At 44.7% G+C, this 225,402-nt stretch overlaps 4 protein-coding genes, 1 long non-coding RNA gene and 3 other non-coding genes across 10 annotated transcripts; 4 read left to right on the top strand and 4 right to left on the bottom strand.

The window, feature by feature from the left end:
- Nucleotides 1-14,429: 14,429 nt before the first annotated feature.
- Nucleotides 14,430-14,502, bottom strand: TRNAG-UCC. The gene has a single exon. It is a non-coding gene; the product is annotated as a tRNA-Gly (tRNA).
- Nucleotides 14,503-24,155: 9,653 nt separating this feature from the next.
- On the top strand, nt 24,156-31,339 carry RPS10 (ribosomal protein S10). The gene is made up of 6 exons (XM_043450846.1): nt 24,156-24,257; nt 25,413-25,562; nt 25,795-25,966; nt 27,995-28,072; nt 30,498-30,553; nt 31,246-31,339. The coding sequence occupies exons 2-6, from the start codon at nt 25,413-25,415 to the stop codon at nt 31,285-31,287; spliced, it is 498 nt and encodes a 165-aa protein (XP_043306781.1). The 5' UTR covers nt 24,156-24,257; the 3' UTR covers nt 31,288-31,339.
- A 13,977-nt stretch (nt 31,340-45,316) lies between these two features.
- Nucleotides 45,317-157,913, top strand: NUDT3 (nudix hydrolase 3). The gene is made up of 5 exons (XM_043450845.1): nt 45,317-45,712; nt 105,686-105,796; nt 144,003-144,047; nt 145,309-145,393; nt 149,890-157,913. Exons 1-5 carry the CDS (start codon nt 45,614-45,616, stop codon nt 150,066-150,068), a joined length of 519 nt encoding a protein of 172 aa, XP_043306780.1. The 5' UTR covers nt 45,317-45,613; the 3' UTR covers nt 150,069-157,913.
- Nucleotides 83,400-83,472, top strand: TRNAG-UCC. The gene has a single exon. It is a non-coding gene; the product is annotated as a tRNA-Gly (tRNA).
- LOC122430064 lies at nt 110,869-114,564 on the bottom strand. Its single transcript, XR_006266220.1, has 3 exons — nt 114,436-114,564; nt 111,295-111,462; nt 110,869-111,008 (listed from the first exon to the last, which is right to left on the bottom strand). It is a non-coding gene; the product is annotated as an uncharacterized LOC122430064 (long non-coding RNA).
- On the bottom strand, nt 131,481-131,587 carry LOC122430231. The gene has a single exon (XR_006266304.1). It is a non-coding gene; the product is annotated as a U6 spliceosomal RNA (small nuclear RNA).
- Nucleotides 157,914-180,158: 22,245 nt separating the features above from the next.
- SMIM29 (small integral membrane protein 29) lies at nt 180,159-182,910 on the top strand. Its single transcript, XM_043450289.1, has 5 exons — nt 180,159-180,295; nt 181,587-181,770; nt 181,953-181,978; nt 182,236-182,341; nt 182,483-182,910. Exons 2-5 carry the CDS (start codon nt 181,660-181,662, stop codon nt 182,546-182,548), a joined length of 309 nt encoding a protein of 102 aa, XP_043306224.1. The 5' UTR covers nt 180,159-180,295; nt 181,587-181,659; the 3' UTR covers nt 182,549-182,910.
- Nucleotides 182,911-183,033: 123 nt separating this feature from the next.
- HMGA1 (high mobility group AT-hook 1) lies at nt 183,034-192,073 on the bottom strand. Of its 3 annotated transcripts, none has more exons than XM_043450285.1 (6): nt 191,917-192,073; nt 191,535-191,654; nt 188,212-188,389; nt 186,365-186,448; nt 185,734-185,784; nt 183,034-184,376 (listed from the first exon to the last, which is right to left on the bottom strand). In XM_043450285.1, the coding sequence occupies exons 3-6, from the start codon at nt 188,344-188,346 to the stop codon at nt 184,323-184,325; spliced, it is 324 nt and encodes a 107-aa protein (XP_043306220.1). In that variant the 5' UTR covers nt 188,347-188,389; nt 191,535-191,654; nt 191,917-192,073; the 3' UTR covers nt 183,034-184,322. The 3 variants fall into 3 exon arrangements, with proteins under 3 accessions (XP_043306220.1, XP_043306222.1, XP_043306221.1); XM_043450287.1 differs by having other exon boundaries at nt 188,245-188,389; nt 191,917-192,072; XM_043450286.1 differs by lacking the exons at nt 191,535-191,654; nt 191,917-192,073 and adding an exon at nt 190,493-190,629.
- Between the last annotated feature and the right edge of the window lie 33,329 nt (nt 192,074-225,402).

Raw genomic sequence — 225,402 nt, 5'->3', positions numbered from 1 at the left:
CCGGCGGGAGCCCCGTGAACCCCGGGGTGTCGCTCCCCTCCCCCTCTCCGCCCTTTTCTCACTTTTTTAGGACGTTCCTCCCGCCGCGTTTGTTTCTGGCCTGGCGGAATCCTGCGTCTTCTTGCACATGCGGGGGCGTGTGCGGTGGGCAGGTCTGGAGTCTGTGTGTGTATGGGGGGGTGGTCTCTGGAGTGAGGACCCCTCCTCCCCCAGCACCGCACCCATAACCCCCGCACCCCGCACCCCGCACCAGCTTCTCCCAGAAATGCCAAAACTGGCCCCATGGGGAAGTCACCCAGGCCACCTCCTGGGGGCTGTCTGAGCGACTCGTTGGGACCCCCGATGCACTCTTCCTGTCTTAAACCCTGCACGCTTCCCGAAACCTAGAGGCGGCGAGGGGCGCTGGGGCAGCTCTCTTCACTGCAGACTTGTAAGCAGCCAGTCTTGGAGTTATAAGGAGGGTTTATTCAACACCTATCTACTGAGAACCTGCTTCATGCAGGGCAGTGAGGAGCGGCTGGACTGCAGCAGAGTGCAAAACAGACCAAACTGGGGTGGGGATAAACTGGGAGACTGGGATTGACTTATCACACTACTATACATAAAATAGAGAGCTAATAAACACCCCCTGCATAGCACAGGGAAGTCTACTCAATACTCTCTAATGCCCTGTATGGGAATAGAGGATGTGTGTATATGTAATGGGGATATGTATTTGCACAACTGATTCACTTTGCTGTACATCAGAAACTAACACCAGTGTAAATCAGCTATACTCCAATAAAAATTAATTTAAAATAATTTATTGCTAAAAAAAAAAGCTAACCATAAAAAAAAAAACACACACAAATAGACAAAATCTCTGCCCTAAGTTACTCATGTTGTGAGGGACAACAGATGTTAAACATAATAAATAGTACATAGAGTATGCTTTAGGGACTTCCTTGGTCATCCAGTGGTTAAGAATCTGACTTCCAATGCAGTGGATGGGGGTTCAATCCCTGGTTGGGGAACTAAGATCCACTTGCCAAGGGGCAACTCAGTCTGCATGCTGCAACTAGAGAAGCCAGTGCCACAACTAAGACTCAATGCAGCCAAATAAATAAATATTTAAGATAAAATAAAATAAATTCCTTTAAAAATAAAGTGATATGCACAAAGTAGAAAAATAAAGCTTGAGAAAGGGAAAGAAAGTGAGGGACGTCAGGGTGAGAATAGGCCCCAGCCATTTGTGGGGAGCAGGCATGAGTGAATTTGATGGTAAGCCCCTCAGGTAAGCATGCAGACTCTGGTTTGCCGCAGACCTCACCACTCCCTGATGTTGGCACCTGAATGCGTCACACATTTGTATTTCCTGCCCTCCCTCACCTTTCCCCCTCACCAGAGGCACTGAAATCCATGACCCCAGTGACCCAGGGGAACGCCCAAGTGCAGCTCCTGTTCCTTCAGAAAGAATTCTCTGACCAGTTATCACACATAAGGTGTTAGAGCCTAAAGGAACTCAACACCTGGTTGGAAGTCCAGTTGACAGTACCTACCCCAAGGATGAACAGGACAGCCAGGTGAGTGGACAATGTTCCAGAGAAGGTCAGATGGCTCTGGGTTAAAGGAATCCAGGAAGCTTCCTGGAGGAGGCAGCATTCCAAGGAGGTGCTGAACGACGGCTGAAATTCTGAACAACAGCTGGAACGATCAGATGGGGCAGGAGCCAAGGAAGGATTACTAGGAGAGGCTCACAAAACCAGAGGACTTTTGGCAGGTGTCTGGAGCTGGGGTCCTGAAACATTCCTGGACACCGTCCATGCCAGGGGTATGAGCTGACAAAGTACCCCTCCCATCTCCACCCTAGCAGTTCCTGGTCCCCAGCTGCCCTCACCTCAACCTGGAATTTTCTCTTGCTACAGGAGGAGGCATGATGAGCATATAAGGGAAAAACACACTTTCCTCAATCGCTTGTTTGCTGGGTAAAGATGGGCATGTCACTTAACCTGTGTTTCAACCTCCTCATCTTAATAGCTGTGTGACAAGTTACTTAACTGGTTGATGGCTTGGTTCCTTCATTTAGAAAATGCAACTATGACAGTTCTTACGTCAAGGGTTGTGTATTACACAAGACAATCCAGGTGAACTGCTTGGCGTGTAAGTACTTAGTTAATTTTATTTTCTTTATTATAATTACACTTGTCTCACTGGTCGAATTGGAATTCAATATTGGAATTGGATATTCGATATCCAGTTGGAATTGGAATTCGATAAAGAAGGTGCAGCATCTCACATAAGCGCCTAGAACCAAACAGTTGTGTAATAATTGGTGTCTCTTATATTGTCTCTAACTACATGCACCCTCAAATCTCTCCCTTTTGGTCTCCTCCAGAGCTATGCAATTCCTGTTAGACAGAACTTTCATAATGTGAGAGGCTAATTCCCCAAGAGGGTCTTAAAGTGCAACCAGGATGGAAAGATTAGAACATCTGCCCCCTCCCCTACTGTACACGTGTCATCAGGGGATCTGGTGTAGATGGAGCCCAGAGGGGTAAGTTTTGGAAAGGCAGTGAAGTCCGGAGCATGGAACACTCAATGTCCCTTGGCAGCTGGTCATTTGGTGGAGGATGGCAAGAGTGGAAGGGGCACTGGCATTCAGGAGAGGTGTGCTCAGAGACGCTGGAGGGTCACGGAAGCTGAACCAGCTTGGAGCAGTCATGGGGAGGGTTATGGAGGGGGAGACCCGATCAGGCAGATTATGGGGGGTGGGGAGATATTGTGGAGAGGCGATGACAGAGCAGATGAGCTGGGCTTACTCCATTTGAAGTTAAAAGTATGCATTAAATGAAGACCTTAGCAGCATTAAATGAAGATCTTAGCAGCCCCAAGCCCTGAAAAAAATGAGTGGAAAACACACACACACATATACACACACATGCATGAATGCACACACACTACATCCCTTGCTCACGTGTAATCAAAAATAAAATGTTATTTTGGAAACTGACACAGAACTTCCATGCTTCCTAAAATTAAACTAGGTTCCTTCTAGATCTTCTGATTGCAAAACTTAGGTTCATCAAAGTTAAACTAACCCCCTCCCCATCTTCCTCTCTTATTGTTTTGTGCCCCATCCAGAGACTAAGACTTTCTCTCATTTTCATAGTTCTTTTCAGTTTTATTTTTCTTTTTCTGTTTTGGTCCTGCTGTAAGACTTGCAGGATCTTAGTTTCCTGACAAGGGCTCTCAACAATGAGAGCCCAGAGTCATAACCACTGGACCACCAGGGAATTCCCTCTTTTCACTTTTCAGAGTGTTTTTTCTAAAGAGCTTTTCTCTGATCTTCCCCAAAACTTGCTATTTTCAGTCTCATTAACTTCTGATCCATCTGGGATTCCATGGGACCGTCATTTCCCACCCAGAGCCCCAAACCATCCCTCAGAGGCTTCCTCTGCTAGACTCTTCATTTGGAGCAAGGAGGCAGGCATGGTGCACTGCAGAGGTGTTTTGCAAGCAAAACAGAAAGGACACGTAGACAGGAAGGCTGACCAGCCCTGAACATGAATGTGGAACTCCATGCATGAGCAAACTGGTGGTTAATAACACATGTTTAGCCTGGAAAAGATGGAGGGACGTGGGGAGGATTTGAATTCCCTTTCGTTCCGTCCGTTATGGAAGGCTTCCAGGAGGAGGTGATGTTTTGAGGAGTTCCTCTGTTCTCACCACATCTCTGGTTAGAAAGGAAGGGCAGAAAGTGTGTCCCAGTTTTGGCAGAGCAGGACTCTGAAGCCCAGAGAGGAAACATGACTTGTTCAAGGTCACACAGCACATCAGTGACAGAGCTGGGCTAAAAACAGGTCTGACTTCTGGTCAGGTGCTGTGGTCACCAGATTCCTCTACCTGCCCTGCAGATCTGCATGGAGGTGGGTCCCATGGATCTGGGAAAGTGATTGGCCCAGTAGCCCCAGGGTGTTTTATTTTCTGAGCTGCCCCCCAACAATAGACAGAGGTGAGCAGGACACCCCCAAGGGACAAAAATCCTCCCCTCCTTATCTTCCCACCAGCTGGCTTCACACTTGCAAACCGATTTCCATCACCTGCCTGGTGGACAGAGGCTGTTGTCAGCTGTGTCTTTTTTTTTTTTTTTTCAGCTGTGTCTTAAATCCAGAGACCAGGGTGTCAGGAGTCTTGGAATTGTGGCTTTCTCTGTCCGTGACTCATGCTAGGAGAGTTAAAAACATCCTGAAGACATATGATCTTGACAAGGCACTCAATCTTAGGAGGTGCCCATTGTTAGACTATGCTTGAGAGGGTGAACCCTCTCTCAAGGGTGAGTATGTGTCTCCCCCTTAGTATGTGTCTATGTTCACGTACATGGACAATGGCAAACTCAGAGTACATTTTTTGGACCACAGGCACTTCTAAACACCTGACACACATCACATATAAACTACCAGGGGTAGGTACAATTAATAACCCCATTTACCAACAAGGAACTAAAGCCCAGAGAGGCTAGATAATTTGCCCAAGGTCACACAGCTGGTAAGTAGTGGAGCTGAGATTCAAACCCAGGCAAAGTGGTTTCAAAAGGCAGGCTCATAATCACTCAGCTACGAAAGAAGCAAAGTAACCGAGTGTCTTACTATGCACAGGAGTATTTTACATGATCTTAGTACTATTATCTGATTTTACCAATGAGGAAACTGATGCTCAGTGGGTCCTTTGGTGAGGCAGCTCTAAGTAGAAAAAGCAAGGACGTTTGAGATGATCCTTAGTGAATCTGCTCTGGAAGGGACCTCAGGATCTTCACACCGTTGCCACCTAGTGGCATTATACCTTAAATGCGGGCAGAATACCTAAACAAGTGCTGGGTGCCAAGTTCAACATCATTGAGAAAATATTTTCTGGAGTAAATGGTATTAAGACAAGATCATCTCTGGAGCAATTTTCTATTGCATGGGGTAGAAAATTCTCCTAGTCTCTCCTTGTCCTGATGGCCTGGTGGCATCATCAGCACCACTTCTGGTCAGGCTGACCACATGCCCTCTGCCCCTAAGCTGTTGTTGTTCTTCGTCACTAAGCCATGTCTGACTCTTTGCGAACCCAGGGACTGCATCGTGCCAGGCTTCCCTGGCCTTCACCATCTCCCCGGGTGTGCCCAAACTCATGTCCATTGAGTTGGTGATGTCATCCAACCACCTCATCCTCTGTCTGCTCCTTCTTCGCCTGTGTTACAGGTTTACAATATAGTGATTCACAATTTTTTTTAAGTTATAGTCCATTTATAGCTATTATAAAATATTGGCCATGTTGTACAATATATCCTTGTGGCTTATTTTATACATAATAGTTTGTACCTCATAATCCCCTCCCCTCATTGCCTCTCCCTTCCATACTCTCTTGATAGTGTCATTTGGTGCACAAAAGTTTTTAATTTTTATTCATTTGTTTGGCTGTACTGCACAGCTTGTAGGATCTCAGTTCCCCAAACAGGGATTGAACCTGGGTCCCATGGCAGTGAAAACGCAAAGTCCTAACCATTGGACTGCCAGGGAATTCCCAAAAGTTTTTAATTTTGATGAAGTCCAATATACCTTTTTTTTTTCCTCTTCTGTTGCCTGTGTTTTTGATGTCATAGCCAAGAAATGATTGCCAAGTCCAATGTCATGAAGATTTTCCCCTTTGTTTTCTTCTAAGAGTTTTCTAGTTTTAGCTCCTGTGTTTAGGTCTTTGATGTATTTTGAGTTAACTTTTGTACATGGTGTCAGGTAGAGGTCCAGCTTCATTCTTTGGTGTGTGGATATCCAGTTTTCCCACCCCACTTGTTAAAGAGACTGTCCTTTCTCCACTGTGCAGTCTTGGTAGCCTTGTCAGAAATCATTTGATCATATCTACAAGTGTTCATTTCTGGGCTCTCTACTCTGTTCCATTTGGCTCTCTGTCTTCATGCCAGTGGACTTCTTAGGTGGTGCTAGTGGTAAAGAACCTGCCTCCCTATGCAGGAGACCTAAAGAGACGTGGATTTGATCACTGGGTCAGGAAGACCCCCTGGAGGAGGGCATGGCAACCCACTCCAGCGTTCTTGCCTGGAGAATCCCAGGGACGGGGGAGCCTGGTGGGCTGCCGTCTATGGGGTCGCACAGAGTCGGACACGACTGAAGCGACTTAGCAGCAGCAGCAGCTCCAGGATAAGCCTACGCATCTTTGGGCCCAGGCAGTTCTGAGCCCTCACCCCAATTCTGCCATGGGCTGACTGCATGAGAGGAAGCCTGGGCCCCAGTGGATCTCCCCCAGGCTCAGCCTTCCCATCTGAAGAATGGACCAAACAGGGTCACTTCGTTGTGTTGTCAGAAGGATGAGCAATCCTCCGAGGACAGAGTTGGAGCTCCACAAACAGTGGGTGGAGGCACCTCCACCTCCTGAAGGGAAGGATTTTTCTCCTGGAAACTTGGGGTCTGGTCTAGGAAGGAGAGTGTGGCACTTCCTTCTCTCCGCTCTGCCTCTGGGGTCCTGATCCCAGATGGCCGAACCTGCAGCGGCCCTGCAGCTGGGCAGGACACGGAGTGGCTGAGGCCCATCTGTCCCCTTCGCCCCCCATGCAATGGAGCAAGTCAAGGAAGGAGCTGAGGACCCCCGACCCTGGGCCTGGCCCCCTGGGACCGAGGCGCCCGTGACTGTGGCCTGGGAGGCGGCTCCTCCTGATGCTGGCGCTGCACGGAGGAGAGAGCTTAGACAGGACACCTCCCTGACCTCAGTTCCATTCAGGCAAAAGGGGGCACTTGATTTGGATAGCCATGATATACACATGGATCAGAAGCCTTGTGATTATTAACTAACTGAATCTTCACAACACTCCCGTGAACCCCATTAGGCAGATGAGAAAACCAAAGCACAGGGAGAGCAAGGTGTTTCTCCAGGGTTGCTTTGGTTGCCTGACAGTTTGAGTTCAAGCCTGTTTTCTTTTTTCTTTTGTTTAAATATATACTTATTTTATTTATTTGGCTGCACCAGGTCTTAGCTGTGGGACCTTAAGTTGCAGCATGCAGGATCTATTTCCCCTCACCAGGAATCAAACCCTGGCCCCCTGCACCAGGAGCATGGAGGCTTAGCCACTGGACCATGAGGGAAGCTCCCTTCAGAGCCAGTTTTCTTAAGCATGACCTCTAAGACAAGAAATATTAGTGGGCTTAAGAATTACTTGAGGATTTGTTTAAAAGGCAGCTTCTTAAGGCTCTTCTATAGGGATTATGATTCTGAAGATCTGGCAAAGCCCAGGAATCTGCTCCCCGCGCCCCGTTCCTTTTTTAATATTTGTATTTCCAAATGGAAATTAGCTCCCTTTAAAGAAGAGGAAAAAAAAAAAAAACAAGCCATTGTGGTAAAAAAACACACACAACATTAAATTTGCCATCTTCATTAAGTGTTAAGTTCAGTAGTGTTAAGTATGTTGACATTGTTGCGCAATAAATCTCGAGAACTCTTCCATCTTCCAAAACTGAAACTCTGTACCTATGCATGTGGACTCAGTCATGTCTGACTCTTTGTGACCCCGTGGGCTGCAGCCCACCAGGCTCCTCTGTCCACCGGATTCTCCAGGCAAGAATGCTGGAGTGGGTTGGGTTGCCATTTCCTTCTCCAGGGGATACTCCCAACCCAGGGATCGAACCCAAGTCTCCTACATTGGCAGGTGGGTTTTTTACCAACTGCGCCACCGGGGAAGCCCTTGGCAACCACCATTTCTATTTTCTGTTTCTATAATTTTGACTACTCCAGGTACTTCCTATGAGAGGAATCATACAGTATTTGTCCTTTTGTGACTGGCCTAATGTCCTTGAGGTTCATCTGTGCTGTGGCACGTGACAGAATTTCCTTCTTTTTAAAGCTGCGTGATATCCCATCACATACATACGTACCACTTTTTCTTTAGCCATTCATCCACTGATGAACATATGGGTTGCTTCCACTTCTTGGCTATTGTGAATAATACTGGAATGAAGATGGGTGTACAAATGTCTCTTTGAGAGCCTACTTTCAATTCTTTTGGGTATATGCCCAAGAATAAGATTGCTAAATCATAGGGTAATTCTATTTTTAATATTTCAAAAGAACTCTATACTGTTTTTCCAGAGTGACTGCCCCATTTTACATCATCACCAACAATGCACCAGGGTTCCCACTACTCCACACACATCGTTTTCTGTTATTTTTCTTATAATAGTAACCATCCTAATGGGTGTCAGGTGGTATCTCATGGTGAAAGCACAGACCTCACACAGGGACTCGAACCCAGCCAAAACTCGGATTGGGACTTGAACTCATGATCTTTTCATTGGAATCACTCACCTGATGTCTGCACTGACGGAAACTCAGGTTCTTTGTGTCTCAGTGCAGAAGGAACTCAGCAAGAGGCAAAGTGACAGGCAAAAGTAGATTTATTAGTATAAGACTCACGAGAGAGATGCAAGCAGGCGGGCTAGGGAGCTCTGCTCCGAGGATTATGTGGGCTGCAATTTTATAGTAAAAGGAACATGGTGGAGGGGGGAAAGACTACCTCTGTTGAGTAGACATCAAGCCTACATAGGGCTTGCCAGGTGCGCTAGTGGTAAAGAACCTGCCTGCCGATGCAGCAGACCCAAGAGATGTGGGTTTGACCCCTGGGTCTGGAAGATCCCCTGGAGGAGGGTATGGCAACCCACTCCAGTATTTTTGCCTGGAGAATCTCATGGACAAAGGCACATGGCAGGCTACATAGGGTGGCAAAGAATGGTGCATGCCTGAAGCAACTTAACACCCAGGCATGCAGGCTTATATCACTATCTCCTCCTTTGCGTTGGGCAGGAGAGTGTCTGACCTTAGGTCAAACTAGGATTATTATAGCACTTATTCAAATCAGTAGAAGGGTGGTGACATTTTTCTTTCACCTAATGGGACTTACCTAGTGGCTTAGTGGTAAAAAATCTGTTTGCAAATGCAGGAGACACCAATTTGATCCCTGGGTTGGGCAGATCCCCTGGAGAAGGGAATGGCAACCCACTCCAGGATGCTTGCCTGGAGAATCCCAGAGACAGAGGAGCCTGACGGGCCCCAGTCCACGGGGTCCCAAAAGAATTGGAAATAACTTTGAGATGAAAGAACAAAAAATATGTGCTCAGTCGCTCACCGTTGCTCAGCTGTGTCCGACTCTTTGCAACTATAGACCATCAGACTCCTCTGTCCATGGGATTCTCCAGGCAAGAATATTGGCGTGAGTTGCCAAGCCCTTCTCCAGGGGATCTTCCCAACCTAGGGGTCGAACCCAGGTCTACCACATTGCAGGTGGATTCTCTACTGTCTGAGCCACCAGGAAGTCACCTGGGAAGCCCCAAACAACAACAAATGGCCTGGGGCATATCTCGTGCTTTTATTTATGGCTTTATATTATAGTTTAGCAAGCCTGCTTCATTCCACAACATTCCTATGGCTTTCTTTAAGAGACCATTAACTCAGAGCGGTCTTCCGAAGTTCCCTAGGTCTCTCCTAGTCCCCTACTGGGACTTCTACAGCTATCTGTGCTCTATCCCCTTCATTGGTGGTTTTGATTTGGAAACTGACATTTTGTAAAGCTCCCCACGTGATCCCCTGGTGACACCTAGGTTACACTGTGAGAATCAGAGCTGTAAGATGTTTCCCTGTTCAAAACAACTCAATGACATCTAGTGGGGGCGGGGGGGGGGGCAGGGAACAAGCCCCATGAGATGACATGCACAGGGAGCAAGGAGGCTCCACAGTTCACGGGGCTCATCCACGCTCATCTTTGCATCCTCAGATCCTCCTGACATCGGCAAAGCTATCTGGGGAATTCTGGCAGGCGGAACTCCCTGTTTCTGCTTCTTAAGGATGAGAAACACAGCCTGTGGAATTTGCCTGGAGGCAGAAAGTCAAATCTTCACCTTGAAGGCAAGGAAGACAGCTGGAATGGCTCTCCAATTTGCTGACATCCACTTCTATTGTGGAGGACGAGGAACTCATACGGCATGAGGCTGGCGGGCACTCCCAGCCAGCCACAGAAAAAACGCTGAGGCATCAGAGGGGAAAATGCCCTGCCTTCTGTCCATCACAACGTCAGGGCTCCAGGCTGACTTGTTTGCAAATTCAGCCAGGAGGCTCAGCCCCATGCGGGGAGAGGAGCAAGGTGGGGACAGAATCGTGACTGTTGGAGTGGCCCTAACCGGTCGCTGAGTCATCTGCCTTCCCCTTCAGCTGTCCTGGCCCTGCAGACCGCAAGAGGCTATTCTGCCAGGCGGCCTGGGCAAGGGAGGGGGCCCAGTGTGGACACTCCAAGACCAGTGGAACGGGCCCGCAGACCTGCAATGCCACCCGGGAGCCTTAGCTGCAGGGTTGATCTGTGTCTTCTTCCTGCTCCATCTGGCCATCCCTGGCAGGACTCCCGGCTCGATTTACCACTGGCAGGGCCATATGTCCTGCCAGCCCTCCAGGGCCTGCAAGTGACAGGGGCAGGGCGGAAAGATGAAAAAGCTAATTCCTTTTCTTTCCACAGCTCCAACCCTGAGGGCAAAGGAGGGCACCACCCATCCCCCTGTGCCCTGCAGCCCCAGGTGGAAACTCTAAATACTGGGTGGAGTTCCGCAGAGTCGAACACTGGAATTCCTTCCTGAGACTGGAGGCCACTCCCCCGTACCCCCTGCTCCACCCCACCGCTCAGCGGCTGGTGCAGAGTTCAGTTGGTCCCAGTCTCCTAAGGCATCTGCTTGGGCTCCTGTTCAGACCAGCCTGAGTCGGAATCTCCAAAGATGGCCCCACCCATTCCTCCCTACAGACACCTCCCATCGGGGGTGGGGCCAGTCTCCCTCCCCTGAAATCTGGGCGTGTCTTGTGACTTGCTTTGATCCAGCTTTTGGGATGGGTGTGACCTTTAGGAGACACGTGGGAGAAATGCCACCGGGGGCCCTCTGGACCTTCCAGGCTAGCCCAGCCACCAGTTGAGCGAGTGACTCTAGCTGTGGCCCAAAACCACAGGCAAAGTTCACAACACATTGGGTGGCAAGCTATCTCCATGCAGCTTAAAATACAAAGGCGAAGACAGTGCAGAGACAGCTGCAAGACTTGCATCTGTGAGGGCAGAAGCAGAAAAAAATCAAGGCGGGTGGTGGGGGGTGCATCTGGTGACCCGAGAACAGGAAAACCCCAAAATAAGCAACAGATATTCCTGGTAAAGCATGGTGGCACGCTTGGGAAGAGCAGGTGACTCTGGGGTGTGCCTCAGAGCTAGGGGTTTGGAGGGGCTGAGCCGTCCAGCTGCTATAAACTCCTGAAAGAGCCCCTCCAAGGCTCCCTGCCCCACGGAGAAACTGCTGACTGTGGAATAAAATGGAGCTGCAGAAATGAAGGAAAGGGAAGGGCCAGAAAATCGTGGATGTGCCAGTGATTAATTGATTGCCTCTCAGGTCCCACACGCCAGCTTTCTCTCCCCATACCTGAGGAGCTCACAAGGGATTCTATACCTTTGCGAGTTCTGGCCGCCAGAAAGCAAGATACAATGATCAACTCTCCAGTAATGAGCACCCCAGAACCCAAACTGTGGTTTTGAAGTAACATTTCCTATGAAAAGAAGTCAGGGGAAATTTTATTTTTAAAAAAAAGAAAGAAGAAAAGGGGAATTCCTTATTGGCCCAGTGATTAAAACTTCTTGCAGCACAGGGGATGTGGGTTTGATCCCTGGTCGAGCAACTAAGCCCGCATGGGCTGGAGCCCAGCACTGCAACTAGAGTATCCATCCACCATGACCAAAGATCCTGCCTGACGTGAAGAAAATCCCAAGTGCCGCAACTAAGACCCAACACAGTCAAAGAAATAAAATTTTTTTTAAGAAATAAATATTTTTAAAAAAGAAAGAAGAAACTTTTTTCTTTTAAAGTCAGGGCTTCTTGGAAAAATGCCTGATTTTAAGTCTAGAACAGGAAGGTTTAAAGGACAAGAGAAGACTGGACTACCTTGATGTAGCAGCTAGCAGGAAGTTCTCCAAGACTAATAGGATGTCATAAAGACTCAGAAACCAGTTTGAAGAGACTCCCACTGGCCCATGTGAGCTTTAATTATGATAACAATGGCAATGGATTCAAATCCATCAAATATGTTTTAATCTATAGGTTCTTGCCAGTGGTGCTTTAGTCTCCAAGTTGTGGCTAACTGTTTGTGAGCCCATGGACTGTAGCCCGCCAGGCTTTTCCATCTATGGGAGAATACTGAAGTGGGTTGCCATTCCCTTCTCCAGGGGATCTTCACAACCCAGGGATCAAACTGGCATCTGCTGCATTGCAACAGATTCTTTATGGACTGAGCCACCAGGGAAGCCCATAAGTTCATAATGCTATTAAAAATTAATTTGGTCCTCTTGATAGGAAAGCTATTTATTATCTTAGAAACTGGTAAATAATAGAAATGAATCAAGCATTTATCCTGTCTTCCCTATATGACCTATGCCACTGGGTAACCAAATGAAGATGAGAGGAAGCTTTGCTTTAAAAATTATTTCAACCAATAAATGAAATAATAGAATCATCATTTTGCTACCCTCTGTGAATTAACTGGTATAAGCATTGAGCAGCCACGACTGCTAGCATCCCAAAAAAAGAGACAGCCAGACATGATGTGCCTACTGAGGGAAGACCACACTGCCACCTGGAATGTTGCCTAAAGGATCCAACCAGAGTCCAGTCAGCACTCTGGGTCCAGTTGCCAGTTTGCCAGAGATCCAGGTGACGAAGGAGCAGGTTGAACTGCACTGTGTGTGCAATCAGCAAAATCTAGACCGAGGGGGACTCCACCGGTCAAACAGCCCAGATATTCCAACAAATTAACTGTAAAGGGGGGACATGGAGAGAATGGTCAACATACCCTAACTGACGCCCCAATGAGTTGTACCCTTATATACTCCCTTCCCCCGAGTGTAGGTATAACCTGCAACTTGCAGGTCATAGAATATGGCAGAGGTGATGGGATGGTACCCCCATAACCATGTTTTGTTATCTAAAACTCCATCTTAGCAGATGCAAGGGGATATGCCTCTATTGGTCGTTTTACAAAATATTTGTTTATTTGACTCTGCTGGTGGGTCTTGGTTGCAACATGTGGGCTCTTAGTTGTGGCATGCAAGATCTAGTTCCCTGACCCGGGATTGAACCTGGGCCCCCTGCATTGGGAGCATGGAGTCTTAACTGCTGGACCACCAAGGAAAGTCCTTCCCTTATTAGCCTTAAATAAGAAAACAGCCAGGCTGTGAACAACCTATGGAGAGAGCCACATGACAAGAAATTTGGGGTAGCTTCTAGAATTTAAAGGCCATCTCCAGCAATGGCCAGGAAATATCTTGGGCCCACAGTTTTGCAGCTGCAAGGAAATGAGTTCTGCCAACAACCAGAATGAACTTGGGAGTAGATTCTTCCCTAGTTGAGCCTCCAGACAAAAATGCAGCCTGACAATATGAAGATCAGCTCAGTGGTGCCCAGGCCTCTGACCTATGGAAGCTCAGAGATAATACATGTGTGTTGTTTTCGCCCACTACATTTGTGATAACATGTTACCCAGCATAGAAAAACTAGGAAATTCCCTGGTGGTCCAGTGGCTAGGACTCTGTGCTCCCAGCACAGGGGACCCAGATTTGATTCCTGGTCAGGGAACTAGGTCCTACATGCCACAAGTGTGGGTTTGAGTGCTGCAGCTAAAGATGCCATGTACCCCAACTAAGACATGGCACAGCCAAATAAATAATAAAAAGTAAATATCTTTTAAATTTTATTTTAAAAAAAGATGGTACACTTTATGGTGTATATATTTTACCACAACTTAAAGTTTAAATGGGCAAAAGATTTGAAAAGACCTTTCAGAGAAGATACCAAACCATCAGGCCACAAACCTTAAATTTATACAATGTTTGTTTGTTTGTCAATCATACCTCATTAAAACAAAGGGGAAAGTTTATTTTCTATTTAAAGCAATACTTGTTGATGCTTGGTAGAAACCAACACAAGGCTGTAAACCAAATAGCCTTCAGTTAAGTTTTTTTTAAAAAGCTAAAAAAAGTAATATTGATAAGTAACTTTTCTTGAGCATCTGCCATGTGCAAAAGGCATAGCTCCAAATGCATCATTTATACAGACTCTTTTAGTCTTCCCCACAACTCCACCATTAGTACCATTGTTATTTCCAGCAGAGAGAGGATGAAACCAAGGCCCCACTGCTACAAAATGGCAGAGGCTGCACCAGGCGTTGTAGCTTTGGAGTCTGTGCTCTCAGTTGCAGAGATAAAGAGGCTCTTACGGGCCATGGGGAGGAAAGTGTGGCTGCCCTGCTGGTCCTGATGGACTGTGCTGAGGAAGGAGGTCCAGCAGGAAGAGGATATTGATTTTACTTTCTGGGTTTTTTTGGCCTTATGGCGCAGCAGGCAGAACTTCCCCGACCAGGGATTGAACCTGTGCCCCCTGCATTGGAAGCGCAGCGTCTTAGCCGCTGGACCACCAGGGAAGTCCAGGAAGAGGATACTGAGACAGGCATTTCCAAACCAAAATGCATCACAAGCTCCATTCGTTTCCTTCAGAAATCTTTACCAAGCCTCTCCTGCGGGCCATGCACTGTCCCAGGCTGCTGGGGCTCCAGCCGCGAGCACCTCAGGCAGAAATCCCTGCCCTTGTGGAGCTGAGATTCCAAAGCTTCCCACGCCTCTGCTTTTCCAGCTGCAAATGGATACTCAAAGACAAAAAGAAAACAAGGGAGCATAAGAAATGCTCAGAGGTTTACAGGTGACGATGGATAAATCAGACCCTGACAGCAGCGTGGATCACCTCCGCAGGCCACAGATCCAGCAGGCTATCAACGGGTGGCATTCCCCAAACCCTGTGCGCTGTTTTTACCTCCACACTGCTCATTATAAAATAATGCAGGAAATGTAATCACGGCAGCTTTGGGCGAGTGAGGTCAGAGGAGCTGCCCCAACGATGACAGGCAAAGAGGTGGCAGGCGCTGCGGGAGGGTTTTGCCCGGGTGGAGGGGAGGGTTGGGCTCCACTTAGAGGAGAAATCACACCCTCAGCCTCATGGCAATAGATGTGGGTGACGTGAGTGTGTGTGTCCAGAAATGTGTCAGCAGCCATCTAGTCACAGATCACAAACTCACACATGCTGTGGGAGCTATAAATGAAAACTCGCAGCACAGATGGCTCTTTTGAGGAGGTTTCTTCTGGAGTGGGAGGTGCCATGCTACAGGATTAGGAAGCTATTCTAGACGGTGTCTGCTGAGGATGTCTGGCTCACTGTCGTCGCAGCCAGGGCCTCACCGTCCTGGTGCCTGGGCCCTGAGAGGGTGCCCTCTACTGTTTCCAGAGCCGCAGAAATAGAGGCCACCACGCTTCCCTGGTGGTTCAGATGGTAAAGAATCTGGGTTGGGAAGATCACCTGGAGAAGGAAATGGCAACCCACTCCAAAATTCTCGCCTGGGAAATCCAATGGACAGAGGAGCCTGGTAGGCTGCAGTCCATGGGGTCGCAAGAGTTGGGCGCTACTGAAGCGATTTAGTATACTAACCACAGAGGCACCTGCTCCCCAGGACTCCCTCTCTCCCCTCTGACCCAGGAGATTTTATTCAAGGCTCTGGGGTCTCAAAAGGAAAAGAACAGCAACTAGAAAATCTCTACAAGCCATGGTTTATTATTTTCCAGTCTGGGGGAACTCCAGGGGGCCCCGGGGGACCTAGACCCTGAATTCCATCTCCTGCAGCAGCCCTCAGGATTTTAGTTTCCTCAGAGTCGGTGGATCTCAACATTGGTGGCTTTAAAACTGCTGCTGCCCAGGGACCAGGAAACATGTCTAAGAATATCCTTAGCAGCTTTATTTATAAACACTGGAAACCACTTTGATGTCCATCAACTGGTAAATGGATGAACAAGTTGTGTTCAGATGACTGTGATGGGGATTCTCACAGACTTGACGATGGAGGGGGCAAGGAACCAGACACAAACCAAAACGTCGTGTGGTGACATCAGTCAGAACAGGGTGCATCTGGGAGTGGGCGTGGGGCATCGACAGAAAAGGAGACTTCTGGGGTAGTGGTCGTATTCTCCCTATTAATCTGGATGGTAGTTAACCTGGATTTACACACACATGTAAAAATACATAGAGTTGAAACTTAAGATTTGTACCCTGTACTGTTAAGTATGTGCTGTGTATGTGCTTAGTTGCTCGGTCATGTCTGACTCTTTGCAACCCCATGGACAGTAGCCTGCCAGGCACCTCTGTCCATGGGGCTTTTCCAGACAAGAACACTGGAGTGGGTTGCCATGCCCTCCTCCAGGAGATCTGCCCAACCCAGGGATCAAACCCAGGTCTCCGCATTGCAGGTGGATTTTTTTTTACCATCTGAGCCATGAGGGAAGCCCACTGTGAAGTATACCACGCATCAAGAAAAATTAAGAAGCAAAATACTAATGCCTTCCCCCTCACCCCTTGACTGAGTGTCTGACTTAATAGATCTGGGGTGTGGCCTGGGTAAATAGATTTTTGAAAGCCTCTCAAAGCATTCTAACAGGCTGCAGTGTGTGCTAAGTCGCTTCAGTCGTGTCTGACCCTATGGACTGTAGCCCACCGGGCTCCTCTGTCCATGAGATTCTCTGGGCAAGAATACAGGGGTGGAGTGGGGGGAGCCAGAGCCCTGCCTCTCACTGCTCTGAATCCAGGGCTCTGGCTTCCTGCCCCCGACTTTGGCCCCAGCGGGAAGATTCCAGTTCAGAGGGCAGCCTGAGATGGCAGGAAGGCTTTAGGCTCTGCAGAGAGTCCAGTCCCACTGAAATGGAGCAAGACCCTATGGTCCTTGTCTTCCATGTCCTCTGCCTGCCTTGTCTGTGGAAAACTTTAACCAAAGAACAGGTTTAATCTGAGAAGTGAGCAAATGCAGAAACAAAGAAAGAGAGTCAAAGGAGACCAAGTAATAATACTTTAGTCATTAAGCATGGTCAAGAAGCTTTAATTTCTTCTCCACGGCTATAGATAATATTCTGAGCCGTATCCTGTGAGCTGTCTTATAGATGCTGAAGCCCCCACCAGGTGGAAAACTTAGCTACATGATGACCAGGCTCATCATGTGGTAGCCATGACATAAGCTGCCACAGTTCTGAGAACTGGCCTCAAAGAAATCGAAACAGACCGACCCTGGAACTGAAGATTAACTACTTAAAACAATCAAGATGGCCAATTTTAAGATGATAGAGCTGACTGTTTCTGCAAGTAGTCCCCTCGCTCAGCCTATAAAAGCTATTGCCCACTGATTGCCGGGGGACAGGTGCCTAGAGTTGGCCTTTGGACAGGTGCACAATTACCCATCCAAAATAAAGCAAACTTTCCTTTCCACCAACCTGGCCTCTTTAATGGCTTTTAAGTGGCCTTGAGTGGCAAGCAAGCAGGACCCACTTTTGGTTACATCATCACTTCCTACCTCTGTGTCCTGTGACCTTGAACAAGAAACATGTATTTCTCTAAGCCTGTTTTTTGGGGGGGTTGTGTGTGCGTGTGTCATCAACATGGGGCAAGTGATAGTTCTATATCCTTATGCACAACACAGCATAGGAGGGGTAAAAATGGCATTGGTATTGATAAAGGTAATCTTGGCCTTTCCTGGTAGCTCAGCTGGTAAAGAATCTGTCTGCAATGCAGGAGACCCCAGTTCGATTCTGAGGTCGGGAAGAACCCCTGGAGAAGGGATAGGCTACCCACTCCAGTATTCATGGGCTCACTGGTGGCTCAGATGGTAAAGAATCCGCCTGCAATGCAGGAGACCTGGGTTCGATCCCTGGGTTGAGAAAATCCCCTGGAGGAGGGCATGGCAACCCACTCCAGCATTCTGGAGAATCCCCATAGACAGAGGAGCCTGGTGGGCCACAGTCCATGGGATCGCAAAGAGTTGGACATGACTGAGCGACTAAACCCACACACACAAAGGTAATCTCTTTAGAATATCCATCTGATCCTGTCGTGACTGCCTGGAACCTTTCTGCAGCTCTTCATTGCACTTGGAAGAAAGTCCTACCTCCTTCCTGAGGCCAGTGTGGTTGTCTGGGTTCACCGTGCTCACCACATGGCCATGCTGGCTGCCTTGCAGTTCAAGCCCTCCTCTGAAGCAGGGCTTTTCACTGTTCCTCCAGGCTTTTCTCAATCCAAGTTCTGGATCACCACACCCTGATCCTCTCTTCATAGCGCCCAGCACGTAACAGAGGCATTTGTTGCCTGGTGGATCGGAGTATGTCTCTGCCCCCATTCCTGCCCCATCACCTGACCCAGGACCAGGTGCTCAGAGCCTTACTGCTGAATGAAATTCAGTGAACTCAAGGATCCGCTGTCATCTGAGAAATCTTCTCTAAGTGTCAGAGGGTATTATTATTCGTCCTCCTTCCTGACTCCCTAAACTCTCATCTCCTCTGCTTACCATGAGGTTGCTGTTTATTCCTGGAACGTTTATTAAGTACCCCAGTCACGTGGGAGACACTGTGCTAACTGCTGGAGAGGATGCAGAGAGGAGCAAGGCATGGCCCCTGCCCCCGAGAAGGCTGCATCCAGGGATGGAGACACCATGGGAACAAGGGTTAGCGGGGGGGTGCTTTGGGGTCCCTCCACATCCTCGTCTCACTCCATATCCTCTCTAGGTGATCTCAGAACCTCATAGGGTCTTAGATGTTTCCCTGACCTAATCTAACCCAGCTCTCTCTCACAGGACAAATTCTGAGTGCTTTATCTAAAATAATCCTGGATTTTTTTCACCAATGTGTCTCACAGGCACAAATGCAACAAAATCTAAAACTGAATCCACCTCTCATAAACAACTTAGTGAGATTTCAGATAAAAATTGCTTATTGAGAAAATGATGCTGAGAGACCAGCTAACCCTTTGGAGGGAAAATTTTTATATCAAAAGACATGCTGAGAAAATAAAATACACAGGTGGTGGTGCTCAGTCGGGTCTGACTCTGTGACCCCCACGGACTGTAGCCCACTGCTCCTCTGTCCATGGGATTTCCCAGGCAAGAATACCGGAGTGGGTTGCCGTTTCCTTCTCCAGGGGATCTTCCTGACCCAGGGATTGAACCCGCATCTCCTGCTTTGGCAGGCATATTTGAAACCATTCACCTCAGACTGAGACTTGAATACAGACAAAACCCACAGTCTTCCAACGGAGATCACACCTGGTTTCAGGACCTAATGAAACTCAGATTCTTGATGTCTCATCTCAGGAAGAATTCAGTGAGAGACAAAGTGACAGGTAAGAAGTGGATTTATTCAGAGAGAAACACACTCCAGAGTGTGGGCCATCTCAGAGGGTGAGTGCAGCCTCAAAATGTGGTGTGGCTAGCCTTTATGGGTTGGGTAATTTCATAGGCTAATGAGTAGCAGGTTTATTTCAACTATTTTGGGGAAGAGGCAGATTATTTCCAGGAAGCAGGTCACTGCCCACCTTTTGATCTTTAATGGTCGGCCTTGGACAGAGGAGTTGGGTGGGTTACAGTCCATGGGGTTGCAAGAGTTGGACACAACTTAGCAACTAAACCACAACCTTAGAACTGTAAGGGAGCCTCTGGGTGTCCTTTAGCTTGCTGATATGTTACAACATGTGCCTTGGTAGTTCAGAGAGTAAAGAATCTGCCTGCAATGCAGGAGACCTGGGTTCAATCCCTGAGTTGGGAAGATCTCCTGGAGAATGAAAAGGCAACCCATTTCAGTATTCTTGCTTAGGGACAGAGGAGCCTGGTGGGCTGCAGTCCATGGGATCATTAAGATTCAGACACGACTGAGCAGTAACACTTTAACTATGTTACAATGAGCGTATACTGAAGATCAAAGTTTAGTTGAAGTTGACTTGTCTGCCATCTTGGAAAGGGCAATGCCAAGAAATGTTCAAACTACCATACAACTGTGCTCATTTCACCTGCTAGCAAGGTAATGCTCAAAATTCTTCAAGCTAGCCATCAACAGTATGTGAAACGAGAACTTCTAGATGTAAAAACTAGATTTAGAAAAGGTTGAAGAACCAAAGTTGAAATTGCCAACATCCGTTGGATCATATAAAATGCAAGATAATTCCAGAAAAAGATCTACTTCTGCTTCATTGACTATGCTACAGCCTTTGACTGTGTTGGTCACAACAAACTGTGGAAAATTCTTCAAGAGATGGAAATACCAGACCACCTTACCTGTCTCCTGAGAAATCCCTATGCAGGCCAAGAGGCAACAGTTACAACCAAACTTGGAGTAACAGACTGGTTCAAAATTGGGAAAAGAGTACATCAAGGCTGTATATTGTCACCCTGCTTATTTAACTTAAATGCAGAGTACATCATGAGAGACGCTGGGCTGGAGGAAGCACAAGCTGGAATCAAGATTGCCAGGAGAAATATCAATAACCTCAGATATGCAGATGCCACCACCCTAATGGCAGAAAGTGAAGAGGAACTAAAGAGCCTCTTGATGAAGGTGAAAGAGTAAAGTGAAAAAGTTGACTTAAAACTCAACATTCAAAAAATGAAGACCATGGCATCCAGTCCCATCACTTCGTGACAAATAGATGGGGGAAAAATGGAAACAGTGGCAGACTTTATTTTCTTGGGCTCCAAAATCACTGCAGATATTGACTGCAGCCATGAAATTAAAAGACACTCGCTCCTTGGGAAAAACGCTATCACCAACCTAGACAGTGTATTAAAAAGCAAAGACATCACTTTGCTGACAAAGGTCCATCTAGTCAAAGCTATGGTTTTTCCAGTAATCATGTATGGATGTGAGAGCTGGACCATAAAGAAGGCTGAGAGCTGAAGAATTGATGCTTTCGAATTGATGCTTTAGAGAAGACTGTAAAGAATCCTTTGGACAGCAAGGAAATCAAACCAGTCAATCCTAAATGAAATCAGCCCTGAATATTCACTGGAAGGACTGATGCTGAAGATGAAGCTCCAAAACTTTGGCCACCTGATGTGAAGAGCTGACTCATTGGAAAAGACTGATTCTGAGAAAGATTGAGGACAGGAGAAGGGGTGACAGAGGGCGGATGGCATCACTGACTCAATGGACGTGAGTTTGAGCAAACTCTGGGAGATAGTGAAGGACAGGGAAGACTGGCATGTTGCAGTCCATGAGGTCACAAAGAGTTGGACATGACCTGGACTTCGCTGGTGGCTCAGACAGTAAAACGGCTGCCTACAATGCAGAAGACCTGGGTTTGATCCCTGGGTCGGGAAGATCCCCTGGAGAAGGAAATGGCAACCCATTCCAGTGTTCTTGCCTGGAAAATCCCATGGACGGAGGATCCTGTTAGGCTACAGTCCATGGGGCTGCAAAGAGACGGACGTGATTGAGCAACTTCACTTAGCAACTGAACAGCAGTAAAGACTTTTAAATGAACTGGGAGTCCTTGGAGGATTTTAAGTCGAGGAATGACCTGATCTGATGTAGTAGCAGCATCACTCTAGCTCTGGTAAGAGAAGAGACCTGTGAGGCTGTATTTCAGTAAAATGCATTCCAGTGCTGCTGCTGGGAAGTGAGCCATCACCCGTCTCCTCCTGCTGGCTGGTTACAACATCTTCTCTTTATCTCTGATGTTCTGCATCTTCATTATGACATGTTTAGGCATGGATCTGTTTTTATTTATCCAACATGGGATTTGAAGATAGCAGTACATCTGAAGTGTGCTGTTTTCCAAGAATTCTAGAGGATTAAGACAGGGTCTCTTTCCCATGTTCTCTATCATTTCCTTACGTGATTACACATAGACATATATTAGACTTTCCCTCTTGATCCTTCCCACCTCAAATCCTTTCTTTCAACCATTCCATCTCCTTTATTTTTTCCCATTTTATATTTTTTATTTTATTAAAAAAATTGTATTGGGAATTCCTTGGTGGTTCAGGTGGTCAAGATTCTACTGCAGGGGCACTGGTTTGATCCCTGGTCAAGGAACTAAGAGTCCTCATGCCTTGCCCCATGACCCCCCAAATTTTACTGAAATATAGTTGATTTAAAATATCGTGTCAGTTTCAAGGGCACAGAAGTGATTCAGTTATATATTCTTTTCCAGATTCTTTTCCTTTATAGGTTATTACATAATACTGAGTAGAGTTTCCTGTGCCATATACAGTAGGTCCTTGCTGTTTACCTATTTTATACATAGTAGTGTGTATATGTTAACTCCAGACTCCTAATTTATCCATGCCTGCCCTCACTTATTCTGTCTCTTTTAATCTCTGGACTACATGGTGAATGCTTTTTGCTTTTGTTCTTGTTTTACTTCTGTCTTCTATTTCATGATTTTTCTATTCAAGTGTATCAAATCTGTTGTTTATTTTTTAAAATTAACTTTCAAATCTCAATCATTTTAGTTTTTATTGCTAGGAATTCTATGGTATTCTTTTCCAAATCTGCTTGACCAGTCCTTAGATTATGTTGTTCTTTGTCCAAATGTTCAAGATATTAAAAAATATATATCTGTAAACATGTTTGAATCTTATTTTTTTAAAATTGTGATAAAATATACATAACATTGGAAAAGGAAATGACAACCCATTCCAGTATTCTTGCCTGAGAAATCCTATGGACAGAGGAGCCTGGTGGGCTACAGTCCATGGGGTTGAAAGCACTGGACACAACTTAGCAACTAAACCAACATCACCAAGATACATAACATAAAATTTACTATGTTAACCATTTTAAGTATACAATTCAGTAGTGTTAAGTAATTCACATTGTTGTTCAACCAATCTCCAGAATTCTTTCCATCTTGCAAATTTATTTTTATTTTTTTTTGCAAATTTATTTTTAAACTGTGAGAGGACAGAAACACTTGAAAAAACTATAGGTGAATATTTATATTATGTACCAGAGCCTGAAACTGTAACAATTTGAATAGAAAAGTGTGAAACTTCTTTAAAATACCATGGAAACTGAGACAAACTAAAAAAACTGGGAGAAGTTCTTGAAAAATATGTGAGAAAGGGTTAATAGCTTTAATACATAGAGAATAATTTCAAATCAGTAAGAAAATGTTAATAACTGCTGACCAGAATGTAACTGATAATGCCTTCCCGAAGTCAATGTGGCATGTGTCAAAAACCTAAAAGTGTGTGCTAACATTATAACTCAACAATTACACTGCCAGGGCTTTGTCCTAAAGAAACTATCCGAAAAGTGTGCAGATAAGAATTTGTACAAGTATGACTTTGTTCTCCTGTATTTTTGTTTAAAACAACAACAACAAAAACTAAAAAAAAAAAAAAAAAAGTTGATTCCAATGGTAGTGTATTAAGAAGACCACATAAATCCTTCAATGTTATAACTAATAATGCCGCACACTTATCTGCACTCTATGATTGACATATCCAATCATAGAGTGTTGATTAAATAATACATTAGTGGACTACCACCTAGTCATTAAAATTGTAGGTATTAATTACCTCGACGAGAGATTCATGATATAGCTGTAAACGAAAAAAAAAACAAACAGGTTTCCAAACACCATACCACAACATACGTACAAATCATCCCATTTTGGTTAAAAAATACATTTCCTATTACCCACGTTTGATCCCTGGATCCGGAAAATGCCCTGGAGAAGGGAATGACAACCCGCTCCCGTGTTCTTGCCTGGAGAACCCCACGGACAGAGGAGCCTGGCGGGCTACACAGCCCATGGGGTCGCAAATAGCCGGACTCGACTGAGCTGGGCAACTAACACTTTTCTTTTACTTCATACCAAAACGTTAATAGCGACTCATCGGTTGATGGAATTCTATTTTTTGGTTGCTGTTCAGTCACTAAGTCGAGTCAGACTCTCTGCGACTCCATGGACTGTCTTTTTTATTCTTTCATTATTGGTACTGCCGTCACTGTTATTTTGTAGGCAGGGTATCTCCTTTTCCCTGCTCAAAGAGCATATATTCCTTACATAATAATAAGTTAAGTTAACCGGCGGGAAACGGAGAAAATAAACGTAGCGTGGACCGGCCAGGCATGAAGGTGATCATTTCTTGATAAGGCACGCCGGCTCCCACTCCCGCGCTTCCTCAAGCCGGCCGGGGTTCGCGGCCGCCCATGTCTGAGGCACCGCCGGGGCCGCCCGTCGCTCAGGCACCGCCGAGGCCGCCTCAGGCAGCTCGCGGGTCCTGACAGGGGGCGGGGCCCGGCAGCCCGGAAGAGGCCCCGCGCCGCGCACGCCCCTTCCTTTCCAGCGCCGGCCCCGGACACAGCAGCCGTCGCGGTGAGTTCCTCCGGTGCCGTGGTGCCATCGGCCCCCATCCTGGCCCTGTCTCCGCTGCCGCCGTCGTGCCTCGCCGGGTTTAGGGTGGCGGGGGCCCTCTCCGGCTCCCCGCACTTCCATTTCCGAGCAGGCAGGGCCCAGAAGCGCATTTCTTGAGGGGGGGGGGCATGCGGAGAGCAGTGGGGCCCTGATAGGCGAAGATTGGTGTCCGAATGGAGGAGGGGAAGATGAAGCCCTAGCGTGGCGGGAACCGTCCGGGCGAGACTGGGGAGACTACGTCCCTTCCGCACGCTTTTTTGTTTTTTTTCGGGTCAGCACCCTCACTCGGAGCTGCCTCCCTACTCGGCCATGGAGCTCTGGTTTAGGAGTAAAGATGTGGGCTGTGGGAGCCTCAGCCTTTTGCTTTGGGGTCAGAGGCCCGTCGACAGGCTTTCTTCTGGCCCCTTCTCCCTCGCCAGAAGGCACCGCCGCGCGCGTTCCGCATTAGGTACAGTTGCTGATGCGCCTCAAACACTCGGGGTGTAGGGTCTGAGGGGCTTCCCTGACAGCTCAGTTGGTAAATAATCCGCCTGCAATGCAGGAGACCGCGGTTCGATTCCTGGGTCGGGAAGATCCGCTGGAGAAGGGATAGGCGACCCACTCCAGTATTCTTGGGCTTCCCTGGTGGCTCAGCTGGCAAAGATTCCGCCTGCAATGCGGGAGACCTGGGTTGGGAAGATCCCCTGGAGAAGGGAAAGGCTACCCACTCCAGTATTTGGCCTGGAGAGTTCCATGGACTGTATAGTCCATGGGTTCTCAAAGAGTCGGACAGGACTGAGTGACTTTCACTGTAAGGGTCTGACCCCCGCCCGGTTTATACTTGCGTTGTGAAAGTGACAATCTGGGGCGGGAATGTCCCCCTAGTCCCACCCTCGTTTTATCTTAACGTCCTGGCAACTCCTCACATGTTTTTGAGGGTGGAGGAGGGAACTAGTGATTGTTGGGCTTAAGTTTGCAGGGGTTTAAATTCCTGTTCCCTGCATGTTTTTCGGTATGTTTGAGACTTGTACCCGTTGGTGACTCTTTGTGTGTTCAGTCTTCGGGGGTGATGAACTGGATTATGGCCTCTGGCCACAGTGCTCAGAAGTACTCTTGCTGATTTCTTCCTTCTTGCAGATGTTGATGCCCAAAAAGAACCGGATTGCCATTTATGAACTCCTTTTTAAGGAGGGGGTGATGGTGGCCAAGAAGGATGTCCACATGCCCAAGCACCCGGAGCTGGCAGACAAGAATGTGCCCAATCTTCATGTCATGAAAGCCATGCAGGTAGCCGGGGCGCTGCTGGAGTGGGGTGCAGTTAGAGGGGGGCTTTTCCACTGGTGTTCAAGGCAAATTCCAAGGCGAGGTCAGGACTCCCAGTGCTGCTTGCTACCTTAAAGGGCCGTAAGGCAGATACACCGTGGAAGCTTGTCTGCTGTGCGGTTTAGCTTCCCATTTGCACTGCCTTCCTAGCTTTAAGCCTCTAGTTCTGTCTTAACAGTGGTTTTCCGTCTTATAGTCTCTCAAGTCACGAGGCTACGTGAAGGAACAGTTTGCCTGGAGACACTTCTACTGGTACCTCACCAACGAGGGCATCCAGTATCTCCGCGATTACCTCCACCTGCCCCCTGAGATTGTGCCCGCCACCCTGCGCCGCAGCCGTCCGGAGACTGGCCGGCCACGGCCCAAAGGTATAGTGCTCACATAATGTCTGCAAGGGCATCCTCTGAAGTTCTTTCTGCGGGGAGAGATGAAATGGTGAGGTTTTGTGTGAGCAAGGAGGTGGTCTTCTTAATACACTACCATTGGAATCAACTTTTTTTTTTTAGTTGGAGTTTTTTTGTTGTTTTTTTTTTTTTTTAAACAAAAATACAGGAGAACAAAGTCATACTTGTACAGATTCTTAAAGATGACCTTAGCAGGAAGACTGCTTTGAAATTTGGCACGAATCATGCCACTGTTCTCCATGAGCGCAGGTTGTCTTTTCCCAGGTAACTCTGGTCTTGTTGGCTTTTTCTCCAGGAGTTGGTGTCGTTCTTTGCTTTGTACACATAAGCACATCTCTTGCCTGGATAGAATTCAATTTCATCTCAAGCATATACACCTTCAGTTTTCAGGCGAGCTGTGTGCTCCCTCTGGTTTTGTAGATGCTGCTTATAACCAGCAAAAATGGCCTTGGACCACAGACTTGTAGACGTATCTGTCATCTTAGAAGTCCCTGTTTGCAGCAGGCCCCGCTTGTTTGCTCTCGAAGTTCAGCTGCATGAGCTCCACAGGATCCAGGATGGGTGAAAGAGTGAAATCAGCTTTTGGGGTACTCTGGCATGCAAGATCTAAGTCAAGTCCTAGAACCTTGAATGGAATTGAACACAGGTCTTCAGGCCATCCATCCCAAGAAGTGGTATTCAACACAGGCCAGATACATGTGGTAGGGTGTTGAGAGTTCAAATTCAAGTAGACCAAGGTGTTTATTCCCCAAGAAGTCCAGAGCAAAGCTGTTTACCACATGTGAAATGAAAAGAGTTTCTTGGTAATGGGAGGAAAATAATAAAAAGCCAAATAGGACAGAATGGATGTAGAGAGAGTGTGTATGTATATATACATATATATCTGTATATATACACACACATGTATACACAAATAGCACTGTGAAAGGAGCCTGTTTCCAGGGAGTTACCTTCTGACTTGAGATCATTGCTGGCTCACAATTGGCATTTATCAAGTCTATGGTTCCCTTATTTTCTTTAAAAAAAAAAAAAAAAAGACCACCCTGTACCAGAGGAGCAGTTTATGAGTTTGAGTAATGAAATGCAGAGATTACTAAAAACATGATCATCAGACTTTCTAGGTTCCCTGGAAAGACGTCATGGAGCTCAGGAATTTGTATTCTTAATGAAAACTCACGAGGGTATTCTACTAGTTAGTTAGGATTACATATGTTTAGAGCAAAGCTTCTTCATTGCACCTTGGAATCAGTCTTTTATTTAAAGAATCATATAAACGCTATAGATAATTTTGTGGAGTAACAAGGTAGAATGCTAGATTAACCTTCCAGTGTTAGAATGTTAAGGTAGCTTTTAAAATCTGCCTTAATACATACGTTTCACAGCCTAGTGAGGTATAAGGCAAAGCCTGAGCAGAATGAAAGGATTCTTGATAGCTTCTATTTATATACTTACATTGGAGGTAAGGCTTGCCGCTTATGGTGACTCCTTTCCTGTTTGCACTAAAAATTTTCCATTTCAGGGATGGGTCAAGTTCAAAATTTTGGCTATTCAAATGTTTATAGAAATGACTGGGTTTCTTTATTTGCCAGATATTTGGGAAATCTACGTTGAGAAATAAAATAGAAGAAAGCAGACCTTTTGCAGGTGTGGTGGTGGTGTAGTTGCTAAGTCATGTCTAACTCTTGCAACCCCAATGGACTAGCCTGCCAGGCTCCTCTGTCCATGGGATTCTCCAGGCAAGAATACTGGAGTGGGTTGCCATGTATAACATTTTAATAGGATGTGCATTTTCCTAGGTCTTTGAGGGGTCAGAATGTCAGTGATGGCAGGTATCTAGCTGACAGTTCTGGGTGTAGGAGTTCCTGTCCCATTAACGTGTCATAACCAAGTTTTTGCAAAGCGAAATTGGAGAGCAGTTTTTAATTTTGCTGGCCTGAAAGGAACAGAGTTGCCATGTTGTCCTGTGTTCATACTGTGGTTTAATCTGTGCAGGTCTGGAGGGAGAGCGACCTGCAAGACTCACGCGAGGGGAAGCCGACAGAGACACCTACAGACGAAGTGCCGTGCCCCGTGAGTATCAGCGTGTGGATCTGGTGTTGGGGTGGAGTCTGGGTATTCTCCCCTGCCTGGGGCTCGGCCCTTGAAGATGCCAAGGTGACCCAGTGAAGATCCTTGGGTTCATCTCAGATCATTCCATCTGGAGTCCATTGTGTATCTTGCCTTCTGCAGGGGTGGGAGTTAGAAGGGACACTCTCTGAGCTGGGGACACAAAACACTTTAAAGACCTTTAACTAGAACAAAACTGAAAACTTTCAGGAATGCAACATGCTTTTCTTTGTTGTGTGTTCCTGTGTTGTAAGTTACTCGAGGGCAGGGCCCACTTACATCACATTTGTTTCTTTTTATTGCAAAAATAATGCAAAATCTTGTTTTTAAATAGCAGATATTTGCATTGATGGGAACCACAGATGTCTGTTCATTCAATAGATAACATTGAGTGCCTATGGTTTATGCCAGATGTGATTCTAGGAGCTAAGGGGTAGTAATGTACATAAAAAGATAAGATGCTTTTCTCATTGAGCTTGCATTTTGGTACTAGGAGAGAATAAGCAAAAATAAAGGGTATAATCATGTTCATGATGGGTGCCACAGGGGAAAATTAAAGCAGGGGAGTAAGTATAGAAATTTCCAGTAGGATTTGCAGGGAAAGTCCTGTCAAAGTGAAATAGAAGCAAACATCTGGAGGTAGGGAGGCTACTGGGGGAAGGTGTCTGGCTTGTCTAAACAGAATATGGCAGGAGTGTTAGAGGAGGATGTCTTGTAGCTGTGGGCCATGGTAGGACTTGAGGTTTTACTCGGAAATAAGATGGGGAGCCATTCGGCTTGTCTTGTTTGTTTGTTTGTTTTTATTCAGCTTGTTAGAGACTGTCCTTGTTGCAGAAATAGTAATTTGTGATATAAAGGCAATGTATAAAAGGGAATTTATACTTTTACTACTCCTGCTTGGTGGCTCAGATGGTAAAGAATCTGCTTGGAATGTAGGAGACCTGGAGAAGGAAATGACAGCCAACTCCAGTATTCTTGCCTGGAGAATTCCATGGACAGAGGAGCCTGGCAGGCTACAGTCTGTGGGGTCGCAGAGAGTCAGACACAACTGAATGACTCACTTCACTTCACTCTTTCCTCCTCCTCGTGGTACCTGATTCTTCAGATGTGAAATACTGATAGAAGTGAGCACTTTAACTAAATACTTCTAAGAAAGAATTCCTCCAGCAGACAGGCTGTCGGTTCAGAAAAAGTTCGTGTTTGCTCTTTTTAGAAGTCAGGGTACACTGGAAATGGGTCAGAGGATGTGACAGTTGGTCCTGAAGTTGAGGGTGGGGAAGTGAGCATTTCAGGGAGAGATGGGCATGATCAAGGTATGAAGATGGGAAGATACAGTGGCTTGCTGATTGGGGGTGCTGCTGAGTAGGCAGCAGCCTGTAGTGGGTGTGGTCGGACTTGGGCCAAAGGTAGGGTTGATTTGAGCAGAATTTACTGATTTAGCGCGACCAGTACTACCACCCTGCTCCTCAAATGTGAATTGTAAAATTTCCTAGTCGTCACACTTAAATAGAAAGTTTATGTGGATATTATTTTTTTTTAATTCCAGTATATTTTAAAATGTTATCTTAATTTTTAAAATTATTTATTTATGGCTGTGCTGGGTCTTCATTGCTGTGTGGACGTGTCTCTAGTTGCAGCTACTCCAGTAGCTCTCCAGTCATCGTGTGCTGGCTTCTCATTGCAGTGGCTTCTCATTGTGGAACATGGGCTCTTGGGCACAGGCTCAGTAGTTGTGGCGCTAAGTTCTGAGGCATGTGGGATCTTCCCGGATTAGGGATTGAACCCATGTCTCCTGCATTGGCAGGTGGATTCTCTACCAGCCACCAGGAAAGCCCTGAACTGTTATTTAATATGTACATTAGTGAGATACTTTGCATTCTCTTAAGTCTTGAAGTCTCATGGGTGTTTTGCACACATCTCTGTTTGGACTGGTGGCTGCTGTTGAGGGCAGAGCAATACTAGGTCTTTCATCTTGTTTGTCACTTTCCCTTGGTGATAATAGAGTTGCTTTTTGTTTCTGTCGGCCCTTTACCTCTTAGTTCTCCCTCCACTGAGCTCCTTCTGTGAGCTGGGTGCTGGTCTGAAGCATGGAAGTAACTCAGTGATAGGAAGTATATATAGAAAGGGCACATAGTCCAGACTTTGTGGTCAAGGTGGCCTTCCTGGAGGAGGCAAGTCTGGGCTATGAGTTGAGAAAGATGTCTTGCTCAGGAAAAGGTGGGAGCAAAGGTGGCTCAGAAGATGTTTCCCCACTGCAGGGTGTAATTTGCTCGCACTTCATCCTTTGCTGACATGACTTTTCTTGCAAGATGGGCTTGGGTGATTTGTCTGCCCTTGTTCTGTAGTAGATCAGACCATATGACGAATCTAAATCTGTTTTTCATTCCAGCTGGTGCCGACAAGAAAGCCGAGGCTGGGGCTGGGTCAGCAACTGAGTTCCAGTTTGTAAGTGTCCCCTTTTTGGATCTGTGTATTCAGGGATGTCCCAACCACAAATTCCAAACAGGTTTTTACATTCAGGCTGTTTTTACACAGCCTGCAGACTTCTGTAAAGAAAGAAATTACTGAAACAAGTCTCACAAATCACCACTCCATGAGGAACAGTGGTAGTTTCTAGTTCGGTAATGGTCAGCATTACCCACTGGGTTAGTTTCGTGAACAAAGCTGAGAATTGGACACTGGAGATTGAGCAGGCTGTAGACCCCAGATGCTGTGATCTTCAGCAGGTGCCTGTTTGCCCATCTGTAAAATAGAGCTGGTGGTCATACCTATCTCAAGCTAATTGTGAGATTAATTAATCCAAGTGAAGTGTTCTGCCCTGACATGCTGTATCACTGTCAGGACAGCTGCTGCCCCTGAGCAGCTCTTGTCGGGACATGATCATTCTCTGCGGTCTCCTTTGTGAAAGGAGTATATGGCAGACACAGGAGCGTGTCCTGTTGCTAGGTGCTTCCGTGTGTGTGTATGGAAGTGTATCCTGTTCCGTGGGTGTCCTTACTCCCAGTTTACGAAGGTGACCCCAGAGTCGAAGAGGCAGGGCTGGATCCCCTGAGCCCTTACATCTGGGAGCCTCTCCAGTGATGATGAGGCCTGGAGCCTGGCACACCACTGATGCTGATACGTACTTTCTCTTGCAGAGAGGCGGATTTGGTCGTGGACGTGGTCAGCCACCTCAGTAAAGTTGTAAGAGGTTGTTTTGTGTTGAATAAACCTGTAAAGAGAAGAAACTAACCCTGCGTGCCCTGTTTTGTTTGCATTATGTAGCCTAAACAGGAATGGTGCAGGTTTAAGGGTTAGAGTGTAAGTGGGGCAGGACCGGGTTGGTTTGGGGAGTTGTCGTTTTCCAGGGTGACATCACTTGTTGCCGTGCGAGCTGCAGTGCTTGGCTCTGACCCGGGCACTTGCTCCCTGTAGAGTCCTGTCCCGTGTGGTCACCATTGTGGGAGGCTGTGGGAAAGTTGAGTGTCCAGACCGATGGCGCTGGCTCGGCTCTGTCTGCTGGGAAAGCTGCTGTTCAGTTGGTGCTGGAATTACTAATCTTCAAAGCTCAGGGTTTATAAGAAACAGAAAAACACACAAAAGCATCCCAAAGGGACTGCCCAGCAATCTGAAGGCCCCTTACCCCACCCTGGGATTTTTTATCTCTGTACAATCAGAAAAATAACAGACAACTGGAGTTCTTGCTGTCCCAGGGCTCCTGCAAAACAGGAAATGCACTGTTTTCCTGAAGTTTGGTGGTGGTGACCTAGCATAAGACAACATGAGTGAATGGTGTTTATTCTTGGTGAGGCCAGATGTCACCTTTTCCCATTTTGACCACACTGCCTGGCTTGCAGGAAATTCATTCCCCCACCAGGGAATGAACCCGCGCCTAGGGCAATGAAAGTGCAGAGTCCTCTGACCACAGAGTGCCATCTTGTAACCAGAGAGGATTGATGGGACAATTGCTGTGGTCCCGCACGGCAAGCACCGTATGCCTGGCACAGTGCCAGGAAGCAAGTCTTGAAGGTGCAGCCCCTTCAGAGCCCAGGGGCATAGGCTTGCAGGCAAGTTTGTTGGGTGAGATGCCAACTTCGGTTTGCAGATCAAATGACTGCTGATGGTTATAATCGGCACTTCCTGCACAGGGGTCCGCTTTTGAGGAGCAACTCTGAGTCAGCCAGCAGGCCCACCAAGGTAAGGAAAGACTAGCTAGAAGTGGCTTTTAAGGGATATGGGAACTTGGGGATCATTTGTGGGGTACTGTAGCTTTATATGGAGAGGGAGAGTAATAACCAGGTGAAACTGGTAGCAGAAATTCTAAACTGCCTAAGTGGTTTTGCGCTGGTAACCACAAAACCATACTGGTTCACCTATTGGCTGAAGCTCCAATACTTAGGCCACCTGATGCCAAGAACTGACTCATCAGAAAAGACCCTGATGCTGTGAAAGACTGAAGGCAGGAGAAGGGGACAACAGGATGAGATGGTTGGATGGCATCACTGACCCGATGGACAGGGAAGCCTGGCGTGCTGCATTCCATGGGGTTGCAAAGAGTTGGACACAACTGAGCGACATGAACTGAACTAAAAACCACCACCTACTTCAGTCTGGACAGGCTGTTGTAATTTAGACCACAAGGTGGCAGCCGACAGCAACCCTGAGTGTGCACTTGGTTCTGGGAGGTGAACTTTGTATTCTGAACCACCAATGAGTAGAAGCTTGCCTTGGCAGAGAGGCAGTGTTGGGGGAAGCTGTTTCAGAGCAGCCTTGGCTGCCTTGCCAAAGATTGCTCTTTATCCAATTTTTCTGCTGGCTCGAGCGATGTCAAGTGGTTGCCTGTGTTCACACGCCTTGTGATTGTTTAACCTGGATTCTGCTGTGAAATGTTAGCTCTCAGCTTTACTATTTCCCACCGAGGCCAGCAAGGGAGCAGATGGGTTTCCTCTATAGCCTTGGTGATTTTCTGGCCTAAAATGTCACTTTCTCAGCTAGGGCTCTTTGCCAACCCTTTCCCTCGTGATTTAAATTCATTCCAGAATGTGTTCTCCAGGATCACCCATGCACTCTGGGAAAACCCGAGGCATCTACAGGGTAGAGTCAGAGACTACAGATAAAAATATACAGTTGGAGGTGGTTCTTGCTGCCTGCCAATCTCCCTCCCTCCCCCTATGTTGGGAAATTGAATGACCCCTGCCTATCAGTAATCACTGATTAGCTGCTTGGGGATCGATGCTGATAGGTGCTCTGGGAAGGCTTGAAATTTTCCTTTAAGGACCTCACTGTTCAGTTAGGAAAGCAAAACCAAAGCTCTACATCGAGACCATAATAGCAAATACTCTATTGGTGGCAGATCGTTAGTCCAGACTGAAGGGAAATGGGAGGGCAGAGGCAGTGGTGGGTGAGGGGGCTGGTGGTGAGACCAATCAGGATTGGAGAACAAATAAGTTTGGGAAAAACAAATACTTGCCTGAAGATCACTTGAGGTGGATGGAGTACAAAGGGCGCAGGCCCCCTGGGCACATCCATCACCGGTGGAAGCTGTGGAGAAGATTGAGCCTTTCTTCCAGGGTTGGTTTTGAGGCCCATGAAAGCCTGGCACCTGCCCACCAGCCCCATATTTGGCTCACCAGCTAATCCCCACCACCGCTACCACCAAAACAGGCTCCAGAGGATTTTTAAGGGATTTTTGAAGCTGACAGCTGAAGGCACATTTTCCTAATACAAACTTCCCTATATGGACACAAATCCCCTTTCCCTGAAAACTACAGTCCCCTTACAGGGAGTGCCAATAACAGCTTTAAGCGTCTGTGTTTCTCTAGAACTCCAGACTTTGGTTTGATTAAGAAATAGACCTTCGAGAAGCAGCTGCCACATACCTATGTTAGATGCTGGGAGATGAAGATGTTTTTGAGAAGGATACATCCTCGCCCTGAAGACATGAGGGCCCACCTGGACCCTCCCTATGTGAGTGCCTGGCCTGGCCTTCAGCAGGGCAGTGTGGGCCCTAGGAATTCCCCAACTCTCCTCGTCTCCAGAAGCCAGACCGGCTAAGTGAGGACTGAGAGACAAGGGGCACAGCTGTGCCCAGACTCTCCAAGCTTTGGGAACGCAGCCTCACAGGCTCCTCCTTGTCTGCCTCGGAATGCAGTCATCGTTCTAGGACCTGGGAGAAAGGAGTCTCGCTGAGAGCACTACTAGAGCAATTGTTTCAAAGCCCATAGATGGAGACCTGGTTTAATCTGTCCTGGGACCTGGTCTGCCTGTTTCCAACGAACATGCGGTACTCTTGGCGCTCAGAGGACGGATCAGTGACGTTTTTAGATTGGGCTTTCTGGACAAAGTCTCGGGATTATTTGGTGGTCTACTGGCAGTAGCTGATGAGGCTGGGTGTGGAGGCAGGACTGCAAGACAGCCTGCAGCCCCAGCCCTTTCTCCTTGCTCGGTGCTGCTGAGAACCTCCCCCAGAAGCAGTACAATGCCCCAAGAGGTCCCTGGCCTGTAGCTCTGCTCTGAGTTCAACTACTCTCCTCACCCTACTCACAGTTAGTTTTGACAGACACATGTAAACAAAGGTACTCTTCATCTTAAAATCCTTCCAAAGTTCCATGTTGCCTTCCAGAGCCTTCTAGAATCTAGGCAATGGCAGGCTCCGTGCATGGCCTAACAGGTTCATCTGTCGACCAAAACAAAGCTCCAAATTCTAGAATCCAGCTACACTGACGCCCTTTCTCAACTTCAGGCTTTTTTGCTTGTGGTATTCCATGTAGGGGGAAATTCTCCCACCCCTGTCCACTCAGGGGTCTTGTTCATTCTTCAGATTAAATTATGTCCTCTGAGAAGCCTTTCCTGGTAGAACCCACCCTACTGCAAAGTCCAGTTAGGGGTTTCTCCTGGTATGCCCTGGGCGCCGAAGTTCTCCAGGCTGTGTGGAAGCTGCTCGGATGCTGGACCATCTCTGTGACACAGCCTTGTCCAGGGCTGTAGCCCAGGGTCTCATACATAGTGGTAGCTACTTTGTAATTATTTGCTGCATGAATGATGCCCTGGCAGAGGTGGCCTCCGAAGGGCTATCTCCTGCTGTAGAAAGGACACTGGTGAAAAAAAAAACTATCTCTGTGGAAGGGACTTCCTGGCTGTCCAGTAGTTAAGGCTCCACGCTTCTAATACAGGGGGCTCAGATTCAGTCCCTGATTGGGGAACTAAGATCCCACATTCCTGCTGTGTGTGTGTGTGTGTGTGTGCGTGTGTGTGTGTGTGTGTGCGCGTGCGCGCGCGTGTTAGTCACTCAGTCGTGATCCCACATTCCTGCTCTGTGTGTGTGTGTGTGTGTGTGTGTGTGTGTGTGTGTGTGCGCGCGCGTGTTAGTCACTCAGTCGTGCCCCACTCTTTGCGATTCCATGCACTGTAGCCTGCCAGGCCCCTCTGTCCATGGAATCCTCCAGGCAAGAATACTGGAATGGGTTGCCATTTCCTTATCCTGCTGTGTGGTGCAGCCAAATAAAAAAAAGCCTCTGCAGGAGCCTAGATTGGGCGTGCAGAAGCGACTGTGACACTGATACATGTGACCGTGGAGGGACTGCCAGCATCGGGGAGGCAGGCCTAGAAAAATATACACTAAGTGGCCCCGTGGCTGGGGTTGGAAATGAACTGGTGGCTTCCGGGGATGAGGGGAACGAACATTATCAAGAGAAAGGCCTCCCACAGTGGGCCACTGTGACCATCTGAGCTCAATCGAACAGTTTAAAGTAGATGAGACTAGCCTAGGCGTGGATCCACAGAGTAACCAGAGAAGCAGCCTGGGGCTCCCTTCCCCAAGTCTAGGAGTTTGTATTCTTTTTATTCCTTTTTTCTTCTTATTTTTGGCTACATTGAGTGGCATGTGGGGTCTTAGTTTACCAACCAAGGATGGAACCTGCGCCCCCTGCATTGGAAGGTGAAGTCTTAACCATTGGACTGCCGGGAAAGTCCCTATTTTTATTATTATTTTTTTTTTCAGCTTTATTGAGGTATAATTGACATAAAGTACATATACAGGCAGACCTTGGAGATATGGCTGATTCAGTTTCAGACCTCTGCAGTAAAGTGAATTGCAGTAAAATGAGTCAACACAAATTTTTTTATTTCCCGGTGCGTATAAGTTATGATGCACTGTTGTGCGTAACAGCATTATGTCTGAAAAACAATATACATATTCTTAATTTAAAAATGCTTTATTGCTGAGACATGCTAACTACCATCTGAACCTTCAGTGAGTCATAGTAGTAACATCAAAGATCACCGATCAGCGTAACAAATAATAATGAAAAAGTCTGAAATATCGCAAGAATTAACAAAATATAACAGACATGAAGTGAGCAAATGCTGTTGGAAAATGGTAGATGACAGATGATCTTATGCACAAAACAGAAATAGAGACACAGACATAGAGAATAAGTGTGTGGACACTGAGGGAGGAAGGGAGAGGTTTGGATGAGTTGGGAGATTGGGATTGATGTGTATATACTACTGATATTATGTCTAAAATAACTAATGAGAACCTGTTGTAGAGCACAGGGAACTCAGTGCTCTGTGGTAACCTAAATGGGAAGGAAACCTGAAAGAGAATGGTTATATGTGTACATACGGCTGATTCACTTTGCTGTACAATGGAAGCTAACACAACTACTGTAAAGCAACTGTACTCCAATAAAAATTAATTTTAAAAAATGGCACTGTGACTTCCCTGGTGGTCCACTGGCTAAGACGTGACGCTCCCAATGCAAGGGGCCCAGGTTCAATCCTTGGACAGGGAACTAGCTCCCTCATGCCACAACTGAGTGCCATAACTAAGTTATGGCTGCATGCCATAACTGGTGCAGCCAAATAAATATTTTTTCAAAATAATAATAAAAATTTTAAATGGCACATATAGACTTGCTTGATGCAGAGTTGCCATCAACCCTCAATTTATTAAAAAAAAAAACAACACAGTATCTGTGAAGGGGTATAAATGAGATATGCCTCTATTTAGAGTGTACAGTCTGATAAATTTTGACATATGTGTAAGCCCATGAAATCAAAATAATGACTGGCAATCCCACGCCCCATCCCCAGCCTTTGTGCCTGATCTGCTTTCTGTCAATATAGGTTAGTTTGCATTTTCTAGAGTTTTATAAAGATGGGATTATACAGTATGCACTTTTTTATAGGCTGGCTTCTTGGCCACAATGAGATTCATCACAGTCATTGCTTGGTATCAAGTTCCTTTTTGTTGCAAGTAGTATTCCATTGTAGGGATACAGCACCATTTTTAATCCATTTACCTATTAGTGGGCATTTGGGAATTGTGACTAATGCTACAGTGAACATTCATGTTCATTTGTGAGGACAGGTAGTTTGACATTTCTTGGGTACATACTTAGGAATGGAGCTGCTAGATCATACAGCAATTTTGTAACATTTTGAAGAATGGCTAAACTATTTTCCCAAGTGGCTGCACCATTTTACATTTCCCACTGGTAGCATATGACTTTGAATTGCTTTCATCTTCACCGAAACTTGGGCTGTTTGGTCTTTTTATTTTAGCCACTCTAATAGGTGTGAGAGTTGGGATATCCTGTAGATTGATAGTGAGTAGTTAACAACGTAATGGTGAGGATTGGTGTAGCCAGGAGTGCTGGATGCTTGGCAAATATTAATACTTGAAACCCCACTGCAGGAAATTGTGAACTGAATCTAGGTCTGTGCAGTGACCACACTGGGGCACTGAGTGGTCATGGGTAAACCACTCAGTCAATAGTGACCACAATACACATTCAACTTGCTAACGGGAAAGGGAAGGGGGGGAAATCCATCATTTGATTGCTCAGTTTTAGAAAGGGAAACTAGGACAGAATGAGGGCATTAGCAGGGGGAGAAATGAAAGGAATTGTTGAAAAAGTTACAGCCCATAGAAAGCCTGGAGCCCATTTCTATTAAAAGTGCTTTATTGGAAGCCCGTGATAAATGCATGGCACAAATCCAAAAGAACAGCCACTTAAAAAAAATAAGCCCTGCATGGTTTACTGACATATCAAAGAGGCCATTGTGAGGAGAAGCATCTTTAAAAATACATATTAGAGGAAAAATAATAAATAAAAATACATATTAAATGGGAGAGGATCCCCAAGCTGAGGGAATTAAGAGACCTCAAAATGGAGCAAAACTTAAGTCACAAATCAAATGGTATTAAAACTTTCTGAAGAGTACCAGCAAGAAATGTCAGTAAATTGTTCTAGTTCATTTCAGTGCATGAGAGGCAGGAGGTCAGTTTGAGAATCTAGGGTCACCGGCTCATTAATATGCAAAGAGTGTACAGGAAGGGAGGCTGGAGGGGGGAGGGACGAACAATCAAATGACTCTGAACATCTCTGCCGTCATCACACAGAGATTTCCCTTTCCATGTGGAAAATTTCAAAGATAAACATAAAAGTGTAATAAGCTACCATATACCCACCACCAAGCTTCAACAGTCAACAATCTGCCACACTTATTACATGGATCCCTATACCCACTTACCCCTAACTTGGTAATTTTTTAGTCAAGTTTACAGGCAGTAAAATTCACCCTTTTCAGGGATACAGTTCTGAGTTTTGATAAACATAGGCATGTAACCAGGCTTCCCAGGTAGCTCAGCAGGTAATGAATCCACCTGCAATGCAGGAGACCCCGGTTCAATCCCTGGGTCGCGAAGTTTCCCCGGAGAAGGGAAAGGCTACCCACTCCAGTATTCTTGGGCTTCCCTGGTGGCTCAGATGGTAAAGAATCCGCCTGCAATGCTGGGGACCTGGGTTCGATTGCTGGGTTGGGAAGATCCCCTGGAGGAGGGCATGGCAACCCATTTCAGTATTCTTGCCTGGAGAATCCCCACGGACAGAGGAGCCTTGTGGGCTCCAGTCTAGAGGGTCGCAAAGGGTCGGACACGACTGAGCGACTAGGCACAGGCATGTCACCACCACCACAGCAAAGCCACAGTACCTTTCCATCACCCTAAAAAGGTCCGCTGTGCTGCCCCTGTGTGGGCAACACTTTCTTCAGAATTGTGTCTTCCCCAGAATATCAGGAAACGGAACCAGAGCACTGCCCTGGTGGTCCAGTGGCTAAGACTTCATGCTCCCACTGCAGAGGGCCTGGGTTCAATCCCTGGTCAGGGAACTGGAACCCACATGCTGCAACTAAGACCTGGTGCAGTCATATATATATATACACACACACAAATATATATTAAAGAACACTGGAACCATACAGTATGTCCTCCTTTGTTTCTGACTTATTTTGCTCAGCATATGGCTCTGAGATTCATCTGTGATGTTGCCTGTATAGGTAATTTATTCCTTTCTATTGCTGAGTAGTATTCGACTGTGTGGATGTACTACAATTTATTCATTTTTATTTTCTTTGTAGAGGCATTTGGGGATCAACTGACAATGTAATTTACAAATCCTAACCCTACCTTTTTGACAAATGGATCCAACCATGTAACTCACTTGCCTGAGAAAGAGAAAAGCAGCCCCTGAGGTCCAGGAACTGGCCTGACCCTTACAAGCAGGCTTTGGCATTGCTGGAAGGTGCCTGGCGCTCACAGTGAGGTCAAGTCACTCTCCTGTTGGACATAAACAAGGTCATCAAACATCAGCATCAGAGAAGGTGACACTGTGACTCAAAGTCACAAAACTTTATAATCTTGTCTGTGGTGGTGGTGGTTTAGTCACTAAGTCGTGTCCGACTCTTGCGACCCCATGGACCGTAGTCTGCCAGGTTCCTCTGTCCATGGGATTTTCCAGGCAAGAATACTGGAGTGGATTGCCATTTCCTTCTCCAGGGGATCTTCCCGACCCAGGAATCGAACCCGGGTCTTCTGCCTTGCAGGCAGATTCTTTACTGACTGAGCTATGAGGGAAGCCCTTATAATCTTGTCTAAGCACAGAAAAGAACAAGTTCGCAGTAAACCAGTAAATATAAAACACACCTCTCTCCTAGCTGATATGAGAAACAGCTTCTCTATCAGTTATGACTTTAGCCATGTTCATTCCTCCCTCCTTCTAGGGAAGATTTTTTAAGATACCCAATCATAGAATTACCCTGCTTCCTGACAACATCTAATCCAGAACAAAGCCCTGTTTCTTTAAAACTTGCCCCAAATCACCTAAGTCGTTTTTAACACCTGAGACACCCTCTGCTCCTCTCTGGTACGTGTTCTCCATCATTGCAAGAAGCAAAAATCCCAACTTGTTCAACTACTGGTAAATGCTTGGTTTTTGCCTGGAGGGCACTGACACCCCTATCAAGATGTAGAACTTTTCACTTTCCTGTAAAATTCTCTTATGTCTCTTTTTAGTTAATCCACCTCCCCACCCCTTCCCACACCACCCCCCAACGCCCCTGCATCACAGACAGACATCTGTGTTCTTTGGCTATTATGAACTAAAGCTGCTGTGAACATTTTGTACAAGTCTTTTTGTGGACATATGTTTTCATTTTTTGCCAGGTGTATTCATTTCCTATTGCTGCTGTAACAAATCCACACATATTTAGGGGTCTAAAACAACACAAATTTAGGGACTTCCCTGGTGGTCCAGGGGTTAAGATTCCACGCTCCCAAAGTAGGGGAGAATCCCTGGTGAGGGAACTAAGATTCCATATGCACAGGGGATAGCCAGAAAAAGAAAAACAACAACAACACAAATTTCTCGTTAATATCTTAACTGTTCAGGGGTCAGAAGTCCTAAATGGGTCAGGAGAGTTGTTCCTCTGGCTGCTTTGGGGACAATCTCTTTTCTTGTTGTCTCTAGCTTCTGGAGGCCACTTGCATTCTATGGCCCCTTCCAACATCTTAAAACCAGCATCTTTAACTCTCTCTCCCTTGGACCTCTACTGCTGTCTTCACCTCATTTTCTCTGGCCTCTGACTCTCCTGTCTCCTTCCTTCCCATCTAAGGACACTTTCGATTACTCTGGAGCCACCCAGATAATGCAGGCTAATACATCTCGAGATCCTTAATCACATCTGGAGGGTCCCCTTTTCTATGTAAGCTAAGTTATTCATGGGTTCTGGGGATTACAATGTAGGCCTGACTTTGACTGGGACTGCTTTGAATATACAGATCAAGTTGGGGAGGATTAACTTCTTAACACTCGCAAATCTTTCAGTCGATTAATGCGGTTTATCTCCCCATTCATTTAGATCTTCTTCAGTCTCTCTCTACAATGTTTTATACTGTTTAGTGCAAAATGTTTTGTTAAATTTATTCCTAAGGATTCTTATGGCATTTTAAATGGAATTGTATTTTAATTTGATTTTCTCATTGTTTTCTCCTGGGATACGAAAAAGCACTGATTTTTAACCTTTTAAATGAAAACATAATGAACATACAATAAAATGCAGATTTTAGATACTCAGTTCAATGAGTTTTGACAATTGCATACTCCTGTATAATCGCTGCCTAAAATAGGACATAAAACATTTTTATACCCCCAGGATGTTTTTTCCGCCCTTTTCCAGACAATTCCTTCCTCAGCCCTCCTACAACCACTATCAGATTTCTATCATCACAGATTAGTTTGGTCTGTATTTATATTTTATAGAAATGGATATATATATAATATACACTTTTTTTTTTTTTTTTTTGGCCATACTGCATGGCTTGTGGGACCCTGGTTTCCAAGCAGGGATCAAAACCTGTGCCCCCTGCAGTGAAAGCCCAGAGTCCTAACCACTGGACTGACTGCCAAGGAGTTCCCAACATACACTTTTAAAAATGAGTAGCTTCTTTCACTCATAATGCTTTTGGAATTCATCCATATTGTTGCATGTGTCAGTAATCTGTTTTATGACTGAGTAGTATTCAGTTGCACGAATATACCATCATTTATCTATTTTCCTTATGACACGTGGGCTACTTCCAGTTTGGGGTTATTACGAATAAGGCTACCATAAACATTCTTATATAAGTTTTTGTGGACATTTATCTTCACTTCTATCGAGTAAACACCTAGGAATGGAATTGCTGGGTCATAGGCTAGGTCTTGGAGAAGGCAGTGGCACCCCACTCCAGTACTCTTGCCTGGAAAATCCCATGGACAGAGGAGCCTGGTGGGCTGCAGTCCATGGTATTGCGACTGAGCGACTGAGCAACTTCACTTTCACTTTTCACTTTTATGCATTGGAGAAGGAAATGGCAACCCACTCCAGTGTTCTTGCCTGGAGAATTCCAGGGATGGGGTCGCACAGAGTCGGACACGACTGAAGTGACTTAGCAGTAGCAGCAGGCTAGGTCTAACTTAGTAAGAATTTTCTAAAAGTTTCTTCAGAGTGGTGTTTCATCGTACAACTGGCACACAACCATTGTATCAGAGTTTCAGTTGCTCACATCCTAGCCAACATTTAGTGTTGCAAGTCTTTTTTATTTTATTTATTTTTATTTATTTTATTTTATTTTATTGTATCTCATTGTAGTTTTATAGTTACCTAATAATAATGATCTTAAGCACTTTTCTGTGTGTTCCTTGGGCATTTTTGGGTCTTATTTTGTGAACTATCTGTTCAATTACATGTTCCATTTTTAAAAATTGGGGTGTTTGGGACTTCCCTCATGGTCCCATGGTTAAGAATCTGCCTTCTAATGCAGGAGACATGGGTTTGATTCCTGGTCAGGTTCAAACCCTGGTCAGGGAACTAAGATCTCTCATGCCATGGGGCAACTAAGCTGCATGCCACAAACTACTGAACCGATACACCACAATGAGAAGCCCACATGTTACCTGAGGCACCCAAATAAATAAATATTTTAAAAATAAATTAGAGACATAATGGCAGAGGAGGAAGCTAGAAAGACAACCAAAATGACCAGGATTTGGGGAATTCTGTCATGTGAAGATTAACTACAACTAACTGAAATTCCATATCTTCTGTGTCCAGGGCTTAGTGAAATGCCAATAACATTACAGGCATACCTCGGAGATATTGCTGGTTCAGCTCCAGGCCATGCAATAAAGCAATTTTTCAAGATTGCAAATATTGCAAAAGTCACAGGAACTTTTGTTTTCCTAGGGCAAATGTTTATACTATAGTATAATCTATTAAGTGTGTAATAGCATTATGTCTAAAAAACAATGCATATACCTTAATTTAAAGGTACTTCATGGGCTTCCCTGGTGGCCCAGTGGTTAAGAATCCACCTTGCAATGCAAGGGACATCGACCAGGTTCGATCCCTCCTCCAGGAAGATCCCACATGCCACAGGGTAACTAAGCCCGTGAGCCACAACTACTGAGCCTCAGCTCTAGAGCCTGTGCTGTGCAACAAGAAAAAGTGAAAGTCGCTCAATCATGTCTGATTCTTTGCGACCCCATGGACTATACAGTCCATGGAATTCTCCAGGCCAAAAAACTGGAGTGAGTAGCCATTCTCTTCTCCAGGGGATCTTCCCAACCCAAGGATCAAACCCAGGTCTCCCACATTGCTGGCAGATTCTTTACCTTCTGAGCCACCAGGCTCGCACTGTGCTCTGCAACAGGAGAAGCCACTGCAATAAGAAGCCCAGACACCGCAGCATGCGAGTAGCCCCTGCTCACTGCAACTGGAGAAAGCCTGTGAGCAGCAATGAAGACCCAATGCAACCAAAAAAAAAAAAGAAAAACCTTATTACTAAAAAATGCAAACCATCATCTGAGCGTTCAGCAAGTTATGACAGTAACTTCAAAGATCAATGATCATAGTATAATGAAAAGCTTGCAGTATTTTAAGAATTACCAAAATGTGACACAGAGACAAGTGAGCAAATACTGTTGGAAAAAAGTTGCTCAATGCAGGATTGCCACAGTCCATCAATTTGTAAAAAGACAAAAACAAAGTAAAATAAATCGAGGTATGTTTGTAGTTACAATGTATTGTGTGACTACTATGTGCCAGGTGTCAAATGCATTTATTTCTATTTTAGAGGGGTATAAATTATGTAAATGAATTCCAACTTAGGTTTGTTTGGCTTCAAATCCTGATCTTTTTGGACTATGCTGCTGCTGCTGCTAAGTCACGTCAGTCGGGTCCGACTCTGTGCGACCCCATTGACGGCAGCCCACCAGGCTCCTGTCCTTGGGATTCTCCAGGCAAAAACACTGGAGTGGGTTGACATTTCCTTCTCCAGTGCATGAAAGTGAAAAGTGAAAGTGAAGTCGCTCAGTCGTGTCTTCAAATCCTGATGGTGGCTTCAAATCCTGATCTTTTTGGACTATGCTGCTGCTGCTGCTAAGTCACGTCAGTCGTGTCCGACTCTTCGCGACCCCATGGATTGCAGCCTACCAGGCTCCTCCGTCCATGGGATTTCCCAGGCAAGAGTACTGGAGTGGGTTGCCACTGCCTTCTCCGTTGGACTATGCTAAATACACACAAATTAAAAAAAAAAAAAAGGGAGGTGGGTAATAAGCAATTCACAAACAAATCCCGCACAGGATTTTCAGAACCTCCGGGGCATCCACATGGACTACTTTCGGTGTGGGCTATTAAGAACTTTCACAAGTCACACTCCTTTCATCTTGCTGGAGGGCGTCTGGCGGTTTGTCTTTCTCTGGAGAATCTATTTGACATCCACAATATATCCTCCTCTTTTACAGCCCAAATGATGATGCCTTATGATTTGCACACTTTCTCACTCCTTTCTGGCCCTCCTGTATACCTAAAGAGGAAGCATTTGCCTTTTTGCTCGATAAAGAGATGTAAGATAAAACATCTGTCCTTTTAATGAACTACATGACCCAGCCCATAGACTGTCAGAGATCTTGGATGTCAATGAAATGTGCACCACCTTTTGCCTCGTTTCTGTGCAGTGCTTAATCCCAGGCATCTCGGGTTGCACGCTCCATTGCGTTTAAGTGCATCCTACTTTCTACCTCTAGACCTTCCGTCTCACCCGCTCCCTGATGGATGGGCAAGGCCAAAGACCAGGCGGCGTGACCTTGGGCAAATTCTTGCTTCCGCCTCTTTAGTTGAGCCGGGCAGCCCAGCACCCGCACCTTTTCCCCCTCCGCTTCCTCGCAGAGCGGCTCCTCGTCCCCGCCCTTACGCTCTTGGCGTAGAGGCCGCGTCCAGCCGCGGCGCCCTCTCATCCCAGACGCTCGTTTACGCCGCGCGGACTGGGAGGGCGCGATTCCCGAACGCGGCCGGCGCTGCGAGCGCGCGGCCGTCCCGCAGGCCGGCGCGGCCTTACGCCGCTGACGCAGCGCGCCCAAGATGGCGGCGCGGTCGTCGTCGGGGGTGGCGGCGGCAGAGGGGGCGGCGGCCGCGGCGGCGGCGACGGCAGCCGTGACGGCGGCGGCGGAGCGGGGCCTCGGCCGGGGGGAATGAGGCGGCCGCGGCGAGCCAGCGGCGGAGCCGTGTAGCGGAGTAGCGGCCCCCCCTCCCTGCTTCCCTTGGCTGAGCCGGGGGCGCGCGCGCGCGCGCGGCCGTCCGGAGCGGGCTCCCCACCCTCGACTCCCGAGACCCGCGCCGCACCCCCCAACCTGGGCCCGGAGGATGATGAAGCTCAAGTCGAACCAGACCCGCACCTATGACGGCGACGGCTACAAGAAGCGGGCCGCATGCCTGTGTTTCCGCAGCGAGAGTGAGGAGGAGGTGAGGCGCGGGGCCGGCCGGGGGTCTCCGGGGTCGGTGGTCACTTCGGACTGAGGCGCGGGGCTGGGGGAGGCGGGAGGCGCGGCCCGGGCCCGGCCGCTCGGTTCGGCCCGAATGAAGTTCCGACGGAATTTCCTGAGGCGAGGGGGAAAGGGACGAGGACGGTGGGCGGAGGGGAAGTGGGTCTGAGGTTCGGGCCGATGGGGACGGCAGCTCGCGGCCGGGGCACTCGCGAGCGGGCCTCCTGTCACTGAGGAGAGAGGGGCGGCGGGCAGAAGGCGGTGGCCGCGGAGAGCGCGCGGCGTTCGGGCCGGGCCTGCGGCTTGGGGTCCGGGGCGGGCAGCCCCGCGCTTGTGTCAGGCCAGCCCGGCACATGTGTGTGTGCAGGAGCCGCCGTGCACGCGGCGCGGGGCCGGCCCTTTGTGGCGGAGAAAGCATCCACTTCATTGGCAGGTTCGGGGTTTGCCGAGGGATTATGTACGTCTGGGAGCCCGAGGCGGTGGGGGGAGCCTTAGGAAGATTTAGGGCGTTGTGCAAAAGCCAAAGCCAGTTGTTTGTTTTCCACTGCGCTGGGTAGTCCATATGGTGTAAGCCTGAGAAGAAAGGACAATTTGATAAGATAATCTTTGTGGGTTGAAAATTTTTTCATTTTAATTGGGAAAGCCAAAATCGGTCTTTTAAGATTCTTTGCTCCGACATTCCTCCATTGCCCTGGGAAGATCTTTAGGATTAAATTTGCTTGCAAAATAGAAATGCTTAGAATCTGCACAGGGTACTTAAAAAAAAAATCTCTAAACTCCTCAAAGCCGTTTCTCTGGTGATAAAGGGAATTCAGAGAAGGCGAACGTTTTTTTGTAAATCCTCGAAGAATAGCTGCTTTGGAAATTCATAAGATGCTTGTGGGAACGCGTTCCTCTCGTGTGTATGGTGATAAAATGGCAGTTAAACTGGGAACAATGAAGGACAGTGAAATTCAATATGCTGTATTCCAGCATTCAGCAGTGGGCTATCGTGGCAGGGCTGCAAGTACAGTACATCGTGTTGAAATGGAGAGAAAAGAACTTGACCCGTTAGTTATGAAAAGAAGCTGTGATGAAAGACAGATGGGTTGCCAGAAGTTGCTGTCCAAAGATATTTAGGAGGAAGTGGAAATTTATTGCCTGGGAAAAAAAAGTTGATAAAAGCACTGTAATTGTACTGTTGAGAGATTTTGTGTGTTCCTTTCAGTGAAACAGTAGGAAACTAGATTTGGAAATGTATACTTTGTGTCCAAGAATATATTGTAAAAGTCCTCAAAACAGATGCAGTGTAATAACTGCTAGGCAGTGCCTTGCTGTAAATTGTGTACTGTTTTGGAATACATACTTGCATAAAGTAAAATGACTGGTGATGTTTACTGCCCCAGAGGCTTTGTTCTCCCCATTATCATGTCGTATTATGGGAAATCAGATGGGATCACAGGCTGTTAATTGGAGGGAAAACTAATTAGCATAATAACATGTCTTACTGCAGTAATATGGTTAAATCTGTGGGAACCACAATTATAAGTAGAAGGGTATATAATTGTATGAATGATGCAAGACTTTACATGTTAAATAAATCATACTAGGAATTGAGAACATGTGAATATTTTGGATAAATTGGAAACCCTTTATGGATCATAAGCAAAGTAATGAAGACTTGATTTTCTATTTTCTGTTGAAGGTTTATTATATATCGGTACAAGCAGCATTGATGTTAAAAAACATTTGACTGATCATGAAGTTTCCTCTACTGAATTTCTTTTTGAACATTGGTTAATGAGCAGAAGATTCATGCAAATCTTTAATTACAGATTCAGTAGATAATACAGCTAAAGCCTAGGAAGAATAAAATTAATGAAATGGGTGTATTTTAGATTTGTTTAAACTTACATGTGTTAAGAGCCTACTATATTGGTGCAGCATTCTGTAACATGGGATTTAAAGATAAACATGCCTCCTTGTCCCAAAAAGTTGAGTGGTTTTTTATTGGAACCCTTAATTGGGAGGGATTTTGGACCACAGAATAATCTCTAGGGTGCCATTCAATTCTCAGATTATATAATTGTGTTGGAAGGGAAGTAATTTGTTAGTTCCAGGAGAACTTTTATGTTCTCAATAATAGTGCCAGAAACTGGAAGCATTAGCTGCCATGCATTGCGGGAATGTGAAATTCAAACTCAATAGGACATTCAACCCAATTTTATTTTTTAATGAGCACTAATGGCTTTAATCAAGATAGAATAATTTGCAGAATACTGTCAATATTAGCATTAAAACAATAATAATGTGAGTATGAATAGGACCCTGATTTATAAATTTAGTTAACCAGTGTCAGGAAGCATACTTAAAATGTAAAGAAAAAGAGATGGAAAATACTAGCAGATAATAGACCATGAGTCAAACCTTCTAGCATTCCATTTTTCCAGCCCCAGAAAATTTTATTTATAGGCCAGCAGTGATAGCAGCTGAGATACTGATCCAGGTTGGGGTGTGTGAACATATTCAGCAAGTTTACTGAGCAGCTTTATTGAGCACTCATCAAATGTCAGGTTCTGTGATACAGTTACAAAGGAGACAGGCAGGCAAGAAGCCTAGAGGGGCAGACTCAACAACATGATGAAAATGAGTTCTCTTTCCTTCAAATCTCTGTTTGCTTTTCCTGTTGATAAACAAGCATCAATAGCAGGAAAGTTCCCCTCCTTAGATGTTTTGCTAATTATGGTGACATTCTGATAAATTAAGACCTTTAGGTTGGGGAGTTGGTGATGATTAGCGTTTCTTACAGTGAACCTGGTGTAAGTGGACAGTCTCTTGCCCAGCCTCTGCTGTAACCACTTGGTACACTTGCCTCTACTCTGTGAGGGGCTGGTCCTGACAGGTTCCAGACCATGTGGCCTCCCAACCGGTTGTATTGATCCCTGTATTTGTTTATGTTTTTTGTAATTATTCATTGTATTTATCTCTACATCTGTGTGTATTTGTTGTAATACACTGAAAATTGTAATCATGCAGTGTAATTAAATATGACGTCAGTTGGTGAAATGTGAGTTCAAAAAGAATGGTTTTGTGAAAAATATTTCAAATGCTTTGGAATGATCCAATAATTTCAAGTTATTAAAAAAAATTGCTCGATTAATATGGATTCGAAAACTAAAAAAGATGGAGAAGAAGTCTTAGAAGTCTAGATGGACTCTGCATATAGATCACTTCATGAATATTTTCAGGTTTTTGTTTTTCTTCTTAAAAAACTGAAAATTACAGGTCACACATGGTGGGCATAGTGTATGAAAGACAGCTTGCATTTCAACAGTAGACCCACAGTCAAGATATGGACTGACTACATCATGACTGACAAAGATTAGCAAATAAATATACTTTATTTGTTTACTTACTTATTTAAGCTGTGCAGCATGGTGGATTCTTAGTTCCCTGACCTGGGATGGAACCTGTGCCCTATGAAGTGGGAGCATGGAGTCCTAACCACTGGACTGCCAGAAAGTTTCTGCATTTATATTTTTAATCTGCCATATCTTCCAATTAATATTTTATCATAAACATTACAGAATACTGAAACATTTCTTGAGTAAGATTTTATTACACTAAATTGGGTATAATGACATTCATCTTTGTCATGGTGTTTACCTTGGGCCTTCCTAAAGCACTTCCAGTGAAATCATCTCTCTTACTTCCTTTCCTTTCCTACTTTGGAGCCTCTGTGATTACAAAAAGGGAGAGATACAGAAAGAGAGAGCAAGGGGTGGGCTTGCTTGTACTCTGCCCTCCTGGCCTGGGGTAGGGGAGTGTGACACAGGCGTTTTAGACAGTTGAAATATCTAGCAATGTGAAATACTCTCCTGGAAAGACTAGTGATACTGACTATACGTGGGGTGACATCACAGTGTTTGGGAAAGTTGAAGTTACTCCTCAGGGGTCTTTTTTTAACTGAGGCAGAAAGGTAAGTATTGACTGGATCATCTCAGATTTCCTTGTGCATTAAAACTGTTTTTATTAAAAAAAAAAATCTTTTTAAAAACAAAGAACAAAACTGTCCTTAAAGGTCTTAGTTTTGCTTGTTGAGTTTTTCCATCAGGAGCCTGCCTCTTGGCATGGGGTTCCTGGTTCTCATTTCCTCAGATCCTTGAGCTCACTAGGTTGGGTGAAGGGATGACTGACATTGAAGACCCTCAGTGAGTGGAGACTCTGGTAGCCTGAGTGTTTGTCAGTAAAAATGCCCCCAGGGAGCAGGTGAAAAGACCTTCCCCCAGGCTCCAGAGTGGGGAGTAAGGCTGAGGTGGCACTCCCAGGGGTGACAACCATGGTGAAGAGCCTCCAGTGGAGCCCAGGCCGGTTGGGGAGTCCTTTTGTAGCATATCTCGGGGATTGTACAGTATTACATTACTCTAGAGTCACCACGAGTGCATGGATCCAGCTAACTGGACTTTTTTTTTTTTTTTTTTTTTTTTTTTATTAGTTGGAGGCTAATTACTTTACAATATTGTAGTGGTTTTTGCCATACATTGACATGAATCAGCCATGGATTTACATGTGTTCCCCATCCTGAACCCCCCTCCCACCTCCCTCCCCATCCCATCCCTCTGGGTCTTCCCAGTGCACCAGCCCCGAGCACTTGTCTCATGCATCCATTCTGGACTGGCGATCTGTTTCACACTTGATAATATACATGTTCCGATGCTGTTCTCTCAGATCATCCCACCCTCGCCTTCTCCCACAGAGTCCAAAAGTCTGTTCTATACATCTGTATCTCTTTTTCTGTCTTGCATATAGGGTTATCGTTACCATCTTTCTAAATTCCATGTATGTGCGTTAGTATACTGTATTGGTCTTTATCTTTCTGGCTTACTTCACTCTGTATAATGGGCTCCAGTTTCATCCATCTCATTAGAACTGATTCATATGTATTCTTTTTAATGGCTGAGTAATATTCCATGGTGTATATGTACCACAGCTTCCTTATCCATTCGTCTGCTGATGGGCATCTAGGTTGCTTCCATGTCCTGGCTATTGTAAACAGTGCTGCGATGAACGTTGGGGTGCATGTGTCTCTTTCAGTTCTGGTGTGATTGCTGGGTCATATGGTGACTGGACATTTCTGATCCTTGTTTTTCTACATCTTTCCTGAGGCTTTGTGTGTGTGAGAGAGAGAGAAGAGGGGGGCGAGAGAGTGTGTGTGTGTGTGTGTGCGTGTGCACACACACACACGCACGCATGCCCGTCCCCATACTTTTTCCCTTGTGCCTGCCTAGTAAATACAGGTGTCAGTTAGATGTTTCTCCCATTACCTCCTTTTTTACCTGCTTCCCAAGTTGTGGATTCTAGTCTGAAATTGTACTGTGATCTTCATTATTCTTTCCTACTTCTTGTCCTAATCTTTTGCTTTTGGGTGAGTCTCATTTTTCAATAAATAGAGTATTGTGTATCTACTTTAGTAGAAACAGTAGTGGAAATAGTAGGAAAAGGCAAGGCTCTTATTCAAGAACACTTTTTTTTTTCTGTGCTGCGCTGCTTACTTGATCTTTGATTTCAAACCAGGGATTTGAACCCCTGCCTCTTGCGGTGGAAACACAGCGGCCTAACCACAGGACTGCCAGGGAATTCCCTCCACTGCACGATTTTGGCCTAACCCTGTATTGCCTCTCGCCTGGATTATGACTTTATTCTCCTGACTGGTCTCCCTGCTTGTCCCCTCACCCCTCTAGTCTTCACTGCTAGAGTGGTAGAGTGATTTCTTCTGACACAGAAGTCAGATTCTCTCATTCCTCTGCTCCAGTGGTGGCCTGTCTCAGCAAATCCAAAGTCTTAAACCGCGCTCTGGTGATCTGGTCCCCTGCCATAGCTCTGACCTCATCTCTTAGCACCCTCCCTCTCTCTCACCCCACTCTTCCAGCCCTCTAGCTTCTGTGCTGATTCTCCCCCGTGGTATCTGCATGGCTCCGTCCTTCATCTGAGGTCTTTGTTAAATTTATCAGACAGGTCTTTAACGATCACCCTGTTTAAAATAACACCAGTCCGTTGTGCATCTGTTAACACTTTTTTTCTTGACAGCACATGTCACCATTGAGACATATTGTGTGTTCATTCTATGTATTGTCTGTTTCCTCACCTGAATGCAGGCTAGTCCCTGAGGATAGGAATGAATGTCTCTTTTATCTTGTTTATTCACTCCTGTGTCCTCAGTGCTTAGAATGGTAGTAGATGCTCAATATTGTTTGTTGACTGTGTGAATGAATGAGTGAGTGAACATGTAGTCCCTACTTTCAGGAAGCTTGCAGTCTAGTGGAGGAACTGAAAATAACCAAAATATACCAAATGCTAGTGTCTGCCAGTAAAGTGCTGATAGATAGGTCTCAGAGAAGTCGCGCAGCTCTTTTTTTATTTCCAGTCTTAGTGACAAGGTGTCTGATAGTCTTGAGTATCAGCTTATAGCAGGTGTGTGTGTATTTGGTTGTAAATCCTTTCAGAATCTCTCTGCATGGTTCTGTCATAGGACATTTAGGATTTCCTTCAGATGTTGGACTTGAAAGTCTGTACCATCTCACAGGATTTGTGTTGGGTACTTGATATGCTATGCTGATCCCCAACCCTAGTGATGCCTAGGGAAAACCTGAGGGAAAAGGGTTTTCATTTTGCTGATAGCCTGGAAAGTTTTATTAGCAATTAAGTAAACACACCAACAAACTATAATCAAGTAGTGATATAATGACTTGTTGATAGTGGTTCATTGTCAAAAATATATGTCAAATTTGGATTCTAAAGTTTTGTTAATATTAATTTGAAGATAAAGATTAATAGGGATGCTCATAAAATTTTTCTGTCATCATCACTTTTTTCTTTATATAGGTCAGAGTAATAGAAACAAGGTGTAAAGTTTATGGGTGCTGAATCTAAAGGATTTGGTTGATGGTGGTTAACATGAAACAAAACAAAGGAACCATCATGGCAAAAAAAGATAACATATGGATAAAAGAAGCATAAGGAATTGAATTTGGAAATAAAGTTCAGACTTAAAATTTAGTAATAAAACATATACACCTGAGTTTCTGAGTAAAATCCTCTCACCACTCACGAAAACTTGAATCCATCTTGAGAATTTTTGTGTTGAGGTAACATAGATCCTCAAGAATGTTCAGGCTTTTTCCCAGCCTTTTTGAAGCCTTTTCTTCCTAACCTTTTGAATAGGAAAAGGTGTTCATTAAAAAAAAAATTAATTAATTAACCTTTGGTTGCGCTGGGTCTTCGTTGCTGTGGGCAGGCTTTCTCTAGTTGCAGAGTGGGGGGCTGCTCTTTGTTCGGGTGTGTGGGCTTCTCATTGCGGTGGCTTCTCTTGTTGCAGATGGGCTCTAGGCTAACGGGCTTTAGTAGTTGGGGCTCTTGGGCTTAGTTGCTCTGTGGCATGTGGAATCTTCCCAGACCAGGGATTGAGCCTGTGTCCCCTGCATTGGCAGGCGGATTCTTATCCACTGTATCACCAGGTAAATCCAAGTGTTCCGTCTTAGATTTATTCATTCATTTATTCATTTGTCCTACAAACTTTTACTGAGTGCCTACTTCCAGGTTGGATACTGTTCATGAACAAGGCAGAATGGAAGCCATTGCTTTTGTGAAGCATCTGATGTAAATGCCAGTGAATGAGCAAAAATACCAGTGTATTTAAGTATTGTACAGGTAGAGATAAAATACTGTAGTCTTTTCAAGAGACAGGTCTAAAAGGATGTGAAGTAGAGACCCTAGTTTCTTTACACTCTTTTTAGGATAACTTATTCAGAAAGACTACCTTGAGTAGGTAATACATATGCTGCACACAGTACAAAATTCAAAATGTGCGAAAGATACGGAGTGAAAGGTAAATCTCTTTCCCACTCATCTTTAGCCACCCTGTTTCTCACTCTTGATTCTTCTTTCAGAGGTTTTCTGTGTGCACGTGTGTGTGTGTGTGTGTGTATGTATAGTAGGCTGTTGCACACAAGTCAGGTAATTAGCTTATACAGGTTAGTACTGCAGTGCGTTGCAAGTAAAAGGTTGGAGGACATTTTTTGTTTAATAGAGCAAAAGCTTGGGAGTTTTTCCTGGAAATGTATTTGAACCCAGGCCATTAGAATACCTATGATTTTTGAATACTTGCCTAGTTTTATTGAGGTTTGTTTACGTTAAATGCCAGAGGTCCTTTTAGAGTGGGGAACTTCTCGGAATGGAGTGGTTGTCTGTGTGTGTGTGTGTGTGTGTGTGTGTGTATGTGTGTGAGATCAGTTCTTTCGAGAGGGGGATGTGTTGTCAGTGGGCTGTGTGTCAGGAGAGTGCTGTCATATGGAAGCTACTTGCCTTCAAGCTTCTTAAAAGCAGCTCAGCAGTCATCTGGGTCAGAGTGTATTTTCTGACTTCTGGATTGTCATTCTTTAGACTACTCAGAGTTGACCTACTGAGCCATAGTATCTTCTTCTTTCTTTCTTTCTTTATTTATTGTCATACATTGATATGAATCAGCCATAGATTTACACGTATTCCCCATCCCGATCCCCCCTCCCACCTCCCTCTCCACCCGATTCCTCTGGTATCTTCTTCTCAGGATGGTGTACGGTAGGCAGCTGTTCACTTTAGCCTTGTGCCTTTATCCCTAGCTGTGGAGTGGGGAGGAGGTAGAATTCTGGGTGGAGTTGTGGCTTTTCAGTTCCTCCTGAGACAGACTGTGAGATAATAGAAAATATATGTTGATCTCTGATCCCTGGTCCCTGGCATAGACTCCTTAAACTCTTCTAATTTCCAAAGTGACAAGAACACTAGGAATGTCTCTTGTTCTAATATTGGTCCTTGATCTCTGTTCCTGACACAGGGCTCCTGAAACATGTAATTACCTGTGTGATAGGAGTGTTTTTTTCTAACAGAGCAACCCTGGGTGGGCTCCTGAATGGTTCTTGGATGAGGACTGGTCACCAGAAAGACCATGCCATGATTTTTTTTTTCCATTTATTTTTATTAGTTGGAGGCTAATTACTTTACAATATTGTAGTGGTTTTTGTCATATATTGACATGAATCAGCCATGGATTTACATGTATTCCCCATCCCGATCCCCCCTCCCACCTCCCTCTCTACCCAATCCCTCTGGGTCTTCCCAGTGCACCAGCCCCGAGCACTTGTCTCATGCATCCAACCTGGGCTGGTGATCTGTTTCACCCTAGATAATATACATGTTTCGATGCAGTTCTCTCAAAACATCCCACCCTCACCTTCTCCCACAGAGTCCAAAAGTCTGTTCTATACATCTGTGTCTCTTTTTCTGTTTTGCATATAGGGTTATCGTTACCATCTTTCTAAGTTCCATATATATCTGTTAGTATACTGTAATGATCTTTATCTTTCTGGCTTACTTCACTCTGTATGATGGGCTCCAGTTTCATCCATCTCATTAGAACAGATTCAAATGAATTCTTTTTAATGGCTGAGTAATATTCCATGGTGTATATGTACCACAGCTTCCTTATCCATTCGTCTGCTGATGGGCATCTAGGTTGCTTCCATGTCCTGGCTATTATAAACAGTGCTGCGATGAACATTGGGGTGCACGTGTCTCTTTCAGATCTGGTTTCCTCAGTGTGTATGCCCAGAAGTGGGATTGCTGGGTCATATGGCAGTTCTATTTCCAGTTTTTTAAGAAATCTCCACACTGTTCTCCATAGCGGCTGTACTAGTTTGCATTCCCACCAACAGTGTAAGAGGGTTCCCTTTTCTCCACACCCTCTCCAGCATTTATTGCTTGTAGACTTTTGATAGCAGCCATCCTGACTGGCGTGTAATGGTACCTCATTGTGGTTTTGATTTGCATTTCTCTGATAATGAGTGATGTTGAGCATCTTTTCATGTGTTTGTTAGCCATCTGTATGTCTTCTTTGGAGAAATGTCTGTTTAGTTCTTTGGCCCATTTTTTGATTGGGTCATTTATTTTTCTGGAATTGAGCTGCAGGAGTTGCTTGTATATTTTTGAGATTAATCCTTTGTCTGTTGCTTCATTTGCTATTATTTTCTCCCAATCTGAGGGCTGTCTTTTCACCTTACTTATAGTTTCCTTTGTAGTGCAAAAGCTTTTAAGTTTCATTAGGTCCCATTTGTTTATTTTTGCTTTTATTTCCAATATTCTGGGAGGTGGGTCATAGAGGATCTGCTGTGATTTATGTCGGAGAGTGTTTTGCCTATGTTCTCCTCTAGGAGTTTTATAGTTTCTGGTCTTACATTTAGATCTTTAATCCATTTTGAGTTTATTTTTGTGTATGGTGTTAGAAAGTGTTCTAGTTTCATTCTTTTACAAGTGGTTGACCAATTTCCCCAGCACCACTTGTTAAAGAGGTTGTCTTTTTTCCATTGTATATCCTTGCCTCCTTTGTCGAAGGTAAGGTGTCCATCGGTTCGTGGATTTATCTCTGGGCTTTCTATTGTTCCATTGATCTATATTTCTGTCTTTGTGCCAGTACCATACTGTCTTGATGACTGTGGCTTTGTAGTATAGTCTGAAGTCAGGCAGGTTGATTCTCCAGTTCATCTTCTTTCTCAAGATTACTTTGGCTATTCGAGGTTTTTTGTATTTCCCTACAAATTTTGTGACATTATTTGTTCTAGTACTGTGAAAAATACCGTTGGTAGCTTGATAGGGATTGCATTGAATCTATAGATTGCTTTGGGTAGTATAGCCATTTTGACAATATTGATTCTTCCAATCCATGAACATGGTATATTTCTCCATCTGTTTGTGTCCTCTTTGATTTCTTTCATCAGTGTTTTATAGTTTTCTATGTATAGGCCTTTTGTTTCTTTAGGTCCAAGCCATGATTTGAAGCTTGAAATTTTCAGCAAACTCCTCCCCCTGCCCCCCCCCGCCCCTTCTCTTGAGAAGGGAGAAAATCTGAAAATGGAGTTAAATGTTTGATCATGCCTATATAGTGAAGCCTCTGTGGGGTTTGGAGAACTTCCAGTGGGCAGACACATCCACACGGGGAGGGTGATGCGCCCAGACTCCATGCAAGCAGAGCCTCCTGCACGCAGGACTCTTTCTGACTGGACAGGACCTTTCTTCACCGGGCTGTTCACCTGTGTCCTTTCATAAACTGGTAAATGTAAGGAAATGTTTCCCTGAGGCCTGGGAGGAACCCAAGGAGAGGGGTCATTGGCACCTTGATCTGTAGCTGATTGGTCAGAAGCACAGGTTATAATCTGTGCTGGAGACCACCATCTGAAGGGGGACACGGACGGTCTTGTAGGATTGAGACCTTAACCTGTAGGATCTCCAGGTGGACACTTTCTCTGGGAAGATAGTGGCAGAATTGAGTTAAATTGTGGGACACCCAGCTGGCGTTGCAGAGACTTGGCTTGGTGTGGAAAACCCCATACACATTTGCTCATCAGAAGTCTTAGAAGTCAGAGCCAAGTATTAGTGGTCAGAAGCCTTCTGTGTGAGCAGTGGAGACTCACAGGGAAGAAGCACACAGTAGGGAAGAGCTGGGTTTTTCCTACTCAGGAGGAAAGAAAACTGTTTTTTTCCCTTCTCACAGACCAGGCCTCAAACTTCTCTCTCTCGACTGAAAAAGGTCACTGCCCGTGTAACCTCCTGATTTAATTTGACATAGAAACAAGTTTCTAGAATGAAACACCCGTATTCAAATGTGAGTACCAAAAGTATTCGCAAAACAAACATGAAGTGATTTTTAAAATTTCTTTTTGACATCTTACTGTTCAAATTGTGTTCTGCTGCTGCTTTCTTAATGCAGTTAACCAAAAGTGGGCTGTTTCTGTGAATCTGGTTATGTATCTGAGGCACAGTAAGAGCATATTTTTTTGTGTGCTTTGTCCGAATGCACTTAATAAAACAAATTGTAGGCAGTGCGGGATGTTTTTTAACCCCCTTTAAAATGGGAAATTAGTAATTCATGTGTCGTAAAGCATTATCTTATGTTGTGGTATTTTGTGAGCACTTCCAAAAGGAGATAAAGAGAGTGAATTTCTACTCCAGGAAAAAGCTTATTACAAAAAGAATAAAAATTTAAAGCAAAATGTTATAAAGAGAAAAAGAAAAGAGTATTATAAACATAAAAAAGAAATGATTCCTTAGGTAGACTTTCTTTGTATATAGTTAGTTGATCTCTTTGTTCGTAAGAGAGGAAAGAAAAAAGTCCTTTTAAAGAACTGCCTGGAAGTCTGTTATTTAACACTTCTCATTTGCTTTATGAGAGCAGCTTAGCAATGATGAACAGAAATGGATAGGAACTCATACATACAGTGCTGCTACTTCTATAAAAAGGAAGGGTGGTGATCTTTCTTGGAATATTTAAGAATCCTAGTAAAATATGCCATAAGAAAAGTTATATGCTTTTGTAAAACACTTTTTATAATGAATACCATGAGCTAATATATTTTTAGTAATTGGAACTTTTGACTATTTACTAAGTGACTTATTTACTAGACTTATATTCAGTCATCATTTACTGAGCATGCTGAGCCCTGACTCAGGGTTTTTACACTTATCATTGCAATGGTGATTTCTTCCCTGGAGATTTTGTAGTTTGGATAGACTGTGTTTAGTAATAGTAAGATGAAACCTTTAGATTTTATTGGTAAAATGAGTTAGTCTTTGTATGTAATAACTATATTTCTATGGTATTTTCATCGGTTTGACAACTGTTTAATAAGGAACTAACTTGGTATCATCCTTCAGCTAGGCACTCTTGAGTGATTTTTTCTTTCAAAAAGGATTTTTTAAGTACAGAAGTAATGGTGGTGTCTGTAAAGAATACTTCAAACTGAGGGGTGTAAGCTGTGCAGAATGACACAGTAGGGAGAGAGAAGGTGGGATGATTTGCGAGAGTAGCACTGAAACATATACATTACCATATGTAAAGTAGATAGCCAGTGGGAATTTTCTGTATGACACGGGGAGTCCAAAGCTCTGTGACAACCTAGAGTGGGGGTTGGGGAGGGAGGTGGGAGGGAACTTTAAGAGGGAGGGGGCCTGTGGCTGATTCATGTTGATGTATGGCAGAAATCATCACAATATTGTAAAGTAAGTATCCTCAAATTAAAAAAGAGAGATGTGTAGAATACAGAATCTGAGCTCTTGAGGAGCTTTAAACTGTTGCAGGATGCAGATTAGAGTGTAAAATTAGAGAAGCGATGGAGAGGAATTTGAAGGAGACTGTGAAAATGATCTGGAATATTAGGGACAGTTGTTTGGGGTGTGTGACACTACACCTGAATGTCTTGGTTGGATTTGGGTAGCCAATGAAAATATTCCAGGTGGGAGACATTGGGCTAGGTAGGTCATGGAAGGTCATGCCTGGATGTATAGCTCTTGAAAGCCTGTTTGTCCTGAAACATTTTGAGGACCACAGACTGTTGGTCATGGCTGTGTTTGGGCTGCAAGATGATTAAGAATTTAAAAAATATTAGTATCCAACATACTAATATTGAAAATTTTCAAATAAGGAATCTGGTCTTTTATCTCTGTGATACCAGGGCCCAGGGTCAGCTCCCATTTATTGTGGTGGCTAAGATGTTCTTGCCTTTTGAAGGTAGAGTTAGGGGAAATGTTCCTTGTACCCTTGTACATTTCTCTCAAAAATGGAAAAGATAGAAGAGAAAAAGGGTTCCATGTTTCAAGAAAAATGGAAGAGTGCCTATTTCATTGTGGAGATGAAAATGTTATTACCTCTTTACTTTGGAAACATGATGTATCTCTGTCAGAATGATCTGATGGACTTCACAAACCTAGGCGCTGCCCAGGCCCCTTGGGTGGCGTTTGAGGTTTGATGTCTGAGGTGGTGAAGAGCTTGGGCCCCAGGGTCAGTCAGGGAGGGAGCCCTGGCTTTTACACTCACCAGTCTCTGACCTTCAGCAAATTACTTTACACCTCATCTTCTCCTATTTCATTGTACTGTGGGAAGGTCAAGTGAAATTATTTATTATATATAACACTTAGTCCAGGGACTGGCACAAGTCAGTATTCAGTGTCAGCTGTGTAAATATATAACCCAGAAAAAGGCAGTTTCTACTTCATTGCAACTTGAGGTTGGAGAAAATTGTAGTAAGAAGGTGGTTTGGGGAAATTCCTGAACCTTAGTTGTTTGCTTATTAATTCAGCTAGTGAGCTGTAGGCAGTGTGCTGTGTTCAGTGAATAAGGAAGGCCCCGACTTTCATAAGGTCTGGCATGGAGTTAGAGAACTAAGGCAGGAATTGCAATACAGTGCAATATTTGAAGTAGAAGACCTTAAAATAGTGTGACCCCATGGTTTAGTCGTCTGTGGCAGTTTAGTGTTAGGAGAGGCACCAGGCGGCCAGGGAGACGGAGCGCTGGTGACGGTGGCCCTGTACGTGGCCCGCCCTCTCTCCCTCTCCCCTCAGACCGTCCTTGTGGAGCAGCTCCCGTTGATAAAGCAGAAGAAAAGGAGAGAGAAGCCTTTCTCTGGGTAAAGACAGTTCTTATCCTCTCCCTCTCTCCCTGCTCTGCCCCCACCCCAGTCTGTGCTGGGAAAAAGAAAGTTAAGAGGGGAGACCAACCCAACCAGTGTCTGAGGGAGGAAAAAGGATATGTTTCCTCCTCATTCCCATGGACTTGAAAACAAAAAAACTCAACAGAGAACCCTACCGGTTTTGAACTTGGGGCTTTCACTGGAACCAGAAAAATCCTTCAAGGTCCGACTTTCATTTTTTATTTCATGATATAAGTACTATGTACCATTTTAAAAATTAGTACTTTATTGCATATTGAGGAAATTATTTTAAATGCATAAAAGAAAACTATTGAGGCAACTTATATTTATTTAAAAAATAATCCCTGTTAATTGCTCTGCTTTGATGCTAAAACTTTTTTTTTTTTTTAAGTAGAAATATAGTGCTGTGGGAGAAAGAGTAAGGGAGGTGAATTCTTGCATTTGAAAAGGTGTGAGGCTTGGAAGGATTTGGCAGAGGACTTGATCAGGGGACTTGGGGAGAGTATGCCGTGGTTGGACTGAGCAGGAGTGGCCAAGGGCCGTTGAGGCAGCAGTGTTCACAGTAGAGTGTCTGGAGAAGAACTTCGCACTGTGGTGCAGGGATTCGGAGTATCCTGAAGGATTGACTTTTCAGGCAGAAAATCAGAGTATGGATTAATATTTGCGTCGTTCTGTGAATAATTTTGGAAGTGGGTGTCTGTGGAGAGAGGGGTAGGTGTTTATTATTTTTAGGATCTCTGGCCAGCTCCTCCTTCCTCAGAGCATTCTCTTCTTTCTGGAGAAAGCCCCTCTTGGAGAGGAGGAGGCGGCCACTCAACAGCCCAGAAACCAAATGGGCCCGTGTGCCCTTCCCCTTCTCTGACGGGCCTGTGGGTGCAGGACTCGGGCGCCGCAGGTCAGCCGCTCAGCCCTTGGGGCTGGTTCTGAGGAGGCTGCTGAGGGAGGAGAGGAGCGGAGTAGCTGTATGCTGAGCCAATGTCCGTGTTGTTGGCCAGGCCGTGCCTCTTGCTGCGGTATGAGCCCATCTTCCAGGCCTGGCCCTGTCACTCCAGTTTTCTGACCCTTTGATGTTTCTTCCAGTACATTCCTTGTGGCTACAGATAGCCAGACTTGGTTTCTGTTCTAGCAACACCTCCTGGGTCATTTTTTAAGTTAACCTTACTAATCCAGTGCTCTGGAAGCGACGTCTATGTGTTGAGTCAGAATCTGTATTTATTATGGAGCAGATTTTAATATCCCCACCTTTTGTGTGTGTGTGTGTGTGGTAACATTTTTTTGATGCTAAAGTTTGTAAAATTTATTTTAAGTGGCCGAAAAATAATCTAGTCAAATTAGAGCAGGTGTAACTAACACTGATCTGAACTGATATTTTTATGAAATGCTTACCAGCTTCATCATACCCTCCTACCCTTGATGCCTATGGTTTCTTTTTTTAGAATTAACCTAAAGAATATTTGAGAATGTGTGAATTTTTATATTTTAAACCTTTTTGGGTGTCAAGGAACAGATGAAAACTGAATTTTAAAAATGAAAGCTTATGAAAACTGTAGGATGCTTCTTAAAATGCATGTAGTCTTCAGGTTCTGTCTTGGTTAACAAGAATTTATTGCGTCTTTATACAAAGTATTCTAGGTGCAGGGATGATTTTTAAAACTGTGGACGTGTTCCCTGGTCTCCAGGAATATGCTTTTCTAAACTGATGAATTAAATTTCTTTTAGCCGTGTCAGTATGGTTGAACAAATGGCTACTGTGTATTCTGGGTGGAATCAGATAGAGAAACTGAAAAGGCAGAACTTAAAGTACTTGGAGCAAATAGAAAAAGAAGTAGGGACTTTGCTGGCAGTCTGCCTGCAGTGGAATGGAATCTGCTTGCAATGCAGGAGACCTCGGTTCCATTCCTCGGTCAGGAAGATCTGCTGGAGAAGGGATAGGCTACCCACTCCAATATTCTTGGGTTTCCCTTGTGGCTCAACTGGTAAAGAATCCGCCTGCAGTGCGGGAGACCTGGGTTGGGAAGATCCCCTGGAGAAGGGAAAGGCTACCCCCTCCAGTATTCTGGCCTGGAGAATCCCACGGACGTACAGTCTGTGGGGTCGCAGAGTCGAACACAACTGAGCACCTTTCATTTTCGTTTTTCCTGGTGGTCCAGTGGCTAGAGGACTCGGCACTTTCACTGCTGGGACCCAGATTCAGTCCGTGGTTGGGGAACTAAGATTCCACAGGCCATGGGGGTACGGCCAAAACAAAAAAGAAAAACCCAGACTGTGCTTTACAAGTACCTCAGGTTGGAGGCAAAATACTGAAAGAGTCAATCTTGGGCTTTAAGAGATGGATGGAATTTAGACAGACAGGAAGGCAGGGAAAGGGTATGTTAGGAGAAGGGGGCCTACCATGATTGAGGGTCGGAATGAGCTGCTTGTGTGCCTGAGTCTCAGGTGGGACTGGTGGTGAGGAAGGGGGGAGGTTGAGGGTATGGAACCTTGACTTCAGAGGATTAGGACTTTGGTTTGGGGACTTTGGGGAACCATAACTGTCCTTCAAAGAGTGGTTGTGGAAAGTCTTGAGATTGGAATGCTGGACTTTTCACCAAAAGGTTGTTGGGAGAATGCTTCTCTCTCCTAGAATTGAGAGCCATGGCAGCAGGCAATGAAGTGAAGGAATGAAGTAAGAGGTGTTGCAGTCAAAGGAATGGACAGATTTTAATGATGGTATGTTAAAGATGAAGGGTGTTTTGGTTAAAAGTCACTTTTAAATTTTGATCTGGGTGACAGGAAAAACGGAAATTTAGAAGAGCAGTTGTTTTTGGAGAGAAGATGGAACTTTGGTGTTTGTCGTGTCAGATCTGAAGTAATGCGGTGTACTGATGCCGTGGGATTAGAGGTGGAATGAGAAGTCAGGACTGTGGGTAGAGAGCTGAGTGTTAGGGACAGAGATGGGGAGAATGGAGAGCCAGCATGAGAGAAGATGCATAGAGAGAAAAGCTGAGGGCAGGCCTGAGCTCAGGCCTCACTGCAGCCAGAGAGGCAGCAGGACATTTCAGGAGGGAACGGTAGGCAATAGTGGCAGACCTGGAGCAGGCAGAGTGAACGTGAGATGGAGTGAACAGTGTCTGTAGAAAGCGGTTCCAGTAAAACAGTGAGATGGGACTTGTAGATTTGGCTGATTAGGACAGGTTTTAGAAAAGAAATGTACTTTCTTCTGAGATTGTGGTTGGATAAAAGACAAAACCTAGAGCCTGAATTGTACTGGTGGGAATTTGAGGAAACTCCTTCCAGATGACCCCATTCTTCTGAGAAAGAGAAGTGAAGTGTATTTACTGAAAGTGGTCTGGGGATAAGAATTCGAGAGGCAAGAAGAAGTTTGGAAGAGTTGCTGTGGTTTGGTTTTGATTGAAATTATAGTTTTTAAGGTTGGTGGTTGGATGGTATGTATCCTCACAAACAGTTGGTGGGCCTCACAGTGTATAGAGCCCCACAGAGGATAAACTGTGAACAGGAGAGACACTTGTAGAGCTCTGGTGATTTATAATCTAGTGGGATCAAAAGAGGATAAAATATATGGTGTTTGGTTTGTACATTTCCTCATCCCTTTTCAAAGAGGAGCTAGAGAGAGGAAAGGGAACAGTGGAGATGTTCCAAGATTGGGGACTGATTTGGGAGTATATTGTATAGGATCTTAAGAGTGGGAAGCTGACTTAAGAGTCAGTCTTATCATCTGTAAAATGGGAATAAACAGTGCCTAATTCCTGTAGTTGTTTTGAAACCTAAGTGAAGAAAGATAAAGTGCCCCCTAGGGCCATTTTGAACATTCAGGAATTGTTAGCCATTGTCACTAAGGCCAAAACCACTGAAGGAATCACAATGATCAACATACAGTAGTTGTGTTGTAAAAGAACCTTGTCCAGAATGTTTTAGGAACAGAGGGGTGACTGTTGCTGAAGTTAGAAGTGACTGTTGGGAAGTTGGAAATAATGAGAAAGAAATAAATCTGGGTATTGAAGGGTGAGTAGAAGTTTGCTGTCACTACTTTAATACAAATTGTACAGGCATTAAAAAAAAGACTCTGATTGTAACAGCCTAACCCAACTGTGTAAGGATAGACTTCAGTGTGTAATGTGATCCAAAAATACAGGAGCCGGGAAAGAAAGTACTTAATCCAGAAATGGAGCTGCGAGGGTTTACTTTGAAAGGGTTTTATATGGAAAGAGGTAGGACCTAAGGTTATATTAGTTAGGTGAAAAAGTAATGGTGGTTTCAGATTATGAATTTTATTTTATTTTATTTTTTCATTTATTTTTATTAGTTGGAGGCTAATTACTTTACAATATTGTAGTGGTTTTTGCCATACACTGACATGAATCAGCCATGGATTTACATGTGTTCCCCATCCCGATCCCCCCTCCCGCCTCCCTCCCCAAGATTGTGAATTTTAAAATCATTATAACTAGGCTCAAATACATCTTTTTAAATTAAAATATGAACTATTACAATCAACACATTTTGACAACAAGAAATAAGTTTGTTTATTCCTGTAGCGTAAAAATCCATGCGTTGGGATTTGACACTCTTGGAAAGCATTTGCTGCCTCCTGCTGGTTGTGGGAGTGTTTTGCCTGCAAAAAGTTGAGATGCTTGAAGAAGAGGAAGTTGGTTGGTGAGAGGTCAGGTGAATGTGACAGATGAGGCAAAACTTCATAGTTCAGTTCGTTCAACTTTGAAGTATTGGTCGTATGACATGTGGGGTGTTTCTGTGGAGAAGAATTGGGCCCATTCTGTTGACCAGTGCCGACTGCAGGTGTTGCATCTCATTCATTTGCTGGGCATAATTCTCAGATGTAATGGTTTCGCCAGGATTCAGAAAGCTGTAGTGGACCAGATGGGCAGCAGACCACCAAACAGTGACCGTGATTGTTTTTTGGTGCAAGTTTGGCTTTGGGAGGTGCTTTGGAGCTTCTCAGTCCAGCCAACCACTGAACTATTGCTGGTTGTCTTATAAAATCCACTTTTCATTGCATGTCACAGTCCAATGGAGAAATGGTTCCTTGTTGCATCAAATAAGAGATGATAACACTTCAAAATGACAATTTTTTGAATGTTCGATCAGGTCATGAGGCACTCACTTAATCAGACATTTTCACCTTTCTGATTCGCTTCAAACGCTGAATGACCGTAGAATCGTTGACATTGAGTTTTTCAGCAACTTCTCATGTAGTTAGAAGAGGATCAGCTTCAGTGATGCTCTCAATTGGTGGTTGTCAGCCTCTGATGGCTGGCCACTATGCTCCTCCTCATCTTCAAGGTCCTCATCTCCTTTGCAAAACTTCTTGGACCATCACTGCACTGTAAGTTCATTAGCAGTTCCTGGGCCAAATGCGTGGGTTGATGTTGCAAGTTGTTTCCATTGCTTTATGACCCATCTTGAATAAAAAAATTGCTCAAATTTGCTTTTTGACTAACATCATTTCTGTAGTCTAAAATATAAAATATAAAATAGTAATGTCATTAGCAAAAAATAAAAGAGAAATGTGCATTAAAATGATGTATAATGTAGACACATTTATTTAAGAATGTATTACGATATCAAATGGCCAAGTTCAGCAATGCAAAATTGCAATAAACTTTTGCACCAACCAAGTAGAATATTTAAATTTGTGGACATAGAGGTAACCTAAGACTGTGTGGATCACAATAAACTGTGGAAAATTCTGAGAGAGATGGGAATACCAGACCACCTGACCTGCCTCTTGAGAAACCTATATGCAGGTCAGGAAGCAACAGTTAGAACTGGACATGGAGCAACAGACTGGTTCCAAATAGGAAAAGGAGTATGTCAAGGCTGTATATTGTCACCCCACTTATTTTTAACTTATATGCAGAGTACATCATGAGAAATGCTGGGCTGGAAGAAGCACAAGCTGGAATCAAGATTGCTGGGAGAAATGTCAATAACCTCAGATATGCAGATGACACCACCCTTATGGCAGAAAGTGAAGAGGAACTAAAGAGCCTCTTGATGAAAGTAAAAGAGGAGAGTGAAAAAATTGGCTTAAAGCTCAACATTCAGGAAACTAAGATCATGGCATCTGTTCCCATCACTTCATGGGAAATAGATGGGGAAGCAGTGGAAACAGTGTCAGACTTTATTTTTTTGGGCTCCAAAATCACTGCAGATAGTGATTACAGCCATGAAATTAAAAGACGCTTGCTCCTTGGACAGAAAGTTATGACCAACCTAGATAACATATTAAAAAGCAGAGACATTACTTTGCCAACAAAGGTCCGTCTAGTCAAGGCTATGGTTTTTCCAGTGGTCATGTATGGATGTGAGAGTTGGACTGTGAAGAAAGCTGAGCGCCAAAGAATTGAAGCTTTTGGATTGTGGTGTTGGAGAAGACTCTTGAGAGTCCCTTGGACCACAAGGAGATCCAACCAGTCCATCCTGAAGGAGATCCGTCCTGGGTGTTCATTGGAAGGACTGATGCTGGAGCTGAAACTCCAGTATTTTGGCCACCTGATGGGAAGAGTTGACTCATTGGAAAAGACCCTGAGGCTGGGAGGGATTGAGGGCAGGAAGAGAAGGGGACGACAGAGGATGAGATGGCTGGATGGCATCACCAACTCGATGGACCTGAGCTTGAGTAAACTCCGGGAGTTGGTGATGGACAGGGAGGGCTGGCGTGCTGTGATTCATGGGGTCACAAAGAGTTGGACACGACTGAGCGACTGAACTGAACTGAAGACATGGTCTATCCAGTCACTTCAGGGAGATAAGGGGCCTGAAACCAGAAGGGTGTTCGTATCTGTCTACTGTGTTATTTCTGGTAAAATATGTACAAAGGTAGAAATAATACAAATTATGTGACAGATCCACAAAAGGAGTTAAATGGGTGGAATGGGAAATTTGAATAAAAATAAGTTTCTAAAACTGACTCCTCACACCAGCATTCAAGTCAAAACAAAGCCGGTGGAATGAGAGGTTGTAATACAGTTACAGGAGCACAGTCTGCACCAGATTCAGCAGTGTCTATTGCTCATTGTCTCCCTCAGCTGCCGCTGATCATGCGTCCTGGAGCTAGCACGTGTGTTGTGGGAAGAATCTGAGTTTATCAGAAGCATAGATATTTTGGGCAAATTCTGAATACCAAAACCAAATATTTTTGAAAGCAGTTTTATTAGGTTTCTTCCATTATAAAGATATTTCACATTCGCCATAGCAAATGTGGGAAAAACATCCCCTGTTTTGAACCCACTAGATTATAATTAGAGTTTAATGTGTTTCTCAGAGTTTATCTTCCATGGTACCTGCATGTTGCTCTTCACATAGTAGGCCTACAGTTGTTGTGAGGATAAATACCATTCAACTGCCAAATAATTTCCTCTAAAACATAAGGAGGAAGTTATTTTCTGTTAATCATTATGGTTTTTAGTTTCTATAACATTATGACTTATTTAAATACAATTTTATAATCTGTTTTTTCCTAATAAACATTTTTAATAATCTGAACTCTGTATACACATTTTAATGTCTGTGTACCCACTGAGGGGATGGAAAAGTTACGTAAATGTTGCACTGTTGTTGTAAATGACATGTTAGATCATAAAAGAAGGTAGTATTGGCAACCACAGTAATGATTGGGTTATCTGTCTCCAGTCGCATTAATACAACTAACCATCTTAAAGGATGACCACCCTCCATTTACCACCTCTTCCCCCGGTGCTCATTATTGAGAAGCAAATATGAGAGCAAATATGAGATTTAGTGAAAAGAGTGGTGGTATTTTACAAATCCCTTTAATGTCTGGATAAATTGAAGATAGCTGGGTTTTCATTTACTGCTTCTGTGTTCAGAATCTTTCAGTATTTTGTTTTGAAGTATCTGAAGAAAATTGAGTCTCACATAGAGTATGTAGTGAGTTATTTTGCAGAATGTTCCTTCACTTGGGTCTGATGGGGGTTTCTCCTGATTAGATTGAGGTCATGCATTTGTGGCAGTAATATCACAGAAGTGATGTGCCCTGCTCATTGCAGCATATCAAAGGGCCCATGATGTCTGTGTGTCTTAGTACTGGTGGACATCAGTGTTGATGTTATTGATGACTTGATAATCGTGAGGTCTTTCTGGTTTCTCCACTGTAACATAGTCATACTTGTTTTTTCTTGTAATGAGAACTTTTAAGATTTACTGTCTCAGAACTTTCAAATCCATAATACAATATTGTTAACTGTAGCCACCATCCTGTACATGATATCCCTAGAACGTCTCTTAAGACAGAAAGTTTATGGAGTTCCCTGATAGCCTCGTGGTTAGAATCCCAGGCTTTCCTTGCCGTGGCCCGGGTTCAGTTACAGGTTGGGGAACTGAGATCCCACAAGCCAGGTGGCGTGGCCAAAAAACCCCTAAAACAAAAAACTGAAAACTTGTGCCTTTTGGCCATAGTCACACTCCACCCCCACCTCTGTCAGCCACCAATCTGTTCTGCTTTTACGAGCTCAGTTCTTCTAGATTTCACAGATAAGTGGGATCATACAGTATTTGTCTCAGACTTATTTCACAAAGCATAATTCCCTTAAGCTCCATCAGTGTTACAGAGAACAGCGTTTCCTTTTTGTGGCTGGATGATAGTCCTGTGTGTTTGTGTTTTACCTTTTTTTCCTGTTCATGCATTCATGGACTCTTAGTTTGTTTCTGTGTCTTGGCCATTGTAAATAATGCTGCATTGAACACAGGTGTGCAGGTGTCTCTTCAAGATCGTGAGTTTGGTTACTTGGGATAAATACCCAGAAGTGGGATTGGTGGATCATATGGTAGTTTTATTTTTAATTTTTTGAGGAATAGTTTGAAAATGGAAGCTCGATGCCTTCAGTTTTGTTCTTCTTTCTCAAGATTGCTTTGGCTATTTGGAGTCTTCTGTGGTTTCATGTACATTTAGGATTGTTGTTTTCTATTTCTGTGAAAAATGACATTGGAATTTTAATAGACATTGCATTGAGTCTGTAGATGCTTAGGTAGAATGGACATTTTAACATTGTTCTTCTAATCCATGAATGTGGGATAACTGTCCATTTATTTGGGTCTTCTTCAGTTTCTTACAGTTTTTGGTTTCCAGATCTTTCACCTCCTTAGTTAAATTTATTCCTAGATATTTATTCTTTTTGATGCAATTGTAAATGGTGTTTCTGATTGTTATGCAGTTGTATAGAAATGCAACTGATTTTTATATATTGATTTTGTACTTTATAATTTTACTGAATTTGTTGAACTTTGTTGGTGTTTTTAGAGTTCTATAACTTTATAGAACTTTTATAGAGTGTTTATAGTGTTTAGAATGCAGATAGTCACAGTTTTACTTCTTTCTGACATGGATACCTTTTATTTCTTTTCTTGCTTAATTGCCTAAAAGACTTACAGTAGTATCTTGAATAAAAATGGTCGGAGTAGGCATTCTTCTCTTGTTTCTGTTCTTAGAAGATAAGCTTTCAATTTTTTGGCATTTAGTATGATGTTAGCCGTGGGTTTGTCATATATGCCTTTATTATGTTGAGGTACATTCCCTCTATGTCCACTTTGTTGAGAGTTTTTATCATAAATGTTGAATTTTGTCAAGTGTGTTTTCTTCATCTATTGAGATGATTATATAAATTTTTATCCTTCATTTTGTTAATGTGGTATATCACATTGATTGATACGCAGATGTTGTGCCATCCTTTCATCCTTGGAATAAATCCCACTTGACCATGGTGTGTAAACTACTATTTTTTAAAAAAAACTTTGAATGATTAGTCCCAGAATGTTGCCTCGGTAATACTACTAGAAAATGTCTTGTTGCATAAGGCATAATAAGATAAATAATTAATATCTATCAAGTCATCGTATTTTTGTTTCTTATTTCAGTTTCATCCAGTTTTCTCGGCATAGACTTCTCTTTCTTGAATCAGACAACTCCCTGATATGGTCAGTTTCATCTTTTTCAGCGTCTTTAGACATGAATGGTACAGCTGTGGTTTGAGAAATTGAATCTTATAACCTTCCTTTTTTAAGGAAACAATTCATTCTTAAATCTAGAAAAGTTATTATAGATACATTTTCTCTGTTTTGGAATAAAATGTTCCTGGCATAAAGTGTTAGCAGTTTTAGATAAAATTTTAAAATTTATAAAAGTTTAAAAATTTTAAAAACGTTGCAAAATAAAAAAGCAAAATGTACCACTTGTGTTTTTGTGTAGGCATAAGCAAAGCTTCTGAATTTGAAATTAATGACATGTTAGACAATATTCACTTTATAGGAATTATAGTATGTGTAAGTGATGATAGCTGGTAAGAGTGGAGAACTGAGATTAAACTGAGCTAATCTCTGAAAACCATATTTATACCCTTAACCTGTTATCTTAGAAAATCCCAGATAACACAAGACTATACAAGCACACTTTCCATTAGTTGTCAGAGTGATGGTATCTTTGCCAGTCATGTAGCCCCTGGAAAACCCCACGGTGTCCACATGAGAGAATAAGAGTGGAAAAGGCAGATGACATCCCAGTGTTAATAGAAAATAGCGACGGCTCCTCGGAGGCCTGTGGCCCTCAGGAGTCTCTGAGAACTGCTGCTGTCAGTGATTCTAAGTGTAGTCTGCTGTGAAGCCCCGGTGGCTTCAGGAATGGCATTGTTATTAGTCAGGTGCTTTTTTAGCCAAGTGTTGTGTTCGGAGCTGCACAAGATACGATGTCATTTAACCAAGTCTGTGTAAGGACTTTGGCCATGAAATATGAGGACTTGGATCTGGAGTCAGATGGGAAATTATTGGAGGGTTTTGAGCAGAGGAAGGATATGGTCTGAGTTTAAAGGGGGCACCCCTTGTTTCTGTGTTGGGAATAGCTTTATGTGGGCAAAGCAGCAGTGATAGGAGCAGGGAGACCAGTTCGGGGCTGTTGCTTTAATCAAAGTAAGAGCTCAGGATTGCTTAGATCAGGATGCGGGCAGTGGAGGTGGTATGAGGTCACAATTGGATTATATTTGAAAGTGAGATTTTGTTAATTGGTTGAGTGTGAGATCTGAGTTGGGTCAAGGATGGCTCTAAGATTTTTGACCAGAGTAACTAAAGGGTGGAGGTGCCTTTCTTGATATGGAGAAGATTACTGAAGAAGCAGGTTTGGGATGGGGAGAAGATCAGCTTGACATAGAAACTGGTATTCAGAGAAGTATGGGTTGGAGATACAAATTTAGAAGTTGTCAGCCTATCTGTTGTGTTTTAAGTCACAATGCTGGACAAGATCACAAAGAGAGTGAGTGTAGGTATAGAAGAGAAGACAACTTGAGGACCAAGTCCAGCAGCACTGCATGATTTAGAGGCGAGGAGTTACAGAAAGAGTAGCAAGCAAGGGAGCAAGAAAATCAGAAGAGTATGTGTTCTGAAAGCCAAGAAAGATTGATTCAGTGCAGAGCCAGTGTTACCATGACAGGGCTACTGATGAGGCAAATGGGATGAAGATTGACAGTTGACCTTGGAGGCCGTTAATTGGTGACCTTGATAAGGGAATGAAGTTCTGTTTATAGTGGGTTCAAGGGGAGAGTGGGTAAAGAATATAAACCAGTTATTATATAGACAATTTTTTTTTCTTCATTTGTTTTTACTAATTGGAGGCTAATTACAACATTGTAGTGGTTTTTGCCATACATTGACATGAATCAGCCATGGATTTACATGTGTTCCCCATCCTGATCCCCCCTCCCACCTCCCTCCCCACCCCATCCCTCTGGGTCTTCCCAGTGCACCAGCCCCGAGCACTTGTCTCATGCATCCAACCTGGGCTGGTGATCTGTTTCACCCTTGACAATATACATGTTTTGATGCTGTTCTCTCTAAACATCCCACCCTCGCCTTGCGCCCGCCCTCCTGCTCCTCCGTTCCCCGTGCCTCGGCTCCCGTCTCAGTGGCCGCCAAAGCCGGATCTCCCGGGCCGGGCCGGGCCGCGGCCAGGCCCTATTATAGACAATTTTATTGAATAATTTTGCTATAAAGAGGAGCAGTAGATAGATGGGGGATGTAGAGTCAAGGGAGGGTTTTGTTTTATTTTTCCTTAAGGGAGAAATTAAAGCATGTTTTATGATGATGGAAATGATCTGATCTGGGAGAGAAGTGAAATACGCAGACGAGAATGGGGAGAATTGTTGGAGCAGTGTTCTTAAGTAGGGCACAGAGAAGATCTCATGCACAGATGAAGGGGCTGGAGCGCAGACATTGCCTCTGTAGACCAGGAGGAGAGGCAGGGTGTGTGGGCATGGATGCTAGAAGGTAGGTGAACGTAGGGATGGAAACACGTGGATGTTCTATATTCTCAGCAAAACACATCAAGAGATTGAGGGTTGTGTAGTTAAGGGTAACACACAACGTCAGGTATAGTTGTGAAATGGCAAAGCAGCTTCAAAGGGACAGTCTGGGCTAACGTAGTGCAGCAGCAAATTAGGCTACTTGTGAATTTCACATCTGGTTATCTCAAGTGAATTCTAGGGCTAATCATTACAGAGCTTCCATTTTTGTTCAAGATTCTCAATGAATGAGATATACTTAAATTTCTTTAAGTTTATTTAAATTTATAACATCTTATCCTCCATGTCAAGGAACATCTTTAAATGTACTCTCTGATTAGGGTGTTACGTTTTATATGTGCTGGAATGATTAGGTTTCACGACAGGTTTTACCTTAGAATTATCCTTGTTTTAATGGTCGTATTATACCTTACAGGTTTTTTTTTTTTCCTTAAGTAATGTATAAAGGTATTAGAAAATTTTATTAACAGGAAATCTAAAGGGTAAAACCAGTTGATTACATCAAGTGTTTTATATGGTAATAACACTAATGAAATCAGCAACCATCAATTATATACAATGTGTTTTTTAACTTTGATATAAAATGCGAATCTGTAAAAACAAAGACGAAATAATTTCTTTTTTTTTTTTTGGCTGAGTTGTGGAGCTTGTAGAATCTCAGTTACTGACCAGTAATTGAACCTGAGTCACAGCAGTGAAAGCCCTGAATACTAACCACTAGAACACCATGGAACTCCCTCAAGTGATTGCTAAATAAGGAAGAAATGCAAACAGATTCATAACTCACATTTTTGTCAAGTCATCCATTCCTGGAAGTGTTTAAGAACTTTGCCTAATCCATGATTTTTTAAATACATTTGAAATTATGTTACTTAATATTTACTCTTTTGAATGAAGCCCAAATTTATCTCCATTATTAAAGTGTAGAATCAATGCAGAAGCCTTCAAACAGTTAACTGTAGGAGAAGCAGTAAAATAAGATGGAAACCAGTGCTGCACCTTCCGCGCTTTTGCAGTTCTTTCTTTGCCCTTGAGCCTCAGCATGCCGTGCATACATCATGTTTTCTTTTTGTGTTTACAAATGACGCTGTAGACTTGTGTTTTTGTTTTTTATTTTATTGGTGCGCAGTTGCCTTACAATGTTGTGTTTCTGCTGTACAGTAGAGTGACTCAGTTTGCTGGTCTTAGTCCATGTGTCAGTTTGAGAAGACGACACACAGGTGATGACCCCTTCCCTCACTCTCACAGGGAGGGAGCTTTCCCGCATGGCCGAGTTGGGATTTGTGGAGCTCTTCCTAGTTGGTGTCACCTCTAATAGGCAGGCAGTGACCACGCTTGGAAGGAGCTGCCTAGCCCTGCTGGAGTGATCAGACCGATCAGCTCACTGTTGCAGTTGCTTCCCTGCCTGTCCCAGCTCTTAAATTCTTGTAGGTTGAGCTCTAGTGCCCTTAGCGTGTTCCTTTTGCATCCTGGATTGATAATGGAACTTTCTGGTAATGATAATTGTCTTGGTTGTGCACAGGAAGAACACAGCCCATTCTACAGAATTGGCACTGCATTTTGAACTAATAATTCTGAAGATGGCTGGGGTTAAAGCTCAGACTTTACCAGAAAAGCCACTTGTGTAAGCAAAGCTTTTCCCTGGGAGTACAGAAGAACTGGAAGGTGTCACTTAATTCCACTTACAGGCCATATGCTGACAGATAAAGAAGTAGATGACTGATTTTTTTTTTTTTTTTAAGTCTATACACATTTTAAGATATTGGCAGGCAAATTACACAATGAATTTGACACCAAGGTCTCTACCAAAGGAAAGTTGGCTGTATGGAATGACAGACATGAAAGCCTTCTTGAGGCTACTGTAGACATGCTGAATGACTTATTTAAACATTTGGTCAGTGTCACCATGCATATGATTATTGACAGTACCACCTTACATCTTCTAGTAACTGCCAGGTAAAGCGCCACAGAAGAGGGATTACTTAATAGGTGGTCTGGTATATGTAGGCAGGTTGCTCAACATTCGATAAACACCAGAATGGGGCTAATGGTAGCAGGGGAATTAGTTAAATACAAGGGCAAACATCTGACACCAGTGACAGTCGGCAGATAAACACTGTAATAGGCTATCAAGTCTTTCCTTAAAGATGGGCTCCATCTGTCTAAAATTGAATTGCACCCTTTCCTGCAGGTAGAGAATGATCTAGTTTTCAGAGTCTCCCCTCTGGCCCTGGTTTTATAATTAGCAAATGATAAAGGAGTCTTAAGAACTTGCCTTACTAGATTAAAAAGTAATTCCTGTTAAATCTTTCTTTAGTTGAACTTGGCAATTTCAGTGCCCTTATTCAGCTTTTGGGTAGATAGTCTTATTCTTATGATTTTAGTAATTAATTTATGAAGAATAGTTACCGCAAATAAATTCCTTAAAAGGAATTTTAAGATTTGTTTACTTTCCTGCTCTGGTGTTAGTGGCCAACTTTATGTTTAAAAATATTATTTAAAAGTATAGTAGGACCTCTTTTTTTTTTCTGAAGAAGAACCTTCTTAATTCAGGGTTATCTGCCAGTAATGATGCCAGTTGTCAGTTGGAACAACATATCATGGGGCTTTCTCGATTCACAGGTACATATTTATGCAGCATTAAGAGTATTTCCTGGTTGGGGGGGGGGGTCCTCCCTGTTCCCGCTTTACCTGACAGGAGTAATCTGTAGTTAACACAGATTATTTTCATATGAACAAGTGCTTGAGGGTGTTCACTGTTTTTTGTTTTTGTTTTTGTTTTTAACTCTGCTGTTGATTTACTTAGCAGGGCATAGAATAAAAGCTAATTTTTTACTTGGCTCCTCAGTTATAAACTTGGATTAATGATGTCTGAATAATTCATGGAGCCTGTGCCAAGTGCTTCATGTGCTTTTTTGCTTAGAAGATATTTTGATAAATTTAGTCTCCTTGCTGACCATTTGTTTCTTAATGACGTTCTAAGAGATACTGAACGAATGTTCGAGTTGTCACTCTCTAGTTACGTGAATTGTTAAACAATGATAAACAATGTTTAATGTTATCATTTAAATCAGATTTAATTTCTAGTTTCTGCTTTATGCCTGTCACCGAGAAGTTTTGATAAAATAAAAAGATAAGCTCTTTTAATGTCAATTTACCACATGATACAAAGTGAATGGCTCTGTGGTGATGCCTGGAATACACTGCAGAAGGAATGCTCATGGTGATCACAAGGGAAGCAGAGTGGAGCGAAGTCCTGGGGCCTCTGCTGAGGCATCCCTAATAGAAATCCACTTGCCTGCCATCTGGAGCAGGAACTGAAAGGAAGTTCCTGGGATTGGCAGGGAATTTATCCCCAAGTGTCTTCCAGTCGTTTGATGTTGATTTGGGGGAGGGAGGAGGAGAAGCAACCGTTAAAGAAGAGTGAGACAGGACCAGGGTGTGGATTTATGTGGTTATTTTTGGTTGGTAATTGTGATACTTCCATCATAGGAATGTTGAGTACTCCAATATCTCAAAGGAAAGACTCTCTAAAAGGGAATAAATAAGAATGATTTCTCTGTAGCAACTTATAGGGAACTAAGACTAAAATAACACAATTTTCTTTTTAATTTATAATGTGTTTTATAGTAAGAATTTGAAAACAATTCCCCTGGTAGTCTTAGATAGTAATCATTCAACAACCACTTTTTTTTTTTTCCCAACAACCATTTTGAAAATGCTGGCTCCCTGCCAGGTGCTGTACAGAATGCTTAGTGTCCACTTGATAAGCAGAAATATGGACTCCACTCTAATGAAGTTTATAGTTAGTCACATTCAGAAATGTTTGACCGCAGACTTGGTGTCATTATCTAGGAAAAGAACATCAGTTAACAGGCACCATTTGACAAAAGACCTTGATATGGGGATGGTAAGCAGGGGTGTCTTAGGAAGGTTGCCCTGATCTTTGAGTCAGAGTTGATGAGGGCATTCCAGACTGAGGGAACAGCATGTGTGAACACTCTGTAGTGAGAAGGCGCATAGAGTGGTTGAAGAATGAAATTAAGTCAGTGCTTCAGAGGTGCAGAGTACAAGGATGAAGCGAGCTCGGCGGGGCCAGGCCATGGAATCTTTGTCAGCCATGGTCTGTCTGTGTGTGTTTTTTTTTTTTTAGGTTGTTAATTATTTTTTAACTTTATTGTGGAAAATTTCAGAGACACAAAGAAGAGAGACACTTGGTGTACTTAGCTAGCTTTCATCAGTACTTGGTCAGTCCTGTTTCATCTGTAGTTTCACCTGTCTGATTATAGCTGTAATTTTAAAAGTAAAAAGGGCATTTGAAGGGGTTTAATAAGAGCAGGGATAGGTGGGAAGCTTGACTAGATTTTGTTTTAAAAGATAATTTGGACTACAGAAGAGTGAGCAGTTTGGACGGGGAAAGTACATATGTTGGGAGATGAGTTAGGCAGTTACTGTAGTACTGTCCAAGTAAACGCCTAGAGTCAACTTAGAGGAGCTGAGAAAGGTGGACAGATTTCAGAGATGTAGAGAGGAAGACCCCAGACCTGGTAACAGATCAGATATGAGCAGAGATGGAGAAGTTGGCTCTGGTGACTTCTAGGTTTCCGACTTGAACCTAGGATGACTGAAGGATCTTGAACTGGAAGGATGTTTGGTGGTACCACAGTGTGAAGACGGCATGGGAAGAAGCAAGGCAACCAGTTTTACAATCCTACCAGCTCCGCAGACTTCTGTGCCTTTTTCCAGGCTGAATGACAGCATGGCTTCTCACCCTGAGGCCAAAGAACTAAGCTGAATTTGAAACGTGCTCTCTTATCCCTTCTTCAGAGCAAAGGTTATGTTTGGGTTCAAAGAACATCCTGAAGATGTCTCCTACAGTGGTACCAAGAAGGCAGCCAAGTCTGTCCTAATGGACAGGCGCAGGCAGTGAGAAACATTTTCTTTGGACTTTGAGTAACACTTGCCATGTTCTTGGAGGAGTCACCAATTCTTTAAAATAAACCAGAAAAAAATATAATTCTTTCTAAATATTGTTTTGGGGCCTTATTCAATCATTATTCCTTTTCTTTTTAATCTTGCAGGTAAAAGACTTAGAATAAACTGCCTCTAGGAAATCTTGGATTTGTCTCCGAGATTATGAGTATTATGTATCTTAGCACAGGCGCGTGAGTTAGTCCTTCCAGGAATAAGTCAGGATTAGTCTCCTATCTTTGGATCCTCTACCAGCTAGCTGCTTGATGCTGCTTACACTTCCTGAGAAGACCCTCTGGGCCTGTGCCCAGTTCATGGCTAGCTGTAATCGTCTTTAGAAATTAAAAAAATATGTTTACCATTCTGAGGTGGCATGTGATAAATATTTTAAGTAAAAAAGATGAGTCACTTTAGATCAGTGTATTGGTTTTTCTCAGAGAGGTCTTCCCTGGCTCCCTTTAACATAGCTGTTCGATTCGCATGCTGTCACACCAGGCTCTGTCATCTTCTTCTAGCACCTCTTGCTGTCTGATGTTACCATGTTTCCCTTTACGGGGCTTCCTCCCTTAACGCAGAGTCCCTGAGAGCAGCCATCTCCTCTGTCTCGCTTGCAGTGTGGCCCAGTGCCTGGACAGGAGTCTGACACATACACATTCTCAAGAGAGAGTTTTTTAATGAATCAGTGAATGTCAATATGTATTTCTCCCTTTCTTTCATTTACCAGCTAATTCACATAGTTTTAAATAATTGCCTAAGAAAAGCATGATTTGTCAACAAATTGTTTGGTACCAATGCATATTAAAATGCACAATGAGATGTAATTATGCATTATGGTTTACAAAATAGACAAAAGTTGCTTATATGGCATGATGTTTGGAAAAATTTTTTAAAAACTACTAGTTTATTTCATTATTTTAGAGTAATTTCTTTTCTAAGTGCTGAAAGTCAGTAGATTTCAGGATACTTTCTGTGTCTTTCCGTATATAACGATGAAGATATGAGTAACCTTTAATTCCCACTAATAAAAAGTTAAGATGGAACTTGATTTATTATTTTTTTATTATCATTCATCGTTACATTTTTCTTTTTGCTATTAGCTTTTTTTGGGAGGCAGTCATGATAGTTAACTTCTGAATATATTAAATATAATGAAAGCAAGTATAACAGTTTTATTTTCAAAACTCTTTTGAGGTATCAATCATTAAAAGATAGAGGTTTTGTAAAAAAAAAAAAGAAAACAGTGGCTTGTTGAATACTTAGAGCGTTTACACCTTCAACATTAATTTGAATATTCGCTTTTGAAGTATGGGGACAACATGTTACGTACAGATTTTCATCAGTTGAATGCAATGTGCAAATCTGATAGAAATAATTTTTAAAATTTATTTGTGACTGCCCAGAGTCCTCGTTGCTTTGTGTGGGCTTTCTCTAGCTGCAGTGGGTGGGGGCTGCTCTCTACTTGTGGCGCCCGGGCATCTCTTGTTGCGGAGCGTGGACTCGAGAGCACAGGCTCAGTGGTTGTGGCACATGGACTTAGTTGCCCTGAGGCATGTGGAATCTTCCTGGACCAGAGATCAAACCCATGTCCCCTGCATCGGCAAGTGGATTCTTAACCACTGGACCATCAGGGACGTCCAGGTAGAAATAATTTTGAAATAAATTTGCAGAGATATGCTTATGTTCCTTGTAAACTTATATTTTTATACTGGTATTCTTTCTCTACCCTGTATTCAACTAATGATCTGTTACAGGGTGTGACATGATAATCATTTGTGTTGATGGATAGGATCTCAGACAATGGGTCAGATTTACATACTGTTTTTGTTACTTAGATTTATACAGTCAGCAAATTTGATATTGTTATTAGTAAAAATACATATTTAAAAATATAAGTGCTTATGTTTTTAAAAGCTGCTACAGAAGGGAAAGAACAGGTTAAACTCCTGTTGGAAATATTGAAAATTACGCAGGAGTTTTTTCAGTGCTGGAGAACAAAGCCTGAGCTGCTGGGTGAGAGCAAAACCTTAGTTCACTTAAATTCAGTTATATTTGCAATGACTGACAATAAAGACAACTTAAGAGCTATTACAGTTTCCTATGCCAGTCTTGTTTTCTGAGTTTTTACATGTTTTCTGTCATCTAAACTTGTTAATTGATGTCCAGCAGAGATAGATAAAATCAGCCTTGGTAATATAGTAATTTTACAGTCATCTAAACTTGTTAATTGATGTCCAACAGAGATAGGTAAAATCAGCCTTGGTAATATAGTAATTTGACAGCAATAGAAAACACCCTCAGAGAAATTTGTGACCTGAAATAAGGTGTGGTCAAGTTTAGTCTTTCTTGAGAACTTGACTCCATCTGGTTAGTTAGCAAATGGATCCTTGTGTAGCTTCCCAAGGATGAAGCTGGAAAGAGATATTGGGAGACAGTCAGGAGTCTCTGCCACTTTTCCCTTCTTCCTGCTTTCTCTGGGCTACTGTCCCATTACCCCCACCCACAAATCAAGCAAGGAGTGTGAAGCAAGTTCCTTTTGCCTGGAGGCATGGGTGCAGGGTGAGTGAAGGTGAGTGTGACAGCTGTAACTATCAAGATGGGTTCCATCCAGTGCAACGGCAGAATCGGTGCTGGTCTTTGACTGCATTATTTTTTTCCTTTGTGAGGGTGATTGTGGGATAGGGGTCATTTTACTGGCCTTTCAAGAGACTGATAGCTAGACTAATTTTGAACTGGACACGTGAAAGTTATAAATGTGCAATTACTAAAAATATGTACTGGTCAGAACGCTCACCTCGTCGTGTTTAATGCATCTATTTTGGGCCCACTTCCCACTGCCAAGACTCCCTAATCTCCCGCAACTGCTGAGTTTGCTGCTTACCCTTATGTGATGAGCCTGCTTCCCTCTGTCCCTCCTTTTAATGGGCTAGGATGAAACTTCAGTTCTTTACCAGTGCTGTGAGTGAATGAGGAGTTATGTCTGCCCTTTATCTTTTTATTTCCCTTTGCCTATTTGTCACTTTTGCAAAGATATCTTGCATAGCTACCTTCCTCTTGTGGAAGTAACTAAATGCCAGTACTTGTTAGCTTGCAAAGGGGCCCAGGTAACCCCTTCCCCTTCTTGAGGTGAGTGTGTGGATCTGGAGGACTCCCGGGCCAGGCTGCCTTGGCATCGAATGAACCTTGGCACGCCTGCTGCTACGTAATGCAGGCTCAAAGACCATAAACCAGTTATAAACATCTGTTGGCTTTTAGTTACCCAAAAGAGTGGAGAGGAAGATGATATTTTTGCTGATTTTGAATGTTGTGATTGTTCCTGTGTATATTGAGCTTGTTTTGCAAACTTAAACCACTTGCTCTAGAATTGAAGCTGCACAAGTGTAGCTTGCCCTTTATTCAGCTGCAGACTGCCGGACTTTCATGAATGTGAGCTAATGGTGGATAGCGCTATAGCAGTCAGACGGAGTTGAGTGTGGAGGAGAGAACATGGTTTTAGAGTCACATCTGTAGTTCATGTCTGAGTTACCCTCTTGAAACCACAGTTCATTGAAATGTAAAATAGAAATCTGTCCACTAACATCATCTCATTCCTTGGGTCATTGTGAGATGGAAGTTAGATTATATTTGCATGCATAGCACTTGAGACATTCTAAATTACAATAGAAATGTTTGTGATGACTGTTACTAATAATTCTGTGAGTTCAGGTTGAGCTTTAACTGGTCCTTTAAAGGAATCCAGCAATAGCATTTTAAAATATATCTAATACCTTAAAAAATATTTTAATGCTGATTTTTTTGTGGGGGGGACTGTACTGTCAGGGCGGTACTGACATATTGTGCAGCATGTTGGATCTTAGTTCCCTGACCAGGGATCACACCTGTGCCCCCTGCAGTGGAAGTGCGGAGTGTTGACCACTGGACCAAGTACAGAGTACCCATATACCCTTTGCCACCACATATTTACAGCCTTGTGTTCACATGTTTTCAGCCCCTTTGGGTAGACACAAAGGAGCATGATTGGTGAATCCTTTGGTAAGAGTATGCTAAGTTTTTAAAGAAACCACCAAACTGTCTTCCAAAGTGGCTGCACAGTTTGCATTCCCACCAGCATTGAATGAGAATTCCTGTTTTTGCTCGCCATTCTCAACCAGCCTTTGGTGTTTTCAGTGTTCTGGATTTTGGCTTTTCTAATAGGCGGGTCATGGTATCTCTCTCTCTCTTTTTTTAACTTGTAGTTCCCTAATGACAGATGAGGTTGAGCATCTTTCGTATGTTTTGTTTGTTATCTGTGTGTCTTCTTTGGTGAGGCGACTGTTCAGGTCTTTCACACGTTTTTAATTAGGTTGCTCTTTTTCTTATGTTAGGAGTTCTTGGTATATTTTGTATAGGTTCTTTATCAAATACGTCTTTTGCAGATGTTGTCTTCCAGTCTGTGCCTTGTCTTGTCATTCTCTTGATACCCAATACTTTTTTACTTATTTTCTGGGAGAAAGAGTGCAGTTAGTTGCAGTTTTTCTTGGGGGGAAGGAGTGGGACTGAGTTTACTGTTTCCCATTCTTATTGGTCAGGTGTTATGCCTTCCTTCAGAAGTTAGGTAATTATTAGGACATTCTTAAAACTAGTTTTCCACCTCATACCCACTTTAAAAAATGGAAAATAGCAAATATTAGGATGTGGAGAAATTGGATACCTGTATATTGTTGATGGGAATGTAAAATAGTTCAGACACTATGGAAACAGTTTGGTGGTTCTTGAAAGCTAAACAAAATTATGTTTGACCCTGCAATTCCACTGCTAGTGTACACCCAAAACAACTGAAAACAGGTTCTCAAATATTTGTACATGGGTGTTTAACACCATTCACAATAGCCAAAGTTAGAAAGAACAAAATGTCCATCATTGAATGGATAATTCAGTAGTAGTATATGCATATAATGGACTGTTACTAACCATAGAAAGGAATGAAGTACTGATACTTGCTACACTGAGGATGAACCTCAGAATCATGCTCAGTAAATGAAGCCTGACCTCTGATCACGTATTGTATGATTCCATTTATGTGAAATATGCAAAATAGGCAAATCCATAGATGCAGAAAGCAGGTTGATGGTTAACAGAAGCTGAAGGTCTGGGGTCTGGGGTGAAGAGTAACTTGTTAATTGCTTCAGTTCAGTTCAGTCACTCAGTTATGTCCGAGTCTTTGCGACCCCATGGACTGCAGCACACCAGGCTTCCCTGTCCATCACCAACTCCTGGAGCTTGCTCAAACTCATGTCCATCGAGTTGGCAATGTTCCTGTTTATGTTGTTCATGCTTATGAGGTTTTATTTTGGGGTGACAAGAATCTTTTGGAGCTAGAGTTCATGGTTTCACAACATTGTAAATGTACTAAATGCCACCTAATTGTTCATTTTAAAATGGTTAATTTTGTTACATGTATTTCAGTTTTTTAAAAACTAGCTTTAAGGCTAGTAATTTTTTTAAGTTTTCTCTTAAAAATTTTCCTTTTTGAGTTGTCTGTTTTAAATAGCAAATGAAATATAATTCATTATGATTTCATGAATAAAAAGACTTTGTTTTCTACATACTTCATTGGGTGGGTGTTGGGAGGCCATTTCATTCTTCAAATGCTTTGAAGTCGAACTGAGAGACAAATTTAGGATCAGGTTGTTAAAGTAAAAGTTTTGGAGGCACTGTAGAAATGTGGCCAAATTAGTTGTTCAGGAATGATGATTTTCCAAAGTTGGGCAGAGTAATTTTTGACTTGGCCTTTTTTTAATGGTTGAAAAAAGGAATGTCAAGATTAATTTATAATTTTGATTTTCTTTGTATTTAAGAGAATTCTTTAGATTTAAGAGAACTTTCATTAAAAATACATGGAACAGGGACTTCCCTGGTGGTTCAGTGGCTAAGACTCTGTGCTTCCAATGCAGGGGGCCCGGGTTCAAACCCTGGTCAGGGAACAAGATCCCATGTGCTGTAACTAAGACCTCATGCAGTCAAATAAATAAATAAATATTTAAAAAATATATATATATATGGAACAGAGACTTCCCTGGTGGTCCAGCAGTTAAGACTCTGAGCTTCTACTACAGGGGGCAAGGGTTCAATCCCTGGTTGGGGAACTGAGATCCTGAATGTGACCAAAAAAATAAATCTTTTTTAATTTAAAAAATATGTAAAACAGATCAGTTAAAAATTAAGAAAAATCTGTGACCTCATCTTTGGCGAGGAGAGAGGCTGGAGAGTGAGTTCAGTCACCAACAGCCAGTGATTTACTCCATCATGCCTGTGTAATGAAGCCTCCATAAACACCCCAAAAGAGAGGGTTCGGAAAACTTCCGGACTGACCTGGAAGCTTGTGCCCTTTTCCTATAGCTTACCCTATGCTGTCTCTTTCATCTGGCTGTCTCTGAGTTATATCCTTTTATAATAAATCAGTAGTCTAGTAACTAAAAAAACAAAGATCTCTGAAAGAGATATTTCAAGAAGGGGCAGTTGGCTGCTAAATCTAGCTCTTTTATGGGTTAGCCAAAAAAAAAAAAAAAAAGAGGAGAAGATGGTAGGAGTATGGCTTTTTAATGACTGATAAAAGAATACATATAAGTTCATACAGAAATAGACTTTTCCTGACATTACATTTTAAGGTGCATTTATAGAGCAAATTATCATATGTAGGAAATTTGAGTGTATAATGGCAATGCCTTTAAATGTGGTTTGTAGAAGATTCAGAGATTTGTTCTTCATTTGTTTATATATAATGTTTAAGGAGCTCTTAAGTTAAATTTATTTTTGAATAAGTAATATACTTGCATGGTTGAAAATTCAACAGGTGTAAGTGGGATCCAGTGAAACGCACTCTTCTGTACTTATCCCCCCAGGTGCTCAGTTTCTTTCCTCATAAGACAGCCTGTGTTATCAGTTTCTTATGACTCTTAGAATAGATGTTTGATTATGTTAGATTTATTTATACTCATTTTCTATAGATTTGGAGTAATTAAAACATCTTGGGTCTGTAATGAACCCCTTCTCTCCACATTTACTTCTGTTTATTCTGAGTTTTTTTTTTTTTAATATTTTATTTATTTATTTAGCTGCACCAGGTCTGAATTGTAGCACTCAGGATCTTTGATCTTTGTTGTGGCATGCGGGATCTTTAGTTGTAGCATGTGGGATCTGGTTCCCTGACCAGGGATGGAACCCCGAACCTCCTGCATTGGGAGCATGGAGTCTTAGCCACTGGACCACCAGGGAAGTCCTATTCTGAGTTTTAGAGCATTAGATTGTCTTCAAGTAAAGGACTCTTAGCTGAGAATTCTCAGTCTTAATGAAGTTGATGCCTAGTTTTCCTCTGTGATTTCTAGTGATAACACTCTGATCTTCCTAAATAGAGTAAATAAAGTGTAAGTTGTAGTAAAGTGAAAGTTTAAGAGTTAAATTTAGTTCAATTAGGAACATAAAACTTTGTGAAATATAGTACATGAAATTATATAAAACTATTTTCCTTTTAAAAATTATCTTTCCATCTTAACTCTTGTATAGTTAAATGTTTGTTTTGTTCCTGGTGTACCATGTATATCTGGCCCCTTTTTGTTCTCATTTTTGTAAGAATGAGAAGTTAAAATTCACACACATGTAGTCACAATTGCAAAAGAACAGTTGCTGTGACCTGCCTGCCCCTGCTTACTGCTCTTCTGGCCCTGCTGAAAGTCATGTCTTCCCTGCCCATCTATTCATGTCTCTGTCTGGGCAGTATAGTTTATCTGGGCAAGATACGGCCATGAAATGAACCGTCACAATTTACAATAATTAGTGTAAAGTAAAAATTTCTTTTTTGTTTTTAAAAATAATTTCTTAGTCCTGTGATTGTGTTTATGTGTGGAATTAATGTTCTTTTAGTAGTAACCAACCGGTAAGAATTTGACTTTTTTAAAAATAATAAGCAATAAACACGCATGCTCACTCAGTCATGTCCAACTCTTTTGTGACCCCATGGGCTATAGCCCGCCAGGCTCCTCTGTCCATGGGATTCTCCAGGCAAGAATACTGGAGTGGATTGCCATTCCCTTCTCCAGAGAATCTTCTTGACCTAGGGATTGAACCTGCATCTCCTGCATCGGTAGGTGGATTCTTTCCCACTGAGCCACTTAGGAAGCCCAAGTGATAGGATAGAGTTATATCAATAACAGGAAAGAATAACCTTTAGAAATGGGCAGGATCTGTGCAAAGAAAATAAAAGTGTTATTGAGAGGATTTGAACAAATATTCTTAAGTAGGAAGGTTCAATACCATAAGATGTAAATTCTTGGTGAGTTAATCTATAAATTTAACTTGATTTTTGTAGAAATTACAAGTAGTTTTCTTTAAACCACAAGAGCAATTTCTAAAGTTCAAATGGATAAGCAAACATAGAGGAATAGCCAGTAAAATTCTGAAAAAGAAAAGTGAAGGTTGAGAGTAGTGATGTCTAGTTCATTTAAACCATATTGCAAAGTTCTAATAGTTAAATAGAATGCTAGGACTTCCCTGATGATCCTTGGCAAAGACTCCGAGCTCCTAGCACAGGGGGACCCACGTCAGGGAAAGTGAAAGTTGCTCAGTCATGTCTGACTCTTTGTGACCCCATGGACTGTAGCCCGCCAGGCTCCTCTGTCCGTGGACTTCTCCAGGCCAGAAGCCTGGTTGCCATGCTCTTTTCCAGAGGATCTTCCAAACCCAGGTCTCTCCTTCATTGCAGGTCAGGGAATTGGATCCTATATGCTGAAAGTATAAGATCCCACATGCTGCAGTGAAGATTGAAGATCTCATGTGCCCCAACTAAGACCTGGTAACAGCCAAATTAAAAAAAATATGTATATATATAAAACTGTTGAACTGGATCATGAGTAGACAGACAAATCAACAGAACAGAATGCATGTAGGAGCAACTGGTCATCTAGAAAAATATGAAATTGGATTCTTCACTATCAGGATAATTTCCATTATGGATAGGAAGTATACACATTTAAAAGACCATAAATTGCTAAAAGAAAGCATGAGATAATTTCATTGCAATCTTGGACTGGGCTGGGACCTTTTAATTATGCTATCTAATTCAAGTCATAAAAGGAACGATTTAGGGGGAAGGATGGGTCGGGACTCAGGGAAAAAAATTTTTAAAAAAGGAACAATTTGAAGGAACTAGGTATGTGGAAAGCTACACCTTGTTCATGGAGTAGAAGATGTTGCAGTTCTCCCCAGATTAATCTATTAGATTGTATGTTCCACAAGAGCAGGGTCTTTGTTTTGCTCGTTGCTCTACCCACAGTGCCTCAGTGATTGGCACTGAGTAGGTACCAAGTGAATATTCATTGAATGAAAGTGGATGAATGGATGAATTCTGCCTGTGTATTCACATATGGAAAATGGTAGGGCTATTTATTGTAGCATTTAAAAAATAATTTTATTTACTTATGACTGTGCTGGGTATTTGTTGCTGCACCGGCTTTAGTTGTGGCAAGTAAGGGTTATGTGGCGCACAGGCTTCTCATTTCGGTGGCTTCTCTTGTTGAGGAACACTGGTTCTAGGGTGCATGGGCTTCCGTAGTTGCAGCTCCAGGCTCTAGAACACAGGCTCAATAGTTCTGGTGCTTGGGCTTAGTTACTCTGCAGCATGTGGGATAGTCCCAGATGAGGATCCAAGACCCGTGTTTCTTGCATTGGCAGGTGAATACTTTACCACTGAGCCTACCAGGGAAGCCCTGTAGCATTGTTTTAACAGCAGAAACTGGAAATGCCCAAAATGTCTGTCAAGAGGGCTGGTTAAATAAATTACGGTACATCTGTATACTATAAAATTCTCCAGTGGCTTCTGTGGGATATCATTTACATGAAGGACCAGAACAAACAAAACTATCTGTGATAGTATAATTCGTAATAGTGACTGTCTTTGAGTCAGGAATATAGACAGGAAAGAGGCACATGGAACTTTCTCGGGAGATGGAAACATGCATCTTAGTAGGTGTGTGGGTTCAAGTCTTGTATAAGTCAGAGTCATCATACTGTACCCTGATGATCTATACATTCCAGTGTGCATGAATTATATGTCTTGCAACAAAACACACAGTGTTAATAATCAAAATGACAGAAATAAATGAATTTGACTGTCTATCAATTTAGTGGCATCATTTTACAGAGAATCTTTCATGTGACTTTAAAACAGTATTTTGGTCAACCATATCTAGTGGGATCTATCCTTAGGCTAAGAAGAACTACAGAGAAATCTTAAATTGTACTTAGTAGTTTTATGGTTAATAGTACTGTTAATTTGAAACTATTATAGGACAACTCAAGTAGAAAATTATCTTGTTATTTTCAGCATAAAACACAAAAGCATAAAATACAAGAAGTTAAAAAGCTTGTGCTAAGTCACTTCAGTTGTGTCCAACTCTTTGTGACCCCATGAACTGGGGCCTGCCAGGCTCCTCTGTCCGTGGGATTTCCCAGACAAGGATATTGAAGTGGGTTGCTATTTCCTCCTCCAGTGGATCTTCCTGACCCAGAGATTAAACCCAGGTCTGTTAGGTCTCCTGCATTGGCAGGTGGGTTCTTTACCACTAGCACCACCTGGGAAGCCCTTTAAAAACCTTAGTAGGCTTTGATTTTGGGGGGCTTCAAAATCACTGCAGATGTTGACTGCAGCCATGAAATTAAAAGATGCTTGTTCCTTGGAAGAAAAGCTATGACCAACCCAGACAGCATATTGAAAAGCAGAGACATTACTTTGCCAACAAAGATCCATCTAGTCAAAGCTATGGTTTTTCCAATAGTCATGTATGGTTGTGAGAGTTGGACTATAAAGAAAGCTGAGCACCAAAGAATTGATGCTTTTGAACTGTGGTGTTGGCGAAGACTCTTGAGAGTCCCTTGGACTGCAAGGAGATCCAGCCTGTCCATCCTAAAGGAAATCGGTCCTGAATAGTCACTGGAAGGACTGATGCTGAGGCTGATATTCCAATATTTTGGCTACCTGATGCAAAGAACTGACTCACTGGAAAAGACCCCAATGCTGGGAAAGATTGAAGGCAGGAGCAGAAGGGGACAACAGAGGATGAGATGGTTGGATGGCATCACCAACTTGATGGACTTGAGTTTGGGTAAGCTTTGGGAGTTGGTGATGGACAGGGAAGCCTGGTGTGCTGCAGTCCATGGGGTCGCAAAGAGTCGGACATGTCCGAGCAACTGAACTGAGGCTTTAAATTTGAAATGGAAATATTCGTATGACCTGTAATTTATTTTTCTTTTCAATTATTACTCTTTTATTTTTTTTAAATAATATGTATTTCCTGTCTTATTGAAAAACCTAAGGAACAGTGACAACACAGTGGCAGCAATTACTCAAATCCAGGTCTCTAAATATCATTTCCCACTACAAGGAACCAAGGCTTCTTAGAGAAATAGCTGAATTCAAATCTGGAACAAGAAATACTTAACATGAGCCTGAGATATCTTACAATGACAAAAAGCAAGAAAACTAAGGTTAAAGATTTATATCAAAAAGATATGAGATAAAATTTATAAAGCATTACTGGTAGAATCTCAGTGATGGGCACATGAGTGGTTACTGTATAATTCTTAAAACTGAGTTATATGTTTAAAAACTTTTATAATGAAGTACTAAATGCTATTTTGCCCCTCCTGCCATCTTATTGGGGCTTCTCCTTTGCCCTTGGATGCCAAGTATCTATTTTTGGTGGGATCCATCCTGCTGTTGATGGTTGTTCAGCAGCTAGTTGTGGACCTTGATGTTCTCACGGGAGAAGATGAGCGCCTGTCCTATTCTGCCATCTTTCATGTAAGGCCAAACTATAGGGAGGGAACACAGCCCCACCCATTGGCAGAAAATTAGGTTAAAGATTTACTGAGCATGGCCCTGCCCACCAGAGCAGAGCAAGACCCAATTTTAGTCACAGCCAGTCTTTCACACAAGGAGGCCTCCACAAGCCTCTTAGCCTCATCCATCAGAGGACAGACAGAATGAAAGCCACAATCACAGAAAACTAACCAAATTGATCACATGGATCACAGCCTTGTCTAACTCAATGAAACTATAGGTCATGCCGTGTAGGGCCACCCAAGATGGACGAGTCATGGTAGAGAGGTCTGACAGAATGTGGTCCACCTGAGAAGGGAATGGCAAACCACTTCAGTATTCTTGCCTTGAGAACCCCGTGAACAGCATGAAAAGGCACATGGATATGACACTGAAAGACGAACTCCCCAGGTCAGCAGGTGCCCAAAATGCTACTGGAGAAGAGCAGAGCAATACCTCCAGAAGAAATGAAGAGCCTGAGTCAAAGTGGAAGCAACGCCCAGTTGTAGATGTATCTGGTGGTGAAAGTAAAGTCTGATGCCATGAAGAACAGTATTGCATAGGAACCCACAGTGTTAGGTCCATGAATCAAGATAAATTGGAAGTGGTCAAACAGGAGACGGCAAGAGTGAACATCAGTATTTTAGGAATCAGTGAACTGAAATGGATTGGAATGGGTGACTTTACTCAGATGACCGTTATATCTACTACTGTGGGCAAAAATCCCTTAGAAGAAATGGATTAGACCTCATAGTCAACAAAAGGGTCCAAAATGCAGTACTTGGGTATAATTTCAAAAACAACAAAATGATCTCTGTTTGTTTCCAAGGCAAACCATTCAGTATCTCAATCATCCAAGTCTGTGCCCCAACCACTAATGCTGAAGAAGCTGAAGTTGAATGGTTCTATTTAGACCTATAAGAACTTCTAGAAATAACACCCCAAAAAGATGTCCTTTTCATTATAGGGGACTGGAATGCAAAAGTAGGAAGTCAAGAGCTACCTGAAGTAACAGGCAAATTTAGCCTTGGAGTACAAAACGAAGCAGGTCAAAGGCTAACATATTTTGCCAAGAGAACATACTGGTCATAGCAAGCACCCTCTTCCAACAATACAAAAGAAGACTGTACACGTAGATATCATCAGATGGTCAGCACTGAAATCAGATTGATTATATTCTTTGCAGCTAAAGATGGAGAAGCTCTATACAGTCAGCAAAAACATGACTGGGAGCTGACTGTGGCTCAGATCATGAACTCGTTATTGCCAAATTCAGACTTACATTGAAGAAAGTAGGGAAAAACACTAGACCATTCAGGTATGACCTAAATCAAATCTCTTATGACTATACAGTGGAAGTGACAAATAGATTCAAGGACTTAGATCTGATAGAGTGCCTGAAGAACTATGGACAGAGGTTTGTGACATTGTACAGGAGGCAGTGATCAAGACCATCCCCAAGAAAAAGAAATGCAGAAAGGCAAAATGGTTTTCTGAGGAGGCCTTATAAATGGCTATGAAAAGAAGAGAAGCTAAAGGCAAGGGAGAAAAGGAAACATACACCCATTTGAATGCAGAGTTACAAAGATTAGCAAGGAGAGAAAGCAAGCCTTCCTCAATGCAAAGAAACAGAGGAAAACAACAGAATCGGAAAGACTAGAGATCTCTTCAAGAAAAGCAGAGCTACCAAGGGAACATTCCATCAAAGATGAGCACAGTAAAGGACAGAAATGGTATGTATGGACCTGACAGAAGCAGAAGATATTAAGAAGAGGTGGCAAGAATACACAGAAGGACTTATACAAAAAAGATCTTCATGACCCAGATAGCCACGATGGTGTGATCACTCACCTAGAGCCAGACATACTGGAATGTGAAGTCAAATGGGCCTTAGGAAGCATCACTATGAACAAAGCTAGCAGAGGTGATGGAATTGCAGCTGAGCTATTTCAACTCCTAAAAGATGATGCTGTGAAAGTGCTGCACTCAATATGCCAGCAAATCTGGATAACTCAGCAGTGACCACAGGCCTGGAAAAGGTCAGTTTTCATTCCAGTCCCAAAGAAGGGCCATGCCGAAGAATGCTGAAACTACTGCACAATTGCACTCATCTCACACGCTAGCAAAGTAATGCTCAAAATTCTCCAAGCCAGACTTCAATAGTACATGAACCATGAACTTTCAGATGTTCAAGCTGGATTTAGAAAAGGCAGAGGAACCAGAGGTCAAACTGCCAACATCGGCTGGATCATCGAAAAAGCAAGAGAATTCCAGAAAAACATCTGCTTCATTGATGCTAAAGCCTTTGACTGTGTGGATCACAACAAACTGTGGAACATTCTTAAAGAGATGGGAATACCAGACCACCTTACCTGTCTCTTGAGAAATCTGTATGCAGGTCAAGAAGCAACAGTTAGAACCAGACATGGAACAACAGACTGATTCCAAATTGGGAAAGGAGTACATCAAGGCTGTATATTGTCACCCTGCTTATTAACTTATATGCAGAGTACATCATGCAAAATGCTGGGCTGGATGAAGCACAAGATTGCAGGGAGAAATATCAATAACCTCAGATATGCAGATGATACCACCCTTATGGCAGAGAGTGAAGAGGAACTAAAGAACCTCTTGATGAAGGTAAAAGAGGAAAGTGAAAAAGTTGGCTTAAAACTCAACATTCAAAAAATGAAGACCATGGCATCCGGTCCCATCACTTCATGACAAATAGATGGGGGGAAAAGGTAAACAGTGGCCGACTTTATTTTCTTGGGCTCCAAAATCACTGCATATGGTGACTGCAGCCATGAAATTAAAAGACACTTGCTACTTGGAATAAAATCTTTGACAAACCTAGACAGCATATTAAAAAGCAGAGACATTACTTTGCTGACAAAAGTCCCTCTAATCAAAGCTATGGTTTTTCCAGTAGTCATGTATTGATGTGAGAGCTGGACTATAAAGAAGGCTGAACATTGAAGAATTGATGCTTTTGAACTGTGGTGTTGGAGAAGACTCTTGAGAGTCTCTTGGACTTCAAGGAGATCAAACCAGTCAATCCTAAAGGAAATCAGTCCTGAATATTCATTGGAAGGACTGATGCTGAAGCTGAAGCTCCACTACTTTGGCCACCTGCTGCGAAGAGCTGACTCATTAGAAATGACCTGACTCATTAGAAAAGAACCTGATGCTAGGAAAGATTGAATGCAGGAGAAGGGGACAACAGAGGATGAAATGGTTGGAATACATCCCTGACTCAAGGGACATGAGTTTGAGCAAACTCCAGGAGATGGTGAAGGACAGAGAAGCCTGGCGTGTGCAGTCTATGGGGTCGCAAAGAATGGGACATGACTGAGCAACTTAACAACAGTGATGAAACGCTGGAGGTAAAAGGGGACAGGAATCACTCTGGAGTAGCTCTTGCTAGTTAAAGATGAGAGCATCAAGATTTTAATGACTGCAGTTGGTTGAAACACATGAATTGAAAAAAGTCTAGTTAATGATGCAACAATAACAGTGTTTGGGGGTATTTTTGGGACAGTATCTTGTTATTCTGAAAATTAGTAAATGAGAAAAAATATCAAGCATTTACTTTGCCTTCCCTATATTTACCTGTAATCAAACAGTTGATAAAGAATTTTATTTGTAGAATTTCAGCTAATCAATATATACAAAAGGGGCAGTACAGTTAGAAAATTGCCACTTGCATTCCCTAAAGATATCATAGGTACAGATGACTGTCATTAATAGATGCTAACACCATTAAATGGAAGGCTGGTGGTGAGCTCTGTAATGTACAAATCATGTGACAGCACTTTTAAAACCACAGTTTCATCCTCTCATCACTAAAAGTAATGTCACATATTCTGTAACTCACAATATAGGGAAGTATTTAGCACTTCCACAAAGTTTCCTTGCCAAAACACCAAATCTAAAACTGGCCAAGCTTCAAGATCTAATGACCTGGGGCAGGACATATGGGGTCTACAGGAGCAAGTTGAAGGTTACCACAAGGGATGGCACTGGCAAGTGTTGAAAAGTGGGAAACAGTACAGAATGAATGATCTGTTTACTTCAATAAATAAATGGCTTGAAAACAAAGGGCCAGGAGAGGGGACTGCTTTAGAGTAAGTCTTAAGTCATATCAACCAAATGCAGTGTATGAACCTAGTTTGGGTCTTCATTTAAATAAGCAAGTTGTAAAATAGCATTTTTGAAGCAATTGGAGATAGTTGAATATGGCCTGTTCATTAGATGATTATAACAAATTGTTAATTTTGCTGGTTATAATAGTGATGTTGTGGTATATTTTTTTAAAGCCCTACCTCCTGCATACATGGTATTTACCGTCGTGACCTGGAATCTCTCCTAGCCTTTCCATCAGTTCTCAAGCCCCTTTTTTTTTTAATCTCAGAATCCTTTTACACTCTTAAACATTATTGAAGATCCCCCCAAAAGCTTTTGTTTGGTAAATTTTATCATCAGTATTTATTGTATTGCTTCCCGGGTGGCGGCTCAGGGTGAAGAATCCACCTGCCAATGCAGGAGACGCTGATTCTATCCCTGGGTCAGGAAGATCCCTTGGAGAAGGAAATGAAAACCCGCTTCATTTATTCTTGCCTGGAGAGTCCCATGGACAGAGTAGCCTGGTGGGTTACAGTCCATGGGGTTGCAAAGAGTTGAACATGATTGAGTGACTAAGCACACAAACAGTGATTACCTGGAGGTCCATTGTATTTTCTTCTCTACTTTTGTGTATGTTTGGAATTTTCTAAAATAAGTTTTTAAAAAAACCACGTGGTCATTAGAAAAAAGGCTCTTTGGTATGTAGTGATGAAATGATCTCCATGGTTTATGTGAAAAAAGGTGGAACTGTGGTGATGAGTTACTATTTGTGTTAATAAAGAGGGGAGCAAATATTTAAGAAAGTTTCATTAAGAAGCAATTTGGAGATGGAGGTAGGAGAGAAGGCCGGAAATGAAAGAGAAGACTTGCTTTTCAACTGTCTGTTCTCTTGTACTTTTTTTGTTAGCTTGTGTATCATTGAAAAAAAGTGGAATTGGAAACTACAATTTTAGACACACTACTGTGTACATTTAGAATAATAGAATGTTAATGCTGGAAGGGGTTTAGGAATTAATTGGAGTACCTCATTTTAAAACTGAGAAAGGTGAAGTATAGCTTTTATTTTTTCCAGTTGTGTGGCTGATTGGTATAAAGCACACCTGTGATCCATGTCTCCTTACTGCCCTCCTCTAAAAAGTAGACAGCATACAACTGTGGTTTAAACTTCTACATTTTATATTAGGTGGAAATTTGATTAATATGTTGATGCTACTTTGAGGACATAATACCTGCTTTTTTACACTGTATTTATATAGTCCTGGGACTGTGTGTGGGAAAATAATGTAGTTTTTGGATGTCAGGAATGCTGTTCCTGTGGCTTTATTTATTTTTAATGAACTCAAGAAACTCAAGCATTCTAAATATTTCATTCACTCCATTTGGCTGTCAGAAATTTCCTTGGGAATAATGCTTGGCATTCTTCTTGTCCAATTATAAAAGTCTGAAATGCTTGTTCTAAAATATTCAAGCTATACACAAGGTTTTAATGTGAAATGCCTCCTCCTCCTTAGTGTTGCCAAGTGTACTGTACAGAGGCAGCCATTGTTTCTCAGATGAATGCTTTCAAATTAACGTTTAAGTTGAGGTTTTAGAAATTCCCATAGTATAGAGAGAGTGTAGGAAGCTTAACTTTTCCTGTAATATCTCAGACTATTTCTCCCTTTCCTACCTGCTTCTCTTCTGTATTTCTCTCTTCTGAAAAATGAGTATCGATTTCCACCTACTGACCTCAGTTAGAAGTCATAGCCTCTGCATCCCTTTTACAGCACTGTAATTTCTGGTTAGCTACCAGTTGTCCTAGCTGTCTCCTAAATATGACTTGTATCAGTCTCTTCTTCTCCCGGGACCTTGGTTACGTCCAGCTCCCTTATCCTCTCTAACTGAACTTATCCCACCCCCACCCAGCATTCATTCAGCTTCCAGATTCAAGCTTCTGAAACACAAGTGAGATCGCCATCTCTCTTCTCAAAAACCAAGGAGGACTCCCAGTTGCATTCAGTTATTGTAACTCTTTTATGTGCTTCCTGTATGAACTTTTTATACTAGACTCAGTTAATTTATCAGCTTCCTCTGTTGCCCTCTTCCTCCTTCCCATCTTGCACCTTTCACCATATTAAACTGCTTGAGTTTCTCAGCATTCTCTGGCTATAATATACTGTTTGCTGCATGTGTGGCTGTGTGATTGCAGTGCCCCTTGCCTGGAACCCTCTCCTTTCTGGGCTCAGTAAATTTCTCCTCTAGGTTTAGTTCAAGTGTTCCCTCTTGAGAAGTATTCTGGGATCCTCTCGTAATCTTCATTCCCTCATAATAGTCCTTACTAACATGATGCTGTGGCTGCTTGGGCCCTTTGTTAGATCAAGGGTTGGCAAACTTCTTCCGTAAAGGACTAGATAGTAAATATTTTTGGCTTTGTGGATCATATGATCTCTGTGAGAACTACTCAGTTGTCTGGCGGTCAGAGTCAGGCATATACACTGGTTTGAATCCTGGCTCAGTGCTCACCCTTTCTGTACCCCTCACCACATCACCAAATCATCTAAAGCTTGGTTTCCTCATCACTATAATGGTAAAGATTACATAATGCCTGCCTTGTATGATGGTTTGAATATTAGGGATAGTATAGTGAAAGTAGAATGTAAAATGGCAGCACCTAGGCCAAAATGGGCACTGAAGAAATACTAGTAGCTGCTGTTGTATTCCCCCTAGTGTTAGTCTCCCTTAGCCCCCCCCAGCTTTTTCAGTATTTCTAAGAGTTATGGGGAGGAGTTAAGGTTTACAGGAACAACTCAATCATTCCGGTAGGTTATGTTCATACAGTGTGATCCAGCAACTTTAAGTCTTCTTTATATAACTTGCAAATACAGCCAAGTTAACTGCGTTTCTTTAGTCATCTTTTTCAAAATTAAAAAAAGTCATTGCATACCAGGTAATGTACAGTGCAGTGTGTTAACCTTTGGACATTCATTTGGAAAGGCAGGGCAGGACACTCGGTCACTTAGGACTCTAGCAGTATACTCCATACCTGGGACACATGCTGAGGAGCGATACCTGTTCTTGAAATACCTTGTTCCTCCCAAAGTAAAAATTGCATAATATCTGTTCATAGCACAGTCCTTGTACTTGGCAGGGAATTTCCTCTTTTGTTAAATAAGCAACCTGGTTAGCTAGAAAATGAAGGGATTTTGTAAACTGTTTTCGTTTATTTGTTCTTCCTTTTTAGCAGTATTTTGAGCTGTGCAGGGGTGGGGTGGGGTGAGGAATGACCTTAAGGGTAAATGACTCTAAAACTCAAGGAACTTGAAACTACTAGGGCTTGGCCTTGTGATAATTTATTGACTTAATTTGAACAAGTTATTTCACCTCATACTCAGCTTTACTCATCTTTTAAACCTTTTATAGGGTCCTTGTGTCCAAGAACTTGTTCTTTAAAACATTCTGTAAAAAATAGTAAATTTATTTGGAATCCAGACAAGTGCAGGTAACATTCACTGTTATGTTGATCTTATTTTTGTGAAGGGACACATGAATGGTTAGAATGGGCTTGACTGTGAAAGCAGTTTGCAGGGCATGTCACGGATTTGATAAGGTGCAGCCCTTGTGCCATCTGGGCGACCAGCAGAGCTGTCTGGTGGTAATGACATTGTTGAGGGGCTGTCAAATGCCAGGGGCATTGCGTTGTTGGAAATTATATTATGTTAAGTGCATTATTGCCTGCTCAGTTTTCTGGAAATTAGTAATACATCTAAAATATATAGCTTGCCAGTCAGTATTTTCCATGTTGTAGATTATCACCAAAGATAATTGATTTTTTTAAGAAAATTATTTCCAGGGAATTTCCTGGCAGTTCAGTAATGGTTAGGATTCTACTTTCATGGAGCATATAGAGTGATTTTTCCATTGTTGAAGGCCCAGGTTTTATTCCTGGTTGGGGAACTAAGATCCCACAAGTCATGCAGTGTGGCCAAAAAAAAAAAAAAGTTTCCAGAACTTTAACATGGAATAGGATTTAGAAAAGGCAGAGGAACCAGAGATCAAATTGCCAACATCTGCTGGATCATCAAAAAAGCACAAGAGTTCCAGAAAAAATCTCCTTTATTGATTACGCCAAAGCCTTTGACTATGTGGATCACAACAATCTATGGAAAATTTTTAAAAGAGATGGGAATACCAGACCACCTTACCTGCATCCTGAGAAATCTGTATGCAGGTCAAAAAGCAACAGTTAGAACTGGACATGGAGTAACAGACTGGTTCCAATTTGGAAAAGAAGTACAGCAAGGCTGTATATTGTCACCCTGCTTATTTAACTTACATGCAGAGTACATTATTTGAAATGCCAGGCTGGATGAAGCACAAGCTGGAATTAAGATTGCCGGGAGAAATATCAATAACCTCAGATATGCAGATGACACCACCCTTATGGCAGAAAGCAAAAAGGAACTAAAGAGCCTCTTGATGAAAGTGAAAGGGGAGAATGAAAAAGTTGACTTAAAACTCAACATTCAGAAAACTAAGATCATGGCATATGGTCCCATCACTTCATGGCAGATAGACGGGGAAACAGTGAGAGACTATGTTTTTGGGCTCCAAAATCACTGCAGATGTTGACTGTAGCCATGAAATTAAAAGACGCTTGCTCCTTGGAAGAAAAGTTACGATCAACCTAGGCAGCATATTAAAAAGCAAGACATTACTTTGCCGACAAAGGTCCATGTAGTCAAGGCTATGGTTTTTCCAGTAGTCATGTATGAATGTGAGAGTTGGACTATAAAGAAAGCTGAAAGCCGAAGAATTGCTTTCGAACTGTGGTGTTGGCAAAGACTCTTGAGAGTCCCTTGGACTGTAAGAAGATCCAACCTGTCCATCCTAAAGGAAGTCAGTCCTGAATAGTCATTGGAAGGACTGATGCTGAAGCTGAAACTCCAATACTTTGGCCACCTGATTCGAAGAACTGACTCATTGGAAAAGACCTTGATGCTGGGAAAGATTGAAGGCGGGAGGAGAAGGGGCCGACAGGATGAGATGGTTGGATGGCATCACCGACTCAGGACATGAGTTTGAGTAAGCTCTGGGAGTTGGTGATGGACAGGGAGGCCTGGTGTGCTGCAGTCCGTGGGGTCTCAAAGAGTTGAACACAACTGAGTGGCTGAACTAAACTGAACTGAACCTAGAACAAATCTACCCCTACTATGCTATTGGCTGTGGGAATGGAACCTTAGCAGAGACCAAAGGGAGTGGACGATAGATAGAGGGAATATGGATAGCTTCTCCAGCTAGAGCTCCTGGTATTAGTCTCATCCTGGCTGGAAAAGACTGGGAACATTGTTTCTCAAGTTTCTCTTTCCCTCTTTTTTAGCTCCACTCCAACATTTATATGATTATCTTCTAGAATTATCCATTAGATATTTCATTGAACCCTCAAATTCATGTTCAGAGGACAGTTTCCTTGTGGTTCCCTCCTCCACCCACCGTTTCACATTCTCTAGGAGGGCAGTTCCCCCATTGACCTGGCCCACATCCTGTCAGTCACTGGCCCTGTGGACTCTTCCTTCTGTATTTCTGGAAATGTGTCACTTCCTTCCAACTCCCACTTTGATCCTCCTTCTTTCTCAGCCTGAATTAACTGCAGAAGTGAATTCTCTTACCAAGTTTGCCCATATCCAGCCCAAGTCAGAGTGATCTTTCTAAAATCTAAATTGGGTTATGTCATTTCCTTATTCTAAAAACCTCAGTGACTTACTCATTGCCTTCAGGTTTCAGTCCAAACTCTTTATAATTAGACCCCTGCTTTTTTGTTCAACCTCTCTAACCTCATCTGTATGCTGTCTTCATTCCTTTTTTAAAAGCAGTTGTTTGTTCCCTTAGTTACTGGTCCATTCTTTCATTTGCTCATCAAACATTTTTTGGCCACCTGTATATATGGGTCAGGGGCTGTACTTAGGGATTGGGTGTGAGGCAATCAACTGCACTGGTCCTTAGACCTTTCACTGACCTTTCGTACCATTAATCAGGATAGACTAGGTTATGTTGCCTATCAGCCATGGGCTTTCAAAGGCTCTCCTCCACACAGGAACTCTCTTCTGTTCAAGGGGCTCAGGCTTGTATCTACACCAACTGGAACTCACCACGTTCTTGGTGAGGAGGAGAGGAGACTACATTGACTTCTCCGTGTCTCAGCCGAAAAGTGACACATGTCTCTTCTGCTCATATTTCATTATGCAAAACTAGTCAAATGGTCCCACCTAACAGCAAAGGGAGGCTGGATACTGTAGGCAAGAGCATCAAATATTTACTGAGCATTATGGTGTGTAGTCACTGAAATATAATCAGTCACCTGACTTCTTGTTGACCTTTAAATTTCTCAAGAGCTGGAGCTGTATCTGCCTTGCTTTGTATCCTAAGCACAGGGCCATATGGTAGGCTTCTGGTGGTTTTTGTTGTTGTTGAATGAGTCTCCTTTTTTTTCCAGATTTGTTTATTTTATTTATTTATTTTTGGTTCTGCTGGGTCTTGGTTGCTGCATAAGTTTTTCTCTAGTTGCCGTGTGTGGGCTTCTCATTGTAGCTCTTATTGTGGAGCAGGGGATCTGGGGCTGCAGTCGCTGTGGCTCCTGGGCTCTTGAGCACAGCCTCAGTATTTGTGGTGCTGGGTTTAGTTGCTCCATGGGATGTGGGATCTTTCCAGATTGGGGATCGAACCCGTGTCTCCTGTGTTGGCAGGTGGATCCTTTACCACTGAGCCACCAGGGAAGCCCCAAGTGTCCTTCTTTAACTTGAATTCAACTCAAATCACTTCCTTTAAAAAGCTTCCCCTTACCACCCCCCACCATCTCCCTGCAACCTGACTTTTCAGTGTGATTGTGATTTTCTCTGCATACCTCAAACAAAGCACTCCTCACTGTATTGTATTCTTTTGGAAAGTTGTATTAAACAATTTAAAACTTAAGAAATAAAACATTACCGTTTTAGCTGCATCCCTTTATGTAAATCTCTCCAGATTAGGTTTATCATTCCCACCTTTTTCACTGCACACTTGTCCCTAGTCAACACAGTGATTTTTTTCTGTGTCCTTGAGGATACTAAGTTGTCATGAATCCAAGAATTCATATATGGGTGGGTGTGTTCTGTGGGTTTGTTTATCCGTTTCTGCCTGAATATCATTTGTCTCAATGCAGAGAGCTTCACAAAAGGCCTGGTACTTGGTTGGCCGGTCCCCCACTTTGATCTGCCTCAGAGTTGCAGAGGTTCTAATCTGCATCTCCAGTTCCTGGCTTCTTACAGTGCTTAATGAATATTTGTTGAATAAATGGTGATTTTTTTTCTCCCTTAGAGCGTCATTTTCAGAATCTTTTAGGAGCTTTGCCATTCAATTTCTTTTTAGATAATTTGTATTTAAAAGTCAAGCTTCAGAATAAGAATTTACTGAGCAAAACACTTACTGTAAGGCAGGAAGGAGTAAAGTCTCTGGTGAAAATAAAGAATATTTTGTTTTCAGTTTTTGCAATAAATTTTCAATGGGTTGTCAAGGAAACTTTCTGAGGAGAAGAACTATTTGCTGGTAATAGTGTTTGCTTTGAAGTATGACTACAAAGGAATGCGGCTGGCTTTCTTCAGCCTCAGTGTTGTAGTCTTACCTCATAGAGTCGTGCTTTGAATGTAAAAAGCACTCAACTAGATTTACTAGCTAATATTTTACATTAATTGATATTTAGACATTAAATTATACTCTATGGTACAGTTTCTTTTTCATTGCTTTAACTTTGAAATGTCCCTATAAAGTTCTTTCATTTCAACTGAAACCTAATTGGATGGCCCTAGTCAGCCTTTGAAGTGAATGATTAGGTTTAGAATGGTTGATAAACACTGCCAAGAAGTGGGAGAACTGTAGGAAGAAAGACTACATGTTGTTATTTATATACCAAATCAGTGAAGGATTAACCCATTTTTCTACTTTTCCTTCTGGAATCTCCCTTGCAGATTAAATGTATGATATTACCTAAAAGTCTTTGGAGGACTTTTTTTTTTTTTTAGCTTTTTGGCTTGAATTAATAAATGTGTTTATATTTGGGTTTATTTTTTTAATCAGAAATTTTTCAAAATGTATAATTGGGCAGTTTTTGAGAAGAATGGGTATGGCAGTGATCCCCTTTATCTTTTATGGGAATGATTTGAGATAATAACGAAACTAAGGATAACCTTCTGGAAGGCCACTCCTCTGGAGTGTAGACTCTGAACAAGATAGTGGTGGCACTATTTAAGCTTTTAAAAAATTGCTGTGATTTTAAAACTAGTTTTATTTTATTGAGCTGAAGTTCACATAGCATTAACCATTGTAAAGTGAATAAGTTGGTAGCATTTAGCAACTACTGCTTCTATCTAGTTTCAAAACAGTCAGCATTCCAAAATAAAACCCTGTACCCATTAATCAGTTACTCCCTATTCTTCCCTTCCTTCAGTCCCTGGCGTCCACCAGTCTCCTTTCTGTCTCTGTGTATTTACCTATTCTGCATATTTTATATAAATGGAATTATACATTATGTGACTTTTTTTTTGAGTTTGGCTTTCACTTAACCATAATGGTGTCAAGGTTCATCCACTGTGTAACATTTATCAGAATGTTATTTCTCTTTATGACTGAAAACTAATCCTTTTATGTACATGCCACATTTTGTTTATCTACTCATGCATTGGTGGACATTTGAGTTATTTCTCCTGTTTGGTTATTATGAATAATACTGCCATGAGCATTTGTGTCTGAGGGTTAGAGTACCTGTTTTCAGTTCAGTTCTTTGGGGTATGGTGTATACCTGGGAGCAGAATTGCTAGATCAGATGGTAATTTCATGTTTAACTTTTGGAGGAACCACCTGTTTTCTGCAGTGCCTAAACTGTTTTACATTCCTACCAGCAGTGTATGAAGATTCCAATTTCTCTGCATCCTTGTCAGTACTTGTTACTTTAAAAATTATAACCATTCTAGTAGGTGTAAAGTGGTATCTCGTGATGGGTTTACTTTGTACTTTTCTAGTGACTAATGATGTTGATCACATCTTTTCACATGCTTGTCAGCTCTTTGTATATCTTCTTTGGAGAAATGCTGTTGGTCATTTTTTCCTTGAGTTGTAAGAGTTGCTTATATATTTTGGATACCAGACCCTTATCAGATAATTTCCAAGAATTTTCTCCCATTCCGTAGATCATCTTTTCACATTTTTGATAATGTCATTTGATGCACAGAAGATCGTAATTTTGATGATGTCTAACTCATTCATTTTTTGTTTTGTATCTCAGGTTTTTGTTGTCATGTCTTAAGAATTTGGCCTGTGTTAGCAAATCCAGGATCATTAAGCTTTACCCCTGTTTATAGATTTAGCTCTTAGGTTTAAGTTCCATTTGGAGTTAATTTTTGTATATGATATGAAGTAGGAGTCCAGTGAGGACTCTTATTTTAAAGCATAATTTCGTGAAACTGCCACATTGTACTTCCTTCCTTCTTTCTTCCATCCTCCTGTCCTCGTATCCTCCTGTCCTACCTTCCTTCTTATTTTGGCCACGCTGCAGGGCTTGCAGAATCTTCGTTACCTGACCAGGGATTGAACCTGAGCCCTAACCACTGGGCCACCAGGGAATTGCCTCACGTTGTACTTTTAACATCCCTTGATTAAACATACATACACACCAACCAAGAACTATTACGGATTTTCTTTTCTTTTTTCTTTTTTGGCTGTTTCTTGGCAGCCCTTGGGATCTTAATTCCCCAACTAGGGGTCAAACCTGCGCCCCCTGCAGTGGAAGTGCAGAGTCTTAACCACTGGACTGCCAGAGACGTCCCAATTTTATATTATTTTAAGTTATTCCAAGTTGTATTAATCAAAGCAGAGTTTATATGCATTAAAATAAATGGTGCTTGTAAATTTAAGACAGTATTTTCTCAGTCCATGGGCTGTATAGTGGTGACTGTATATAGATTCATGGATTTCCCTCTTATCTTGTGATCCCCTCTTAGTCTGCAGATCATGGATTTTGTAGAGGAGCATCAGGAGAATCTTATCATGACAAGAAGAAAGGGATTAAAGATGAAGAAAAAGGTAGTTTCCAAGGGCTGATGGTTGCAGAGAACTTAAATGGGAGAGGACTGGAGGAAAGTTAACTAGCAGTCAGTCACGGGACCCATGAGGGCCAGAGAGGAAGGAGTGGTTTCTTTTAGGCAGGAAAGGTGACTGCAGAGTAGAAGTTAAGTACTGGGGCGTGGAAGGGTAGATAGGGAATATAGTTTGGAATAGGGCCTGAGGCTCAGAAGACATCATCAGAAGTGATTGTTTGGGAGCAGTTGAGGATTCCTTTAGTTCTGGAAATAATACCAACCCAACTCCATCTCCAAATGAGGAGTAAAGCTAACTCTGTTTAATATCTGTCCTGGAGAGGTTAAGGGAAAGGAACTAGGGAAGTTCTAGATTTTATTTTAACCATGATTAGAATTCTGGTTAAGTTTGAATTAGTAACCTGTGTTCTATATCAATATTTTGTGTTTGTTTGGTTTCTTTTCACTTCTTTTTTAAAAAATTAATTTTATTGAAGTATAGTTGATGTGCAGTGCTGCGTTAGTTTCTGCTGTAGAGCAAAGTGACTCGGTTATACATGTGTCTATTCTTTTCCATTACGGTTTATCACAGGATATTGAATATAGTTTCCTGTGCTATACAGTAGGAGCTTGTTGTTTATCCACCCTATATACAATAGTTTGCATTTGCTAATCCCAAACTCCCAATCCTTCCCTTCCACACCGATGACCTCCCCACCCCCCCACAACCACAAGTCTGTTTTCTATGTCTGTGAGTCTGTTTCTGATAGGTTCATTTTTGTCATATTTTAGATTCCACATACAAGTGATATCATATGGTATTTGTCTTCCTTTTTTGACTTACTTCACTTAGTATGATAATCTTCGGGTCCATCCATGTCACACAAATGACATCACTTCATTCTGTTTTTAGGACTGAATAACATTCCACTATATGCACGTATACATGTGCACACACACCCTGCGTCTTCTCTACCCGTTCATCTGTTGATGGACATTTAGGTTGTTTCTGTCTTGGCTAATGTCAGTAGTGTTGCTGTGAACATAGGGGTGCGTGTCTTTTTGAAGTGTAGTTTTGTCTGAGTATATGCCCAAGAGAGGGATTGCTGGATTATAATATGGCAACACTACTTTTAGTTTTTTAAGGAGCCTCCATACTGTTTTCCCTAGTGGCTGCCCTCATTTACATTCCCACCAATCGTGTAGGAGAGTTCCCTTTTCTCCACATCCTCTTCAGCATTCATTTATTTATTATTAAACTGTTTTTTGGTTGCGCCAGGTCTTTGTTGCTGCCTACAGTCTTTATCCAGTTGCAGAGCACAGGGGCTACTCTCCAGTTGTGGTGTGTGGACTTCTCACTGCAGTGACTTCTCTTGGTGCCGGGCACATGCTCTAGAGCGCAAGGGCTTCAGTAGTTGTGGCGCATGGGCTTAGTTGCTCCTTGGATCTTCCCGGATCAGGGATCAAACCCAGGTCTCTTTACCGAGCCAGCAAGGAAGCCCTATTTGTAGACTTTTTAGTGATGACCATTAAGTGTCATTTCTTGATAAAAAGTTTCCTAGTAAAAGAATTCCAGTTTTACCTCAGCTGAAAGCATGACAACAAGAAATCTTCCTAGGTCTTATGTTGGTGAGAGAATCAGGTTCTCAGCGCACGCTTAGAGCTTCGGGTTATGTGTAGTGTTGGCCTGTGGCCGTCAGATGGAGCAGGAACTGGGAGACACAGGGGTGAGAACCTTGGAGGGAAGGTTGGGACTTCACAGGGCTCACAAGCTCATCAGTGCATCAGTGACAGTCTCTGTTTGGTTTTGTTTGGAGTGTTTTTGTCAGTTGCATGTTCAAAGGGCTAAAGAGAAAGGAACAAAGGAAAGGATCGACAAGACAAGTGACTGAGAATCTGAGGGGTACACCTAATGGCCACTGGTTCAGATGCCGTTCTGCTGTTACTGGACAGGTTGTCTGCTTTTTCAAACAGAAACGGAAGCTACCTTACAAGTGATTTGGAGAGGCATCAACAAAGAATGGGTCCTAGGTACTTCTCTTTGTGTGGCATTTAAACTCCGAACGTGTATGAGTGTGGCTTTTTGAGAGTCTAACGGCCCGTGTGACCTCTGACTTTCAGGTGCTACTTGTGAGCAGCAGTCGTCATCCAGACCGGTGGATCGTCCCTGGAGGGGGCATGGAGCCGGAGGAGGAGCCGGGCGTGGCCGCAGTCCGTGAAGTCTGTGAGGAGGTACGCGCCGAGAGCCGTGTGGCCGCACCGCGCACCCACCACGGCCTGTAGTTCCTCACTTTATCCCCGCTCGCTGTGTGAACGGGCTCAGGGGCACAGAGCGAAGGTGCTTAGCACCCGCCACATGTCTCCTTGATCAGAGAGGTAGTGAGGTTGTGACATGGTGGTGTCTACCAGGCTCTCTCTGCAAGGGGCGATCATGGTAGTGAATGTGTGCAATTATACCAGACAGTTCTTTCTGATTGCCCTTGGATCTCTGCCTGCTCTACCTCTGTTTCCTGTGGCAGAAGGTTGAGAATCAGGTGGTTCATCAGCCCTAAGAAATAAGAGAAGTAGGCAGTATTGATGTAAGCAACTTATTCTCGTTAACCTTTGCTTGAGGCCAAGGTAGCACTTGTTCTCCTTTGCTCCTGGGTCCTGGTAGCAGAGCACTGGCAAAGCAGAAGTTCAGTTTGCCGGAAGCTGTTACAGGTGCAACTTGAGAGACATTAGTATCTTGTTTTTTATTTGGTCACATGATACTCACCATATATGTTTTGAGTTCTTGGGCCGTGCCCAGTGTATCTTACTGGATACTCTAGAATTAACAGTCAGAAGTCAGATCTTGGTGCTCTTATTTCAAGGGCTTACAGTTCTGTTGGTGAAACTGAGAAGCAAATTGCAGTTCAAAACCAGGAGGAAGGAACTAATGTTTCTCCATGGCCTCTTGTGGCAACACCACACCTGCTCTGCTTACGTTATCTTGTCTAGGAGTCCTGACTCAGTGATGTGAGTTTTACCAGCCCCATTGACTTGCCTTGGCCACATAGTGCTTTTTATAGGTCCATTTCCATGTTCCAGAAGGGACTTAAGACTGATTCTAAGAACATATAAAATAGAGCTTAGAAAAGGTCTGAGTTCTGCATTTCTTTTGAGTCCAGCCCTTGCTGTTCTTCTTAAACTAATTTTACTTTAGAATACTCAAGGAATTCTTTCCTTGCTCTGAAGTCCTGCAGAGTTATGTTGGCTCATGACACTATTATTTTATCATATATCTGAGTATCTTTAACTATATTGTAACCTCTGAGGACTAAGATCATGTTTCCTATTTTAAATCCTCCCTTCTTGTGCCTAGTACACAGCTGGATGAATAGAAAGTAATTAATACAAGTGTCTATGACAAATGGAACATAAAAATCCTGAAGAAATATCCCCGTTGGAAATTACCAGAGTTCTTTCTGGAGGATCTCAAAGGTTTGACTATTCAAATAAAGTGTGGTAGGGCCAGCTGGTGAATCTAAGCTACATAGTTTTGGTTTCAATCCAGTTGGTTCCTGTGGGTTCCGAGGCACCCACCCAAGGCAAAAGTGATGTTTGACAGAGTTATTGCAGCTCTGTAGGTTGTTGGAAGACATGAAGTAGACTATGGCTCTAGAATAGAGAGGAAGAAAAAAATTCCGAGACCTTGGGCAAACCTTGCTACCTGGTTTTAGAAGTTGTGGGGAGACGAGTTGACAGCTTTACCTCTGTAGAGCACATTTGGATTTGGCATCTTTCTCAGGAAAGGGTGTATCAGTTGCTACCGTGGTTGTTTTGTTTCTGAGTACCACGGTTGAAATGTCCCTCGGTTATACAAGTGCAACTAAGGTGTAGAAAACCAGATGATTGCAAAAGGAAATGCAGTGAGGGAGTTGGAAAGGATATACAGCACCCTTTTGTTTCCTGGAGATTGCATACCAGCCTTCAGTAGGCAAAGGAGGGAGAGAGTGGAGAATGAAGTGGAGTTGGGGAACTAGAAGGTAAACAGTGTAGCGCAGATAATTAAACTATGCTTTTCACATGTTCATCACTTACCTACCTCCTGTCTTGAAGGGAATCCCAAGCTCGAAATTAAACCCTGGTTGCCATTCTCAGCCCTGAGGAGTCCTGCTTGACCTTGAGCAGATTTCCCCCCAGGCAAGAGTCGCGCCATGCCCTGTCCTTACTCCAGCGTTGCTGAGAGGGTGAAGAGCAGTGTGCTAGTCACTCAGGCATGTCTGGCTCTGCGACCCCATGGACGGCAGCCCTCCAGGCTCCTCTGTCCACGGGACTCTCCAGGCAGCAACACTGGAGTGGGTAGCCATTTCCTTCTCCAGGGGCCCTTCCTGATCCAGGGATTGAATCGGGGTCTCCTGCACTGCAGGCAGATTCTTTACCATCTGAGCCACCAGGGAAGCCCATAAATAAAATAAAGTACCAAATAAATCAAATAGTGAATATAAATTAGTGAAACGTATCATTACAGAGACAAACATTTCAGTGGCTTACGTCAAAATAAAATGGAGGGACTGACTTTTCCAATTCTATGTCTGCTAACAGAGAATAAAACTTGGAATCAGTGAGGATGTAGGTAGATGTTTTTGATTGTTCTTGAAGGGTAGTTTTGTAAGCAGAAATCACTATTCAGGGATTTATTTAGTTTTCAAAATGTCATGACTTTGTAAAAGCAAACATTCAAAAACTTAGTTCTTTCCTAATGCTTATAAATCTGATTGCTGTATTGTAAGCATAGGAGATTTTACTAGTCATTTTTAAGGGGCCTTTGGATAATACCTAGGCCAGTTCATTGAAAACTTTCAGATGTTTCAGGTTGCATTTATAAATTTAATTAACTGGATTGCTTTTTAAAGTTGTCTGACTTTTAAAAAAATGAAAATCTTATGAGGTTCCTCATCAGTAAAGTCCTGTGAATGTCATGTATTAAACTTACAGCTAAGATGAGTCTTAAATAGTGCCACAGTGCAGAGGTCCCCAACCTCTGGGATGTATGTAATGCCTGATAATCTGAGGTGGAGCTGATGTAATAATAATAGAAATAAAGTGTATAATAAATGTAGTGTTCTTAAATCATCCCCTACTCCTGGTTCATGGAAAATTGTCTTCCATGAAAACAGTCCCTGATGCCAAAAAGGTTGGGGACCACTGCCATAGTGTACATAAATTTACTAAGATTTTCAACTTAAAATTACCAGTCAGAAATAAGGTATTCAATTATACTTTCAAAATTGAGGTTACCATCAAATAAGCCAAATTATTTTAAACATTATAAAATCATAAAATATGTTTGGCCTCCTTCACCTTTCCTGTTAAATGAGGCCAGGACTCAGAGTGTCCTGAAGGGAAAAGCTGGTCCAGTTACTATAGCTCAGTCAAGACTGTCACTTCACTGGACTCCCCTGGTGGTTCAGTGGTTAAGACACTGTAGGGACATGGGTTTGATCCCTGGTCAGGAAACTAGGATTCCACATGCCACTCAGTGTGGACAAAAAAAAGGACTGTAATTGAACAGAGATGAATGATCATCATGCAGTCCACCTGGTGGTGGTGGGTATCGAGTAAGCCATCTGAAGTATCTGGCAAACCAGGCTAATTTTGTGCTTCACCCTGAAGGTATTCCTCCATGCAGTCTTTGTGATTCCGTCTTGTTCTCCCTGTGTGTTCCATTGCAGTGTATTTCTAGCATCTTTTTTTTTTCTTTTGCCTCACCATGCAGCATGTGGGATCTTAGTTCCCTGACCAGGGATCAAACCTGTACCCCCTGCATTGGAAGTCAGAGTCTTAACTGCTGGACCACCGGGGAAGACCCTATCCAGCATCATCTTTATCATGTTTTATTCATATCTTTTGTCTAGTTGTCTTCTATGCTAGATTTTACATTCTGTGTAGCCAGATACTATTCCTTTTCAGTCACTGTTTAATCCCCAGTGCTTAACACATAGCAAGTGCTTAAGAAAGGAAGTACTACAGTTTTTGGGGTGACCACTAGAGCAGCCACATAAATGCGGCTGCTGCTGCTGCTCAGTCGCTTCAGTCGTGTCTGCCTTTGTGCGACCCCAATGCGGTTGAGGTAGGCCCTTTTGGATTGGCAGGAGTAGACATATATCTACAGGTCCCCCGGTTAATTGAGGGACAAGAATATGACAGTATCACAGCCGCTGCCCAGTCAGACTGTGCAGAGCTGGAAACTTAGGTCCTGATGCCCAGGCAGGCCTTTTCACAGTAGCTGGATGGACGGTGGGGACGCAGGGCAGCTATCAAGCCTGGTCACCATCCCTCTCTTCCACTGTGGAGGCTGCCTTTCTATGCTCTTCTCAGCCTTGGCTTCTGCTTACCACTTTTTGTTTGGTGCTTTTCCTGCCTTGTCTATCACTAACCTATCTGTTGACTCACTCTGTGTGTCTCATACTCAGCTTTCCTGAGAAGAGTACTTGATTGGTTATAATCTTCAGGTATAGTTGCCAGGTCACATCCATTTCTAGCCATTTGAAGATGTCTGATTTCTTATTCCTCCAACTGAGCTCAGAACGGCGAGGTCATGTGCTTTAAAAGCCTGGCAGCCTGTGCTTAAGTACTGCCTGCAGCAGTGGACCAGCAGTTCTGTGTGTGTAATAAGAATATATTTATTAACACAGGAAAATATTTGCAGCAAATTCCCTAGTGATTAAAGTAGGTTATGAATCAGCATTTATGATAGAAAACCATTTAGTGAAGAATAAATATGTGTCTACTTGTATAGAAAGAACAATAATATTGCAGGTGCCAAGCTCTGTTTAAGCGTTTTGCATTTGTTGCCTCATTTCTTCACCATACCTGATGAGGTAGTAACTGTTATCATCTACATTTTATAGGTGAGAAAAAAGTGAGATTGAGTAATTTGTGCAAACTAACCGTGCCCAGCTAGATGTGCTCAATGTGAAGTTTGAATCCAAAACATCTAGTCTTAGCACCCATACTCTTAATGCCTTGAAAGAACGTCCACCAGATGTTCACAGTGGTTATCATTGGGTTAGCTCTTAGATTATCAAGTTTTTTTGCATTAAACATATATTTGTTCATGGAAAAATTTTCTGAATAAACATGAATGTAATGAGGTTATTAAGTCAGTTTTAGGTACGGTAAAACTCAACCTGCTCTGAAACTTGGTTCAACTCAGCTTAAAATTTTTAGCATATTGCCTGAATCTCAGAAACAGATAAATCTGTAGCACTTCAATCATTACCAATCACCACATTTAAAGGACTGAACTCTTCCCTTTTGGAAACTTGCCTTCATTTTTCAGTTGTTTTTAAAGTCCTGCTAGAGTGATCCCTCAAAGGGTTGGAAGGATGAGGCTTTCTCCCAGGGCTGGCCACGGGCCTTGGTCACAGTGCATCTCTAGCAGAGGCTTGTATGAGCCAGCCATGTGATGCTCTCTCTGGAATAAAAAGGAAAAGCAGTTCTTTGTGTGGTTTTCAGAGCTATTCTTTCTTGTTAATTCAATGGGAAAGGTAAAACTGCTGGCTGACAGGGAAGAAAGAGAAGCTGGATCTGAAACTGTTCTGTCTTCTGTGCAGCTGTTAAATTTCCATCTCTTTCACTCATTGTCACCTCAGCCAAACCAAGAGGTTATCACAAAGATATAGAACATGTGAAAACAGAAACAGAAAAATTATGTGCATAGCTGCAGCTGTATTCTCTTCAAGGGTAACAAAGATGTGTACCTTCTGCCTGTAGAGAAATGTAGCCCGCGGTAACGGAGAGTGTGGTCAAACGCCAGTTCCTTCTGTCCACTGCCTCATGTCTGGTCAAGGCCCACATCCATCTCCATTTCTAGCATATAATCTATAAAGTTTCTGTAGGTAGCCTGATAATTAACCTTTGGCACAGACCTAGGTTTAAAAAGAAAAAAACAAACTTGTTCTCCGACTTCCTCATCTCTGTCCTTGTATCTCACCTCTCTTCTGTACCTTCAGGCTCTAACCATCTGTTGTTTTGCCACACAAACTCACCGTCTTGGAAAATTCTTAGTGTCAGTGATGTCACCTTAAACTTTCTTGTACCTTGCTGCCCTTCTTCAGGTTTTTGTTTTTGTCTGTGCCGCCCATGCAGCTTGTGATCTCTTAGTTCCCCAGCCAGGGATCGAACCCATACCTCCTGCACGAATGTACGGTTTTAACCCCTGGATCACCAGGATAGAATTCCCTCAAATTTTTGATACACTGTCTTACGTAAACATTTCACAGCATATTTGATTTAATTCACCTTCATTTAAGATAGTTTTTTGAACATCTAGATGCCTTAATATGGTATCAAGGATCATGATTGCAAAGCTGTTTCTTGATTATCTCAGCCTTACTTAAGTCAGCCCATCGAGAATTTATCATAATCTTTCTTGATCTCATTTTATTTTCAGATAAGAACATGGAAAATGAATTAGTGAACTTTATTTTAAAAATCTATGTCTTTTTATCCTAATTCCTGTATTATGTGTTCCCTTTCCTTGCAAAGGAAAAAAAGGTTATATGCTCTTATATATGTAACATAGCAACCAGAAGGCTCCCTATGGTATCTCAGAACTGTTTGATAGAGAAGCAGTGTTTCATGTCTCTTGTTATATACAAGTAGAACATTTAAAAAGCCTGTGACTACTGGGGAATAATTTGAAACACTGTTTTTTTCAACTTTATGAACTGACAGTGTTTGACTCTGTGGAGTGGAGAGAAAAGGGAAGGCTCTCTGTGACTGCTGTGTTTTGACCTTTACTTTCTGGCAGCCTAAGCAGTTGTAAATGGAAAGGGGGCATATGGTATCACAGAATCTATTAGGGAAATAGCATTAAATTTTTTTTAAATGTCAGAACTTTAACCATAAAATATATATCATAACATATTAAGAATATTTTCAGCCATCTCAGCATGGTAAATGAAGCAGGGTAAAGGGATCTCTAGCTCATAAGCCCACAGGGAAGCAGACAGGTGGTTGACAGTGGGTATAGCTCTGATAAAGTGGGGAGAGCCTACCAAGGCCAGAGGCGGCTTCTCTCAGGCCCAGCCAGTAGTTTTCATGTGGCGATTAAGACCCAGTGTGACTCTGCTGTTTTAAGAGAAGCATGAAAACTGGATTCTTATGTGAGATTTCCTGATCTTTCAATGTAGACAGCTAATTTTTAAAAATTGTTTTTAAAATGTTAAATAATATATGCATAGTAGATTAAAACAGCAGTAGTAGTACTAAAAGGCTCATAATGGAAAACAACCAAAAGACGTGTTCTTAATTAGGTGTGTGATCTGTGTTACAGATTTTTACTTTATTTTGAACTGTAAACTGGTAAGCTTCCAAACTTTTGGAAGAAGATAGTTTTATTTTTTAGTCTCCTACATGATGAATGACCTGGAGAAGGAAATGGCAACCCACTCCAGTAATCTTACCTGGAAAATTCCATGGACAGAGGAGCCTGGCAGGCTACAGCCCATGGGGTCGCAAAAGAGTCGGACATGACTGAGTGACTAAGCAACAGGAACAACATGATGAATGAAGGCAAGAAAAGGTCTTTAACCTTGGGAATATTGCGTTGTTTAATAGAAGCGTCAACACAAGAAACTATACCCGGATGTAAGTTCCTGTACATCTCAAGAGTGATCACAAACCAACCCTGTTTATTTGTTGAAAACTAGGCTTTATTTAGATAGCATTTTCTGAATTTCTATTACTTAATTTTTAAGGAACTTAAAATCACATGAATATGAATCATTAATAATAATGTTCTGTGTGCTGTGCTTAGTCACTCAGTCATGTCCGACTCTTTGCAACCCCATGGACTGTAGCCTGCCAGGCTCCTCTCCTTGGGATTCTCCAGGCAAGAACACTGGAGTGGATTGCCATGCTCTCCTCCAGGAGATCTTCCCAACCCAGGGATGAAGCCCAGGTCTCCCACACTGCAGGCAGATTCTTTACTGTCTGAGCCACCAGGGAAGCCCAAGAATACTGGAGTGGGTGACCTCTCTCTTCTCCAGGGGATCTTCCCAATAATAATGGACTTGTATGGCTATGTGCTATGTGTGCTAAGTCACTTCAGTCGTGTCTGACTCTTTGTGACCCTTAGACTGTAGCCCACCAGGCTCCTCTGTCCATGGGATTCTCCAGGCAAGAATGGGAGTGGGCTGCCATGCCCTTCTCCAGTGTATGGCTATGTGCACCTATAGATTTATCTTTAAAATTGATTTAAGAGAATTCCCTGGCAGTCGAGTGGTTCAGATTCCACAATTCCACTGCAGGGGACCCAGGTTCAATCCCTGGTCTGGGAGCTAGGATCCCACAAGCCATTTGGCCAAAAATAAATAAATAGATTAAAAAATAGGCAAAAGATCTTTCTATATGTTTGAAATTTTTCAAAATAAAAAGTTAGGAAGAAAGTAGACATATATATCACTTGCCAACTATACTCAGAAGCTTCAGGAGGAAACCATGAAGGACAGCAATATGATGGATGTCACTTTGCCCAAGAAAATATGTTCTATAAGTACTACCATGTCTTTGTTTTTACTTTGTAAGAAGGTAGTTCTTTTTAGCTTCTTTGGTCAAAGCATTATAAAATATAAGAATCATGTCTATTAATGCATTGTATATAATTATCTTATTATAATTTATTCTTCTCCAAGAATTTAGTGGGAAATGTGGTTCAGTGATAAAACATTTCAGGGAAGCCTTTGTTCACCTGACATGTGCATACGTGTTTGTGTGTGGGAACATATTTATTCTGCCCTCCTAGAAAATCATACACACAAGAATATAGCAAAAGAAGTTAAGAGCTTTTCCTTAGAAAAAATCATTTAGAATATATAAAACGAACAGAGAAAACATACCATGTCTTAGATGGAAGCTGGGGTGAGGCCGTTTTATGTTAGAGGGCAGATTGAATCCCGCAGATCTCTGGCAAAGGCCCTGAAGTAAATCCGTGTTGAATCTCCTGTTTCTGGCAGCTGAGAACTTAGCAAGGGCCTTTCCCCAGTTAGGGCTCAGGGATGGAAGGAGACCCTGGCATGGACGCCGCCTCCAGTGAGGGCTTGGCCGAGGCAGCTGTGATAATCCCTCTGCTCAGTTTTGCTCTGTGCTCACGTGACCAGTAGTCGAATTCAGCTCTGGCCCCAGAGCAAGGAATGCCTCTCTCTCCTTTCAGAGGAGGGCGCCTCTCTGCTCCCAGGCAACTAAGAAATGGTAAATAGCTACTCCTAGGTTACTTCCATAATGATTTCTGGATTCAGCCTTAAAACGGTTGAGAATTTTTAGTGACTGTCAGTTTGGCGTTTGCAAAGCTATTTAATAGATACTCTTGACTTTATGAAAATTGATTCAATATTACATTTTTTTGTTAGTGACTGTGTTAGTTTAAATACACAGATGCTTTTGACTAGGAATTTCCATTGGAATGATTTGTAGACATTTTAATCTTAAGAACAGAAACAGTATAATCTGAACCGAACTCTTGCTATGGGGGCTTTTAAGTGCACCCTCTAGCATTCTGTGGTGTGTTAGTGTAGCCAGTTTACTTGATTTAGTAATTGAGCTTGGTGACCACTTCAGCTTCCCATTTTTCTAATTCTAAAAGTAATACATGTTCCTAGCAGAATGAAAAACCTGTAAGGACAAAAATGACAGTATGTTACTTTAGTTCTGTGGCTGATTTTTTTTTCTGCAGCTGTTTAATTATGAAATTTAACAAACATGTAAGTATAATTTTAAAATAGTGAAACAAACAGTGTATCCCTTCTTCTAGATATAATATCTGTTGACTTGTTGCATATTTGCCTTATTTCTCTGTGTTTATATCAATACCCATTTTTTGACTCTGCCATTTGAAAATAAGCTGTAGCTGTCATGGCACATTACCTCAAAATTCTGTTTTTTATTTAGCATGCATCTCTTTAAGGCCAGTCCCTTACATTACTACATACCATTGTTGCACCTGAGAATTCTTAATAATTCCATAATGTCATCTAATATTTACTCCATATTCAAATGTCCCCAGTTATCGTGAAATGTCTATTACACCTGTTTGTTTTCTCACACATTGCAGTTGGTGGTGTGCCTTTTCAGGCTCTATGCTATGATAGAGAGATGTTTATACGATAAGTAGAACCATACACTAAGCCCTTCCACACCCTGCTCACCGTAATGGTGACTTTTTAACAGTCTAGGAACATTGTCTAATAGAATGTCTCACATTCTGGTTTTGTTTGATCGTTTCTTTCAGGTGTCTTTTAATTTATTTCCTTTTCTTCTGTATTTCCAGCAACTTAGTCAAGAGCAGTGTTATCTGGTAAAATTTTCTGAAGTGATCCATATCTGCAATGTTCGGTGTGGTAGCCACTAGCCATATATGCCTATGTAAACCAATAAAAATTAAAATTCAATTCCTTAGTCACACGCACATTTCAAGTTCAGTAGCTACATGTGGATCGTGGCTACCATGTTGAGTAGCACACAGACAGAGGCTTGATGAGATTGAGGAGAAGCATTTTTGACAAGTTGCCACTTAGGTGGTGTCATGTGCTTCCTAATACTTAAGTCAGGAGGCACATCATATCAGGCTGCCTTGCCATTAATGATAAAATGTTTGATCAGGTAATAATTGACAATTTGTTGTAGAAGTAGATTTCTTCTTATGCAGCAAAACTGGTAAGTAATCTGTTGAACAATTCTTCCAGGCTATATGAATGTCCTCTTGTCTCCCAACAGCCCAACAGTCTTGCTAATAGTTTCAGCATCTACTGCTGAACCTTACCAAATCAGATATTATAGCAGAGACTGAAGAACAGTGGTTTTCTAATTCTTTTTTTCTAAGGTTAAATTCTTCTTTAAAGGAAAGTTCTGTTCTTCCTCCCTCCCCGCTTTTTCCTTATTTTAAATAACCCCACTGAACTAATGGATTTTCCTATTTTTTTCCATTATGTTACAAGCAGTTGCTGTCTTTATTCTCTTTAATTACCCCAGATTTGACCAGCGTGCACCCTTTCAGGCCGCCTCCTGTGTCCTTCTGGCACGGCCCTTGCGTTGTTTGAGCACTCCTTGCACTGTGATGTCAGGCCGCCTCCTGTGTCCTTCTGGCACGGCCCTTGCATTGTCTGAGTGCTCCTTGCACTGTGATGTCAGGTCGCCTCCTGTGTCCTGGCACGGCCCTTGCGTTGTTTGAGCACTCCTTGCACTGTGATGTCAGGCCGCCTCCTGTGTCCTTCTGACATGCCCTTGCGTTGTTTGAGTGCTCCTTGCACTGTGATGTCAGGCCGCCTCCTGTGTCCTTCTGGCACGGCCCTTGCATTGTTTGAGTGCTCCTTGCACTGTGATGCAGTAAGGCATTCCAGGCTCTCCTTTCTGTTGTCGCTGTTATTTGTTGTTTGGGGGACTTCTAAATTGTTTTGTTTTTATTCTTCCAGGCTCACCTTGAATTTTCCTGTCCCAGACTTGTCAGCCATTTCTCCAGAGAATTCCCTTTTAGTGGAGAATGTTCTTTAGAAACCAAGGTTACGGTGCTGGGTGTGTTCACTGCTACTAGGGTGTCATTGCTGCTAGGCTCTTTTAGTAGACAGTAATAAAAAAACATATTTAAAAAGAATCATAATTTACATTTCAAATTTAACAACTTTTTTCTTAATTTCTTTTATATTTATTTATATTTTCCCTTAAGATACTGTTTCTTAACAGTGTTCTGATAACATTGTTATTGGTTTCTAATAACATAATTTGCTTTATCATATTATAAATGATGTGTTAGTTGCATTATTGATATTATCAGGAGAAGCTTTATAGAGACTGAGAATGTATTCTAGCTGTGTGATGTGAACCTTCTGGTTTCAGGAAGAGTACTGGTATGGGTAGAAGAGAATAGCTTTTGGTACAATTTGGATTATTTAGGGATTGACTCTGTGTTGATTTGATTTGGTGGTAAATGAATGACAAGACCATATTAAAGAGGAAGTAATTGGCACCAGCAAGAGAGTGTTACTTATTTTTTCTTTGTAAACCTAGATTATAGTTTGATTTACAGTGTACCTAATGTACTTTTTCTTTGCCCTGTTTTGGGGAACTACTTTAAGACATAGAAGTAGTAAAATGAATTAAGGAACATAACCGAAGAACTGGGTAGGGAGGTTTTCATGCTGCTTCTGTGTAATCTTTGGCCTGTAGGTGCCCTTTATTGTGTGGGTCAGTGGGCATTCTATGGGTGGCCCCTTATATGGACAGGTAGCCATTTTCTAACTCTCTTTGTACATTTGCAAATGACCGCTTAAATCAGAGTGCTTCTCAACCTTGTCAGACTCAACACTTCCTTTCTATAGTAGATAAGTGTTTTCCTACTTATGTATGTTTGTGTGTGTATGTATGTGTGTGTACCTCCTCTATTAGTGTTCATAGACTAGAATTGAATTCTAGGCTCAAATAGTTAAAAAGAGATTTCCCACCCACATAACTGTGTGGCAAGACTTTGAAAAGTCATGTAGGGCAGCTCTTGGGCAAGATCAGTCCTCCCGTTAGAGGGTGTCTGGCTTTCCTGCTTTCTTCCTGTTGGTTCTCTTCCATCCTTGTGACAAGCGAAACACCCTCATTCGGCCCCATAGTGCCCCGGGGGCCGTTTTGCTTGTGGAGAAAGTCTTATTTTGAATGGTCTGGACGTTCTTTTGTCCCTGCCACCACCCCCAGATGCTAGTTACTCACTCATCCTTAATTGGTAACTGTTGGTCAGGCTGTCACCGTCAGTCTGGTTAGGTTTGGGACTGGTGTCCTGAACACCACAGATGGAGTAAAGGGAAAGAACAGACTGTGAAGATAGCAGCATGGCAGAGGGCCTTGACAGCCTGGTAGAGAGGCATTCAAGGTTGAGGAGGGTATAGGACCTGGGTGCCTTGGTGAGCGTGGATTGCAGCTCAGTGACTTGTGAACTCCTGGAACAGACAGGGGAAGAAACTGACTGTTGTTCTTCCCTGGGCTTTCCCACTTCTTAGTGGAAAGGAAATAATAATGAGCGGGGGGAAAATATAGCTTGCTGGTCATCAAATAAATGCAAATTAAAATAAGCCAGAAAAAAAATTAAAATAACCCAGTATCTTGATCTTATCGAGTTAGACAAGATTTTAAAAATTTATTCTATTGATGATGATTAAGGAATAGGCAATATGTTTTAACAGTCAAAAATGTCTGTCTATACTATTTGGAAACTGTACACCAATCATTCCAGCTGCTTTCCATTTCAGGACATGCCACAGATGTGCATGTCATGTGCACATGACCGTGCATGTGGTTCCCTCCAGCTGGAGAACCTGCCCTGTCCCCTTGCTACCTGGGCACATCTTTTTGAGTTTTCTGCTCAGCTACTACATTTTATGAATGCTTTCATGACTTTTATAAATGTTTTTTCCATCATCCCATTATAAGTTTTAAGTATATTTTCCCCATATATTCTCAGTGTGGACATTTTGAAAAACAGAAAAATAAAAAGAACAAAATTAAAAAAGAGTTTTCTAACTTTTATCTTCGCTGTCATTTTTGGTTATCCCAGCCCTTCTTCCTCTTCTCTTATCACAGGCTTGGAAGCCTTGACCGAGTCTTAACAACTCTCTTGTTGTGCCTCTTGGTGTATATCTGAGCCAAGCATGTTGACTTCTAAGTATATGTAAAGGAATACTTATGCACGGGCACAAAGAAGCATGTACTAAATGTTCATTTAGCCTTTTATATAATAGCAAAAACTGGAAACAGTAAATGTCCCTCAGTAGGAGAATGATTATATCAGTCATGGCAGTTCATATTATGTATTATCCAGCAGCAGTTTAAAGAAGATAAAGGAAGTCTGTATAACCCAACTTGGAAAGTCCTCTGAGACGCTTAGTTAAATGAAATTTTAGTTACCTTGGGACAGGGACTTCTCTGACGGTCCAGTGGTTGAGACTCCATGCTTCCACTGCAGGGAGCATCGGTTTGATGCCTGGTCAGGAAGTCCTGCATGCTGCGTGGTGTGGCAAAAAAATAAATAAAGTCACTGGAGAGGGGATGATCATATAAGAAAATAAATAACTGTTGGGGAAGGAAGTTGGACTGGGGGGAAGCCCCTGGAAATTTTCTTTTATCTAACTCTCTTTTTTTTTTTTATTTTTAGTTTTTTACAACCCCAGAGTCTGGGGAGAAATGTGAAGAGATCAAGTAGTTGTAAAAGTCAGTATTTAATGACTTTAGTCATAAAATATTTAGTGCTTAATGGCATAGCCATGATCCCCCATGGAATTCTAAGGGGATATATTTGGGTTCAGAAAGATTAAAGTTAGAACTGCTAAAGTTTTGTTCTGTATTGTCTTCTCCTTGAGTCCAAGGAAATGAAAGCAAAGCCATCTCTGGGGGGCAGATGGCAAGACTTCAGTTACATTCTTTGTTTTTATTTTCATTTTTGATGCAAGCTTATTTTTAGCTTTGAAACAATCTTAGCATTCAAAGAATTTTTTTTTTTAATTGGAATTATGGTGAAGATAACATTATTGGGGCAAGGGATGGTTCACATGGAGATCATCAAGACCATTTACTGTTTTCCAGATGACTCAATTAATCGTTAAAGAAGTATGACTAGAAGTAATCCATGAAGAATCATCAAATGCGCTAATCTCCTTGAGAGTATTGCAACTGGGTAGATTTATGTGAACTCTTTTATTGGTGATGCTGACACACTTGTGTATTTGGAAACTGTTACATTGCTGCTTCACAAAATTTAAAACAATAATCATGCTATCTCATAGTTTCCATGAGACATGAATTCAGACAAAGTGCAACAGGGATGACTTATCCATGGTGTCTAGCACCTCAGCGGGAAGAATCAAAGACTAGGAACAGAACACTATTGGAAAAAAGCTTAAATAACTTTTTCTATTAGGCTTCCAGTACTCCACTCTTTTTTGACTTTTGTCCTCCGTCTGAGTGTCTGCTGATCCTCCCTGAAGGTTGAATGTCCTGAAGTTTGGTTCTTCCTTTTCTTTCTTTGTTTCTCATCTACTTCTTGTTGATCTTATCCAGTCTCAAGGATTTAAATACAGTAGGTGAGTGGGTGGGTAGGTTGGTAGGTGGATGGATGACCCATTTATCCCTAACCATTAAGATCTCCCTAATCTGCTTACTTGGCATTTCCATTGGGATGTCCAATAGGCATCTGAAACTTAAGATGTATAAAACTAAACCTGTGAGCCAGTTATCTTCTCCATCTCAGTAAAGGTCCACTTCATCTCCTTCCAGTTGCCTAACTCAAAAAACTGAGTCATCCTCGATTTCTTTTTCTCACACCCAAGTTTAGTTCATTAGTCAATTCTGTTGGCCCTACCTTCAAAATACATATATACAGAATCCTGCCACTTCTCAGCCATCTGTCTCTCTACCACCTTGGTCCAAGCCACCATCACCTCTCACCTCAGTTCCTCTGCTCCCCCTTGCACTCTTACCCCTGTAAGTTTATTTTTAGCACAGCATACAAAATGATTCTGTTTTAAAAACCTGGTCAGATGATGTCACTTGAAGGCCTTTCAAGCTGAAGCCTTAGAGTGGCCCGCGGCCTGGCTCCCCTGGCACTTCACCTCCACTCCTCTCTCTTGCCCACTTGCTTCACCCCTCGCCATAGCACCCTTGCTGCTCCTCTAGCAGCAGACTTGCTGTTCCCTCTGCCTCATCACCATATACACATGTGCAGTCTTAGACAGTGAATCGAGAGGAGAGAGATCCATCCTCCTGGTTTTTCCCTTCCCAGTGGTTTATATAGTAATTGCCTTTTATTGGTGAAGAAATGCCATAGTATTGAAGATGGGAGAGTAACAGTTTCAAAATCAGCTATAAAGTGTTTGTACTTAACCAGAAGGTCTATACATTTATATCTGTGCCAAATGAAATATTCTCCCCATCAGTCTACCTGCCATAACGCTCATTTAGAGCTCTTCCATACTAAGCAGCCCTGTCCTTTAGATGAAGTGGCAGTTATTCCTTTCATTTGGCTTGGTTTTTCTTTTTCTTTACTCTGTTTCGGGGTTGAGGAGTGACTTGAGGGCATAAGCAGGCAGACTAGGATGCTATCTAGACAGTCTCTTGTATCACTCAAGAGCTAAAGGGCTCTGTGGCAGGTTCCAGAACAGATAGAGTTTTGGTTTCAAAGTAGTCATAAAATCACTGAAAAGGGCTGAGCTTTTGAAGTGGTTTTTTAGAATGGAGAGTAAGGCAGTTAAAGAAGGGAAGAGTATTATTTTCAACCAAGAGTTCCTCCATTACATACTTTCACTGAGATTTACGAGAGCTGAAAGAAAGATGATCAACTATTTATGGCTGTATGACCAGCAAAGTTCTGGGTGCGAAACTGAATGAGGACCTCGCAGAGAAGGTCTTTAGGTAGCAAATGTGCCTGTCTGTGTAGGGACTATGATGTTAGGTGGAATTTATTTTTATAGGGTTGTAGAATCACATTGTTGAAAAGAACATCAAGAGGTTATCTGATTTAAATACGCGCTTCTGGTGAAACAGGGCTAGACCTTTACACCTTTCAAGCCTTCATTTTTTTTTTTAATGTGTTTTTGAAAGATACTAACTCTTATAACTTTATCTAAAAGATACTGACTCTTGTACTTTATCTAAATTTACCTTTAATGCCATCCAACAATGAATTAACTACCATACACCTATTAGAATGGCTAAAATTTTAAAATGCATGCCATTTCAACAGTAGACTGAGAGTAAGAATTGCAGTTATGGTTTCTTGCTGCTTTCAAATAAACTGTTCATCTCTGTTGAGTCAATTAACTATATGTAGTTTTAAATGTTTCAGGAAGAGCAAGATCCCCTTTATAGTGATACTTGGAAACATGAAGGTTTTTTTTGTCATTTCAAACTGAAATTGCCAGTTCTGCCTTTAAAACCTAGATTACTGTTAAGAAAATTGAGGTGTCAGGCAAAGGATCACTTAAAATTGCTAGACCAGCTTTTCTTAACCCTCTCCTTTTTAAAGCTGGTCCTTCACACTGTTTTTTCCCCCCCAAGATTCTCAGGTAGTTTAGAGGGCAGATTTATGTAAAATACCTCAGTTATTGCAAAACAAAAAACTCAAGATCCCATTTATCTTGCCTGCCCTCCAAAAGGTGTCCTAATTTATTCTCTCATTGGCAGAGATGGGGAGGGCATTAGTATGGTGGGTGTACGGACTGTGGAGTCAAAGACACTTACGTCCAAATTCTGGTGCTGCTGCTTAACTGCATGGCATTGGCAGATTATTTATCATCTCTAAGTATCAGATTTCTTTTCTGGAACATAGGAAGCATGATAATACCTGCTTCATAGGTAGACATTTAAGTAAGAACTCAAATACTAGGTCTTATTATCACTGGAAAAGATGAGTGATTTGACCTGAATCAGACAGAAGAGCTGGAGAAGGAAATGGCAAACCACTCCACTACTCTTGCCTGGAAAATTCCATGGATGGAGAAGCCTGGTAGGCTACAGTCCGTGGGGTTGGCTACAGTCCGTGGGGTTGCAAAGAGTCGGACAAGACTGAGCAACTAACACACACACACACACACACACAATTCCATGGATGGAGAAGCCTGGTAGGCTACAGTCGGACAAGACTGAGCAACACACACACACACACACACACACACACACACACACAAAATTCCATGGATGGAGAAGCCTGGTAGGCTACAGTCGGACAAGACTGAGCAACACACACACACACACACACACACACACACACACACACACACACACACACAAAATTCCATGGATGGAGAAGCCTGGTAGGCTACAGTCCGTGGGGTTGCAAAGAGTTGGACAAGACTGAGCAACTAACACACACACACACACACACACACACACAATTCCATGGATGGAGAAGCCTGGTAGGCTACAGTCCGTGGGGTTGCAAAGAGTTGGACAAGACTGAGCAACTAACACACACACACACACACACACACACACACAAGAGCATAACCTGACCATTCAGAAGTGTTGGATTCCAAAGCCTGTGCGACTTCCAGCCACATTAAAGCCCTCACCTCTTCCCCTCCCTCTCCCGCTGCTCTCATTGGGAGGATGCTAGTGAGGTAGTTGAACTATATGAGCATTTTAGGTTGCTTTAAGTATATATTTAGGAAAGAAACTTGATTTATATTTTTGGCATTGGGTTTGTTGTTGCTTTTTTAAAAAATGCTCACCTGATTGAAAATATGCTGCCACCACCACCACCTTATGGAGTTTTCTGTGTTTCTTGAGGTGTCATATCAAAACAGAAAGGGGGATGTTTTATTTTTCAGTTTTACTTATTACTTTTACATTTTATTTATTTATTTGTGGCTATGCTGGGTATTCATTGCTGCACATGAACTTTCATTGAGGTCTCAGGCTTCTTCTTATGGGGTTCTTCTTGTAGAGCTTGGGCTCAAAGGTTGTGGCTTATGGGCTTAGTGGCCCCAAGGCATATGGCCCTTCCCAGACTAGGGATCAAGCGTGTGTCCCCTGCATTAGGCAGATTCTTATCCTCTGGACCACCAGGGAAGCCCCTCCACTATATTATTACAACATATTGCCACAGAAAGAATTTTATTGTAAGCATCCATATTCCAATCCCAAAGAAAGGCAGTGCCAAAGAATACTCAACATACCGCACAACTGCACTCATCTCACACGCTAGTAGAGTAATTCTCAAAATTCTCCAAGCCAGGCTTCAGCAATACGTGAACTTCCGTGATGTTCAAGCTGGTTTTAGAAAAGGCAGAGGAACCAGAGATCAAATTGCCAACATCCTCTGGATCATCAAAAAAGCAAGAGAGTTCCAGAAAAACATCTATTTCTGCTTTATTGACTATGCCAAAGATCTGTCTAGTCAAGGCTATGGTTTTTCCAATAGTCATGTATAGATGTGAGAGTTGGACTATAAAGAAAGCTGAGCGCTGAAGAATTGATGCTTTTGAACTGCGGTGTTGCAGAAGATTCTTGGGAGTCCCTGGACTGCATGGAGATCCAACCAGTCCATCCTAAAGGAGATCAGTTCTGAGTGTTCATTGGAAGGACTGATGTTGAAGCTGAAACTCCAATACTTTGGCCACCTGATGCGAAGAATTGACTCATTTGAAAAGACCCTGATGCTGGGAAAGATTGAAGGTGGGAGGAAAAGGGGATGACAGAGGATGAGATGGTTGGATGGCATCACCAACTCAATGGACATGAGTTTGAGTAAACTCTGGGAGTTGGTGATGGACAGGGAGGCCTGGCGTACTGCGGTCCATGGGGTTGCAAAGAGTTGGACACGACTGAGTGACTGAACTGAACTGGTATACTCACTACAAGAAGCTACTTGGATACAGTCTCAAAAATGACAGAATGATCTCTGTTCGTTTCCAAGGCAAACCATTCAGTATCTCAAGTCATCCAAGTCTATGCCCCAACCACTAATGCTGAAGAAGCTGAACGGTTCTATGAAGACCTATAAGAACTTATAGAACTAACATCCAAAAAAGATGTCCTCTTCATTATAGGGGACTGGGATGCAATAGTAGGAAGTCAAGAAACACCTGGAATAACAGGCAAATTTGGCTTTGGAGTACAAAACGAAGCAGGTCAAAGATTTTGCCAAGAGAACGCACTGGTCATAGCAAGCACCCTCTTCCAACAACACAAGAGAAGACTCTACACATGGACATCACCAGATGGTCAATACTAAAATCAGATTGATTATATTCTTTGCAGCCAAAGATGGAGAAGCTCTATACAGTCAGCAAAAACATGACCGGGAGCTGACTGTGACTCAGATCATGAATTCCTTATTGCCAAATTCAGACTTACATTGAAGAAAGTAGGGAAAAACACTAGACCATTCAGGTATGACCTAAATCAAATCCCTTACAATTATACAGTGGAAGTGACAAGTAGATTCAAGGGATTATATCTGATAGACAGAGTGCTTGAAGAACTATGGACGGAGGTTTGTGACATTGTACAGGAGACAGTGATCAAGACCATCCCCAAGAAAAAGAAATGCAGAAAGGCAAAATGGTTTTCTGAGGAGGCCTTATAAATGGCTATGAAAAGAAGAGAAGCTAAAGGCAAGGGAGAAAAGGAAACATACACCCATTTGAATGCAGAGTTACAAAGATTAGCAAGGAGAGAAAGCAAGCCTTCCTCAATGCAAAGAAACAGAGGAAAACAACAGAATCGGAAAGACTAGAGATCTCTTCAAGAAAAGCAGAGCTACCAAGGGAACATTCCATGCAAACATGAGCACAGTAAAGGACGGAAATGGTATGGACCTGACAGAAGCAGAAGATATTAAGAAGAGGTGGCAAGAATACACAGAAGGACTTATACAAAAAAGATCTTCATGACCCAGATAGCCACGATGGTGTGATCACTCACCTAGAGCCAGACATACTGGAATGTGAAGTCAAATGGGCCTTAGGAAGCATCACTATGAACAAAGCTAGCGGAGGTGATGGAATTGCAGCTGAGCTATTTCAACTCCTAAAAGATGATGCTGTGAAAGTGCTGCACTCAATATGCCAGCAAATCTGGATAACTCAGCAGTGACCACAGGCCTGGAAAAGGTCAGTTTTCATTCCAGTCCCAAAGAAGGGCCATGCCGAAGAATGCTGAAACTACTGCACAATTGCACTCATCTCACACGCTAGCAAAGTAATGCTCAAAATTCTCCAAGCCAGACTTCAATAGTACATGAACCATGAACTTTCAGATGTTCAAGCTGGATTTAGAAAAGGCAGAGGAACCAGAGGTCAAACTGCCAACATCGGCTGGATCATCGAAAAAGCAAGAGAGTTTCAGAAAAACATCTACTTTTGCTTTATTGAGTAAGCTAAAGCCTTTGACTGTGTGGATCACAACAAACTGTGGAACGTTCTTAAAGAGATGGGAATACCAGACCACCTGACCTGTCTCCTGAGAAATCTGTATGCAGGTCAAGAAGCAATAGTTAGAACTGGACATGGAACAACAGACTGGTTCCAAATCGGGAAAGGAGTACATCAAGGCTGTATATTGTCACCCTGCTTATTTAACTATATGCAGAGTACATCATGAGAAATGCCAGGCTGAGTGAAGCACAAGCTGGAATCAAGATTGCCAAGAGAAATATCAATAACCTCAGATACGCAGATGACACCACCCTTATGGCAGAAAGTGAAGAGGAACTAAAGAACCTCTTGATGAAAGTGAAAGAGGAGAATGAAGAAGTTGACTTAAAGCTCAACATTCAGAAAACTAAGATCATGGCATCTGGTCCCTTCACTTCATGGGAAATAAATGGGGAAACAGTGGAAACAGTGACAGTCTTTATTTTTGGGGACTCCAAAATCACTGTTGGTGACTGCAGCCATGAAATTAAAAGACGCTTGCTCCTTGGAAGAAAATCTGTGACAACCCTAGACAGCATATTAAAAAGCAGAGACATTACTTTTAACAAAGTGCCAACAAAAACCATAGTCAAAGCTATGGTTTTTCCAGTAGTCATGTGTGGATATGAGAGTTGGACCGTAACGAAAGCGGAGCGCCAAAGAATTGATGTTTTTGAACTGTGGTGTTGGGAAAATTCTTGAGAGTCCCTTGGACTGCATGGAGATCCATCCAGTCAATCTTAAAGGAAATCAGTCCTGAATAGTCATTGGAAGGACTGATGCTGAAGCTGAAACTCCAATACTTTGGCCACATGATGAGAAGAACCGACTCATTGGAAAAGACCTGATGCTGGAAAAGATTGAAGGTGGGAAGAGAAGGGGATGACAGAGGATGGGGTGGTTGGATGGCATCACCAATGGGATGAGTTTGAGTAGGCTTCCAGAGTTGTTGATGGACAGGGAAGCCTCGTGTGCTGCAGTCCATGGGGTTGCAAAGAGTCGGACACGATGGAGCAGCTGAACTGACTGACTGACTGACCAGTAGCACCGTGCTTGCTTTGTCACATAACTTATCTCTGTTATTGAAACCCTAACAAATAACCAGTACAAAACAACAAAAAGTCTTTTATATTTCCATCACCTAAAGATAGCCTTTGTTAACATTTTAATAATTTTCGTACATGATTATGCATCTATAAATATGTGTTTATCTTTTAAAAAATAATATTGAAGTTTACCCATTTCATTAGCTCATTATATTGTGGACATTTTTTTGTGGTAATATATATACATGTGAGTAATTACTGAAAGACAGTATATAATACATGTGAGCATTTAGTTTGATTCTAATTTTTCATTATTCTGGACTTTATTCCAGTACTTCCAATAAAATGTTGAAGAGGGATGGTGGGAGGGAGCCTTCTTGCCTTGTTGCTGATCTTAGTGGGAAGACGTTTAGTTTCTCACCGTTCATTTTGATATTAAGTGTAGATTTTTTAAGATGCCTTTATCAAGTTTTGTCAAGTTTATTTACTGAGAGATTTTTTAATCATAAATAGGTGAACTTTTCCATGTGGTTTTTCTGCGTCTGTTGGTAAGTTTATGTGATTTTTCTTCCTTTAGCCCGTTGATGTGGTGGATTACATTAATTGATTTTTGTATGGAACAAGCCCTGCATACATGGGGTAAATCCCACTTGTTTGTGGTATGTACTTTTTAAAAAAAATACATTGTTAGATATCACTTTCTAATATTTAGAGGATTTTTATTACACCTGTGTTCATGAGAGATATTGCCTATAAGTTTTCTTTTCTTGTAATGTCTTTGGTTTTGTTACTAGGGTAGTGATGGCTTCATAGAATGCGTTTGGAAGTATTTTCTCTGCTTATATCCTCTGGAAGAGAATTGATACAATTTCCTTCTTAAATGTTTGGTAGAATTCATCAGTGTATCCATCTAGGCCTGATGCTTTCTGTGTTGAAAGGTTATTAATTATTCAGTTTCTCTTATAGGCCTAGGTAGGTTGTCTGTTGTGTGAGTTTTTGCAGATTGTGTCTTTCAACGAATTGGTCTATTTCATGTAGGTTATTGAATTGTGGATATAGTATTTCTTGATTTATTCCTTTATTATCCTTTTGATGTCCATGGGATTTGTAGTGATGTCCTCAATTTAATTTTTGATATTAGTAATTTGTCTTCTTTTTCTTTGGTTACCCCTGTTAGAAACTTGTTGATTGTATTGCTCTTTCCAAAGAATGAGCTTTTAGTTTTGTTGTTTTTTTCTCCATTGATCTTCTGTTTTAAAATTCATTGATTTTAAATGTTTTAAAATCTTCTGTTTTAAAATTCTGCTCTGATTTTGTTGCTTATTTTCTTTTGCTTTCTTTGGATTTTATTTGCTCTTCATTTTCTAGTTCCTAAAGTGAAAGCTTCCCTGGTGGCTCAGAGGGTAAAGCTTCTGCCCACAGTGTGAGAGACCCGGGTTCGATCCCTGGGTTGGGAAGATCCCCAGGAGAAGGAAATGGCAACCCACTCCAGTATCCTTGCCTGGAGAATCCCATGGATGGAGGAGCCTGGTAGGCTCTAGTCCATGGGTTGGCAAAGAGTTGGACACGACTGAGCAACTTCACTTTCTAGTTCCTAAAGTGAAAGCTTAGATTATTGGTTTTAGATCTAATACACACATTCAGTGCTATAAAGTACCCTTTATACACTACCCGTTGCATCCCACAAGTTTTTATAAGTTGTATGTTTATGTTCGTTTAATTCAGAGTTTTAAAAAATTTCCTTGTGATTTCTTCTTTGTCCGGTGTGTTACTTAGAATTGTATTGTTTAATCTCCAAGTATTTTTGATTTTCCAACAGTCTTTCCTGTTACTGATTTCTCATATAATCCTATTGTGATCTGAAAGCATACATTGTATAATTTACATACTTTTAAATTTGTTAAGATGTCAATTATGGCCCATAATGTTGTCTATCTTGGTAATGTACTGTGTTAAATTTAGAAGAATGTATTCTGCAATTATTGGATTAAGTGGTCTGTAAGTATCAATTATATCTGGTTGCCCCTCTGCCTGCTGATCTGTCCATTTCTGGAAGAGGAGTATTGAAGTCTCCCAACAGTAATAGTGGATTCATCTACTTCTTGCAGTACTGTCAGTTTCTGCCTTGCATATGTTGATGCTTTATTGTTAGATGCATGTACTTTAAGGATCATTCTGCCTTCTTCTTGAAGAGTTGACCCTTTTATCATTACGTAAATAATTTCCCTTGCTCTGAAGTTTGCTGTCTCTGAAATTAGTATAGCTACTTATATTTTCTTTTGATTTATGTTAGCATAGTATATGGTCTTTCTTCATCTGTTTACTTTTATTTATTTATTTATTTTAAAAAAATTTTTTTCCATTTATTTTTGTTAGTTGGAGGCTGATTACTTTACAATATGGTAGTGGTTTTTGTCATACATTGACATGAATCAGCCATGGATTTACATGTGTTCCCCATCCCGATCCCCCCTCCCACCTCCCTCTCCACCCGATCCCTCTGGGTCTTCCCAGTGCACCAGACCCGAGCACTTGTCTCGTGCATCCAACCTGGGCTGGTGATCTGTTTCACCCTAGATAATATACATGTTTTGATGCTGTTCTCTCGAAACATCCCACCCTTGCCTTCTCCCACAGAGTCCAAAAGTCTGTTCTATACATCTGTGTCTCTTTTTCTGTTTTGCATATAGGGTTATCATTACCATCTTTCTAAATTCCATATATATGTGTTAGTATACTGTAATGTTCTTTATCTTTCTGGCTTACTTCACTCTGTATAATGGGCTCCAGTTTCATCCCATCTCATTAGAACTGATTCAAATGAATTCTTTTTAATGGCTGAGTAATATTCCATGGTGTATATGTACCACAGCTTCCTTATCCATTTGTCTGCTGATGGGCATCTAGGTTGCTTCCATGTCCTGGCTATTATAAACAGTGCTGCTATGAACATTTGGGTGCACGTGTCTCTTTCAGATCTGGTTTCCTCGGTGTGTATGCCCAGGAGTGGGATTGCTGGGTCATATGGCAGTTCTACTTCCAGTTTTTAAAGAAATCTCCACACTGTTCTCCATAGCGGCTGTACTAGCTTGCATCCCACCAACAGTGTAAAAGGGTTCCCTTTTCTCCACACCCTCTCCAGCATTTATTGTTTGTAGACTTTGTTTTTTGTTTGTTTTTTTTTTTATTAGTTGGAGGCTAATTGCTTCACAACATTTCAGTGGGTTTTGTCATACATTGATATGAATCAGCCATAGAGTTACACGTATTCCCCATCCCGATCCCCCCTCCACCAATTTATTGCTTGTAGACTTTGGATCACAGCCATCCTGACTGCTGCTAAACCATCGTTGTGGTTTTGACTTGCATTTCTCTGATAATGAGTGATGTTGAGCATCTTTGATGTGTTTGTTAGCCATCTGTATGTCTTCTTTGGAGAAATGTCTGTTTAATTCTTTGGCCCATTTTTTGATTGAGTCATTTATTTTTCTGGAATTGAGCTGCAGGAGTTGCTTGTATATTTTTTAGATTAGTCCTTTGTCTGTTGCTTCATTTGCTATTATTTTCTCCCAATCTGAGGGCTGTCTTTTCACCTTGCTTATAGTTTCCTTTGTTGTGCAAAAGCATTTAAGTTTAATTAGGTCCCATTTGTTTATTTTTGCTTTTATTTCCAATATTCTGGGAGGTGGGTCATAGAGGATCCTGCTGTGATTCATGTCGGAGAGTGTTTTGCCTATGTTCTCCTCTAGGAGTTCTACAGTTTCTGGTCTTACATTTAGATGTTTAATCCATTTTGAGTTTATTTTTGTGTATGGTGTTAGAAAGCGTTCTAGTTTCATTCTTTTACAAGTGGTTGACCAATTTTCCCAGCACCACTTGTTAAAGAGGTTGTCTTTTTTCCATTGTATATTCTTGCCTCCTTTGTCGAAGATAAGGTGTCCATAGGTTCGTGGGTTTAAAAATATGGAACACTTCACGAATTTGCGTGTCATCCTTGCACAGGGGCCATGCTAATCTTCTCTGTATTGTTCCAATTTTAGTGTATGTGCTGCCGAAGCGAGCACCATCTGTTTACTTTTAATCTGTATATGTGTTTATATTTAAAGTGGGTTTCTTGGAGACAGCATACTGTTTTTTGGTCTGCCCTGATAGCCAGTCTTTTAATTGATATATTTAGGGCATTGATGTTTAAAGTGATTATTGATATACTTGAATTAACAGCTGGTATGTTTGAGACTGTTTTCTATTTGTTGCCCGTATTCTCTTGTTTATATCTTTGTTGTCCACTCTTTTTCTGCCTTTTCTGGTTCCAGTTGAGCTCTTAATAATGAATTATTCCATTTTCTCTTCTTTCCTAACATAACAGTTCTGCTTCTTTTTTAGTGATTGCCCTAGAGCTTGCAATACACCACTAATCCCAGTCCACTTTCTCTTCTTTCTTTGTTTAATTTGGCTCGCTGGTCTCTGTTGGGGTGCGCGGACTTCTCTTGCTGCAGGCCGTGGCCTGTAGCGCTCATGCGCTTGGGAGCTGCAGCACACGGGCTCTCCAGTGGTGGCGCGTGGGCCTAGTTGCTCTGCAACACGTGGGATCTTAGTTCCCTGACCAGGGATCAGACCCCGTGTCCCCTGCATTAGAAGGCGGATTCTTAACCACTGGACCACCAGGGAAGTCCCCCAAGTCCACTTTGAAATAACACTGTACCACGGTTCATGTTGGGCACGCGCCTTGTAAGAGGCCTCCTTCCCCGTCCTGTCATTGCTGTCACCCATCTCTCTCATCCTTTTGCATGTGCATCCGTAGGTGAGTACAGTATTGCTTTTACTATTTTTAACAATCCGTTAGCTCAACTGAGTAAGAAAAATAAAGATTTTATTTTGCTTGTTCTGTCTCTAATATTCTTCCTTTCTTTATGTGGGTCAGAGTTTCTGATCTCTGTCATTTTCCTTCTTGCCAGAGAACTCCTTTTAACATTTCTTTCAAGGCAGGCCTATTGGCAACAAATTCAACTTTGGTTTGTTTGAGAAACCCTTTATTTCACCTTCACTTTAAAGAATATCATATCTAGGTTGATGGTATTTTTCCCTTTCAACATGTTAAATATTCCACTCCTCTCTCGTCGTTTGCATGGTTTCTGAGAAGTTGAAATAATTCTTAATTTTATTCCTCTATAGGTAAGCTGTTTCCCATTCTCCTTTGGCTTCTTTTGAGGCCTTTTCTCCTTTGATTTTCTACAGTTTGTATATAATATGTCCAGCTAGGTATAGCTTTTTGTATACTTGTTTCAGTTTTCTAGTTCTCTGGTTTTGTGTCTGACATTAATTTCGGGAAATTCTCAGTCCTTATTGCTTCAAATATTGCTTTTTTTCCTTTATCTTTCTTCTTCTGGTATTCCCATTTTAAGTGTTACATGCTTTATAGTTGTCCCACAGTTCTTGGATATTCTTTCTGTTCTGGGTGCTTTTTTCCCCAGTATTTTTTCTCTTTGCATTTCAGTTTTGAAAGTTTCTATTGAGGTATCCTCAAGTTCAAGGTTTCTTTTCTCGGCCATGTCTAGGCTGCTAATGAGCCCATCAGTGATATTCTTCCTTTCTATTGACAGTGTGTTTGATCTAGAGCATTACTTTTTTATTCATTCTTAGAATTTCTGCCTCTCTGCTTGTGTTACCCATTGTTTCTTACTTTTTCCATTAGAATCTTTGGCATATTAATCATGGTTGTTTTTTCATGGCCTGATAATTTAGCATCCTTGCCATATCTGAGTCTGCTTCTAATGCTTTTATGTGTCTTCAAAATGTTTTTACCTTTTAGTAAGATTAATTTTTTGTTGAAAGCTGAGCATGATGACTAGATCCTGGGAACTGTAGTAATGGGCCTTTAGTAGCACATGTGAGATGTGCATTCTGCAGCCCTGTGATCAGGCCTCAGACTTTCAGGGAGCCTGTGTGCCTGGGCTGTGAGCTTCACAAGTGCTTCTCAGTAGTTCCAGCTCCTTGCCCCCCGGCTTCCTCTTAAGATGAGACAGGATGGATGAAGGAACTGGAATTGAGTATTTCACTTCTCCCAGGTTGGATAGACTCTGATAAAACCCCAATAGGTTACATAAAATAGTTTCTTCAGAAGGCAGTCTTTGTTAAGAAGAACAGAATGTTATGGAGTATTTTTGTTGTTGTTGTTATGGAGTATTTAAAATTGGCTATTTTTCTTCTCTCCAGAAGCAGGAGGGAATTTTTTTCCAGTATTCACTATGAAAACTGGGTAGAGCTCCTGGAGTTAAAACCACAAATATGTGGTTGCCCCCCACCTCCTCCCTGCCCCCGCCCGCCCACCGCCACCACCCCAGAAGATTTTAGGCTTGTCCTTGAACCTTCAATGGCTCATCAGTTACAGTTCAGGTTTCTTCCACCCGACCCTCACTCCCTTCCCTTGGTGGTTTCTGCTTTGGTAAGTTGAGATTCTCTGATCTGTCTCGCTAATCTGAGGGCAGTGACTTGCCCTGTGGCCTCACTTTTCTAATAAACCTAAGAAGCGTTTGTTCAGCTTTTTATTTGTTGTTGTGACAGCATGGGACCTTCTAGGCTCCTTATATATGCTGGACCAGAAACTAGAAGTCTCCTTTACTTTTAAACAACATATTTGAACAGATACTTATTTTTCCAACCAAACAAAACAGTCTACTCAACACACACATACCCCAGTCTAAAATGTATATCCACTTACTGCCCAATTCTCATTTGTTTCAATTTGTAACTTTATGTATAGATTATCATTATTGATAAGATACTGCTCTTGAAAATACAAAAAGTTATCATTTGTTATATTGATAACAGTCATATCAACAATATTTCCATTTAAGACCAGTAATTTTTATTGCTTTCATTAATCACAGCAATATTTTCCCTTTCTCTCCCCACTGCACGCACCGTAAATGTATTATTTCGTGTGTCCTTTTTTCTCATGCGTTATTGGTTGACTGATTACTTATTGGCCAGTGACAATGCTCCAGAGCATGCTTTGAGACCAGGTTTCTTGTCTACCTTTGCCCTTGCAAAGACCAAGAGAGCAAACTTGGACTTTCAAAAAATGAAAGTATCATTTGTTACTATAACACCTACCAAATATTTCAGTTCAATCTTTTACCTTTGGTGGTGAATTATAATGAAGACTGTAGGCAACCAATGGGTAATTATTTAGAAGAAAAGTACAAGAGTGATTACATGTTTGAAAAAAATTTTTTTCTTCACACATGAATGGTTAAGAAATTATTAGACTCCTTGAATAATCCTTTTCCTCAAGACTCTCGACTTAGGTGTTGGGTATTATAGAGGAAAAGTCTAGTATCACAAAAATATTCCCCCCATGTCAACACTTGAAAACTTTTCTCCTTTTTGCTGGAACTCAGAAATATCTCCTATTTGGTGAACCCTTTTGGTAAGTAGTGGGTTTATTTATAATTTATATTAAACACTAGCAGCTTTTTTAAAGAATCACTTTTTAATCAAATCACTTTTTAATCAAGGAATTGATATTTTATCTATTATTTATTTTTTTAGGCTTACTAGGAGAGCCTGATGTAAAGGTTAGCTCTCTTACTGCTAATAACTACTCCTAAATTATCCTTCAACCACTGTTTTTAAAAGTTGGAATTAAAAAAATATATCTTTTTACTCAATTTATATGTCTACATTGTCACACATAATTGAATTCTACTCATTGATGAATAGTTAATTCAGTGGTTTGATGTAGAGATGAGAATCTGCCAAGTTAGAGAACACAGCACTGTATTTGAGCAGGTCTGTGTTGGAACCTTAATGGAGAGTGAATTACTGGGATAAGAGCCAGTTGCCTTCTGCTAAATGAATTAATTCCAGATGACTCTTCCAAAACAGTTGTATTTGCTTTCCCATCCAGCTCCACATTCCAGGAAAGGATTTTTAGCCATTAGGAAGTATGTACCGTTGACTCCAATACAATTCATAGCGGCTTCAGCAAATACTAAATGCAATCATTGCCTCTCGAGACTCCGCAGTCTTTAAACTAACAGCCACGGGACCTGGACAGGTCTGACTTATCTGACTAAAGTGCCATTTAACAGCTTCCTCTTAATTCAGTGAACTTGACAAATGCACACTGCCTAATGCAAAGGAAGTAAATTTAAAGATTCTGCATTACTACATAGGAAGTAAATTTAAAGATTTGAACTCATCTCTGAGAGACCGCATGTGGCTCAGTATTAAAGCTAAATTTCCAGGTTAAATCACAATGCTGCTGCTGCTAAGTCTCTTCAGTCATGTCCGACCCTGTGCAACCCCATAGATAGCAGCCCACCAGGCTCCTCTGTCCCTGGGACTCTCCAGGCAAGAACACTGGAGTGGGTTGCCATTTCTGTCTCCAATGCATGAAAGTGAAAAGTGAAAGTGGAGTCGCTGAGTCGTGTCCGACTCTTCCAGAGCCCCTGGACTATAGCCTACCAGGCTCCTGCATCCATGGGACTCTCCAGGCAAGAGTGCTGGAGTGGGTTGCCATTTCCTTCTCCATAAATCACAATAAATGTAACTTAATAGACACCTTAATAGACACATACTTCAATTAAAAAGAAAATAAAACTTGCCATATGTTGTTTTCAAACATAGTGATACTGAATGACTAAGAATGAAGGGCTGGAGAAAGGTATATTAGGCAAATACTAACCAAAAGAAAACTGGGATAGTAATTGTAATATCAGACAAAATAAAATTTAGGTGAAAAACATTAAAGGGACAAGAGGAACCTTTAATTATAAAAGGAACAATTTATCAAGACAAGATAGCAATCATGAACTTGTGTGCACCTGGCAAACTCTTCATCTGCATAAAGCAGAATTGACAGTTATGAGGAAAAGCTGACAAATCTATAGCCATATTGAAGACTTTAAAACATCTTTAGTAACTGATAGAAAAAGCAACCAAAAAAGGATTGAGTAACACAGTTAACAAGGTTGATCAAATGCCATATATTGAGGAATAACCTTGTATCCAACAAAGATTTTGTAAGTTTTTAAGCACACGTGAAAGAATTATTTTAAAAACAAACAAACCAACCTTATGTTAAACCATAAAAAAAAGTATTGAAAATCCCACAACATCAATAATACAGACTGTATATACTGTGATATAGTGCAGTAAAATTAGAAATCAACAACAGAACCAGCTTAACAGAAACATTTGGAAACAGGGGGAAAAAAATGTCCTAAATAATCTTTGGAAAAAAAAAAAATAATCCTTGAGTTAAAGCACAAATCACAGTTCAAAACTAGTAAGCAAATAGAGCTAAACAGTTATGAAAGTACTTCCTATCATTACTTACAGGATGCAACTCATTCACTTTGAACCCTAGGTGATTTTATTAAAAAACAAAATAGACATTAAATAAGCTAAGCAGTCAGTTCAAGAAACTAGCAGAAAAACAACAGGGTACTCTCAAAATAAAAGGATGAAAATAACAAGGAAAAGGGCAGAAATTAGCAGGGGAAAAGAAAAATGATCAACAGAACCAAAAGTAGGTCATTTTTACTTATCTAATAGACGAACCTCTCACTGAACCCATAAAGGATACAAGAGAGAAGGCAACAAATATATAAGGAATAAAAAAGAAAATAACCACAGATATAACAGAGACTTTTAAATTAAGAGAATGCCATGAAAAGCTGCAAATAAAAAATTTTGAAAACCTTAATAAAAATTTTCTAGGGAAAACAGCTCAGATTTACCTAAGAAAAATTAGAAAACCTATATGTAGATCATTAATGCTTATAGAAATTAAGCAGTAATCACCCCCTGTCTCCAATAGAAAGATCCCAAGATTAGATGGATTTTACCAAAATTTCCAAAAATATATATTCTTATCTTGAACTGTTCTAGAGGAAGGATAACTACACACCTCTTGTAAGGTCAGTATAATCTTATTTCAGCAAACAGCACACTTTTTCTATAAAGGGCCAGATAATAACTACTTCAGTTATAAAAGCCATATGGTCTCTCTCACAAATATGACTCTGCTGTTACAATGTGAACACTCTCATAGACAGTACTTAAATGAATTAACATGGCTATGTTCCAGTAAAACTTAATTTACAGAAACCAGTGGTAGGACAGATTTGGCCTGTGGGCCATAGTTTGCTATGGCCTGAGGAAAGTTATGACCAACCTAGACAGCATATTAAAAAGCAGAGACATTACTTGGTCAACAAAGGTACGTCTAGTCAAGGCTATGGTTTTTCCAGTAGTCATGTATGGATGTGAGAGTTAGACTATAAAGAAAGCTGAGCGCTGAAGAATGATGCTTTTGAACTGTGGTGTTGGAGAAGACTCTTGAGAGAGTCCCTTGGACTGGAAGGAGATCCAATCAGTCCATCTTAAAGGAGCTCAGCCCTGGGTGTTTATTGGAAGGACTGATTTTGAAGCTGAAACTCCAATACTTTGGCCACCTGATGCGAAGAGCTGACTCATTGGAAAAGACCATGATGCTGGCGGGAAATACTGAAGGCGAGAGGAGAAGGGGATGACGGAGGATGAGATGGTTGGATGGCATCACCGACTCAATGGACATGGGTTTGGGTAGACTCCGGGAGTTGGTGATGGACAGGGAGGCCTGGCGTGCTGCGGTTCATGGGTCGCAAAGAGTCGGACGACTGAGCGACTGAACTGGAACTGAACTCCTGATCTTGATACTTAGAAAGAAGAGTCAGTTCTCACCTATGAACATGGATGTGAAAATCCTAAGTGAAATAACTGCAGATAGAATCTAATGCTTTGTGAAAGTATCACACAACTCGGTTATCCCAAGAGTACAAGGATAGTTCAGGCTTGGGAAGTATGTTTCTGTGATTTATTTCATTGAGATTAAAATAGATAAAATCACCATACCAGTCAATGAAGAAAAATTGTTTATTAAAATTCAGTACCCTTTCATCTTAAAAGCTGTAAGCAAACATAAAAGGAATTTCCTTAACTTGATAGAGTAATAAAACCTCCAGCAAACATCGTATTTTTGAAATTTTCAAAGCATCCCCAGTGGCAGACAGGAATAAGACAATTATGATTGCTATCATGCTGCCATTTATTATTGAACTGTGGTCCTAGCCACTGCAGTAAGACAAAAGTAAAGAGTCAAAAGGAGGAAGCAAATTACCATTATTTGCAGATGGTCTGATCATTAATTATCAAAAACCAAAGAAACACAACAGAAACTAGTAGAACTAATAAAAGCATTTTTAAAAGTTTCAAGACAGGAGAAGGAAATGGCAACCCATTCCAGTATTTTTGCCTGGAAAATTCCTTGGACAGAAAAGCCTGGTGGGCTGCAGTCCATAGGGTCACATGACTGAGTACGCATGTGTGAGGGGGCTGGAGGTAGATGGGTTGGTAGTAATAAACAGGTAGAACCCCCCCAAAAAAAGTTTCAAGACCAAAGATCAATATGCAGAAACCAGCAGTGTTTCTTTAAACAAGTGGTAATCAACTGGAAAATATGTAACTTGTAAAGACATGTATTACTCACAATAGCAACAGAACTATACTAAAACTGAAATACCTTGCTAATAGAGTGCAGGATCTTTACAATAAAAATAATAAATCGGGGGTGGAGGGCGGAGGCGGGGCCTCCTCCTTCACCTCCTAAAAAAAAAAAAAAAAACTTCGTTAAAGGATTTTAAAAGGCACGAATAAATGGATAGAGATAGTCTATTCTTGAATGAAGAAACTAAATATTGTAAAGATGTGTTTTTCTCAAATTAAGCCAAAAATAAAAATAAATATCCCCCAAGAATTTTTCAAAAGATCTGAGAAACTGGTTTTTGAAATTTATGTAGCAGAATAAAGGTACAACTACCTGAATGTTTGTTTCATTATTTTCTTTACTTTTTTGATATTTGAAGTATTTCATTTAGAAAGCAAAATTTAAAAATGGGTTGAAATATCACTGGACTTATACTGGCTTCTCATCTACTTCATCTGTCTTCACTGTGTTTCTTTTCTTCTGTACTTGCTAAGTCTCGTGGATACCAGAAAGTTATAGGTATTGAAGACCATATATTTTTTTCATAGGTTTCCTCATGCAGACATTTGCATTAGAGTTGTTGCCCTGAACTCCGTTTAGGCCTGGGCTTATTGCTTTTGATAGAGAAAGATTTTATACTACAGCTCCCTGAGAGTTCAGAAGTTTTCTTTGGAAATATGCAGTTTTCCTCAGAGAACTGCCTTTGAAATCAAGGAGAGTAGCAGAAAGCTTTCGGATACAGGTTCTAGCACACCTGACTAAAAGTGGCTTTAAGAGCAACAGTTATTTTCCTGACGTAAGAAGTCTAGGGGTTGGCTATTACCCTGTTGCTCCAGAAGCTCGGGGATCAGGACTTTGGTTCACTTCTCATTGATTTTCTAGTCCTTTCCCTTAGAATCACAAGATGACGGTTGCAGCTCCAAGTTTCAGATCCGCTCCTGACAAGCAGGGAGGTATAGGGTTTCTTTTTGTACAGCTCTTCTTATCATGATGGGGAATCTTTCCGAGACGCCTCTGAGAAACGTTCCTCTCAGGAACCATTGACCCGGAATTGGGTCACACACAGTACCCCTAAACCTGTCACTACAGAGGGCGGCAGACCTCCCTTTGTGGTTCAGGTGTGCCAAAGTTCTCACCTGAACAGAATCTGGGTCTTACTGGCAGCAGGGAGGAAGGGAGAATGCTTGTGGGCTAGATAGCCATCTGTCTGCCACAGTGTCCACCTGAGTGTGAAAAATTGGTTTCAGAAGGTGATGGTACACTTTATGCCCATCCAAACTAAGCACAAAGCCAGGAATCTTTGTGATGGGCCACCATTTTAGGGGAGGTTCAAAGGCCCATCGAGGGGAACTTCTCAATGGCTCTGTGGTAAAGAATCCACCTGCAACGCAGGAGACATAGAAGATGCCAGTTCGATCCCTGGGTCGGGAAAATCCCCTGGAGGAGGAAATGGCAACCCACTCCAATGTTCTTGCCTGGAGAGTCCCATGGACAGAGAAACCTGGAGGGCTGCAGTCCAGGGGATCACGGAGAGTCAGTCACGACTGAGTGTGCGCACGCAGAATGTAGACTTCAGAGGCCCAGTATATCAGTTCCTCTGCCGGGGCCTCAAGTACACCCCCTGGAGACTGAGGGAAGGACAAGACACTGAAGTGTCCCTTGCCATTCCAGCCCTTTCCAGTAAGTACTTCCAATCCCAGTAACACACTGCCAAAGGAAAAAATACATTTGCATTTTTTTCCTTTTTAAAAAGTAGACAGTTGCTCAATTAATTTATGTTAACTAGAGCTCAAAAGTGTTAGAATTGATTTTGTATACTTTGAAGTTCGAGAGACCACTCACCTGCATGTGGTTGGTTGAATAATAAAGGGCAGAGGTTACTTTATTTGAAATTCTTACTACTGGCTAAGATGGACTTCTAAATAAAGACTTCTCTGGATTAGGGGCTTTTGACAGTACTGATTGAAATAGTAACTGCTTTCATATGATTATGAGAAAAACAGGCTATACCAGCACTGTGACTGGACCAAGCTTACATATACCCTGAATCAAGTCTTAGCCCCAAATGTCTGAGCCAAATATCTGTCAGATGTGATCCTGACACCTATCCTGACCTGCATGCAAGAATCATGTGAGAGATAAAAATATCTCTGTCCAGTTGCTTGTGGCAGCATTTGAGAGAGCTAGGATATGAAAGTGGGACTGTGGAAGGTTGTTGAAAAAGTAAAATGGTTACAGTAAATGCTGCCTCTAAGAACCTTTGCCTCTGCGGAATCTTCCTTTTCCCAGCACTGTGGTTTTGAAGAACCAAAATCCTATTCTTACAAAAGAAGAGCCGCCTCTTGAGAAAACTGCTAAAGCCAGATTTTAAAAACTGATAAATATAGGAACATTTCTTTGCTTTTAATGTAGATAATACTGTAGATAAGGTTGAATCACCTTAGATGGAATTCCCCCAAGTAGATCTCCTGAGTATTAGAATAAAACTTGAAAGAAACATTTAAGGAACAAATAAAACTATTGTTGATTTGAAGTAGTTAATTAGACTAATTAGAAGTGAAAATATATGCCACTGAATTTCATTGTACAGATGACAGCATTATTTGATTTGCATTAGACTATAAAAATGCATCTATTTCATTAAGAAAAAAAATGCTTTTATATTTTTTCCTAACTGCCTCTAACACAGAGTAAATAAATCATAGAAACATGTTGGTGTTGAATGCAGAAATTACTATAATTAAAAGTTTTAAATAAATTGTATGTATTATCATAATATTAAGATGATTTATGCCCTTAAAATTTGGAGAGTATTTCCTTTTCTGTACTTTGTTTTCGTTAAGAAGAATAAATAATTGAACAGTGACTGCTGAAAAGACCTCTTTTCCACTTTGCAGAAGAGAAATGTGCATGATGTTCTGTGAACCTCTAGCTTGAGCTGCCCCCTTCCCAGCCTGCATTGGGCCTGCCTCCCCTGTGGCCTGGCAGCTCTGCTCCCGGGCCCTGTCAGGGGAGGCCTGTGGCAGGTGACAGATGACTCCTCTCAGGAGCTGATCTGAGTGCGTTCAGGTGGCCCCAGACCAGAGACCAGCGCTGGCTTTCCAGATGAGCATGGCCTACCCGCTCGTCCCACTTGTCCAGGCAGCTACACTGGTTAGTTCATGCAGTCCAGCCTAGCTAGTCTTAGCTGGCTGTGGAGTGCAATTATTTCTGAAAATGTAGAAAAGCAGTTTAAATAAGAAAACGTACACATTTGCATTCAAGTAGACCAAAAGCCACATGGGGAAAGAATGGAGAAAGAAACAAGCATGTTGGCAAGAGAAAGGAAAATAATTTGTTGACAGATAATTAGCAAAAATTAATTTAAAAATATAGCTAACCCAGGAATCTAGGCCTTTGAATTGGCTTCTATTGTTTCTATTATTAAATATCTCTAAAGAACTTCTGGAGAACATATTCAAAATTTTTGTTCATTCTGTACAAACATACTGAGCACCTGCTGTCTTTAGAAAGTATATTTGCCTTACTTTTTTTAATGTACAAAATAACATGGCAGTTGTAGTAAAAAACAAGTTACTGCATCCCCCATGCATTTCCAAAAAGCTAAAAAGACATAGCCTGACCCAAAAGCAAAGTGGATGCCTCTATAGATCAGAAACAGAGCAGAATTGCAGAAGAGCAGAGGAAAGTTGCAGCCTGCATGGCCTTGGTTGGCTGGTGGTTGACGCCCTTGGAGTAAAGGGGAGGTCAGGTGCCTGATGGGAAGGCCACGAGGAGCTGAGACTTGGCCAGGTATGGGCCCAGCTAGGGAGAGGACACAGCCCCAGCACGCAGTGAGGGTGGGGCCGTCTCTGCAGCGCCCCCTGTATTCCCTTGGAGTAGGAGCCCTACCCTGTCACTCTGGAGAGCCTCTGACAGCAACACCACAAATAAGCCCTTCACCAGTTGGAACGTGAATTATTTACTAACTTCAGGTGAAGTGAATGTTATAGCATGACCTGATAAAGAACTTAAATATGTTCAGGATGCTCAAAAAAATAAAGCAATAACTTCTATTTTAAAAGAACAAAAAAAATAATGGAAACAAAGGTGTCCATAATGGAAACAGGTAGATATACATAAATATGAAAAATATCAAATAAAAAATGGACTAGAAATAGATAACTTTATCCAGGATATGGTTGAAAAGTAAATTAGTAAATTGGAATATATCAAAAAGTTCAGCTATAATGCATCAGAAAGACACAGATCTTAAAATAAAAATACCAGAAGACTGATGGGATCAACACTGTATTTACTACAGAAGCCTGGTCACTGTGTAAAGTTGCCCTCTCCCCGTCATTCTCTATCACATGCTTTGTGCACTCCTGTCACAGGGCTGGTGATTTAGCAGGATTACCAGGACTGTGTTTCGCTGACTCCCCTCTCTGCTCTGCTCCTGCTGGGCGCTGGGCTCTTCTCGGGACGTGCAGTGTACAGACAGCCAAGAACAAGTCAGATAAGGGTCTTACTCTCATGCAACTGGAGTTCTCGCCTGTTCATCACTGTACCTCTGGCATCTGCACCACTGTTTGGCTCAGATTAGGCATTCCGTTTATATTGGTGAATGAATGGGTAAATGACCGAAGTCCTTCCCACCTCAGAGTATCTTTGGTATGGCTGTGGCCTCGATCGTTGTGCTCTGTTTGGCCAGCTGTGCAGCGGTGAGAGACCTGGAGAGGAGAGGAGGGCTTTCTCCCCAAGCATACCCTGCTCTTTCCAGTCTGTTACCAGAGAACACGCTGTTAGGACTCCCACAGACCTGGAGTCCACCTGAGCTGTGTCCTCTTGCTTCTTACTTCTGTTGTACAATTTACTTCTGTTTTACAGATTAGTATAGAAGATTCAGAATGAGACCAGCACTGTAAGCAATGTCAATGCACACATTTTTCTTTTTTCTTTTTCAGGCTGGAGTAAAAGGGACATTGGGAAGATTAGTTGGAGTTTTTGAGGTGAGTCTGTTAAAATCTTTGGTGCAATTGGTATTATATTAATAACCACATATATCTTGACCTTAGACCATTCAGACTTCTGTAACAAAGATACCAGAAATCGGGTGGTTTATAAACAATAGAAATTGATTCCTAGGAAGTCCAAGATAAAGGTGCGCGCAGGTTCAGTGTCTGGTGAGGACCCCCTTCCTGGTTGATAGACAGCTGTTTCTCTATGTTTTTGCATGGCAGAGAAGGGACCAAACATCTCTAGGGTTTCTTTTATAAGAACACTAATTCCATTCATGAGGGTCATCTGTCATAACCCAGTCACCTCCCTCTGTCCCCACTTTCTGATACCATTACCTTGGGGGTTAGGATTTCAACATGAAATTGGGGTGGGGTTAGCAGGGACATAAACACTGTCCATTGATGTCCTTTTTTTTTTTGGCCATGTGGGATCTTAGTTCCCTGATCAGGGATCAAGCCTGTACCCCCTGCACTGGGAATTCAGAGTCTTAACCACTGGACCGCCACAGAAGTCCCCATTACAGCCTTCATCTGGGAAAGATGCCATCTTTGTTTCGCCAAGTTTTCAAAACAGTGCAGCACCAGGAGAGAATACTGTGCTTTCTTTTTTAAAATCCCATTAATCTCTTCGTACAGCTAGAATTATTTGTAAAGAATTGTTTTCCCCATCTCTACCTCTCTTCCTCTCCTCCCAAGATGTGAGAAGGGGTGGATAAGTGAGGAGGAGACAGGAGAAATAGGAGATGAGCAGCTGCAGAAGAGACTGACAAGCACTTACACTGGAGTAGGCATTTGGAGAAAGTCGGAAATCAGGGAATAAAGATGAGCAGGGCTGATAGGAGGAGGGGCCATGTGAGGTAATCCGCTTGCTTGCGTGAATGGGCCCTCCGCCCATCACAGTCTCTTATTTTTCCTGCTGTGCTAGCTAGTTAAATGGGCTTCATATCTTTATCTCAAGAGGTCCCCGATCCTTTTCTCAGTATTTTTGAGAAGTTGCTCTTTAGGGAAGAAGAAGGAAAAACCAGGGTAAAGCCTTGGCTTTGGAAGCCCAGCCAAAGAGCTCACCCTCTGATTCAAGTGTGGCATGTTTTAAGTAGGCCAGCTGGCGCTATTCCATATCTGATTGTCGGATGACAAAAGTAAAAGGAGTCCTTGGATCTGAGCTCTCTGGACATATGCAGTAGAGTGTTTCATTTATGTAATCTCAGCTCTCTAAGGAAAAACTCTCTGTCCCTCTCTTTTTGCCCTTCAGAACCAGGAGAGGAAGCATAGAACGTATGTCTATGTGCTCATTGTCACAGAAGTGCTGGAAGACTGGGAAGACTCAGTCAGCATTGGTAAGTTGTCCCCAGATGGCCTCTCAAGAGCTTTCACGACCAGCCTTGGCCACACTGCAGCTCTTTACCCAGAACCACAGACGAGAGCCTGATAAAGAAATAACAGCAGGATGTGTTTAAATAAGCATGTCTGTTTTTGAACTTGTGAAAAGTACTATTATATTTTTAAAATGTTTAAAAGGAAACTGAAGTTGGATGCATAGTCAACAATTAGAGACAAGGCCCATAAAAATAAAACCAGAATTGGATTTTTCTAAAACCAAATTGGATCCTCCCAAGCAGATGTTAATCATGGCCTCTACGTTGCTAGGCCTGCTGCTGGGCCACCGACCCCCAGCAGGACTGCAGCTGTTCATACTGTTGGAGGGAACTGTGACTTCAGTGGTGTGAGCCCTCCCTGCAGAGCTGTGTAGTAGGGGCAGGGTGGTGGGAGTAGCTGGGAACTGCTGGTTGCATTCGTGTTACCCTTGAGGTAAACGCGCCTTTTCTCCTAAGAAGCCATTTTCAGTGATCCCAGGTCAGTTGTGTGTATATATATCTTTTGACCTAAAAAGTGAGATGATTTAATGATTAGTTCATGGTTTTAATCTTTGTGCTCTGAAGGGAAAGCGTAGAAAAACATAAAATTAATTTAATTTCTGTTATAAATTTGGCAAATAGAATTTACTTATCAGAACCTCTCGATTGTTAGTATGTGCTTCGTCATCGTACCTCTCAGCACTGTTGATCTGTACATTTCACGGCCTTTCAGTTTTTAGTTGCTTTGTATTTGATAAGAGTGCAGTAAGCTTAAGTATAAATTTGGTGAGGGGGTATTAAAAATAGACTCCTTGATAGGTGGTGCTGGGGCCAGAGATGAGTGTGGTGTGGCAGGCCCTGTCCTCAGACTGCTCTGTTGGGTCAGAGTTGTACACTTGTGATGCTGATTTTTAAGGTGCCATTGCTCTGTTAACATCCAAACAAGCCCGTCACCTGTACTCCTACTGCTGAGAATTGACCCTAATGAAACTATCTAAAATATGTTTTAGATAGCTAACAGGGAATAAGCCTGTTAGCTTTCTTCACATAAGCCATTTTCAGGTGAAAATTTGGGTCTTAAAATATACAGGTCAGTGAATGACAAGTGATCCAAGGTCCATTCATCTGATGGAATGTTAGGCAGGTCTTAAACACATACTTAAGAAAGCTGTGTACCACGGAGAAGTGCTTATGAGATTGAGTAGGTGAATGAAAACAGGATATAGAATTATGTGTATACTAATTAAGACTACATCAAAACAGGAATTTGAAATGAAAACAAAGATGAGGTACTGGTTTTCACCTAAAGAATCGGCAGTGACAGACAACAGTTAACAGTGCTGGCAGGAGTGTGGTGAAACGGACATTCCAGCACAGAAGCAGGATTGTGGGTCAGCACATCCTTTCTGGAAGGCTGCTTGGCAGTGCATATCACTAGCCATATAAGGTTCAGATTTTTAAAATTGTAGCATTCTTTATAATAATTAAAATAGCAGGCTATTGATGTCCAGTGGCGGAGAAATCGTTAAGTGAATAATGTTACATCCATGCTAGATGGTGTAACACAACCACTATGTGTCCTGCTAAGAATGCTTAAGCAGCAGTGTGAAGCGGAAAAGCAGCTGCCACAACAACAATGCATTGTCTTACAGCAGGTACTCTGTGCCAGGTGTTGTTCAAATGCTTGACGTGTTACCCTCACAACAGACTTGTGATATAAGTCCTGTTTACTGTGTCTGTTTTAGAGAGGAGGAACGAGGGGCGCAGAGAGGTTCAGTAATTTGCCCAAGCCTGCGTAGCTTATTAGAGCCTTTGACGTGCCTGGAGCCCAGCAGATTAGCATCAGTGTCCATGTTCCCAACAGCAGCACTCTGTCAGGGCCTCCGAGGAATTCGGAGCACCTTAAAGCATGATCCCAATTATAATTGTTGAGATAGCTGTGTCTTTTTCAAATAAGGTGAAAGATAAGCAAATGCACTAAGGTATTAAGAATAGTTACTTCTAGTTTGTAAGATTACAGGTAATTATCTTGTTCTTTATGCTTGCTTCTGTTTTTCCCAGTTTTAACCAGTGATCTTTTGTTAGCTTTGTCAGAGAAAAAATAATAAAGGATTTTAAAACATGCATTTGAAAAAATTTTTGGAATACACTGAAAAGTTAATAGTGATTGTGTTGAGATTATATTTTCCTCTTTTTAGGAAAATATTTTCTTTACTGCAGATACATCGCTCTTTTTATTTATTTTTGGCCGCTCTGGGTCTTTGCTGCTGCGCCCAGGCTTTTTCTGGTTGCAGCGAGCGGGGACTCCTCTGCGTTGCTGTGCTTGGGCATCTCACTGTGGTGTCTCCTCTTGTTGTGAGCATAGGCTTCAGGCACTTGGGCTTAGTAGTTGTGGCTCACAGGCTTAGTTGCTTTGCGGCATGTGGAATCTTCCTGGACCAGGTATCAAACCTGTGTTCCCCTCATTGGGAGGCAATTCTTACCCTCTGTACTACCAAGAAAGTCCACCCCCCACTTTTTTTTCCCCAACTACCCTTTTAGCATCTTTTTTTTTTTTTTTTCTTTTAGTTATTTCTACTTGGCTGTGTCGAGTCTTAGTTGCATCAGTTGGGATCTTTATTGTGGCACCCAGGCGCTCTGGTTGTGGTGCTTGGGCTCAGTTGCTCCTTGGCGTGTGGGATCTTAGTTCCCCTATCAGGGATCACACTCGTGTCCCTTGCATTGCAAGGTGGATTCTTTTTTTTTTTTTTTGCAAGGTGGATTCTTAACCAGTAGACGATCACAGAAACCCCAGATGTATCACTACTAGACGGGATTTTTAAAATAAATACCTGGTTACAGGTCAGCCATCCCAGTAATTCTGGAAGCTGCATCAGCTTCATGTCTATATTTGCGGGAGATGGGAATGCTGGCTGGGCTTCAGGCACGTATGTGTCAGCCACGGAAGGTCAGAGGCCCAGGAGCTGGAGAAGAAACAGCTAGCAGTGGTTCTTTCACACTTTCACAAGTTTCACACCGATACTCTCAGTTCTTCAGTTTTCAGATTTCTTACCTATTTTCTGCATTAGGCATTTGTATAGTATTTGACACATACAAAGTGTGCTTCCATCACCCTTGTTAGAAAAGAATATAAGAAAAATATATTTATTAAATGTTGATAACTATCGTGGCTATTTTGTCCTGTGTAGAAATATCAGTCAATGATAAAGAAAATGAACACTAAAAAAAAAAAGAAAAGAAAATGAACACTAAACATTCATGGGAAGGACTGAAGTTGAAGCTGGAGCTCCAATACTTCGGCCACCTGATGGTGGTGGTGGTGGTTGGTGGTGGTTTAGTTGCTAAGTCGTGTCCGACTCTTGTGACCCCATGGACTGTAACCCACCAGGGTCCTCTGTCCATGGGATTTTCCAGGCAAGAATACTGGAGTGGATTGCCATTTCCTTCTCCAGGGGATCTTCCTGACCAAGGAGTCGATCCTGGGTCTCCTGCATTGTAGGTAGATTCTTTACTGACTGAGCTATGATGGAGGTTACCTGATGAGAAGAGCTGCTGCTGCTGCTAAGTCACTTCAGTCATGTCTGACTCTGTGCGACCCCATAGATGGCAGCCCACCAGGCTCCCCTGTCTCTGGGATTCTCCAGGCAAGAACACTGGAGTGGGTTGCCATTTCCTTCTCCAGGGGATCTTCCCGACCCAGGAATCAATCCCAGGTCTCCTGCATTGCAGGCAGATTCTTAACCTACTGAGCTGTGATGGAGGTCACCTGATGAGAAGAGGTCATTTCATTGGAAATGACCCTGCTGCTGGGAAAGATCGAAGGCACGAGGAGAAGGGAGCAACAGGATGAGATACGGTTGGATGGCGTCACCGACTGAATGGACATGAGTTTGAGCGAGCTCCAGGAAGTGGTGAAATACAGAGCAGCCTGGCATGCTGCCGTTCGTGGGGCCACAGAGTTGTGCACGACTTAGCACCTGAACGGCAGCAACAACAGAAACATCGAATCACTGTGCTGTGTGCCTGGAACCCCTCTGCCGTGCTTCAGTTTAGAAAAGGAAGGAAGGGCTTTGCTGGTGGTCTAGCAGTTAGGAATCTGCCTGCCAGTGCAGGCAACATGGGTTTGATCCCTGGTCCAGGAAGATCTCACATACCTTGGAACAGCTAAGTCCATGCGGCACAACTACCGAAGCGTGCATGCCCGAGAGCTCCTGCCGCAAGAGAACTGGCCGCAACGAGAAGCCTGCGCACTGCAGTAGAGTATTGCCCCCGCTGTCTGCACCTAGAGACAGCCCTTACACAGCAACGAGACCCAGTGCAGCCATAAATAAAGAAATAACTTTTTAAAAAGAAAAGAAAGACATTAACAACAGTAGTTCCTGTGGGTTGTTTTCCTGCGTTTTCTCAAAAGTTACAGGATCAGAAACCTGCTGCTGCTTCCCTTTTGTACTAATTTCTTTTACTCTCTGCCTCCACAGGAAGGAAGCGGGAATGGTTTAAAATAGAAGATGCGATAAAAGTGCTGCAGTGTCACAAACCGGTGCAGGCGTCATATTTTGAAACGTTGAGGCAAGGCTACTCAGCCAACAACGGCACCCCGCTCGTGGCCCCTACATACTCAGTGTCTGCTCAGAGCTCGATGCAGGGCATCAGATGACTGAAGATTCCTGTAAGAGAAGTGAAGATTGGAAAGGAGACTGAAGTGCAGGTCTTCCCTCTCACCCTTGCTCTTTCACCTCTCCTCACAGGCCTCCTCTTTCAAATAAGGCGTGACGGGCAGCAGAGAAAGGGTTTATTGATAATGTTGCTGTTTGGTGTTAAGTGATGGGGCTTTTTCTTCTCTTTTTATTGAGGGGGTGGGGGTTGGGTATGTAATTTGTAAGTACTTTTGTGCATGATCTGTCTCTCCCTTTTCACACCCCTACAACTCTCTAAAGAGGCAAACAGCCTTCCCTCTGCCTTGGATTCTGAAGTGTTCCTGTTTGTCTCATCCCAGCCCTGGCCAGATTTTTTTTTTTTTTTTAATTAAAAGATATCCAATATGAGATGAAACCTTTCAAGAATTTGTCCCATGACGTGCTGTTCAGTCCAGTAGGTTGGTCACTTTCACTGCAGGATGCATTTATCTACACATTATATACTGGACATATAATATGTAAATAAATGACTTTTAGAAAAGGCATTTGTTTTAACTTTTCAAGGTTTTGTTTTTCAAATTTGGGGTGTTTCTAAGTGGAGAGCCTCACAATTCATTTGCTTTTTCATTTTTGATGCTAGTGGCTAGGTGAGTTTCCCCACCCTCTCCTATACCTCTCCTCACCGGTGTAGTTACCTACCGTCTGGGAAGGGTTTAGCTACTTCATAGTGCTCCCAGGACTCATGCCTTCTCTTCTCAAAGCTGTGTTTCCACGCCAAGAAAGAAACAGGAAGAAACCTATTTTCTTTTTTATTACCAAGCCAGGAGCAAATGGCCTCAGCTCAGACCCGGAGAAACAATGCTAGAAATTGAATTCCTCCCTACGTGTCGACAATAGGGATTTGAACTGGATTCTTGGGATTACTATCAAAAAAACTGGAGCGTCGAGCACTGTTTCTCTCCTGCTGGTTTGGAGTGTTTTCCATAATGCTACTCACCGCCGACAGCGGCCCCTCCCCGTGCGTCCATGCCTTACAGCGCGGAGCTGGGCCTCGTCCTGCGCCCCGAAGCGCCCGGCTGTGCTCAGCAGCTGCGGCTGCGCAGTCCTGTCCCGTTCTGGGCAACCACGTTACGTTCCTGAGAAGTACACAGGAGGGAAATGCAGATGTTTGCTTGTCTTTGTAATGTTATAGCACTTGTAATTGCACCATGGAGCATGCTCAGAAATATTAAATTTATCTCCCACCAGGATGTGAAAGGTCCATCGTCTGCTGAGAAGTGGTACAGGAGAATGCTTAATCATTTACTAGAACGGCTACATAATGCATTGGCTCACTGCAGACTGTCTTGTTGGTTTTTGATACTGGTTGGATGCTGGCTTCATTTGCCAATTGTGTTGTTTAGCAGATAAGTGCACAGAAAAGGGTCTAGAGACTGGGGGTGGAGCGGGGGGACCCTGATCAATCCCTGGCTTTGGGACAGGAGTTTGTTGCTAAACTGTTAGTGGCATCTCCTTTGTCAAAACACAGCCGAGATGTGAAATTAAAATCGTAGTTCTCTTTATTTAAAAAGTCTAATAAATACTCAAACTTTGAAAAACTTTTGCTCTTCCCTCCCGCTAAAAGAAATGTGTGTATCTGGTAGGCCTGGTCATTTAATGTTCAATATTTTGGGGAATGTCAGTTGAACTTTAATTTGCTATCAATTCTTGGTTTGCATCTTCTCTCCCAGTCTTAAAACACAGAGCCAAAAAGCGGGGCTGGCGGTTTCCTTAGCACCACTCTACCTCTGGGAAAGGAATCCTGTCCCCACGGAAGGGTCCCAGTGGATAGAAAGCACTATGGGATTTGAGTCTAAATGCCAACTCACTGTCCACGTGTTCTACTTGAAATGAACACACTGCTTGCTGCTTATCACCTGATTTAGAGCAGTCTGGGGTTCTGTCCAAATAAATAAAGGGGACTGTGAAATAAATTCAACTAAGCACTAAATGGAATCCCCAAAACACAGTCTTCCAAATAAGTTCTGCCTTTATGATACAGAAGTGCTTTGCAGGAAAACAATCAGTACTCCTGAAATAGGAACTGCCGTGTTAGTATTAATAATAATTTGTGCGTTTTTAGTGATCTGAAGTTTTCACTGGGCTGGTGTAATAATACACTACCCTACAAAATCCGGTTTGGATTGTTGTTGGTGTCTTTGGGTCAGGAACATGAACTGTGCCAAGAAGTATTTTTCAGTCATGAATGGATCCCATTAATGCAGTTAACTGGAGAGATTGTGCTGCTGCTTCCTCAACTGACAAAAGGAGGCTTTGTCCAACACCAGAATTGTTGAAACTGGTGCTTTTGTCTGTTGCACTGGGACTCTGATGATAGGGGCTTGGTGTTTTTCCCTCCCTGGCACCGTCAGCACCATGGCTGTCTCCTGATGTGTAGTTACAGCCCTGTCGTGAGAGATCACTTGGACGCATGGTTGCAGGAGCCTTTCTGTCTCCCCCAAGAAAACTGAAAACAGAGAAAAGCTCCAGGTTTACCTTACTTGCAGAATGTTCCAACAACACTGATTTGCCATTAATTCTGCAAGTACTCACCTTCTTCAGGCTTGGCAGAAACAGGTTCCTTTCTGTGTTCAGGGCAGACATAAAGTCTTTTTCTTACAGTGAACGGACATGTCTTAGAGTCTGGCTACTACTGGAGTGTCCATTGGAGTCCACCATACTCAAGATGGAGAAAGATAGTGATAGAATTTTTAAAATTTAAATTTGTTCATAATTTGAAGCCCTTGGGGAAACATCAGTGAGACCATGACATTTTTTTTTTTTTTTTTTCCATTTGGAACAAGACTCTGTGTCTGTGTGTGTAAGAGAGAAAGAGAAGGACTACCAGGGGTCAGCCACGTTGGGTTTTCTGTAGCCTCTAGGACAGTGCAGCCCATGAAACAGAAGTCTTGATTTTTCTCACTGCAAACATCACAGGATGGAAAAGTTGCAGGATTGACTGCGGTTTTTACAAATGTCTGCTGCCCTATCCGCCCTGTGTGAAGAGGGCTCCCGCACTGCGGGGTCTGAGCCAAGGCCATCTGGAGGGGTCAGAGGTGGGGGAGTATCACCTGCTGGAGGCTCAGCAAGGCCTGGGAGGTAGCTTGGCCACAGGGCTTCCGCCCCATGCATTTCATTGTGAGAGCTGCGGGAAGGGAGGCCCCAAGTCCTCGCTGCCGGCAGCCTCAGGTGAGTAGAGAGGGTCGCTGCCCTCTGAGAGTGTTTGCAGTTTTTTGTACTCCTGTTGCTACATAGTCAAGTTGCTTCATGGCAGAGAAATAGTTTCTGTAGGAGTCAGCCCATGTAAAGTCTCTCAGACTTGCTTAGAAGAAGACACCCTGAATTCTAGAAGGAAAAGTTCCCCACAAAACCACGCTTCCTCTTCCCCTTTCTCTTCTCCAGTACAGTGCTCACTGGGGGCTGCTTCTAAACCTCCTCAGCCAGAGGGGTCTTCTGTTGAACCTGGGTGTGCGTTTCACATTTAGCATGTTTGTCATTCCCATCCAGTGCTGTGTTAACACCTTTGTTCATCTCCCCTCCTGATCTTTTTTTCTTAAACAGCTTAGCCTGAGCCATATTTTGTTTGTTTAGTTTAGTTTACAAAAAGGATTTAATAACCACAATGTAATTTTTGTCACCACTGTATGATTTTTTAATATTTCCGAAGTGTTCTCGAAGCCCATCCTAGTTAACAGTGGATTAAGAACTAGAAGAAATAACCTGGAGAAATCTCCACATTGGGGTAAATTTTTGCTTAGAGAGAAGAGTTAGATAGTATAGCTTCATCTTGACCCCAAATACAGGCACATCCACTTCTTTTCAAAAACTAGGAGACATGCAGGACAGTCAACTCATGCAGTTCTAGGGAGAGGAGATTGTTTGGGATTCAGTGATGCAGGTGGCTCCTTGGGTTCTTGTTCTTGAACACTCTAAAAGAAGTCAGTCCTGAGGCTGTGCGGTGCGTACTGCCCAATTGGGGTGGGAGTTGTTGCTTCCGAGCCCTGATGGGTCGGAGCCTATTTCCACAAGGCTGTGCAGCCTTTGACCTTAGTGGTCCCAGCCTTGCTCCATCAGGGCACCCGCTTCACCTGGCATAGGTGGGAAAGTTCCCCAGAGTCAGTCTCTGTGCTCTGGGGTGAGCTTGTCACAGAGTCCACACCATCCCCAAGAGCTGTGTTTTCCGTGTCACCTTAGATATCACCTAAAGCAGTGAGACATTCTAGATTTTCAAGTAAATTGTTAATTGCCAAACACTGCAGTCTTTAGACTATACTACATCCTGTGAGGTCATCACAAGTCCTGGGAATCTGGAGATTTTAGGCAGACTCTCCTTGGGAGGCCAGGAGCCTTCCACTTCTGCCTCTGAAAGGGCAGCTTCACACTCTGACAATGTTTTTGCATTAGTTTGATAACCTTTCAGGATGGGGAATGCCTAGTCAGGTCATCTGAAAAAATGATACCTCCCACCTTCAGATTAGTGCAATTGTTGTCCTCCTACTGCTACTGCTAAGTCACTTGAGTCGTGTCCGACTCTGTGTGACCCCATCCCTTAAAAATTAATAAATACAGAAAGAATCCCAATTGGTGTTGATTCTAACAGACTACTTGAGCTGAGGCCAGCAGTCACATGATTGATCTCACGTGTCCCTGCAACATGAAGCTTTGGAGTGAAAAGACATGTCTCTCCCCTAAAGCTTTGTTTATCGTGAGGATTTGTGAGCCTGAGCTTGTCTTAGAGAATGAGACTGTCCATATGGCAAGGGGAGCGCACAGGAAAGCCGCCTTGACTCAGAACTGAGCACCCCAGGAGGGCCTCTGCAGAAGAGGGAAGTGCGTTTGGCTGAAAAAGCAAGGTTAATATCTAGGAGGTGGCGAGTCACTGCTTCTGTTCCTCTCATCAGGTGTTTAGTTAAATAGGTTTCCTTCGGTTTACATTCCCAGTTCTTAACCCCAAACAGGGGCCAATAGAACAGCAAAAAAAGGCATTTAACCCCCTGGAGATAGGCTCTAAAAGATACAGAGGCAGCTGTCTTGTCATTTCCAGGTTCATCTCCATTTCAATGTGCTACCCATCCTCCCACCACTACTGCCGCCAGGCCAGAGGTGAAATTCTATTAATCCTTGAGTTGGGGAACATAAATTCTGGTCTGGAACACTTACCTACTAAATGGCTCACCATCTGTGAACTGTTATCTGTAGGATGAATCTTTCAGGGAGCTTTCCAACAACACAGTAACATCGCCCTTCCTGCCTCCTCCAAGCAGGCATTAAGATCAAAACCGTAAGGCTTTGGAACTCCTCAGGAAAAAGGCAAGATGCCCCAGTCCTGATGCTGGGCCTTGAGACCGGACTCTCGACTGTAGAGTGGGGTAAGTGGCTCACCTTTAGGAAGTCATTTCTCCAGTGAGGTTGACTGTAGGTTCCTGCAGGAAGTGATACTGACATGAGCCCAGCCTTCTGAACACCCTTGTGCTAATTAGAGCAGCAGTAGATGCATGTAGCCTCTTGCACCTCATTTCTGTCCCACTGGGTAGAAAACAGCGTTTCAGGGTTAAGGCTTGGTCTTGCATAACAGATATAACTTATGCCAGGGAAGGTACAGGCTGACTATGGAGACGCCCAGAACCAGAACAGGTAGGCCTGCTCCACCTAGGGTCACCACGGGGGCCTGGCTGACGTTAGGGTCTTGGGGAGCTTCCAGAGCTCTGAGGGGTGGCGAGGACATTGAGGGCCTTCTCTTGGCCAGCAGGCAGCTCGTGCTCCTGCCGAGGATGAGAAGGATGTGGAAGGGAGGGGCAGGTGTCTCAGCCACGTGCACGGACACAGACTTGCCTCTTGGCCTCCTCCCACATGACTCAGAACCCAAAGGGACTTTCTCCAAAACCTCCGTTAGCCAGATCCTCTGCTGCTCTGTCAGCCTCTGAGAACCTGCTCCTGTCACTCACCTGTGCGTGGACACAGGTGTGCTGCCCAGGCACAGATGCACAAGGCTATTCAGGGCCCAGCAGCCGCATAGTGTTGCATTTCATAGTTAGAAAAACTGGGTCCACTCTGTTGTAAAAGAGACACAGTGTGGGGTGCAGTTTTATACATCAAGTCTGCTTTTATTGTTTCATAGTCTGAAAACATTCAGACTGGTTTATAATTGAACAAAAAGTTGGTGGTTAGAATAAGTAAACTGTCAATACATCTGTCTTAAGAAAGATAACTACCAGTTTGCCATGTGTTTAAGGAGGTAGTAGCATCTAAGGATGTTGTCACAGAAAAGCAGGCATCTCTGACCACCCATTAGTAGCATCTTTATACTTGCTTCTGTGTAAAGAGCCCAGTCTTTAGTTCAGGGACCTTTCTCACATCCTGCCCATTGGCCCCGGCAGGGGATGGGCTTGGAGGAAGCAGTGAGGCCTCAGCCCTATTCTCTGAGCCGCAGAGTATGATCTCAAGCAGCATAAGGCTCATTTGAGGGTTTTCCTAACCATGCTCACCTCCACTCCACTCTTGCTCCCCTTTCGTTGGAAGTGTGCAGTCTAGGTCCAGGTCCAGGTGCAGTCTCCCTTTGGCCAAGTTCAACAGGTATTTCCAAGGAACCCTTTGGATGGAGGCAAAGTAGCCAAGATGTGTTGAGTTTAACTTTTTCTGAAGGACAAAGTGTTTGTCCCTCCCTACTCATGCTTACATATGTTTCATCTGAAGCTTAAATGACCAAGGCTCCAGAACTGAGACAGAGAGCCAGGGACCCCCACACCCAAACCAGACTGTTCTGACCCCACCAGAAGTCTGCTTTTGTCCCCTTCCATCAGGACCACACAGAAAAGCAGACAACTTAGCCTTCCCGGTGATCACTGGTTCCTCAGTGGCCGTTCTGCAGAGTGAGAATGCGTCACCTGCTGAGGAGTGTGCTGAGTATTTGTAGAAGGGGTAGAGAGTGGAAGGACCAATGAGCTGAGCCTCACGTCCTGGGGAAAGGTGGCAGAATAATCTCGAACAAGCCCAACAGAACTGGGGGATCCAAGGAAAGGCGCCTGTTTGGGAGGAGGTTGGTTATAGTCCCTTAACCTCCAGGGACCTGGTGCTGCGTTGTGGAACCGGGCTGTGGGAATATTGCCCTTACCACAATCCCAGTGCGCTCCGGCACCTTGGCGCTCCTGACCCACGGGGGCATGGTCTTGTTTTCCATTTTTTTCATTTCCAAAACAACCTTGCTTGGTATTGTACGGAAAATCACGTTTTCCTCTATACCCGCTCAGAGCTGCCAGGCCAGACATGGCCTCCTCCCAGTCTCTCCACAGCACTTGTGAGGAAGGCCCTCTCAGTGCTCTTAGGGGCCGAGGGGAGGGGGACAGTCCAGAGGAGGTGGAAGGAAACTGAGTTTGCCTGCTTCCCTTTCTCTCGGAGGCCGTTCTTCAGCTTTCTTCACACCTATTTCCTGTGGGTGCAGGCAGTTGCGGAGGAGGGCTGAACAGAGAGTCCAGGTTTGGGTCCAAGACAGGTACTCTGAGATTCGAGTCCCACTCCCCACCCCCTCAGTTAATAACTGGCAAGCCGTGTGTAACCGCCCCCTTACTAAAGTATCCCCCTTGTAATGCCAGCAGCAGAGGACAGCAAAGCCCTCCCCCATAGTCTAGATGGAGCCGTGGTATTACCCCTAAAACCCCACCCCCCACCCCACTCCTTTTGTAAAAACAAATGCTTTAACCTGTGAGTGTGCTGTTCCTTTCTATGTGTTAATCTGTTTTCTTTCCACTTGAACTGTGTGGGAGGGAAGGGCATTGGAATTGTAGGTTGTAATATTGTGCCAATCAATAAAAACCAGTATTTCACACACATCCCTGCTTAATGTCTGGTCTCTTCTTTCTAGAAGTTTTCCTTGAGTCCTTCTCATCAGTCTCATTTTGATCCCCACTCCCCCCTCTGCTGGATTCTTGAGAGTTGCCCCAGAGATCAGAGGTGGTCCCGTGGAAGATTTGCTGTTGAGGGAATTCAAGTGAGGAATGAAGTGAAGCCTGGGCAGGCAGAGAGAGTCAGTGCCAGGGAGTCCCCGGCAGATGCTGTGAGGGGCGTGAGGGGACAGAGGTGAGCCACACCCAGAGGTGTTATCCTGTGTGGAAGCAGGAGTGGTGTGGTGGAGTCAGGAAGGGCTGAAACAGCGTTTTGAAGATGCACGCTGGTAGAACTTGCAGAGAACAGACAGGGTGTTGCCAGGGAGAGAGCAGCATGAAGTGAGCTTTGTCCCCCAGGTCAAAGACAGATGATGGGCATTCAGTTCAGTTCAGTTGCACAGTCGTGTCCGACTCTCTGCGACCCCATGAACCGCAGCACGCCAGGCCTCCCTGTCCATCACCAACTCCCGGAGTTTACCCAAACTCATCTCCATTGTGTCAGTGATGCCATCTAACCATCTCATCCTCTGTCGTCCCCTTCTGCTCCCACCTTCAATCTTTCCTAACATCAGGGTCTTTTTAAATGAGTCAGCTCTTTGCATCAGATGGCCAAAATTTGGAGTTTCAGCTTCAACATCAGTCCTTCCAAGGCATTAGGGGGCCATAATGAAAAATAAAGCATGACGAGACCAAATTAGGGAAAACCCCCAAAAGCCAGGTCTAGGAGTTTGGCTACAGACATGTGAAGTGCTCCTAAGCAGGGCAGTCATGTAGAACCAGCTGTGTTTGAAGAGGCAGCAGGAGAGGTTGGAAAGGAGCTGCCGGAAGCTTATGATGATGCCAGGCCATGCAGACTCGGGGTGGGCCTGGGGATGGGGAAAGGGCTGGTGAAGCAAGAACAAGCCGCATGTCACCATCAGATAAACCCGTTTATCTGCTGAGGGCAGCTGGCGTCTCCGGAAATCTGGTAGCATCACCACTGGCCAAGGTTTGTAAGCCAAGAAACTTGATGTCTGTGTACCCAGAGAGTCACTACCAGGACAAGACTCACATGAATCTAACTCGTAAGAGACTGAGGTGTTGGTGCCTGGATGCCAGTTGGCTCGTTTATATGATGATAAATGTCAAACCAAGTTACCTGAATGCACCAGCTATCTGTAGGTAGCCAGTAATTTGGTTGCTGAATAGTTGTAATCTGATTACTTCATTCAACCACAGGGCAAATTTCCTAACAACTGGTCAGGGTACGCTTTCCTCCTCAGATCCTGATTCTGCAGGCCGCCTTTATCCCATGATGATCACCCTCCCTTCCCCTATCAAAGGAGCCCTTGTTTTGCCAGATTCAGTGTGTGCAGTGAGGGTATGAACTATGAACCACTGATGCAAGTGATAAATGCAGGCAACCACCAAGAGGCCGCCTCTGCTTGGGATCTGGGGAAACACTCCACTTGGCCCACGTCAGGTCTTTTTTTTTTTTTTTTTGCTACAGCAGGTCTTAGTTGTGACATAATGGAATCTTCGTTGTAGCACATGGGCTTGTGCACTGCCCTGCAGTATGTGGGATCTTAGTTCCCTGACCAGGGATCAAACCTGGGTACCCTGCATTGGGAGGTGGATTCTTAACTAGTGGGCCACCGGGGAAGTCCCACGATGGGCCATTCTAAAGGTGACTTGTCCCCATCACATTCACTGCTTGTTGACTGTTCTCTTCATTTTCAGGGTAAATACAAACTTTGGGATTATTTTACTCCAGCCCAGTCTCCTAATAGCCTGCAGGAAAGAGGGCAAGTGAGAGAGGAATCTCAGGAGGCCCCCAAACCTTGAGCATGAGTGACGAGAGGAAATTAACCCAAAGAACACGAACGCAGCTCTGACATCGCTGGAACCAGCACTGGGGATAGCACTGCCCAATGCATCACACTTCCTACGTGCTTTGTTATTGTGAGGTAGCAGCTTTGACCATCCAAGCCAGATTGAGTTGGCAGAATTCCTGACCAAACCCCAGTCAGGCTAGCTCCCATTCTTTCTGGAGACCTGGTAATTGTGCCCAAGAAACTCTGTTGTTATAAACCGTAGAATTGTTTGCTTTCTGGTTTCAGACACATTTGAGATGTGAAAGGTTTATTTTATCTCCTTGGTCTTGTGACACCCAGCTAAGGAGATACGTTAGCATCTGCGGATGCAGCCACGAGGCTCCATGTTCTGTGGCCTGAATACCAGCAATGTGCCCAAGCCAGGACACGCAGTCCTCACGGAGACAGTGGCTTGGGTGACAGATGGCATGAAGTGGAAGAGATGACAGCCTAGGGAGGTAAGCATTTGGGGGTACGGTAAGAGGGGCTGATGGAGAGAGTTTAGGCAGGAGGACCATGGAAGCATGGGATGAGTGAGAGACTCAGGAAAGAGAGACGAGAGGGAAGGCTGTTGGCTGTGACAGAAGGTGTGAGCGTTGAAATTAGACCAGGGGGAGACCTCAGTTCAGCTGTTGACAAGCTCTGTGATCTTGGGTAAGTTACCGTTCCCATTTTTTCCTGTTCAGTTGGGGAGAAGTCTACTTTGTGGGGTTGTCATAAGCATTACATAAGTGAAGGAGTGGGGACTTCTCTGGTGGCCCAGTGGCTGGGACTCCATGCTCCCAATGCAGGGTGCGTGGGTTCGATCCCTGGTCAGGGAACTAAGATCCCATATGCCACAACTAAGACCACGTACAGCCAAATAAATTAATTAAATAATTAAAAGAAATAATGAAGGTATGTATGTGACACCAGAGTTGATATGTGATCATTAGATAGTGGCTGAGAGTGAACACCTCTTTGGGAAATGCCAAGGGCTGTGCTGAGTTCACTAAATAAGACACAGTCACAGTGTAAAGTGACAAATGCAATAGAAGGCAGAGAGAGTGACTAACTCCATCAGAAGAGCCACAATCTGAGAGGATTCACGTGGGGTGAAGGAATTCTCACCAAGAGGACAGCGTGTGCAAGGACACGGCGCTAGGGTAACAGCGAGTTTTCTGGGGCTGGAACGTGATAGCAGTTGTGGGGAGGGAGGGGGGAGGCAGAGGGTGCCATGGGAAAGGTCAGCTGGGGTCAGGTGGCTTGGCTGACAGTTTGGACTTGCCTCCGCATGACTGGGAAGCCAACAAAGGTTTTGAAACAGCAGTGACTGTGTGGGGTTGGGCATTTGGGGAAGATGACACTACTATGTACTGATGCTCCCGGGTTGTGTTCCAGGCCTTCGTGCCAGGCGATGTGTTCACTGCTTCACGTTTCGTCTTTGCTGTCCTTGCACATAGGAGCTTTGATCACCACCTGTGTGTGGTAAAGGAAACGGAGGCCTAGGGACAGTTGGGTTTTTTTAACTTTTTATTCTGTGTTGGGGTATAGCCGATTAAGTGATAGTTTCAGATGAACAGCAAGGTAACTCAGCCAGGCATACACATGTGTCCATTCTCCCCCAAACTCCCCTCCCGTCCAGGCTGCCAGGAAGCATTGAGGAGAGTTCCATGTGCTCTACAGTAGATCCTTGTTGGTTACTTATTTTAAATATAGCAGTGTGTACCTGTCCATTCCCAGCTCCCTAACTATCCCCTCCCCCCATCCTTCCCCCTGGCAACCGTTAAGTTCATTCTCTGTGAGTCTGTTTCTGTTTTGTGAACAAGTTCATTTGAATCATTTCTTTTTAGATTCCACATATAAAGGATGTCATCGGGTATTTCTCTTCCTCTGACTTAACTTCACTCAGTCTGACAATGTCTAGGTCCATCCATGTTGCTACAAATGGCATTATTTCATCCTTTATAATGGCTGAGTAATATCCATTGTGTATGTGTACCACGTCTTCTTTATCCATTCCTCTGTCGGTGGACATTGAGGCTGCTTCCGTGTCTTGTCTGTTGTAAACAGTGCTGTGACAAACATCAGGGTGCGTGTATCCTTTCAGATCATGTTCTTCTCCGGATATATGCCCAGGAGTGGGATTGCAGGGTGGTATATGGTAGCTCGCTCTCTTTTTTTTTTTTTTTTTGGGCAAACTGCTTTTTAGAAGAACTGGACAAACTAATTCTAAAAATCACAATGTAAAGTGCCAAGGATGTCTAAGACAGTTTTGAAAAACTACAAGGAAAAACAGAACTATAGGGAAGCCCTGTGTTCTATCAGTGTCAAGACTTAATATAAAGATATAGTAACTGAAACAAGGTGATAAATGGGAATAACCAGACAGAGAAGTGAATTAGGAAACTAAATAGAAACAGACCTAGATGTGTATGTGGGAATATAGTGAGAGCCAGAGAAAACATGCACCTGAGTAGGAAAAGGATTGGTCCTTCAGTAAGTGGTGTTGCAATAATTGGCTAACCAAGTGGGAAAAAGACAAATTTAGATCCCTACCTCACACCATACAATGAAAATAAACTCACAAATGTGTCAGTCAGTTCATTTGCTCAGTTGTATCTGACTCTTTGCAACCCCATGGACTGCAGCACACCAGGCTTCCCTGTCCCTCACCAATTCCGAGAGTTTGCTCAAACTCATGTCCATCAAGTTGGTGATGCCATCCAAGCATCTCATCCTCTGTCATCCCCTTCTGCTCCTGCCTTCCATCTTTCCCAGCATCAGGGTCTTTTCCAGTGAATCAGTCCTTCGCATCAGGTGGCCAAAGTTTAGAGTTTCAGCTTCAGCATCAGTCCTTCCAATGAATATTTATAACTGATTTCCTTTAGGATTGATGGGTTTGATTTCCTTGCAGTCCAAGGGACTCTCAAGAGTCTTTTCCAATATCACAGTTCAAAAGCGTCAATTCTTTGTTGCCCAGCTTTCTTTATGGTCCAACTCTCATATCCATACCTGACTACTGGAAAAACCATAGTTTTGACTCGACAGACCTTTGTTGGCACAGTAATGTCTCTTCTTTTTAATATGCTGTCTAGGTTTGTCATAGCTTTTCTTCCAAGGAACAAGTGTCTCTTAATTTTTTTGGCTTTATACAAATGTGTAAAATGAGTCAAAGCTTTTAGGAGAAAATACAGAAGCCAAGTAACATATACAGGGTCACACAAGTAATCCATGGGATAACTGTAGTCAAACCCAAGGGGTCTGATTCCGGAACCTGCCTTCTCGCCCACTCAGTAGTACTTTCTCCTGGTCACTTTAGTGTGTAAGTTGGAACGGAGCTAGGAGAAACTGAAGTCAGGAAGTGGTGAATGAATTTGCACCTGAGGACTTCCTTGTGGAATCACCGTCACTCAGCCAACAGATCGGGCACTGTACAGTGCCAGTACACGGCCACGTGTCTGTGTGACAGAGACCATCAGGACCTCAGTGAACATGCACTGAGAGCCAGTGTACGGGTAGTCGTAACACTTGGGTAGGTGAGAAAAGGATAAAAATAAGGCAACAGTGAACAGCGGTGAATCATTGTGCGGCGGGGTAGAAGGATATTAGGGAATCATCCAGTCTAATCCTCTCACTTTACAGATTGGGAAATAGACAAAGTGGGAAGGGACTTTTCACCAGGATTGGAGTCTGAAACCCTAAGCAGAGAATACACATCTCTGGCCATGCTGTAAAGAACCAGCTATTCCAACTCTGTGGACATGAAAATATCTTTTTTTTTTTTTAATGGTTATCCCACTCTGGATACCAAACACTGTCCAGCCAGTGCCGAGTCTAACCCCCCGTCCATCACTTCCTCTCTCATTCATTCACCATTATTTATTTAGTCTTTCTTGTGCCCATCTTCTCCCACTGCAGCCCCCCTACAGAATCCCAGTCCTGAATTCACCCCTCTGATGGAAGAGCTGAGCCTGTCCAAAGAAAACCACGTCCTGTGGGGTCACTGTGGGTTCGTGCGTCCCCTCTAGAAAGCCTGCAGTGCCACCTGTCAATGGCTAGTGACTGTCACATTGACAAGTGCAAAGGCCACTTGTTTTCTCCCTGACTTCACTCCCCGCTCCCCTCCCTGCTCCCCCCACCCCCTACACTGTCCTGGCTACACTTCTGGTTCTCCCAGCCACAGCTTTCAGAGTAAAGTTCTAATACCCTGGAATGTAAGTCACTCAGTCGTGTCTAACTCTCTGCAACTGCATGGACTGTAACCCGCCAGACTCTTCTGTCCACGGAATTCTCCAGGCAAGAAGACTGGAGTGGGTTGCCTTCCCTTGGGGATCTTCCCAACCCAGGGATTGAACCAGGTCTCCCGAATTGTAGGCCGACTCTTTATCAGCTGAGCTACCAAGGAAGCCAGTACCTTAGAGTACCCAAAATGTTTTGTGATTTAACTCCTGCCTACTTCTCCTGATTCATTTCTGCCACCTGCCTTGCCCTTTTTCTCCCCTGGCCTCATAGAACTTTCTGCAGTTCTCCAAATGCACCATTTATCACTGCACTGTTTCAGAATTCACACGTGTTGTGCTCTCCCCAGTTCCTTCTACTCCCCTGACCTCTCAGCCCAGTATCCTGTGAACTTTCCCAGACTGAGGGCAGGGGCTCATGGAGGACTGACTGGTCACTTCCAGCAGGGCTGTCTGAGACAGGCAAGGAAGGCCAAGATAGGTTGAAACTGGAGAAAGGCCATTGTGGATGTTTGCAGTTTGGAGGTGGAGTCGAGGGGAATTTATTTTACTTGGAGGGAACTTGATCTGAGAAAATTGAGTGGACCAATTATAACAACTAATATTATTTGATGAGTGCTCTCCACTGTACCAAGTACTCTCCCATCAGTTCAGACAGTTCCTTGGTCGCTTACTGCTTGTACAGGGCCAAGGGCCAGGGCCCTGACCTTCACATCTACCCTGAGAGGCAGGTACTTTGATCCCTGACTCACTGTTGATGGAACTGAAGCCTGGAGGCTAGAGGACAGGGGAAAGTAGGTTGGGTGTAGGTCAGAGAAAGCTGGAGGGAGGCAAGTACCTTGAAGTCAGGTTTCTGGTGCTGTCCAGGGGTGACCAGTAGGAACCCTGAAGTGGAGAGAGTCCCAAACCTCCCCTGCTCAGGCTGCCAGTAATGTCACAATGTCTGGGGCGGGGTCTGTGGGATCTCTCTGCCTCCACCCGATGGACTGTGGGGTGAGGGCCGCTCCACTCAGCAGTGTCTCAGAAGCTTGTCTTCCACTCCTGGAACAGCCCCCTGCTCCACCCTCCCAAAAGAGGCCCATGGATCTCTGGAAGCAGTGGAAGAATAGCTGAAGCACAGGTATGGAGGTGGGAAAACAGGGAAGACACACGCAGAACACCGGGTAGCTGCACAGAAAGAAGTGAGCCAGTGTAAGAAAGAGCCAGGGGGCTTCCCCTGTGGTGCAGTGGCTAAGACTCCACAGCCCTGGGGCAGGGGCCTGGTGTCAATCCCTGGTCGAGGAACTGGGTTCCACATGCTGCAACTAAAGATACTGCATGCTGCAAATAAGACCCAGCACAGCCAGATGAATAAGTTTTTAAAAATAACCAGTAAGGGAATTCCCTGGTGGTCCAGTGGCTAAGACTGTGCTCCTGATACAGAGGGGCTGGGTTCGATCCCCGGTCAGGGAACTAGATCCCACATGCCACAACTAAGACTCTATGCAGCCAAATAAATAAAAATAAATATTAAAAATAACTAGTCAGATTGTTTTGTAGTCCTTTACATTTATGGAGCAGGTTATTATTTACCTAATGTTTAATCCCCCCCCTTTTTTTGGACTTTGCCATGCATGGCTTGTGGGATCTTATTTTTCCTGACCAGGGATTGAACCTGGGCCCTCAGCAATCAAAGTGCAGAGACCTAACCACTGGACTGCCAGGGAATTCCCCCATAAATGTCATTTCTTTCAGTCAACAATAAGCTTATTTATGAGGTGGGTATTATTAGTTACATTTTGGAGTCAGGGACTCTGAGATTCCAAGGTGTTGAGTGACTCAGTTGAAGCCACAAGACTGGCTAGTTGTGGGGTCAGGGCAGTTGGGGCCAGTCTGGAAAGGTTAAGCCTGGGCAACGTGATGGTGGCCAGCAAGATTCTGTACAGTCGTGGTCCCTTTCTCTTTGTGTAGTCTCCCCCTTCCCAATCCCTGGGCATTGGCCAACTAACTCACCTCTCATTAACTCGTTTATAAAATAAACATGCACTTGTCCGTATTTATTGAGGCATTCTTTTATTTTTTATTTATTTGGCCAGGCCAGGTCTTAGTTGCAGCATGTGGGATCTAGTTCCCCTACGAGGGATGGAACCTGGGCCCCCTGCATTGAGAGCACAGAGTCTTAGCCACTGGACCACCAGAGAAGTCCCTGTTGAGGCATTCTTTACTCTTCATATTTTTAAAACTGTATTGAGCTATAATTAACATAAAGTAAGCTGCACATAAAGTGTATAATTTAATACGTCTTGACAGATGCGTTCAAAGGAAACTATGATAACCAAGGTAATAGATCTATCCCTCACTCCCCAAGATTCCTTTGTGCCTCTTTGTGATCCCTCTCACCCAACTCTCGCACTTTCTGATCTGCTTTCTGTCAGTATAGTTTGTGTTTGCTAGAGTTTCATATAATAGAATTATGCATCAGAATCTGTATATATTGCAAGCTGTGAATTCAAGTTGGTAATTTTTGCATACAGATATCCAGTCGTTCCAGCACCATTTGCTGAAAAGGCTATCCTTCTATTTATAGATTGCTGTGTTTTTGTTTTTTGCTTTGGCCATGCAATGTGTAACGTGGGATCTTGGTTCCCCCACCAGGGATCAAACTTGTGCTCACTGCACTAGGCATGCCAAGTCCTAACTATTGGACTCCTAGGGAAGTCCCAGTGTTTTTGCTTTTTTCGCTGCACTAGGTCTTCGTTGCTTTGCATGGGCTTGCTCTGGTTGAGGTGAGTGGGGACTTCTTGTTGTGGAGCATGGGCTCTAGGCACATGGGCTCAGTAGTTGCGGTCGTGGGCTCTAGAGCCTGGTAGCTGTGGTGCCCGGGCTTAGTGGGATCAAACTTGGGTCAGGCTTCTTGGGCCAGGGATCGAACCAGTGTCCCCTGCGTTGCAAGGCAGATTCTTAACCACTGGACCACCAGAGAAGCCCCTAGTTGTGTTTTTATCATGAAAGGATGTTGATTTTTTTTTTTTTGTCACATGCTTTTTTGTATCTATTGAATTGATTATGTGGTTGTTTTCCTTTGTCCTATTAATGTGCTATATGACATTGATTTTCCTATAGTTGAAACCCCCCTTGCCTTCCTAGGATAAATCCCATTTGGTCATTGTGTGTAATCTTTTTTAATGTGCCATTGGATTTGGTCTGCTAGTATTTTATTGAAGATTTTTGTACCTATGTCATTAGGAGTATTGGTCTATAGTTTTCTTATGGAATCTTTTTCTGGCTTTGGTATCAGGATAATGTTGTCCTCACAGAAACTGTTCCCCTACTCTAGTTTTTGGAAAAGTTGGAATAAGATTAATGTTAATCCTTCTTCAAATGTTTGGTAGAATTGGCAAATGAGGATATCTAGTCCTGATTTTTCTTTGTCAGGATGTTTTTGATTACTGATCCAATCTTCTTACTATAGGTCTGTAGAGAATTTCTATTTGTTCTTGAATCAGTTTTAATAATTTAGGAATTTGTCAATTTCATCCAGATTACCTTGTTTGCATATAATAGTTCATAATGTTCCTTTATAATCCTTTTCATTTCTGCTTTCATTTCTGATTTGTTATTTTCATCTTGTATTTTTTTTAGTCTAACTAAAGTCTTTTCAACTTTTTTATATTTTCAAAGAACTAACTTTTGATTTTTTCAATTCTCTGTTGTTCCCCACTTCCCATATTTATTTGTGCTGTATCTTATTTCCTTCTTTCCTTTAATTTGCTTTTCTTTTTCTGGTTCCTTAAGGTTTAAAGGCAGGTTGTTGATCTGAGATCTTCTATTAATATAAGCATTTACAACTATAAATTTCCCACTGCGTACTGCTTTTACTGTATCTTGTAAGTTTGGGTATGTCTTCATTTGTCTCAAAGTATTTTCTAATTTCCTTAGTGATTTCTTCTTTAACCCATTGGTTTTTAAGTGAGTGTGTTGTTTACTCTCTGCATATTTGCTAATTTTCCAGTTGTCCTTCTGTTACTGCTTTCTAAATTCAATCCACTTCATTCAGAGAACATACTTTGTATGATTTCAATTCTCTTAAATTTATTCAGAATTCTTTTATTGCCTTACATCTATATTAATGAGATACTGATCTGTAGTTTTGTGTGTTTGTCTGGCTTTGGTAAGTGAACTGAAGTGAAGTGAAAGTCGCTCAGTTGTGTCTGACTCTTTGCGACCCCATGGAATTCTCTAAGCCAGAATACTGAAGTGGGTAGCCTTTCCCTTCTCCAGGGGATCTTCCCAACCCAGGGATCGAACCCAGGTCTACCACATTGCAGGCGGATACTTTTTTTTTTTTTTAAATTTATATTTTGTCTTTATTAAAAAAAATTTTTCCCCAATTATTTTTATTAGTTGGAGGCTAATTACTTTGCAATATTGTAGTGGTTTTTGCCATACATTAACATGAATCAAACATGGATTTACATGCGTTCCCCATTCTGAACCGCCCTCCCACCTCCCTCCCCACCCCTTTACCAGCTGAGCCACAAGGGGACTTTAGTAAGAGGGCAATGCTAAGTTAGGAGTTAGGAAGTGGTCCCTTTTGTTCAAGTTTTTGGAAGAGTTTGAGAAGGATTGATGTGGATTCTTCTTTAGATTTTTGGTATAATTCATCAGTGAAGCCATCAGGTCCTGAGTCTTTCTTTGATAGGTTTTAAAATTTATTAAAATTTGTTTTGTGGCCTAACATATGATCTATCCAGGAGAAAGCTCCTTGTGTACTTGAGAACAATGCATATTCTTTGGAAGAAGTGTTCTGTATGTATGTCTGTAAGGTCTAGTTGATTTACAGTGGGATTTTTTTTTTAAATTCAATTAGTTTTATTTTTGGCTACACTGGGTCTTTGTTGCTGCACATGGGCTTTTCTGTAGTTATGGCAAGCTGGGGCTGCTCTCTAGTTGCTCTCTGTGGGCTTCTTGTTGCAGTGGCTTCTCTTGTTGCAGAGCATGGACTCTTAAGCACACAAGTTTCAGTAGTTGTGGCTCAAGGCTCTAGAGTGTGTGCGTTCTCTAGTTGTGGCACATGGGCTTAGTTGCTCTGAGATGTGTGGGATCTTCCTGGTCCAGGGATCAAACCAGTATCCACTGCATTGCAAGGAGGATTCTTAACCTCTGGGCCACCAAAGAAGCCCTATAATGTTTTTCAAGTACTCTATTTCCTAATTTATTTTCTGTATAGGATCAGTTCAGTCAGTTCAGTTGCTCAGTCATGTCTGACTCTTTGCAACCCCATGGACTGCAGCACGCCAGGCCTCCCTGTCCATCACCAACTCCCAGAGCTTGCTCAAACTCATATCCATCAAGTCAGGGATGCCATCCAACCAATCTCATCCTCTGTCATCTCCTTCTCTTCCTGCCTTCAATCTTTCCCAGCATCAGGGTCTTTCCCAAGGAGTCAGTTCTTCGCATCAGGTGGCCAAAGTATTGGAGTTTCAGCTTCAGCATCAGTCCTTCCAGTGAACATTCAGGACTGATCTCCTTTAGGATGGACTGGTTGGATCTCCTTGCAGTCCAAGGGACTCTCAAGAGTCTTCTCCAACACCACAGTTCAAAAGCATCATTCTTCGGCACTCAGCTTTCTTTATATATATATATATATATATATATATATATATATTCTTTATATATATATATTCTTTATATATATATATATACATATATATATATTCTTTATATATATATATATACATATACATATATATATTCTTTATATATATATATATATACATATATATATATATATTCTATATAACTCTCACATCCATACATAACTACTGGAAAAACCATAGCTTTGACTAGATGGACCTCTGTTGGCAAAGTAATGTCTCTGCTTTTTCATATGCTGTCTAGGTTGGTCATAACTTTTCTTCCAAGGAGTAAGCTACTGTTTCCCCATCTACTTGCCATGAAGTGATGACCCCCAATGCCATGATCTTAGTTTTCTGAATGTTGAGCTTTAAGCCAACTTTTTCTACTCTCCTCTTTCACTTTCATCAAGAGGCTCTTTAGTTCTTCTTCACTTTCTGCCATAAGGGTGAGGTCCTCTGCATATCTGAGATTATTGATATTTCTCCCAGCAGCCTTGATTCCAGCTTGTGCTTCATCCAGCCCAGCATTTCTCATGATGTACTCTGCGTGTTGCTCCATGTCAACTTCTAACTGTTGCTTCCTGACCTGCATACAGATTTCTCAAGAGGCAGGTCAGGTGGTCTGGTATTCCCATCTCTTGCAGAATTTTCCACAGTTTGTGGTGATCCACACAGTCAAAGGCTTTGGCCTAGTCAATAAAGCAGAAGTAGATGTTTTTCTGAAACTCTTTTGCTTTTTTGATGGTCCAGGGGATGTTGGCAATTTGATCTCTGGTTCCTCTGCCTTTTCTAAAACCAGCTTGAACATCTGGAAGTTCACAGTTCATGTACTGCTGAAGCCTGGCTTGGAGAATTTTGAGCACTACTTACTAGCGTGTACAGGAGACAGGGATCAAGACCATCCCCATGGAAAAGAAATGCAAAAAGGCAAAATGGTTGTCTGAGGAGGCCTTACAAATAGCTGTGAAAAGAAGAGAAGTGAAAAGCAAAGGAGAAAAGGAAAGATATTCCCATTTGAATGCAGAGTTCCAAAGAATAGCCAGGAGAGATAAGAAAGCCTTCCTCAGTGATCAATGCAAAGAAATAGAGGAAAACAACAGAATGGGAAAGACTAGAGATCTCTTCAAGAAAATTAGAGATACCAAGGGAACATTTCAGGCAAAGATGGGTTCGATAAAGGACAGAAATGGTATGGACCTAACAGAAGTAGAAGATATTAAGAAGAGGTGGCAAGAATACACAGAAGAACTGTACAAAAAAGATCTTCACGAGCCAGATAATCACAATGGTGTGATCACTCACCTAGAGCCAGACATCCTGGAATGTGAAGTCAAGTGGGCCTTAGAAAGCATCACTACGAACAAAGCTAGTGGATGTGATGGAATTCCAGTTGAGCTATTTCAAATCCTGAAAGATGATGCTGTGAAAGTGCTGCACTCAATATGCCAGCAAATTTGGAAAACTCAGCAGTGGCCACAGGACTGGAGGTCAGCTTTCATTCGAATCCCTAAGAAAGGCAATCCCAAAGAATGCTCAAACTACCGCACAGTTGCACTCATCTCACACCCTAGTAAAGTAATGCTCAAAATTCTCCAAGCCAGGCTTCAGCAATATATGAACCGAGAACTTCCAGATGTTCAAGCTGGTTTTAGAAAAGGCAGAGGAACCAGAGATCAAATTGCCAATATCTGCTGGATCATCGAAAAAGCAAAAGAGTTCCAGAAAAACATCTACTTCTGCTTTATTGACTACGCCAAAGCCTTTGACTGTGTGGATCACAATAAACTGTGGAAAATTCTGCAAGTGATGGGAATACCAGACCACCTGACCTGCCTCTTGAGAAACCTGTATGCAGGTCAGGAAGCAACAGTTGGAACTGGAGATGGAACAACAGACTGGTTCCAAATAGGAAAAGGAGTATGTCAAGGCTGTATATTGTCACCCTGCTTATTTAACTTATATGCAGAGTACATCATGAGAAATGCTGGGTTGGAAGAAGCACAAGCTGAAATCAAGATTGCTGGGAGAAATATCAATAATCTCAGATATGCAGATGACACCACCCTTATGGCAGAGAGTGAAGAGGAACTGAAAAGCCTCTTGATGAAAGTGAAAGAGGAGAGTAAAAAAGTTGGCTTAAAGCTTAACATTCAGAAAACTAAGATCATGGCATCTGTTCCCATCACTTCATGGGAAATAGATGGGGAGACAGTGGAAACAGTGTCAGACTTTATTTTTGGGGGCTCCAAAATCACTGCAGATGGTGATTGCAGCCATGAAATTAAAAGATGCTTGCTCCTTGGAAGGAAAGTTATGACCAACCTAGATAGCACATTAAAAAGCAGAGACATTACTTTGCAACAAAGGTCCATCTGGTCAAGGCTATGGTTTTTCCAGTGGTCATGTATGGATGTGAGAGTTGGACTGTGAAGAAAGCTGAGCGCCGAAGAATTGATGCTTTTGAACTGTGGTGTTGGAGAAGACTCTTGAGAGTCCCTTGGACTGCAAGGAGATCCAACCAGTCCATCCTGAAGGAGATCAGTCCTGGGTGTTCACTGGAAGGACTGATGCTGAAGCTGAAACTCCAGTACTTTGGCCACCTCATGCAAAGAGTTGACTCATTGGAAAAGACCCTGATGCTGGAAGGGATTGGGGGCAGGAGGAGAAAGGGACGACAGAGGATGAGATGGCTGGATGGCATCACCGACTCGATGGGCATGAGTTTGAGTAAACTCCGGGAGTTGGTGCTGGACAGGGAAGCCTGGCGTGCTGCGATTCACGGGGTCACAAAGAGTCGGACACGACTGAGCGACTGAACTGAACTACTAGCGTGTGAGATGAGTGCAAAGTACAGTAGTTTGAGCATTCTTTGGCATTGCCTTTCTTTGGGATTGGAATGAAAATTGACCTTTTCCAGTCCTGCGGTCATTGCTGAGTTTTCCAGATTTGCTGGCATATTGAGTGCAGCACATTCACAGCATCGTCTTTTAGACGATATCGGGCGCGTTAAGGGTGGTATGGCCGTAGATAGCATCGTCTTTTAGGATTTGAAATAGCTCAACTGTAATTCCATCACCTCTATTAGCTTTGTTCGTAGTGATGCTTCCTAAGGCCCACTTGACTTCACATTCCAGGATGTCTGGCTCTAGGTGAGTGATCACACCATTGTGATTATCTGGGTCATGAAGATCTTTTTTTATGGTTCTTCTGCGTATTCTTGCCACCTCTTCTTAATATCTTCTGCTTCTGTTAGGTCCATACTATTTCTGTTCTTTATTGAGTCCATCTTTGCATGAAATGTCCCCTTGGTATCTCTGATTTTCTTGACGAGATCTCTAGTCTTTCCCATTCTATTGTTTTCCTCTATTTCTTTGCACTGATCACTGAGGAAGGCTTTCTTATCTCTCCTTGCTATTCTTTGGAAGTCTGCATTCAAATTGGTATATATTCCCTTTTCTCCTTTGCTTTTCACTTCTCTTCTTTTCACAGCTATTTGTAAGGCCTCCTCAGACAGCCATTTTGCTTTTTCGCATTTCTTTTTCTTGGGGATGGTCTTGATCCCTGTCTCCTGTACAGTGTCACGAACCTCCATCCATAGTTCATCAAGCAGTTTATTAGATCTAGTCACTTAAATCTATTTCTCACTTCTACTGTATAATCATAAGGGGTTTGATTTAGATCATACCTGAATGGTCTAGTGATTTTCCCTACTTTCTTCAATTTAAGTCTGAATTTGGCAATAAGGTATTCATAATCTGAGCCATAGTCAGGTCCCAGTCTAGTTTTTGCTAACTGTATAGGATACTCCTTCCATTATTGAAATTAAGGTATTGAAATCTCCAGCTGTTAGTGTAGAGCTGTCTGTTTCTCCCTTCTGTCAATGTTTGCTTCATCTATCTTGGGACTCTGTTGTTGGTGTATGCATGCATGCCAACTTGCTTCAGTCGTGTCTGACTCTCTGTAGCCCACCAGGCTCCTCTGTCCATGGGATTCTCCAGGTAAGAATACTGGAATGGGTTGCCATGCCCTCCTCCAGCAGATCATCCCGACACAGGGATCGAACCCCTGTCTCTTGTCTCCTGCATTGACAGGCGGGTTCTTCAGCCCTGGTGCCACCCGGGGAGCTCTGTTCTGTGTATACGTAACTGTTAAAGCTTCTTCATGAATTGACCTTGGTATCAATATAAATGCCCTCCTTTGTCTCTAGTAACAGTTTCTGACTTAAAATCTATTTTGTGATGAGTATAGCCACTCTGGGTCTCTTTTGATTATTCTTTACATAGAATATCTTTCCATTCTTTCACTTTCAACTTATTTGTGTCTTTGGGTCTAAAGTCTCTTGACTGCAGCATATACTTGGATCCTTCCCCACCTCTTTTCATTCCAATCCCAAAGAAAGGCAATGTCAAAGAATGTTCAAACTACTGCACAATTGTACTCATTTCACATGCTAGCAAATTAATGCTCAAAATTCTCCAAACTAGGCTTCAATAGTACATGAACTGTGAACTTCCAGATGTTCAAGCTGGATTTAGAAAAGGCAGAGGACCCAGGGATCAAATTGCCAACATCCGCTGGATCATAGAAAAAGCAAGAGAATTCCATATAAAAACATCTTCTGCTTCATTGACTGCGCCAAAGCCTTTGACTGTAGATCACAAACTGGAAAATCCTTCAAGAGATGGGGAATACCAGACCTCCTTACCTGCATCCTGAGAAATCTGTATGCAGGTCAAGAAGCAACAGTTAGAACCGGATATGGAACAACGGATTGGGTCCCAAATAGGGAAAGGAGTACATCAAGGCTGTATATTGTCAACCTGCTGCCAGACAGGATGAAGCACAAGTTGGAATCAAGATTGCGGGGAGAAATATCAATTACCTCAGATATGCAAATGACAACACCCTTACGGCAGAAAGTGAAGAGGAACTAAAGAGCCTCTTGATGAAAGTAAAAGAGGAGAGTGAAAAAGTTGGCTTAAAGCTCAACATTCAGAAAACTAAGATCATGGTGTCTGGTCCATCCCTTCATGGCAAATAGATGGGGAAACAATGGAAACAGTGACAGAGTTTATTTTCTTGGGCTCCAAAATCACTGAGGATGGTGACTGCAGCCATGAAACTGAAAGACGCTTGCTTCTTGGAAGAAAAGCTATGACCAACCTAGACAGCATATGAAAAAGCAGAGACATTACTTTGCTGACAAAGGTTCATATAGTCAAAGCGATGTTCTTTCCAGTAGTATACATGGATGTGAGATTGGGACCATAAGGATAGCTGAGCGCCAAAGAATTGATGCTTTTGAACTGTGGTGTTGGAGAAGACTCTTGACAGTCCCTTGGACTGCAAGGAGATCCAACCAGTCCATCCTAAAGGAAATCAGTCCTGAATAGTCGTTGGAAGGACTGATGCTGAAACTGAAGCTCCAATACTTTGGCCACCTGATGCCACTCACTCATTGGGAAAGATCCTGATGCTGGGAAAGATTGAGAAAGTAGGAGGAGAAAGGGACGACAGAGGATGAGATGGTTGGATTGCGTCACTGACTCAATGGACATGAGTTTGAGCAAGCTCTGGGAGTTGGTGATGGACAGGGAAGCCTGGCGTTCCACAGTCCATGGGGCGCAAAGAGTCAGACATGACTGAGTGCCTGAACTGAACTGAGCTGAATGATTAGTGATGTTGAACATCTTTTCATGTACTTACTTGGCCATTTGCATGTTGTCTTTGGGGAAATGTTTATTCAAATCTTGCTAGATCATTTAAAAATCCATTCTGCTTTTTTTGGTGAGTGATAAAATATACATAAAATTTACCATTTTAATAATTTCAAACATATAATTGAGTGGCATAAATTCATTCAGAAATTATGCACTGTAACCAATCTCTGTCTTTTAATTAGTGAGTTTAGTCTATTTTCATTTAAAGTGACTACTGATATTGAGGGACTTACTTCTGCCATAGTACTGTTTTCTATATTGTCATCTTTTTTGTTCCTCAGTCCTCCCAGTACTGCCTTCTTTTGTGTTTGATTTCCTCTTCATTTCCTTTTCTATGTATTTCCTACTTATTTTTTATTGGTTACCATGGTGATTACAATTACTATCCTAAGATTAAGAGTTGATTTATCATCAGAAACCATGAAGGCCAGAAACTAGTAGAATGGTATGTTTAAAGAACTGACAGGAAAAGAGAAAATCCTGTCAACCAGTAATTCTATATCCATAAAAACTGTTAAGGAGAAGTTCAGACATTCCTGGATAAAAAAAGCTGTTGTTGTTAGTAGACCTGCCCTACAAGAAATGCTGTGCATATATGCTCAGTCACGTCTGACTCCGTGACCCTGTGGACTGTAGCCCACCAGGCACCTCTGTCCATGGGATTCCACTGGAGTGGGTTACTATTTCCTCCTCCAGGGGATCTTGGTGTCCCAGGGATTGAACTGGCGTCTCCTGCATTGGCAGGCAGATTCTTCCACCAATAAGCCACCTGGCAAGCCCGAGGGGAGTCATTCTGACTAAAACCAAAAGTCACTGGATAATTCAAAGTCATATAAAGAAAAAAAGTTCACTGATAAAGGTAACTACAAAGTAAAATAAAAGCTAGTATTATTGTATTTTGGGTACGTAACTCCTCTTTAATTCGTATATGGTTTAAAAGAGAGATGCATAAAACCATAATTATGAATGTGTTAATATGCATGCAATATATAAAGATGTATTTGTAACAATACCAACTTAAAGGGGGACGTGGAATTGAATAGGAGGAGTTAATGTATGCCATTGAAGTTAAGATGGTATAAATTCAACCTAGAGTCCTATACATTTATTTGTCTCTTAAGTGTGCTTTGATAATTTGTCTTTGTTTCCATGTATTTTCCATTTCAGCTAAGTTACTGAATTTATTTGCAAAATGTTGTTCCCAATATTCCCTTATTATTCTTCTATGATCTGTAGAATCTGTTGTGATGTAGAATCTTTCATTCCTAATACTGGTGATTTGTGTTTTCTTTTTTCCTGACCAATCTGGCTAGAGGTTTATCAATCTTGTTGATTTTCTCAAGAAGCAGCTTTCGGTTTCATCGATTCTCTGTTTTTCTGTTTTCTATTTCATGGATTTCTGCACTGCTGCTGCTGCTGCTGCTAAGTTGCTTCAGTCGTATCCGACTCTGTGCGACCCCACAGACGGCAGCCCACCAGGCTCCCCCGTCCCTGGGATTCTCCAGGCAAGAACAGTGGAGTGGGTTGCCATTTCCTTCTCCAATGCATGAAAGTGAAAAGTGAAAGGGAAGTCGCTCAGTTGTGTCTGACTCTTAGCGACTCCATGGACTGCAGCCTACCAGGCTCCTCCGTCCATGGGGGTTTCCAGGCAAGAGTACTGGAGTGCCATTGCCTTCTCCAGGATTTCTGCACTAATCTTTGTTATTTTCTTCTGTATACTTTGGTTTCAGGTGGAAGCTGAGGTCATTGACATCTTTTTTTAAATAGATATTTAGTGCTAGAGATTTCTGTCTCTAATAGAGATGTCCCACAAATTCTGATACATTGCATTTCCATTTAGCTCAAAATAGTTCCTAATTATTCTTTGATCCAGAGGTGTGTTATTCATTTTCTAAGTATTTATGAATTTTACAAGGATCTTTTTGTTAACGATTTCTAATATAATTCCACTGTGATCAGAAAACATATTTTGTATGACTTGAATCCTTTTTATCGAGACTTGTTTTATGGCCAAGAATATGATCTTAAGACTATGTATCCTCCTAGTGTTACGTGGAATATTCTGTAAATGTCAATATTCTATAAATGTCAAGTTGGTTGATAGTGTTGTTCCAGTTTAATTCTGGCTGATTATTTCTCTGCTTGTTTTATCAATTATTCACAGTAGTATTGAAATCTTTGACTAAAACTGTGATTGTTTTTTCTTACAGTTGTATCCATTTTTGTTTCATGTATTTTGAAGCTGTCTTATTGGGCACGTGAACATTTAGAATTGGTCTATCCTCAATTAATCGTGTCATTATGAATTGACCTTTTTTTTAATCTCAGGTAATATTTTCTGCTCTGCAATCAAATTTATCTGATTTTATTACAGCCCTCCCAGCTTTCTTTTGACAAGCATAAACAAGGTGTGTCTTTTTGCTTTTATCCTGTTAGAGTCTTTGTAGTCAAAGTACATTTCTTATGGGCAGCATATAATTGGGTCTTACTTTTTTATCCATTCTGACAATCTCAGCCTTTTCATTGGTTGTTCATTTTATTATTTTTTGGCTATTCGTGGCATGCAGGATATTAGTTCCTTGACCAGGGGTCAAGCTCATGTCCCCTGTGGTGGAAGTGGGGAGTTTAAATCACTGGATCACCAAGGAAGTACCTTAACTGTGCTGTTTAGACCATTTACCTTTACTGTGATTGACAGAGTTAGGTTTCAGTTTATCATCCTATTTGTTTTCTGGTTCTCTCATCTGTTCTTTGTTACCCTTTCCTCTTTTTCTGCCTTTTTTTGGATTACTTGAGAATTTTTTATTGTATTTTATGTTTTGTTGGCTTATTAACTTATTAGTATTAATAAAAATGATTAATTTTATGGTTTACATTATATGGATTTAACCTACCACAGTTCATCTCATCACAGGAACAAACCAGGCCTCACACACAATCCCAGAGCAGCTGCCAGCACAGAGCTGTCCAGGAAGAGGGCCCCCCCACTGGGGCCCACTCTGCTTTCCCCTTGCGGATCACACCAAGGGCCTTGGGAGGTCATCACACCACGCAGAACCTCGGCTTGCTCCTTTGTAAACTGAGGTCATCCCACCTGCCCTGCCTACCTTGGAATGGTGTTCTGTCCTAGGAATAAAGACCCCATGCCTTTCCACACACTAGTCTAGCTAATGCAACCACTAGGGCTGCTCCTAGGACCACTAGACTCTCAAGATGTGTGGGTGGAAATACTGAGAATGGGAACAAAGGTTGAGTGTGTGGGCAGCCAAGGGCCCCTGGGTTCTAAAACCTACCGCTTGACCCCTACTTCCCTGGAAGGTGGGGGAGGCCCTGCCTGGGGAGGTGCCTCCTCCCTCTGCCCTCCTCACAGAAGCCTGATGGGCGGTCTCCCTACTCTCCAGACCCAAAACCCGGAGAATACCAGGAAATCTGCCTGGAGGCAGACCCAAGCTTTTCTCTCATTCTTTCCCTTTATCTGATTCTCCATCACAGTCAGATGGTGGTATCTGGAGGCAAGAGGCGAGCTTCCACCTGTCTTCTGGTTCCTAATCTGGTCATCTCTGCACCAGATCTGCTCTCATCTAACCACTTCTGGAAGGACTTGAGAAGACTGAGGCCTGACCAGACCAAGTAGCTCAACCACATCTGGGCCATTGGCTGTCTCTGGCAAGCACAGGGTGACCCAGGGAATTCCCTGGCAGTCCAGTGGTTAGGACTCTCTGCTTCCACAGCCAGCGGCACAGGTTCCATCACTGGTGGAGGAACTAAGACTCGGTGTGCATCCTCCGACTGTCAAAAAAGAATAGGGGGAGGCACACCGCCCTGAGGACCTAGGAGGATCTCAACCTAGCTCAGCTGCCACAACTTTTATGTTCTGGGTGTTTTCTATTACCCGCCAATCTGGAGTTTTCCCAATTGCATGTGATTCTGATGAGGGAGAGAGAACTGTAGGTTTACCTACGGTTGTAAGAAATAAGGGAGATAGAGCCCTTCTACACTTGGCCTAGCTTCCCCCCAATGCTAACTTTTGCAAAACTATAACATGATTCACCATTAGGATACTGACATTGCTAAAATCCACCGATCTTACTCAAATTTCCCCAGTTAAGTGTGTGACATTTTAATGATCAGCCCACGGAAGCTTCGACCTAATCTTAACCTACTTGGCAAACCTATTGTGACGCAGAGGGACATCACCCCACTGGTCCCTTTTTTTTTTTTTTTTCGGTGCCCCAGAAAACCGGAAAGAGGTTAACAGGGAAATTTAAAATTCAGGGCATGCTATGTGTGTGCTAGGCCCCACTCATGCCATCGTTTGCTGCCTGCAGCAGCCTGTTTTACCAACACGAAGAGTAATAAGTAAGGCGCAGGGAGGGAGGGTGGCTGGGCGCGAGGTTCGAGGCCGGGCAGGGGCTAACCTAGGCCCACCTACACACTCTGAGCACAGCACAGACGGGCAGTCACGCCGCGAGGAGACCTAGAGGGCTCCACAGACATTAACGGAGGCCCCACGGGGCCTGCGATGCACATTAGAGCAGCACCCAGATCCGACCAGCAGGGCGAGGGGCGCGCGCGCGCCACGCCCCGGCCCTGCACGCGAGCTCCGGAGCGCGGCCGCCCCGGGGCCGCCCCGCGGGACGCCGGGAAGCCGCACGCCCCGCCCCGCCCCGCGCCGCCGCGCAGCCCGCGGCTGCCCCCTGCCGCCGCGGCGTGGGCGCTGCAGCCCCGGTTGTCTCCGCCTCCAGATTGGCAGCTCCGGCAGTCTCCGGGGCCGGCTGCCTGCGGCCATCGGATTGGCTGCACCCCGATACCGCGGCCCCGCCCGTTTCCCCGGGTCCTTTGATCACGCGCCTGCTGGTTCTTCCGGGGCCCGGGAGCCAAACGAGGGCGTTCCTTTCCGGGCTGCAGCGGCGGGAGGTAAGGCATGGCCGGGTTGCATGGGCTGCAGAGCGCCGGTACAAGTCCACGCCTCGGGGTGTCGGGATTCCAGGATACTCGGGTCGCTGTGCGCCCCCCTCACGTTCTCCTCCCCTGGCTTGAGCCTCCCAGCGCCATGGGAACTACCTCCCGCTCTCCCTTGCTGGTCCGCATCCTAGGGTCGGCCTGTCACCCTCCCTACCTCGGAATGTCCCCTCGACCACGGGACGGGCGTGCGACTGGGAGAGTCCGGAGCCCCCATGGGCACCGAGACAGGCGGCTCAGCCCTTAACCTCCGATGGAAACCCAGGCGAACCGGGGTCACGGACCTCGGGGCATCTGCGTGCAGCCACCCGTGAAGAATCTCCTTGCATCTGTCATGGGAGCTGACCCTCTCCACTTCCGCCTGTCATCCCAGACCAGGAGGGGAGGGACCCGGGCGGAGCCCCGAGTGAGGACCAGGGGGAGGTGACATCACCTCGCAGATGCAGCCCAGCCCTGCCCACTGGTGTCCACCCTGGCACAAGACCAATGAGGGAGAAGGCGCCCAGGTTCTATGTCTGGAGTGACACCAGGGACAACGAAGGCCTGGGACCTATAGCCTGAAGTGTGGGCACTGGACTAGGATCGAGGCTGGGGGTAGGGGGGAGATGCTCCTGCCTCTCCCCTTGACTGCAGTGAGGACCCCATATTTTAACCTAATCTCTCCATTTTGCTTCAGTGGATAGCTTCTGGCAGCCCAGTGCTTCAGGAGGAGGGGGCAGGAGCTGGGGACCTCCACCTAACCTTCCTTCAGTAACTAGTATCTGCAAATGTTTGGCCAGCACCAGCACCTGAGTGACAGCCCCACCCTGGGCAGCACTCGGGCCTGGGTCTGGCCTCCCCTCCGTGCCCTTCACCCCCAGGATTTGCTGAGAGTCACTGGAAGGTTCAGCCCAGCACACTGACCTGGAAGATGCCCCCCTCCCCTTTCCGGACCTGACCTTAGTTTTCATGTATTATTACTATCTCAGGGAGGGATCCAGAGCCTGGCTGTCACCCTGGGTGGAATTGACAACCTCCTTTCCCCTCTTCGGGCTTCCCTCATAGCTCAGTTGGTAAAGAATCTGCCTGCAATGCGGGAGACCTGGGTTTGATCCCTGGGTTGGGAAGATCCCCTGGAGAAGGGAACGGCTACCCACTCCAGTATTCTGGCCTGGAGAATTCCATGGACTATACAGACCATGGGTTCGCAAAGAGTCGGACATGACTGAGCGACTTTCACCTTCACTTTCACTTTCCTCCTCTTCAGGGAGCCCAGGGGAGGCGCCCTCCCGAGGCAGTACTGCCCATGCTGACTACCCGGCCCTCCGGCTGCCGATGTCATGAGTAATACCACAGTGCCCAATGCCCCGCAGGCCAACAGCGACTCCATGGTGGGCTATGTGTTGGGGCCCTTCTTCCTCATCACCCTGGTCGGGGTGGTGGTGGCTGTGGTAAGAAGCCTCCACACTCGTACACACCCCCCCAACACTCTGGCTAAGGCAGGGGCGCGTGGGCCCGGACCAGCCTGTACACAGCATCTGTCATGGGAGAGGAGGGTGTGGAGGTGGGTCCCTGTCCCCCCGTGGGCCATCCTGGGCTCAGCCGCCTCCGCAGTGCTGTGTCTCTGTTACAGGTGATGTACATCCAGAAGAGAAAACGGTGAGTGTCCCCGCCCTGAGTGCCACCCCCGCTGCATTCTGCTTAAAAGTCCTTCCCATACGATCTGAGACCCCCCTCAGTCATTCTTAGACAAACCTGGAGTTCCCTGCATGCCACTGTTAGCTTTTTTCCTACCCAGACGTGTGTCCTTAGAGCTCTAGCATACCCTGAACGGCACCCACTGGAGGTGCCCTGTCGGGGGAAACGGCTGAGCAGGGAGGTGGGGGGCCGTGGCTGAGCACCCCCGTGCCCCCCAGGGTGGACCGGCTTCGCCATCACCTGCTCCCCATGTACAGCTACGACCCTGCCGAGGAGCTGCACGAAGCCGAGCAGGAGCTGCTCTCAGAAGTGGGGGACCCCAAGGTGAGCACTCGGGGGGGGGACAGAGAACCAGCAGGGGTGGGCCTGCTCTCCTCACAGCCCTGAAGCCAGAACCTGCTTCCGCCGGGGCCAGTCAGGCCCCTCCCTCCAAGCTGTGCTGTGGCCTGGTCTCCCCTGCCACAGGTGGTCCACGGCTGGCAGAGTGGCTACCAGCACAAGCGGATGCCCTTGCTGGATGTCAAGACGTGACCTGAGCCCTCCGACCCCGCCCCTCCCCGCAACCACGGGATCCTGATCCTCCAGGGCCCCGCAGTCTGCTGCTCCCCCAGCACCCTTCCCTCCAGCCCGGCTCCTAAGCCCCGCAGAGCCGCCAGCCTCCATCGGACCCACCTCCTCACTCAGTCCTAGGCCTTCAGTCCTTTGTGGGATGAGCCTACCTATCACCCACTCCCAGGAACTAATGAGGATGTTTCTTCCTGGGGTAAAAGGGTGGCTGGAATTGGCAGGTAGGGATTTGCCCTCCCAGGCTTAGCTTTGGAGCGGTTCCCATGGTGACAGGGCCTAATGTATATTCAGTATATATATTTTGTAAATAAAATGTTTTGTGGCTAGGGGTGTAGTTGATATCTTCAAGAGGGGCTTACCTCTTGTGCTTTCTCTTTTTCACTCACTCACTAGAGAGCCTTGGTTTCTACCCTTCCCTATTCCAGGCACCCACCACAGAAAAGACTCAGTCCAGAAAAGGATATTTTTTTATTCAAGTAACTGCAAATAGGAAACCAGAGGGGAGCCCCAGGCTGGGACAAATAATGGCTACCTCCTCCCTGACAGAACAGGTGGAGAAGGTGGCCCCTACACCTGACAGTCAACACGGGCCCCCCCTCTCTGCTGCAGCATCCTAGGGGCAGGACCCCACCTTCCCTGGGACTGGGGGAGTCTGTACCCAGCCTGCTTTGCTCCAGGCCCCTTCCCCTAAGAGCTTCTTGGAGGAGGGGGACGTGGGCAGAGCAGGAGGCAATGAGGATGGACATTTGGCGCTGGTAGCAGCAGCAATGACGGATGTCTAAGAATGAAACATTTAACAAAAAACAACACAACTGTCCAGAGGTAGTTTGTGAACAGAGGAAAGATGGAACCAGAACCTTGGGGGGTGGGGAGGAGCAGGAGGGCGGGAGTGGGCAAGACTAGCTCCTTGTTATTAGTGCCCCGAGGCAAGGAAGGAGGGGAAACTGAGGCCTGGAGCGGAAGCAGACGGGGTGGGGAGTGGCTCCAGCTCGCCACAAGTGGCTGCTGCAGGGAGCCCAGGCCTCCTGGGCCTCACCTGGATAAAGGGGACTCTTTCCATCATTGCAACGGGATTCCCGGGTGAGGGCAAGGTGGGCTGGAGCCTGCCTAGAGCTGGGAGGGGGCTTACATTCCTACCTTCCTTCCTGAGCCCCCAAGAGGGTGGCCCCACCGAGTGTGGGGACGAGGCAAGGCGGGAAGGAGATGGGGTGTGAGCCACCCCTGGAGAGACACAGGTCGGTCGGGGATGGTGGGGGTCATCTCTGGGCGGTCACCCCTCTCCAGTGGCCGCACCTGCTGCCGCTAGTACAGTGGAGTGGGGCGTGTCCAAATGAGACGATGAGATGGGGCTTGGGCCCCTTTTAAGGCCAGGGGAGCCCTCTGAGGCCCCTTAATGGGAAGCCAGAGGCGAGAGGCAGAGGGGATCCCCAAACCGAGAGCCCAGCCAGCAAGGCCCCCACCACACAGGGAGCAGGGGTGCAGCAGTGCGGGAGCGGCTAAGTGGAAGTCAGCTTTGTCTGGGAGGGTGGATGTGGCAGGTGGGTGAGGGGTCGCTGGGACCTGAAATCAAAGGGAGCAGCTCCCCACTCAGGCCCAGGGACCCTGCAGCGGCTGGTGTGCGGTGTAGTGTGGCGGGGAGGGTGCAGGTGGGGGGCGGGGAGGGCCTGGGGGGGCGGGAGCAGAGCGGAGCTGTCCAGTCCCAGAAGGAAACTGCTCCTCTGGAGGGAGCGGGCGGCGGTCACTGCTCCTCCTCTGAGGACTCCTGCGAGATGCCCTCCTCTTCCTCCTTCTCCTGCGGGGCGGGCAGGGACATCAGGAGCATGCCAGGCCCGCCCCCTCCTCCGCTGCCGCCCCCAGAGGCCAAGCTCGCCCCCACCCACCCCCCCTGCACGCCTGGCCTCTCCAGAAGGGGGATGAGTCAGGGCTGAGTGTGTGGGTGACTCAGCAACCTCTACGGCCCAGTTTCATTCATAAAAAAGGAAGAATTTAAAGGGAGGGAAAAAAAAAAAACCCGCACACACGCTGCTCTCACACACAGCCAGGCCCCTCAGCCCCCAGGCCCAGGGGGGCAGGGGGCTCCTGGCAGAGCCCAGGGCACGCCTGGGCTCCTGTTGGCGAGGAAGTGCCTGGTCCTGGGGAGGGAGATGGTGGCCAGGGAGAGGAGAGGGGAGGGCAGGGGTGGCTGCAGGCTGCTGAGCCCCCTCCCCGGGGGACCAGGTGGGAACCAGGTGGCCTCAGCGGCCTGCAGGGGCAGCTGCTGGGCGGTGGAGGGGCCACGGCCGCGGGCTGACCCCAGGCCAGGGCGGGGAGCAAGGGGAAGTGTGTGCCGGCCGGGGCTCACTCACTGGGCGGGAATGTCGGGACACCACACAGGGCCCCCGTGCCAGGCACAAACTCCAAAACAACCCGTTTCCTGTTACTCACTCTTGGGGCCCTGCCAGCACCCCAAGCCCCCCTCAGCCGGTGGTGGCTCAGCTCACACAGCTCGAGGAACGAGCCGCGGGAAGGACAGGTTGCGGGGAGGACAGGGTGGGAGGGCCCCGACTGCAGTGGCGCCCCGGAAGATCTCTGGGCTCAGCCCGCTGGCCGCCGCTCCCAGCTGTCTGGGGACCCAGATGGGGGTGGGGCCCCCATGAGGAGCAGCGTCCACAGCGCATCGAGCCTCAGCTCCCACCCAACGGGCTGTGATCCACCCCCCTCCCAGAGTTGAGCTCCTCTACTGCTGCTGCTTAAACCTCCCTCCTCCTCCTCCATTACTACAATGGGTGGGGGTGGGGTGGGGTGGGGTGGGTGGGGTGGGTGGGTAACGATACCATGTGACCTCAAGGTGAACCAGAAGCAGGGGAAGGAAAAGATAAGAACCACCCCCAGTAAGGCAGGGCAGGGAGCCTGGCCTGGTTTGTACCCGGGACCCCGCACTTCTCATGGACACAGCTTTTCAGAAGCCCTGGGCTGAGGGCCAGGAGTGTGGGGGCCCTGGACAAACCCCTTCCCCTCCCCAGGCCTGGGTGAAAATGTGAAGTCACAGCGCTGCCGGCCCTGCAGGTCAGGGAGAGCTGTCTCCTCTGTGGGCACAGAGGATGGAGCATCACTCACTCTCTAACAAGTCTCCCCAGAAGAACTGAGCTGCCTCTGCCCCAATCACCTACCAGTTTTTTGGGTCTGCCCCTTGGTTTTCTCCCTGGAGTTGTGGTGGTTTTCTAGATGGTCAGAGAAAAGATCCACTAAGTCAAAAATGTCCCTGACGGAGCCCACCCCATAACCAGTGCCCTGGATGGTGAGGGAAGAGCAGGGAGGGGTGGACCCACCTTCACCGGCTCATGGCGGCCCGGGACTCCCACCCTGGCGGGCCCACCCGAGTCCAGCTGGTGATGACTGGCCAGCCACACAGCCCCCCCACCCCAACATACACACACGCCCCCCCCACTCCCTCCTCCACCCATGACTCAAGAGGATATGAGTCGTGTCTTAGAAAAAATAAAATAAAAAACAAAACAACTTCTCTGAAAGGCTGATGCCACTGTGAATCTGGCCTCCCTCCTCGTTCCTGCAGGAGCCAGGGGACCTCCCGCAGAGAAGGTGACAGTCTCAGCCCAGGGCGGAGTTGCCCCCTTGCTCCTCCCTCCCAGCTTGCCTCTGCAGACCAGGAAACCTTCCCCACTGTTCTGGGCGGGCCAAGGCCCATCACCACCCATATGCCAGAAGCAGGTGCAGAGAATGAGGAAAAGACCAGGCCTCCCACGGCTGCTGTTAGGGCCAAGGGCCCCCCGCAGGCCTCACCCGGGTCTTGGCGGCACCCTTGTTTTTGCTCCCCTTCGGTCGGCCCCGAGGTCTCTTAGGTGTTGGCACTTCGCTGGGCTCCTTCTGTAAAGACAGATGGGAAGATGGGAAGATGCGGAAGCCCCTGCCCCGCCCCCTTCAGGACAGAGCCCTCTGCCCCAGCCCAGCAGCGGTCTGCCCCACCTCCGGAATCCACAGGAACCCTGGCAGGTGACCCTTGGGATTCAGGTTCTCCACCTGACTCTTTTGCAAAGCCTTTCTGCTAGCTTCTCTGTGACAGCAAAGACACCAGAAGGCCTCTGGGAAGGGTGTCATGGGGGCAGAAAGACGCAAGGCCGCTCTGTCCACACCCCAGCTCGGCCTCTGACCAGCTCTCGATCTTGGGCCAGACGCTTAATGAAAACAGGACAAGTCTCCAGCACTGGGCTGTGATCACTGCCCACCCCACCCCCACCCCCGCCAGAAGGCACGGATGCAGAAGAGGGGAAAGGATGCCCCCTTCCCCTAGAGGGAGCTTCCAGCTCTACCTGCAAACCAGACTCCCTCCAGGTTACCTCCTAGGGAGGAGTTATGTCCACATCTTCGAACCCCAGAGACCCCTGCCATTTGGGCCACTGAAACTTTAATAAGCCTGAGACTGAATAAAAAGCTGCTACATAATGCACAGAAGCCGGACAATAAAGGCCCATCAGCGGTGGTTTCCCAGGGCGGCTGCTCGTGGGCTGTTCATTGCCCAGTAACCCCACACCCCTTCTCTGACACCCCTCACTGAGAAGCCCACAGGCAGCAGGGGGAGGCAAAAGGAATCGGACTAAGGGGGTGACTTTTCCACACGTGAACAGGGCTCTGAAAGCAGCAGATGAATTCCACTGCCCGTGAGACTCCTCACAGCTCTTGAAGAGTTCAGAGATCCCCAATGGGGGCGGGGGGCGGGGGTGCCTGCTGGACGAGGATCAGCTTCAGTTCCTTTCCCTGTCTCTCCCCCAGGAAAGGGAAGGAACGGGGCTTCACCCACAGCTGCCTCTCAGAGAGAGACCAAGGTCTCCACCACATAACAGGTGGCCCACACAGCCTGACTGGTCAAGCTCCCTGGGGCGCCCGGAACCAGGGGTCTGCCACCAACTCCCCAACGTTTTAAACTTTCTGGGCTTTCACAGAACCAGGCAAAGTCCAATGCAGGGTCACTCAAGGAAGCCCACGAACAGGTGCTGGCCCAGAAACTACTACTGCCCCAGGATGAAGAACTACAGAAACGGATAGTAACTATTAAGTAAGTTAACAGAGTGCCATCATGCGCACTGCTGGGCTTACACATGTAAACGTTCATGTTTCTATAATTCATCTTTATTGTTGTTTAGTTGCCAAGTCACGTCCAACTCTTTAACGACTCCAAGGACTGTAGCCTGCTAGGCTCCTCTGTCCATGGGATTTCCCGGGCAAGAATACTGGAGTGAGTTGCCGTTTACTCCTCCAGGGGATCTTCCTGACCCAGGGATCGAACCTGCATCTCCTGCTTGGCAGGCAGATAGATTCTTTACCACTGAGCCACCACACTTCAATTCACTGATCCACAATGGACTGGAAATAAAGGGTGAATGGTTTACCAGTGTAAGCTCCGGCCTGCATGACTACAGGCTCACTCCTGGCTTGAACGTTCTGACCCAGGTTCGGCGCTCCCTTGGGCCACACTTCTCTCCTGGGGTCTCAGGCACCAGGGATGCCGTGTGGGGAGAACACATGTATACAGGAATGATGCCGCACCCTGTCAGTCCTGTTTTCACCTGCCAAGATGCCGGGCACCTCCCTAGCCCAAAGAGGTAAACCGAGGCGAAGGTTTGGTCACCCACCTGACTCCCTACCAGCGCGGTCCCAGGACTCACCGGAGGCTGTTTGCGAGGCCGGCCCCGCCCTCGCTTCTCAGCGCCGTCCTTTTCCTGCTTGGAGGCCAGGGGCTGGCTGGACTTCGAGCTCGACTCGCTCATCTTCCCTCGTCAGCAGAGCAGGTGAGGAGCGACGACTGGGATGCTGGGAGGCGGGAAAAGTGTTTCAGACAAAACTTCTTGCATTAGCCACCTCCAAACCCTCACCACTCCCGCCCGAGAAACGCCCGGCAGGAAATTGCCTGCTCCCAGGGATCCCCAGGACTCCCACCCTGGCCTAGGGTTGCCTGCCCAGCCCAGCATGCAGGCCGCAGGGTGGGGCTGGGCCGTTGGCCCTAATCAGCGCCTTATCTCCCGCTCAGAAGGGCTCTTTGTTGCCCTGCCACCCCCACTCTTGGCCGGGCTCAAGAGCGCAGCCAGCCCAGACCCGGCCGTGGGTGAGGCCGCCCTGGCTGAGGTGTGGGTGAGATGGTCCTCAGACTGCCAGGGCCCTCCCGTCCACCATGCTGCCCCTTCTCTTTTAAAAGCAAGCCAAGCCTGGGTAGCCCGCGGGGAACAAGGGAGGAAAGGTGAGCAGAAAATGAGCCCTGCACATCTATCTGGCAGCCATGCCATCAGTCCCTGGCCACCTTGTCCATAGCACTGCCCAGGGCCCCACCATTTCTCTCTGCTTCCCTCTCCCTGGGTTAAACCTTGGAGGGTCAAAGATGCGGACAATTTGGGAAATGGGGGCTAAAACTGCAGTGGGTGAGGTACGGGGAGGAAAAGAAACCACCCAGAGCTGAAAGGGAAGTCTCCTCTTCCCCACAGCCTGCGCCCACCCACCTGGAGTCAGACGGGATGCTTCTCTTTGATGCTTCCTCACATGAGGGGCAGGAACTTCTCCAACTGAGAGGGAGAAGATGCTAGCTGACCCCCTGAAGCCCTAGGAGGGCTGATCCTCAAAGCGCCCTGGTCCTTTTCTAGCATATTCCCTCTTCTTAAGAGAACTGTCTGGACTTAATCAGTCCTACAAATACAGAATTCATGTCAAACCGCTCTCTGCAAGGGGCACCTGCACCTGTGTTTGGGAGACTCTTCCAGAGGCTGAGAAAGGGCAGCAAGGGACCCCCACTCCTAATCCTCCCAGTTATTATCCCCAAGTTACAGACAGATTTGTCCAGGGAGGCTGCCCTTGGCAAAGGGTGGGCCCAAGTGGCTCCACTTCCGGAAAAGCCCCTCAACCTATAAAATGGGGGTAATGATGCTCCTCCACCTGTCTTGCCTACGTCTGCAGACTGCAGCAAGAATCAAACCAGGTAAAAATTAAAAACACTTAAACAACTGAAAGGTTCATTCCAATCAAAATGAGAACTAGAACATTTGAAAACGACTCTCCCTTTTCAGATTCAGACTATTTCCAATTTTAACCCAAAGAGAGGAAAGCCTGGTTTTTTTTGCAAACTTCTGATTGTTAAGAGGGGCCTGAGGCCCCTGATCCTCAAGTATTGAAATGCTCCAGACGGCGAGACTTCGTCTGGTAATTATTCCATTTCATAATATTTCAGACTTGAAGACCCTTTTAAACAAGGTGGTTGGTGATTTATCCTGCTCCATCATTAGTGGCTTGGCCTGCTCTGTAATTACAGGCAGTGATTAGAATCTTACATTACACCACAGATCCCCCTTCAAAACTAAACATCAAAATTAATCAGCTAAATGAGCGCTGACCTCACATGAGGTTTGCTGGAGGCCCCCTCAGAGAGGGGGTTCTAGTTGGGCGAAGCCAGCCCCTAATCCCAGAAGGCCCAGCCCAGCCCAGCCTTCCTGCGGACCCTGTTGAGTGCTCTGGTGTTTCCCCCACTTCTTGCTGCTGGGGACCCTTTAATCCGCTCACCCCACCCCAGATCCAGGCCTCCATGAACTGCATTAAGGCCTGAGGCCCTCTCTGGTGAGACCAACAAATGCTTGTCTCTTCCACCTGTTTCTGAACATCAGGGAGGCCTGGCTTGGTGAAGCCACGTTTGAGGCCCAACTCAATCCTATCGTCGGTAATAAGCCTTTTCGGGCCTCAGACTAGTCCCCTCCACACAATGTGGGCTCCACAAACGCTAAGGTAATCCGTGGTCATGACTCTAGAAAATCACCATGGGACTGCCTCGTTTCCCCCAAAAAAGTAGCCTAGAGGAAGGGTTGATGAGGTGCCCAAGGTCACAGAGCAAGTTGGAGTGGGTTCCTGGCGACCCTTCTCGCCCGCCAGTTTCCTTACCCGCCTAGGGACTGGTAAAGCCCCTGTCGCCCCTACTCCAGACCCGGGCCCAGGGTGACTCTGCAAGTGTCTGCGCCCGGCCGTTGCAGGTCGGCCGGAGGGACGAGTGGCCGGAGCGCGCGGGGGGAGGGGCGCAGGCCGCGGGAGCAGGCGCGGGAAACCGGTGCACCCCGACCGCATGCACCGCCACGAGGGTGCACCCAGCCCCACTTCCTGCCAGAGGGGGCACCCAAGCCCGCCTTGGGGCAGGAAACCTGGCGCGCGCGGGGGAGAGGAAGAAAGCCGCCTCTCTCCGCGCCCTCCCCGCAAAATAAAAGCCCCAGTTGAAAAAAAATGAAACGGGGAGTCAAAGGGACTAGTTCCAACAGAGCCCAGCAAAGCAGAGAAACCAGTTTGTGGGGGCGGAGGGCAGGCCGGGCCCCGGGGGCTGAAGAGGCGCAGGCTGGGCCAGAGGTGGGGTCGGGGTGAAGCCCCAAACCCAGGCCAGGGAGTCGGCCTCGGCTGCGGAGCGAACGCCCGGATAAAAGGCCGAGCCCGGAGTTCAGGCCGAATTGCGGGGTTCCCGCCCACCCACCCCCCCACTTAGAGAACTTCCCCAGGCTGCGGGGCCGCCGGGCCCCCGGCTCTCCCGCCGCGCCCCAGCCTGCCCCTCTCCCCGCCCCCACGGCACAGGCCCGGGCTCGGGCTCGGGCTCGGGCGGGAGCGGCGGCCGCGCGAGGTGCACCGAGAGCCGCCGGGTGCACGACTCGCGCTCGCCGCAGCCGCGCGCCCCCTCCCCCACCGCGCGCTTCTCCCGGGTCCCCGCCCCCCGCACGGCGCCCGCGGCGCGGGGGCAGGGGTGCGGGCGCCCTCCCCGCGCCGCCGGGCCCCGCCGCCCGCCCCCCGCGCCGCGCGGCCCTCCCCCGCCGGCGGCTCGCGCAGCCCCGGCCTGGGAATAAAGCCGGAGGCGCGCGCTGCAGCCCCGGGGCGGCTTGCAGGAGGGGGCGGCGTGCGGCCGCGGCGCGGGCGCCCCCCTCCGCCGCCGGCCCCGGGACGGACTCACCGCGAGCTCGGCTGCCGGCCTGCGGTGCGCGCTCCGAGCTGCCGGGAGCGACGGTGCTGGGCGCTGAGGACCGGCCTGGCTCCGCCGCCGCCGCCGCCGCCGCTGGTAGCAAATGCGGATCTGAAACCGGGAGAGAGAGCAGAAGCGCTCAGAGGCCGCCGCCGCCGCCGCGTGCTCGCCGCCCTGGCCCCCGCGGGGTATTTATATGTCACATCCAGGCCGGGGGGGGGGGGCCACAAAAATATTCCACCTCCCCCGAAGGATGGCGAGGGGCAGGAAGCTAGGCACGGCCCGTGCGCGGCCTCAATAAATAAATAATTTATTTAAATGATAGATATTTAAAAAAAAAAAAAAGGAGCCACCGGAGGGGCCGCGAACTCACGCCTTCTTGGAGCCGCGCCAGGGCCAGAAATAGCCCGGGCTCGGAGTCCCAATTAGAGGAGCGCAGCCCCGGCTCAGGGGAGCTTAAAAAGAGCGACCCAGGGGCAGGGGGGACGGGCCCGCCCGCGCCAGCCGTGTCACCGGGGGGGGCGGGGCCATGCAAATGAGCCTGGGGATTTAAAAGGGCGGCCGCCCGCCGCCGCCGCCGCGCGGGTGGGTGCTGACGACGGCGAGGGCCGTGCGGAGACGGGCGTCTGGGGGCGGGCGCGCAGGGAGGCCGGGCCGGGGCCCAGAGGCTGCGGCCCCCTCCCCGCAGTCCCAGGCTGGCAGACGTGGGGAGCTAATGAGAGGGGTCGCCAGGAAGCCCTTCCCAGAGGGCGGGCGTCCTCTCTGCGTGGAGTGGGCCTGCGGGAGAGACGCCTCTTGGGCCTTCCGGGCGTTAGGCCTGGTGCCCGCGGGCGCGTGAATGTGCGCGGGCGCCGGTGCCTGCGGGGGTCTGCGCGGGCGCCGGTTGGAGAGTCCCGCGGCCTACCCGCCGCCCCCTCCGCCTAGATAACGCGGCTCCTTAGAGTTTCCCTTGGGCGGACAGGTGTCAGCGTGTGCATTTCGGTGCCAACCCATGTGTGGCTGACTGGTGAAATGTAAGGTCTTGTGAAACTCGAATGTGAAACTTGTGAGATCCAGAGTTTAGATTTAGTGGGTCCGAGTGAACTATAATCAAGGTGCGGCCTCCACGCGAGGCCAACGATTGGCTCCTCTAAAGGTAAACCTGAGGGGAGGGCGCATTCCTTTTAAATGACCCGGATGATGTTGTCGAGACCAACGGTCCCAGTGGGTGCCCTGGCCCCTTCCGCTGTGACTTTTTTTTTTTTTAAATAAAGCGTGAGCCGGTGGTCGCCTGGAAGCACTCTGAGGGCAAGGAATGAGTCTGCGCACGCTGTACCCGCCACGCCTGGCGCCACAAAGACCTATTGCGCGAACGAGAAGGCAGCCCAAGCGGGAAGATGGCGGGGAGGGCGGTGGTGGGAGAAAGGGCGCTGTCAGGGGCGCGCCCTGCAGGCCGGGCTTGGGGCCTTCTCGGGCGCACTTCCTCGCCCGTGGTCCCCGAGGCGGCCTTCCCCATCTCTCCGTGATGCAGGGACTCGCAGTGCGGCCCAGTGACACACGGCTGTGACTCATGTTTCTCTATGCTCTCCTTCCTCCGGGGTCGGCGGAGGCCCCGGCTCAGCCCCCTCCTCAGAGGCGAACCGGCGCTGGAGGGTGGGGGCGGGTGGGGGGGGACGCCTGGAAAACCCTGCGCCCAGAGTGGAGGCGGGGTGGGGAACCGGAGGGGCCGGGCCTCCTCGTTTCAGGAATGTCTCAGGAATGTTTCCGGTGGGGGTGGGGGGCAGGGCCGGGCCGGGGGCAGCACGTGCTCGGCTGGGTGGGGGCGGGGACGCCAGGGCGGGAAGGCGCAGGGGCCAGTGCAGCGGGCTCAGGGAGGAGGGCGCGGGCCGGGGCGGGGAGCGGGCCGGGAGGCCGCCCTCCGCGCGCCCGCCCCCCGCCCCGCGCTCAGGTGGAAGGCTGTTCCTGAGAAGTCCCTGGGCTGCCCCGGGAGGGGAGAGGAAGTCACCGAAGGGCGGCCTGAGGGAGAGGAGGGTGGAGGGGGAAGGCGAGGGCGAGGCTGGGGGAGGGGCGGCCTGCCCCTTTGTGTGGAGCGGGGGTGGGGGTGGGGCGGGGTGGAAGGCGCGCTGCTCCTTCCGTCTTTGTGCCCGGCGCGCCAAGCCAGCGCTTAGTAGGCCGCGACTCCATTTGGCTGGAGGGCCTTGAGTTGCCAGCTCGAGAACTTCTGCAGCGTTGAGTGGAAGAGCGAACCTTCAGCCCTTACCCTACCCGCCTGGGTCACAGGCCCCTGCCGGCCCCCCGGGCGCCCACACCTGGGCCTGGGAGAGCTCCCCTAGAGCCGGTCTGCCCCGACCCATAAGGCAGCCCAGGCTTCTAAGCCCGAGCTCCCAGGCTAGCCGCCCTTCGAGACCCCTCCCCTCGGCGCCGCTAACCTCGAGGCCGCTCTCCCTGGCCTGGGCGGCCAGTGGTGGCCCCTGAGAGGGAGGGAGGTGGGGAAAAGGAAGAGAGCCTTCCGCCTCGACAGGGCTGTGGGAAAACTTGGCCAACTTTTTGGCCCACTTCTAAACGAGCTGACTTGATCTTATTTTTCCTACTCTTATTTCCTCCTCATCCTGACTTCACCGACTTGTTACCTTGTGTTATGTCTGTGTGTTTTTGTAAGCCACCTCAAACCCTCTGAAAGGAGGCAGGCGTAAATAAATTTGTAGGCAAATATAGTAGCTTGTTCCTCTCCGGGATTACCCACACCCTTGAAATCCAAATAACTACCCACTGACCCCCACCTCCATTCTTTCTGGATTGCACATGCCCCAAATTGACTTCCTTTCTTTCCTCTTTCACTAAGTAGTTATTAAGCAGAAGGATGAGTGACAGGGATAAAGATGAATAAGACCAGTCATAGTCATTGCCCCAGAGAATTTCCTGGGCAGAGACATCTAGAGGAACACAATCCCAGAGGTGCTGTAAGGAGAAAGCATTCAGTCATTTATTCCATATTTATTGAAGGCCTACTGTGTACCGGGAACTAGTCCAAACTTTTAGGGTAGAACAATGAACAAAAAATGTTCCCTGCATTCTTGAAACCTGAAGTAAGGGGGTTAGGTGCTTAAAGAGACACTTAGTAGGTGCAACAGGAGGAAGGATGGGAGCTGAGGGCTTAGGGGGTAGGTGCCAGGGAAGCCTGGAGGAGATGGGCTTGGGTAGGCTTTGATGGGATTTGGTAGGTGGAGGGCCAAGGGGAGCAGGCTGGGAGAGGGAGCTGTTCTAGGCCTGGGGCCTCCACCTCTTTGGTCAAGGCCTGAAGTAGGCGTCCCGAGGGAATTGGTCATATCAGAACCAGTCTTCCCCACAGGAAGCATTTTCTTAACATCCGAGTTAGATTATATAGTTTTCACAAGGAAAACCCAATGAACTTCAGTGAACCCCAAAAAAATGTCCAGAGAATGGGGAATTTGGGTCAACGTTATTTTTCAGGACAGCTGAAGGTTAAGCTCATTTTCACCTGGGCTGTTGAAATTCTCCCTGACAAATGTTAGTTCTTGCCTTGCCTTACTGAGTAGCAGGGCCTGGTGACCTCTCAGTTGTGGCTTGGAAATGCAGGGGTTTTGGTAGGTTGGGGTGTCTCTTACTATCCTCCAGGTATTCATGGCTTAGTTCGTCTCTGCAGTTAGTATATTCCTGGAGAAGGGAAAGGCTACCCACTCCAGTATTCTGGCCTGGAGAATTCCATGGCCCAAATAGTCCATGGGGTCGCAAACAGACTCGACTGAGTGACTTTGACTTTACCTCTTGCTTCTGAGTCAACTGCAGCTCTTAGGAGAGTAGAGGAAAAGACAGGTGTGATCATTCCATTTAGTGACTGGGTCAGTGGAGATTTTCCAAAAGGCATGGGGATGAGATGTGATGTGATGATGACATATGTGTCCAGCCCTCCAAGGAAGATAAATGGGAGGAGGTGGGCAGAGGAGGAACAGGAATTACTATTGTTCAAACCAGGATACTTTTTAAAAGTAAACCTTTTCCTGATGAAAACTGTACATACAGAAAATACACAAATTCTTTATTCAGCTCAATATATTTTCATAAAGTTAGTACCCTTGTGTCCCCAGCACCCAGATAAAGAAACAGAAATCTCCAGCTCCCTCTTGTCACAGTCCCAACTTCTATTAGAATCCTTTGGTTTCACCTTCCAGGTGTATTGTATGGAAGAAATCATATGTTAGGTATTCCTCGTTTCCTTTACTCAACAGTTTGTCTGAGATTCATTCATGTCATTGCACACGTGGCTGGAGAAAGTTCATTATCACTGCTGCTAAGTTACATGATGTGAATGTGCCACAGTTTAGATATCCACTCTTGTTGAAGGACATCTGGATAGTTTCTGGTTTGGGGCTATTACAAGTAGTGCTATTGCAAATGTTCTAGTGTATGTCTTGGTGAATAGATGTGCAAACTTCTGTTGGGTCCACACCTAAGAGAGGAATTCCTGGATCATAGGATATGTATGCTCAGCTATTAGAGACAAGCAGAGCACTTAAGAGCAAAAGGAGGTACTATTAATAGTTGTGACTAGACTAGGGGTGTGAACCTGACCTAGCCCCTTTCAGCTGGGGTTGACCTCGACCATATCAACAGGAATGGCCTGGGTAAGCCTGATACCGGGTCACCCTAGTGCACAGTGACCACTCTCCTGGAGAGTCACCCAGCTACTAGTACATCTGGTCATCTGGCAGGATCCGGCCTCCAGGCCCTGCTGACCACAAGCTCTGCTGCCAGGAAGCCTGGCAGGCTGAGTGGGAGGAGGGCCTTCTCTGCTTCCAGCTTTCAAGGGAAAACTCTCCAGTGAACAGGAGGGCCCAGGAGACAGGCACCGCTCTGCCCCCTGCCCTGAGCCAGCAGCCTGCCCTGCATGGCCCCAGGACACCATGAACTTCATCACCTGCCTACTTCAGGGCCAGAGCCCAGGGAAGCCCAGCTCCTCTCCAGCCTTGGGAAAAACCCTAAGGAAAAGGGGGAGCTGATGAGAACATAGTAAACGTTTATGTTCTCTCAAAGCCCTCAACCCCTACCAGTTCAGTAATGCTAGTGCCCCCATTCTACAGGTGTTAAAACCAAGGCTGGAACTCTGCCACTTTCCTCTCCACTGCTTTTTCTCCCACACTGAATAGGCTTGCTACCTTCTCTCAGCCTGGCCAGACAGGAGATGTGGCCTTGAACAAGGTAGCTACATTCCCTGTCCTCAAGAGGTTTACTTTGAATGAGTTGGGGAGACAGACAAGTACATGGCTTCATCAGTGTGGTACCCGCTGTGATGGGGAACACAGGGGCCCAGAGTGTGGGTGGAGCATTCCAGGAGGCCTTGGAACCAGGTATGGGAGGGAGAAGGGCATCTGATATAAAGATGGGCTTCAGGCTCTGACATACATGGTGAACTGGCATTCAGCATCCATTCCCACACCCCTTTGAAGCTACAGTTTGGGATGTGAATTAGGTTCCCCTTTGCAAGAGTGAAATTGGACAGGAGGAAGCGAGGGGAGGGGAGTCTTGCTGTGTGGGTTGTGGAGATTTGGGGTTTTCAGCCTAGCATCTGGCTTCCTCACCAGCTTTGTGAGGTCAAAGGCAGGGGTAGTGGCAGAGGGGCCTTCTGCCCTAGATCAGAGCTCAGCCATTCAGGTGGGGCCTCCTGATTTCCTACCCCCATCCCCCAATCAGGATAGAGGCAGGCAGTTCAGTTTGTATTGTTCTAGGAGACTCAGCCCAGAGCTGGCTCCTCTAGTTCTTCCAATGATTTTGTAAACACCTAATTCCCAGCATTGAATATTAAATCTTTCTGCCTAAAATGTAAGGCATGTCCCTCCTCTGCTCAAATGCTCTAGGGACTCCTGTCTCACACAGTGAAAACAAAGTCCTCACAAAGGCCCTGCAATCTGTTACCTGCGTCCAACACCCCTGTGCCTCTCATCTCCTACCTGTGGTTCTGTTTCAGCCACACAAGCCTCCTCAATTGTTCCCCAGACCTGCCAGGCATAAGGTCACCTCAGGATCTTTGCACTTGCCACTCCCTCCATCTGACACGATCTTCTGCTATACATCCTCAAGGCCTGACCTCTCAGTGCCTCAGGTCTCTCCGTTCAATATTACCTGTCCATGCTATTTAAAATTGCACATCTCCCCCAGCAACCCCTCACCCACTTTACCATGTTTTTTTCTCTCCCCTCTAACACCAGTTTCTAACATGCTATCTAATTAACTTTTCTATTGAACTATTATCAATAAAAGTGATATGTATTGCATTTACTGTCAATTCTCTCCACTGCAAGGCCAACACCATGAAGGCAGGGAATTTTATCTTTTGTGTTCCCTGGTTATCCCCAGGGCCTAGCTCAGTATTCAAGCTCAAAAACTGTGTTGAATGAAGAATGATTAGAGGCCAAACCACAGGCCAGCAGTTTAGGAACCTGTCCTCAAACTTCAAGGCAAAGAAGAGGACAAGGAACCCAGCAAGTCATCATGGGAGTGATACAGCGGCCCAAAGGGAGTTAGACAGGGCTTCTCCACCTTATGGAGACACCTGGTTTTTATGAGTAGGTTAATGTTGCGGCATCATCATCATGTGATCTGAGCCCAGACTCATTTCTAGTGGAAATTACTTTCAGATTTTATAGTTTGCCACCAATCGTGGGAAATTGTTTTCTTTTTTTCCCCCTTTGGTCTCAGGTTTAGTCAGGAGCTGGCAGCTACCTGACAACCATCTTGGCCTTGTGGCTGGGCAGACTGGCCGGTTGCTTGTTGGTGACTGGGCAGTGGTGGCAGCTCACTGGCCTGGGCCCTGGGAGAGGGTAAGGTTTACCTTACCAGGAACAAAATGGTGGAAGGAAGTGTTAGAGCAGCGAGGGCAGGCCTGACTCCCTTATCTGTGGGCTGGACAAGTCTTTGAGGCCCTGGAATGGGTTTGTCTCCACCCCCACCCCACCCCCCACCGCCGCGGGGGTAGGTTGTCCTCTTCAGCTCCTTAACCAGCCGTGGACCTGAGAACTCACATCCTACGGCTTCAGCCACCTGTTCCCGCCCGTGTCATGCTTCTGGAACAGCCTCTAAGGTTTCAGGAGTCTCCTGTGGTCTTTGACTTCTGTTTGTCTTGTCTCTGTTTCTTGCCTGCTTTTCAGGTGGGGATGTGTTCTGGGCCGGGGAAGGGAACACTAACCCCTGGACCTTCAAAAGTAACTGTTCTCCATAACTAGCTGCGGGGAGGCTCCCTCCCGCGGGAAGTCTGGGGTTGAAGGAGTCCTGCCGGGTTCATTCCGCCTCTGCGGGGGGACGCTGCTGAGTGGGGAGATGTGTCCAGGGAGACACAGTGCTTTGTCCACTCCAGGCCACTCTGAACCCTCACCCCCAACTTTTCTTGGGGTTGAGAGTGTGGCCCTGGGGTGGGGGTGGGTTCTCCATACTGCGCATGCCCAGGAGGGGCTGCTGCCTGCCTGAACCAAAAGCGCTTGGGACGCTGAGCGGGACTCAGACCCGCGGGCCAAGGGCCTGAGAAGACCGGGAAAGAAAAGCAGGGTGGAGGTCGAAGGGCGGGGGCCCGGGCTGAGGAGGAGGTGGGCTGGGGTGGGGGGGAGGAGCCAACCCCAGCCCCGGGATTCGTTGGGATCCTCTAGGGCTTTGTTTGGTTCTCCTGCGCCCCGCGAAGCTCGCCCCAGGCCCGAGGGGGCCTCGGCGCGGAAGAAGTTTGGTGAATGAACAGATGAATAAGAGCGAAAGGGGCCGCGGGCGGGGCGGAGCACGCGGGGTGGGGGAGGGGCGGCGGCCACTGGCGGGAGACCCGGGAGGAGGGAGCCGGGCCTGCTAGTCTAGGATCCGACCCGGAGGCGGCGGGGAGGGGCCGAACGGCCGCCCGCCCCGACAGCCTGCCTTAGATCTCATTCCTCTCTGCACCCCGCCTCCAGGTCTCTCTACCTGGCGAGCCCCAGGGTCGTCAGTCCTCCAAGGGCTAGTCCTCGCTGTGAATTGGTGGCCAACTTCTTTTGCTTCCTTTCTTTATTACTTTCCATCCACTAGGGGTCAGCGGCCTTGCCCTCCAGGACCTGAATTATCTGAGTGGCCCCGAGGAGTGGGCATCTTCCCTCTGTTGGCAAACCCAGGCTTGAACCCTCCCCCTCTCCCCCCCCCCCCCCCCCCCCCCCCCGCCTTATCTCTGATGCCTGGATGGTGGGAGATACTGGCTACTGGGATCCGGGCAGCGGGGATAGGTCTCTAGGCCTAGAGAAGTGAGTCCGTGAGCAGAGAGAACCCAAAGGCCTGCCTTGCTGGTAGCTGCCAGGGACTCCTGCCGAAAGCACTGGAGCCCAGTGTGGGCAGTGCCAGGCAGGAGCTGCTGACAGCCAGGTTTCTGGGTCACCATCCAGGGTGCCCTGCCAGTTCCCAGGCTTTGGGGGTGGAGTGGCGTGAGGGCAGGTCTGCATGCGGAGCCCAGACCCTGCTACCTCCTTTGGGCACTGCTGGGCCCTGCTCCCATCCCCCACTTCTAGCCCCACTGGGGCCTCAGCAACCCTAGAGTTCCCCAGGAAGGGGCTGATTGTTGATCCTCAAACTCCCTTGGGGCCTGGGTGTCTGCTCTCCTGGAGGTGGGGTATAAAGGTGATCCAGAACCCCTCCCGCCCACTCTCCTCCACCCCTGTTCCCTGGGATCTGTCCACAGTTCCTATGCATCCCCCTTTCTGGCAGTTTTGCTTTTCGTGAGACTCTGGCATCAGGATAGCTTTCGTGGGCATAAATCCTTCTAGTTTCTAAAGAAGGAAGTCATCATCTCAGTATGGTAAGGTTGGCACCTGGTGCCCCACCATCTGGGCACTGTCCTGATTCAGCTTAAGGTGGTGGCTTGGTTCCCTGGAAGTCTTAGAATACTTTACTCTCAAGAGCTCAAGTACCCCTCACAGAGTGAAATTGAGGTTGAAAGACGTGAGCTGTGTTGAAAGATGTTGCTGTGGCAAGGGGGTAGAAATGGATAAAAAACAGAAGATCTGGGGGTGGGTGGGGGGAGCTGGGATGTCTTTGTGGCCATTAGGTGTTGGGAATGGAGGGGATGTGACTGTGATTGGGAGGCTCTGTGCTGGCAGCTGTTACAGACAGCTGGAGGAGGTGGGGGGGCAGTAACAAAAGTAATCTAAAGAATGTACGTTACTCCAATCCACACAGGAGGAATCATTTCCCCATTTCATAGGTGAGGAAACTGGGGCCATCCATGAGGTCAGAAGACTTGCCAAGCCCAGTGCAGAGCCAGGATTCAGAATATCTGCTGTCTCACTTTTCTGAATCCTGCTCCACCCACCGGGCTCTCCCTGCTACCCTGCTCTACTTTTAAAACATTCAAAGCCTTATCTGACATCTCGATTCTGCTGCCCACCATGTTACCAGTTGATAAAGGTGGCGGCTGAGCATTCCATATGCGATGAGTCCGAATTCAGATGTGATGGAAATACTATGATGTCCTCACTGGCTTTCCAAGCCTAAGTATTTTTTAAAATGTAGAAATAGTAGTATTCTGTATATGGTAATATTTGGGTGTATTGGCTTAAAGTAAATCTATCATTAAAATTAACTTCATGTGTTTCTTTTTACCATTGTATCTTACATTGTATGTGTGCCTTTCATTCTGGTTCTTTTGGACTGTGCTGGTCTAGATTATTTAGTTATTTATTATTTATTGTCTTCCCACCTCCCCAGAATGTCAGTTCTTGGAAGGCAGGAGTCCACATATTTTTGCTCACTGTTTTGTTCAGGGTGGTATTTCAGGTTTTCAGAGCCTGGCAGTGGTTTTTATTATTATAGGTGTTCAATAAATATTTGTTTAATTGAATGGACCAATCTAATTCCAGGTCAGTCTTGGAGGGTTAGTAGGGGAGCCTAAGGGAGCGGATCTTTCATCACTACAGGATCCCCCAGGTTGCCCATCTCCCATCTCCTGCCACCCCGCGGGCTTCCACAGGGTGATCTGGTCAAGCTGGAAGGGATCCTTCTTGACCTCGTGCCCCCCACTGCGTGTGGATAAATGAGTCTGGGGTCTGGCAGCAGACCAACAGTGCTGGGAGCTAGGAGAGGGTTTGCCCAGTGGAGGAAACAGACCGAAAGGGCCCCGGGACCCTAGACGCAGAGTCCCGCCCGGAGCTGCGGGCCGGGCCCTCCCCTCGGTGGGCTGGGGGTGTGCGTGTTGTCTTCTGCGGAGAGGGTGTGGGGGTGTGTACGGCCGGGCTCACACAAGGTCACTGTGTCAGAGGCGCGTTCCGAACACTTTCTCTTTCCCTGCGATTCGATTGCGGCTCCGAAAGCCCCTTCCGTAGGGACTTCCCTCCGCGCCTGACTCACGCTGCCTCATGCGTGTGACTCAGGCCCGGCGCCGGGCCAGCCGCGCTCTCCCCGCCCCTCCCGCCGGCCCGGCCCCCGCGCCTGCCGCAGGGGCGGGCGGAGCGCCGGCGGCGGCGGCGGCGGCGGCGGCGGGGCGGTGCGTCGGGGGCCGGGCCCGCCCGGAGAGCGGGGGCCCGAGGCTCGGGCAGAGGTGGGGGCGGAGGGGCACCGGGGTGTGTCCGGAGAGGGTGGTGGTTCAGAAACAGCTGGGGAAACGGGTGAGAGTCAGACCCCGCTGTAGAAGAGGGTGCCGGAGGGAGACCGAGGAGTGGGAGGAGAGAGTGGAGAAGGACAGAGACAGGAAAGAGAGAGCGAACGCCCTCCCGGGGCTCAGGCCGACCAAAGGTGGGAGCATGGACAAGTGAGAGGAAGGGAGGGAAAAAGGAGGGACCCAGAAGCGGTGGGAGCTGCCGCCCCGGGTCCTGGTAACCACCTGGGGGCCGGCCGCCTCTCCTGGGCGGCTGGGCCGAGGGACCACAGCCTTAGAGCCTCACTCTTCTCTCCCAGCCCCGCCTTCCCAGCTCTGTGCAAGCAGGCACGTTACTTCCTGTCTCTGGGCCTCCATCTTCTCATCCGCAAAATGGGAGGCGGTGGTGGAGCATAATCCTGCCCGCCTCCCCGCCCCCACCCTGTTGTTGTTCATCCACCCCTGCTCCGACCAGCCCAATGCCTAGGAGGCTGACCGCTTGACCTGTGTCCCTGGGCCCACTCCTCAGCTGGCTCTCTGTTGGGCAGTACCCACTAGCAGGAGATGGGGGAGGAGAAGTGGGGAGTCCTTCTTCCTCTGCTTTGTCCCTGGTGCGGCTGCCCCTGCTTCTTGGAATAACCACAGCTCCAGGAACTAGCGTCTGGGCTTGCCCTTTCAGCCTTGGGAATCATAGGAATTCCTGCCATTGCTGGTCCTACTGTCACATCACCCTTCTCTGATCCCCTTCACCCGACAGCACCCTTGTAAAGAGCCCCTCTGCTGAAGTCTCTTGAAGCCCCTGGGTTGGGGTCCCCTTTCCTACCAGGGCCCCGACTGCTGCGTTGGAGGGTGAGCACTCAGTGAAGCAGCACAGTGCTTAACTGTCCTTAGTCGCTTAGTCGTGTCCGACTATTTGCGACCCCATGAACTGTAGCCCACCAGGCTCCTCTGTCCATGGAGATTATCCAGAAAAGAATACTGGAGTGGGTTGCCATGCCCTTCTCCAGGGATATTCCCAACCCAGGGATCGAACCCAGATCTCCTGCGTTGCAGGCAGGTTCTTTACCTTGTGGACCACCAGGGAAGCCCGCAGTAAGTCATACCTCTTAGGTTTTTCTGTTTCTTCCTTCCACAGTGGGGGCAGCCAGAGGTGATAACCCTCATTAGAGTGGTGTGTGTGTGTGTGTGTGTGTGTGTGTGTGATTCACTCAGTCGTGTCCAACTTTTTGCAGCCCCATGGACTGTAGCCCACGTGTGTGTGTGTGTGTGTGTGAGATTCACTCAGTCGTGTCCAACTTTTTGCAGCCCCATGGACTGTAGCCCACCAGGCTCCACTGTCCATGGGATTCTCCAGGCAGGAATACTGCAGTGGGTGCCATTTCTCTCTCCAGGGATCTTCCCAACCCAGGGATTGAACCCAGGTCTCCCACATTGTGGGCAGATTCTTTACCATCTGAGCCACCAGGGAAGTGGACTGATACCCAATATTAAAAAGCGCTCAGCAAGAGGGAGGGGATGTATGTATATATATGGCTGATTCACTTCATTGTACAGCAGAAACTAACACAAATTTGTACAGCAATTCAGTTCAGTTCAGTCGCTCAGTGGCGTCTGACTCTTTGCAACCCCAGGCCTCCCTGTCCATCACCAACTCCCAGAGTCCACCCAAACCCATATCCATTGAGTTGGTGATGCCATCCAACCATCTCATCCTCTGTCGTCCCTTTCTCCTGCCCTCAATCTTTCCCAGCATCATGGTCTTTTCAAATGAGTCAGCTCTTCGCATCAGGTGGCCAAAGTATTCGAGTTTCAGCTTCAACATCAGTCCTTCCAATGAACACCCAGGACTGATCTCCTTTAGGATGGACTGGTTGGATCTCCTTGCAATCCAAGGGACTCTCAAGAGTCTTCAACACCACAGCTCAAAAGCATCAATTCTTTGGCGCTCAGCTTTCTTTATAGTCTAAATCTCACATCCATACATGACCACTGGAAAAACCATAGCCTTGACTAGATGGACCTTTGTTGACAAGGTGATGTCTCTGCTTTTTAATATGCTGTCTAGGTTGCTCATAACTTTTCTTCCAAGGAGTAAGCATCTTTTAATTTCATGGCTGCAACCACCATCTGCAGTGATTTTGGAGCCCAGAAAAATAAAGTCACCACTGTTTCCACTGTTTCCGCATCTATTTGCCATGAAGTGATGGGACCGGATGCCATGATCTTAGTTTTCTGAATGTTGAGCTTTAAGCCAACTTGTTCACTCTCCTCTTTCACTTTCATCAGGAGGCCCTTTAGTTCTTCTTCACTTTCTGCCATAAGGGTGGTGTCATCTATATATCTGAGGTTATTGATATTTCTCCTGGCAATCTTGATTCTAGCTTGTGCTTCCTCCAGCCCAGCGTTTCTCATGATGTACTCTGCATATAAGTTAAATAAGCAGGGTGACAGTACTTGACGTACTCCTTTTCCTATTTGGAACCAATCTGTTGTTCCGTGTCCAGTTCTAACTGTTGCTTCCTGACCTGCATACAGGTTTCTTAAGAGGCAGGTCAGGTAGTCTGGTATTCCCATCTCTGTCAGAATTTTCCACAGTTTATTGTGATCCACACAGCCAAAGGCTTTGGCATAGTCAATAAAGCAGAAATAGATGTTTTTCTGGAACTCTCTTTCTTTTTCGATGATCCAGAGGATGTTGGCAATTTGATCTCTGGTTCCTCTGCCTTTTCTGAAACCAGCTTGAACATCTGGAAGTTCACAGTTCATGTATTGCTGAAGCCTGGCTTGGAGAATTTCGAGCATTACTTTCCTAGCGTTTGAGACGAGTGCAATTGTGCGGTAGTTTGAGCATTCTTTGGGATTGCCTTTCTTTGGGATTGGAATGAAAACTGACCTTTTCCAGTCCTGTGGCCACTGCTGAGTTTTCCAAATTTGCTTATACTCCAATAATAAAATTTTTAAAAGATAAAAGAAAAATATAGCACTCAGGGGACTTCTCTGGTGGTCCAGCAGTTAAGGCTCTGTGCTTCCACTCCAGAGGACATGGTTTTGAGCCCTTGTCAGGGAACCATTATAATAGGATTTCACATACCTGAGGTGCGGCCAGAAGGTAAAAAAAAAAAGCACTCAGATACCTATTAGCTCTTTAAATCATTACCATGAGTCTGTGAAACAGGGGTGAGGTTATTAGCTTCATTCAGATGAGAAACATGCAGCTCATGCATTTAAGAAACAACACAATGGAATAAGAATAGTGGCAGTGAGCTGTTTCCTATGGATGATAGACCAGGTTAGGGAGGGGGCAGCTATGAATAACAATAATAATAGTAGTAGCTAAGATGTATTAATACTTCCCAAATGCCAGATAGAGTTGATATACTCTTAATGAACTCATAATCCTTGCAACAACCTATGAGGTAGCTGCTTTCCTTACTGCCACTTTACTGTTGTGGTAATTGAGGCACAGAGAGGTTAAGTAGCTTTCCAAAGGTCACACAGCAGAGCTAGGCTGAAACACAGTCTGGTTCCAGATCTGCACTCTAAACTTCTCCTAGGTACCCCCTTGGTGAGGGGTAGGCAGGGCAAGCACACCTGCATTCCAGGTTGAGCAGACAACCTGGGCAAGGCATTGGAGGGGAACAAGCTTTTGTTGTGGGTTCTGGAAATAACCAGCCAAGCTGTAGTGCCTGGGGTAGAAGGAAGCAGTGAAATTTGACAATGAAGGGAGTGAATTGGAGCTAATTTGGGGAATCCACTTGCCAGCCTGGGACATGACTTTATTCTGAAGGTACTAGGGAGACATAGAGGGTTTTTGAGCAGGGATGGTACAGGTGGCATTTTATATTTTAAAATGCAAGGGAGATACTGTTTTTCTCCTGTCAAATGGCAATGAGCTTTAAAGTGATAGTTCCCGAAGTTGGCTGTGTTTCAGAGCATTGAGTGCTCACACGTGTAGCTGACGGGGAGCAGTTGGCTTGACCTTCCTGGAAAGCAGCTGAGTCCTACGTACACTTGAAGAGGGTTCAGCCCTTTGACCTGCTAATTCCATTTCTAGGAGTCTCACCTCTGACATAATTAGAAAAAGGTGTTAGAGATTTATGTCCCAGAATCTAAAATTCATTCCATTGTTGAAAATAATAGTAATAATAAAAGGAAACAATATAAATGTCCAACAGGAGGGAATTGCTAAAATAAGAATGAAATATCACTGAATGTTTTATAGCCATTACTATAATTTTTTGAAGAGCGTAAGCGCATCAGAAATGCTACAGATTTCTAAAACTCTTAGAAGTGATAACTGAGTTCATTGTGGCTGCAGGGTACAAGATTAACACACAAAAATCAATCATATTTCTATATGCTAGCAGTGAACAACTGGAAACAAAAAGACAGTAAATACTATTTATAATGGCTCCAAAAAGAAAAAACAACAATAAAGAAATACTTGGGTATAAATCTAGCAAAACATATGCAGGATGTGTATGCTGAAAACTGTAAAATGTTGATGAAATAAATCAAAGACGATCTAAATACACGGAGAAACATACTATGTTCATGGATTGGAAGACTCAACAGAGTAAGGATGTCATTTCTCCCTAAACCAATCATATTTGCTGTAACAAAGTACCATGAACTGGGTAGCTTAAAACAATGGAAATTTATTGTCTCACAGCTCTGGAAGCTGGAGGTCTGAAATCAAGGTGTCAAGGGAATCATTCTGTCTCGGAAGCCTCCAGGGGAGGATCTTTCCCTACAATCCTGGGTGACCCTCGGCTGGCAGCTGCAGCACTCAAACATCTGCCTCTGTGGTCAACATAGTGTTCATCCTGTGTCTGTCTCTCTTATGGGGGCCTCAGACTGAGGACTCACCCTCCTCCACTGTGACCTACCTTAATTAATTACATCTACAATGAGCCTATCCAAATGAATTCACATTCTGAGGTGATGTGTTGGGCCCCAGTTAGGACTTCAGTGGATCTTTTCAGGGGACACAATTCATAAAACTGATCTGTAGATTTAACACAGTTCCAATCAGATCCCAGCAGGAATTCTTATATATACAGACAAGCTGATTCTAAAGTTTACATGGAAAGGCCAAGAAACTAGAATAGCTAGAAACAATTCTGAAAAAGAATGAAGTTGGAGGAATGACATGATCTGATTTTAGGACAGAACAAGGCTTGCAGCGTTAATCAAGAGTGTAGTGTGGTCAGAGGAGAGGATATATTGATCAATGAAACAGAATAGAGAGCCCAGAAATAAATCCACGTAAATACAGTCAATGGATTTTGACAGAGGTGCAGAGCAATTCACTGGAGAAAGGACAGTCTTTTCAACAAATGGTGCTGGAACAGCTGGAAGTCTATGTGAGAGAAAAGGGAATGAATCTTGTCTTAAACTTCACACAGTATCCTAAAATTAACTTAAAATGAGTTATAGGTCTAAATATGAAACTATAAAATGCCTGGAAGAAAACATAGGAGAAAATCTTCATGACTTGGGATTAGTCAATGAGTTCCTAAATCATGACAATAAAACCGAGATTCATGAAAAAAAAACCCTGATAAATTGGACTTTATCAGTTTATCAAAAGTGTCTGTAAAAGACACTGTTAAAAGAACGAAAAGACAGAAAAAAAAAAACCAAACACAAAACATTATAAAAGAGAACCAAAAGACAAATTATAGTCTGAGAGACAATATTTGTAAATCATATATTTGATGAAAGACGTATTTGAAATTCATTAAAAACTCTTAGAACTGAACAGTAAGAAAACAACCAACCAGTTTTAAACAGGCTAAAGATCTGAACAGACAGTTTACCCAAGAGGATATACAGATGGCAAAAATGCACACACAAAGATACTTAATGTCGTTGAGAGGGTAACAGGTAGGAAAGAGGTCCCCAAGCGGCAGGAGGAAAATACACTGCCAGTGACAGACATTCTTTTCCTTCTCCATACAAAATTAAAAGAGGCTTCTTTTAATGCTGTGTTGATGAAACTGCTTCTGCCTAAGACTAACCATGTTTTTTCTTTTCTCAAACCTTGGACTGATACTGGCTCAACAAACCAGTATTCATGTCAATTGTGTTATGGCTGGGGATGGCACACCTTGTGCCAGCCTATCTCACAAATGCATATTGTGGGAGAGGGGCCTGGCGAAACTCCCTCAGCCTTGAGGGGTCTCTCTAATCTGATTAGCAGCTTGCTAACAGACATAAAACACCTTGCTAAAAACTAGCAAGGGGGCACTCTTTCTGTCCCCTTCTGATGTTTATGTCAGAAGCTTTCCCTATCTCATATTTTAATAAAACTTTGCTGCACAAAGGCTCCAAGTGATCAAGTCTCTCTGGCTCCAGATCATATTCCTCTCCTCTGGAGGCCATGAATCCCAGCATAGCACACATCTCGCAGCAGCAACCTTTCATCATTAGGCATTGGGTAGGTGCAAATTGAAACATCAGTGACCCAGCAATTCCACTTCTAGATACTTACCCTAGAGAAACAAAAACTTACATTCACACAAACACCTATACAAGAATGTTGAGGACTTCCTGGTGGTCCAGTGGTTAAGAATCCACCTGCCAACGCAGGGGAAATGACTTGGATCCCCGGTCCAGGAAGATTCCACATGCCAAGGGGCAACTAAGCCTGTATACCACAACAACTGAGCCCATGCGCCTAGAGCCCAAGCCCCGAATCAAGAAAAGCCACCGCAGTGAGAAGTCTGTGCACTGCAGCTAGAGAGGAGCCCCCTCAAGCCACAACTAGAGAACACCCACGAACAGCAACGAAGAACCAGTGCAGACAAAATAAATAAATAAAATAAAGAAAAAAAACCTCAAACAATCTCAATCTCAAACAACACGTGCTATATGCTCCAATTTATGTGATGTTCTAGAAAAGACAAAACAATGGTGATGAGAATAGATCAGTGGTTCCCAGGCTAGGGATGGGGAAAGGTGTGCCCACTTAGGGATGGTGAGAGGGAGTGTATTGGGGATGATGGCACTGTTCTGAATCCTGATTGTGGTGGTAACATGCATCTGTACATGTAAAATTCATAGACATGCACACCAAAACAGGTCTTTGTTTGAAAAGATAATTTGAAAAACTATATCTAGTTGGATATTTTATATGATGATTTTTATGTGATAAAGCAAGTATAGTACACTGTCAGTGGGAGAATCTGGGTGGTGGGTATGGGTTTTCACTGAACAATTCTTCTAGCTTTGCCGTCTGTTTGAAAATTTTCATAATACAATCTTGGAAAAAACTGTATTCAGAATGATCCTAAGTTTGTTTTTAGAATGTGTCTACCTATCTGTCTATCTGGTTTATCTCACATATCCAAATGTATGAAGAAGATTGACGGCATCATATCAAAATATTAATGAGGTTCTCTCTGAAGGGTAAAATTACTAAACTGGTCTTAGAAAATTAAAAAAAAAAACTGGTCTTAGTTATTGGAAATTCCCTGGTGGTTGAGTGGTTAGGAATGGAGTCTTTCATTGCTGGGAGCCTGGGTTCAATCCCTGGTCAGGGAACTAAAATACCACAAGTCGCACGGTATGGCCAGAAAAAAATACTTTTTTAATTGTCTGTATAGTTCTGAGCACATACTGTTTTTATTCAGGGAGAGTATAGACTATATCTATTTTAAATGCCTTTTTTTCAATTACGTGTGCAATTCTGATTTATTGTAAAGTTCAAATGGTACAGAAATATGTAACCCCACAGGGAAAGTCCCTCATACGCACTCCCAGCACTGCTAACATTCCGTGTATATCCAAAAGGCTAAATCTTAAATTCAAGTTCATTTTTTTCAGATTATGTCATCTTTAAAAAATTAAGCAACTCTATGGTTGCCAGGGGGAAGGGTAGGGGGAAGGGAGAGTTAGGGAGTTTGGGATGGACAGTTACACACTGCTATATTTAAAATGGATAACAGCAAGGACCTACTATAGCACATGGAACTTGCTCAATGTTATGTGGCAGCCTGGATGGGCAGGGAGTTTAGGGGAGAATGTATACATGTGTATGTAGCTTTGAGTCCCTTCAGGGTTCACCTGAAACCACCACCACATTATTAATTAGCTATACCTCAATACAAAATAAAAAGTGACACTCCCAAAGTGGCCCAGTGCTAAGAATCCTCCTGCCAGTTCAGGGGACATGGGTTTGGTCCCTGGTCCAGGAAGATTCCACAAGTCAAAGAGTAACTAAGTCTGTGGGCCTTAATTACTGAGCCTGAGTGGTGCAACTACTGAGCCCACGCCTAGAGCCTGTGCCTCACAGCAAGAGAGGCCACCACAATGAGACGCTCACGCACCACAATCCCCCGCCTGAGCACAGCAAGGAAGACCCAGCGCAGCCAAGACTAAATGCTTTTTAAAAGTAGTAGTAAAACCTTATTACTGGGCAGCAGAGGGGAGAGTGCTGCAAAGACTGCTGGCTGTCTCACATGCCTGATTCCCCCTTCTTCCTTAGGATTAAACTTTTATGTTTTTAGCAGAGCACATGGTTACCCTCAGAAGGGACTGTTTCCTTGCCTTCCTTGCTAGATGTGATCAATAGAAAATAAGCAAAATGTCTTTAAAGAGAAGGGTTGTTTTCTTTGTCTCCATTACTCCTTTCTAATGGCTAGAATGTGGACTTGATGACTGGAGCACAGCAGCTGTTTTGGACCATGAGGAAACTGTGAATGAAAGCCACACACTGAAGAGCAACCAGTTAGAAAGAGGCCGGGTTCCTGGCACTGGTGCACTAGGCTAACTTTCCACTGCCTGCCACTGGACTTCTTGAATATGAGAGAGAAATGTACTTCTGTCTAGTAGAATTCACTGGTATCTTTTTTAATTCAATTATAATTGACAAACAATATTATGTTAGTTTCAGGCATACAACATAGTGATTCGCTATTTTCATATATTATAATCACCATTTTAAGTCTAGTTACCATTTGTCATCATACAGAGTTATTACAGCATTACTGACTGTATTCCCTATGTTGTACATTACATCTCAATGATTTATTTTATAGCCGGAAATTTGTACCTTTTAATCCCCTTCACCTATTTCACCTGTGCGCCTAACTTACCTCCCATCCATTGGTATTGGGATTTTGTTATTTGCAGCCTTATATGCACAAGACAGGAGAACCAGTGAGGTGAATTTCTAGTTATTGAAGGGAGAGACAATGAGGACCTGAACCATGGTGGGAAGTGGATTTGAGAGACATTTTTCAGACTTCCGTGGTGGTCCAATGGATAAGAATCTGCCTGCCAATGCAGGGGACCTGGGTTGGACCCTGGTCAGAGAAGATCCCACATGCTTTGGAGCCACTAAGCCTGTGCCACAACTACTGAAGCTAGCCTGAACGCCCTGGAGCCTATGCTCAGCAGCAAGAGAAGCCCGTGCACCGCAACAAAGTGTAGCCTCACTCACTGCAACTAGAGAAAGCCATCCAGAGAGAGCCCACACAGTGAAGACCCAGCACAGCCAAAAATTTTTTTAAATTAAAAAAAAAATTTTTTTAAAGATATTCATCTAGGACATGCCCAAGTTCATGTGGCAAATTTTGGGATGGTGAGGGACAGGGAAGCCTGGCATGCTGCAGTCTACGGGGTCACAAAGAGTCGGACATGACTTGGCAACTGAACAGCAATAACTAGGATATGCCAAGTTCCCATGCCTGAGAGAGGGGGCATTTAAAGGAGGCTGCGGACTGCGCTGATCGGGAGTCGAGCAGAGAAGTATGACCTGCAGGAGCCTTAGAGTCAGAGAGATGAAGACGCCCAGGTCACACGGCTGGGAGGGCCCTGAGTGGAGTGTGAACTAGTTATGTATGGATGAGAAAAAATCACTCCACAGCTTAGCAAGAGGGAGACGGAGGGTTTGGGAGCTGGGTGGTTCTAGCTTGGGATCTGTCTCATCTGAGATTGCAGTTAAGTCATTGACCAGGGCTGCAGTCCCCTGAAGGCTTGATGAGGCTGGCGGAGCCATTTCCAAGGTGGCTGGTCTATGCTGAGGGTCTGCCCTGTGCCCACCCTTTGTGGGAAATATTACCTGAACAAAGATGACCTCACTGTTGGGGGTGGAGGAGAGAGGCAGTGTGGCATAGTGGTGGTCTCTGGTAAGTTCCAACGAAGGCAGTGGGTATGAATAAGAGACATGCTGTCTAGAGGCTCATGGCCATAGCAAGAGCTCATCACACCCTAGCTCCTGGAGGGTCTGGGGCCAGAAAAACTGCGATTCAAGTCCCAGCTTTACCATCTAGTAGTTGTGGTGCCTAGAGTCCTCAGCCCTCAGATGGGATGCTAATATCCTATAGAGGGTTGTCATGAGGACTGAAGCTAGGGCCCGGCACATCATAATTGCTCAATTAAAGCTTTATGATGGCTAATTTTCCTGCTCAGAATTCTCCCAGGGCTCGCCCATGCCACAGCACCAAAGCCACCCAGTTCCTCCTCCATCAAGCCTTGCCAGCTGAGTTTCAGCCCCGCGCCCAGGGTCTGGTCTCTGTCTTCCTTCGCCCCAGACACCCCGTGCCTCCACATGCCACCACCATGCCCAGCGCTTTCCTTCTGTTCATCTCCCTGTTTCTTCCTTCCTCAAATCTATCCTGTTGGAAGCTCCCAAATGGGCCTTGCCCTCCCCGGTGCTGTGCAGGGCACCCCCCCTGCCTTGATGCCTGTGCCTGACGTGGTGCTGGGCACAGCCTGGGTGGAGGAAGATCCGCAACGCAACAGTTCTGTGAGAGGAGTGGCCAACTCAGCTGAGGTGGAGGGTGTCCAGGGGGCCGACTGATGGGAGCAGGGGCGACAAGGGGTGGGCAGTGGGGAGGATACTCTGAGCTCAGAGGGCTGCCCTCTCCAGGAGGTCAGGCCCCGGTGGGTGGCGGCTGTGGCTTTATCATCTGCGCACTCTAGGTGCTAAGAGTTGCTTTTAGAGTTAACTGGAAGGAGTGCCATCTGAGGATTTGAAAGCTGATAAAATCCCTGCCTTTCCCCCAAACACCTTCTATCAGTTTGTTCAAGGTACCTGAGAGTTTTCCATTAGAATCATGTTTGACTTGAAAGGCAGTGTCTCCAGGAGCTCCCACTGAAATCTGCACCCTGCGTGTTCCGTGGGCGGGCAACAGAGTGGCCCATTAGTCCTGATGAACCAATCTGACAGACCATCTGTCACCCACAGCCTTGAGCTACACGGTGAAACCACCGAATGTGTCACCCCAATTTGTTCCTCCTCATGGCCCCCCTAATGCCCGTCACCCCCTGGTGGTCTGGACTCCCTTTGAGTAACCCCATCACCCAAGGTTGTACAGCCACCTTCGTCAAAACTTCCCCCTTTGAGACCATGCTCAGGTCCTTGCTGGGCTTCCCTTGGTGAGGAATGTGAGGCAGAATAAGCTCCCAGGGGAGCCTGCAGGGGAGGTGGCCCCTGCCTCCCTCCCTCTCCCCATGGGAGGGTCCCTCCCTTGAGCCTTTTCGCACGGAGTGTAGGAGCAGCTGTGCCAGGGCGGAGTGAGATGGCATCACACAGTCGCAGAGCTCAGGGCTGGAAGGGACCCCAGTGAGCCACCTGGCCCAGTCCTCTGCTGGTAGGCAGGCAAGGTTCGCCATGGTTTTACGTACAGAAAACTCCTAGCAGCTATTTCACCCCATCCACTGTTCTCCATGGTTTTAGATACAGAAAACTCCTAACTGAGCTATTTCACCCCATCTGCTGGATCTGGCCAGCTCTGTCTCTCATGGGGAAGCACTTTCCACCTGTGTTTTTGCAAAGGAGGATCTCACAACACTTCTAAGAGGGAGAGGTGTACCGTGCTGGAGCAAGATTCAGGATGCCTCAACCTGACACCTCCTTCAAATGGCTTCAACAGTGAGGACAGTTCTGCTGTCGGTAACAAGGTGACCAAAGGTGAAGTGGATCCAGTGCTGGCTAACTGAGGGACTCAGCAATGTCACCCACCACAGAGCTTGGTTTCAACCTTCATCTCTCTGCCGTTGCCAAAGGGTTGGCCATGTTTTTCCTCATTGTCACAAGATGGCTGCCTATCACCAAGCATCATGTCTAGACGTGACAAAGGTATAGTCAAAGAAGAGAACTCTCCTGGAAGCTGCCAACAATTCATCTTTGTATCTCAGTGGCCATAATTACACCATTGCTCATTCAAAATCCAATATTAGTGCAACGTTGGGAGACAGTTCACGGGCTGCTCGTGTTTCTTCACAACTCTCAAAGAGGCTTATGTTGTGAACAGCCTTTAAAAACAGTACTTCATCCGGATCAAAGGGCAGATTTGCTTAGTTACTATTTGAAAAGATTCAGGTTCCCTAAGCTCAGGGTTCCTCTCAGTAACACAGGTCATGTTCAGTAACACGACCACACCTTGCTGCAAAGGAGGCTGGGAAATGTAGTCTTTAGCCAGATAGTCAAGTGCTCAGCTGAAATTTCCATTTCTGTGGAAGAAGGGGAGAAGGCAATGGCACCCCACTCCAGTACTCTTGCCTGGAAAATCCCATAGATGGAGGAGTCTGGTGGGCTACAGTCCATGGGGTTGCAAAGAGTCGGACGCAACTGAGCGACTTCACTTTGACTTTTCACTTTCATGCATTGGAGAAGGAAATGGCAACCACTCCAGTGTTCTTGCCTGGAGAATCCCAGGACAGGGGAGCCTGGTGGGCTGCCGTCTATGGGGTTGCACAGAGTCGAACACGACTGAAGCGACTTAGCAGCAGCAGCAGCAGCAGTGGAAGAAGGGAGAATAGATATTGGGCACTTGGCAGACTTTGCCGTAGTGACTCCAATAAACTGAAGTTCTTTTAGGGAGTTGAGAGGAAAGTGCTGGAGAAGTGACAATACTAGCATAGTAAGTGATGTCTTGGTCCTATTTTACAAACGAGGAATTGAGCTCCTGTAAGGGAGGTGTCAGTGACTTAAGGTGTTCCCATCCTTTTTCTGCTCCTTCATCTGTATGACCAGGTTAGGCTGGGGGCCTTCTCTTTCTTCTCAATCACTCAGTTCCCCTGGCTTCCATAATCCTCTCCCTCCTGCTGTTTGTCTCTAGTGTTTCTGTCCCCTTCTCCACCTTCTCCTCTTCCTAGCCCATCACGGCCGAGTTCCCAGGCTCAGCTTTCTCATTTGTGCATGCGTGTGTCCACCTGGCCCATGGCATTAAATAGTGACTCCTTGCCAAGACACTCTTACTCCTGTCTGCATTTAGGACTGCTCTTTGTGATTTCTTTCTTTCTTTTTTTTAAAAATATTTATTTGGCTGCTCTCTCATTGCAGTGCGCAGGCTTAGTTGCCCTGCGGCATATGAGATCTCAGTTCCTAAGCCAGGGATTGAATCCGTGTCCCCTGCACTGGAAGGCAGATTCTTAACCATTGGACCTCCAGGGATATACAAGTGCTTTGGACTTGTATATCCAGCTGCCTGCCAACACCCCCATTTGAGCGCCTTGCAGGCACCTCCAACATCACAATCCAAAACTGAACTCATGACATCACCCACAGACTTGCTTCTCTTACATTCTGGCCAATCTCAGTAACTGTCCTTCCCACCAGCCAGCACTCTTGGCTTCTTTGCGACCTTCTTCTACTTCTTCTGCACACATTCCACCTGCATAACCATGCTTGGATCATTGCTGGAGCCTCCTCCTGCCGCCCTCAAGACACCTCGGCTCACTCTAGCCATTTCTTACATCTTGAAATGGAGGTATATTCACACCATTCTTGTTCTTAAAAACTTCAGTGGCTCACCATTGCTTTTAGGATAAAGACCAAAATTCTTTTCTAGTGGGGCAGAGGTTCTTGCCCCTCCCCCAATATCCATTATTTTCTTCTTTAGAAAGACAACTCGCTATTTGTAGCTGGATACTTAAATCGTGGTCAGTTGGATGCAGACAGGTGTTGTGTTGTGTTTTTATGTGGAGGCGGGGTGGAGCTTTCCTTGCCTTTCCTCATTTCTGCTGACAAGAATGCAGACATGATGGCTGACACTCAGGCAGCCATCTTGGGAGGCAGCCATCTTGGGAGGCAGCCATCTTGGGCCATGAGGAAGAAGCCCCTGCAAAGTTCAGCAGAGCAATGAGACAGAATGGGCCTGGTCACTGACACTGATGCACACGTCTGCTTGCCTTTGGGCTTCTTTTCTTATGGGAAACAGAAATAAGCTGTGATCTAGTTTGTTACTACTTCTGCATTTTCTCACACCCCAATCACATGACTCCTGCTGCCTCTGGAGTCTCAGCTTGTGGTCCTTATCTGTGCTCATTCCACTGGAGCCACAATATTACTGTTGAGTTACTCTTTCATCCCAAGCTCAGCCCTGACTCATGGCCTTTGCATGTGCTCTCCTCTGCTTGGAGCACCTTTTTCCTGACTTCCTACCTAGAGTATTTAATACCCAATGAAAACAGTTATTCTTAAAAAAAAAGAAATACTCCTCCTCTACACATTGCTTTCAATAATAATCATGAGTCACCATAGTAAAAGTATCCAACAAAATATACAGTGAAATTTTTAAATTGAATTTCATATATATACTCATTATGGTAAAAAATAAAGTAAAACAAATATTATGGTAAAAAAAGAAATGGGTGGCGCCAGGTCTTGGTGCCAGAATAGTGGCTTCCAGGAGAGCTCCTGCTGATGACTATTCCCCAGGACCTCTGCCACTAGTGTCCTTGTCCCCAAGTGGGCCACAGCTGCTCGCCCCCACCTCCTCAGGAGACCCTGCAAGACCAACAGCTGAAGCACTGAATGCAGTTCATGGATTCACTGCAGAAAAAATTTGAGAAATACCCCCCAAATGTGGCCAAGACAGAACCATTCTAGAAGCTCAGACCACCATTAACCCAGATCCGATAAAATAAACATTGACATCTTCCCTAGCTACTACCAAGTCCTCTCCATCTGACGCCATGATCACTTCCAGAGCCAATCAGGTCCAGTATCATTCCGTTATCTACACCGTAGTTTTCACGAGTGATTGCCTGCACACTGGAGAGAGAGAAACTGGTTGATTAAGGAGGTATTCGTTCATTCACATATATGCACCATCATAAGACTCCTGAGAAAGAAGTATAAATTATTCCTAAAAATGTATATGCATTTTTACCTTTAGATAACAAAAATATATTCAGACAGTAGACTACTAGAATTTTGGATGTTCCCCTTAAAATTATGACTTTGTAGAGCTTTGAGGGTTATTTGTTGAGCTGATGTTTATAATTTCCCTTATTGTTTTTCCTCTAGGATTCTTTGTATGTAAGTTAAGGATATAATATATGTAAAAAATGTATAAATATGACTTACTAAGTAAAGGTATATCTATAAATGTGAATGCATTTTTCTTTGCTTTTTTATTTCAAATATGCCTTATTGTGTAACAATTTTAAACATTTGATGAAGAGTATTTCTAGCAATCTTAAAGTAACTGGAAATTGCTATTTGTGATAATTTTAATGCTGTTTAACAACTCAGGAAATGGTACTTTCTTAGAGTTTAATATCATTTTATTTGCTGGAGAGGCAAACTTTGCAATTAGAAATATATCTTAGTTTGACTTGATTGTTTTGGTACTGAATATTTGTAAGACATTCTTAAAAAATGCAGCTGTTTTGGGCACATTTAAGGAAATAATCTAAAATATTTTGTGTAATTCACAGCCTTATGGTACTTTAACATGACAAATGTTGAAAAGTATATTTATTTAAATGATTAACACAAAAAAGAAATAAAAGAGTCAAAGATTAATACTTTTAAATTACATTACATACTTTTTTTGACAAAAGAGAAAAATGCATGCCTATATCGATGGCAGTAATGAATAATGTTATACTTTCTGTTTTCCACCCTTCTGCACGTCTGCCAATGACTTTGTCAAAATTATCTTGCATATTCATGTTCGAGAAATATCTTAGGAAGATTTGTTAATTTATCTTTGATCATAACTGACCAATGAATATTTTCATTAATTTTTATTTGGAAAATTTTTTTCTCGAATGAAGAAACAGATGCACAAATAGTTAGGGAAAGCCTTAACCATAAGGATAAGTTTGGCAGAAATTTTGAAAAAATCCATGTCACAATAAATGGGAACCACAGTCCAGTTGACATGTATTTCTTCAGGACTGATTCTAGCAGCTTTCAAATATCTTCTCAGTTGAAAAGTTTTCGATAAATAAAAAGTCCAAATGATCACATAGAACTAGGCTACCAATGTTTATTTCAAACCCACCGTTTAAATGAAGGACAGTACAACAGGTATTCTAGACACAACCTTCCTCTGAAGTGAACAAGAACCATTCTGAGCCCACATGACCGCGGTTAGCTGGTTGCCCATGTGTTGGGCGTGGTGCTGAACAACTGGGAATTCTCCCAAGTAACTTCCAAATGGAATACAATGCTCCTTAAAGGATAAGTTATAAAAATGTGCTAATTTGAAACTTACATATATATTATAAAAAGTCAACAGCAAGTGAAGCAATGGTTGAGGTCTTAAACCACAAGAAGAATTTTGGGGGAGGGCGTCACTTAGAATGGCTGGTACACAGTGATAATAAAAAGCAGACGGACTTTTAGTGGTTTCTGATTGTTTTACAGTTTGTTACTGAGGATACCCCCTCTTGCCTACATCAGGGCACATGCTCCTACCACCCCACCCTCAGCACACCCTCCTTGCTACCAACTCTGTATATGTCCCATGAGGCTCTTACCTTGATGATGGGTGTCTCTGTGTCGTGACTTCTTTGTCATCTTTCCCCCAGTAACGTGTCTGCTCTGTGTGGTGGTCGCTGCTCTGCTCACACTTTGTGCCCCAGCTCCCAGCAGAGTACCCGGCACCTACTAGGTCCACAGTACTTATCTGTTGAATAAGTGCAGGTGAAGAACTTGGCACACAGTATGCGCTCACTAAAAGGGAGCCGTCATCACTGATGTCTGCAGCATGTTTATAGTCTGAAATGTAAGGAACTTTGGAATGCCTCCACATTTAAATCGGCAAAATGCTGCCTGAATTTTGAAGCATGAATTTTTATCTTTCCCAAAGATCATTCCTGAAGGTCAGCAGTCCCATCTCGTTCATCTCTGGGGTCCCTTGAACCCCAATAGAGGACCTGGCACAAAACGGGGGCCAGTAAATATTCAATAGCCAGAGTTTACTGAGCATCCATTACCCACCAGGAATTTTCTTTCATGTACATGGTTTCTCCAGGGTGAGTATGAGCACATTCATTTTACAGATGAGGAAAGTGAAACCCAGAAAGACTCGATGACTTGCCCAAGACAGATCACAGAACCAGTCAGTGCAGACAGCTTTTTAATTTTTTTTGGTCTGCCCCAGGGCATGGCATGTTACTGAGGATATCCCTGTTGGGATTTCAGTTCCCAAATCAGAGATAGAAACCCAAGTCTCCTTAACCACTGGACCACCAGCAAAGCCCTCAGATGGGCTTTAATTCAGGTCTGCGTGGTTCCAAAGCCCCTCAGATCTTTCCAGGACTCCAAGCTGCTCCCCCTGTGGGGTGTTGGGGAGATGACTCCAGTTCAGGGTGGGACTGGGTAAGGGTCGGAAGCCTGTCCTTGGGCCCCAGTTTCCTTAGGCTGGGGGGACCTGGGCTTCGCGTTAGGCACGTGTCAGGCTCCTGGGCTGATGCAGACTGGTCAGCACCTGTGCACTTGCATGGGGTTGAAGCGCCCAGGTGTGGAGGGGAGGCCTGGGGGTGGGGGTGGCAGACATGAGTTCCAGGGCAGGCAAGCTCCCACCACCAAGAGCCGTGCAGCCTGCAAGGCACGGAACCTCTCCAAGCGGTGGAGAACGCCTGGTGACGAGAGCATCCTCATGGGGGTGAGAGACAGTGACCCGGGCTGGCCCAGGGCTGGGGCCCGGCAAGCTTCTTTTCTTCCCCGCCGCTCCCTCTTACAATCCAGGAGTAGCACGGTTCACTGCGGGGGGCCTTGCAGGGAGGGGGCGCTGCACATCCGACAGGGCACCTCCAGGACCCCTATGATGCTACCGCGGTCCAGCCTCCAGGTCGCGCTAGATGCAAGCGCTCCCGAGGTTCCTTCCAGAAGGATGTCCCGGCGGTCGCACCGCTGCGCTGATAGCTCCCCGGGCAGCCGCCCACAGCCTGTTCCCCTGTGAACGAGGGCCCCGCGCGGGCAGGGGCCTGAGCGGGGACGGGCCTGCGGCCGCGGGCGGCTCGAAAGAGGAGGACTGGTCGGGGGTCCAGGTGGTCTGGGTCTGGGTGTCTCGGACGATGTCCCGGCGCCGCCACGTGGCTGTGCCTGGCCTTGCCGCGCCTGCTCCGAAAGGGGCGGCGGGCGAGGGCGCGGGGGCTTGGGGCTGGGCCAGTTTGGACCCCTGGGCTGTGACGGTGCGACTAACCTCCCGCCCCTGTTCCTGTCTTTGGAGGGAAAACCAAAGCTTGAGGGACCCTGAAGCCTAGGGCAGTGGGAAAGGCGGGGAAGGACGTGCCGAGAGGGACCCGTTCAGGGAGGTCGGGATGAGGGTGAGGACCCCTCCCGAAGCTCAGGAAGAGAAAACCCCTCGAGTTTCCACACCACGGCTTTTTTTACGGCGCCCGAGTCCCGCGGCCATTCCAGATGTTCACCCGTGGTCAGAAGTGCCCATAGCATCATCCCCTCTCTCCTGATTATTGAGGACGGATGGCGCCAGCTGACGATCGGGGGCGACCTGGAACCTGAGTTTCCGTCTCAGAGAGGAGCTTCTCGGGCCAGCCCGGCTCACCCCGGGGCCTCCGGCTTCCGGGCAGCTCACCTGTGAGCCGTGGGCTGTCTGTCCATCGCCCTGAGATCCCTCCAGGCCAGGCAACCAAGGGCAGCAGACAGCAGCATGGGGGACTCTGGGCCCCTCGGGATTCCCCAGGAGGCCCCACGACCCTCACCGGCAGTGTCCGAGGCCGCGCTGGTCCCTGTTGGAGGGAGAGGACTGTCTAGGCCTGTGCTGGGGGGTCACACAGCCAAGAGGTGGCAGAACTATCGCTGGAACACAGGTCTTCTGGATTTGAATACTACATACTCGGATCAACGGGATGTGGATCCAGTAAGAGTATGTGGAGGGCAGGGGAGGGGCTGGGGTGGCAAGGAAGTAGGTCTTTCAGCAGGAAACCAGGAGCAGGTGACCTCCAGGGATCCAGGCGGTGCCAACAAGGCCTATGGTCAGGTCAGGGCGGGGGGAGGGGCAGCTGAGGCCTCAGGACAGTTGCTGGGGAGGGCAGGGGAGGTGTATCAGGGAGATAGAAGTCCCGGCAGGGATGCAAACAGTCACCTCTCAATGCCGTTCACCCCCCTCCCTGGCATCACTACACTATCATAGCACTCTTTTTGTTTTGCTTTAATCATACTTATCCCTGGTGGCGCAGTCAGTAAAGAGTCTGCATGCAATGCAGGAGACCCAGGTTCAATTTCTGGGTCAGGAAGATCCCCTGGAGAAGGGCATGGCAACCCACTCCATTCTTCTTGCCTGGAGAACCCCCTTGGACAGAGGAGCCTGGTGGACTACAGTCCGTGGGGTTCCAAAGTGTCGGACACAACTGAACGACTAACACATACATAACACACGCACATTTAAAAGCATTTGAAGCACACAGAAAAATGCAGAAAATGATGTAACAATTACCTATAACCCTCCAACAAGTTTATTTTGTTTGAAATATTTTATTTGTTTCAGAATATATATAATTTTTTTTCACCCTTGGCCTCCCTCTTTCTCCCTTCCCTGAAGTCTTTTTTCACTCCTGAACACATTTTAAAGTTTTTATCAAATAGCTATCTATCCATAAATAATAAGTGGTATTGTTTTGTGTTCTAAAATTCTACATAAATGGTATCATAACATTAAATATCATTTTGCAAATTACTTTATCTCAACATTGTGCTTTTGAGGTCTATAAGGGCTGATCCATGCAGATCTAATCCACTCATTGTAACCTCTGCATGTCTTTTATCTGATGCCACCCACAATTTATCTCCCCTCCTGCTAAGAATATTTCATGATTATGATCCATAGGCACACAGAACTTTCTTGAACATGTCTCCTTGGGCATGCACAGAAGAGTTTGTCGGCAGTTGTCAGCCAGGAGTGGAAATTCTGGGTCATAATGTTTACACATCTTGAACTTTACTAAGTACTGTCAAATCTTTCTCCAAAGTGGTAACACCAATTCCCAGTCCCACAAACAAACCATACATACAACTCAAGTTTCTTCAAGTGCTCCGTTGAGGCCTATTACTTCTTGCCAATCTGTTGAGTGTGAAATGGTTTTCCATTCTTGTTTGAATTTGCATTTCCCTACTTGTGAGACTAAACAGCTTCTCTTGGCCATGGGCGGCTGCTCTTCTTTAAAAGGTCAGTTTATCTTTTTCTTTCTGATTGTTGGTTGCACTGACTGCCAACACTGTCCCAGCCTTTCTGCCGTCTGATCCTGGACGCGGATTGAGGACCAGTGCTGGGATGGATTAGTGATGTCTGCCACAGGTGTCTGGGCAGCCCCAGGGCTTTGTTAAGGCTGCAATACTGAGGTTGCAGTAGGGAGGCCCAGTAATGAGACCGGGACCAGTGAGGAAACTACATCACAGGCACAAAGTTCAGTAATGAGGCCACAGCAGGTCTAGGCAAGTCAGGTCAGCAGGTGAGGCCTGGTCCCCAAATTAGACCTCTTAAAATTGTTGTGAGAGACCTCTGAGAAGCCCAGGGGGGTTTTGGCCCTGCTTGGATTTCTCTAGTTGAATTGTAGAATTATGAGTATCCCTAGCAAGGGACACTGCAGGAGACGTCATTACAGGCTGTGTGTTCAGCACCCACCTGGGCCCCTGCACATGGCCCCCTGGGACCTGTCGGACAAGAGGAAAAATGCAGACTCATGCAGCTCACAGAGCTCCGAGTACTAAATTCTTCTCTCTGACAGAAGCTCTCACCTCTTCTGCCGAAACCTGTGAAATGGTGACCAGGTAGCTTGTTAACGTTCAAGTAGGGCAAAACCTGGGACTCTTCACAGCCTTTCCCAGGGTCCTTACTAATACCATCTGTAGTGGCCCTTTGACGTGTCTTGTGGCTGCTACAGCATTAAAAAATAGTTTGAAAATTGTGGCTAAAAAAAAAAAAATCCATATTTTCTATGATAGGGTTTGTTTGCGTCTCCTCACATCTTTACCATTTAACTTGCTTGCTATTTCTTCAGGCATTTCAGACTCCCCTTCTGTGATTGTTTGCCCTCCTCCTCAAGTCTATCTTCTAGTGCAGGACTAATAGTGGTATGCTCCCCAGCTTTGTTTTATTTGTAACTTGCAAATAATTATAAACTATAACACATGTATAGAAAAGTGTGTAAGACACAAATAAATGGAATGAGGACTTCCCTGGAGATCCAATGGTTAAGACTCTGAGCTTTCAAGGCAGAGGGTGTGATCTCTGGTCTGGGAACTAAGATCTTGCATGCCACACTCTATGGTCAAAAATTTAAAAAAAAAAAATGGACAGAGTTATTATAAAACGGACGCTAGACCCCCGAATTGTTCCTTTTTCAGTCATGCCTCAGAAACTATCCTTTTATGTTAATTACATCCTTGCTTCTTTTTTAATTCTACCTATATCTTTTTCAAACTCTTAATTTCCCCGTCAGTACTATTTGCCAGGTAATTTGAATATAGCTTGAGCTCACTAATTTTCTCTTCTACTGTGTCTAATGTGCCTTCATAAGGTTTTTAATGTCAGCCATTAAATTTTTTATTTCTTGAATCCTATTTTATCTATTTTTAGCTGTGTGGATGCTGGGAACTTAGTTCCCTGACCAGGGATCGAAACTGTCCTTTGCAGTGAAAGTGAGAGTCCTAGCCACTGGATGGCCAGGGAATTCTCTTGAATTCTATTTTAAAATCTATCTGTTCATTCTTAATAGCCTTTTGTTGAGTGGTTTCTTTATGACTACACCTTTTATTCAAGTATTTCATAAATATATGTCCCATATTTTGTATCTGAAACCCTCCGATCTCTGTCCTTAGGGATTTAAACCTGCAGTTCATTTTTTCTGCTGCCTCACAGACACAGGAGCTGCCTCCCATGTGCTGGTCACCTCTGCGTGTTCACTGTTTAAAATCGGTAGGAGTCTTGAGGGCCTTGGAGGGGTCTTGGGGAAGCAGTATTACAGGCAGCCTTTGCTTTCCCACTTGTGCTCGTATCAGAAGCACCACTGAGCTGAAGTAACTTCATCTCACCTTGAATGAGGGGCCCCAAGGCTGCCCTTTCTCCACTGGGACTGGCTTGAGCTTCAGTTTCCCAGTGCACGTGTACGTGCTAAGTTGCTCAGTTGTGTCCGACTCTTTGTGACCCTATGGACTGCAGCCCACCACGCTCCTCTGTCCATGGGGTTCTCCAGGCAAGAATAACTGGTGTGGCTTGCCATGCCCTCCTCTGGGGGATCTTCCCGACCCAGGGACTGAACCCTCATCTCTTGTGTCCCCTGCACTGGCAGGCGGGCTCTTCCAGAGCACCACGGGAAGCCCTCAGTTTCCCAGTAATGGAGGGGAATTTGTCAGCTGCCTATTGCCCCAGCCCTGCCAGGCCCTGGCCCCTCTTCCAGGATCGGCTTTCCTTGAGGATGTCCCGTATCTTTCATCAGATCAGCCACATCACAAGTAAATATGTTTTTCCGAGTTTGGCTGTTCTCCTCAGCCATGATGCCTTAATTCTTGAAGCAGAAGACCATTTATATTTTCTAATCATTTCCTTCCTACTTAAGCCATCGTGCTTGGCAGTAAAGACCAAATGTGAGGGTGGGGGTGCATGTGGAAAGGGGAGCTGGGACCTCATCCCCTGGCTAGGCTGATCTCCCCAATGACCACCGAAGCAGTGGAGAGAGGAGAGGAGGGCAGGCGGGGCGGGAGCAGCAGAGGGCCTAACTTGAGGGTTAATGGCAAATAGACGGGGAAACGATGGAGACAGTGAGAGTCTTTATTTTGGGGGGGCTCTAAAATCACTGCATACGGTGGCTGCAGCCATTAAATTAAAAGATGCTTGCTCCTTGGAAGAAAAGTTATGACCAACCTAGACAGCATATTGAAAAGTAGAGACATTACTTTGCCAACAAAAGTTCGTCTAATCAAAGCTGTGGTTTTTCCAGTAGTCATCTATGGATGTGAGAGTTGGACCATAAAGAAAGCTGAATGCTGAAGAACTGATGCTTTTGAACTGTGGTGTTGGAGAAGACTCTTGAGAGTCCCCTGGATTGCAAGGAGGTCCAACCAGTCACTCCTAAAGGAAATCA

The sequence above is a fragment of the Cervus canadensis genome, chromosome 28, assembly GCF_019320065.1.
Source record: "Cervus canadensis isolate Bull #8, Minnesota chromosome 28, ASM1932006v1, whole genome shotgun sequence".
NCBI lineage: Eukaryota > Metazoa > Chordata > Mammalia > Artiodactyla > Cervidae > Cervus > Cervus canadensis.
This window is presented reverse-complemented; position numbering and strand designations above follow the sequence as displayed.

What these genes read in the sequence shown, in the direction of transcription:
- SMIM29 (XM_043450289.1), top strand. Translation starts at nt 181,660, where the DNA reads ATGAGTAATACCACAGTGCCCAATGCCCCGCAGGCCAACAGCGACTCC. An exon ending in TCGGGGTGGTGGTGGCTGTG is followed by an intron (nt 181,771 to 181,952) that starts GTAAGAAGCCTC and finishes TCTCTGTTACAG; the next exon opens with GTGATGTACATCCAGAAGAG. An exon ending in CAGAAGTGGGGGACCCCAAG is followed by an intron (nt 182,342 to 182,482) that starts GTGAGCACTCGG and finishes CCCCTGCCACAG; the next exon opens with GTGGTCCACGGCTGGCAGAG.
- HMGA1 (XM_043450285.1), bottom strand. Translation starts at nt 188,346, where the DNA reads ATGAGCGAGTCGAGCTCGAAGTCCAGCCAGCCCCTGGCCTCCAAGCAG. An exon ending in CCGCGCTGGTAGGGAGTCAG is followed by an intron (nt 186,449 to 188,211) that starts GTGGGTGACCAA and finishes CTGTCTTTACAG; the next exon opens with AAGGAGCCCAGCGAAGTGCC. An exon ending in AGGGTGCCGCCAAGACCCGG is followed by an intron (nt 185,785 to 186,364) that starts GTGAGGCCTGCG and finishes CTGACCATCTAG; the next exon opens with AAAACCACCACAACTCCAGG.
- RPS10 (XM_043450846.1), top strand. Translation starts at nt 25,413, where the DNA reads ATGTTGATGCCCAAAAAGAACCGGATTGCCATTTATGAACTCCTTTTT. An exon ending in TGGCCGGCCACGGCCCAAAG is followed by an intron (nt 25,967 to 27,994) that starts GTATAGTGCTCA and finishes TAATCTGTGCAG; the next exon opens with GTCTGGAGGGAGAGCGACCT. An exon ending in CAGACGAAGTGCCGTGCCCC is followed by an intron (nt 28,073 to 30,497) that starts GTGAGTATCAGC and finishes TTTTCATTCCAG; the next exon opens with CTGGTGCCGACAAGAAAGCC.
- NUDT3 (XM_043450845.1), top strand. Translation starts at nt 45,614, where the DNA reads ATGATGAAGCTCAAGTCGAACCAGACCCGCACCTATGACGGCGACGGC. An exon ending in GCAGCGAGAGTGAGGAGGAG is followed by an intron (nt 45,713 to 105,685) that starts GTGAGGCGCGGG and finishes TCTGACTTTCAG; the next exon opens with GTGCTACTTGTGAGCAGCAG. An exon ending in GATTAGTTGGAGTTTTTGAG is followed by an intron (nt 144,048 to 145,308) that starts GTGAGTCTGTTA and finishes TTTGCCCTTCAG; the next exon opens with AACCAGGAGAGGAAGCATAG.